Raw genomic sequence first — 267,041 nt, 5'->3', positions numbered from 1 at the left:
GTGAATGAATGTTAATATTAAAAGTGTCTTGTAACGTTGAGGAATCGGCATCCAACAGACAACTGAACTTCAGGCGTCTCCCTACCCCCCCCCCCCGCCTCAAAAAAAAAAAAAAAGAAGTCTCATCAAACTAAGCTCTGTGATTTTGAAATCTGTTCAATTCTTGAAAAATATTCTGGACGATGATCTTTAATAAAGGGCAAATCAGGAATGTATGGCCAGTAATAGCTTAGATCTTTCTGGTATTTTTGCGTCTTATAGAAACGGAGGTGTTCGAGCATCCAAAAGAATCTCAGTTATTTCAGGTGTCATGAAACTGCCTGATCAGCTATTCTTAACTTGCCTTGTAAGGCAGAACCTCGTGATCCTCCCTAATAAGAAGCAGGGGAATGGTCCTTTGCAGCAGAACATTTTTGTCCACATCTGTTTCCATGGTGTGTTGACGTTGAACTTGCAACCGAAAGGTATCGTGCCCTCCTTGAAAGGGTGGCTGCCACTGCAAAAGAGGCAGCGCTGAGAACATTCAAGGTGTATTCCTAGTTGTTAACTGGCTTTACTGATAACTTGGGGTTTTATAAAATGTGAACCTGTTAACTGATAAACCATGCATTGGAAGCACTAAAACTCCAGAGTTCACATCTCCATCGGTCCCAAACCGAGTGATTGTATTTCATAAGAACATGGCAGTGAGCAGGGCGTTTCTTAAACAGCTATGTTGTGTGTTTGGTTTCACCAATTGGCAGGCAAGTTCACAGGACGGCACCTTCACCATGGGCAGATGCCAAGGAAAGGTGTGAGTGACACAGACTTCTGGACTATATTAATTGATCATCAGACATTACCTGACCTGAAGTTCTGTTGTTTTGTATGCTAGATTCCCATGGGAAAATAAATAAATGGGCACAAACCAGCCTACTGTGGGCACCTCTGTGCAGAAGTTTGCACAGGCTCAGTGGATCCCTGCTCCCCCCCCCCCCACCACCACCACCTTTACATGTGTATGCATGCAACATGATGGGCTGTTGGGGAACTGAGAAGTCTGTACGTGTTTCCCCACTTCCTATCCAACCCTACTCCTGATCCAATGCCAGTTTCTTGTGCTCCCAATCACAAGTAAATTGTATCAGGCAGAGGGGAATGAATAGATGTGGCTATGGAAGGTAACACAGGGCTCCTGTCTCCCCCTAGAGTCTTGTACTACCTATCTGCACATATGGGGTGGGGAGCTGAGACTGTTCCAGTGAGCTTCTGGGAATCTGCACATTAGGCCCTGTGCCCACTCTTGATCAGATTGTGCCCAACGTAATACACCTGATTAGGTATTTAGTTTTTAAATCAAGCTGTGAGACAGAACGCTTTCGGATACATGAAAAATCCCATAACGGTAATCAAGATTTAAACTGGTGAACTAGGGCTGTGCCTGGAATATTTTTGTCAAAACAAAATGTGCAGGGATTTCAATGGAAGGCTTTGACAAATGTGTATTTGCTATGGCTATTTTAGATAACTTGGAAGATTATTTCCTCTGTTTAGCCTTTTCAACATGTTTTTTTTAATGAAAGAATATTTTTACATTGTCAAAGTTCACCACGTCAAATAATTTAATTTCTAGTGTGTGTAAACCCTGTCACCACGTTATTTATGATTTGGGAACAATAAGATCTCAAAGACTCTGATTTGTTTGGGGGAGCCGCAGATTGAAAATGTTGGTGTAAAATTCTGTAGTCAATATGTTAATTTTCCAACACGTAAAATGCTCTATAGACTTTAAAAAAAAAACCAATAAAACATAGAACTGCACAGCCCTATTGTAAAACAAATGTTTTTGTCTCTGATTTCTAATCTCTGTTTCTTTGAGTTGCTGGAAGTTTGAGAGTTTGGTTGAAGCCTTTTTGACTGTTCCCTATCTATGCCAAAAAAGCTTTTTTTAAATTTTTTTTTACTTTATGTAAAAACAAATGAATTGAATCACTGGGAAACAGGCGAAAGTAAGCAATGACTGAATTACCAGTTTATGTGAAAAAGGAATTGTTTAATTTTTCCTTCATTCATCAGTTGAACAAAAATGTGATACACCAGTCATGTGACTTGGGGAAGGAGCTGAGTGCGAGGAACGGATACTGTCACAAATAAAAGGCTGCATGTTTAACAGTTTGGACTCTTGTGCAGGTACTTGAGAGTTGGAAGGGAATATTATGTATTTATTTATTTAATTCGATTTATACCCCACTCCCCCCACAAATGGGATTTCAATTTCCTTCAGTTTCCTATCAGTATCATTCCTGTAGACTTTGATAGACTTCTTTGAGCATGTTGTGTCCTGCTTATTGCACACTTGAATACATACAACGAAGTAAACACGCATCCTTGGTCTGTTTCTGTGCTTCTTCTGTTGTGTGTATCACCTCAGATTGTGGATTATAAGATTTCAATGCAGGGATCCGTTGCACTGTGCAACATGCCATGTGGGTTGATGGCGTGATGGCAAAGTTCTGCTTAAATAAAGCAAGCTCCAACACTCTTTAAATTGCCATATTGTTGTTCAGTGGCAAACAAAAAAAATGGCTTGCAAAGGGAAACTGAAAGTCTAGTGAAGGGGATGGAACTGATACTGTGATCTGTGTTTCTGTTAGGTCTGCATACAGCATGTTAAGATGAACTTGGCCAAAGGCGGTAAGTTTTATTTTTTCAAAGTTGCAGTGCATGATCAGAAACATCAGTTTCTTGTGTTAACGAAAGAAACATTGGTTGTTGTGGGTTTTCCGGGCTGTATTGCCGTGGTCTTGGCATTGTAGTTCCTGACGTTTCGCCAGCAGCTGTGGCTGGCATCTTCAGAGGTGTAGCACCAAAAGACAGAGATCTCTCAGTGTCACAGTGAAACATTTCATTTCAAACAATACTGTTGCCATACTTCCAGGCAGTTATTGTCATGGCCTTTTTTGGTTCCTTTTTAACGGCAGATGATTAAGATTCTTCTTTAAACATAGTAAAGAGTCCAGTAGCACTTTTAAGACTAACCGACTTTATAGTAGCATAAGCTTTTGAGAACCACAGCTCTCTTCATCAGATGCATTGGACAAAGAGAGCATCTGACAAAGAGAGCTGTGGTTCTCGAAAGCTTATGCTACAATAAAGTTGGTTAGTCTTAAAGGTGCTACTGGACTCTTTACTATTTTGCGACTACAGACTAACACGGCTAACTCCTGTGGATCTTTAAACATAGTGGCTTGTTATTCTACTCTTCTGCTCTGCAACGTTTGCAGTCTTCCTCCAGCTTAAAGCCAAAGGCTTCAGACTTCACTGGACAGAGTAGTAGGATACAAGCCGGTCTTTCCTCCTTGGAAAGAACCTTCCCAATGTGTAAGACCAATGGAAAGTTGTACTAGAATGGAAATGGATTTTGAATTTTCAGTACGATCAAGCTGTCACTGCCATTCTCATATCATAACATTCAGGAAAATCTCTGCTGCAGAGAATGGCCAACTTTATTTGCTGATGCTGTGGAGCAGCAAAGCAACATCCTTTTGTGAAGATGCTGAGAAACAAAAAGGGTGAGAGAGAGAAGAGTGTACTTGGCCAAATGGCAAGCCCAAGCCCCAGTGGTGTGTACTGCCAGGTGCCTTTGGCTTGCTTTGGACTTTGCTGGTCTGGATGAGCATAAGTATAAACGAGGCTTTTTTTTCAGTGGGAACACAGTGGAACGGAGTTCCGGAATGGTCACATGGCTGGTGGCCCCGCCCCCTGATCTCCAGACAGGGGGGAGTGTAGATTGCCCTCTGCGGCACTCAGTGGCGTGGAGGGCAATCTCAACTCCCCTCCGTCTGGAGATCAGGGGGCGGGGCCACCAGCCATGTGACCATTTCCTCTAAGGGCAACCCACGGAGTTCCACCACCTCTTTTCCCAGAAAAAAAGCCCTGAGTATAAATAATAAGTATAATAAGTAAAACGATTGTATATATACTTTATTTTAAATGTTGCATTAATGTTGTAATGTTTTAATGCTTTCCACCTCGGTGGACCATATTTGGGTGGAAAGGTAGCAGTTCAGTTTATTGTATATAGCCTTTGACGGTTACAAATTTACATTTACCCTCAACAGGGAGGGATACAAATTGTGTACAAACTATAAATCGGCGAATATGCAAAGAATAGGATGTAGAGCCAAGGAACCAGCTTTAAAATATAGCTACAAACTCAGTACAATATAAATAATTTTTTAAAAATGTCTAGGTAACCTCCCTTCACTTTGCCACCTTGGAGCGTGTGATCTTTGCATAGAAGAACATAGGTAGCATAGAAATGTTGTAAAATAAAATAAATCTAAAAGAAATAAATGTACTCCCTATGGCTGCCAGCAGCTCAAGGGCCTGTCTTGGTTGTTCAGACAGGGAGTTGGCCATGTATGCGGAACAAAATTGTTTGACACACGTACTGGGCTTGCTTATTGCTTCTGTACTGTATCAGGGATGGAGGGATCAGTGGCTGTATCCTTATTCTCTCCTCGGCCTCTGCAGCAGTGCCTCCCCCTGGTACTTAAAGGCTCTTCACGCTTAGAGGCAGTGCTGTTACCTAAGACGGACCCTACTCAGCCAGCAGGTGACTAGTGTGCAAGGTTTATTTAATCCACTAGGTGGAGATGCTGAACTAGCCTCCGCGTCTGACCACTTCCTTTAGAAAAGGGCTGGTTTAACAGAACGCTATTTTGACTGGCCTGTGGTGGAATATGCTGCAGAGCCTTTGCTTATAAACATGGAAAGGGTATTCATTGTAAGCGAGTCGAGATTTTTTTAAAAAAAATAAATGATTGAAAGTATTCCTGTTGGAATCCTCCCCAAATTTAGAAGAACAAGGCCTCAAAAACGCCATTTTAAAGTGTTTCTGACGGTTTTGTTAAACTTTAACAGATGTGGCTGAGTTTCAACAAAATCCAAATGTTGCTTTGGCAACACACATGTGGCATTAGTGGAGTTTGGTGACCGTGGTCAAGGGTGATGGGAGAGGGAGGACCCTCCACTCCTTTCGAGCACCAATTCATACAGTCAGCAGAATTAAGCAGCAAAGCCTTCCTTCTGTTGAATACTTCACTTTTTTCATGGTTGCAGGAACGTTCTTTTTCTGTGCTTGCATACCATAGGAAAAAAATGTAGCACCTCAGCCAGGAAGAAGAATGTCATGTGCGAGCATTGCTCTGCAGGCCACGGTGGTCCATTCCAGGAAAAGTTTTCTCACGTTTGATTCTGTTGTTAGAATAAACCTGCCCTCATTCCTTTCCCACAGCTTGGTATGGGTAGAAATCTCCTATTTCTGTTAGCATTATTATGTCCTGCCTTGGCAGAGTTCAAGATACTTCTAGTGATTTTTTTTTAACAGAAGGATTCACAGTTGTGGCAAGTGTTTGCTTCTGTACATGTTGCAGTGAATCTGGAAAAAAGCAAGCAGAATTTTCCATGATGCCAACAAAAAAAAAAGGTGTAACCTAATTTCCACGTGCTATGAAATGTGGACTCCCAGGCTGAGATTGTGTTGATGTGTGTGCCTTTTATTTAAATGCCTCAAGATGGGGAAAATGAGAGCCTACGTAAGGTTACCACTTGCTGCTTCTGCCTCTTTGTGTCTCTGAAATACTATAACTGTATTAGCAGCAGCCATCAGTATATTCAAAGAAAACCGTCAGGCGCATGGGAAGTGCCTTCACTAGCCTGCTCCATGCTGGAAAAATCCATTTCCCTGGTAACCTATTGGAGCCCATAGATACTTTTTAGAGACTGTGGCTTTTACTTTCCAATTTGGTGTAGTGGTTAAGAGCGGCAGGACTCTAATCTGGAGAACCAGGTTTTATTCCCCACTTTTCTGCTTGAAGCCAGCTGGGTGGCCTTGGGTCAGTCACAGCTCTCTCAGAGCTCTCTCAGCCCCACCTACCTCACAGTAGCTCGTTCTATATATGCACATGAGAGCCAGTGTGATTAGAAAGCCAACTTGGCTCGAGTGTGAGGCTAAGGTCTGGAAGGACCCGGGTTTGAATCCTCGCTTTGCCATGCCAGCTTGCTGGGTGACCTCGGACCAGTCACACACACACAACCTAATCTATCTCACAAGGTTGTTGTGAAAATAAAATGGAGAAGAGGAGAATTATGTATGCTGCTTTAGGTCCCCATGGGAGAAAGAGGTGGGGTATAATGAAGTAAAATTAAAAATAAGAACTCTTATTTCATCAGACTACCTATCTAGTCCTGCATTCAGATGTTTAGATGCTCAGTATATAAATGTCTACGAAGCCTGGAAGGAAAGCCCAGAAGCCGAAGCCACCCCCAGTTGCGCCAGGCGCCTTTGAAGATGGAGATTCCATTTCGGTCTAATTCCCTTCTCTTGATCTGACTGGAGCGGATTGAAACACCATTCATCGGCACTTTCCAAAGTAGACATTGGATAGCACCTGTCTTTATTGTCACAGTGACTTTTGGTGGGTGCTTTGCTTCCAGTATTTGAGAACGCCCAGTTCAGAAATAGCTGGAAAACTTGACATTGCCTGTCAGACTGGTTGAATGACTGAGGCTGCAGAGTTAATGTTTACCTTCATGACGAACAAAGAAAAGTGGAAAGAGCAAAAGCAAGAAGGGGGGTTTGCAGCACCATATAATACACTGTATTAAAAAAAAAAACACACCATAGTTAAAAAAAAAGCCCATCATAGAAAAGAATATTGGAAACTAAGTTGGGTTTTTTTAACCTGGGAGTGCAAAAACAGGCAGTTGCTTAAGGCCCTGGTGGCCTGGCGTGGTTTCGCGGCCGTGGCTGCCAATGCAGCACAGCAGCAGTGGAATGTCCACATCGCAGGTTCCCCTGCTTTCGTCCCTCGGCAGCAGCCGTCCCCTTTTCCCGGGGCCACCGGGGCTTTTCCATTTTTAAAAAAAAAACCTGGCAATTTCATATTCTATCAATATGCCATTAGAAGCAATATTTGTAACAGGTTCTCAAAATTCCCAGGTTTCATTTAAAAAAAAAAACCCTCATCTGTTCGGAAGACGCACCTTCCTCTGCAAAGGCAAGGACAAGGGACTATTTAAAAAAAAACACTGGGAAGTCAGAATATGTTACACTTACAGTTTTAATGGTGTATTGGCATGAAATTGTCAATGTAAAAAAGGGGGAGCTGGGGGTGGGAAATGGCCCCCATGGAGTACGGGCAGGGAAAATAGCTGGCATGTGGGTGGGAAAACCCGAACTTTCCAACCCACGTGACAGCCCTCTTGGCTTTACAGTGATTTTCCACAAAACTTTGAAGCAGAGCAGATTTAAGAAGGATCGGAAAATAGCCAGGGAAACCCCTGGAGGGGGAAGCAGGAGATAAACCCCACTTCCCAACAGCATTAAAATCAGGGCTGATAAACCATGTGGCAGTGGGCTTGAGGACCACAAATTCGTCTAGTCTTTTGAATTAGAAGGAGGTACAAGAGCATATTTTGCCAAGAAGGCAACATTTTTCTTGCCAACCCCTCTCTGATTTTCCCTGTGGGAGAAGCAGTGGACCAGAGTCCGTGCCACCTTTTTGCCCTTCGTGCTTTGGCTAAAAGATAACCAAACTTTAAAGAAGCCTGACCATGCATGAAGGTTCTTGGGGAAATGAATAGCTTTGACCTGTGCCCATTTTTTAAAAAGTGAAATACATAAGCCATTATAGGATTCTTCTACTGCTGTTTCTATTTGTTCAGCAGTCTTGTTGATCGTTACTACCTTATTTTCATATTCTTCCATATTCTTCTATTTATAGTTGGGAATATGCTGCGTTTTGATTTATCCCTGTTCTTTAGGTACTGCCCCCAGCTGAAGGTTTTATGATCCATGCTTCTGTAATCTGAGTCTTTGTGTGATCAATGCTGTTTGGAAGACAAGGAAGACATTTGGCTCCTGCTGGATCAACAGTAGAACGCAACAGGGGCTGAAGGGTATTTTTAAATTTTATTTATTGTCTGCCCTTCTCACTAAGATTCAAGGCCGATTACACAGTGCAAGTGAAATACAATACAATCAACAGGTAGGACATTCATCAAGCAAGTACAATAATGAACACGGTTAGGACATTCAGTGAACCATAACAACAACAACAACAACAACAACATTTGATTTATATACCGCCCTTCAGGACAACTTAATGCTCACTCAGAGCGGTTTACAAAGTATGTTATTATTATCCCCACAACAAAACACCCTGTGAGGTGGGTGGAGAAGGATCGGAAACAGACAAGAGAGAGAAAGAGAGTGTGTTATGTGCCATCAAGTCACCTCTGACCCAATGTGACCCCATGAACGAAAGACCTCCAAAACGTACTATCATTAACAGACTTGGCAAACTGGAGTACGTGACTTCTTTTATTGAGTCCAGCCATCTCCATTTGAATCTTCCTCTTTTCCTGCTGCCTTCCACTTTTCTTAGCATTATTGACTTTTCCAGAGAATTTTGTCTTCTCATGATATGACCAAAGTATGATAGCCTCAGTTTTGTCATTTTAGCTTCTAGGGAGAATTCAGGCTTGATTTGATCTAGTGCCCACTTATTTGTCTTTTTGATTATCCATGGTATCCACAAAACTCTCCTCCAGCACCACATTTCAAATGAATGAATTTTCTTCCTGTCAGCTTTCTTCACCATCCAAATTTCACATCCATACATAGTTTGTATTATCTTGATCTTGGTTCCCAGAGGGACTTCTTTATCTTTAAGGATCTTCTCTAGCTCCCTCACAGCTGCTCTTCCAAGTCTCAATCTTCTTCTGATTTCTTCATTGCAGTCTCCCTTTTGGTTGATGATTGAGCCAAGGAATAGAAAATCATGAACAATTTCCATTTCCTCACTGTCAACTTTTAAAAATACAATAGAGCAGAAAATTTGAAAATAAGCATCAAGTCAAGCATAGAGATGTCATCTTTCTTAAACAACTCGTAACTAATTTACGTGGAACGTTAAGCATTAAGCAATGCGTTATCAGCATACAGTATCCAATAGCATAGCATATAGAGATTGTCCTTACCAAAGCATCCCTCTGAGATAATTCTTATAACACAGTCCTATAATCTGGGTAGAAAGCCCTCCTGAATGATTCAGTTTTGCATAGCTTGAGGGAAGCCAGCTAGAGTGGGAGCTTTCCTGACCTCTGGCAGGCCATTCCACAAGGTGGGAACTACCACAGAGAAAGTACATGTGCGGGCAGCTGTTGATTTCATCCAACTGCAGGGTGGTACCTGCAGAAGGCCCTGCTCAGATGAGTGAAGCTGCCATGATCGTAGTCATGACCTTGGATTGAGTTCAGTAACTGATGGGAAGCCAATGGAGTGACTGCAAAATAGGAGCGATATGCATGCTCCGTCTCGTTCCTGACAGTAAACAAGCTGTAGAGTTCTGCACCAGCTGGAGTCTCCAAGTCAACTCTGAGGGGAGACCTACGCAGAGTGAATTACAGTAGATCACTCCGTGATCAAGTGGAGCGCAAGTGAACAGGGAGGAATACACGTGAGTCTGTTCACTTGCCGTTCATCACTTGTAGCTTAGCTCTCAGGGTTACTGTGGCATGAATCCAAGTGGCCAAATCAGCTGTGTCAAGGTAGGAGGCCATCTTCCAGGCTAGTCTGAGCGCCAAGCTACAAGTGACGCGTGGACACTTGTCAGCTTCCCTCAAGTTTTGATGGGAAATGTAGGCATCCTGGTCTTGCAGCTTGGCTCTCCGACTGCTGTCCAATGGACTTTTCAACTGTCACTTGTCCAACATTCCGCCAAGCTGCCTACATTTCCCATCAAAACTTGAGGGAAGCTGGCCAGTGTCCAACCTGTGTCAGGCATCACTTGTAGTTTGGCTCTGAGTTGAGAGAAGGCCTTTTTTTATTTGCTTCTCTAGCAGCTGTAATTCTTGTTGGCTTCTTTCTTTTTTCCCATTTCTGTGTTGCTAGACTGTAAACTGCTGTTAGTTTATATATTGAAATTGCTGGAATATGTTTTTCCCAGGCACTGTATCGCTCAGATTCTCGCTTCCGTAGACTGCCCCGGGGTAGGTCTTGCATTCCAGCAAGGGCGGAGTAGGAATCTGAATGCAACCACAATTCTTTGAAACAAAAAAAATAGAGGCACCAGAGAGACATGGGCTGTGAGCCATAAAATCTCACACTGAAATAAACGACGTTAGTCACTAAGATGCCCCTAAATTGTTTCTTTTTGCTTCAACAGACTAATGGCTCAGGAGTTTCTCCCTGCCCCCCTGCTCTTATCTTGCAATTTTAAATTTTATTTCCTCCAAGCTCCCACCCATCCCTTTCAGCATCTGTTGCAGCTACACTCATGTGATCTATAATTCTCTCCATTGAAGTTTTGCCTGTTTCCCACCCCTGAATGCAAACACAGTAGCTAGGAAACTGTTCTGCAACCGGATCTCTAGCAAGAAACCCTGCGAAGTTACCTGGGAACAAGCTTGTGTAAAGTGCCTCCCTCCCTGCTTGAGGGAAACATGGTTCTCTTTTTCTTTTTTACCCTCCAACTGACCCCTTAAGTAATCTATATAGAATAGCAGTTTACAGGAAGAGTAACCCACAGGAACAGCTGAGCAGATTTGCCCGTCCTTTCGCACTGCCTCCTGGAGAACGTGTGAAGCACAATGTTCAGCCATCGTGTCAATAGGCACTAGTTTTGTTTATCAGTTGCAATTCCCTTCTCGTGTGTATTGCAGGATGGAAGGAGGGTGAGAGCCTCTTTTACCTGGTCCGATAGATTATTCCACCAGGTGGGACCATAAGAGGTTGCACTCAGGTAGGGGGAGCCACTGATCTCACCCATTTGCAAGGCAGCGTCTTCAGAAGGCTTTGCTGCGAAGCTCCTGCCACCGAACATAGCGGAAGAGAGCAGCCTTGTAGATAAGTGGACCCCAGGCCATGGAGGGCTTCATCGGTAGAAGCCAGCACTTTGAATTCAACCTGGAAATTAATTGGTAGCTAATAGAGTGGGTGAAGAATAGGTTCATATGCTCTTCAGACATAAGCTAGTAATTATGTACAAAAAGAGAACCACGGGGAAAAGCCATGTAAATAGTACAATCGTGAAATCTCACTACATATATAATGTAGTTAGATTTGACAGTTGTACTGTTACTTTTACAGAGGCTAGGAATTAAGCTGTGGGATATGGTAGCAGTTGAAGTTTGAGTTGGCATCTAGGGCAGTCCCACGTAGAGCACATGGCAGTAGTCTAGCCTCAAGTTTATGTGCCCAGCTATATAAGGACAAGGTAAGGAGCCATCTTCTGTACTAAACAGAGGAAGCATTTTTCACAGCTGCATTCGGTATGATGCCTAGGCTCATAACTGAGTCAGACATGGGGTATGCAATTCCCTTCAAAACTTCTGCCTTTCTGGCCAGCATCACTTCTGTGTTGTCAGGATTCATTCTCCTTCAGCCACTTGATCACAGAGGCCAGGCACCGGTTCAGGACAGCTGCAGTAGCATCAGGTGGTCTAGACAAAAGAAATACCAAGCTCGGTGTCATCAGCATAGGAACAGCCTTGAAATCCAAAGCCATAGATGATTTCTCCCAAGGGCTTTACATAAAGATTAAACAACATGGGAGATAGACTGAACCCTGGGGAACCCCTCAGGACAAGTCCCACATTGATAACATCTGTTCCAGCCACAAAAACTTGGCATGCTACCCTGAGTTCATGGAGTGCTCTGTGTTCGGCAGGGAACTTTGTTTTCTGCTTCCCTTCTGTGAAAAAGAAACCAAGCCCCACCATTTCTACGTGATTGCTTACCCCAGGCTAACGCCTCGGCCGTCTGATTCACCCCTGGGAAGTATAAATGTATCAGGAGTAGAATAAATTAATGTCATCTCGAAAGTAAGTTCACCAAGGTTACTAGCCAGCCTGCCTCTGCTTGTTTAGGGGAGTCATTTCTGGCCTAAGAGGACAGAGGAAGTCCACTTCTTACAAAAGTGTCCTTCCCTAGACTATCATATTTTTGTCTCACCCTTCTTCCAAACTTTCGTTTTGAGCGAAACAGAGAAGGGGAGCAGGAAGGGAGTTTCTGCCAATTTTCAGGATTTCATTCTGCAGATGCTCAGAGGCAGCGATGTCTCTTTCCAAACCTTCCTATCTTCCTGTTAAGAGTGCCACCCTGTGGTGAGTTACATTTTTAAAAAATGCTGGTTACAAAAAGACTCTAGCAATGTAACAACCTACAAAGAAATGAAAGAGAAATTCCTCTTTTGAAAGACTAAAAGAGGAACCCATGTCTCCATCTGTGCAAGTGAATTTTAGAAAAAGAAATCCCACTCCTCGTAACAACACAGTTGTGAGGCTTTTCTTTTGATTGACTTGCTTGGAAGAAGGTCAAAATGTACATGTGTGTAGGTTGTAAGATTGCCAACTCCGTGTAGGGAAATTCCTGGTGGTTTGGGGGTGAAGCCTAAGGAGGAAAAGTATTCCGAAGCACCCACAAAAGCAGCCCATTTTCTCCAGAGAAACTGATCTTTGCAATCGTGAGATTAATTGTAATTTTGGCAGATCCCTAGTTCCCACCTGGAAGCTGGCAACCCTAATAGGTTGCATGTGGCTAAAGAAAATAGAAGGCGAAGAGCGGAGGAAGGTGGAGGGGGGTGCAGGAAGACAGATGTCCACATACTTGCAGAAGCACAAAACCACCCTAACCCTTAAATTACAGCCTCAAAATCCTTCTGAAAAGAAAATTGCAGTCTGTTGCGGAGAGCGAGAGCGCTCTCAAATAGCGTGGATTTACTTTGGTGCCAAAGCAGGGGAGAGACTAGGCGCAGAGTAACTGGAGCATAGGAGCCACACCCTGGCAGGTAGGCATAAACCAGAAACAGCATAGCCTCGTCCCCCCGCCACTCGAATGACAAGGGCAAGTGGGGGAGGGGGGTATTTCCTGATAGTTGGAGGGCATTTGCTACAGCTTTGATGCCGCAGTAGAAAATTTCCTTGTGCTGGCTGCCAAGCTCAAAACTGGGTGGGTAGTTGGGGCTGGAATGCTGCCTGTTTTCAAAAGGCGATCGTTGCATGTAGGTGTAAAGAAAGAGATTGCAGTGTGGTGAGGTAACAAGCACCCTTGCGTCATCCGTGTTGTGAGGTGCTGAGGGAGGTGGGAGCGTCTGTGGCCGTGAGGGAGTGCCTACTGTAGTGTCCAGTTTCTTTATTTACTTTCTATCCCACCTTTCCCAAAGCAGATTACATCATTCTCCTCCTCTGTTTTATTCTCACAAGATCCCTATGTGGAGGTTAGGCTGTGTGTGTGACTGGCCCAGGGTTACCCAGCAATCTTCCATGGCAGACTGAGGATTAGGACCTTCTCCCAGATCCAACACCCTGACCACTACACCACATTGGCTGTCAGATGAGCATGTGAAGATCCCTGGCTATTGTTGGCTGCTGTGATGGACTGCACTTGAAAGCAGGCTTCCCAAGTGCAGCAATCAGCGAGCTGGGAGGGAAGGAGTTAACTCTTGCTTAGAATGGAGACTTGAGTGACAGGCTGCTCCCTCCTGTCTGATTGGTCATTAGAACTCAGCTGAAGGGATGACAGTTGGGTTTGGACAGATTGTTCAGAGAGTTTTGTGAGTGAGTCTTGACAAGGAAGGTCAGACAGGTCCCTCTCTGGAGTGAGGAAAGAGAAATCTTTTGCCTTAACTGTAACATCACTGCCCTGAAGAAGAATTCTATTTAAGAAGTCTTAATATAAGTATCAGCATAAGCTGAAGACTGCTTAACACAGACAAGAGTGGTAAGAGTGATTGAGTAGTAGGTTAGACTCCCTTTCAAGCCAAAAGAAGAAGAGTTATATCTTCTTAGGAGGAGATTAATTCCTGCCCAGTTTCTAAAGGGGGTTTGGCTCTGAGGAGGACCCCAGGTCTGTTGTGAAGATAAAACAGTTTTTAAACTAACTCCAGGAAACTTGAGCTGTCACAGGAAACTCTGTGAAGTAACATTGTTGCTGTAACTAAAGTATTAAATAAAACACCTCTCATTGTTAAGAACCAAGAGTATAAGAAACTAAGCTTCAAGGATACTATTGAGCCTGTTACACAAAGTGTGTTCTGTAATACCAACAAAATTTTACCTTAGCACTTCCATCCCCTGACTACACTTACTCAATCCCTGCCTGTTAAATGAAGTTTCTTCTTTTTGAATGATATACAGTCTCTAGTGCCATTTCCGACAAAAAGGAAGAGGTTTTCCCCTTCAGGTTCCTGGGCTGGACTAAAAAACCAAAATTATATCTGACTGTAAGAATGGAACAAATGGACTTTCAAACCACAAAGATTAATACTCTATTTGGGGGCTGCTCTGAATTTTGGTGGGAAAATCTGCCTCACAGTGGGAGATTGAAGAAGAGTCCATCATAGCTGCATATCTCAGGTACCATACTGCGGGAGGGGGACGTGAATGTTGTAAGGTGGGGATTGGAAAAGGAAGTGCTTTAGAATATTGAGGGAAAGAGATTAACTGGAGAGAGAGGGAGGTGCCCGAACTTACAGTGACAGGCTAAGAAAGCCAGGCCTTTTACATTTCCTATTACTGCTGCCGGCAGTGGCTTTATCCGACCAGTGTGCTCCACTGAGTTAGGAACCTTCTTCCAATGGAACTTGGAGAGGCAGACCAGTAAGTAGGGCAGAAGCTATTGAAATTGAAAGTAGTCCAGTTAAACAGGAGCCTAGCAGCACCACAACTCAAAGTATCATAACATAAGCTAGAACACACTTCATTAGATGCACCAAGTCATCACAAGACAGACATTTTAGGGTTGCCAGAGATCTGTTCCTCCAGATAAAATAGATGCTATGTCATTATTCCGTGCTGAGGTTCCTCTTCTCACCAAGCCCTGCTCTTCCCAGACTCCATCCCCAAATCTCCAGGAATTTCTCAACCTGGAGTTGGCAAGCCTATTTATGTATGATGTTTCAATGAGAGAGATTTTAAACAAGATCAAACGGCCATGAAACGCGGGAAGTTCAGGGTTAGATTTTGCCCCCGGTTAGATTAGCCAAGGATCCTGGAGGTGTTTTGCCTTCCTCTGGGCATACAGCACTAGGCACTTGGGGGCGGGGGAAGATAGCTGTGAATTTCCTGCATTATGCAGGGGGCTGGACTTGATGACCTTCTGGCATACCAGCTCTATATGTCTATGTAATTAGGTAAATGTTAGTGATCAAGAAACAGGCTACTATAACAACAGTCATAGAGTACCTGGATATTTGTGGGCAGAGGTGGGGCAGAACAGGGTTTTTGGAAAGAAGGGATCTCAAGCTGAGAGCCAGTTTGGTGTAGTGGTTATGAGCGCAGGATGCTAACCCGAAGAGCTAGGTTTGATTCCCCACTCCTCCACTTGAAGCCAGCTGGGTGACCTTGGGTCAGTCACAGCTCTCTCGGAGCTCTCTCAGCCCAGGGGTGTTTGTCGTGGGGATAATAATAACATACTTTGTAAACTGCTCTGAGTGGGCATTAAGTTGTCCTGAAGGACGGTATATAAATTGAATGTTGTTACATTTTCTTCAGGGGAACGGATCTCTGTAGTCCTAAAATCGCTTGTAATTCTGGGAAATCGCCAGTCCCCCACCTGGAGGTTGGCAACCCTAAGCAATCAAGATGGCAGAAGAAGGGAAGGACTCCACAAACATATTGGTTTTAGCTGCTTGGAGTCTCCATTGGATAGAAAAATGGTGTATGCACAGTGATGGCGATATTTATTGTGTTTAGCTGTATCGTATTTTGTGACAGTCTGTAAACTGCTTCAAACAGCCTTTTTTCTTTCCAGGAGAATGGCACAGATGTTTGTCAAATGAATACAGATGTGAAAGGTTGAGGGCCATCGTATTCTATGTGATGGAAACCGCCCAGTATTTTCATAGAATCATAGGGTTGGAAGGTACCTCCAGGGTCAGGGTCCTGCACAATGCAGGAAATTCACAACTACCTCCCCCCCACACCCCCAGTGACCCCTGCTCCATGCCCAGAAGATGGCTGCCTCTAGTCCTTTATGTTTCATTGGGGAATGTGTTCTCCCCACGGTCGCAAATTGCAAGACGTTGATTACATGACTGATTTCCATGCAAAGCAGACGACCGAGGTTGCTACGGACAGAACCGGGCCTGGTTTACTTTGGCAAGAGGCCAGACCTAGAGGTGGTAGGTGCGTTCATAGGAACATTGCCTGTGGCAGGTGGGGGGGTGCCATTTTGGAACTCGCTCTACAGAGATATTTTCTGTCAGTAAGAATCTAACATGTCAGGAAGATGCATTCTAGCCCAACTGTCTCACTGCAAACAGAAAACTAGCACAGCAAGGAATTTATCCTAAGCAGGGGACTGTTCAAAAATGTGACAACCCCACCCCCACCCCCAGCACCTTTCAGGGGTGCTGGGAAAGCAATCCAGCTAGCTTGTCTTGTTCCTCTTTACTCTTTTGGAAATCTGGCTTACCATCCAGGTGTGTAAACAGAACACGGCGCAGCTCCCTGCCTCCACACTTCTAGAGCACGTGGCATTTCTAGCCTCTTGGGGGCAAAAAGCTGTTGAAGATGAGACTTGTACAAACAAGCGCCCTGGGTTGTCGCAGGCGGTTCCTGACGTTCCCATGCCTTTTTAAATTTTATATTTATAAATAACATTAATTAGGTGGTTTTCCTAAATTAGCTGCTGGGTACTATAAAACATTTCTTTAAAGATCCTGATGATCGTGTTAAGCGGGGAATATAAAACACAACTCTTCCTGCAATAAAACCCTGCTTGGAGAACAAAAGGACGCGAGCAAATGAGGCAGGGTGAAGATCCCAGTGGAGTCCATTGTAAAGATTACAAAATAATTTCTGTGCTGTGCCGTCTGCTAATTGCTAAGGTTTACAATTAAGCATACTTACACAACTGTAAAGCACAGGGAGTGGCTGTGGGTTTCTGTTGAAGCACTGCACACACACAGAATTTGGTTTGGCTGCAGAATTCAGCATCCTTTCTGCTTTTGTTTTAAATTAAACAAATAAGTTTCTAGTCCCCAATGAGCCTGAAGATGAGTAAGCAATACCTCATGAACTCTCAAAAGACTAGGTGAGGGTTGTGAAATCAGAAGGAAGCGCATCTGGATGGATACATGAGAGAAGGTACATTGCACGAGAGAAGGTATAATAAACCTGCTGCCTGTCCTGTCGCCGGATTGGCAAGGTTAAAGTTTCTTCATCTCCTCACCAGCAGAAGAATTTTACGCCTGGGGGTGAAAGTGACTACATACCACAGAAGCCAGGGCCCTTTTCCATAATGGCAGCTTACATTTCACTTACACCCACATTTAACAGAAAGTTGGCTACAGATTTTAATAACTTGTTCATAGAGCTGGGTGGAAATGCTGTTTGGAATGCAGCCAAGTTGCCTTAATCACAATGCCTGGTAGCTGCTCTTTATCAAGCTACAGCACTGCAGATTGAAAAAAGAAGGTGGCAGCAGTGGGATACAATGGGAGAGAGGAAGGGGCATGGCTAAGGGGGGGATGTAATACTCCACCTGCAAAAGTGGTACCTTCAAAAGACATATCTGGGCCACCTATTGCCTCTTGTCTCGCCTAATATTCCCTTCCTCTGCAGTTTTGTTACCCCTGTTTCCCTCATTCACACACTGTTTAAAGTCTGGGGGTGGGCAGGAGCTTGTATTTTGCATGTCTCGCTTTGTAAAATATATTCTACAGTAATGGTGCTGCAAAAGTCCATAAAATAAATGTTTAACAATGCTAGTGTGTTTGCTCTCTGACCTGACTGTAAAAGCCCAATGAGCCAGCAATGGTATATACAAAAGCTAAAGTGGAATTCAACACAAATTCAGAATTTGAATGACAAATAGACATGGCAGTCTCGTCTTGTGAAATTTAGAACTGGCTTTTTAAATTTGATGTTGAGGGAGAGACACTTGAAAAGTCTCACTGATTAAATTGTAATTAGTTAATTTGCTATGTTTATGCCCTACATTTCTCCCCAAGGGGGGGGGGGGGACTCAGTGCAGCTTACATCATTCTCCTGTCCTCCATTTTTATCCTCACAGCAGCTCTGTATGGTAGGTTAGGTTGAGATAGTGTGATGGGTACAAGGTCAGTCAGTAAGCTTCAATGGTAGAGCAGGGGTTCGAATTAAGTGTGTATTTGGAACCGTGGGAAAGAGCAAGAGTCCAGTAGCACCTATAAGACTAACAAAATTAGTCGTAGGGTACGAGCTTTCATGAGCCACAGCGTACTTCAGATGCTTCTTCATTTTGATCTGTGTTTGGACCTGTTGTTCAAGAACCTGAATTGGCAGAAAAGAAGTTTAGAATAATGAATGCAAATCAAAGAGCAAAGCCATTGCTTGAGAATTACTCATCTTCTGTCGGATCTCAGGATGGTGAACGTCAGGGCTTTTTTTCAGCTGGAATGCGGTGGAATGGAGTTCCAGCACCTCTTGAAAATGGTCACATGATGGGTGGCGCCGCCCCCTGATCTCCAGACAGAGGGGAGTTTGGATTGCCCTCCGCGCTGCTGGAGCAGCGCAGAGAGCAATCCAAACTCCCCTCTGTCTGGAGATCAGGGAGCAGGGCCACCGGCCATGTGATCATTTTCACCGAGGGCGATTTAAACTTTAAAAAGCTCCCCCCTTGTTCCAGCTGACCCACAGTGACGTCATTGTGTGGTCCTGAGTTCCACCACCTCTTTTCCCAGAAAAAAAGCCCTGAACGTGGTTCTCTTTCCCCGCCACTCTTTTGCATGCTCAACACTCCTGAAATAGGCTAGCCTGATAGGCCAAAGGTCCTCCTCAGAGCTTCATGGTTAAGGATTTGAACCTGCTCCTTTTCTGTCCTAGACCAACACTCTGACCACTCCAAGAGTCTCTCTACACGAGACATCTGACATGTGAAGAACTCATATTGGGAAATGAAAGGGTAGCCGGGAAGGGTAGTTTAAAAAGACAGAGCTGGCTGCAGGACAAAGGCTTTGCTATACACCGGAGCTGTGTGAAGGGGCTGTGAAATGCCAGAAGGGAAACTTCAGCCCATTAGAACCTCTCCAGGTCCAAGCCAAGCTCTGGAAGGCAGCTCCAGCCCATTTCCATTCCTTGCTGCCCTCTGGTTGCCATCCCACACAGTTTTAGACAGGAGAGGTGAAATCGACAGAGCCTTCAGGAGGCAAAGATGAAATTGACAAACCTTCTGAAAAGCAGTTTCTGCCGGCTCTGTCTTTTTAAACTATGCTTCCCTGCTAACATTGTGTCTCCGTATACTTGACGAACACACTCCGAGGCATCCCGTGTAGAGAGAGACTGAGGTTCTTGCATAAGACAAACCTATGTTATAAACACACACACCTCTCCATACACTCAGCAGGGAACCTGTTACATGTAGTTTTATGGGATGTACTTTATTGCTCTTCTTTTTTTAGGTGCATGCTTGAAACCTCTTAGGTTAAAAAGCGCTGTGCGTGGAAAGAGCTCACACCTGTTTCTCCAGCAGAAAAAAATGATAGACGTCTCCTTGGTATCTTTTCTGCCTCAGCAAGTTCCGAAGCACACGGCCTGGCTGAGGAAATCTGTAAGCCCTTCAGGGATTCTGACTGAGAAGGGAAAGGGAGTGGCCATAGGGCGGGAGGTTTCCTGCTGGCAAGTTCCACTATTAAATTACCTTCCTTTTGGACATGCCCCCTTCTGCCGGAGGTAGCAGGGCAGGAGACAGCTGGGTTGGAAAGAGCTCTGCAAAGTTACATCAGGGCTGAAGAAGGAAAGGGACCCGTGATTATTATTTCTGGATTTTACAACCAGGTAAGTGGAACTTTGAGAATCTTCCCGGCTTCCTTGGCAAAGAACAAAAACTTCTTCAGTTGTGAATAATTTCGTAGGGCCTGGATTCTGGGCAGGGTGTTGGGTAACTGTATAATCTTTGACAGAAAATGCATCTAATTGAAGGAATCGGATGGAGGGTGAAGCAGCCAAAGCACTGCTTTCCTTCGAAATGGATTGTCTAGTTTAGCATGAGATTTTCTAGGCAACTAGTTTTTTCATCCTGCTGGGAACTGCACCCATTTAAATGTAAAAGTATGCTGTGTGTTTATTTTCCCCTGCTGAATGAAGCTTCATTTGTTCCTTGTTCCTGTTGGGCTTTTAAACACGACATCTGGCTAAAATTTCAGGGGTGGTGCACTGCAAAGTATGCCACAGTGCTTTGCCCAGACATGGAGGGCTGGACTTCTTCCACCCAGGTAGCTGATAAAGATGCCCAGCACCTATGCCAAGGGGGGAAAAACAGGCAGGTGAATTATCTTCATAAATATTGGTGGAAGTGTGGTTCCCCTACCCCTGCCAGCACCGAGAGTCTTGTTTTACAGACATTCTAAAGAATATCTTTGCCAAACCTACGTTATATATGGACACTGCTCCAAGACAATAGCTCGGTTTTATCTTCCAACCGGCTAACACAGCATAATTGCTTTGACTTTCATACACCAAGTAATTATCTTTGTTTTGTTCAACGTCAGTGACTCATTTGACTAGCGGCGGAGGCTGGTTTTCATTTAAAGTTAGATGTTCTACGCGATAGCTTATCGCAGAGGGGAGGGGAAGCAAGATACCTGGCTGTTGATCAATAGCAACTCAGTGAAATATCCCAGTTTATCTTCCTTGTCTCTAGGGTTACCAGCCTCCAGGTGGTGGCTGGAGATCTCCCAGAATTACAGCTGATCTCCAGACCACGGAGATCAGTTCTCATGGAGAAAATGGCTGCTGTGGAGGATAAACTGTCTGGAATTATACGCAGCTGAGGTCCGTCCCCTCCCTAAACCCTGCTCTCCCTGGGTTCTATCCCCCAAATTGCCAGGAATTTCCCAGCCCAAAGCTGACAACTAGGGTTGCCAGCCTCCAGGTAATGGCTGGAGATCTCCCAGAATTACAACTGTTCTCCAGGCCACAGAGATCAGTTCACCTGGAGGAAATGGCTACTTTGGGAGGTGGACGCTATGGAGTTATGTTATACCAAGGTCCTTTCCCTCCCCAAATCCCACTTTCTCCAGGTTTCTCCAGGTTTTGCCCCTCAGATCTCCAGGAATTTCCCAACTTGGAGCTGGCAACCCTACTGACAACCTTGCTTGTCTCCTCAAAATATATGAAGCACCTTGGCTTCAGTAAAATAACATGAGCTCTGTAGCCTGCTTTTGTGATCCAGTTGGCTTTACAAAACGCTTGGTACCCGTGGAATGCAAAGCAGGCTTGTGAGGAAATGCATTCTTTAATATGATTTCGCATCAGGGTTACTGAAGAATACTTTTTAAAATCATAAATTATTGAATACATGGACATCAGTGTGTTTTATTGCATCCTATAGAAAATTCTCCTTTGTTGAAGATAATATTGACAAAAGGCGCGTTTCCCTGCTTATTTTTCCCACAGAAGTTGGCAGGATATTGAATTGTGATTTACCAATTGGAAATGCCTTGTGGGTTATTGTTAGCCATACTGGCAAGTTCCTTAACAAAATGCTGGAGACACATCAATAGCCTCAGTCCCAACTCCAGGTAGAAAAGCTCTCCTCTTAAATTTCAAAAATATAACAACAATTTTACTAAAATGTTAATGGGCAAAGGTGCAGTCAATCATATATATACAAAATATTATTCCAATTACATATATCACAGTCAATCCTTTCTAGAGATAACACACAGATATTGTTACTAGTACCAATTTGTCAAAAATACAAGGCAACCAGAATCCACATTCTTCAATAAACAGTGACATAACCAGTAAATCTGGAAACGAATACAAGACCAAATGTCCCAGTACACCAGTCTATACGACAGTATAGTCGTTACCAAAAGTGCCAATGAGTTTCTTACAGCAGTTCAGAAAAGGGGCTTCCTCTTATTCAAAGAAGTATATTTCAAAGCAATAACTTGAAACGGAGTAGTAATAAGTAAATATTTATTTATTCCAGATAAATAAATATTTATTATTTATTTATTATGTATATATATGATTGATCGCACCTTTGCACATTCACATTTCAGTAAATTGTTGTTATATTTTTGAAATTTAAGAGGAGAGCTTTTTTGTCTGGGACCTTACGTTTTCTCCTTTGAGTGCCTCTATTTGCTTACCCCAACTCCAGGGAGGCCCGCTGTGCCTGAAATTCTAGCACCATATTTGTACTGGCATGACCCATGCCCCTACAAAGATGGTGCCAAATGAACTGCAGCCATCTTGGCTGAAGGAATTTCTGGCAGTGGCAGAGCCAGGCCACCTCTCCTGACCTGAAGGCCAAAGTACACTTGACGGCAAACCTGTGGAGTTGCTTCAGCTGATATCACTAAACCATCACTGCCTGTTTGGGACTAATTTTAGTTATTTGCACTCATCAGAAAAGATCCCCTTGTGAACACAAGGACACCTAAAGATGTCGGAAAATGTTATGCCCTGTTCGTTTCAGAAACCTTGTTGAGGAGCCCGTGGGTTGGGCCCATGGCTGCTCAGTGAGAAATGAGCTACACATTACATGGGACAAAATCCTTTTTAGGGAAAAGAGCTTTGGGAAAAAGTGATTTGGAACTAAGAGAATTGGGAGGGGAGACGGGCAGGGCTTTTTTTGAGCCGGAACACCCCGGAATGGCATTCTGGCACCTCTTTAAAATACTTAGGTGACGGGTGCCATGTGGGTATTTTAAAATGGCTTGTTTGGGCTCTTTGGGGCCTGGATCAGACCCGAAACGGCCTGGATTGGGCTGCTGAGGGTTCCCCCACCCATCAGCAGCCCCTTCCAGGCCGATTCAGGCCCGATCTCGGCCGAATTTAGCCTTATACAGACCGAATTGGGCCTCCCATGGAGAACAGGACCCTGAGGCGGCCATGGCCTGCGTGATGATGTCACTTTCTGGAAGTGATGTCATCGCGCAGTCCCAGGAGAGTGTGCACACACACATGTAGTGAGAGGCACGCCACCTCCTCCTGGGAGTTGCTCCGGGTGAGAGTTCCCTCACCTCTTTCCCCAGAAAAAAGGCCTTGGCAAATGTGCATTTAGAGTCTTGCTGTTGGGCCAAGAGTGGAATAGCAATGGGAAAGCAATGGGATGACAGAAGAATTGCAGCCCCTTCCTCATTCCAAGTCACCCCCTCCCAAAAATGCTTTTCCTTTTCTTTAAGAAAAAAGAATCTAGGAGTGTATTTCACAGCAAACAAACCTTTGCACTGGGTCTCCCCAGGCTAACATCATAGTGGGCCACAATCCCCCCAGGGGTAGCCTTAGATATGCCTTTATATCTTACCCATCCATTTGTATTACAACAGTGTGTGTTATGTGCTCTCAAGTTGACGCCGATCTATGGCGACTCTATGGCCGTTTCCACACTACTCACCCTCTTCCAGAACGCTGTGGAACGTTGTGAAAAAACCGCAGAAGATAGCGTCTTCTCATGCGAGTTTTGTGTGACAGCACACAAAACACACACGAGAAGTCGCTATCTTCCGCGTTTTTTTCGCAACGGTCCGCAGTGTTCCGGAAGCGGTTGAGTAGTGTGGAAATGGCCTATATGAAAGCCCTCCAAAGTGTCCTGTTAATAGACTTGCTAAGATCCTGCAAACTGGAGGACGTGGCTTCTTTGATTGAGTCCAGCCATCTCGTTTTAGGTCTTCCTCTTTTCCTCCTGCCTTCCACTTTTCCCGGTATTATTGACTTTTCCAGAGAGTTTTGTCTTCTCAGGATGTGACCAAAGAACAATAGCCTCAGTTTTTGTCATTTTTAGGGAGAATTCAGGCTCGATTTGATCTAGAACCCACTTATTTGTCTTTTTGGCTGTCCGTGGCAGCCTCACCCCTGGTTCACCCACAAAGCCATAACCGGGCATTACTGCCAGGTGGATGGGAGGGTTGAAAGTGGCCTGGTGTGCAAACCCTTTCCGCTTAATTTCAACTGCAGAACGAGGCTGATTTCTTTGCTCTGATCAAACCGCCGAGGGCAGGAATTTGCTGGGCCTGTTCCTACAGATACCAAGCAGCAATGCTGGTAAAAAATTTCCCTGCTCCAGCAGGCTGGCTGCCTTTCGCTTCTGCTTCTGCCTCTCTCTTGACCAGCGCTCGGTGATGTCAGGTCCCGTGATATTATCGCCAAAGCAGAGAGGCTGGAAGGCAATTTTGTGCTACAGCTTCCCCGTTGGGATTAACGCCTGCGGCTTCTGAAGCAGAAGCTGCTCCCCTTGATTGCAGCCCAGTTCCCTGGAGGGCTGGCAGGAGGAGGCAGGGCTGTTGCTCACAGCTCACAGCTGAAGATGGGGAACCAACAACAGCTGCCAGCCACCAAAGATGAGAAAAGGAACCTTGTGCATCGAAGGCCTGTAGAAATCTAATAAACAGAAGCCTGTGTTGCGGGGAAATTGCTTGCTCCTCTAGCAATGCTCCCATTAAGGTGTGGAAGAAACCAGGTTTCCAGCCACAAATGTAAGATCCAGGTCCAAGAGCACTTTAAAGACCAACTAGATTTCCATGGTATGAGCTTTCAAGAGCTGACTCTCGAAAGCTCATACCTTGGAAATCTAGTTGGTCTTTAAGGTGTTACTGGTCTTCGACTGCAGGCCAACATGGCTACCCACCTGAAACGGTCATGAAGGTGTTTTGCCCGTGGGGTTGCGAGTTCAGATCCTGTTACAGGGTTGACAGCTTCCAGGTGAGGCCTGGAGATGTGCCAGAATTGCAATTGACCTTCAGGTGACGGAGATCAGCCCCCCTGGAGAAAATGGCTGTTTTGGAGGGTGGACTCTCTGGCATTATACCCTGCTAAGGCCCCTCCTCCTCACCAAACCCCACCCCCAAATCTCCAAGAATTTCTCAATCTGAAATTGGCAATCCCTGGGGAACATCAGCTGGCGGAAGAAACCAGGCTTTCAGTCACAAAGGAGTTTTGCTTGCGGTGTGCCCACTGGGTAGCGAGTTCAAATCCTGTTCTACATGCCGCTGATGGAAGAGTTTTCAAGGAGCTTGTACCTTTAAACTAAATTAAGAGCATCTTGCAGGGGCTCATGCGAATTTCTTACAGAAAGCTTTTCAGAGAGCAAAGCTCGAAAAAAAAACTTGACCCTGAGGCCCACATTCCACATAAAGGGTAACCCAGGTCTCATCCCCTCAGCCATGGGGAGCTGAAGATGTGATGCCAACATGTTTGAGGTCACCTGCCCTCCAGAAGAGACTTCCAGTGAATAAGTGTGTGTGTGTGTGTGTGTGTGTGTGTGTGTGTGTGTGTGTGTGTGTGTGTGTGTGTGGGCACACATGGTGTGGCGTAGGGTTGCCAGTCTCCAGGTGGTGGCTGGAGATCTCCCAGAATTACAACTGGACTTCAAGTGATAGAGATCAGTTCTCCTGGAGAAAATGGCTGACTTGGAAGGTGGAATATGGAACTTTACCCAGCTGAGGACCCTCCCTTTCCCAAATCCCACCCTCCCCAAACTCCACCCCCCCCAAATCTCCAGGAATTTCCCAACATGGACCTGGCAATGGTGGAGAGGTAGGAAGAGTACACTAACTTTCCAGTATATCACAATTATTTCACTATTATTTCAATTTTACCAGGAAAATGGAAAATACAGTCAGTTTGGCTCCTGTTTTTGGTATAATGTGTGTTTGGGGTCTAACGCCTCAGAAAGGTACTGCCTATTGCATACTAAATGGATCCATCAGCCTGTTGGAAGAGGAGGATCCAGCACTGTCTCTCTCCTCAGGTTTCAGAGGGGGACAAACCAAAGAGTTGGAAAGACAGAGAGGTCAGGGCACTCTGTTGACTGTTTACTCTAAGGATGGCCTTGCCCTGCCATCCATGTCCATCCTTAGACTAGATAGGTAGTTAGGATCTATCTGTCCTCCTTTCCTATCAGAGTATGGAGTTTCTGCAATAAAGAACTCATTTCTTTTCTAAATATAGAGCAAGTGTATGATTTGTTATTTTCTCTCCTGCACACACACCAGCCCGCAGAATGAGCTCACAACCACCTTTAATCATGCTTCCTATGCCATACGATAGACTCTGCTAATGCCCAAACATGGAATCATTTAATTAGGTTTTTGGGGCCTACATAACGATTTATTTATCAGCCTGCTTGAGTATAAGGCAGCTTTGTATATTCGAGAGACAGGCGGTCTGGGTTATGCACAGTGCCGGTTACTTATTAAGGTAGATGCTTTCTGTCAGTTGATTAATGTAATACATTAGCGATTATGCTTGAGGCAACTGACTGTGTTAATGATTCTGTGCTGAAATAAAGGCCCTGGAAGATCTCTATGCAATCTGTGCTATTTCCCCCCCCCACCCATGCTAAATAGCAAGGATACCATTATTATTTTTTTTAGGTGTTGTATGATTACTTCAAAGATGCGCAGCTTTCAGGTTTGGGGAAGGGGAGACAGAATAAGAAAAGCAAGTTCCTGATTAGGTTTTTGCGTGGCTTCTTGTGGGGCACAGCTATGCTTTTCAAAGTTCAACAGATCTGAAACCAGTTCAAAACCAGTTTCATTGTCCTGATTGCACACATGCACACACATACCCCAAACAGCCTTGGAAGTTCACTTGTCGCTTTATGAGAGAGCTAAGAATTCTTTGCTAACGACCTCAAGGCTAGTTTCTGTCTGTCTGCCTATAACATTTCTGTGTAGCTTTTCCACCCAAATAGGGCCTCCAAATCTTTACACAGCTACAATAAACAAGGTTGCCAACCTCCAGGTGGGGCCTGGAGATTTCCAAGAGTAATAGTTTGTCTCTGGACTACAGAGATCAGTTCCCTATTAAAAAGTGGCTCCTTTGGAGGGCGATGTATATAGAATGTATATAGAATTCTCACCAAACTCTGCCCCCCACAGGATCGACTCCCAAATATCCAGGAATTTACATCCTGGAGTTGGCAACCCTAACAATACAGAGTCTCTCTACACGAGACATTTGACATGTGCAGAACCCGTGTCGAGACATGCAGTGCTAGCTGGGAAGGGTAGTTTAAAAACACAGAGCTGGCGGCAGGGCAAAGGCTTTGTTATATACTGGAGCTGTGTGAAGGGGCTGTGAAATGCCAGAAGGGGAACTTCAGCCCATTAGAACCTCTCCAGGTCCAAGCCCAGCTCTGGAAGGCAGCTCCAGTCCATTTCCATTCCTCACAGCCCTCTGGTTGCCATCCCACACAGTTTTAGACTGGAGGCATGTAATTGACAGAGGCAAAGATGAAATTAACAAAACCTCTGAGGAGCGATCTCTGCCGGATCTGACTTTTTAAACTACACTTCTTGGCTAACATTGCCTCTCCCCACACTTGACCAACATGCGCCTCGGCGTCTCGTGTAGAGAGAGTCACAGTTGCAAGCATTTTTCTGGCAGGGCTCTTGTGTCTTTACTACAAGCTCAAGAAAAAGAAATGTACATGAGACAGTTTTTCCTGTACATGTATAGAGGTTAGCAGTTGAGGATACATGTCATATATGAGATTTCAGGTTCAGTTCTGAGCATCTCTAGTTAAAAAGGCATTTGGGATAACAGGGTTGGGATAGACCAGGGCTTTTTTTCTGCTGGAACGCGGTGGAATGGAGTTCTAGAACCTCTTGAAAATGGCCACATGGCCGGTGGCCCCGCCCCCTGATCTCCAGACAGAGGGGAGTTTAGATTGCCCTCCACGCCACTGAGTGGCGCAGAGGGCAATCTAAACTCCCCTCTGTCTGGAGATCAGGGGGCGGGGCCACCGGCCATGTGACCATTTTCTCTGAGGGCAACCCACTGAGTTCCACCACCTCTTTTCCCAGAAAAAAAGCCCTGGGAGAGACCATTGTACAGACTTGGAGGGAGAAGGGTTACAAACATCTTCTCATCCCCAGTCGGAACATAAATAGTTTGCACTTCCCTCTAGCTGAAAGTCTCTCTGTTGATCCCTGTTGGGTGTGTGGGTTTCCGTTAAACCCAATCTTCAAGTGTCTTGCAAGAGCAACTGCTTTGGATTTTAACAATACCCGGCTTGTGTGTGGCTTTGGGCAGGGTTGGGGAAGTCCAGTTCGATTCCTCTTCTAACCCACAAACCTTTGCATGTGGCAGCAGGAACTGAGGAGGCCGGCTTGCTTGCTTTGACATGGGATGGGGGCTGGGTTGGAGGGACGAGGCAAGAAGTAAGGGAAGTTGAAGGGGGGTTGCCTGACCTCCATCGTTTTGGGAACACTGGAAGAGGCAACGTTACGCTAGATGGACCAGGAGTCTGGCCAGTTTTATATGTGCTTCCCCGATGCCTTTCTTCACTTGCATTTTTTTAGGGTTGCTAGCTCTAGGTTGGGAAGTATGTGGAGATTCTGGGGGGTGGAGCCTGAGGAGGGTGGGGTTTGGGGAGGGGGATGGAGTTCAGCAGGTTATAATGCCCACCCTCGAATCTCGAAATCTCGAATCTCGGACCACTTTATAATGCAAAAAATCACAGATCAACTAGCGCAGAGGGAAAACCCTAACTACAAGTCCTACTTTCTAGAACAATGGCTCCCAATCTTAGATTATTTAACTAAAGAAGAAAAATGGTCCTCAAACAAAATAAAACAAGACCTCTACTACTCTATGGCATACCTCTAACCATTGTATGTATCAATCCACTGTTGGTATTGTTAATTTATGCATGGGTAGGGTACCGTGATTAAGAGATGTGATGTCAACTCTCATCGCCCCTTACACTTTTACTATTGTGTGTGTATTTTATTTATGTTAGTTAAATACTTGTTGATGTTAATTGCTGTTGTAGTTACTGCTGTTAATCGAATTCAAAAATCCAAATAAAATACTATTTGGAAAAAAAAATGCCCACCCTCCAAAGCCACCATTTTCTCCAGGACAACTGATCTCTGTCATCTGGAGATCAGTTGTAATTCCAGGAGGTCTCCAGGCATTGCCTGGAGGCTGGCAACCCTAATAACAGTATCCCATTCTGTACTTCCTGAATTTCAATTGCTCTTCTTCAAAAACTCCTGTCTGCATGTCTACCAAATATCTTCCTCCATGCATTTGATGAAGTCGGCCCCAGCCCTTGAAAGCTTATTTATCCTTCCTCCAGACAGCTCAGGGCAGTATATCTGATTCTTTCTACCTCTCATTTTATCCTCACAACAACCCTGTAAGGTAGAGTAGGCTGTCTGAGTGAGTAAATAGACCAAGATCTCCCATTGAGCTTCGTGGTTCAGTGGGGATTTCAATCCAGGTCTCCCAGGTCCTAGATCGAACTCTTTAAACTGCCATAAAGCTAGGTTAGTGCCAGACTAGGATCTGGGAGACACAGGTTCAAATCCTGCTCTGCCATGGCAGCTTGCTGGGTGACCTTGGGCCAGTCACACACTCTCGGTCTAACCTACTTCACAGGGATCTTAATGAAGATTTTATTTATTTATGTCATTTATAGTCCGCCTTTCTCACTGAGACTCAAGGCGGATTACACTGTGAGATTAGTACAGTCCATTTCAAGGGCATTTCCATAAACAATGTCATAGGGTAAATGAACAGAAGTTTACAAAGACATGGCATTAGCAAGAATCCAATACAGAGTTGAAGAAATGCTGGAACCGAACATGAGCAATTCTAGGGCTGACATTAGACCCCATGAAGCACAGGTAGCTCATAGGAGCACATATTTAAGACAACGTAAGGCAACATAGTGGTGAAGTCTATGGTCCTTAATTCATTAGCGAAGCATCTGAGAGCCCCTCCCTACAATACAGAAGCCATTTTGAATAATTGGGTTTTGCATCATTTGCAGAAAGCCAGGAGAGGGGGGGGGCTCTCCTGACCTCCTCAGGCAGGCCGTTCCACAGGGTAGGGGCCACCACAGAGAAAGCCCGTGTACGGGCTGCTGTTGATTTTGCCCATGTGCAGCCTGGCACCTGCAGGAAACCCTGTTCAGGTGAACGAAGGTAAAATGGAGGATAGAAGAACGATGCTGTAAGGCTACTTTGGTTCTCCGTTGGGGAGAAAAGTGGGGTATAAATGAAGTAAAAAAATGAATAAGAATCATAGAATTACAGGATTGGAAGGGACCTCTGGGTCATCTAGTCCAACCCCCTGCACAATGCAGGAAATTCACAATGACACCCCCCCCCCCGACTGCCCTAGTGATCCCCGCTCCATGTCCAGAAGATGACAAAACACCTCCAGGATCCCTAGCCGAGCTGGGATCTGGGGATCCACCCATTTGTTTTTCCCATGAAGCAGATTAGGCTGAGAGAGAATGCTTGCTTGCCCAGTGAGGGTCAAGCCTGAGCAAAAATATAAGTCCAGGTCTTCCTAGTTCTAATCCCACACTAACCATTATCTTTTTCGGTTTCTGAAGAAGTGAGCTGTGGCTCACGAAAGCTCATACCCTACCACCAACTTTGTGAGGCATGAAAAGTCCAGTGCTACTGGACTCTTGCTTTTTTTTCTACTGCTACAGACAAACACAGCTACCCATCTCGACCATGATCTAATACAGTCTCTCCATTAATTTCTGCTTCTCCCCTGGCTATTAAAATGCACACAGTTCCTCAACTGGGATTAAATTGCATTTTTCCATCCCGTCTCTCTTCTGTTGTGGACTTAAGACAACCACTTCACTAGAATTTCTAAAAAGACCTCCCATACAACCGCTGGCCAGATCTGGCCTCCCTGAAGAGCGAGGAAGTGGTATCGGGTGCCTTCCAAGTATGTCCCGTGTTTCCATCCTCTCATGTGGCTGAGACCAATATTTTATGCCAAGGGAGGGCGAGAGGCGAGGGCGTATCTGCCGGATAGGGCTGGCCGGCCCTTGCTTTCCTGTGCCTGAGGCTACCTTTTGTTTACATACACAGCCACCACCCACCAGGTCACTGTTGGCAGGATAATAAAGGGTGGGCCAGAAGTCACCCGTGGCTAGTCTTTTGGCTGGCACAGAACTTTCTACTGACTGCAGACCCATCCCCTGTAATCCATCAGAAAAATCAATGGCAAAACTTACTTCCCTGATTAGGGAAAAGATATGAGTTACATTTTTGACCGAATGGAAACCGTTTATAGACTTTTTACATGAAATGGATAATAAGGACCTGATGACATCTGGATTTATGGATTAAGAATCAGGAACAATAGAAAAAAGAGGGCTCTTACGTTTAACTTAGAATAAGTGAGACGCTGAAAAAGATCCATATTTGTGGCAGAGAAAATCGGAACTCAATCTGTTGTTAAGTTTAAGGGTTTTTTCTTTTTTTTCTTTTTTCACTTGTTTATGTATTGTTCGTGTGTCTTCTTTTTAGAAGGTTTTTTAAAAATCTTCTGTGTGTTGTCTGTAGCTTTTATGTTATTGTTTATAGTTTAAATACAGGAAAAATTCCACACACAAGAAAAGTCAGTCCTGTTGGACTAAGCGTTTCGATGGACTTCCAGTTTGGCATATTTATGATCAGGATGAAAAATGCGTTTCATGTTAAGGGAGACTGTTTCTGGTCGAGAGGCATGAACAAGCTTTTCTATGGGGGGGGGGGTCAATTAGTGGCATGCCTGGTTAAAAGAAAGGATGGAAAGCTGAGTGGGTGAAGTGGTGGGTGTGTCTGACTAGGAACTAGGAGATCTAAGTTGAAAACCACAGGGTTGCAGCCAGGGCTCATTTCGAGGGGGAACGTGCAGGAACGCAGTTCCGGTAGTTCTCCAAAAAGGCCACGTGTCAGGTGGCCCCGCCCACCTGATTTTTGGCCATTTGGGGCCCATTTTGGCCTGGATCAGGGCCAAAATGGCCCAATTTGGGCCAAAAATGGCCAGGATCAGACCCAAAACAGCCAGGATTGGTCCTGAAACAGCCAGGATCAGGCCTCTGACGGGTGGTGGATCACTCTCCTGCTCAGCAGCGGCCCGATCCTGACCATTTTGGGCCCCTTTTCAGCCATTTTCAGCTTCTTTTTGCCATTTTGGGCCCAATTTCGGCCCTGAATGGCCAGGATTAGGTCCAAAACAGCCAGGATAGGTGATGTCAGGGAGGGGGCATATGCAAATCAGTTATGCTAATGACACACTTCTGGTGATGTCAAAGGGTGTGTCATATGCAAATGAGTTGTGCTAATGAGTTATGCTAATGAGTTCCTGCAGCTCTTTTTCTATGAAATGACCCCTGGTTGCAGCCCTCTGCCTTGAAGCTCGCCAGGTGATTGTGGACCAGTCACGCTCTCTCTCAGCCTAACCTACCTTACAAGGTTGTTGTTGTGATAAAATGGAAAGGGGGCATGAATGCTGCCCTTTGGGGTAAGGGCAAGGTAAGAATGCGATGCATTTTAGTGGAAGGGCTGCAGCTCTACGAAAGAGCACGTGGTTTGCACGAAAAATTCAGTTAAAAACCGATCTAAAAAGAAGGGTCTCGTACCTCTCCACCTTTCCCCCTCATTAAGAGGCAACCCTATGAAGGTCTACTCAGAATCCTACTCAGGTCTATTCAATGGACCTTACTCCCAGGAAAGTGTTCTTAGGATTGCACTGTAACTGATAATAAGTACTCTCTGTAGTCCACGCTCCTGAATCAGACGGGGTTGATTTTTTTCTCTGTGGTTGATTACTCTGTGTGTGTGTCTGTGTGTGTGTGTGAGAGAGAAACATCTTGGAAGTTTCCTGAGTAAGCCGAAACCGCTGTCTTGTCTCTGGGTAGCCCTGATGGGGGATTTTCATCAACCACACACAGGGACCAGCCACGTCATGATTAGGTATGAAGGTGAAGTTTCTTTGTACCAAGTCAGACCATTGGTCCGTCTGACTGAGAGCTGTCTACTCTGATTGGCAGCGGCTGTCCGGGGTCTCCAGCAAAGATCGACCTGTTCCTGCAGTCCTTGAAATGGAAGTGCTATGGATTGATCCTGGGACCTTCTGCATACAAAGCAGGCCCTCTATCCCTGAGCCACAAAATAGATATGCACCTTCTATTTCATGCAAGTTGGCTCAAGGTGTTCTGGTTCCCTAGGTGACCTATGTCTTTGATGATTTAAATACAAAGAGAAGTGAGTTGTCTAGAAGGAATGTTTTACTTACCGGGCCTTCAGAATGAATAATTAAAAACAAAAATAGTAAAGTTCTTCAAAAGCCGTTAATTAGGGTTGCCAGGCAGTGCCTGACAACTGGCAGAAGGACAATGGGTAGGGACATGGGGGAGGAAGCATGATACCGGTTGCAGCATCACAACACTTCCATTTTTTTAAAAAAAGGAAGTGACATAGGTAGCTCTAGGAATTGCTGGAAACTCTATGGCTTTACTATAGAGTTACCTCTGATCCCTAGAACTAACCCTACGTTACCTTCAATTTTTTTTTAGTGGAAGTGATGTGAAGTTGCATAGGTGCTGCCCCTCAAAATTTGGCACTCTAGATAATAGCCAAGGTTTGCTTACTGGTCAGACAGCCCTGATTTCCTGTTTAAGTCTTTCTCTAGAAAGATACATTTGTAATGGCCAAGCAACAGCTACCGACTCAGATGTGCACTAGATCAGAAGTAGCTGAGCTTGTGCTGATAATTGTGGGCCACTTTGATCAATGGCAGTGATGACAAATGTGTCTTAACGGGGTATTAAAAATAGGCTCCTTTTTCTATAAAACTTAATTAGAAGCCAGTGTATGTCATTTTAACCTTAATGACTGCCTGCAAAACCTGGAAGTGCGAGTTCAAAGGGAGATCTCTGTTGCTTTTGTTGTGCAGTAATGGCCCAGCTTCTTTTTTCCTTTGTAATTGCCCGTCTTTAATGTTGCTCTCCCTTCAGATCCCAAATCGAGGAATTAAATCCTGCATCTTTCTAGTGTTAGAGCAGAAATGAAGCTTGCCTGGGAAAGGATTTTCCCTTACACACTCACAGTTTCATTTATTCCCTCTCTTTGTCTTGTCTTGGGAATAGTCAGAAGTCCCCCCCCCCCTCGTGCATTTTTCTTTAAACAAAATCCTCATCTGGGTGGGACTCAAATTCTCATTACATGCTATTTCTTTTTATATTTTATTTTATTAGATTTATACCCCACCCTCCCCACGAACAGACTCAGAGCAGCTAATAACACGAAAATACATCATATGTTAAAACCATGTACAAATATCTAAAAACAGCACAAAAAAATTAAAAACTGAATGCATCTGATGAAGAGAGCTGTGGTTCTCGAAAGCTTATGCTACAGCAAAGTTGGTTAGTCTAAAGATTCTACTGGACTCTTTTCTATTTTGCTACTACAGACTAACACGGCTAACTCCTCTGGATCTTAGCATGTCTGTCTCACTAAGACATTTTTATCCCACCTCCCTACTCTAAGGGTCTTGGGCTAAAAAAATCTTTCCCAGCACCTGAAATCTTTTAACTAGAGATTTTAGGGTTGAACTGCTGCATACGACACACATGTTCTACCTCTGTGCCACAGCCCCTCCTGAAAGTCGACCTGGTGATGCAACTGGAGGGATAGACCTCTTTCTCCGTCTCTCTGACGAGGGGTTAGATATGATCAGCAATTTTTGAAAACGAGTTCCTGGGAAACCCCGAGGCTCCTTGCAGAAATCTTACCAGACATTCCTCAGCAACAAGATTGATAATTGAAAGGGGATTTAATTTAGAGTGCTCTGTGTTTTAATTTAAAACCTCCCCTTTCAGCCAATGACTTCACACATAATCAAGACACCAAAGGCAGTGATCTTCAAAAAAATATGGGTTTATTTATTTAATAAGCCCATGACACATACTTCATTTAAGGAAGACATGTGTTAAAAGACCAGTAGCACTGGAAGGCTCTTTATACCCTTCAGCGCCAATTGTATATAGAATAATTGTTATTTGTTTACAGAATAGAAGATCAACGGTTAATACAAATAATTCTTCAGAAGTATATTCCTCAGGACACATGGCACCCAGCAAGCCTGATTGACAGGACAATCAGATCGTACTGTAATATAAACATGTCAATTGTCTGGAACCACACTTTTGTTATGGGTATAGAACCTTCCCCAGAGACTGCTCTTCCAAGGAGAATTCTTAATTGCAAAGCGGGGGGAAAAAAAGAAATTTTGACGCTCTCTCCTCATTGTAGGGCCAACCTGACCTGCAGTTTAATCTGAGGGAAGGAATTTGTCCATCGAGGCAGACTTTGCTGCCTGTGTAAGAGTTCGAGTTCATTAGGGTTGCCAGCCTCCAGGTAGCGGCTGGAGAGCTCCCAGAATTACAACTGGTCTCCAAGCCACAGAGAACAGTTCACCTGGAGAAAATGCCTACTTTGGGGGGTGGACTCTATGGAATTACACCATGCTAAGGTCCTTCCCTCCCCCAAACCCACTTTCTCCAGGTTTCTCCAGGTTTCACCCCCCAGATGGGGATTTCCCAACTTGGAGCTGGGAAACCTAGAGTTCTTACATAGGTCTTTAAATTCTTTTTACAATAATAGCAGACAAGTGTTTGGAAAGGACATTAGTTCTCTGTGAAGACACCGTAAACAGGCAAAGGGAGCAGGGCTGGGTATGCTTGCCCTGTTCAAAGCTACATGTGTTCACCACAGTTATGGGCACATGCTGGCCCCATCCTTGCAGTCGGCATTTCCTAGTATGCACTGATGTTTGATAAATAGAACTCACTCCCCTTCCACCACTGAATTCTCCATGCAAAGCACAGCTGTCAGTGAAATGTTGGGCTGTTCCAGGCAGCTCTTTCGGCTCCCGCAAGGCAACAATCAGGCCTAGCCAGCCTGGCAGGTACATCTCATCTTTGTAAATGATGTGTGACTTACCCGTGACGGCCCTGGGGCAGACATAATCCAAGCAAGCTGGCACACCGGGAGTCTATGCCAGCCACCAGGCTGACTGCCATCACTGCACAAGCACAAAACTGCTCAAAATGGTGTTGCTTTTGAATTGTGCTTGTCTCGCCAACTTTTATTTACTTCATTTATACCTTCCCTTTCTCCCCAGTGGGAACTAGGGTTGCCAGGACCCCTCAACCTCCCGGCGGGGGATTGGGGCCTGGCACTAACCTGTGAGGAGGGGGGGTGAGTGCACGCGAAGCGCACGCGCACTCCTGCAAGCGCGATGACGACACTTGACATCACCACACAGCCGTTCTGCTCCACAGCGGCTCAAAATGGGCCCACTCCGTGCCCAAACGGGCCCATTTTGGGTGCTGTGGAGCACAGGGGTGCTCCTGCACTCCGCAGCGGCTCAAAACAGGCCCAATGCACACCCAAACAGGACCGTTTCGGGCGCTGTGGAGTGCAGGAGCACTCCTGCACTCCACAGCACCCAAAATGGGCCCGTTTGGGCACGGATTGGGCCCATTTTGAGCCGCTGTGGAGCAGAACGGCTGTGTGGTGATGTCAAGTGTCATCATCGCGCTTGCAGGAGTGCGCGTGCGCTTCGCGTGCACTCACCCCCCCCCTCCTCACAGGTTAGTGCCAGGCCCCAATCCCCCGCCGGGAGGTTGAGGGGTCCTGGCAACCCTAGTTCCCACTGGGGAGAAAGGGAAGGTATAAATGAAGTAAATAAAAGTTGGCGACTCAACCACAATTCAAAAGCAACACCATTTTGAGCAGTTTTATGCTTGTGCAGTGATGGCAGTCAGCCTGGTGGCTGGCATAGACTCCCGGTGTGCCAGCTTGCTTGGATTATGTCTGCCCCAGGGCCATCACGGGTAAGTCACACATCATTTACAAAGATGAGATGTACCTGCCAGGCTGGCTAGGCCTGATGGTTTGGGCGTGGATCAGGCCCGTTTTGAGGTGCTGCGGCGCACAGGAGCGCTCCTGTGCTCCACGGCTGCCCAAAACAGGCCCGATACGCAGTGGCAGTTGCTGCGCAGGGGAGCGCGCAGTGCCGCAGGGGAGTGCGCACAGAAGGTGCAACCCCCCCACTGGCCAGGTAAGTGGGGGTGAGGTGTGAGAGGTGGGGTGGGAGATCCCGCCCCCACCGGGGGTCTGGCATCCCTAGTGAGAACCCAAAGTGGTTTATGTCCTTCTGCTGTCCTCTATTTTATTCTCACAACAACCTTGTTAGGTAGGTTAGGCTGAGTGTGTGCAAGTTTCCTTTTTTTTTTTTTTTTTTGAAAAATTTTTTATTGGGTTAGGATCAAATGTTTACACATTACAGTCAATGTGTGCAAGTTTCCCATGGTCTCCCAGCAGGCTTCCATGTGATCATATGACTTGACAGAAACGGGCATTGCCAAAAAAAGGACTATTTTTCAAACACCTACTCTTGAATTGTCTTCCCTGTGACTTTCAAACATGTCCCGGGATCTGCTACAACACAGAGGGTTTCTATGGCAGACAAATCCGTGTAGGAACGGCTCTTTGAATGGAACTTTTGAAAACCGCAGGGTCATAGCTCTCTGACCTCTTTCCACACCTACGGCACTCTAACTCAGGGGTCCCCAACCTTTTTGAGCCTGAAGGCACCTTTGGAATTCTGCGACAGGGTGGTGGCTGCAATCACAAAACAAGAGGCAGAGCCAACTACACAGAGAAAGCCCCAATGCAGAGAAGGGAGTAATTTAAAAAATACACTGGAAAAGAGGAATGAGAGAATAAAGCCAACATTGTGGTGGCAGCTGCTACTGAAACAAGATTGTTTTAATCTGCCCAGCCAGTCAGATCTCCAATGGCCAATCAGAAGCTATGCTGGGCAACGGCCACACCTGGCCACACCTACTTTCTAAAAACACTTGGTGGACACCAGGAAAGGTATTGGTGGGCACCATGGTGCCCATGGGCACCACGTTGGAGACCCCTGCTCTCAATGCATCTTCCTTTTAAATAGTTTCATGGTGGTGGTGGAGAGTGCCATTAAGTCATAGCTGACTTATGGCGACCCCTTGTGAGGTTTTCATGGCAAGAGACTATCAGAGGTGGTTTGCCATTGCCTGCCTCTACAACTTTGGTCTTTGTTGGAGGTCTCCCATCCAATTACTAACCAAGGCCGACCCTGCTTAGCTTCCAAAATCTGACAAGATCGAGCTTGCCTGGGCTATCCAGATCAAGACATAATTGGTTTCCTACTTCTTTATTAAAATATCTCCCATTCACCTTCTCCCCAGTCAAATGGTAGCTCAAAGTTTCTGCTGTGGTCCACACCAACCAACGCTTGACCTTCTAAACAGCAGTAACGAAAAACCTGGTTTTTCGTTTCAGGTTTCTGAATGACAAAAGACCAGGAAACCGTGTCGGGGCGGGTCTCCCTCCTGTCAATGCAGACTTTTCATGTGCTAGGAATGCCGCTGGCAAATATATGAAGGTCAACAGAGGGTTTTGTTTGTTTGTTGGGTGCAGAGCATAATAGCACACTTGATCATAGGCAAATAGAGAACAGGTGAAAAAGGATGGAAGAGTCATAGTACTTAGTTGTGTTAATAGAAGGGGGAAGGCCATGAAGTCCTTGCATTAATCTGAAGCCTGTCTGGGCTATTCCATGAAACTTTTACCCGGAACAGGTCATAGGCAAATATAGGTGTGCTTCGGTGGGGAGATTACCTCTGGTTTAACTGCTGGAGCCCTGTAGGTTCAAGGCAAACAATAATTTATCGGGCTATGCATAATTAATTTATGGCATCCAGGATGTCATATTGGTCTCTAGAGTGTGTGCATTATGTGCTGTCAAGTCACCTCCAACCTACAGCGACCCAATGAACGAAAGACCTCCAAAATGCGCTATCATTAACAGACTTGCTCAGATCCTGCAAACTGGAGGACGTGGCTTCTTTTATTGAGTCCAGCCATCTCGTTTTAGGTCTTCCTCTTTTCCTAGCATTATTGACTTTTCCAGAGAATCTTGTCTTCTCATGATGTGACCAAAGTACAATAGCCTCAGTTTTGTCATTTTAGTGTCTAGGGAGAATTCAGGCTTGATTTGATCTAGTACCCGCTTATTTGTCTTTTCGGCTGTCCATGGTATCTGCAAAACTCCTGCATTTTACTCTAGAGGAAGGACCCCTCCCCTGATGCTGTCATGGACGTAGATAGGGCTGCAATAGCGGGAGATCTCTTGCAGGCAGCCCCCGACCCCTACTGCCTCTCAGAAGGGTGTGTGTGTGTTATGAGCCATCAAGTCGCCTCTGAATTATGGTAATCCAATGAATGAAAGATCTCCAAAACATCCCATCGTTAACAGCAGGGCCGGCTCCAGCGTCGCCGGCACCTGAGGCAGCTTAATGGTTGCCACTGTGCACGCACATGCGCGTGTGCACACTGGACTGTGTGATGCCGTCACTGCATGTGACATCATCACGCAGGGCTGGTGCGTGCGTGGGGGGGCTTCCAGCCCTCCCGTTTAGTTGCTGTGCGGGCCAAGCGCAGCCGGCCGCCCTGGTCGCTGGCTGCGCCTGGCCCACAGAGCAACTGAACAGGAGGCTGCCCGCTCAGCTGCCCCATGCTGCCGCCGCCAGCACATGCTCCTGGCTGGCGGCAGCGGCAGCTCCATGGTGCACGCCCCTGCCCCCGGGCTGGTGCTCCTCTGGCGCCTTAGTGCCCTGAGGTGGCTGCCAGGCCGGCCTCAGTGGGCGGGATGGCCCTGGTTAACAGACTTGCTGAGATCTTGCAAACTGGAGGACATTGCTTCTTTTATTGAGTCCAGCCATCTTGTTTTAGGTCTACCTCTTTTAGAATAATGACTTTTAAAAAAGAGAGAGAGTAATGGTGGTCAGCCATGACAGTTAAGAATAGAGCCTCCCTATTCATTGGCAGTATACCTCTCAGACAGGGTTGCCAGGTCCCCTTACCCTCCCAGCAGGAGGGGGGGGACCTGTCACTTGCTGGTGGTGTCTTTGTCACAAGTGCACAAAGCTTGTATGCAACTGACAAAGAGAGCTGTAGTTCTCGAAAGCTTATGCTGTGATAAAGTTGGTTAGTCTTAAAGGTGCTACTGGACTCTTTACTATTTTGCAACTACAGACCAAAATGGCTAACTCCTCTGGATCTTTTCAAATTTGGGGTTCTTCATATTCCTCAAGATAATGAAGCATAAATAGGCACCATTTTCCTTTCCACCATGGGTGCAAAACAGAGTTTAATCCACTCTGCTTGCAGCATAAACAGTGTGAGAGAGAAATCCTCTGAGAGGAAGTTGAAGGGAAATATGATGCCTCTTTTGACAAGATAGGTGTGACCTTAAGACCTAAACTTCGTTGTGAAATGAATTGTTTGTTTGTGATCTGTTGCTACCAAAAACTGGATCAACCAGTTTATCTGGGCAGCTTCCCATCTGCCCCCATCCCCTCCTCCCATTTTAGAGGTCACCATCTAGAAATAAAGATACGTTTCAAGCAAAAAATTGAGAAACAGAATCAGAGGAGCAGAGTTTGCGGTTCTCCGAATCTCTGGCCACTTTCCTGACTAATTCACTAATCAGAATAGAGGGGAGAAGTTGAAACTGTGTGCCTGGTCACAAGATAGTCTGAAGTTAGGGTTGCCAACTCTGCCTTAGGGAATTCCTGGAGATTTGGGGACAATGTCTTGAGACGAAAGAATATGAGATGGGGAGATAGCTCGACGGGGATGTGATGCCATCCTAGCTGAAGTCCCTGATTTGGGTAAAGAATTAGGAATTCAACTTGTCAGGTCTGTTGCCCACAGTCCCTCCATATTGTTACCCAGCTTAGATATATGTTGCAATAGCCTCGTCCACCTGTTCCAGTACGGAGGAGCCCTTATCTCAGATGGCTCACCGCAGCGGCCTTGGGACAGCTCCTCCGTCCCGCTACTGATTAGGTTCTGCTGGACTATGAGGGTGGGGGGAACATGTAAAGGGATAGATATAATGTATCATGTACTCAATGCATCATTCCTAAGAAGGAGCCTGTATACAGCCAGATGCCTTTAATTGCTTCTGTGTATCCTATGGACATATGTATGGCGAAGCCTGAATATCTAAATAAAACCCATTTACTCAAGAGCCTGGATTTCTTGCTGCAAGGGTTAGAGTCAGCCTCAACATATCCTGTCTTCCATAGACTGACACAACTGAGGGTATCAAAATATGTGACGTTATGCCTGTAGCAGAGGTGGTCAGGAAGGAGATAGAGAAATACCAAGTGCTGTGGGGATGGTGCCCGGAAATTATATTGCATTCAAGCTTTTTAGAGAGTGGCTCCACCTTGTTCAGAAGTGAAACTCCGGTTCTGCGATCCTCTTCAGTGACTCCGTTCGGACATCATGCAGAATCAAGATTTATTCAAAGTATGGTTAATTTGTGAAACTAGGATTTGGCTCAAACATGATCAAGCAGATCCCAGCTACCTGGTTTTCCTGCCTTCACTTTGTCACTGGGGACGGGCGGTGGTACAGTTTTGGGGAGTAAAACAGGATTATGTCAGGACATCTGTGTTCACACAGGACGTGAAACCACAGTTAAGCTGAACTGTGGTCAATTAACCAATCTCAGGTCCTGGCTTGACAAAATCTGACGGTACTTTAAGCAAATAAACCACCATTTTGTGCGATGTCTGAACTGAAGGGGGTGTTACCAGAACTGGTCTCCTTGCAGTAAAATGATTTGTGGGGGAATTAGCTAGCAAGGAGAATGGCTATGCAAGAGGCCGGTAACCGTAGGGATCTGTCACCAGTTTCTACCAGGTCCCTTCCCAAAGTAGCAAACGAGGCTGTTTCTTAAGGTCCAACAATAACTTTTATTAGGACAAAATGACATGCACATACATGCAGTATTACGGGGTAAAAATAATTACACGTGCACACAGAGTCCTAGGAAGCTTAGTCAGAAATTGGGAATAGAGAAAGAGGGAGCAAATATATCTACCTATCCTGAAGAGGGGGTCCAGTCCACAAGAGAAGAGAGTATCTTCGAATGGCCAGCGTCCTCAGCCAAGAGAGCAAGAAGCGTGGGCAAACCTCAAGAAACAGTGCTTATGGATCTGGAAGTGTGCACAATTTGAATGAGGCCAGGGCCCTACCTTTATAGGTAATGTGTGCCCTGAGGTGGGAGAGCCCACCTAGCCATTAGAACAAAGGCTCCAATGGTCGGTTCCTGGGTTTGACAAGAGGTTTGATTACCTTGATGGTAGCTGCTGGGGTATGTGAAAGCAAATGCAAAACATGTTCTAGCGCTGTACAACAGGGGTAGTTTGTTAGTGAATTCCACCGGAGCTGAGTTGATGGATTTTAGGTAGGGACTGTACTTTCCCAGGAACAACTGTATATACTTATGAATGTCATTTGATTAGCTCCTCAATCAAGAACAGGAGATCTCATCACGGAAGGAGGGAAAGGAATGTGTTAAGTGGGGATGACTCTGCGAGACCTTTGTTGCACTGGGCACCTTTGGGGCTGGAGGGACTACAAATCCAATCACCTCTTAATCACTTCGCATTCCTATGCAGCATTCCATGCATGCCAGGTTCTCCCGGGCGGGACTCAGCAACTGTTAGAGGCTCTCTAGTGGCAATGCAGCAGCCACTTTAACTCCAGAGGCCTGAACATTTTTAATATCACAAGCAGCCATATCCAGAACTGTTTATTAAAATGGCGGAGGCCAGGCCGACCGCTTACAGGGGGTATCTTCTGTCTTCCTGTCCAGTTATCCCTTTAAATAATCAGATTCAAAGGGTATGACTGGCTACAGATTAACACTAGGCTCCTGTTTTCGTTTTATTTGTTTAGGAAATATACAGACCATTTCTCAATGTAACAATTCTCAGGGCCAAGAACAAAAATTTCCATTGCATCTGAGGAAGTGAGCTCTGACTCACAAAAACGCACGTTGGGATAAATGTTATTAGTCTTTAAGGTGCCACTGGACTTTGGTTTTGTTTGACAGAAATAAAGCCAAGCTAGGACGGAAAATGTCGGTAAAATGAGCCGATGGAGAACATGGGTAGAAAAACCAGTACGGCGAGCAATAAACCCAAACAGGGAGATGAGCTATAAAAGGCTGGTCTGTGCGAGCCAGTTTTTAAAAGGATGAAGGAACTTTATGCTTGGTGGCCGTTCTTTGCCTAAAGATCGGGTTTGCCAACTTTTCGTCTGGGGCTGCTTGGCAGCCTGGTCTATGAGTAACCCTTGTTATTTTCCATATTCCTACCAGGATTTAAGTGCATAAAATGCAGCAAAATATTATGAGATTTTAAAAAATAAATCAGAGTGTTCCTATCCATAGATTTATTGGTATCCTTAACTTTTGTTTTGTTTTCCCCCCTCTAGTTTAACCTGTAAGAATGACAGACGCTGAAGCGGAGGTGGGCCTTCCGGCCATTGAAAGGAAGCCGGGCCTGCAGATATGGACCATAGAGGTATAGCCCACCTGGTATCCTCCACAAATTGATTGTTCCTTTTTGTTTAACCCGATTTTTTATTATAAACATTGCTTCATGTGCATGTAGAATATTAAATAATGCAGTAACTGACATCACCGGTGAAGGAATCAATGATCAATAAATAACAAACAATCAATAAATCAAGTATCTGAAGAAGTAAGCTCTGACTCACAAAAGCTTATACCCTACTACAAATTGTGTTAGTCTTATAGGTGCTACTGGACTTTTGCTCTTTTCTACCACAAAATACATGGGAGAGAAGTTATCAGTCCCCAAACCCACCAACATTTAGAATACAGCATTATAAATAATACATTTGGACATTATATATAACTTTTTAAATATAATCCTTCCTCCCCCACCCCCAACTCTGTATTACTAACGTAAGACCAAAGTATTAAGCACATTATCCACAATAATGGAGTAGTGGTGAAGAGCGGCAGGACTCTAATCTGGAGAGCCAGGTTTGATTCCCCACTCCTCCGCTTGAAGCCAGCTGGGTGACCTTGGGCTAGTCACAGCTCTCTCAGAGCTCTCTCAGCCTCACCCACCTCACAGGGTGATTGTTGTAGGGATAAGAATAACACACTTTGTATATCGCTCTGAGTGGGCATTAAGTTGTCCTGAAGGGCGGTATATAAATCGAATGTTGTTGTTGCTGTTATTTTATATAGACATAACTTACATATAACAATGGCCAAGAAAAGTTATCAATTACTAATAAATAGTCATCAACAGAAGGTGTGTAGAACACCCCCTGATTGCTCTCCCAGTAACTAATAAAGAATAAACAGGCTTGTGGAAAAAATGAGTTTTTATTATATTGTCATGCCGCTTTTTTGCCCACAATTGGGCGTCCAAAGCAGCCCAATAAAAATTACTTCAGATATCAAGTTATGATGCAGAAAAAATAGTATTACACATGGTTCAGTTCAGGCGTCACAAAAAAACATTGCTTAAATTTAACTGTGGTTAGTGTTACTGTCTGAATGCAGCCCACACTGCTAACTATGGTTAGCTATACTGTCTTCCCCAACACTGCCTTTGCATTCTCCCTGGCAGGTAGGGTTGCCAGCTCCAAGTTGGGAAATTCCTGGAGATCTCGAAGGTGAAACCAGGAGAAAGTGGGGTTTGGGGAGGGAAAGGACCTCGGCATGGCATAACTCCATAGAGTCCACCCCCCCCCCCAAAGTAGCCATTTTCTCCAGGTGAATTGATCTCTGTGGCCTGGAGACCAGTTGTAATTCCGGGAGGTCTCCAGCCACTACCTGGAGGCTGGCAACCCTATTGTCAGGTGGCTTCAAAGATGCCCACCCACAGCGAAGGCAATGAAACCAGCATTAGTCAAGGTTAGAGGTGCCAACTCTGGGGTTGGGACATTCCTGGATATTTGGGGATGGAGCCTGAGGCAGGAAGAAGAGGGGTGCCAGGTCCCCGTACCCTCTTGATAGGAAGGTGGACCTAGCACTTGCCTTTTCTTTCTTCTCGCCTGTGCAAGCTCCCAGCACAGCACGATGACTTCACATCTAGGGTTGATGACATTGCGCAGGCACTGGAAGTACTCTTGGGCTTCGTGCCAGGCTGATTTGGGCTTCCAAACAGGCCAAATTGGCCTGGCATAAAGCCCAGGAACACTCCCAAGGCCTGCACAACACTGACATTGCACCACGCTCAGAGTTAGGGTTGCCAGGCCCCTTCAACCTCCTGGCGGGGGGACAGGGGCCTGGCAATTACCTTGGGGGAGAGGGGGTGCGCCACAGGGGCTCAAAATGGACCCAATCTGTGCCAAAATGGGTCCGTTTTGAGGCATTGTGGAGCGCAGGAGTGCTCCTGCGCTCCGCAGCACCCGAAAATTGGTCCATTTTGCCACAGATCGGGGCTGTTATGAGGCGCTGCGGAGTGCAGGAGCGCTCCTGTGCTCCACTGCACCTCAAAATGGGCTCAATCTGCGGCAAAATGGGCCCAAAACGAGCCTGATTTCACCCCAAATGGGTCCGTTTTGAAGTGATGCAGAGCGCAGGAGCACTCCCATGCTCCATAGCAGCCCTGATCCGGGCCAAAACGGGCCCAATCCCAGCAGCTGCTGTGCACGGAAGCACGCAGCGCTGCGAGGGAGCGTGCACGGACGGTGCACGCCCCTGCTGGTTAGGTAAGTGGGGGCAGGGTGTGGGGAGCAGGGGTGGGGGATCCCCCACCCCCACTGGGGGTCTGGCATCCCTACTCAGAGTGCACCCAGGAGGCCCGTTCCCACAACATTTCCCCCCTGCTGTCCAGGTGAGTGGTGGCGGGGGGAGGAATCTGGGAGTGGGAGATCCCCCGCCCCCACCGGGGGATCCGCAACCCTAGGGCAAGGTTTGCAGAGGAGAGAGACCCCAGTGGAGTGTAATGCCATAGAGACTATGATAATAATAACATTTGATTTATATACGGCCCTTCAGGACGACATAACACCCAGTCAGAGCGGTTTACAAATTATTATTTTCATAACAAGCACCCTGTGAGGTGGGTGGGGCTGAGAGAGCTCCGAGAGAGCTGTGACTTGCCCAAGGCCGCCCAGCTGTCTTCAAGCGGAGGAGTGAGGAATCAAACCCGGCTCTCCAGATTATAGTCCTGCCGCACTTAACCACTACACCAAACTGACTGTAGAGAATTCATCTCTGTAGTCTGGTGGTCAGTTGTAATTCTGGGAGATGTCCAGGCCTCACCTGGAGGTTGGCAACCCTAATTGAGGCAAACTAGAATTGGGGTGATTGTCTGCAGGTTGAATCTTGGTGTCACAGGCTCAACCGAGGTTCAAACAGGCTCTGTGGTTTTTCAGCGATGTGCAGGCCTCAGCATACGGCTTGTTTCTTTGGAAACTTGGCCGCCTCTTGACTTGCAGAGTGAAAGCCGCCTTATCTAGGCTTTTGAAGTATGTGCACCTTCTGGTCTGTCTGCCTGTAGCTCCACCCAGGTGTACATTCAGTTTTCTGGGTTGGGCATTTTATACCATGCATGGATGGCTAAGCAGAAATCAGCCGTGTCCACAAAACCGTGTTCCAGTCCCTTCTGCCCCTTGGCTATTTATTTATTTATTGCATTGCTATACCGCCCTCCCCGTCAGGCGGGCTCAGGGCGGTGTAACAACATACAATTTGTAACGTACAGTTTAAAAACAATAAAAGCATTATAAATAAACATTAAAACACTATTCCATATACAATAAAATTTTCTCATTTTTTATTTGAGAATACTCTGTATCTATCAGAGAACTGATTCACAAAGTTTTAGGACGCACGCTTGAAAATCCTGCGCTTTTCTTCTCATCATCCTGGTGGCGCAGAGCCAGAATTAGGCTGTTTGCTGTGAGCTGGCAAATGTTTTTTGAACGCTTGCCATTGTGAGAGAACAACATGATCCTGCACAGCGCAGTGATCTTTGTGAGGAGGATCTATAAACGGGTTTGCTGAGTACATGGCCCCTGTTGAGGCTAACATCAAAAGGGAAGGCACTTCTGACAATGTTTGCGGCGATGGTGAAAAGCACCCATCTTTCGGAGGACTTTCTTTGACGTTGTAGCAAAGGAGGGTTGCCAGTCCCCCACTGGGGGTGGGGGATCCCCCAGTCTCACCCCTGCTTACCAAGCCAGCAGGGGAAAAGGCAAGGAACCTTACCCCCTACACCTCCCAGGGCATACTCCCAGGTGGCACAGCGCACTCCCACGCTCCGCAGTGGGCTGATTTGGGCCCCAAATGGGAGCACTTCAGGGCTCATTGTGCCACCCCAGCAGCACTCCTGCATTCCACTGCAGGCCAATTTCAGCCCTAAATGGGTGCGGGAGTACTCCCAGGGGCGGCACAAGGCCCTGCTCGATGACGTCACTTCCTGGAAGTGATGCCATCACATAGCCTGGGAGCGAGTGGGCGCAAAGAAGAAAAAGGCAACAGAGGGGCCTGGCAACCCTCTGCCATTGAGAATGTGGGCAATGCTGCTTCATTTGCCCTCAGTGACATCTTGACAAGTGGTCCTCCTGTACGTCATATGATCTGTAATTGCTTGGAAGAAACCGTCAGTATGCTTGTTCTTCTAGGAAGAAGGTAGCTCAGGTTTTTTTTTAAAAAAGGTACCAAATGGACAGCAGGTCAAATGGGAGCAAAATGGGAGCATTTGCCACACTGGAGGATGTTGAGGGGAAATGTTTTAGTATTTTGGCCTGGAAAAACCTAAATGTGCAACATTCAGAGCAGCTCTGGACTCAGGTTCGTTCTCTGGCATCTGTGTTTACAATGATCTCATACTGCAGAAGTGGGAGACAAGCCCGTTTGCCCAAGACCTTGGAGGTCTCTGCAGCCAGTCCTGTGCTGGCTGACAATTCCTGGGCTAGCTCGTCTAATGGGCTGACCCAGTAGAAGGCAGTAGGGTTGCCAGCTCCAGACTGGGAAATTCCTGGAGATTTGGGGGGTGGGACCTGGAAAGGGCAATGTTTGGGGAGGGGAGGTTGCTCAGCCGGGTATAATGCCATAGAGTCCACCTGCCAAGGAAGCATTTTTCCAGGGGAACCGGAGATAAGTAATTCCAGGATACCTCCTGGAGATTGGCAGCCCTAGAAGGCAGCTATCAACTGGACATGTTTAGCTGGCCACAGGCTGGGTGCCCTCATATGCTGACTTTTCAAGGATCTGTCATGGGTGCCAAAGGTGGATGGATTGACTCTAGGTTCCCAACCTGAGGGATTTTCCTCTGGTCTTGATGCCACTCTTGAGTGAGTTTAGGTGGGTAGCGGTGTTGGTCTGCAGAAGAACAGCAGGGCCGTTCTCACATTGCACAAAACTCTCGCGAGAAGACGCTATCTTCTGCGTTTTTTGCGCAATGTTTCGCAACGTTATGGAAGCAGGTTAGTAGTGTGAAAACGGCCCAGGAGTCCAGGGGCACCTTAGGGACCAACAAGGTTTTCAGGGTAGGAGATTTTGAGAGTCAGAGCTCCCTTCTTCACTGTGTGAGTTTATCAGTCTCCGGTCATTTGCTTGCTCTTGGTGCAAAGGGTAACTTAGCTTTGCCAACTCCAGGTTGGGAAATTCCTGGATATTTGGGGGGGTGGAGCATAGGAGGGTGGGGTTTGGAAAGGGGAGGGACCTGAGCAGGGTATAATGCCATAGAGTCCACCCTCCATAGCAGCCATTTTCTTCAGGGGAGCTGATCTCCATTATTGGAGCTCAGTTTTAAATCTGGGACATCTTCAGCTCCGCCGGGATGGTTGCAACCCTCCTCAAACCTTGCCAATGAATTCCATACATATAGGGCGAAAGGAGGAGGATACTTTATTTTAATTATATGAACATGTCTAACTTGCCTTTCACCTCTACCGGAGTAGGGGGAGGGGAGGCAGTTTGCAAAAATAACCATAATAGTTTACAATACACACTAGTATTGTCACTAGTAAACAGAATCATTGCAAAAGAGACCCTGGCGCTGTCTGCGGTTAACCAAAAGCTCTCTTTAAAAAAAAAAAAACACCCAACCAAGCAGCCTTTCTTAGAAGCAGAAAGGGAAGACTTTTTCCCGAAGGAAATCCGTTCCACAAAATTAGGGCTACTGCAGAAAAAGTCCAGCAATGGCTGGTAGCATTTCTCACTGCACTCTGAGAGTCTTTCTACATGAGACACCTCGGCACATGTTTGTCAAGTGTAGAGAGATGCAATGCTAGCCGGGAAGCGTAGTTGAAAAAGACAGAGCAGGTGGAGATCGCTCCTCAGAGGGTTTGTTAATTTCATCTTCGCCACCCTGAAGGTTCTGTCAATTTCACCTCTCCAGTCTAAAACTCTGTGGGATTTCAACCAGAGGGCAGCAAGGAATGGAAATGGGCTGGAGCTGCCTTCCAGAGCTGGGCTCGGACCTGAGAGGTTATAATGGGCTGAAGATTCCCTCCTGGCATTTCACAGCCCCTTCGCACAGCTCCAGTGTCTAGCAAAGCCTTTGCCCTGCTGATAGCTCTGTCTTTTTAAACTACCCTTCCCGGCTACCATTTCATCTCCCCACACTTGTTCTTCAGGTGTCACGTCTCATGTAGAGAGACTCTGAGAGTCTCTTGTGGGAGACTCAACAAGTTAATGTTGAAAATTGGGACACAGCTAATGCCTGAGTTAATGCAGGCAGAGACTCTCCCAAATATACATGGGTTTTACAGGTAAAAACCATTATACTGCACTCAGAAAAGGTCAGGCAACCCATGTAGTTGTGTCCGAATGCGTGGGATATGATCCAATCAGAACAGACTGTTGTATGGACCTTTGTTCTCTGTCCCCATAGGTTACTAATAAACCCGCATAAGTTACTAGCCCACAAAAACATCCCTCGATGAACTGCTTGCAAAACTGTTGTATTCTTTCAGGATATCCCAGTTTGCAAAACCTTATCTAAAAGATTGATTGTTGGCCTGCCTAGTCCCCATGCTGTGTGTGACAGGAGAATGGATATTCAACATATTTGCTTTGGTCACAGTAGGGATAAACTAGTCCAGCACATTAAAACCATTTGGTCACTGGAATCGGTGTGCCAGGCCTGGTTGGGTGCCTCCGCTCCAAGTGGCAATGGGAGGAAAAAAGTCAGTCTTGTGCGCCGTGAGTCACTTCCATGGAAAAACTGGAACTGAGGCTGGGTAGCTCTAGGAATTGCTAGAAATTCTATGGTTTTCCCATAGAGTTTCTGGTGATTCCTAGAGCTACCCGACCTCACTTCCAGATTTTCCCCAGAACTGACATCATGGTGCACCTGACACCATGTACCCCTTGCCCCCACAAGTTCCCACCAATTGTCAAGCATGGCTGGGCAATTCTATCACTGGAATCACAAACTTGGGCGGGGGGGGGAGTTTCACTAACTGAGTTTCTGTCTGTCTCATAGCTGTTAAAAAGCCTTGAGCCAGTTCCTGTTTCACAATGCTGTTGTGTGGAAAAATGGGAAGGGAAAAAGTCTGTGTCCCCCTTCCCCAACTTCCTCATAGGAACAGCAGGATAAAAATGTGAAGAGAATGAGTGGTATTAAATGGAGCCATAGACATTAGAGATGGAAAGCCCTTTCCGAAAGAAGAATGGTGCTTTTTAAAAAGGAAGTTGCGCATAAGTTTCAAAGTAATTCAGTTTTCCATGGTGGTTCGGAATCGTTACCTTCCTGGAAAAGTGTTGGCACCTCCTCTGAATGGGATTCCAGGGTACAAAGTGGTTAACCTGGGCCGATTCCAGACGGCCCTCTGCAATCCAAAACGTTGCGCGTTGTCGCGCGTCATTGCGCGGAAAACGCAAAATATCGCGTTTTCTCGCGCAAGTTTTGTGTGGCCGCGCGCAAAACTCGCGCGAGAAAACGCGATATTTCGCGTTTTCCGCGCGATGACGCGCAACAACGCGCAACGTTTTGGATTGCAGAGGGCCGTCTGGAATCGGCCCTGTTCTTATTTGTGTGTGTGTGAGAGAGAGAGAGAGAGAGAGAGAGAGAGAGAAGGGGGTGGGGCTCCAGAACTGGCTCTGTGGATGAGGTTGTTTTCAAATTGCAAAGAAAAAGAAAAAAATGTTGAGGCTGGTGCCAGTTTTTTGTGGGCAAAATGCAATTAGGAAAATGGAAGCAAAAGCGGGGGGTGGGTGGGTGTCTGATCTGTTTCTCCTGTTCCCTTCCCCATCACCAGACAGAAACACATGCTCTACGTTAAGTTTTCAAATGTTGAATACAGGGCTTTTTTTCAGCTGGAACGCAGTGGAACGGCATTCCCGCACCTCTTGAAAATGGTCACATGGCTTGTGGCTCCGCTCGGAGGGCGATCTAAACTCCCCTCTGTCTGGAGGTGAGGGGGTGGGGCCACCAGACATGTGACCGTTTTCACTGAGTGCAATTTAAACGTTAAAAAACTCCCCATTTGTTCCAGCTGACCCAAAGTGATGTCATTGTGCAGTCCCGGGAACATGCGCGCAGTTTGCGTATGCAGTACCAGGGGCACCACCTCCCTCCAGGAGTTATCCCCTGTGCTGGCAACCCACTGAGTTCCACCACCTCTTTTCCCAGAAAAAACGCCCTGGTTGTATACATTTGTGGTATTGCAACAGCAGCCAATGCCTGTGAAAATGGACTTTCTCAGTAGCCTGGCATGGATAGGTGTCTCATGACAACATCATGAAATTGATAGTTATGAAACTGCACCGCACTAAAAACAGTATTATGCATACGATGAAACAGAGGTGGATTTCAAAATGGCAGAATATTGTAATAAAACTTTGTAATATATACAAGGAACAAAAGAATGAAAACTGGCTAAAACCTTTTTTCCTGTTATAAAAATATAATATAATAGTATAAAATTATAAAGTAGGAATTACAATTCTGGAGTTGTTTTCAACTTGCTATACTCTGGATTGTAGTGAATGTTTAACCTTGCTTTCTGTGGCCAGTACCGGTCTACAAGGCTCGTTCCTTTCCGGATTGATCTTAATCTGACAGCCCTATGCAAGGAGAGTATGCCTGGCCCTATGGCAGCCCAGGGCGACAGTCTATGAAAATCAATGTGTCGTTAAATTCCTGCCTTCGCCCAACACGTTTTTCTAGTATTTTGTAAGTCTTGCTAGAGGTGAAGTGGAAAACCTCATTTCATTTCTGAGCAGAGCCAAGAAAAGCATGCAAAGACTTCTGGATTTGTGTTCGCACCATGATGCATGAAACATCATGGGGGGGGGCATTTCAGGTTGCTCTGTGTGTATGTGTGTGTGTGTGAGAGAGAGAGAGAGAGAGAGAGACGGAGAGGGAGAGAGAGAGAGCAGGGCTGAATCCACACGTCCCAGCATAGCGTTAAACTGTCAGAATGATAGCGTCTTCCTGGCGCGATTTCTGACATCATCACGTCACAAGAGCAGAAAAAACATGACTTACAGAATCTCTCTACACAAGATGCCTCGGTGCGTATCCATCAAGTGCAGTGAGACGTGATGTTAGCTGGGAAACGTAGTTTTAAAAGACAGAGCTGGCGGAGATCGCTCCCCAGAGAGTTTTTTAAGTCAATTTCACCTCTCTACACCAGGGTAGTTTTAAAAGACAGAACCAGCGGAGATCGCTCCTCAGAGAGTTTGTTAAGTCAATTTCACCTCTCTACACCAGGGTAGTTTTAAAAGACAGAGCTGGCGGAGATCCCTCCTCTGAGGGTTTGTTAATTTCATCTTCGCCTTCATCAATTTCACCTCTCCAGTCTAAAACTGTTGGATGGCAACCAGAAGGCAGTGAGGAATGGAAATGGGCTGGAGCTGCCTTCCAGAGCTTGGCTTGGACCTGGAGAGGTTCTAACGGGCTGAAGTTTCCCTTCTGGCATTTTACAGCCCCTTTAAACAGCTCCAGTGTATAGCAAAGCCTTTGCCCTGCTGCCAGCTCAGTCTTTTAAAACTACCCTTCCTGGCTAACATTGCATCTCCCTACATGTGTTCTTCACATGTCGGATGTCACATGTAGAGAGACTGTCAGTGCAATCCTAAACAGAGTTACTCCAGCCTAAGCCCATGGATTTCATTTAGTAACTCTGTTTAGGATTGCACTGTTAGTAAATTAACTGAAAGAAAGAATGGGTGACGGTTGCTAAACTGGCATGAGAAGGAGCAATAATGCTAAATGTTGAGAGCATTCAGTTAAAGGGGAAGGGGGGAGTAAATTGGCCTCCTGAAGCCCGAAAGTGGCTTGAATCTTGGAAGGTGCAATGCTGAGGGATCAGCTGGGATTTCCAAATTGCTCCTTCTGAGATTCTTTATGGATACTCGGCTTGTACATCCTTAAAGCCATTTATAACAGTAGTTATTCAGCATTTAGAATCAGGGAACTGGCCAAAAATGCAGGTGCCTCTGAGAAACGGTTGCATGTAGTTTGGAAAGGAGGAGGAAAGTGAACCTGTATTCCTCCCACGGTGCATCTGAAAAGCTTCCGGACATAAAGAGCAATTATATAATAATTATTGCTTCAATTTAAACAGTCTCTTTTTTCCTGTCTTTCATTGACTTACTCCTAGTTCTTCTATTCTCGCTGTGCAATTTCTGTCTAGTTGCTCCTATCTATTTACCAGGGAGAGTTCTTTCTTCTGGTGCTAACTCTGATAGATCACTGGCCTTGGTTTGGCCTTTTGGAGATGCTTTGTGAAGATGGTTAGTGTGATCTACTAGCCCTTTCATTTTTCAGGATTTAGCGCCTTTCCCAGCAAATCTAGATTTTAAATCTCTGAGTAGAGAATAGAGATGGGCACGAACCGAAATACAAACCAAAATTAAGCACAAACCAGGCCGGTTCATGGTTCGTGAACCAGTGGTTCGTCAGATCCCATTTCTGACAAACCGCCACGAACTTTAGGCTGGTTCGTTTGGTTCGTTTTTTGGTTTGTCACTGCAGACAGCCTGGTGCCAATCAATCAGTTTCCTAGGCAACAGAGGATGGACTTCCTGCAGACCTTGTGCTGGCCCAGAAGTGACAATTTTCTGACCTGGATGTGACATTTTCATGAACCAAACAAATCGGTTCGTGAACCAGGGGCAGGTTCGTGAAATTTCATGGTTTGTGGTTCATGAAATTTTACGAACCACGAACCACATGGTTCGGGTTTTTTCCCGGTTCATGCCCATCTCTAGTAGGTAATGGATCCATCTTGTTATATACCGGTAAATACACCTATGTGAACTCTGATGCACAACGCTGTGCACAGCTTGTCATCACAGCTGCTGACTTGAATGGTTGACATGAAGACTAGCTGTAGCCTAGGACCTGACAGGCTGATACTCCTAATGGTTAAGCATCCCAAGGACTGGCTAAAAAGCTCTTGCAGGAATCGTAGACCTCGGTCCATGATTTACACACCTGTACATTATATATCTTTGAAATGTGGGGGTAGTGTGGCATCTCCTACCTTGGGCCTGCACAATGAAACATATGCTAGGGTTGCCAACCTCCTGGAAATCTCCTAGAATTACAACTGATTTCCAGACAATAGAGATCAGTTCTCCTGGAGAAAATGGCTGCTTTGGAAGGTGGTCTTCGTTATACCCTGCCCTCCCCTTCTCAAACTCTACCTTCCCTTCTTTGGAGGTTTTTAAGCAGAGGCTAGATGGCCATCTGACTGCAATGCTGATTCTGTGAACCTGGGCAGATCGTGAGAGGGAGGGCAGGAAGGGTTACATCAGTGCTTAGTTCTTGTGGCCCCTTCTTACATGCCCAGAGTAAGGCCAATCGCCACTTTGGGTCAGGAAGCAATTTTCCCTAGGCCAGTTTGGCTAGGGATCCTGACAGTGTTTTGCCATCTTCTGGGCATGAAGCAGGGGTCACTGGGGGGGGGTGAGGGAAGGAGAGGTAGTTGTGAATTTCTTGCATTGTGCAGGGGGTTGGACTAGATGACACTGGAGGTACCTTCCAACCCTGTGATTTTATGATTCCCCTTTCAAAACTCCACCATCCCCAGTCTCCACCCACCAAATCTCCAGGAATTTTCCATCCCAGAGTTGGCAACCCTGCCTGTCTTGTCTGGTGTTTAAAAACCACCCATCCCTTCTTTTCCAATTGCAGGCACAGAGTTTTTAACAGGAGCCTTACAAAGTCCCGAGGGGCTGCCAATGAACTGCGTTTGACTTGAGGAGCCACATGTCGTGCAGTTTTATATGGAAGGTTGCAGTCTTGCTTTTGCATGCTGTGAACCAGATCTTTTGTGCTTTTGCCTTTTTAGAAAATGAAGATGGTACCCGTTCCTGAAAAGGCCTATGGGAGTTTTTTTGAAGGGGACTGTTACATCATCTTACATGTAAGTAGCTCTGGTAACCACAAACCCTGCACGGTGGTGGGATTGGATAGTCGCCAGTTCTGCGCGGAGCTATACAGAGAGACTGGTTTGTCTTCTGAATGGGTTTTGTTTCAATTCAGCATTGGTTTTGACATTCCAGAGGGAATAATAATACACGTTATGGAACAAATTATACAGACTAGGGCTGCTGGGTCCACTTATCCTCCGAGGGGGCAGGCAGCACTCATCTTTATGGACAACTTCAGACATCTTCGATCGGCCCATTTGGGGCCCAAATCGGCTCGCTCTGAAATGGGAGTGGTGTCATCATGCCGTCCCGGGAGTCCTCCTGAGAGGCCTATTCCCCGACCTTTTCTCCCCAGCAGCTAGGTGAGTGGTGGCATTGAACTCTATGGAATTATACCCCACTGAGGTCCCTCCCTCCTCAAACATCTCCCTCTCTAGGCGCCAGCTCCAAAATCTCCAGGAATTTCCTAACCTGCAGCTGGCAACCCTAGGTGGTAGGAGGCAGAGGGTGGGAGTGGGGGATTCCCCACCCCCACCAGGGGCCAAGACCCCTCATACAGATTCTTCTATTGTGAATGTATTTATAGCTGAGGCCTAAATAGAGTTTCCTATATTTATTTAAAGGTAAAGGTAGTCCCCTGTGCAAGCACCGAGTCATTACTGACCCATGGGGGATGTCGCATCAGGACATTTTCTTGGCAGACTTTTTACAGGGTGGTTTGCCATTGCCTTCCCCAATCGTCTACACTTTACTCCCAGGAAACTGGGTACTCATTTTACTGACATCAGAAGGATGGAAGGCTAAGTCAACCTTGAGTTGGCTATTTGAACCCGGCTTCCGCCAGGATCGAACTTAGGTCGTGAGCAGAGCTTGGGCTGCAGTACTGCAGCTTACCACTCTGTGCCACGGGGCTCTTCTCCTATATTTATTTATTTGAAACATTTTTATCCTGCTTTCTTCATTTGAAAATGGATGAAGCAGAGGGTTGCCAAGACCCCTTACCTTCCCAGCAGGGAGAGGCGGGACTTACATGTATTTTCTTGCTCATACAAAAACCTCACTTCCAGGAGTGGCATCATCACACATGTCTTGGAAGTGCTTCTGTGGGCTTCATGCCAGGCTGATTTGGGCCCCTCTACCCCTTCCTAAGGATGCTAGGCAGTACCAAGCTACACCTGCCAACCAGTGGGAGGTTTGGGAACAGGGACATGGGAGACTGTGATGTTGCATGTGCTGTTCCATCCTCTCCGGTGAAAACCTGGAAATGACATAGGGTAGTTCTAGGAAAGGCCAGAAACTCTATGATAAAACCATTGGTTTTCTGCCGATTCCTAGAGCTACCGTCTATCACTTCCAGGTAGTGACCAGAAGTGGCATAACAGTGCACATGATACTGTCATTTAAAAAAAAATTCTCCTGTCACATCTTGGGGTGAGAGTGGGCAACAGAAGCTGGGGATGAGGTCCTCCACCCTGACCAGGGAACTGACAAGCCTACCCCTGTGAATACAGGTGGAGTCTAAATGGATGCTGCAGCCACACCCGTCTCGCAGTTCTCCCTTTCATCCGATGAAAAACAGGTTTTGTTTTTCTTGGGATCAAAGTGGAAAGTCCGAGGGATGCCCGTCAAAATGAGAATGACATTGTGCAGATGTTCCCTTTTTATTTGGGGGCTTCCTGCTTTCCACGTGGGCAAAAATCCTGAGGAAGAAGCACCCTAGGGGGCCTTTTGGCCTAATCCAGTAGGATGGGTCTTTATTATTAAAATAGGACATTAAAATTACTCCATATTTGATGTAAAACACATGCTCCCTCATATGCTCAGAAGAGCTTGGTTTAGATTATTTATTTATTTACTTCTTTTAGACCCTATTATTCTCCAAAGTGGTTTACAACATGCAGAGAGGCCAGTTTGCAGGACTTGGGTATCTGTGGCAGGCAGGGCTTTTTTTCAGCCAGAATGCAGTGGAACGGAGTTCTGGCACCGCTTGAAAATGGTCACATGGCTGGTGGCCCCGCCCCCTGATCTCCAGACAGAGGGGAGTTTAGATGGCCCTCTGCACCGCTGCAGCAGTGCAGAGGGCCATCTAAACTCCCCTCTGTCTGGAGATCAGGGGGCGGGGCCACCAGCCATGTGACCGTTTTTGCCGAGGGCAATTTAAACTTTTAAAAACTCCCCCCTTGCTCCAGCTGACCCAAAGTGACATCATTGGCCTTGGGACTCATGCGTGCACTTTATGCGCACACATATGGTACCAGGGGCACCACCTCCCGCCAAGAGTTGCCCCTTGTGCTGGCAACTCACTGAGTTCCACCACCTCTTTTCCCAGAAAAAAAGCCCTGGTGGCAGGTGTGTGAGAGCAGAAATTAGAGAAGGGCAACTGTTAAAGACGTATCAGCCCTGCCAGGAGGGAAAAAAGGTATCCCTCCCTGTTGCTGCTACTCTGCTGGCACCAGGCTTTATTAAGCCCCCTCTGGAACACTGGCTGCAATTATCTAGTTCCGCAGACTTTGTGGTGACAGGGACCCGGGACTTCGGTCCTTCGGTTTCCTTTTCCTCAGAGCTGAGGTGTATTCAGCCCTCCCTTCTCGCCCTCAGGGCCTGAAATTGCTCTTTTCTTATACTAATTGCTATGGCAACCTAGCTGCAGCGGAACCGTTTCCCGAATGTTTACTTTGCAGCGTTGCTAGAAGGTGCTAGAAAAATAAGTTCTGTGCAGGTTGGAGCACGTATTGTTTTTCCGGTGGCTTGTTCTCTCCAGCGGCCTTCTGCACATTCAGGTGGCTCCCTGAGGGATCCTCGAAACAAGGACAAAATGGGGGATTCTTGTCATAAATCATAGACCTCTAATTGAGGGATGTGGCCTCTGGGTTTCCTGTCTCTCAGACATAGCAGTGCGTGTTAGATGCTTCAGAACATAATCTAGAGAGCTGACCAAATATCAATCTGCGGGAGGCATCTAGTTCCCAGAGCGATTTTGATTTCCCTGCCACGTTTCAATTAAGTTGTAGTAAAAAAAACTTGACTCCTGTACAAAAAAGGGGTATTTATTTCCAGCTTGTACATTATCTCTCTTTCTGTCAAAATTTTATAACAACAACAACAACAATAACAATAACAATAACAACATTCAATTTATATACCGCCCTTCAGGATGACTTAACACCCACTCAGAGCGGTTTTACAAAGTATGTTATTATTATCCCCACAACAAAACACCCTGTGAGGTGGGTGGGGCTGAGAGAGCTAGAAGCTGTGACTTCTATTCCACTCTCCTTAGGGTTGCCAACTCTGGGTCAGAAAATTCCTGATTTGGGGAGCAGAGCCTGAGAAGGGCCAGGTATAGGGAGAGGAGGGATCTCAATGGGGTATAATTCCAGAGTCCACCCTCCAAAGGTGCCATTTTCTCCAGGGGAACTGATCTCTTTCGACTGGAGATCAATTGTAATTCCAGGAGATCTCCAGCCACCACCTGGAGGATGGCAACGCTTTACTTAGTGCAACATTCTGGCCGTTTCCACACACGTTAAATAATCCACTTTCAATACGCTTTAGTGCACATTTGTAACGGATTTTCCATGTGTGGAACAAAAAATCCACTTCTAAAGGATAACTAAAGTGCATTGAAAGAGCATTATTCAATGTGTGTGGAAACGGCCTCTGATAATTTCTCAGCAACTGGCTCTTTCTTAAATCTTCCATTTGGATTTTCTATGCAAATCCTTGGCTATCTGCTCATAGGCACTACTGTAAAGCTCTTATAATGAATGGAGCCTCCTCCACACAAAAGGAGGGGATCAGTTTGCATAACAAAAGTTTAATTCTAAGCTCTAAAGAATAGATTGGCTCCCCAGAATACAAATTTGTTGATAACTAAGCCCATCTGAAGCTACATTTTTATCCCACCATCATCCAAGGAGTTTGTGGCAGCATGCCTAGGGTAGCCAACTCCAGGTTGGGAAATCCCTGGCGATTCGGGGGAGGAGCCTGGGGGGAATGGGATTTGGGGCAGGGAGGGACCTCAGCAGTGTATGATGCCATAGAGTCCAAAGCAGCCATTTTCTCCAGCAGAGGGTCGAGCTACACGTGACGAATGACACTTGCCTGGCAAGTGAACAGACTCACGTGTATTCCTTCTTGTTCCCTATGTGATCAAGTGGAGCGCAAGTGAATGGCAAATGAACAGGGAGGAATACACGTGAGTCTGTTCACTTGCCAGGCAAGTGTCATTCGTCACTTGTAGCTCGACCCAGAGTAAGTAGTTAGCAGTTTTGTGTGTTCCATAACTGATGAGCAGGGAAATGGGATGTCCATAGCAGACATCTGAGTGTCATCAAATAAGGTCTAGTTTGCCTTGAGATCAGTGGAGATCTTTATTGCCCTGTGGCACAGAGTGGTAAGCTGCAGTACTGCAGCCCAAGCTCTGCTCGCGACCTGAGTTCGATCCTGGCGGAAGCCGGGTTCAGGTAGCCGGCTCAAGGTTGACTCAGCCTTCCATCCTTCTGAGGTCAGTAAAATGACTACCCAGTTTCCCGGGGGTAAAGTGTAGATGACTGGGGAAGGCAATGGCAAACCGCCCCATAACAAAAAGTCTGCCAAGAAAACATCGTGATGCGATGTCCTCCCATCGGTCAGTAATGACTCGGTGTTTGCACAGGGGACTGCCTTTACCTTACCTTTTACCTTTATTGCCCCAACAGTTCTAAGAGGGGATTGTCTTCCTTTTTGGTTATTTACATATTTTTAAAAATTTCACACATCCCAAAGGCTCGGGAATGGCTGCCAATCTCCCAGTGGGCTTGGAGATCTCCCCAAATTACAACCAATCTCTAGACTACAGAAATCAGTTCTTTTGGAGAAAATGGCTGCTTTGGATGGTGGAGTCTATGGCATTATACCCTGCTGAGGTCCCTCACTTCCTCAAACTCTGCCCTTCCCCAAGCTCCACTCCCCAAATCTCCAAGAATTTCCCAAGCCAGACTGGCAACCCGGGGCTCCCGTTAGCCACATTTCCAACATAGTAACTGGAGGAATATATTTGCCTGGTGCCCTTTTTCATTCCCTCTGTCCCTTTTGTCTCAGAACACAAAGACGCAGTCAGGATTTGCCACTGACCTGCACTTCTGGATCGGCCGCGAGTCTTCTCAAGACGAGCAAGGGGCAGCCGCTTTCTACGTGACTCAGCTGGACGACATGCTGGGAGGGAACCCCGTGCAACATCGAGAGGTGCAAGGATACGAATCGGCAGCCTTTAAAAGCTATTTCAAGAAAGGCATCATGTGAGTGATGAGGAAATGAAGGGTAGCTAGAGAGAAAGCGTGTCAAATCTATTGCCGCCAAGCCTGATATAAGTGAATAGTGAACAATGAACAGTGAATAATGTCCAATGCCTTTGATCTCATTCTTGCCTGTTTCCCTGGTTTTGGTCCAGTTGCACTTTTTGTAGTAGTAGTAGTAACAACAACAACAACAATTGTGCTTATATACCACACTTCTGGACAGCTTAGTGCCCCACTCAGAGCTGTGAACAAAGTGTATTATTATCCCCACAATACAGATGGGGAGTTGGGCTGAAAGGAGTGGCTGACCCAAGGCCGCCTGCTGAGCTCATGGCAGTGGTGGGAGTCGAACCAGCAGAGCGCTGACTCACAGCCCAACCAATTAGCCACTATGCGACAGCAGCTTTTACAATAGCTATGCTTATATACTGCTCTTTTAGACAGATTAGTGCCCCACTTGGAGTGGTGAATAAAGTCAATGTTATCATTATCCCCACAATACAGCTAGGGAGTTGGGGCTGAGAGGAGCGGCTCACCCAAGGCCTCCTGCTGAGTTCAAGGCAGAAGGTGAAGTCGAACCAGCAGAGTGCTGATTCGCAATCCAACCACTATAGCACTATGCTATAGCAACACATATAACAGTGCACTTATATGCTGCTCTCCCGACAGACTAGTGCCTCACTCAAGGCAGTGAACAAAGTCAGTGTTATTATTTATTTATTTACATCATTTATAGTCCGCCTTTTTCATTGAGACTCAAGGCGGATTACACAGTATGAAGTTAATACCATCAGTATCAAGTACATTTCAATACAATACCATAAGGAAAACAGATACAAGTTTAAAAGACATAGCATTAGCCAGGATCCAAGAAAGGCAGAGTAGAAAAATACTGGAGCAAAGCAATCAGTTCTAGGACTAACATTAGACAACATGGAGCGCTGGTTGTACATATTTAAAGCAGCAGATAATATATAAGGCAAAAATGGTGATGAAGTCTGTGATCCCCAACTCGTTAGTGAAGCACCTGAGACCCCATCCCTACAATGCAGCCCCCCCCCCATTTGAGTAAAAAGCCTTTTTGAACAGTTCGGTTTTGCATCGTTTATGGAAAGCCAGGAGAGTGGGGGCTCTTCTGACTTCCTCAGGCAGGTCATTCCACAGGATAGGGGCCACCACAGAGAAAGCCCATGTACGAGCTGCTGCTGACTTCACCTGTGTGTAGCACCAAAGAAAAAAGGAAGTGAGCCCAGGCACAACCAAGAATCTAAATCTAATTTATAATTGTGTATATCCACTACAAAATAATCAAACATGAAATAAATGAATATTAATGGTGAAAAGTCCACAATCAATATAAGAGTAATTTTCAAAGTCCAGCCATATTATAGTATTTCTCCGGCGTTGTTGAGTGGTAGTAGGCTTCGCAGCTGTTGAGAATTAAGCCGTGAAGACATCCATTGCAAATTAGTAGCGTTGTTAAGGAAGACAGCGCTGGAGAAGATAGGTGGCAACGAGTACGAGCTGGCAAATTTCCTCTTTGCTCATTTCAGACCAAAGTATCTTTCCGCAGGCCACAATATATTTTGAAGTCAAGCAATTCAATTCTATCATACATCAAAGTTTCCATCAGATGGACTTTGAAAATTACTCTTATATTGATTGTGGACTTTCACCATTAATATTCATTTATTTCACGTTTGATTATTTGTAGTGGATATACACAATTATAAATTAGATTTAGATTCTTGGTTGTGCCTGGGCTCACTTCCTTTTTTCTTTGGTGCTAGTCTAGTGAGGAAGTGTAAACCCTCCCCCCCCCCCCTTTCACATGTGTGGTTCACCTGTGTGTAGCCTGGCACCTGCAGGAGACCATGTTCAGATGAGCGAAGCTGCCGTGGAGGAACATAGGGAGGGAGGCGGTCCCGTAGGTATGCCGGACCAAAGCCGTAAACAACTTTGTATGTAATAACCAATACCTTGAACTGAGCACGGTAACTGATGGGTAGCCAGTGGAGCGACTGTAGGATTGGAGTGACGTTCATGCTCCTACTCACTCCTGATAACAATCGAGCTGCAGCATTTTGCACTAATTGGAGCCTCCTTGTTAACTTAGATGGGAGGTCAATGTATAGAGCATTACAATAGTCAAGCCTTGATGTTACCACAGCATGGATCCAAGTGGCCAGGTCAGCCGTGTCAAGATAAGAAGCCATCTTCCAGGCTAGAGTGAGGTTGTAGAAAGCATTTTTTTCCACTGCCTTAACTTGTTTTTCTAGTAATAACGCTGGATAACCCCTAGGCTCTTAACTGAATCTGCAAGGGTGAGATGAACTCCATAGGAATTGGGGAGTACAATGTCCTTCAAGATCTCTGCCTTCCCAACAAGCATCACTTCAGTCTTGTCTGGGTTCAGTTTCAATATTATCCCCATTATACAGCTGGGGAACCGGGGCTGAGAGGCCACCTGCTGAGCTCATGGCAGTGATGGGAGTCGAACCAGCAGAGTGCTGACTCACAGCCCAACCGCTTAACCACTGTGCTGCAACAGCTCACTTTGCTGTCATGTTTTTTTAAGAGTACACAAACAATAATGAGGACGGGAAATCGGTTTTGGTTTTTTGGTCCATTGAAACCAAGAGCCTTAATGAGGCACACTTTTGTAGAACCGGAACCCTTTCTCTACAGCTGCAATCTGTGTTAGGAATCTGGCTGCCTTTAAAAAGTTTCTCTTGTTGGCCCTCCTTATTTCCAATAGCTACAAGAAAGGAGGAATCAGTTCCGGATTCAGGCATGTGGAAACCAACATGTATAACATCAAGCGTCTCCTTCATGTCAAGGGGAAGAAGCACGTGTCAGCCACAGAAGTAAGAATGGGAAAACCGAATCCTGCTGTTTTCGTTGAGGATTAAATTTCGCATTGTTCGGTGGGGTTCATTGATGCATGAACAGGCTAGGATGTGCTCTCAAATGCCACTGGAGCATTGAAAATGCTCAGATTGACAGACCTCTTTCAGCAACCGAAGAGGACTCTTTCTGTTCCGAGCAGCAAGAGGTGCCTTTTCTTCTCTTTGGCCTCTCCTGTGCTATAGAGGCAAGGTTTGCTCACCCTGCTGGGAAGGTGTTGAAGAGCAAGGTGTGCCCCCCAACAGCTGGCAAAAGTCTGGAACAAGGGACTTGCAACTTCCTACCCTCCGGAAACCTTTTCTGCATTACTTTTGGCGATGATCAGGAAGGATTCATAGGGTTGCCAACCCCTAGGTGGTGGCTGGAGATCTCCCTGAATTGCAACTGATCTCCAGGCGTGACATGTTGGATAATGCACTTTCAATCCTCTTTGGAGATCATTTGGAACTGAATTTTTCAAGTGTGAAACAAAAAATCCACTTCCAAACGATTGCTAAAGTGCATTGAAAGTGCATTATCCAACGTGTGTGGAATCAGCTAAAGATCAACTCCCCTGGAGAAAATGGCTGCATTGGGATTATAACCAGTGAGTGCCAGCCCCTCCCCAAACCCCACCCTCTCCAAGCACCACCCCCAAAATCTCCAGATATTTCCCCTATCTGGAGCTGGCGACCCCACACTGCCACAGAATCTGGGTTACCAGGCCCACTCTAAAATTCACCCAACTCTCCATACAGGGGAGTGCATGGGATCATATGTAAACAGGAAAGTTACATATGGCGAATCTAAGCCTAGTTCTCACTTGAGAGGTAAATCAGATTCTTGGCTGTGCTGTGTCAGACTGCAGAGGCGTGATTGTATAACTGATTTTTTAAAAAATGAAAAATAAATCTTTGTGTATGGAAAACTAACATATGAGGCTAATCTAGCATGCAAAGGTGCTAATTTTCTACTTGCAAGGAATTATTTATAGAGAGCAGCATACACTTGGAAGCCACAGATGGACTCTCATTGACGCATGGATGAGGTTTTCCTGAGCAATAAACTTCCCCCTCTGTTCGCCTACTTCACCTTGGTTGAGCCCAGGAGCACTGAGCACATAGCACAAATGCCATGGCTTCTAAGGACAGCCTCTCTATGTCTGTCTGCAAAAGTGATGAGAGGCAAGCGGAAGCCTTAGACTTTGTTTGTTTGTTTGTTTGTTTGTTTGTTTGTTTGTTTGTTTGTTTGTTTGTTTGTTTGTAGTCTGCCTTTCTCACTGAGACTCAAGGCGGATTACACAGTACAAACGTAGTATAATCAGTATCAAGGACATTTCCATTACAGTGTCAAAGACATTTCCATAAACAATGCTAGCGTTAGCAAGAATCCAGTACAAAATAGAAGAAAATACTGGAACAGAACACAATCACTTCTAGGATTAACATTAGACAACATAAAGCACAGGTAGTACATTGCAGTACATATTTAAAGCAACAGATAATATGTAAGGCAACATAGTGGTGAGGTCTATGGTCCCTAACTCGTTAGCGAAGCATCTGAGACCCTCCTCTCTACAATACAGCCCTCCCATTTGAGTCAAAAGCCTTTTTGGAAAATTCAGTTTTGCATCATTTGCGGAAATCCAGGAGAGCATACCCCTCCCAGCAGGGCTTTTTTCTGGGAAAAGAGGTGGTGGAACTCAGTGATGGAACTCAGGACCACACAATGATGTCACTTTAGGTCAACTGGAACAAGGGGGGAGTTTTTTAAAGTTTAAATCACCCTCTGCAAAAATGGTCACATGGCCGGTGGCCCCGCCCCCTGATCTTCAGACAGAGGGGAGTTTAGATTGCCGATCTAAACTCCCCTCTGTCTGGAGATCAGGGGGCGGGGCCACCGGCCATGTGACCATTTTCAAGAGGTGCCGGAACTCCATTCCACTGCGTTCCTGCTGAAAAAAAGCCCTGCCTCCCAGTGTCTAGAAGCGTTAGCATGAATGGGGCCAATGCATTTTAATGCCTACTAAATAGATAGGTTGGCTGTGGCTCATACCATTCACCTGCCCCTTGTACTATTCTTGTGCTTCCTATTAACCTTTGCCTCCCCCCCCCCCCAACAGGTAGATCTCTCCTGGGATGAGTTCAATAAAGGGGATGTTTTCCTGTTGGACCTTGGCAAAGTGCTGATCCAGTGGAATGGGCCTTCGTGCAACATCGCTGAGAAATCCAGGGTCAGTTTTGAAAAATCCAGATGGTATTTTTAATGTGTCCTTTGTGCATGAAAATGCCAACCTGTGGCTGCAGGGTAAAGTCAAACCTGCAATCCATGTGCCTAAATTGGCAAATCTAATTGCTGTGGAACATAAGGGGTGGCTCTGAAGGACAACCTCGCTCATTTGTCCAAATATGTGAGTCTTTGAACTGATGGGACTGGATCTATGGCAGGGGTGGCTGAACTTGCTTAATGTAAGAGCCACATAGAATAAACGTCAGATGTTTGAGAGCCACAAGACATGATGCATTGAAGTGACTTCAGATGAGGAGGTGGGTTTGGGGGAGTGTCCTGAAAGTGACATCACATGAAGGGGTGGGGTTTTGGTACAGTATGCTGGAGTGACATCATCAGAAGGGGTGGAGCTTGGGAAGAGCCATCACCTGACCTTTGACTTGGAAGTGACATCACAAAAGTGATGTCACATCCTTGCTAGGCTTCACCCCCAAAGTCCCCAGATATTTTCTGAGTCAGACTTGGCAACCCTGACATTTTATTGAAAATATGAAAGACATGGAAAGAAAGAAAGAAAGAAGGAAGGAAGGAAGGAAGGAAGGAAGGAAGGAAGGAAGGAGAAAAGGAAAAGGGAGGGAAAGACATGGAAAGAAAGGAGGAAAGGGAGAAAAGGGAGGGTGGGAAATAAACTAGTCTAAAATAAAATATATGGTCACGGTGATACTCAGAGACCTTCGGGAGCCACACAATATGTCTAGAAGAGCCACAGATTCTATGGCTTACCACCATATGACTTTTCTCTCGTCCCTTTGTCCTCCAGGGAATGGGCTTGGCACGGAGCATCCGGGATGGCGAGAGGGGAGGGCGAGCTCAGATTGGCATCATCGACAACGAGAAGGACTGCCCTGACCTCATGCAGATCATGAAAGCAGCACTGGGGGAGAGACGGGGAGAACTCAAGAATCCCACGCCAGATGAAAAAGCCGATGAACTTCAGAAAGCCAATGTCCGTCTCTACCAGTGAGTCACCTGCCCGATTTGAGAGTTTGTTGTTTTTTTCTCTTACTGCCTGAAAATTTCACCGTCTTTTGGCTTAGAGGCCCAAATCAAACAGTTTCGCATATTGGCCAAGGCAACTCTCTTCTTATTTTAAATTACAATTCTAGATTCATGTTTCAACAGCAATATCTAATTCAATATACCTTTAACATTATATAATTTAAATTGCCGATACATATAATGTATGGCCCTTTTAAACGCCCTACAATCAGCATCAAACCAATTCCCCTGTCTAGCCTGGCCACAGCAGTTCTTATCCTGCTGGTAAGATGTATGTAGTAGCTGAAACAATTGTCACCCAATACGCAAAGATTCCTCTCAGAAGTAGAATGAGAGGAGATTAGAGCCTTAAGATAACTTAACTTTGGGGCAAAACATTAGCCTTTCCACTTCTTCACAATATCATTATTCCTTATATATGGGAGGTTATATCTTATCTTATCTTATCTTATCTTATCTTATCTTATCTTATCTTATCTTATCTTATCTTATCTTATCTTATCTTATCTTATCTTTAATTGAATTTTTATACCGCCCATCTCCCGAAGGACTCAGGGCTCTTATCTTATCTTAGGTAAAGGTAGTCCCTTGTGCAAGCACCAAGTCATTACTGACCCATGAGGGGACGTCACATCACAACATTTTCTTGGCAGACTTTTTACAGGGTGGGTTGCCATTGCTGTCCCCAGTCATCTACACTTTACCCCCAGGAAACTGGGTACTCATTTTACCAACCTCGGAAAGATAAAAGGCTGAGTTAACGTTGAGCCGGCTACTTGAATCCGGCTTCTGCCAGGATCGAACTGAGGTCGTGAGCAGAGCTTGGGCTGCAGTACTGCAGCTCACCACTCTGCGCCACAGGGCTTGTTTATACAACATGACACGACACAACACGACACGATACGACACAATATTTAGAACTAACTGGAGAAGAAAATGATCTATCTATCTTAGGGTGGAGAGTGATTGTGGTGAGCCCCTCTTGCCCTCATAGCAGTTAGAGAAGCAGGAAAAGTAGTTAGCCAGAAGGAAGGAACCCCTAAGAGTAGCATTCTGGGAAAACCAAGGGACAGCGCATACAGTAATGACTATCTAGCCTTGCTAACTGCACTTCCCCCTCCGAAGTCCCTGTGTGCTCTATACAAAGGAACATTTCATGGTCCTTCACTTCCAATGTGTGGAACACCTGTCCACCATGCAGGAAGCTTGAGTCTCAGAACTGCAACCTTTGCCCTTTGACTTGCAAAATGCCTTTGGTTTTCACTATGCCCTTTTGTCTCTCTGCAGCGTTTACGAAAATGGCAAGGATTTGGTGGTTCAAGAAATTGCTACGCGGCCCCTTACACAAGACCTCCTTCGCCATGAGGTGAGCTATAACACCTGTAGCCTGTGGAAGATACATAGTGGTACCTATCCAAGGGGGCACATCGGTTTAGCTCCAGGCAGCTACGTGCCCTGACATGCCTATGGCATGCTCAAAGTGACAGGCTGAACTGTTGTGAAGCTTGTGTCTTGTTTTCTTTGTGACAGGATTGCCACATTCTAGACCAGGGGGGCTTTAAAATTTATGTCTGGCGAGGAAACGACTCCAGCAAAGAGGAGAAAAAAGCTGCGTTTAGCCGAGCAGTGGTGAGTTTGCTTGAGGATGCTTCTGTATATTCGTTTCAGGTTCAAATGCCTGAACCTGAACCAGTGTCTCCTAGGCTGCAAAAACGTGACTTTATGCTCTTCTAATGAGACTTATTCTCAGGGCCTTTTTTTTCAGCTGGAACGTGGGGGAACGGAGTTCCGGAACCTCTTGAACATGGTCACATGGCTGGTGGCCCCGCGCCCTGATCTCCAGACAGAGAGGAGTTTAGATTGCCCTCCATGCTGCTGAGCGGTGTGGAGGGCGATCTAAACTCCCCTCTGTCTGGAGATCAGGGGGCGGGGCCACCAGCCATGTGACCATTTTCTCCCAAAGGCAACCTGCTGAGTTCCACCACCTCTTTTCCCAGAAAAAAACCCCTGCTTATTCTACACAAACACACAGAAATACATTTTATTGATGCTATTGGATTGATTGTGTGAGCAGATACCTGCATATGCTTAATGATGAGGGAGGGGGGGAATTAATTGGGACATGGGATGGAATATAGACTGCCAACTCTATTTGCAGGTCACTTGATGCAAATTGTGCAAAAACAGTGGGAACTTAATGGTGGTGTAGTGGATAGAATGCCCCAGCTCTGCAGTAGAGATGGGCACAAACCAAAATAAGAATCAAAATTCATGACGAACCAGGCTGGTTCATGATTCGTGAACCAGCGTTTCGTCAGGTCTCATTTTTGACAAACCACCACAAACTTTAGGCTGGTTCGTTTGGTTCATTTTTTCATTCGTCACTGCAGACAGCCTGGTGCTGATCAATCAGTTTCCTAGGCAACAGGTGATGGACTTCCTGTAGACCTTCTGCTGACTCGGAAGTGACCTTCTGCTGGTCTGGAAGTGACGATTTTCTGATCTGGATGTGACATTTTCACAAACCAAATGAACCAGTTTGTGAACCGGGAGCAGGTTCGTGAAAGTTCATGAAAATTCGTGGTTCGTGAAATTTGACAAACCACGAACCACATGGTTTGTTTTTTTTCGGTTCGTGCCCATTTACTCTGGAGCTATGAAACTTCTTTGCCTGAGTTGCTTATGTATCTTTGGAATTTTTCTAGGGTTTCATCCAAGCCAAAGGGTATCCTCCTACGACAAATGTTGAAGTTGTAAACGACGGTGCAGAATCAGCAATGTTTAAACAGCTCTTTAAGAAGTGGACAGAAAAGGAGGAGACTCAGGGACTAGGCAAGACGCACACCATTGGCAAGATCGGTGAGGCAGAAACACCCAGATTTGTTTCCTCAATTTAGCTGTGGCTTAGGGCCAATGCATACTTTACAGTACCTTCTTCCTGCTGCTTTGGTAATGTCTGTGTGACGAAGCCGTACGGACTGGGCCAACAGACTGGATCTTTCCTATTTGAATAATGTCCTCAAAGCCTTGTGACATCCATATGAGAAGGAATGATGTAATTGGCCTGGGTTACAAATCTTAGCAAAGGGAAGAATACTGCTGGTTCTCAGAGACTTAACTTTGGTCTAAATAGGGGGTGAGGAGGTATTGGTGTTACCTCTCCAGCCCATTAGAAACTCTCTCCATGTGTTCCAAATTGCATCTGATTTCTTCAGGCGATGTCCATTTCTCTGGGTCTCTCTACACAAGACATCTTACCTCGGGACACTCAAGTGAACCTCATTTCTCGTGTCCCTTCTCCAACTTTTCATGCACTCTTGCACAGTCACACTTCAATTTGCTCCACATGAATATATTCACGTGTTCAATATCAGTTCCTCCTCAACTGCTAAAAGTATCCCAGTTTCCCCCACATCCATTGACTGAAATCTAGATCTTGACACTTTCTCAAATGCAAACTGGCAAATCAAAGGAGCCTGAAGTACTTGTTCTTGTAGCAAAAACAGAGCTAAATTGGTGTTCTGCTCTCTGGAATCACTTGCAGATGCAATCACACAAAGGGAGCTCCCATGAAAGTGGCATTCATGTTGCAGAGCGAGAACAGCCTGCATGTGAACTGAGTTCTGTGCATACAATCCTGCACTTGAACATCTTTAAGTACTAATACTAAGTGTATTTCCATCCTCTGGCCATCTCACTCATTCTAAACATGCAATGCCTATGTTCAATAATGTTCAACAATGAACTAATCCATGGTACTTGGTATATATATCAAAGATACAATTCCTTTTTTTTTTTTGCATCTTAATGTAGAATATATATGTAGAATATATTAAAAAATCACTTTTTTTGGAAACTAGGTGTGATGGCACCCATGCTGCGTTTCTTTTATTTTAGAGTATATATATATGCCACCTTTCTATAAGATTGTGCCTAAGGCAGCTCACAGCAATAACAAAAGTACTGATGTAATTATAAATGTTTGCAATATATACTTAAATATTTAAGAGCACAATTAATAAACCAAGCTTACAGTTCTAATTTAAAAGGCATTCAGACCCTGATCTTTGTACCAGTTCCTCCATAAAAGTCCCGCAACACTAGGAATGGTCTTTCTAGGAATAAGAAGGGGCTATGGGGACAGAAATGAACACCAAAAAACTTTGCATGCTTTCTCTGCGTAGATGGTCACATACAGGCTTCTCATCATGGTACCATGTGGTTTCCACCTGCTGCATTCTGAGCAAGCTGAACCTTTCCAAAGGCAGAACTCGTTACAGTAGTCCAATCTGAATGTACTGCAGTCCAAACTGAATTGAAAGCCAGTTTGGTGTAGTGGTTCAGAGCGGCAGGACTCTAATCTGGAGAACCAGGTTTGATGCCTCATTCCTTCACTTGAAACCAGCTGGGTGACTTCGTGTCAGTCACAGTTCTTCTACAGCTCTCTCAGCCCCACTCACCTCACAGGGTGATTGTTGTGAGGATAATAATAACACACTTTGTAAACTGCTCTGAGTGAGCATTAAGTTGTCCCAAATAATAATTAACAACAACAACATTCAATTTATATACCACCGTTCAGGACAACTTAATGCCCACTCAGAGCGGTTTACAAAGTATGTTATTATTATCCTTACAACAATCACCCTGTGAGGTGGGTGGGGCTGAGAGAGCTGTGAATGACCCAAGGTCACCCAGCTGGCTTCAAGCAGAGGAGAGGGGAATCAAACCCCGTTCTCCAGATTAGAGTCCTGCCGCTCTTAACCACCACACCAAACTGGCTCTCAAAGTGTGTTATTATTATCCCCACAACAATCACCCAGTGAGGTGGGTGGGGATGAGAGAGCTCTGAGAAAGCTGTGACTAACCCAAGGTCACCCAGCTGGCTTCAAGTGGAGGAGTGGGGAATCAAACCTGGCTCTCCAGATTAGAGTCCCGCACTCTGAACCACTACACCAAATTGGCTGTCATGAATGATGGAATATAAATCAAATGTTATTTATGATGATGATGATGATACCAGGGCTTTTTTTCTGGGAAAAGAGGTGATGGAACTCAGTGGGTTGCCCTTGGAGAAAATGATCACATGGCTGGTGGCCCCGTTCCCTGATCTCCAGACAGAGGGGAGTTGAGATTGCCCTCTGCGCCGCTCAGCAGCACAGAGGGCAATCTCAACTCCCCTCTGTCTGGAGATCAGGGGGCAGGGCCACCAGCCATGTGACCATTTTCAAGACGTTCCGGAACTCTGTTCCACCACGTTCCAGCTGAAAAAAAGCCCTGTATGTTACCAAGGTGTTTGTCACTGAGAGCTTCACCTTTTCAAATTACTTCTGAGATTCTGCCAGGAACTGTCCATGTAGCTTCAGTCTGAATTTGGCTTTTATTAGGACTAGAAACGTGTTCTTTTCAAAAAATGGAGAACCCTGATATCTTACTCCAATGCAACCGTGAGTGCAACAGAGCCCCTGTCTGTATGTGCCTTGCAGGATATGTTTACATGGTTGAAATCTATGTTTTGGTTCTATTCACAGCCAAAGTGGATCAAGTAAAATTTGACTTTGCCCAGTTGCACGCCAGACCAGAGTTAGCTGCTGAGCAGCGGATGGCAGATGACGCCTCTGGAAAGGTGGAGGTGAGTGAGTGCTTTTTAGAAAAACAGAAGAGTCCAGTAGCACCTTTAAGCCTAGCCAGCTTTACTGTAGCATAAGCTTTTGAGAACCACAGCTCTCTTCGTCAGATGCATCATCAGCTTTTGAGAACCACAGCTCTCTTCGTCAGATGCTTTTTAGAAGGCTCTTCTGTAGCATCAGCCGTGCTTCTTTCCTATTTGACATTTTGGCAGCAACAGCTAAGCAGCTTAAGAACTGGCAATCGCAGGCTTGTCTGGACTGGCGTTGCTGCAAACCCCTTCTGGAGCAGATTTCCGTTACTCGTCTTATACAGATGGACACTGGGGTTTTCCCATTGAGCGATACCAACTGTTCTGGATAAGACAGGGGGAAGGGGCGGGGAGCATAGAAGGAATCTGGCAGTCCACAGGCAGAACCAGAACAGAACCAGAAGGGTTTTTGGTGGGATGGAGCAGTGGACCAACTCTGAGAGTGGTTACTCACTGGAACTTTTCTGTCCTAATTGGACCAGTGAAATTATGGATGGCTAGCTGAGGCTTGAGTGGCTTAGCATTTGTTCAAGGCAGCCCAAGTACCTAGCTTGCACTGCAAGAAATTAGCCTAAGCATGCCGCAGCACATCCAAATATAGAGTTGATGGAGCAATACATATGAAGCTCCCTTATACGGAATCAGATGGATTGGTCTATCAAGGTCAGTCTTGTCTCCTTAGACTGGCAGCATCTCTTCAGGGTATCAGGCCAAGGTCTTCCAACCATCCATGGCCTTGGTGGAGTGGGATTTTTCTGCTTCCCCCTCCTGTTGTAGCCTGCTGAGCCCTCTAAAATTTTCTTCTTGGGGGGCACTGATACCCACAAGAGCGTTTTGGAAGCCATGTGGGTGTTTGCAATGAGGGGAGAAATCAATAGAAATGACATTGTGTTGGAGGAACTGCCTGGTTGGATGCTCCCCAATGGAGGGGCCAATCCTATTCTAGAAGCTCAAGGATCTTACATCCAGTTCTGCAATGATTTCGATTTATATTACTATGGTAAATGCATTCTTCTGCACATGTATTTGTGGTGGGGTCTTGTGAGTTCTGCCCTGCCCTGGATAGCCCAGGTGAGCCTGATCTCGTCAGATCTCAGAAGCTCAGCAAAGTCCACCTGTGTTAGAAATTGGACGGAAGACTTCCAACAAAGACCAGATTTGCAGAGGCAGGCAATAGCAAACCACTTCTGTTAGTCCCTTGCCATGAAAACCCCAGCAGGGGTCACCTTAAATCAGCCATGACTTGAGGGAACTCTCCACCACTTGAGAGTACCACCATTTTGTGGGGTCATGTTTGCATAGCAGAAGACAAGACAGTGGCACAAAACGGGATTTCCTACATCAGTTGAATCAGAATAAAAGCAGATGAAATGTTCAAGTGGGGAAGCAAGGAAAGGGGCTCCCAAGATCCATTTCATAAAATGAACATCCAACATTTGACATCCGTTGGACTCATGTACACATATATATATACACACAACTGTTGTACTTGTGCATACACACACACATGCACATATATACACACACTTATATATATATATATACACATATGCACAACTTTTTTTCCACAGGTATGGCGAATTGAGGATCTTGAGATGGTCCCTGTGGAACCCAGAACCTACGGGCAGTTCTATGGCGGAGATTGTTATCTTGTCCTGTATACCTACATGAAATCCAACAGACCCCATTACATTATCTATATGTGGCTTGTAAGTAAAAGCTGGAAATCAACGGATGCGGTTTCAGTATTTTCAGTGGTGCTACCTGATGAATAGTTAAAGACCCAAAAGGAACCTTGTGTTTTTCAGAAATTCTATTTCCTTAATTTTTAAAAAGCACTTTTGGCTTCAACCCAGGGGTTCCTAAACTCTAGAAAGTGGATGATTATGCCAAAATGCCGGCCACTTAATGGAGGAACTGCTCATTTTTGTGTTTTGTTTAAATAGTCCTAATTTTCTGCCATAATTTGGCACTTAATGGGATCTTTTTTTTAAAAAAATGAGCCTGTAATTGTTGCGATAAAGTCTCATTGAAGTCCATGGGATTTACATCTGAATAAATAGAGATAGAATTAGGGTATCACTTGTACATTAGCATCTTTATTAATCCTCCCTCCCCCAAATCTTATTCCCCCTCATCCCCAGTGATGAATATCTATGGATATAGAGCTGACAGATACCTCCCACTTTAATAAGTCTACCCAAACAAATCCAATGCAGAGCTTCTCCAATCTTATCTTAAATACATCCAGGGCTCATTTTGAGGGGGAACGAGCAGGAACGCAGTTCTGGAAGTTCCCCAAAGAGGTCACATGACAGGTGGCCCTGCCCACCTGACTCTCAGCCATTTTGGGCCCGTTTCAGCCTGGATTGGGGCCAAAATGGCCTGGATCCGGCCTCTGACGGGTGGTGGATCACTCTCCCCACTCAGCAGTGGCCTGATCCTGACCATTTTGGCCCCTTTTCGGCCATTTTCAGCCCCCTTTTGCCATTTTGAACCCAATTTCGGCCCTGAATGGCCAGGATTGGTTCCAAAACAGCCAGGATAGGTGATGTCAGGGGGTGTGGCATATGCAAATCAGTTATCCTAATGACACACTTCCAGTGATGGCAAGAGGCGTGGCATATGCTAATGAGTTATGCTAATGAGTTCCTCCAGCTCTTTTTCTACGAAATGACCCCTGAATACATCTAATGATAAACATATGCTGATATAATACCTCAAGGTTCTATTTGATACCTTTAATCACGAGAAAATTCTCTGTGATATCCCAAATGGCTCTGTGTGGATGAAGTTTGCCATTTTCCCTCTCTCCATGGTCTAGTCCACATTAGATATAAAGGACAATAACTCTGCACCCAGTTGAAGGCAACTTCTACCATAGTTGATCATCAGCGTGGCCTCCCGCAAAGTTAACCTCTTCCTCGCACCTTTCTGTGGGCCGTCCTCTCTGAACCTCTGCCATTTTCTCTTCGTGGTTGCTTGTCTGTTGGAAAGCAGAGTGGTGAGGCCTTGTGTCTTTCCCTCTAGGGCCGCCATGCCTCTGTAGATGAAATAACCGCTTGTGCTTTCAATGCTGTGGAGCTGGACAAGAAATACGGGGATGAGCCGGTGCAAGTTCGTGTGACGATGGGGAAGGAACCCCGGCATTTCCTCGCCATCTTCAAGGGAAATCTGATCATTTATGAGGTAAATCCATAGAAATCAATGCCATGAATGAAGACTTTCTCTTCAAATATTCTGCCTTTCTCTCCTTTTTGCTCCCTCCCTGTTTCATTTCCTCACCATCTTCAAGGGAAATCTGATCATTTATGAGGTAAATCCATAGAAATCAATGCCATGAATGAAGACTTTCTCTTCAAATATTCTGCCTTTCTCTCCTTTTTGCTCCCTCCCTGTTTCATATGTTGCTTCTCAACAAGAGAGTTAGCTGCTTTCTGTATGTTCAGTCCTCATGGATATGTTGTGTGAAAAAGCCAGGAGAAAAGAGAACTGGAGTCCACACAAGGACACATTTCCCAGTTGGATTAAAATGCTCAGTTGGATTAAACATGCACTTGGCATGTTTCTACAGGTGGGGAGGCCGGGTTGTATTAACCCATGGCCGGGCCCCTAGGCTTTCAGGTATTTTGGGCCCCCTCCAGCACTTCAATTTTTCACCCCACTACAGCTGATAGCCTTACCCTAGTATGGTAGGTACTAGACTACAGTGCATAGCCCTATATCCATTTTGAGGGTCTCCTGAAAAATTCTATTCACAATTTTCAAATATTTTTATTGCATGAGCACTCTTCAGGAAAGCGCATTTTGCGGGTATAATTATTCAAGACTGTAATATTTTGAAGTGAATAAAATTTTTATTATTTATTTTAAAAATATAAAATTTATGGATAATTGTTTTAATATGAGAGACAATTTGTTTCACTTCAATAAGGAAGCAGTTAATTATCTGAATAAATAGAGATACACAGATAATTATCTTATTAATAGAGGTTATATAAGAGAATCAATTGGTTGTAATTTATGTGGGAATGTGCATCAGCAAAATAATTGGCGGGCCCTTAGTCCCTGCAGGGCCCCTAGGCTTCGGCCTAGTTAGTCTTATGAATAATATGGCCCTGTAGGGAGGACTTGAGGAGGGGCATTTTTTGTTCAGAATCCTCCACACCTCTTTATTTATATTTTATTTTATTAAGTTTATACCCTGCCCTTCCCGGATATGGGCTGAGGACAGCTTACAACATGAAATACAGATTTGAAACATCATAAAAGTGTAAGAATCAATCCAACAATCCCAGAACCAGGCACTGAAGTGGAAACCCATGTTCGGACAGTCACACTAATCAGGGCTTTTTTTCTGGGGAAAGAGGTGAGGGAACTCACATGGAGCAACTCCTGGGAAGTGACGCCATCACACAGGTCGTGGCCGCCCCAGGAGCAATCCCATGCTCCATGGGGGGGCCGATTCAGCCCGGAGAAGGCTAAATTCAGCCTGGATTGTGCCTGAATCAGCCCAAAATGGGACACTCCACCATGGGAGAGCACTCACCCCATCTGGCAGTGGCCGGATCCAGGTGATTTCGGGCCCAAATTGAACCAGAACAGGCCCAAATTGGCCCGGATCAGCCTGGAACAGGCTGCTGCTGCACGAGAGCTGAACCTGGCAGTTGAGGGCCCAATCCTGGCCATTTTGGGGCTGAAATGGGCCCAAAATGGCCTGGAATGGGCTGCTGCTACAGCAGAGCACTCCGCCATCAGGCAGCAATCCAATCCTGGTCATTTCAGGCTTGCTCCTGGGCCCCAAATGGCCGAATTGGATCCAAAATGGCCAAAAGGGACCTAAAATGGCCAGGATCAGGCTGTTGCCAAGTGGAAGAGTGTTCCCCCGCCTGGCCATTTTGGGCCCAATCCTGGCCATTTGGGACCCAAATTGGGCTGAAATGGGCCTGGAATGGGCTGCTGCTGCCACAGAACAGCACTCTGCCATTGGGCAGCAATCCAATCCCGGTCATTTCAGGCCTGATCCTGGGCCCCAAATGGCCGAGTTGGGTCCAAAATGGCCCAAAGGGGCCCAAAATGGCCAGGATCAGGCCGCTGCCAGGCGGAAGAGTGTTTTGCCGCCCAGCAGAAGCTTGATGTTGGCTGTTACGAGCCGGATCCTGGCTGTTTTGGGCCTGAAATGGGCTCAAAACAACCTGGATCGGGCCCAAGTCAGCCTGGAATACGCCTCTGTTGGGCAACAAAACACTCTTCCGCCTGGCAGTGGCCCGATCCTGGGCCAACTGATCCATTTTAATCCAATGGCCTGATCCTGGCCATTTCGGCCCTGATCAGGACCATTTTGGGCTCTAAATGGGCCCAAAACAGCCAAAACAGGCCCAAAAGGGCCTGGATCAGACCCGAATCAGCCTGGAAGAGGCCTCTGCTGCGTGGGGGAACCCTCCCACGCCCAGCAGCAGCCCAATCTAGTCTGTTTCAGGGCTGATCCGGGCCCAAACAGGCCATTTTAAAAATACCCACATTACACCAGTCACGTGTGTATTTTAAAGAGGTGGCAGAATGCCATTCTGGGCGTTGCAGCTCAAAAAAAAAGCCCTGGTTAATTTATTTAAACCATGGTTTCATGTGAGGTCTGAATCGAGATTGTTACTATGATTTGGAGATGTTCAGTGTGAATACATCTTTACATTCGGCTTAAAATCGATGCTGATTTGCCATTAATCTGCTTCATGAATCCTTTTTTTTCCCCCAGGGAGGCACAAGCCGAGCCCAGAAGAGTGAATCTGAGCCTGCGGTCCGTCTCTTCCAAGTCAGAGGCACGGGGGAATTCAACACCAAAACCATCGAGGTTCCAGCCCGGGCCTCCTCACTCAACTCCAACGATGTCTTCCTTCTCAAAACCAACCAAGTCTGCTATCTGTGGTGTGGAAAGGTAAAAAAAAAAAAATCACACACATTCTAAATATCCTTCCTCTCATTAGACATGCCAAACAGGAATGTGTTGATACTAGGTACATCAGAAGTATAAAAACCAGTCCAGGATTATGCAGTTAATTCAGTTTAAAATAAACAAACCTAGGTTTCCTACAGAGGTTTGACTGACTCAAATATCAGGGTCCTGTGCAGAGACAAGAATGACTTCCATTCAGCATTGCTGTTCATGTGAGCAGTGGCACACATTTCAGGACATACAATCCCAGTTGGCAGAAAGTCTGTGTGCCAGCTTTAGTGGCTGCTAAGAACGCTGAGCAGTGATCACAATGTTCCAGAAAAGGATGTGAGCCAGTCTCTATAGATTATAGAAGTTAGCCGTGTTAGTCTGTAGTTGCAAAATAGTAAAGAGTCCAGTTGTACCTTTAAGACTAACAAACTTTATTGTCACATAAGCTTTCGAGAACTACAGCTCTTGAAATGCATCTGATGAAGAGAGCTGTAGTTCTCTAAAGCTTACACTACAATAACATTCGTTAGTCTTAAAGGTGTTACTGGACTCCATAGATTGTTCCACTTCACAACACAAATATCAGAATGCTTCCCCCCACACCTACCATCAAAAGCTACCTTTCTCTGGAAACCTAGCATGTCAAAGCCAAGGGTTTCACTCCTAACACTCTCCCTGATATGTTAGCTTTTCATATTAGAGGAATTACTGAACTGCAGGCAGGGGTCATTTCATAGAAAAAGAGCTGGAGGAACTCATTAGCATAACTCATTAGCATATGCCACGCCCTTTGCCATCACCAGAAGTGTGTCATTAGCATAACTGATTTGCATATGCCACACCCCCTGACATCACCTATCCTGGCTGTTTTGGACACAATCCTGGCCATTCAGGGCTGAAATTGGGCCCAAAATGGCAAAAAGGGGCTGAAAATGGCTGAAAAGGGGCCCAAAATAGTCAGGATTGGGCCGCTGCCGAGTGGGAGAGTGATCCACCACCCGTCAGAGGCCCGATCCGGGCCGTTTCAGAGTCAGGTGGGCGGGGCCACCTGACATGTGACCTCTTTGGGGAACTGCCGGAACTGTGTTCCTGTGCGTTCCCTCTCGAAATGAACCCTAACTACAGGTATGTTCAAATAAGTGAAGTCTCTCCTGTATTCTGACATGGCATTGTCCCAGTAGGGCGGTGTCATGATTTTGGTGGCCAGCTCTAGAGAAGCGGAATATACTGAGACTTGCTGATATACATCATCACGGTGGTGGTGGATAGTGCTGTCAAGTCATAGATGAGTTACGACGATCGCTGCTCAAGTTTTCAAGGCAAGACATTAACAGAGGGTGTTTGCCATTGCCTGCCTCTGCGATCCAGGGCCGTTTCCACACTACTCACCTTCAATCGGAACACCACGGAACGTTGCGAACAAAACCCAGAAGATAGCTTTTTCTTGTGCGAGTTTTGCGCGATGTCGCGCAAAACTCGCACGAGAAAATGCTATCTTCTGGGTTTTGTTCGCAACATTCCGTGGCGTTCCGATTGAAGGTGAGTGGTGTGGAAACAGCCCTGGTCTTATTTGGAGGTCTCCCATCCAGTTACTAACCAAGGCCAACCCTGCTTAGCTTCTGAGATGTGATGAGGGAAGGCTTGCCTGGGCCACCCAGGTCAGGGCATATACACCATCATTACCAAAATGGAAATAGTTTATCTTCTCCCCAGAGTGCCTCAGTCCATCTTGACAACTTCCTATCTAGAAAGAATAGAATTCTGGCATATCTTCCTGTGCCTTCAGTTATCACTTGATAGCTAAATGGGACTTCTAAAAATAAGAGGAACCTGGGAAGAGATGTGAAACCACAGGAAGGGAAATAAAACCCTGCACCCTCAACAACGAAAATAGCGTGAAAAATCTAACGGTAGTTAATATATAATAATGGGACCTCTAAACGTGGAGGTATGAATACCAGTCGCTGGGAGAGAACACCAGGAGGAAGCTTTGACCTTCCTTTGCTTGAAAGCCCTCTTGGAGCAACTGGTTGGCCACGGTGGGAAACAAGATATTGGGCTAGCAAGGCTGAAAGGCAGACTATAAGTAATGCAAATAAATCTTCTGTTCTTCTGGGTCTGGGTTCCTGATGCCTAGGTCCACAAGTCTCCTCTTTTTTGCATTGACTTGTTGCCGGTTTCATGTTGCACACCAAGGGATGCAGCGGGGACGAACGAGAGATGGCTAAGACCGTAGCTGACATCATCTCCAAACGGGACAAGCAGACCGTCCTGGAGGGTCAGGAGCCGGCAGAGTTTTGGGTGGCTCTCGGAGGCAAAGCCCCATACGCCAGTGACAAAAGGTGAGATTGGGGGACAGTAGAAAGGTTCGCATTGTTGAGGCATATGGGAAAAAAGGCAGAGTATTCTTTGTTACAATGTGAAGATCCCCTACAAGTGTCTTTTCCTGCCTTTTCCCTGCCTCTGCTCATGCCTGTTAGGCACACCTAGGTGATCTCCTAGGCACCAGAGGTAAAGGGCAGGGCCGTATTAAGGGGCTCGGGGGGGGGTGTCACTTGCCCCAGATGCCACCAAATAGAGGGCGCTGGGCTTGGCTGCTGGGCAGGAGTGTGCAGAGCTGGCAGCGGCAGCATGGGCAGCTGTGTGGGAGGGCTGCCGTGCCGACGGGGGAGCCACAGCCCGAATTGTGGGAGCACTCCTGGGGGGTGGCTGCACACTGCACAATGATGTCACTTCCCAGAAGCGACATCATCGCACAGTCCTGGGAGCGTGTGCACGCGCTTTGCATGTGTGCACATGTGGTAGCAGGGGTACCACCTGACAGGAGTTTCCCCAGGTGCTGGCAACCCATGGTACAGCGCTGGATGAGGGGCTCTAACCAGCTTTGTCATGACCCACCTTGCCCACAACATTAGGGTTTGCCATGGCAAACAGCAGCCCTGGGAGGTGCCGCCAGCCCTAGTGGATAAATGGCTTCCTCCATCAGGACTCTGTCCAGGGACATTACTGTGCGTGGTGGCTTCCCTCCCCCCCATAATGCAGGGTGACGCAGAGGTCAAGGGGGCAGCTTTCTTGCCCTAACCTAGGGCACCAAAAATCCTTGGGCTGGCACTGCCCCTCCTACCACTCTACCGTTCTCAGGCTCCAAATCCATAAATACGGTCGAAGAGTGCCAAAATCCCATTGTAGCTGACTGATTATTATTTAATATTTATTTATTATTTATGTCATTTCTATTCCGCCTTTCTCACTGAGACTCAAGGCGGATTACATAGTGTGAGATTAGTACAATCCGTGGCAAGGACTAGGGCAGCATTAAAATCATTCTTAATTATTTTAAATTTCACATATACTTTTTCACTGCAAGATTTTCTCCTTTCTATGGCCCGTTTGTTGAAGCCTGATATAAAACAAATCTGCCTGAGTCATTCAAATAAGAAACCAACCACTGGGAATATGTTTCTTTGTTGTTTGGCACGTTCCCGAGAAAGAACAGTCGAAACAAGTGGAAATGCCAGGTTTCTCTTGGAACGGAGCCGTTTAACATCCTTTTACCTTCTTTTATCTGGAAGGAATATACCAGGAAATTATCAATTTTGGTCACTGATGAATTTTGGTCATTGATGAATTTGGTCATTGATGAATTTGGTCATTGATAAATTTGGTCATTGATGAAAAGGCCAATTCAATCCTGGGTTGTATCAAAGGGGCCATAGCGTTGAAATCGCAGGAGGTCATAGCCCCTCTCTATACTGCCTTGGTCAGGCCGCACCTGGAGTATTGTGTGCAGTTCTGGAGGCCTCACTTCAAAAAGGACGTGGACAAAATCGAGAGGGGGCAGAGGAGAGTGACAAGAATGATCAGGGATCTGGAGACTGAGCCCTACGAGGAAAGGCTGAGGGCCTTGGGAATGTTTAGTTTGGAGAAGAGGAGATTGAGGGGGGGACATGATTGCTCTCTTTAAATATTTGAAAGGCTGTCATTTGGAGGAGGGCAGGGAGCTGTTCCAGTTGGCAGCAGAGGATAGGACCCGAAGCAACGGGCTTAAATTACATGCACAAAGGTACCGGCTGGATATTAGGAAGAACTTTTTCACGGTCAGAGCAGTTCAAAAGTGGAATCAGCTGCCTAGGGAGGAGATGAGCTCCCCTTCACTGGCACTCTTCAAGAAGAGGCTGGATGAATACTTGTCAAAGATGCTTTAGGCTGATCCTGCATTGGGCAGGGGGTTGGACTAGATGGTCTGTATGGCCCCTTCCAACTCTATGATTCTATGATATTTAAGGCACTGCAGCACTTTCTGGACCTACAGAATATTACTTTGGGACTCTTTGTGGTTTATACTAACCTCCATTTGTATAACGACTTGCCAATTTGCACTTTATACTTGTTTTACACTTTTTCACTTTATGGAGGTTGAAATTGGAATTGCTAATTATAATACTGCTTTTGAAAATCTGTCTTTGAAGAATTGTTAAATTTGGATAGTAAGTTGGCTTGAGGTGGGTTTTTTTCCCCTGTATAATTGCTGTCTGCTACTGCAGTTCTCTGTTTTTCGTTCGGATTCCATAGGGGCAGACAGACATCAATCATGAGCGTTGCTCTCATTTCCAACATTTGGATCCAGGCTTTCTGGGGAATATATTTCCCTTGCATTTCCCCAACAGTTCAGTCTGTTTTCTACAGGAGATGTTCCAAAGCTCTGGAGTTATAAAACCTGGATTTGGAAATACTTGGAATATTCCAAATAGGTCATGATTTGATAAATTCTGAATATTTCTAAATCACATGTCCCTAAAAATTAGATGAGAGACTGGAAATTCTGAGCAAATTTAATAACAACAACAGTAGCATTTGATTTATATACCGCCCTTCGGGACAACTTAATGCCCACTCAAAGTGTGTTATTATTATCCTCACGACAATCACACTGTGAGGTGGGTGAGGCTGAGAGAGCTCTGAGAGAGCTGTGACTGACGCACGATCAACCAGCTGGCTTCAAGCGGAGGAGGGGGGAATCAAACCCGGCTCTCCAGATTAGAGTCCTGGCGCTCTTAACCACTACACCAAACCGTTTTTGGTTAATAAATCAAAACTGCTCAACTGAGATCAGAGCACTGGCAATGGCGGGGGGCAGGATTATCTTTTTCCCGACCTCACATGGCCGCTCGGAGCTGCAACTTGCCTCATTAGGAAGCAAGTTATACATGCAAGCTGTATATCTCCCAGTGGGGCAAACAGCACTTGTGCAAGGCCATTTGAGGTCAAGAACATGGTGTGGGAAAATGGCCTCCTTGTAGAAATGCCAAACTCCAGGTGGGGCCTGAATTTATCCCAGAATTACAGCTGATCTCCAGACTACAGAGATCAGTTTTCCCAGAGAAAATGGCAGCTTTGGAAGGTGGACTCTATGGGATTACGACCCTGCTGAGATCTCTCTCCAGGCTTCACTCCCATATCTCCAGGAAATTCCCAACCCAGAGTTGGCAACCCTACCATCTACACTATGACCCAAATCCATACCTTCCTATTTTGCATTAAAAAAATGCTTTGGAAATCTTTGAACATCTTATCTAATTGGGTCCGTAAAACACAAAAATCCATCTCATTTTTAAGAAAATAACTTCTGTATCTATAACTGTAGACCATCATGAAGTCCTTTGTTGTTCTCTGCGGGATGTTACCAAATTTTGCAATAATGGAAAGTTCAATTTTATTTTATGAGTTCAATTTTATTTTTGACGATCTCTCTATACCTGTTTTCCCCAAGGGTAATGACATTCGATAGAAATATTGCTGTTAAAATAGACACCTTTTTTTTTTGCATCAGCTGTATATAATTGTGAGAAAGAAAGAAAGAAAGAAAGAAAGAAAGAAAGAAAGAAAGAAAGAAAGAAAGAAAGAAAGAAAGAAAGAAAGAAAGAAAGAAAGAAAGAAAGAAAGAAAAGGGGGAACTTTTCCGGAAAAAATAATAGATGGAGCAGAGAATGGGCTTTCCAGCCATGCATGAAAATTAAGAGATGAAAAAGACGCTCTTGTAGATCTCTGATTTTCCTGGTGCCATTTGGAATACTGACCTCTAGTGGCTAGATTCTGTATAGGCTGCGGGGAAAAAAATATAATTCTCTCGTCTTTCTTCCCATCCAGGTTCCAAGAACAAGCCCCCCATCACCAACCCCGCTTGTTCGAGTGCTCCAATCAGACGGGGCGGTTCATTATGACGGAGATTGTGGATTTCTGCCAAGATGACTTGGATGAAGATGACGTCATGCTGCTGGACACTTGGGAAGAGGTGATTGGTCACTTTGCCAAGGAGTTCCCGATGCACATACGTTTATTAGGCGCAGATCTGTTTTTGTGAATGCGAGACACAAACCCTGATTTAACAGGACAGCTAAGGAGAATCCAGGGGCCCTACAACAGCAGCTTTCCCCAGTCCCTAAGCTGCAGGCAATATCCCTGCATCCACACAATAGTCCTTGTGTCCAAAGCAGAGCAGCCATCTTTTGGAGACAGATCGAGATGGGTAGCTGTGTTAGTCTGTCTGTAGCAGTAGAAAAGAGCAAGAGTCCAGTAGCACCTATAAGACTAACAAAGTTTGTGGAAGGGTATGAGCTTTTGTGAGTCACAGCACGTTTCTGCTGACTCACTTTTGTGATTCACAAAAGCTCATACCCTATACAAATCTTGTTAGCCTTATAGGTGCTACTCGACTCTTGCTCTTTTCATCTTTCAGAGGATCTCCACAACATTGTCCACTAGTCGTCCACTTTCTAGGGGTTCCCCTGCTTTATTCTGATCTCTACAAAACCCATTTTGCCATGATTGTTCCTGAAAGATTGCTGTCCAAATGGTTTCAGGTAGGTAGCTGCGGTGGTGTGCAGTAGAACAGCACGATTTTTGTCCAATGTGGCACCTTAGAGACCAACAAGATTTTCAGTGAATAAGCTATCAAGAATCAAAGCTCCCTTCTTCAGATACAGGGAGTGGAGATCCCTGAGCCTTTATATCCCATTCAGGAGGTGGGTCAGGTGGATCAAAGAAAGGAGTCAGGATGTAAATATACAATGCTGTCAAAGTGGGTTATCATGCTGCCTGGATAAGGTGGTGTGCATTTTCAAACTTCCCACCCACATCTTTGCCAATTTACTGCTGGAATCCCCTTGCTCCTGCCTTCCCCTGTACCACCAGAGCCTTTAAATAAATAAATAATTTCTATACCACTACAATGTAATAATGCTATAGCAATATTGCATGTGCCAATTTAACGATCTCTCTGGTGAGCAGGAACATTGGGTGCAAGCGGATGATCAAAGAAAGTACATAGAATCAGGGCTCATTTTGAGGGGGAATGCGATGGAACGCAGTTCCGGCAGTTCCCCAAAGAGGTCACATGTCATGTGGCCCCACCCACCTGACTCTTGGCCATTTTGGGCCCGTTTCGGCCTGGATTGGGGCCAAAATGGCCCGGATCAGGCCTCTGACGGGTGGTGGATCACTCTCTTGCTCAGCAGTGGCCCAATCCTGAACATTTTGGACCTACTTTTGGCCATTTTCAGCCCCTATTTGCCATTTCGGACTCAATTTTGACCCTGAATGGCCAGGATTGGGTCCAAAACAGCCCAGATAGGTGATGTCAGGAGGTGTGGCATATGCAAAACAGTTATGCTAATGACACACTTCTGGTGATTTCAAGGGGCGTGACATATGCTAATGAGCTATGCTAATGAGTTATGCTGATGAGTTCCTCCAGCTCTTTTTCTACAAAATGACCCCTGCGTCAAATACTCCAGCATGGATGCTTCGTGCCATTGCAAACGTCTCTGCCATTTGCAATGTCAACAATTGCCCAACAGGGTTTTGTCGCCATGCGGATGCGTCCTTAGATTCCATCAACAAATGGTTATACAAAGGCACTGGGGTCTTCCTATACCCCAGTACTTTTCATACAAGATTTTGTGGAACACCCACAAACACCTGTCATATGAATGTATAGAACCCCACACTACCGGAGACTTTTCTATAAAAGGGGAAAGCAATTTGGGAGAGCGGTGATGTGTATCGGGCATGCTGCATACAGGGAAAGGGTTAAGGCACCGCTCCTCTTCCCGCTCCTCACGTGCTGCTGCTTTGGGAACTCACCCTAAAGTTCTGTAGATAGTTTCCCTGCTGGTGATGGGTCCACCTAGTGGCTATAACTGTACATTGCATGTATCATTTTCCCCTACTCGGTAAATCAATAAGGAACCTTTTTTCTCTCTCTTCCCCATCTCCTATTTCCTTTTAGATTTTCCTTTGGATTGGCAAGGCTGCCAACAACTACGAAAAGAATGAATCCATTTCCTCGGCCAAGGAGTACCTGAAGACCCATCCGGCGGGAAGAGATATAGCAACTCCCATCATCATGGTGAAACAAGGTCATGAACCACTGAACTTCACAGGATGGTTTGCCGCTTGGGATCCGTACAAGTGGAGTGTGAGTAGCTGCAACATGTATGTCCTCTTGGAGAGCAGCCCTAGTTCAGTGGGAGAGTGCCTGCTTTGTATGTAGAAGATCCCTCGCATATCTGGTCAAAAGGATTTCTTCAGTAGGGCTTGCGAAGGCATTTTTCCACCAACATCCTACACCGTAAGCAGCAAAATTCACCTGTTTCTGTCACGTGCTAGAACTGCTTAGTGATTCCGGTCTCTGAATGACAACAAGCTGTCATTACAATGCCCCACGGACTACACTTTTGTTGTTTTATTTAGCCAAATTGGCTCATTCTGAGATCATGCTAGATCCACTTAGCACCTATCCCATTAGCCCTGGGCTCTCTGTGACATCAGAGCAGTTAAGCCAATGAGAATCAGTAGAGCTCTAGCCTCCTCCCTTTCCATCACAGTCTTGTCCTCTCTTTCCTTCAAGGAGCTAAGGTAGCATATACCACTTCCCTCTCTTCTAGCTGATCCTCACAACAGGCAGGTAGGCTGAAAGAGGGTGGCAGGCCCAAACTTACCCACTGAGCTTCATGGCTGATTTGACAGTCTCCCGAACCCTAGTTGAACCTTTAGATTTTGCTTCTTCCTGTCAATGCAAGTCCACGTCTGCCCTGTGTTGGCAGGTACAGCCCCCAGCCCAATGGGCTTCATCTTACATATATGCTGTGAATAATAATAGTCCTGTTGGAAGTGATACAAAAGATATCAGTTTAGCAATTATCATTGCTTGAGAGAGAGAGAGAGTGAAGCTAGGGAACTGGGGTGGGAAGCATCCTTAATCTTTCAAGATTTTCTGTTCGGTCCCCTCTATGGTGGTCAGAATGAGGATGCTGGGGAGGGAAGGAGTTTCTGTACGATATTTACTGGCTTGGGGAGTGCTGAAGATCTTTCTCATGGATTTGATTGTGGCTCCCCCCCCCCCTCAGGATGGCAAGTCCTATGAGGAGATGAAGAGCAGCTTAGGAGACGTGTCTGCTATTTCAGAGATCACTGTGGTGAGTGGGCCTCGGTGTGTGGAAATCATAATTTCTGTTGTGCGTAAAGAGCGTTTCATATATTTTATGTATTTTAAGTAGAGATGGGCACGAACCAAAATTCATGACGAACCAGGTCGGTTCGTGGTTCGTGAACCAGCAGTTTGTCGGATCCCATTTCTGATGAACCGCCACAAACTTTAGGCTGGTTCGTTTGGTTTGTTTTTGGGTTTGTCACTGCAGACAGCCTGGTGCCGATCAATCAGTTTCCTAGGCAACAGAGGATGGACTTCCTGCAGACCTTCTGCTGGCCCGCAAGTGACCTTCTGCTGGCCCGCAAGTGACCTTCTGCTGGCCCGCAAGTGACAATTTTCTGACCTGGATGTGACATTTTCACGAACCAAACGAACTGGTTTGCAAACCGGGGGGCAGGTTCGTGAAAGTTTGTGATTCGTGGTTCATGAAATTTGACCTTGCATTACCTTTTCTACGTACACACTTGCCTTATCCTCTGGGTTTGATACAGGTATGTGTTGCTAGGGGGTGCATAAAAATAGTTGTTAAAATTTAATTGTAGCAGCAAGCAGGGAATGCCTCCATCATCTGCTACCAGATTAAGCATTTTTTATAAAGCTACCAGAAACACAAGAATTCATTTACTTCATTTGTCCCCCAACCGCTTTTATCCCCAATGGGGACTTAAAGTGGCTTACAACGTTCTCCCTTTCGCCATTTTATCCTCACAACAACCCTGTGAGGTAGGTTTTGCTGAAAATGTGAGACTGGCACCAGGCTGGGTCTTTGTGACATGAGCATTATGAGGGGTATTATGGATTGGTGAGGGTTTGTTTGCTATGCAGCAGCCCTGAATAGCCCAGATTAGCCTAAATTTATCAGATCTGGGAAGCTAAGCAGGGCTGGCCATAATTTGTACTTTGATGGGAGACCTAGGATGTCCAGGGTCACTATGCAGAGGAAGGCAATGGAAAACCACCTCTCTTCCACTCTCTCTACATGAGACATCTAACACAGGGATGCTCAAGTGTAGGGAGAGGCAATGTTAGCCGGGAAGTGTAGTTTAAAAAGACAGCTAGCGGAGATCGCTCCTCAGAGGGTTTGTTAATTTCATCTTTGCCTCCTGGAAGGGGAGGTGAAACTGACAGAGCCATGAGTCAATTGCAACTCAATGGCACATTATTATTATTTATGCTTGCTATGTGCCCCCCTCTCACCCTTCCTCCCCCCTTCTGAAACCTCCATGCCAGGCAGCTTTGCTCTGTGGAGGAGGAAGTGAGAGAGGCTAGCCTTGCGGGCTGCTAGAAATAGCCAGCCAAAATTTGTGGAGCCCTGAACATGACCACGAACGCCCGTATGGAAATGTGTGATTTCCTCGTGTCTGAAATGTCTCTGGGTTCAAAAGGCTTCCCTGTATTTTGGCAGGACCTTAAAAATGCCAACTTGAATAATAATAAAAAAGCCAGCAACAAGCCAACGCCCAAGCAGACTTCCGATCCAGCCGGTTCAGGGTCCGGACAGAGTCCGCAAGTGCCCCAGCCAGTCTCCAACAGCAACAGTGACAGCAGCGTCAACTGCAATAACAACAACACCCCTTCGCTAGAAACTCTTGGGAATGGTGCCTATCCTAGAGAACTGCTGATCAACAAGACAGTGGAAGACCTGCCGGAAGGCGTGGACCCCACCAGGAAAGAGGTGAAGGGGGTTCCTCTCCAGTCTTGCTTGTGGTGATGTTTGCAAAGAAGCTGAGTTCTTGGGAGCTCTTCGGTCACTCTTCCAACCCAGCTCTGAAACTTTTAGGCAGTCGTTGAGTGGATAACTGTGAAATAAGAGCTTGGGTGCTTATTTTGGGAGTGGGGGCTGTTTTGGTAATGAAAGGGGGAAATAACCGTGACAAGTCGATTGTGCTTCCGTTTTGAAATAGGCAACAAGCAAAGAAAGGATTGCGTAAATGTGCAAGCAGCACAGTTAAATTTTTTAGTGGTGGAAGTATGAGGCTGAGGCAGCTTTGATTCAGTGGTATGCCGCCATGTGGAGGGTTGCCACGCTGAGTCTGGCTACTGGTGGGCAGAAATTGCTGGAAACTCTACATTAAACTCTATGGTTTTGCCATCAAGTTTTCAGCAATTCCTAGAGCTACCATGGTCACTTCTGGGTTGTACCCGGAAGTGATGTACAACCCGAGAGGCTGCTGACTTTTTTTCTTTATTTTTCTCCTGCCACCACTCGGAGCAGTGGAGGGCAACAGAAATGACTGGCAAGAGATTGTCTGCCATAAGCAGGCACATGGTGCACCAGCCATGTATGTCCTTTTAATTGTGAAGCTCAGAGAAAACTGGGCTCACCCCTTGGCTGAGGAGACATCTAGAGAGAGCTGTCTTTTTATATTGCATCTATCTACATCCATGGAACGTACAGGCATCTTTATTCTTGTTTTCTATTTATTTTCTGAGTCATGGAACTCAAGTTAGTGTTCTTGCATGTTCTCTCTGTGAGGAAAGTAAAACAGTATTACATACACACATCAACTTACCTGAGAGCATTGAGAATTTCCAAGGACAGCATTGCAGAATTGGATGTCCTTTGGATAAGAGAGCCCTGGAAAAGGTGGGCATTTCCGTAACATTTGCTTGACTTATGTACAAACTAAGCACTGGGTGAGGTCAATGCAGCCTCCTCCTGACCATCAGCTCTTCCTCAGAAAATACGTACAGCCACTAATGGAAATTAAGATTCTTTTTTTCATAGGCCTGGACTACCACAAGGCAAGGCCTTAGAGCTAACCATATAAATAAACTAAAGGTCCTCATACTTTCAGAGCATGAGGGCACTTTTGGAATTCTGACATAGGGGTGCAACAAGATGGCAGCCGCAGGAGGTGGAGCCAACAAAAATGGCTGCCACAAGAGGTGGAGTCACACACACAGAGGAAGCACAAAGGCAGGGGAGAAGAGGGGTAATTTTAAAAACACACTAAGAAAGAGGAGTGAGAGAATAAAAGGAGGGGTCGTTTTGTAGAAAAAGAGCCGGAGGAACTTATTAGCACAACTCATTAGCATAACTCATTAGCATATGCCATACCCCTTGACATCACCAGAAGTGTGTTATTAGCATAACTGATTTGCGTAGGCCACACCCCCTGACATCACCTATCCTGGCTGTTTTGGACCCAATCTTGGCCATTCAGGGCCAAAATTGGGCCCAAAATGGCAAAAAGGGGCTGAAAATGGCCCAAAAGGGGCTCAAAATGGTCAGGATTGGGCCGCTGCTGAGCGACAGAGTAATTTACCACTCGTCAGAGGCCCAATCTGGGCTGTTTTGGCCCCAATCCAGGCCGAAATGGGCCACCTGACATGTGACCTCTTTGGGGAACTGCTGGAAATGCGTTCCAGCATGTTCCCCCTCAAAATGAGCCCTGAATAAAAGTAACACTGTGGTGGCAGCTGCTGCTAAAACATTGTTTTAATCTGCACAGTGAATCAGATCTCCAGTGGCCAGTCAGAAGCCTTGATTGTCAAGAGCCCCACATGGCCCCACCCACTTTCAAAAAACATTTTTTGGCCTCAGGAAAGGAGTTAGCAGATGCCATGGGGCCCCCAAACACCATGCTGAGGAACCCTGAAACAAATCATATAAATGTACCCATTCATAATAATTGGGACTGCATATTTGCAAAGATAACTAACTCCACAAAGGTCCAGTGTAAATATATATGTGCAGATTCTGGAACATTTTTCCTGAAATTACAACTTTGAGGTTAGCTGAAGCATATGAACTTCCATGATGGTGCCCGTCCTCATCTCCCCTTCCCCTTTCTCCCCCACCCCGCCTCTCTCCGCAGTACTACCTGTCGGATGCAGATTTCTGCGACATCTTTGGGAAAAGCAAGGAGGAGTTCTACCAGATGCCCAAGTGGAAGCAACAAAACGAAAAGAAGCAGTTTGGATTCTTTTGAGTCAAGAAAGCACCCCAACCAGCTTGGAACTAGTTTCAGGGGAACACAACAGGGGTGGAAGGAAGAGCTGCTGGTTTTAAAGACACCCGTGTGCCCCTGAACGAGGAAATGACTTTGAGAATAATACTCCTGGAATCAGTGTGGTTAAAAAGAAGCTTGGCAAACTCCATTCCTTTTCCCCACCCCGTTGGAAATGGCAACTTGTTTTCTTCCCGGTTTCATATTCTTGACATCTGTGCCAGCAAATAGAGGGAGATTTTTTTTTACATTTGGGGTCTTGGGAATTCAGCACGAGGATTCAGAGGTTGGTTGTGTTGAAGGGGAGTGAAAAGGTCCTGGATTTGGGTCCCAGGGCTAACTCTGGCCTCTCCAGCAGTTTGGGAAGGGCCCAGCAGCCCCTGTTTCGGTCCTTCAAAAAGGAAAAGCGCAGTGCCTTTTCCTCCAGCTGCCTAGACGGGAATGCCCAAGTCCTTCCTCGCCTGCTCCTTCTAGAATGTCGAGATACCAAATTCAACAAATGGATGTTTCCATTTTGCCGCCCCCCTCCCGCCCCGTAAGCACCGAGAATCTTCTGCCCAGCCACAGTTTCTAATGAAACGGGGGGCTAGATGGACCTGACTTTGACCCAACAAAGCACTTTTTTTCTTATGATGGGATGCCAAGATTTAGAAAAGGGGAGGGCGCCGGTAGCCAAGGAATTAATTGCACTTAATTTTAAGTTAAGGGGTGATATGGCCCAGCCACTTTTTCAAGCTCATGTTTGCCAATAATAAGTAAAAAGAGAGTTTCCGGTAGGTAGTCATGTTGGTCTGCAGCAGGGATTTTTTTCAGCTGGAACATGGTGGAACGGAGTTCCGGCACCTCTTGAAAATGGTCACATGGCCAGTGGCCCCACCCCCTGCGCCGTGGCGCAGAGGGCAATCTAAACTCCCCTCTGTCTGGAGATCAGGGGGTGGGGCCACCAGCCATGTGACCATTTTCGCCAAGGGCAATTTAAACTTTAAAAAACTCCCTTCCTTGTTCCAGCTGACCCAAAGTGACGTCATTGTGCGGTCCTGAGTTCCACCACTGAGTTCCACCACCTCTTTTCCCAGAAAAAAAGCCCTGATCTGCAGTAAGATTGCAGGATTTGACTCCTGCGCCACTTTAGAGACCAACAAGGTTTTCCTTATTAGAAGCTTTTCAGAATCAATGGACCAAGCTACAAATGACGAATGACACTTGAACAGCAAGTGAACAAACTCACGTCTATCCCTCCCTAGTCAGAGTCAATTGACTGTCCGAGTCAATGACTCAAGAATCGATGACTCTCAAAAGCTTATACCTTAGAATCTTGTTGGTCTCTAAGGTGCCCCTGGACTCAAATCCTGCTAAAAAGAGTTAGATAATGCTTGGTGGGGTTGGTCGCCCTTTATTGTAATGCCTGAAGAAGAGACAGAGCCTCACTTGGCATTTCTGGGTGAAAAGACTCAGAGTCTCACAGAACGGAAAGATCTTGCAGAAACTCAAGAGTTGCAGCCGTCTACCAAGTCGCTTACCATTGGCAGCCTTGAATTGCAAGCGCCGAGTCTTGAACTAGGGGCTATCTGCGTGCAAAGCCTCAGCTTAGCTCCTACCCTGAGCTTTAGCTCCTGCCCATCCCTGTTTATTGCCAAAAATATACGTTGGGGAGACTCTTGCAAGACAGGTATTGGTAGGTATTTATCTTCCAATAGGTGTTCTGTGTACTTCTCCGTCTCTCTCTCTCTCTCTCTCTCTCTCTCTCGTCCTCCCCCCACCCACCCTCAGCATTTTGTATGGTCAAAGTAAACATAAAGACTTCCCTCTGTTTTGCAAGGTTGCTGGTAGAGTTGCTAACCTTCACGTGACTTGGAGATCTCACCACATTGTAACTGATCTCAAGACTAAAGAGGATAGTTCCCCTGGAGAAAATGGCAGCTTTGGAGAGAGAAACCCCATGGCATTCGTGCTATAGCATTATGCTGACATCCCTCCCCTTTCCAAGCCCTGCCTTCCCCAAGCTCCACCCCTAAATCTCCAGGAATTCCCCAACCTGGAGCTGGCAACCCTAGGAGCTGCACAAATCACACTCAAGAAGGGATAAGAGCATTTTGTAACTTCTCTGCGGGGTCTTTCTATCTCCTCTTGCACATCTTGAGGCATGTTCTCCCCCTCCCCTCCATATTTCTGTCTAGCCCTTCACTGGGGCAAGAGTACAAATCCCCCCTAATTCAAAGTTGTTTGGAAAATGTTGATATTTCCTTATCTGACCTGAAGCCTTTTCCTGTAACATTCCGAGTTATCAGTACTATTAGGCTGAGAGCCAAGCTAAAAGTGATGCCTGACACAGGTTGGACACTTGTCAGCTTCCCTCAAGTTTTGGTGGGAAATGTAGGCGTCCTGGTCTTGCAGTATGGCTCTTCGTTACAGCTGCAAGACCAGGATGCCGACATTTCCCATCAAAACTTGAGGGAAGCTGACAAATGTCCAACCTGTGTCAGGCGTCACTTGTAGCTTGGCTCTGAGACAGCGGGTTCATTTTTGTATTGAATGCCACCAGTTGGAGCCACAGTTTACAAGAGGCGGCACCTGGTTCCCCTTCAGAAGGGGTCCGATCCTTTACTTGCCTTATCCTGGATCATGTGACTTGGAAAGGTAGCCAGCTGACCAAGCAAATCATCACATGACCTGTCTATCTGACTTTAAAAGCACCAGGAGAATAGATTGGTTAGCAAAGATGGGAATGGATGAGAGATACTAAGAAGTCATTATCTTGGAGGAATTCCATCTCTGGGTGGTGATGGGTCATTTCCCATTTTAGGGAAGGAGAGGAGGCTTCTAGACAGGGAGATCTCCTCCATGAACTTTCCAACATGAAGGTCTGATGTAGCGGCTCAAGAAACAATTTGTTCTGCAGCTTAATTAAGTTTGTGGTATCCCAGGTTTAGGTGCTCCTTTATGCAGCAAAAGCTAGGAGGTGGCCCAGAATTGGTCTTGCTCTTCATGTTTTGCTCTTCAATGGACCCTGGCTTTGTGTACCGTTCCAAAGTTGGAAGTGCCACAAAAGCTTTCCTGAATGTAGATTCCGACATAACTTTCGAAGGCCAGAGAGGGAGACCACAACACTTTTGCGCTCATTTCACGGTGACCAGTGGCCGTTTCGCTCTGTTCATTTCATGTCCATGCCATGATTTCAAAATAAACAAATCCCAATGAATCACAGCCTCTGTTCTTCATTCAAAAATGAGCCAGTGGAACCGCGCTATGCCTGTGACCTTCCTCTGCCTCCAAGAGGAAGCTTCTTCACCGACTGCCTTCTATCTCATTTCACTTTTGGGCCTCACCTGCAACTCCTCCCTGCAGAGTTCTTTTAATATTTACCCCCTTTATTATGTATAATATTAGGCTATGTATGTAGAATCTGTATAATATCATAAGAGCTCCATGGCGCACAGTGGTAAACTGCAGTACTGCAGCCCAAGCTCTGCTCACAACCTGAGTTCAATCCTGGTGGAAGCCGGGTTCAAGTAGCCGGCTCAAGGTTGACTCAGCCTTCCGTCCTTCTGAGGTCGGTAAAATGAGTACTCAGTTTCCTGGGGATAAAGTGTAGATGACTGGGGAAGGCAATGGCAAACCACCCCTTAAAAAGTCTGCCAAAAAAACGTTGTGATGCAATGTCCCCCCATGGGTCAGTAATGACTCGGCCCATATTAACCCATGGCTGGGGCCCTAGGCTTTCAGGGCCGTTTCCAGACAGCTTACCGGCCCCCGGAACGTCGCACCATGTTGCGGGGAAAATGCGAAATTTCGCGTTTTCCCCGCAACGTGGCGCGACATTCCGGGGGCTGGTAAGCCGTCTGGAAACGGCCCAGCAGGTCTTTCAGGCCCCCTCTGGCACTTTAATCTTTCATCCCACTACAGCTGACAGCCTGACCCTGGTACGGTAGGTACTAGACTGCAGTACACAGCCCTACATCCATTTTGAGGGTCTCTTGAAGAATTCTATTCACAATTCAAAAAATATTTTTATTGCATGAGTAGAACTCTTCAGGAAAGCACATTTTGGGAGTAAAATCAAAAAGAGTCCAGTAGCACCTTTAAGACTAACCAATTTTATTGTAGCATAAGCTTTCGAGAATCAAGTTCTCTTCGTCAGATGCCTGATATCAGTAGTTAGTCTGCTACCACAGACTAACATGGCTAACTCCTCTGAATTTTGGGAGTATAATTGTTCACTACTATAATATTTTGAAGCGAATAAATTATATATATTTTTAACAATTTATGGATAATTGTTTTAATATAAGACAATTTGTTTCACTTCAATAAGGAAGCAGTTAATTGTCTTACTAATAGAGGTTATATGAGAGAATCAATTAATTGTAATTTAGGGTGTGTGGGGGGGGTACCTCAGCAAAAAAAAGTGACGGGCCCCTAGTCCCTGTGGGGCCCCTAGGCTTGGGCCTAGTCAGCCTTATGAATAATACGGCCCTGGGTAGGATATGGACCAGCAAATGTATGCAGGAAGGAGGAAAGTGACTGAATGAAGGCGGCTGAGAGAGGAATGCTCAAGGTACGATTTTTGAACTGGCAAAGTAGCCACTGTCCAATTAGGGGAAGACAGACAGGGCCACGCAAAGCCTATGTGGTGTTGTGGTTAAAGTGTCAGACTAGGTTCAAATCCTCCCTCTTAGGGTTCCCAGGTACCTGCCGGTGTAGGGTTGCCAGCCTCCAGGTAGTGGCTGGAGATCTCCCGGAATCACAACTGGTCTCCAGGCCACAGAGATCAGTTCACCTGGAGGAAATGGCTACTTTGAGGGGTGGACTCTATGGAATTATGCCATGCCGAGGTCTTTTCCCTCCCCAAACCCCACTTTCTCCAGGTTTCTCCAGGTTTCACTCTTCAGATCTCCAGGAATTTCCCAACTTGGAGCTGGCAACCCAATGCCAGTGGCGAGCAAAATCCCAGAGCTTGCCCACTACCGGCAAGCTCCTCAGGAGCATGCGCCATGCGTGTGTTCCCACCCATCGTGCCAGCTGCAGGAGTGTCCCCGTGCTCCGTTTGGAGCCAATTTAGGCCTCAAACCAGCCAAATCTGAGCAATGTGGAGCACCAGAGCGCTCCCATAGCCAGCATGAAAACATCACGGAAGTGACGTCGCTGCGCACTCAGCATGGTGACGCCACTTCTGGAAGTGACATCATCACACCGTGGCTGGAGCATGCGCACGAGGATTCAAAGCTGGGCAGCAAGTCACTCGTGCTCAGTTTAACTTACCTCGCACGATTGATGTGAGGATAAAATGCAGGAGGAGATCACCACGTATGCTCCTTGGAAGAAGGTGAGTATACAGTGCAGTAGTGTATTGCTACACCTGGCCCCACCCAAGCGATTCCTTTTTCTCCCCACTGCCCGCCGGGCTGCTCAGGCCTACGTGGCCCATCCTCTCAGCCTGCAAGTTGGTTGAGGTGGCCCGCAGCCCGCGGCGGCCTCCGGAACCAGCCCTGCAGCAAACCGGCGCCACTGTGGCCTGCGCGACCCATCCTCCCGGCCTACAAGCTATGGTGCTGAGTGTTGAGTGTTGGTGAGTGTTGCTATTATCTCCCCCCCATTAGTATGTCATATTTTAGGAGCCTTTGGGGGGTGGTATTATGTTCTAGTCTAATTATAGTCCTATTGTATTGAAATCTGCAGAAACTTTTGGCAGCTGTTGTTAAGTTACACGATAACTAATTTTTTTGGTTCTCCTCCTGTGGGATGAGAGTTGCTGTTTATGACAGGCTGTAAAAACAGTAAGAAGTAAAGTCCTATTTTTGGGGTGGAGCCTGAGTGGTGGGTGTTGCCTTCTGACACACTTCCAATGATGGCAGGGGGTGTGGCATATGCAAATCAGTTATGTGAACGACACACTTCCGGTGATGTCAAGGGGCGTAGCATATGCTAATGAGTTATGCTAATGAGTTCCTGCAGCTCTTTTTCTAAGAAATGACCCCTGTGGCAATCCATCACTCCTTTGCTAACCCTGTTCCAGCGCCCTTTCAGGAATTTTGTAGGCATATGGCGTATATGTTTGGCACTGAAACTTCTGCACCTAACCAAACCATCTCAAACCTGATTCTTAATCCACCACAAACCCACTCAGTCCACATATTGAACCTGCTCATTTGCTTGTATGAACTGGTTATAAGGTAAGCATATTATGAAAGAAGAAAAAATGACACACCAAATCGATTTTTTTGGTCTTTTTATTCTAACCATGACAAAAATATATTATTCCTATAGTACTAGCATTTTTCTACCTCTATGGCTTTGTTTGGCAATTTTTTAAAAAAGCACAGTATAAATATAAATTTTTCAGAAACCTATTGCATTTTTAGTTTTTAACCACACTAAGATTGTCATCGACATAAACAGAATAAGGCTATAACAATTAGGAACGCTTCATCCCAAGTTGTGCTACGGTGGGATAGAATAACTGCCCCCATGTGACATCACTGAGAAAAAGCCATTATATTAACTCTTGACAAGTTCACAGCTGAAGATGATGAAGAGAAAGGAAGGAAGGTTTTGAAAGAGGGGTGGGCAAATATTTCACTCTGAGTGTCACCGCTGGGTCTCTGCATGCTTTTTTGCGAACTCTGATTCGGATGCTGGATTTTCCCGTTTCCAGCTCCTCCTGGTGCTAGAAATGGGAAGCGACAGCCTCTAATTCGGAGCCTCCCAAATTGGGCAGCAACTCTGCTCTGGCCTTCTCTCTCATTCTACTATTCTTAACAGCCCTTAAGCAGTTCAGCAATCTTTCGAGAGCATCAACCAACTAGCCAACGCGCCTGTCAAGTTACTTAAGCAGCTTGACTGCCGGGAGAAAAGACAAGTTTTCATTTTTTTTTAAAGCTGAGAAAGTACATCATGAATTTTAGAAAGCACTTCTCATTCAATACATCAACATTTTCTTTTAGGAGCAGTTTTCAGGTAGGTAGCAAGGTTAGAATGAAGACTGACAAAGAGAGCTTTGTTTGTATTGTCGAAGGCTTTCACGGCCGGAGAACGATGGTTGTTGGGGGTTTTCCGGGCTGTATTGCCGTGGTCTTGGCATTGTAGTTCCTGACGTTTCGCCAGCAGCTGTGGCTGGCATCTTCAGAGGTGTAGCACCAAAAGACAGAGATCTCTCAGTGTCACAGTGTGGAAAAGATGTAGGTCATTTGTATCTACTCAGGAGGGGTGGGGTTGAGCTGAGTCATTCTGTAAGAGTTTCCCAGGGTGTGGAATGCTAATGGCGGGAGGCTTCATTGTATCCTGAGGAGGTTCTTTTGCATATGGATTGGTGCTTGATGTGCTAATCTTCTCTGCAGGGCTATTGTCGGGTGTGGAGTGTTTTGTTGGCCTGGTGTTTTTCAGAACTGGAGCCCATGCTCTGTTCATTCTTAAGGTTTCTTCTTTCCTGTTGAAGTTTTGCTTATGCTTGTGAATTTCAATGGCTTCCCTGTGCAGTCTGACAAAGTAGTTGGAAGTGTTGTCCAGTATTTTGGTGTCCTGGAATAAGATACTGTGCCCTGTTTGAGTTAGGCTATGTTCAGCCACTGCTGATTTTTCAGGCTGTCCAAGTCTGCAGTGTCTTTCATGTTCTTTTATTCTTGTCTGGATGCTACGCTTTGTGGTCCCGATGTAAACTTGTCCACAGCTGCAGGGTATACGGTATACTCCTGCATCTTTTCCACACTGTGACACTGAGAGATCTCTGTCTTTTGGTGCTACACCTCTGAAGATGCCAGCCACAGCTGCTGGCGAAACGTCAGGAACTACAATGCCAAGACCACGGCAATACAGCCCGGAAAACCCCCAACAACCAGAGCTTTGTTTCTTGAAAGCTTACACCCTGGGAATCTTAGTCTTATAAGTGGACTTGAATCTTGTGTGTGTGTGTTTTGGAAAGTTACCCACAGGATATTTTACAAATAGTTTTCAAGGTACAAGCTAACACCAGGTACGATGGTTTGTATAGCCCTTGGGCACACACTGCTAACCTGGTTCTTCCGCAGAGCTGCAGCTGGTTGGCTGTCGGGTTGGAACAGTGAGCAGGATGCCATTTGCACACACAAGTACTGTAAATAGCCCTCGTGCGAGAAAACAAGCTGAGTTGCCGGTCTGTAATCGGAGGTAGCTATAGGGAGGCGGTAGGACTTAGAAAGGAAGTCAATGCCACCTGGCTTCAAAACTGGGCAACTTGATTATGGCCTATTTACCTGATCAGGAGGTTCTCCTCTATCACCTTGTTTGACTCTCTTAGCTCAGTGTTGAGTTGGCTCTTATCAGCTTTTCTGCTAAAAAAAGACGTCTCTTTTTAGCACCAAAAAAGCCTATGCCGGAAATCACAGGACTCAAATAAAATCCATGTAGGATGAGGATTCTGCAGTGAGGAGTGAGGCCGCATACCACAGAAAGCTGGTATGAGTCGAATCACTGAGCCCACCCCCTTCAACAGGAAGTGACATCTCTTACCGTTTTTATGAAGTCGAGCAGTGAGTGCTCTTGAATCTGGCCAAATCAATCTTCCTACTTTGAGCCAGGTATGATCTTAGAATTGGCCAGGAAAACCAGTTGAGACTGAAGCCAGTTTGGTATAGTGGTTAAGAGCGTGGGACTCTAATCTGAAGAACCGGGTTTGATTCCCCACTCCTCCACTTGAAGCCAGCTTGGGTGACCTTGGCTCAGTCACAGCTCCTTCAGAGCTCTCTCAGCCTCACCCACCTCACAGGGCATTTTGTTGTGGAGATAACATACTTTGTGAACTGCTCTGAGTGGGCAGTAAGTTGTCCTGAAGGGTGATATATAAATCGAATGTTGTTGTTGTTATAAGCACATTTTGGAGCCATTGAGGGTGTGACCAGATTAAGTGAGCTCCATTCAGCAGAAAATAAAATGTAACTATCCTTGTAGTTTAAAATCGCCTTCTGTTGCTGATCATGTATCAAAAAGTTAATTTGGTGCAAAATGGTCAACTCAGTAGCATTTCCTGATCTGTAGACAACACAAAGTGGGCTAGATCCAACCAAACTGAATTTTTTTAAAAAAAATTTAAATTTTTAAATTAATTTTTAAATTTTAAATTAAAATTTTTTAAAAAAATTCAGGGGAGGGGGTGGAAATTCAACATTTTAAGGTGCCTGTATGTAATGGGCCAGACCCACCCACATGGATTTTGTAGAGCGGATCATGTGTAGAAAGAGCAAGTGGTGTGTGTCCTTCATGTGAAATTCTATTACAATGTAATAGCAGTCATCCTGTTTTCTCCCACAATGGTACAAAGCCTCTAGTTGTAAACTTTTCCCCTGAAAGTTTCTAGTCTTCATTATTTCACAGAAAATCTTAAATGCAATTGCAAACACTTCAAATTTGTGGTAATTAGGAAGTAATAGAGAAGAACCTAGAATTGTATTGTTTCAAAAATTGGAATTTTGCAGCAATCTTACAAGTTGGGGATTTTTATGTTTAAAAAATCATTCTCAAAATTAGGATAAATCCCCACAGATAGCAATTGGATAAATAGGTCAAGGCCACTAAGCAAATAGGGGTTTGACTAGGTGACTACTCTGCCCATTCTTTTCTTCCATCTACAAATAATGTTAGAATTGATAATAAACGATCGAACAAAATTACAGTTCATTAAAAACATATTAAAAATTTCACAAGGTAGTTGACCCCGACATCCCGTCTTCATGAAATGCACACCGATTCTGACACTGTTTTGAGAAACTGTGAGCACAAAGCTTTAAAAAAAATTAAAACCTACATTTTAGCTGCAGTAAAACCAAGGCTATACAGCTGCTCTGTTTCATACCGGTGATGTAAAAACACCGGGATGGAGCCACTACATATGGATCCCTGATTTTCCTGGCTTTTCCTCACCAAAGCTGCCATTGCCAAGCCCAGGGAATTTTATCCCCGGGGGCATGGGCCCCTAATGGTGTGATAGCCACCTGGCACAGGAACCTGCAATGGACAAGGGGAAACAGGTGAAATTGCTACCTCCTTCCTTCTTAGTCAGAAGAACTGCTCACCCCAAAGGCAAGAGGGAGAAATTTTGCTCTTGTCCCTTCCCCACAGCATGGTTATTACGATACAAGGGTCCCATGACACCTGTGGTCAGGAATGGTTGCTGGGAGAGTGGAAGCCAGCGAGGTCAATGACTGTCAGTTCTTTCTAATGATGGCATGCAGGAACCAATTCACAAGCTACTTTGGCCTCAGAAACCAGCTTCTTGAATCAGAGGAGTTAGCCGTGTTAGGCATCTGACGAAGAGAGCTGTGGTTCTCAAAAGCTTATGTTACAGTAAAGTTGGTTAGTCTTAAAGGTGCTACTGGACTCTTTTCGATTCAGCTTCTTGAAGAATCTCAACTTTCCATTTTTTTAAAAAAAGCAAGCTTCTAGACCTTAAGGGTCTGTAGTGGGGGGCTCCAGATTTGCTTTTTGGCCCTTCCCATGTCTAGGAGAAACCGAAGAAATCTGCAAAGTAAGATTAACGCAGCTCACACACACACCACCTTTTCTTGGCATAGAATTACTATTTGGGGTTGGTGTGACATAACCACAGTCAGGCTTAGTGAAAATAACGGATTGCATTACTCGGCAACACACTGGCACCTGAGACTTCACAAGTCATTATGCACATACTTCCAAGTTACAAAATAGTAAAGAGTCCAGTAGCACCTTTAAGGCTAATCAACTTTATTGAAGCATAAGCTTTCGAGAACCGCAGCTTTCTTCGACAGATGCATCTGATGAAGAGAGCTGTAGTTCTCAAAAGCTTATGCTACAATAAAGTTGGTTAGTCTTAAAGGTGCTACTGGACTCTTTACTATTTTGCAATTACAGACTAACACGGCTAACTCCTCTGGATCTATACATCCAAGTGCCTCTTACCCATCATAAGAGCCAGAAACCTGGCTTTTAAAAATACCCCTGAAAACTAAGATGAGAAAGGACTATTGCCTTGATTCACAGCCCAAAGCAGGCAGACATCATCAGCCAAACAAAGGAGAAGACAGAGACAGAAACCTGCAAATGAGGCCCCAGAGCAGATGGCTCAAATGTAAATCTGGGGTTGCTTGGCCCCATGCTGCAGTTTAGATAAAGGCTTGGACAACAAGCCAGAAAATGTACTTTTTAGCCTTGCAGGGCTAAAGTAACAGCCACCGAAGTGAATTTATTGCTAAGTTAACTTGAATGCGGGGCCCCTCTTTTCTCTTCCCCCGGAAACAGCAGCTTCGATTGGGGGGCAGGCGTGTTTTCAAACTGTGCCTCCCATGTAAGGAATTTGCTACATAAAGAAGTTTGTGCAGCATTTGTCAGACCTAAATGCAGAAAAGTCCCCTTCGCGCATTTAAGAGGGTGGGTGGGGCTGCTGAGGTCTCTACAAATCCTGCAGGAGCTGAAAAGCAGGGGAGAGTTCAGAGTTTTTCTTCCAGCCTGGGAATCCAAGTTCATTAGGAACATGAAGACAGACCCCCCCCCCGAGTGGTCAGAGAAGATGGCTGCATCCCTGCTAAGCATCCAGAATATTGATGTGCACAAAGAGGGTGGCGGATGGGTACGAGTCTCCGTTCTTTGTCAAGAGGTGAATGTGCCGGTAACCTTGAGAAAGAGAGAAAGCATGAAATTCCGAGTTGTGGCATGCTGTTTCTGTAACTGCAACAAGGGAGTGGACATGAACCCAAATTATGGCCTGATGCCCTGGGGTGGCTGGCACAGGGTCCATTGGACCATCCTTACACAGAGAGAAGGCTGGGCCAGCACATTTGATACATTTGGCAGGGGGCAGTTTATAGGCGAGGGGTCAGGTCAGTGTTTAGATTAGTTTACAATCCAAATATCCTAAATCACTAAAATGCATGCTATAAAGTACCTAGGGATGCTCAAGTGAACCTCATTTCATGTGTCCCCCCTCCAACTTCCTTGCAGATGCAGTCACACAAAGGGAGCTCCCGTGAAAGCGGCATACACATGCACCGAGCAAAAATAGCCTGCACATGAATTGAGGACTACACATAAAATCCTGCACCTGAGCATCCACAGGTAATTTGCAACATGTATTTGCACTCACATACACACCACAAATTCCTTTGTAGAATGGTCTTGTGTGTTCTTGCTGATCGGGACAGGGAATAGAGCGTCTGCTAAACTTGAGTAGTAAAAGGTGGTTAGCTGCAGGAGTTGTTTCTCAAATTTGCATCCTTCCGATCGGCCTGTGCTCGGGACAGGTAATTCTACTCTGTCACTATGTCAGATATGATCAGAACATTCCATGCGCACACGCAAGCGATCGGGGCCAACCCTGGTTGATACTGCATAAATCTTTGGGCTTTATTCCTACCAAAACCATGACTCATACCAGAGTGGGATATCTTACAGTGGGGGGGGCATGGGAGGCAATTCTTTCATTTCACAATTGAAAAGTGAGCTTTGCTGAGGAAATTTAATTCAGAAAATAGTTTGTCACGTCTATTAGAAACTGGGGTATTAGATGTTACCGCATGGGACACTTTGAAGAGACACCTGCTTACAGGCTTTCCTGATTGGAACAGTTATGGAAACTGACCCCAGCAACCCCCTGTTACTTTCTAGATGGGACTGCTTTCTGGAAATGGGGGCAAGACTTACCTTGCTTTAGGCTCGTGAAAGGGGTGGTGAACTGCCCAATAAAGTCATTTTTTGTCGACGCGTCGAAATCTTCCACCATGAAACGAACCAGAGCAAGCTTGGGAACGTCAATCTCAAATTCAAATGTTTCTTTCCAGTTTGGGTTAAAACCTAGACAAGGATGGAAACAAAGGTACGGAAGGTGAAAAAATTAACAAGCCTGCTCAGAGGTACACAAACTAACCCCAAGTAGAATGAACGTATTTTCCCCATAAGCTAGGTTTGCTGTTTCATCATATGAACATAAAATGAGGAGCTCCCCCCGCCTTTTTTTTTTTAACCAAACCAATGATTTCTTCCCCTCCCCAATGTTTTGAGGTGGTACAGTCTTATGAGAGGACTGTACCATGTGCATGGCTGCATGGTCTTAAACTAAAATCCAAGGACCAGTTTCTTATGTTGAAGCAGCTCAGGAATTTCACCAGCAGGTGGCAATTTTAAAAGCAGAACGTCCTTCTCTCTGCCAGGCAATGAAAGGCCTTTTGTGGGATGCCAGTCTGGAGGGGAATGTTTCATCTTTATTTGTCAAAAAAATGAGAAAAATAGTAAAGAGCCCAGTAGCACCTTTAAAACTAACCAATTTTATTGTAGCATAAGCTTTCAAGAGCCACAGCTCTCTTCATCAGATACATCGTCAGATGCATCTGACAAAGAGAGCTGTGTTTCTTGAAAGCTTATGCTACAATAAAGTTGCATCTGACAGAGAGCTGTGTTTCTTGAAAGCTTATGCTACAATAAAGTTGCATCTGACAAAGAGAGCTGTGTTTCTCCAAAGCTGATGATGCATCTGACAAAGAGAGCTGTGGCTCTCAAAAGCTTATGCTACAATAAAGTTGGTTAGTCTTAAAGGTGCTTCTGGACTCTTTACTATTTTGCTACTACAGACTAACACGGCTAACTTCTCTGGATCTAGGGAAATGAGAGCGACCGTGCTTATGGTGTGCAAAACGAACTCTCCTTTGCCCCAATATTGAACACACACACAAACCTCCAAAAGACAGGTTTGTGCATGAAAGTCTTAAAGCTGCGATTCCCAAATACCCACCCCATAAGTTCTGGGAACCAGAAGAATGGTGCATGATAGCTGGCTATACTGAAGTAAGTCCCACAGGGTCCACTGGTATTTACTTCCACATAACCACGCATAGGAATGTACTCTAAGCTACTGCACTACCTCACACTCATAGCTGTGCACTAAGAATTTGAGCTTAAATTAGCCTCAGTTTTCTAAACATCACTCCAACATCTGTCACAGGGCTGGATCTAGGGTTGCTGGCGCCCAGGGCAACCCAAGCCTGGTGTTCCCTCCATGTGCGCATAGCGCGTGCATACGCGCGTGCTCTCGGCACTGCGTGATGACGTCACTTCCGTGACATCATCATGCAGGGCCTGGAGGTGTGCCGCCTGCGCAGCAAGCTGGCCGCCCCAACGTATGGTGCACTGCGGAGCTGGCGGTGGCTGAGCGGGCAGCTGAGCGGAGGGCTGGGAGGTCGCCCATGCGATTTGCCTGCCACGTCGATGGGGTGGCCGGCTTGCCACACACTCCCTGTCCTGCATGCATGGCAAGCCGGCTGCCCCATCGGCGGGGCAGGCGAACGATGCGGGCGACCTCTCAGCCCTCCGCTCAGCCACCCGTGCTGCCGCTGCCGGCTCCAGCGTGCTCCTGTCATCTGGCAGCTGTGCCCGGTGCCCCGTCTTTGGTGGTGCCAGGGGCAGACTACCCCCCGTGCCCCCCCCCCGTTGATCCAGCCCTGATCTGTTATTTGGGCATTAAGCCGTTGACCTGACTTTTGAAAAGCTGGCAGAATGTGCTGGGACTGCTTTAAATAGTGAACCGGCCCTACAGAAATGCTGAGCGTCCTCGTTATTGTAATGTTATATGGGTACAGAGCAGCAGTCACGGGGGTAGCGAGGGGGAGGAGAGAGTTGTGAATATTCGTGCATTGTGCAGGGGGCTGGACTAGATGACCCTGGGGTCCCTTCCAGGTCTATGTTTTATGTTACCCTCCAAGAGCAAGGTCTCACACTGCCATCAGCGCTGGAAACTAGCCTTTCCAATGCTGAACAAAGAGGTCTAATGTGAATACACATCTCGAAATATGAACTGGTGGGGGGTGGGGGGGCAGAACGTTTCACAGAGAGCAGGAATGGAGCAGGAGAGAAGGCCAGCTTTGTACAATTTTGGTAAGGGAGCCACCACTTTGCCCTAGGGTTCCCAGTTTTCCGCTAGTGGTGGACAATCTCCCGGAGGTTTGCCCAGTTGCTCGCCAATCGCTGGCGAGAAGATGTGTGGTGTGCATGCTCCCAGCAGATGCGACAATGTCTCTTCTGGAAGTGGCGATGTTGTGCCAGCTGCAGTGGTGCTCCTACACTTCCTTTGGGGCTGATTCTCAAACACAGGAGCACTCCCGCAGCTGGCAAGATGATGTCACATCCGGAAGCGACGTCATCACATGAGGTTCGGGAGTGTGCGCCGCGTGCGAAGGCACACATGCAGAAGGCACAAGATCCAGAGGAGTTAGCCGTGTTAGTCTGTAGTAGCAAAATCGAAAAGTGTCCAGTAGCACCTTCAAGACTAACCAACTTTACTGTAGCATAAGCTTTCGAGAATCACAGTTCTCTTCGTCAGATGCATGGTCCATGCATCTGATGAAGAGAATTGTGTTTCTCGAAAGCTTATGCTACAGTAAAGTTGGTTAGTCTTAAAGGTGCTACTGGACTCTTTTCAAGACGGCACAAGGTAAATGCCAGCTTCCCCCTCCCACCAGTAGGGTATAGGGATCAGACAACCCTACTATGCCTCCATCTATCACTGTGACTATTGCTACCCATTGCCTACTGCTCCCTTCTTCTCTACACTTGAGCTTTCTGTGTGTGGCTGGCTCTGCCTCCTGTGGCAGCTATTTTGTGGCTGCCCCCTCCATGCTGTGTCAGAATTCCAAAGTTGCTCACAGGCTCAGAAAGCTTGGGAACCCCTGGTGTAGTGGTTAGAATGTGGGACTAGGATCTGAGAGACCCAGGTTCGAATTCTCACTCTGACACAGAAACTCACTGGATGACCTTGGGCCGATCTGTCTCTCTTTCATTCAAACATACCTTGTAGTGTTGATGCAAGGATAAATGGAGAAGAACAATCTAAGCTGCTTTGGGTCCCCTTCGTGGGGAAAGGCAGCGTATAAATGAAATAAATAAATAAAAGACATTGTGGCAAATCCTGCATATCCAAGGGGGCTGCTCAAAGTCTCGCAACTTGTGAGAGTTCGGAAAGCCCTATTAGGCATGCAACAGCATACTTTTCTGTCTTTAAAGACTCATAAGGAAACACAAACAGAAGATATGTTAATTTTTTCCCCCAGGCAGAAGAAGGGTCCACAAGAGAGAGAGAGGGTGAAGCTGGGTGGATGAGAGCCCCAGATGACACCCCTCGTTAAGATGTCACTGGGCATCCCCTCTTACCGTTGTTGTCGATAACTCTCGTCTGTTTCTTGTCATTGTCCCGCTGGACGCCGTGGATTTCGACAATCACCCTCGGGTCAACAATGGAGTTTTGGCTTTTGTTCACCTTGGGCAGCTGCTGGCCGGAGATGACCTGTAGAAAGCACACCAAAAAAGGGGAATCGGTTACTGGATTACCAGCATGACGTGAACATCTCTAGGAGGGCCATTAAAGGGTTCTGACTTCAGTGGCACTAAGCCATGACTTGTGGTGTGTTGAGTAGAATGGGCACGAACAGAAAAAAAACCCCGAACACCCTGTTCGTTGCCATCCACAAACAATGAACAACGAACATGGACGAACATGACCTGTTCCCGAACATGTTGTTCATTGTTTGTGGGGGCCAGAACCCCCCCACCCCAAACCCCCACACTTTGCCCCCCTCCCCTCAAACCCACTTACTTGGCCCTTTAAAGATCCCTTTAAACTATCAGCTGGCAGGTGGCAGGGGGGAATTGCAATGACCATCTGTTCGTTGGGAATGGGGCCTTATGAACAGCTTGTTCGCGAACAGCTGATTGGGTTGTTCGTGGCGTTTTTTTAGTTCACATTGCTGTTCGTGCCCATGTCTAGTGTTGAGCTTTGACAAAGGGCACATGCTGAATATTCCTTATCCAGGCAGATTCTTAGATTGGAATAAGACTGTGGCTCTTTTATCTCCACAGTAATGATCAACCAGACAACTTACAATGAAAATATCATGCTGACTATTAACACACCTTCTGCCTTCTTCTCACTAAAGCAGAACAATAGCAACAAATTCCCAGGAACCACGTAACAATGACCGGATGCTACATGGTTGTATGTACACATGCCAAATGTGAAGGCAAGGCTATGAAACGAGAGCATTTTCTATCCCACAATCCTCTGTGAACCAGGCCTTCCTCCTGATTGACTGCTTTTCACTTCTACTCCTACCTTAACTTGCAATTTCTTCCGCGTCCGCCATGGCCCTTCCGTGATGTGTTTGGGATTGAATTTAGAGTTCTGGTCTTGAAGAAAGTCTGGTTTTAGGACATAACCACAAAAGCCGTTTTCTTGAAATAGGCCTTGGTACATGTCCATTTCTGTACCCTTGGTCTGAAAATTCAGAGCAACTAGGAGGAGAAAAAGAAACATGTTTTGTTTCTAAATACTTTAATAACTTGATAGTCATTTTAATTTGTAAAAGCAGCTAGTGTATCAATCATTATCTCTACATAAGCAGCTTTTAACCTTAGGCTTGGGCCATGGTACAATTTCCTGCTAAAGAAAACAAAAATATTTTTGTCTAGATGCAGTATGGTGTAGTAGTTACTGCATTAAACTAGAACTGGAGACACCTAGGTTTAAATTCCCATTCTGCTTCTTTCGGCTGCTGGGGAGGGGTGGTCACATGATGGAACGTGAGACAGAGTGAGGGGAAGAGTTTTGGGTGCTGGACTACAAGCAGGATCTAACCCAGGCTCAAATCCCCATATGGGCCAAAATACACATTACATTCGATGTGTCACAGGTTCACAGGTGCCCAACTTATACTCAAATATTAGAATGAGGACTAAGCTATCAAAAACGTCTTGTTAACCTGTGGAACTCCAAATGCTAGGGAGCCAGAGAAAGGGGCAAAGAGCCCCTTCTCCCGCACTGCCATTTCCACTGGCAAAAACAGCTGGGGAGGAAAGCCCGAAGTCCCTCCTTCCTCTTCACAGCATTTGGAGTCACACAGAGTGATGACTTTTTATGGTTAGTTCCAGGGCTTTCTTTCTGGGAAAAGAGGTGGTGGAACTCAGGATCGCACAATGACGTCACTTTGGGTCAGCTGGAACAAGGAGGAAATTTTTAAAAGTTTAAATCACCCTTGGCAAAAATGGTCACATGGCCAGTGGCCCCGCCCCCTGATCTCCAGACAGAGGGGAGTTGAGATTGCCCTCCGTGCTGCTCCAGAGGCGCGGAGGACAATCTAAACTCCCCTCTGTCTGGAGATCAGGGGGCGGGGCCACCGGCCATGTGACCATTTTCAAGCGGTGCCGGAACGTCGTTCCACCGCGTTCCAGCTGAAAAAAAGCCCACTCTAGCGTTTGAATACGAGTTGGGTCTGGCAGCCATGTTCTGAACACATGTCAAACATAATGTATATTTTGGCCCACAGTCACATTGCAGATCGGCTGACTTTAGGCCAGTCACTATCCCATAGTTTAACGTCACAGGGTTCTTGCAAAGATAAAATGGAAGAAAAAAGAATTGTGTTTTGCCCCTGTGTTCCTTGGAAGAAAGGCAAAATGAAAATATAAGAAATTCAAATCTTCCAGGGCCTCTATGGAATATGTACATTAGATTATTCTCCTAACCACTCCCTATAACATGGTCAATTTCACAATCAGAGCATCAACAAAACATATTGGGCCACATCCAGCTAAGAGTTATGCATTTTAAATCCCATAGATTCCAACAGGAGAGTTTTCAACGTGCACAGAGCTCTCTTATTGACCTCCATGGACCTTAAAAGTGTTGAGCTTGGACTGGATCATATCCTTTGCTTTTAACAAGGAGCTTCTCCATTTACCTATCTGGCAACCCACATTCCACATGTCAATGGGATTATAGTTAGAGGAATCCGTCCTCCATCCTGCTGGGTAGATCCTGCTTAGTTGCTTGAGGTTGTGATGGATGAAGCTGGTTCCTAGGATAAAAACAGAGGAACAGAAGGACACACAATTCTCATAGAATCATAGAGTTGGAAGATACACCCAAGGGTCATCTAGTCCAACCCCCTGCACACCGCAGGAAATTCAGAGCTGTCCCCCCTACTACCCACAGTGAACCCTGCTCTATGCTCAGAGGAAGGCAAAAAAACTCCAGGATCCCTGGCCAATCTGGCATGAACGAAAATTCCTTCCTGACCCCAAAGTGCTGATCAGCATCACCCTGGGCAGATAAGAAAGGGCCACAAGGATCGAACACTAAGCAATGGCTCATCCCTTCCTGCCCTCCTTCTCATGATCTCCCTAACTTCATAATGAGTCATAAAATCAGCATTGCTGACAGATGGACATCTAGCCTCGTTTTAAAAACTCCAGAGAAGGAGAACCCACCAACTACTGAGGAAGCCTGTTCCACTGAGGGACCACTTTTACCATCAGGAAGTTCTTCCTAACATTCAGCCAAAAATTCTTTTGGTTTAATTTTAACCCATTGGTTATGGTCTGGCCCTCTCCATCCTCTATGTGACAGTCCTTAAATATTTGAAGTTGGTTATCATACCACCTTTTCAGTTGTTTCCTCTTCAAGCTCCTTCAACCTTTCCTCATAGGAGTTGGTCTCCAGACCCCTCACCATCTTTGTAGTCCTTCTTTGGACATATTCCAGCTTGTTCACATCCTTCTTAAACTGTAGTGCCCAAAACTGAGCACAGTACTCCAGATGAAGTCTAACTGGAGCAAAGTGTATTCGGAATCGTTCTTCTTTTGATGCAGTACAAAATCGCTTTTGCCTTTTTAGCTGCGCATCACACTGCTGACTGATGTTCAGTGTATGGTTTACTAGGACCTCTAGGTCCTTTTCACATGTACTTTTGCCAAGACAAGTCTCGCCCATCTTATAATTATGAATTTGATTTTATTCCTACCTAAAAGCAGAACTTTACATTTATCTCAGTTGAAATTCATTTTGTTAGTTTTAGCCCAGTTTTCCAACTTGTCAAGATCATCCCAAATTTTGATTCTATCTTCTACTGTGTTAGCTACCTCTCCCAATTTAATATTGTATGCACATTTAATGAGTATCCTATCTATTCCTTTATCAACGTCATTTATAAAGATGTTGAACAATACAAGGCCCAGGACAGGTTCCGGAGGCACTCCACTTGCCACTCTTCTCCAAGAGGATGAGGAACCATTTACAAACCATCTTTGGGTACCATCTGCCAAACAATTACAAATCTACCTAACAGTAGCAGCATCCAAGCCACATTTTATCAACTTGTCAACAAGGGGCCAAGCTACAAGTGAGGAATGACACTTGAACGGCAAGTGAACAGACTCACATGCATTCCTCCCTGTTCACTTGTGCTCCACTTGCGCTCCACTCGATCACTACGTCATTTGTCACTGGTAGATTGGCCCATAGATATGGAACCTTATCAAAAGCCTTACTGAAATCAGGATAAACTATGTCTACAGCTTTCCCCTGATCCACCAAAGAAATATCTCAACGGAAAAAGGAGGTAAGGCTAGTCTGGTGTGACTTGTTCTTAAGGAACCCGTACTGGCTCTTAGTTATTACAGCCTTCTTTTCTAAATGCTCAAGGGCTGACTGCTTAATGATTTGCTCTAGAAGCTTTCCAGGTATGGGTGTCAAACTGACAGGTCAGTAGTTAGCTGGATCCTTTTTTGAAGATGGGGACAACATTTGCCCGCCTCCAACCTTCTGGCACCTCACCTGTCCTCCAAGAATTCTCAAAGATTATAGACAAAGGCTCCAAAACTACATCAGCAGGCTCCTTTAATAACCTAGGATGCAATACGTCTGACCCAGAAGACTTGATTTCATTTAAAGAAGCTAGGTGTTTATATACCACCCTGTGCTTGTTCTATTCTCTTGTCAATTTTGTGCATGTGTGAAAGAGAGAGAGAAAGAAAAACATTTTTCCTCCCACTTTTCTAATACTAGAATCAACAAAATTGATCAGGCTCAGAACAAACAAAAAGTACATCTTCACAACAAACTTAGCTTATGGAATTCATTGCCACAAGAGGCAGTAACAACCACCAGATAGTTGGTTGTTGTGGGTTTTCCGGGCTGTATGGCCGTGGTCTTGGCATTGTAGTTCCTGACGTTTCGCCAGCAGCTGTGGCTGGCATCTTCAGAGGTGTAGCACCAAAAGACAGAGATCTCTCAGTGTCACAGTGTGGAGAAGATGTTGGCAGGTCATTTATATCTACTCAGGAAGGTGGGTTTGGGCTGAGTCATCCTGTAAGAGTTTCCCAGGGTGTGGAATGCTAATGGGGGGAAGCTTCACTGTATTTTGGCGCTACACCTCTGAAGATGCCAGCCACAGCTCCTGGCGAAACGTCAGGAACTACAATGCCAAGACCACGGCAATACAGCCCGGAAAACCCACAACAACCATCGTTCTCCAGCCGTGAAAGCCTTCGACAATACAACCACCAGATACTTAAAAAAAAAAAACGAATTAGAGAAATTACTCTAGCCACCACTATTAGCCATGACAGTTAAATAGAACCTCCATGTACAGCAGCAGTATACCTCTGAAAGTCAGTTGCAGGACCTCACTTTCATGTCCTAATTATAAGCTGATGTTTCTTTAGTGTCCAAAGGTGACCTAAAGACAAATTCTTGTCCAAGGACTCCTCAGAACTTAGAGGTGACAAATACTCAGTCATCTCAGGAAGGGGGAGGGGGCGTGTAGACAAAGGACAGAAGGTAGTTTGAGTTTAGAAATGATGGGGAGAAAAGGGTGTTATTTGGCTGAAGGTAAAGCACGTTGAAATTGTCCAGAATTCAGAAGAAAATCCAAAGAGGTAGGGGAACAAAACCAGCGAAAAATCACCCATACAAAACTCTCTCTCTCTCTCTCTCTCTCTCTCTCTCATTGCAGGTCTGATGTAGGTTAGCAGATTTTCTGCCATGTAGGCACTCTCTTCTGCCTGCTCTCTATTGCTACATTAGTAAACAAAGCAAAGACTGGATCTTGCCCACTGCCCTGGGCCTACAAAACTGGCAAGTGCTGTCCCTGGAATATCTCACTACTTGGAGAATTGGGGAGCATGTCACGATACCTACCAGACTCCTGGGCTAACTTTAGAGCTTTGCTTTCACTGAAGGATGCCATCTCATTGAAGGGCCGGGGACTGGAGTCATCAAAACCTTCAAAGTGGACACTTTTGCAATAGACGATGGTGTCCGACAGCTGTTTGGCAAGCTTGAGTTTGTCCGTCTAAACAAGGAATGAGACAGACCCACATTTTTCAAGTTATCTATCAAGTTGATCATCTTTCAAGGACACAAACAGTTTCCCCCCCAAATGTTTTTGGAGCATCTCCCTCCATGCTTCTCAGTAACAAGCTCGGCCACAGTAGAAGAGTGGGTCGTTCAAGATGCTTGACTAAGGTAACTGTTTTCAAAGTCTGTTTCGGGGATCCCTGGAAAGGATCCTCAATGGAAAGAACAGTCATGGAGCAGCCCAATTGAACTATCCCAGATAAATATTATGAAATGGCATGGAATCTGGTTAGTCCATGCTAGTCTGATCCCATTAGATCAGAGAACTTAAGCAGGGTTAGTATTTGGATGGGAGACCACAAAGGAGGTCCAGGGTTGGTATACAGAGGCAACTAGAGATGGGCACGAACCAGGAAAAAAATGAACCATGCGGTTCATGGTTCGTCACGTTTCACGAACCATGAACTTTCACAAACCTGCCCCAGTTTGCGAACCGGATAGTTTGGTTCATGAAACATCATTTCCAGGCCAGCAAATCACCACTTCCGGGTCAGCAGAAGGTCTGCAGAAACCCCAACCCCCGTTGCCTAGGAAACTGATTGATTGACACCAGGCTGTCTGCAGTGACGAACCAAAAAACGAACCAAACAAACTGCCCTAAAGTTTGTGGCAGTTCGTCAGAAATGGGCTCTGACGAACCACTGGTTCGCGAACCATGAACTGGCCTGGTTCGTGATGAACTTTGGTTCGTATTTCGGTTCGTGCCCATCTCTGGAGGCAACTAGGCAAAACCACCATCGTTTATCTCTTGCCTTGAAAACACTCACAGGGTTGCCAGAAGTTGGTGTGGGTTGTGACTTGACAGCACTTTATACACATGGAAACTTTGGACTACTGCAAAAATCTTTAACTTCAAAATCTGGCATAAAACCTTCCAACAGTGAAGGAATGGCTGGTTAATGGACAACATTGCCTGCGATGTTGAACTTCTGTGACCAGAACTCGAGTTATATTAAATGACCATAAAAAGAATAAGGATTGGGCAGATGCTTTGTTGAAGGAGAGATTTAACTCCACCTTTCCCACATGGTCTTCCTTATTTAACATGCCCCACCTCGGCCGCTTCAAGCCCCGGGGAGCAAGGCCAGGACAAAGCAGGTATTCCAGCCTTCTTTTTCCTTTGGGTTTAAAAACAGTGGAGGGCATTTTTGTTCACAGAAAAGGTGGAGAAGGGAAAAGAGTGTTGAAAAACCTTGCCCAGTACCAAGGTTTGCCTGAACATATCAGCTCTTCCTGGTTATTATTATTATTAATTACAATGCTAAACAATGCTGTTTTGCATTGCAATTAACAATAATAGTAGTAGTAGTAGTAACTGCGCTTATATACCACTGATTAGTGCCACACTCAGTGTGGTGAACAAAGTCAGTGTTACCATTATCCCCACAATACAGCTGGGGAGCTGGGGCTGAGAGGAGTGCCTTACCCAAGGCTGCCTTCTGAGCTTACGGCAGGAGTGGGATTCGAACCAGCAGAATGCTGATTTGCAACCCAACCACTTCACCACTGTGCTACAGCAGCAAGATCAGTCATAGAATCATAGGGTTAGGAGGGGCCTCTAGGGTCATCTAGTCCAACTAATCTCAAGCTTGACAAAGTCCTCAGAAAAGATCCTGCCCCTCAGACACCACTCAGAGCCAAGCTACAAGTGACTTTTTTCACGTGAAGAACACTTGATCGTTTTCGCAAGTTTTCCTGGGAACTGAAGTCCGAGTGTCCTTCCCCTCTCTGTTAGAATCACTGCCTGAAGAGCCAGAGAAAGCCAGCGGCGGCAGCAGCTTTTGCTAATCGTTCCTCCAGTCACAAGCCTGCTCTCAACGATCTTTGGGGGCGGGCAGCTGCAACTTTCTCCCTGGGTGTCTTGCTCCTGGGGAGCTGCTCTGGAGAAAGCCGACATGCCAGTGAAGCAGAGCAGGACGCCCAGAGAGAAAGTTGCAGCTGCCCGCCCCCAAAGATCGTTGAGAGCAGGCTTGTGACTGGAGGAACGATTTGCAAAAGCTGCTGCCGCCGCTGGCTTTCTCTGGCTCTTCAGGCAGCGATTCTAACAGAGAGGGGAAGGACACTCGGACTTCAGTTCCCAGGAAAACTTGCGAAAACCATCAAGTGTTCTTCACGTGACTTTTTTCACGTGAAGAACACTTGATCGTTTTCGCAAGTTTTCCTGTAGCTTGGCTCTCAATAGCTCTGTACACATGTTACCGTGAACATGTGTACATCCTGTGAAAACACGTGTAAAACGCATACATTTTATTTGTAAAACAGAGGTGGAAAAGTGCATTCACTTTACAAATGAAACTAGGGACCAGTATTAGAGTATTGGAGTATTGGAATGTAAGCCCCACTGGATTCAATAGGACTAACTCCTTAGGATGTTTGGTTAGGATTGCAGCTTTCACCACCAAGGGTATAGATCAAAGGACTAGTTAAAATGCAGAAGATGGAACTAATTCATCTTGAGAAATCTTGGTAATGCGACCCAGTGCATCCGGAATGGAATTTCAAAGTCACATTAGCAGTTCAGAGAACTCCCGGAACCAAAGCATGGGATTCATTTGGAATTTTAAAGAACACGATTCGGGAAACAGCTCATAGGGCTCACCGTCTTTTTGCTTTCGACTTCAATCTTCACAGATTCATCTTCCATTTCAGCCGCTTCATCCTCATCGGAGACCTCTTCAGCCTCTGCACTCAGCTTTTTCCCTTTAATGAGAATCTTCCCCTTCAGTTGCTAGAAGAGATAGAAAGGATATCAGATTCTGTGGTGCAAGAGAGAGAAAAGGAGGGATCGAATTAGGTGCAGCCAGGGCTTTTTTTCTGGGGGAAAAGGTGGTGGAACTCAGTGGGTTGCCCTTGGAGAAAGTGGTCACATGGCCGGTGGCCCCACCACCGATCTACAGACAGAGAGGAGTTTAGATTGCCCTTCGTGCCGCTGCGCGGAGGGCAATCTAAACTCCTCTCTGTCTGGAGATCACGGGGCGGGGCCACCGGCCATGTGAGCATTTTCAAGAGGTGCCGGAACTCCGTTCCACCATGTTCCAGCTGAAAAAAAGCCCTGGATGCCGCATACACATACATAGAACGTGAATGACCTTTACTAAGCTTGAAAGTCAAGTAGTCTAGATATGTATGTATGAGTGTGCTATCGAGTCACAACTGACTTACGGTGACCCCATCAAGGGGTTTTCAAGGCAGGTGGGGAGCAGAGGTGGTTTGCCATTATTTATTTATTTATTTGGGTTTTTTTTATATTCTGCCCTCCCTGCACAGGCAGGCTCAGGGCGGATTACACTCAAATAAAACATTACAATATAATTTACACTTTAAAATAATTTAAAACGACAATAACAAACAGTCCAATATAAACATTTAAAAGAATATAAATTAGCAGCACTCAAGCAATAAGAGGTAGTAGTTCTATTGACGACTATCACTTTAAAAAGGCTAGATGTTGGAAGGCTCCAATTTCCTCTGTTCTATTCTGTTCGGCCGGTGGAGGCCTAGCCCAGCCTCAACCATATGCTTGGCGGAACATCTCCGTCTTACAGGCCCGGCAGAAGGATATTAAGTTCTGCCGGGCCCCCTGGTCTCATCAGACAGAGAGTTCCACCAGGTTGGAGCCAGGACCGAAAAGGCCCTGGCTCTGGTAGAGGCTAGACGGGCCTCCCTGCCTGCCTCTGCAGAGCAACCTATCTCTCCTTGGTGGTCTCTCAATGGTCTGGATAGATTTATATTATTTGGCATTTATTATTTTTTGCTGCATCTTTTTTTGGGGAGGTGGCAAGCTGCTGCCCCCAAGATGGCAACCATTGCACATAAGCATCGCAAATCCATGGCTTGTGCTAAACTCACCTCCGGTGAAGGTAAGTACTTGTTGGAATCAAGAGGGGCCAACAGCAGCGCGTCTTGCAAGATGGTCTGAAGATGGTGGGCCATCGTCTTCTGCTGCTCTATGCTGCAATGGTTCTCCAGGGACAGGATGACGGGATAAGGAGAGGTCTGCGGAGAATGTAACAACAAAACACATGATGCCATCAGAACTATGAAATGGTACACCAGCAAAAGCTGTAGTCGTGTGATTAGTCTGACCATGTATTTTAATATTAATAATAACTGAATTTATATACTGCTCTTCTAAACAGACGAGTGCCCCAGACAGAGTGGTGAATAAGGTCAATGTTATTATTATCCCCACTATGCAGCAGGGTAGCAGAGGCTGAAAGAGGAGGGGCTTACCCAAGGCCACCTGCAGAACTCAAGGTAGTAGTGGAATTCGAAGCAGCAGGGTGCTGATTCACAGCCCAACCATTTAACCGCTATGTTATAGTAGCTCTCAAATAATAATAGCTGCACTTATATACTACTCTTCTTGACAGATTTGCACTCCGCTCAAACTGGTTATTATCCTCACAATACAGCTGGGGAGCTGAGCTGAGAGGAATGGCTTAGCCAAGGCCACCTGCAGAGCTCATGGCGGTAGTGGGAGTCAAACCAGCGGGGTGCTGATTCACATCCCAATCACTTAACCACTATCCTACAGCAGCTCTCAAATAATGATAACTGCTGTATTGTCAAAGGCTTTCATGGCTGGAGAACGCTGGTTGTTGTGGGTTTTCCGGGCTGTATTGCCGTGGTCTTGGCATTGTAGTTCCTGATGTTTCGCCAGCAGCTGTGGCTGGCATCTTCAGAGGTGTAGGGAACACTGTGACACTAAGAGATCTCTGTCTTTGGTGCTACACCTCTGAAGATGCCAGCCACAGCTGCTGGTGAAACGTCAGGAACTACAATGCCAAGACCACGGCAATACAGCCCGGAAAACCCACAACAACCAATGATAACTGAGTTTATATACCTCTCTTCTAGACATATTACTGCCCCACTCGGAGAGGTGAACAAAGTCAGCGTTATTAATATCCCCACAAAGCAGCTGGGGAGCTGGGGCTGAGAGGTACCTTACCCAAGGCCGCCTGCTGAGCTAATGGCAGGAGTGGGATTTGAACAAGCAGAGTGCCCATTCGCAGCCAATCATTTAACCACTACGCTACAGCAGGAGTTTCCCTCTAAGAATATCATTTTTTAAAAATTAAAGTTTCTGGTCCATATGGATGCAAAATTCCCAGCAGACAATGTATGGGGTACTCTCAGCATCCAAGGAGCTTGGAAGTTAAAGAGCTCAAAGTATATTAGGGGCAAAAAAACCCTCCTTGGCTGTTCTCCTTTTAAAAATATTCAAGGAGAAAAAGGCAGGCAGGGGAGAAGATGGTAGGAGGGTCCTTACCTTGAAAGCATAGTTCTTAATGGCTTTTATGACGTCACAGAAGAGGATCTTGGAGGTGAGGGTATAGCCATGGTAAATCACTGGCTCCGAATTAGGGCCGTCCCAGCAATCCAGTTCAACACAGCGGCAGCCTTTAGTCAGAGCTCTGAAAAGGAGGGGAGCAAAGGATTCTCAAATCAAGAATTCCATAGATGCTTAGGAAAGGGAAGTCCTTGGAAAGATGCAGAGCATCCTAGGGTTTTTTCCCATTTTTGGCAGGCCTCTTGTGCCATTAACACAAACGCAACCTGCCAAGCTAAACGCCAGCCCTTGACCAAGTGCTTAACAAATCATCTTGATTTTCCCGTACTACTTCAGGAGCCAATCCAGGAGCCAACAGTAGTATTCCAAAAGTCCACCTTGGCTATCTACCTGTCATTACTAAGGGCAGAATGGCCCTTTCATTTACTAGGAAAGTTCTTGGAGGGCCATTGGCAGTCAGAAACCAGCTGTGGTGTTCCTGTTGTGGTGACAGTGTATCTCCATTGTCACCATTCCCACAGCACAGGTCTAAGCCAATCAGACCCTGCAGGGGCACCAACCCCACATGAGGGCATTCAGCTCCATTTGCAATTCTTTTAAGGAAGGTTGTTAAAAACTGACCTTTCTTCACGTTTTTCTGGCATTGGCACAAGAAAAGGGAGGGGGACAGTTATTTTTGCCCTTCTGCCGAACCAAGGTGCCACTTCATACTAGGGTTTCCAGTTCCAGGTTGGGAAATCCCTGGAAATTTGGGAGGGGGAGCCCAGAGAGGGGAGAGTTTGGGGAGGGAGGGACCTTAGCAGGGTATAGTGCCATAGAATCCGCCCTCTAAAGCAGCCATTTTCTCCAGAGAAACTGATCTCTGTCACCTGGAGATCAGTTGAAATTCTGGGAGTTCTCCAGCCCCCACCTGGAGGCTGGCAACTCTACTGGTACCTGATGTAGGCCTCTGTACTGCTGGGCCCTGTCAGCTGATCTTCCATGAGGTAGGTGTTGTGTGAAGAGGACACAAAATAGTGACTGAGGGGTTTTGTCATGTCCTGGTACACTTGGCGGTGTGCCTTATCGAAGACATTTCCATCATCTGACAGCAAATACATCAGGAAGCCATCTTTCGTCATGGCCAGCTCCTTTTTGACTGTACACACACAAAAACAGTGAGGAAACAGTATAGCGGTTATGTACTGAAACAGTGAGCTTGGGGGCACAAGCAAAGAACATAGTCTAGTCCCTTCCATGGTGGAGAAAACAATACCGTGGGGAAGCAGGAAAATACCATGGGGAATCCTGGGCACGTAACCCATGTGGGAGTCTCCTATTTCTATTATTTTAAATATTTTGTATCCTGCCCTGAATAATTATCCTTAGAATACAATCTAAGAATAGAATACAGTCCTTAGAATATAATCTAGATTCCCGATAATATCCATTCACCCTACAGTTTAAGGGCCACACACTTCCCAATCTTGCTCTGACTTCAGCAATCAACGATTTTCAGATGCTACATTGTCGCCAGTTGTGAGCAGCGTCTTTGCTGTTGTGGCCCCAATCTATAACATTTCTTCCCTGGCGAGGCCACAATGGCAATTTTTCTTGCCTTTTTCTGAAGGCCCATGGAAGTCTGACTGTTCTGCAAAGGTATGTTCAATCCAACACAATATATTTTACTGCTGGGAACCCCTAGGAGAATTTTCTGCTAGAAGGCAGTGTGTCAATATTGCAAATATGGAAATCACTCAGTTCCACGGTTAAGAGCCTACTGGTTTCGTTGGGTTCATATCTCTCGATCAGAGAGCGTGCCAGCTCAGGTCCTGCATCTTCCTCACGCTGTTCTTCTTGGAGGAATCTCACCAGGTTGTCTAGAGACATGATCTGTTCAGCATCAGAATATTGCGAGAAGATCTGGTCAATCTCTTCCCGCTCGGTCAGTAACTTATAGAAGACTTCTATTTCATCATCTTCCAAGGTGTCTGTTTGAGATGTGTCACATTGCTGTGAACACAGAGAGCAGAGGTGAAACTTCTTTATAAGTTGTAACCTGAGCCAGGGCTAGACAATGCAAAACATAAGAATCACCGGATACAGTCAATATTGGTTTCCAACGGTGAATAATCTGCAGCATCATTTTTTCCAGTCTTTACTACTGAATTTTCTTAGATATTTAATGGGCCCATTGTGTCCATTAATATTTAATTAAATGTTTTCCCTCTGGATTTGAGTCCAGTAGCACCTTCGAGACCAACAAGATTTTCAGGGTGTAAGCTTCTGAGAGTCAGAGCTCCCTTCCTTTGATACACTTATCCCATCTAATCCATCTCATTGTTCCTTCACATCCTGATGCCCTGTCTTGTAATACCCTACTCACCTTTGGCTGAGATACAAAGGCTCAGGGATCTCCATTCCTACGCATGTTTGAAGAAGGGAGCTCTGCCTCTTGAAAGCTTATGCTCTGAAAATCTTGTTGGTCTTTAAGGTCCCAACAGTCAGACCTGTTGTCATTTTGCTGGGCTTGTAAGACAGAGATATTACACCAGGCTTATGGGGGTTGAGGTGGGCGGTTTCTCCAACCAGCCTCCTGCCAGTGGGGGGGACATGCACCCTCCCAATTTAGGTTGTCATCTGATGGATGACCACTAGAGGCGGGCATGAACTGGGAAAATGGAGGTTCATTGCAGTTCGTGGTTCGTCGCATTTCACGAACCATGAACCACCATGAACTTGCCCGTTTCGTGAACCAGTTCGTTTGGTTCGTCGGTTCGTCACTCTTGGGGCTGCAGGTCTGCAGAAAGCCCCCCCCCATTGCCTAGGTAACAGATTGATCGTCACCAGGCTGTCTTCAGTGACGAACTGAAAAACAAACCATACGAACTGCTCTAAAAATCATAGCGGTTCATCAGAAATGAACTCCAATGAACTGCTGGTTCGCGAACCAAAACCAGCCTGGTTCGTGATGAATTTTGGTTCGTATTTTGGTTTGTGCCCACCTAATGGCCACCCTGCCCTTGATATTTAGAGAATGGGGGTGCACTGTGTGTGCTGTATTAAGGGAAAATAGTTATTCCCCAGGAGAAAATGACTGCTTTGGGAGGGCGTACTCTGCAGCATATCCCACTGAGATTCCTCCCCTCTCTAAACCCCACTGTGCCCAGGCTCCGCCCCCAAATTTCCAGGAATTTCCCAATCACAGTTGGCAACTCTAGCTAGAAGGTAAGCCTTTGCAACTTTCAAATAAGCAAGCATGGAAGGAAAATTGGGAGACATCAAAGAACACTCGTAAACATAGGGTCTGTCCTCTTGTGGGTGATCTCAGACCTCTGTCTCTCTCTCCTTCCCAGCTGATTCTTAGAAAATTTGGCGGGCTCCTGTTTTGCAAAACGGTATGAATCCGTGTTTATAAAGAAAATTCTGTAAGCATCATATATGTTGATCATACAATAATACATTATAGATTTATAATAATAATGTTTTTAATTGTTTTTAACTGTTTCTTGTATGTATGTATTTATGATGTAAATCCACTCTTGAGTCCACTCACGGGGAGAGCGGCCTATAAATTAAATAAATAAATAATAGTAAAGAAAGAGGACTTAATAGTAATAGTTATAATACTACTCATATATTATCATTTCATAACATTGTTTCTGGTGGGTAGCTGTGTTGGTCTGTAGTAGAAGAGGAAGATTTAAGTCCAGTAGCACCTTAAAGACCAACCAGATTTCCAGGGTATGAGTTTTCAAAAGCTCTCATAATCGTCAAAATATTGACTTTCGAAAGCTCATACTCAGGAAATCTAGTTGGTCTTTAAGGTGCTACAGGACCTGAATCTTGCTCACACAATAACATGGTAATACATAATATAATTATATATTATAATATAACCTTATTCAATTCCTTTATATTTCATAATTTGGACTGAGTTTTCAGTTTGCCCAATAAATCTATCTGCAGTGTATAGCTTCAGCCATTCCAAAGCATTATTTAATTTTCCTCTGTAGTGCAGGAAAGTATAAGGCAGGTAAATAAAATTCTCCTTACCTCAAAGATTTGCCGGGCATAGTTGTCATCTACTTGGATGTTGACTTCTTTCAGGAAGTTCTTGAGCTCTTTAAAGCTCATCTTGTTATCTTTGTTCTTGTCCGCCTTCCGCAAACAGGCATGAATCCAGCTGTTGAATCGATTATAAGGAATATACACCACAACATGCTTGCCCGTTTCATTCTAATCTTCTAGAAGTTTCTTGGAGATGAGCGTGTGTATGTGAAACTGTCGCCTAATTTCAGAATAGGTGCGCAAGAAGACCCAGGGTTTGTTCGCCTCGGTCTCCACCTCAGCGAGATCAAGGCTGCATCTCTGCTCCAAGTTTTTCACTGAAATCCTAAGCAGAGTTACTCCAATTGATTTCAATGGGCTAAGACTGGAGTAAGTTTGCTTAGGATTTCACTCTGTGTGTGTGTGTGTGTAACAAAATCAATACAACCTGACATTCCATGAATTGAGCATATTGAATCACCCCTGTGAATGCTCTAACATGTGTTGTGATCAAAGCACTTGCCATAACCTGCTTCAACCCATATTGTACTTACAGCTTCGCACTTTAGCAAGTTCAACATGATTTCATAGGAAAAAAATCAAGTCCTATGGTGATTACACCATTAACAGTTGCCTAAATCCGCCTTTATGCCACATTTCATATGGTTTCATGGCTTCCCCCGGGCAGAGCAAACTATTAACGTACCAAGATCACTACGATATAGGCCATTATAGCCTCAGAGAAAGTCTTTTGTCTTAAGCCGAATAGAGTCGGAATGAATGAGCAATCTCCGGTCATGGTCGAGCTTAAAAACTGATGACCTTCTGAATGTGGGAGCAGGATTTATACCCAAAGCCATGAACCTGGCCCAAGAAAAATTAAGTTTAAAAGGCCACATTTTAATGGAAACAACAGCAAACCTCATGTTGGCATTTAAGCTCCAAGAAAGTGGCCCAGTTCTCCATTTAACCTTCCGCGAGCACAGCGTTCTTTCATTCTGGAGTCTGGGATACTAATTTACATGTAAATGGCACCAAGGTATTTAAAAGTTAGAGAGAGTCTGTAGCTGCTGTACCTGCCCTAAGCAGGGTTGCCCCCCTGACACACATACCCTGAAGCAGTGGCAGGAGGAATAAAATTAAATGGTCACAGGGCTGATGTGTGTGACATCCAGGAAAACCCGGAAGTGATGTCACATCTCTCTAGGAAGCATCAGAAATGCTATGGTTTCACCATGGAGTTTCCAGTGATTCCTGCAGAGAAGTTAGCCGTGTTAGTCTGTGGTAGCAAAATCAAAAAGAGTCCAGTAGCACCTTTAAGACTAACCAATTTTATTTTAGCATAAGCTTTCGAGAATCAAGTTCTCTTCTTCAGATGCCTGATACAGAGACTGGTCAAACACAGAAGAGCAGAGGGAAGAGGCAATTAGGGGGGGAGGGGGAGGGAGCAATCAAAACATCCCTTTGCTAGTATATGTAAACATCTCCTTTTGGTGTGTGGATCAGTTGGCTTCAAAGGAGTTTGCCCTGTTAGTTTGTAGAAGCCAAACAGCTAGACCATCAATGCAGTATGATTCCTAGAGAGGCTTGGCACCATTTCCAAGTTTTCTCCAGAAGTGATATCATGTGGTTGCCAACAGTCACCTCCTGTCCTTGGTCCCAGGTCTTACACTGATAGTCCTCAGGTTGCCAACCAACTGGAGGGGAAAAAAATGCCATTTCCCTTTAACAGAGGCTTAAAGTATGGGAATGGGCTGGGGAAGATTTTCATTCCCTGAAGGTAAACAGGGCTTTTTTTTCAGCTGGAATGTGGTAGAATGGAGTTCTGGCACCTCTTGAAAATGGTCACATGGCCGGTGGCCCCACCCCCTGATCTCCAGACAGAGGGGAGTTTAGATTGCCCTCTGCGCCTGGCGCGAAGGGCAATCTAAATTCCCTTCTGTCTGGAGATCAGGGGGTGGGGCCACTGGCGATGTGAGCATTTTTGCCAAGGGCGATTTAAACGTTTAAAAACTCCCCCCTTGTTCCAGCGGACCCAAAGTGACGTCATTGTGTGGTCCTGAGTTCCACCACTGAGTTCTACCACCTCTTTTCCCAGAAAAAAAGCCCTGAAGGTAAATAACATCACATGATAAACAACAGTCCATTAAACCTCTATTGAAGTAATAAGACATTGTCTTCTCCAAGCTGTTGCCAAATCTAAGGCAATGCTCATGGAACCTTTTGGAAGCAGTATATGACACCGGTATTCTAATTTGCTTGGGACAGGAAAGTCTATTAAGCAGGGCTTTTTTTCTGGGAAAAGAGGGACAGAAAATTTTGATGTGGCTTCCACACATTAATAAAACTTGACTTAAAGATCTTTCCCATACAGGTCTATTTAGAATCCTACTTGGGTCTATTCGATGAGGTTTACTCTCAGGAAAGTATTCTCAGGATTGCACCGTTAGATACTCTTTTGGAATGAAACAAAAGGATACTGCTGTAGTTTCTGCCTCTGACTCATGGAGTTGGTCTTCGCAATGATCTTTCCCAGGCCGGCCACCCAGTGGTTCGCATCCACCTCAGAGCTGGCTATGAGGTCCAGGTTTTTCCTCTGGTCTTTGAAGATGATAGAAAAGCAGCGATATTCAGGGACATCCTTGGCATATTTTTCCATCCCTTCTGTCTTATGGCCTGCCCTCACATCCTGGATATCCTCTATGGAGACTGTGAAAACAAGACAACGTGCTATCAGGAGTCCATTAGGCACCATCCTTATCTCCGCTTCGCAGGAGATATTGCAAAAATAACATTTCCCTCACCACTTTCGTCTTTTCAAGAGTCTGGCAAATGTGCGCTAAAACTCTTGCAGCGTTCTTCGGTCATCCACTGCCTCTAAGCCAGATTTAGAGGAGTTAGCCGTGTTAGTCTGCAGAAGCAAAATAGCAAAGAGTCCAGTAGCACCTTTAAGACGAAACAACTTTATTGTAGCATAAGCTTTCAAGAGCCACAGCTGTGGCATCTGACAAAGAGAGCTGTGGCTCTTGAAAGCTTATGCTACAATAAAGTTGTTTAGTCTTAAAGGTGCTACTGGACTCTTTGCTATTTAAGCCAGATTTGTATCTCTGGACTTTCGTGAGGAGAAATTGAGATGATTCCCCATTAACTCCACAGAAAGAGGGTGGAACTGGAAAATCGTGGTCAGAATTTGGTTTGATATTTGTCTATAAACATGCATCTCCTCTCCAGATTTCCTAAAAAAGATGAGTAGGACATGCCAAGGAAATTCGCTAAATCAATACTAAATAAATGAAATGGATGTTTTTGTGTTCTTGTGACGTAAGAGGGGCTAGAAAAAATATGGAGGATAGGGCTATCTGTGGCTTGGCCATGGTCCCGTTGGCAGGGAGACAGGATCCTAAATAAATAAATAAATAAATGGTTACTCAGGGTCTCACCACACGAGACGGGTAATTCGAGTATATTTTGTAATTCGAGTGTATTTGAGTGTAATTCGCGTGTATTTTGTCTTGTGTGGACTGACCTTGCATGAGACCTCCAGCTAGAATGCCTCTGGTGGTCAAATGTTTGGAAGCATTCAGTAGGAGAGGAAAGGTGCCATCAGGCCCCTGCTTCTGGGCTTCTCTATGGCACCTGACCGGCCTTTGTAAGAAACTGGATTCTGCAGTAAATGGACTACTGATCTGATCCACTTGGTTGGCACACAAAATTGTTTTTATGGACAGCATTTTCAGTGTGCAACAGAGCAAAGAAGTCTGCCTGGTGGATTAGGCGTGCAGCTCACGGCTCGCTCTGCATTCATCCATACAAATCAGAGCCACAGCAAAAGGGTGGCTGGGCTGATCCGTTTCCAAAACGTCTATGGGAAAAATCTGAGATTTGCCTCGGTGCAAAAACTTTAGCGCTTTCCACAACAGCAGAAACAGCCTGTTGTAAATGCAATGCAAAAAAAAATGTGATCTATTTCCACCCCCAAAAAGCAGCAGAGAGTGGCTCCCAGATTTGTAAGGCTCTGCAAGAGGGTTGCGGGTTGGCTTACCAGCTAATTTGGACCTATTTTCCTGTGACTGCTTTTCATATGAAGCAAGAATGAGAGACATTCCAATGGACTTGCTAGAGTTGCCAACTTTGGGCTGGGAAATTCCTGGAAATTTGGGGGTGGAGCCTGGGCAGGGAGGTTATAAGGCCATAGGGTCCACTCTCCAAAGCAAACGGTTCCTTCAGGTGAAGTGATCTCTCTAGTCTGGAGATCAGTTGCAATTCTGGCAACCTTCCTGCCTCCCAGAGAAATATCGACTGTGAGAAATTATACAAGAGTAAGCAGATTGACTGAACAGCAGAGACAGTGTTGTGCGAAGAGGCCAGCCTGTCCCGAGAGCAACACCCTTGGTTGCAGAGCAAAAGCTCTAGAAGTGTAAACACATCCATTCTAGCAGATTTCCAACAACCTGCAGAAATGCAAACAAGACTTTTAGCCTGCTAAGCATATACAGCCTGCCATGCCACTAGAATACAATTATGTTCCCCAAGGCTGAGTTCTATCTAGCACCACCAAATCACAGCACAATTGGCCCAGCATGCTGTGGAGAACCGATAAGAATACAAGAGCGCTATCTAAACCGCAAGCCCACAATGGCTCCGAGGAGACCAGACGTGCAGGGAGATGCAACAACAAACCACAAAGGTTTGACTTCTCTCCTGGCCGCCACAGCCGATATCACAACGCTTCCAGTCAGTGTGTTTGTTCAAGGATTTACGAGCCACTCCGGAGGCTATCTCAAACAAAGGCCGAAAGCTGTCGATGAGGTAAACATGGATTCTAGACCTCCCTTAGGCTCAATCTATGTTGTGTTGTTGGGATACTGTGCTATTGTAATCATTTGGCTCCTGGATCTCCCTTCTGAGACAAGGAAACTGAACGTTTGTGTGTGGAAAGTGCCATCAAGTCCCAACCCATTGGCCTATATGTGAGTGCTTGACTTTTACTCCGACCTCTGTTAACACAGTCCTTTGGATGGCATCCAGAGAGTTAAATCTTGTTATCAAGTGCCCGTATTAATCTTTTTTTATGGAAGGAGGTGAATCACGAAGCACACTAGATAAGAGCTTTTTCAAAGGTTCCCACGGAGAAAAACAATCTGTCAGAGGAGATAAGCAGTATCTCCACAGGAGGTAGCCTTGAGGAATAACAATTTAGAGTCTCTCTACCCGAGATGCCTCGTGTGTTCGTCAAGTGTAGGGAGACACAATGTTAGCCGGGAAGCGTAGTTTAAAAAGTCAGGGCTGGTGGAGATTGCTCCACAGAGGTTTGTTAATTTCGTCTTCACCTCCAGGAAGACTCTCTCAATTTCTCCTCTCCAGTCAAAAACTTTGTGGAATTGCAACCAGAGGGCAGCTAGGAATGGAAATGGACTGGAGCTGCCTTCCAGACCCAGGCTTGGACCTGGAGAGGCTATAATGGGCTGAAGTTTCCCTTCTGGCATTTCACAGTGCCTTCACATAGCTCCACTGTATAGCCTCTGCCCTGCCGCCAGCTCTGTCTTTTTAAACTACCCTTCCCAGTTAAAACAGGGTTAACATACCTGTAACTTATGTTCATCGAGTTCTTCTGTGCTGACACACATGGGGACTGCGCAGGCGCAGGCCAGCCGCCGGAGAATTTTCTAGAGCTTCCATGGCTCCGAAGGGGCCGTTTGTCGCGCGCCTCAGCGACCGTTTTCCCGCCCAAACGGTCACGTGATCCTCCAGCGACCAACGGCCCCTTCCCTCAGTTCTCCCTTGCCGCCGCTTGGAGAGAACGTGAGCTTCGTTGCTCTGTGCTTTTGTGCTTCGTGCTTTATTCTGACTGATTGCTTGGCTTTTGACTTCGGACTTCGTGACCTCGACTATTCTTCGGATCTCGTTTTGGACTTTGTTGTGGACTCGGTAATTTGACTCGGACTGTTTTGACCTTCCTTTCGCGTGCCCCTGAAGATGGCCTCTAAGGCTCTCTTCAAGCATTGCCTGCAATGCCACACAAAAATGGCCAAGACCGATGGCCATGAACTGTGCCTGTTCTGTTTGGGGGAGACCCATAATGTGACGGCCTGTAAGATTTGCCAGGGCTTCACCAGCAAGGCCCGGCAGGAGCGCAAGGCCCGACTAAACTCCTCCCTGTGGCAGAAGGTCATGTCCGGAGGTGCTCCATTGCCCTCCTCCAAGGCCGGCCCAAGCCCCTCTTCTGGCATTTCACAGTGCCTTCACATAGCTCCACTGTATAGCCTCTGCCCTGCCGCCAGCTCTGTCTTTTTAAACTACCCTTCCCAGTTAACATTGCATTTCCCGACACGTGTTCTTCACGTGTCAGATGTCTCCTGTAGAAAGACTCTCAGAGCCAAGCTACAAGTGACGCCTGACAATAGTTGGACACTCGTCAACTTCCCTCAAGTTTTGATGGGAAATGTAGGCAGCTTGGCAGAATGTTGGACAAGTGACAGTTGAAAAGTCCATTGGACAGCAGTCGGAGAGCCAAACTTCAAGACCAGGATGCCTACATTTCCCAACAAAACTTGAGGGAAACTGACAAGTGTCCAACCTGTGTCAGGAGTCACTTGTAGCTTGGCTCTCAGTCTCATTATGGCAGTGAATTCCTTGAGTGTGCAGAGGGTCTTGTTTAGTGGCGGAGCCACATTCGGAAGTTCTCAGTTCAGAAGGCTTTGAGTATCCATGACCTCTGTCACATCTGTTTGAGCCCTAAGTTTATTTATGGTGGGAAGTTACCATTGCTTTAAACATGTGCGGTAAATCATGGTAGTGCCTTGAAAAAGATTAAAGGCAAGAATATCTTTACTACCCTGGAGTTAAAGGGATTGTTCTGGTGAAAGGGATTGTGTACTGCACTTCCTCATCCAACAAAATCAAAAAGAGTCCAGTAGCACCTTTAAGACTAACCAATTTTATTATAGCATAAGCTTTCGAGAATCAAGTTCTCTTCATCAGATGCCTGATCTGATCTGATGAAGAGAACTTGATTCTCGAAAGCTTATGCTATAATAAAATTGGTTAGTCTTAAAGGTGCTACTGGACTCTTTTTGATTTTGCTACTACAGACTAACACGGCTAACTCCTCTTCATCCAACACTTTCCTAATCTTTTCTCTAGAACCATGAAGACTAGAAACTTACTGTAAAGGCTTTTTATTTAAAAGCCTAAAGAGAAAGCAAGATGAAATTCTTACTCATTTACCATTAATTGTAAGTTTAAAAAAAAAAAGACTTTAAGAAATGTACTTTTGCACTGGAGCACTGAATAAAATTGTGTGAGAAAAATACCTGTTGGAAAATCTCTGCCATTGCCAATTCACTTACCTTTGGCTCTGTGTTGAAAGGAAACTAAATAGAAACAATTGTACTCACATAGTTCCACAAAATACTTGAAATTCCAGTTTAGCAGGGCTGGAAGTAACTTTTTAATTTACCTGCCAGGCTTTCTGCATTCAATAATTCAGGCTTTTAAGTCACACCCTTATTTGCTTTGCTTTCTAAGAGGATGTTATCTGGTCAAAGACTTCACTTTTCATTCAGTGCTGAACACTAAATGGTGAGAGTGCTGGGAGTTACATTGAATGCAACAAAGAAGACACAACCTCAAGACTCAGACCAAAATCTATCATTTGTATTCTGCTCTTCCTCTTGGGAGTTCTGAGCAGCATTCATAGGTTTCCTTCCTCCACATTTGAGGCAAATTAGGCCCAACACCATCCAGTAAGATTCCAGCCTCTAGAACCTTTCCAAGGCTCCACCCCCATATTGCAAGGAATTTCCCAACCTGGAGTTGGCACCTAGTAGTAGTCCTTCCATAATAAGTTCCCAGCAGGAAGTTTCAGGTTTAATCTTTGGCATCTGTTGTAGCATAGTGGTTAAGTGGTTGGGTTGCAAATCAGCACTCTGCTGGTTCGAATCCCATGACTGCCATGAGCTCAGCAGGTGGCTTTGGGTAAGCCACTCCTCTTAGCCTCAGCTCTCCAGGAGTATATTGTGGGGATAATGATAAAACTGACTTTGTTCACCATTCTGAGTGGGGCACTAATCTGTCTAGAAGAACCGCTGTAGCATAGTGGTTAAGAAGTTGGGCTGTGAATCAGCACTCTGCTGGTTCGACTCCCACTACTGCAATGAGCTCAGCAGGTGGCCTTGGGTAAGCCACTCCTCTCAGCCCCAGCTGTATTGTGGCGAGAATAAAAATACTGACTCTGTTCACCAGTCTGAGTGAGCACTAATCTGTCTAGAAGAGCGGTATATAAGCGCAGTTGTTATTATTATCTCTTGCTAAAAGAATCAGGTTGTAGCCAGAGAGGACAATGACACATCAAAGGCCTAACTTTAGTCTGAAGAAGCTCTGTGTGCTTTTGAAAAAAGAGAAGCTCTCCATTCCCTAGCACAGGAGCACCACAAGACTGCTCTTAAGGGCCAAACTAAACGTCTGAAGTAAACTCCAACAAGGAGAAAGAGAAAGAACGAGAGGCAAAGGTAGGAGGAAACTGATTTTGGTGGACGGGAGAACAGCAGCGGATGCGAAAAGAAGCTGGAAAGGGCAGTGAAGGCAGAAGGAAAGGGAGGCATATTGGCCCCTCAGTCTTTTGATATGAGGTTTTAGCAACTCTGAAAGTGCGTTACAGGGTTTTTCCAGGTCCTCCCATTTTCTAACCAGAATTCCAAGCTCCTGGATTAATGAGGAGGGAATGCTTTCTTCCTGGGACTCTGTTGCCTTTTCCTGGGAGTCTCTCTACATGAGACATCTTACATAAGGACGTTCAGGTGTAGAGAGATGCAATGTTAGGCGGGAAGCGTAGTTTAAAAAGAGCCAAAGGCTCTGTCAATTTCACCTCTCCTCACAGAGGGGGAAGAGATCACTCCTCAGAGGGTTTGTTAATTTCATCTTTGCCTCCCTGAAGGGGGGGGGTGAAATTGACCCAGCCTTGGAAAAGGTGAAGATGAACTTAACAAACCCTCTGAGGAACACTTTCTGCAGGCTCTGTCTTTTTAAACTACGATTTCCAGCTAACATTGTGTCTCCCTACACTTGAGCATCTTTGTGTAAGATACCTCACGTAGAAGCTGAACCTGCCAGCTTCCAGCCAGTGCACCGAAGATCTTTCACCAGCCTTGTTATAAACTGCACGAGGGATAGACGGACACTTACAGAGCTGCGACTCGGGTGATCTCAGCATCTTCTTGGACTCCTGCCATATGGTCTTGCAGTCCTCCTGGAGCTTGTAGAAACGCTCTCGCCTCCACGAGTTGGACTTGACCTTCAGGAGGTGGCTCCCCCTCAGGAGGAACTTGAGGTCGTTGTCATCCTGTAAACCTAAGCAAACAACAACACGACAAATCAGGGGGTGCCATCTCATGAATTCTGCTAATTCTGTTCATGTCACCCGTGAATCCAGTGACATTTAGCTGGAGTATGCAATTGTGAGCAGCTAGCCGAGGGTTAAAAAAAATGAAAAACAGTGTTGTTGATCAAAAGAAGAGGGGTTTATCTAACTTTGCCGGAACCAAGGCCATTTCCACACATCTTACCTGCCTGCGGAACATCGCACAAAAGACCCGGAAGACAGTATCTTCTGGGTCTTTCGTGCGGTGTTCCGCAGGCAGGTAAGACATGTGGAAACAACCCAACTTTTGAAATGGATTTGGAGTTTCCTAACGGGAAGGAGCAACATGAGATCAGATCCTCAGATGTGTACTTAAGCTGCAAATATTTATTTATTGATTGAAAAAATTTCTATGCCACCTTTCCACCCAAATAGGGTCCCCAAGGCATCTCCCGATAGTACAGTACGGGTTGGGTTCTTGACACCGTGGTAAAGTTACACCATTTCTCTGATCAGAAATCCCACCTGCAGTTGCCTTAAGCGCCAGGAAAAAATAACAACAACAACAACAACATTCGACTTACATACCACTCTTCAGGACAACTTAACACCCACTCAGAGCAGTTTACAAAGTTTGTTCTTATTATCCCCATAACAATCACCCTGAGGTGGGTGGGCTGAGAGAGCCCTGAGAGAGCTGTGACTGACTCAAGGTCACCCAGCTGGCTTCAAGCGGAGGAGTTGGGGAATCAAACCCTGCTCTCCAAATTAGAGTCCTGCCACTCTTAACTACTACACCAAACTGACTCTCAAAGAACGGTTCCTCTGTATACTCTTATAATCAGGTTTTCAGCAAAAGCAACTTTTCAGGTCAGATTTGTAGATTCTTGCTTAGGAGAACATGTCTAGGGTGAGGAGGGCGTCCACATAAGACTATTTAAAAGTCCTGGAACAAAGTCCTTTTGTGAGCTATCTTAGTACAAATATCTAGTACTAACTTGGATAGCCCAGGCAAGCCTGATCTGGTTAGCTCCCAAAAGCTAAGCAGGACTGGCCTTGGTTACTAATTGGATGGGAGACCTCCAAAGAAGACCAAAGCCAGGTAATGGCACCAAAGCCAGGTAATGGCACCAAAGCCAGGTAAAACCACCTCTATTAGTCTCTTGTTTTGAAAGTCCTATTGGAGATGCCATAAAATGCATATGATTTGATAGCATTTTCTTCCACCACCACAAAAATCTGACCTTGTCTCAACACAAAAGTGTCATTTTCAAGCCTTGGGAAGTGAGAAACAGTACAGAGGCACATTATTTTAGCATTCTCTTTCCAGTCCTGAGCACCAATGCTCTCAAAAGGGATTTCTGGCATTTTCCAACTTTGCACAACCCTGCCTTTGTCACAACGGTCTCTCTTACAGCCAAGTTCTTTCGCACTTCTTTTTCTCACATTGTGTACTCCAGTAAATTTAGCAGTGTGTAAAAAGAGACAGACATCCAATTGAACAGAAATGTGGCAAGGTTTAAGAAAGGGGGGGCAGTATTAAGGCCAATCCCCAGGGCTTTTTTTCTGGGAAAAGAGGTGGTGGAACTCAGTGGGTTGCCCTCAGAGAAAATGGTCACGTGGCTGGTGGCCCCGCCCCCTGATCTCCAGACAGAGGGGAGTTGAGATTGCCCTCCGCACTGCGGAGGGCAATCTCAACTCCCCTCTGTCTGGAGATCAGGGGGCGGGGCCACCAGCCATGTGATCATTTTCAAGAGGTTCCGGTACTCCGTTCCCCCACGTTCCCACTGAAAAAAAGCCCTGCCAATCCCCAAATGCAAACAGCACCTCTGTTGCTGAAAGCAGGAAGCAAAAAGACCAGAATGCATTACAAGGCTAGTAGAGCGTATGAATCTAGTGCAACCAGAAATTAAGCAATAATATAACAACACAGAAGAAAGCTGACAGGAAGAAAATGGATTCATTTGAAATGTGGTGCTGGAGGAGAGTTTTGTGGATACCACGGACAGCCAAAAAAGACAAATAAGCGGGTACTAGATCAAATCAAGCCTGGATTCTTCCTAGAAGCTAAAATGACAAAACTGAGGCTATTGTACTTTGGTCACATCATGAGAAGACAAGATTCTCTAGGAAAGTCAATAATGCTCGGGGAAGTGGAAGGCGGCAGGAAAAGAGGAAGACCTAAAACGAGATGGCTGGACTCAATCAAAGAAGCCACGTCCTCCAGTTTGCAGGATCTGAGCAAGTCTGTTAATGATAGGATGTGTTGGAGGTCTTTCATTCATAGGGTCACCATAGGTCAGGGGCGACTTGACAGCACATAACACACACATAACAACGCAGCATTAAAGAATTTGGGGGGGTGGGGTGGAAGATCAGCCTTAACTGTGCATTTCTAGGCAGCATTGCACCTCTCTGTTGGAGTCAAGAATGTAACATGGCTCAGTATGGCACTGTATGGCACCAGGATGCCTCTGGCAGAAAAGTTGTTCAAGCCCACATGGGCATTCTCCTGGCTGGTTGTGGGAAAGCAAGCTCCTCATAAAATTTATTTATTTAAATATTTATACTGTTCCCCAACGAAGACCCAAAGTGGCTTACATCATCATTTCCCCCTCCTCTGGTTTATCCTCACAACAACCCTGTGAGGTAGGGTAGGATGAAGGAGTAACTGGCCTGAGTCACCCAATGAGCTTCCATGGAAGAATGGGGATTTGAACCTGGCCCCCCCAGATCCTAGTCCAACACTCTAACCACTGCACCCTGCAATATTCTGCACAATGTCTAAGCATGCTGGGCTCAGGATTTTGGGGGCCCTCAATGCAAGGCATTCTGGGTAGCGCAGGAAAACCTGATGTCGTCAGATCTTGGAAGCTAAGCAGGGTCGGCATTGGTTAGTAGTTGGATGGGAGACCTCCAAGGAAGACCAGGGTTGCAGGGGCAGGCAATGGCAAACCTCCTCTGTTAATCTCTTGCCATGAAAATCCCACTAGGGGTCTCCATAAATCAGCTAAAACTTGACAGCACTTTTCACCACCACCAATGTAAGATGCCATCGTGTTCAGCCATTGCTCGAAGACCACCAGCAAGGAAGATTCCCCTCCCCTCCCACGTAGTAAGTCCCATTGTGTACTCCTGGTTGGAAACTTGGCTTAGCCCAACTGATTCAAAGCTTGCCATATTAAACCTAAGCTTAAATCCTACAGAGTCACAGAAGAAGAAGAAAACTGTTAACTGAACAAAAACGATTATTTTAAAAAGATTGGGCTATGCTAAAATTCAAAGCTGATCAGAAATGCTCCCCAATTTACTTTCATCTATCTTATCAGAAAATGTTCAAACTGGCTAAATATCTCTTTTATTTAACAGTTCCAAAGTATCGACACTCTTTCACGTTACTTAAAGGCCATGCGTTACCTTCCGCTGAAATGAGGGGCGGTTTTAGTAGAATTCCGACTGATAAACGTTATTGTACTTATTGTAATGCTCAAATTGACTCAATTGCCCATATCCCTTTTAGCTGCCCCCATTATAATTTAGTTCGCAACCAATATACTACTTCCTGGACTGACCGTCTACAGAACGTTTCTGCCCAACAGAAACAAAAGATTTTACTATCCAGCAAGATAAAAAAATGCACGTGATCTAGCCATATTTATCTACGCAGTTTCAAATTACTTATAAAATACTCTTTGACATGTAGTTTGTAGGCTCTTAAGTTACAGGGAAAGAAAAGTTCCATTGTATCTCACCGCAAGGAAGTTTCTCCTAATACTCATTTGAAATCTCCCCTCTTGTCGCTTAAGTTTATGAGATCTAGGCTTGAACAGGTCTTGGTCTTATTCCATAGGACAACTTTCCAGGTATATGAATAACGCTCAGTCCTGTCCACTCAGTTTCTTCATCTCCAGGCTAAACCTACTCAGTTCCTTCAAGTTCTCCTCATAGGACTTGATTTCCGGACTTGGAACTCTCTTCACCTAAACCCCATCTGTTTTGTCTGCATCAGGAACGCTTTTCTTTGTTCTAAAGAACAATCGGCTTTACTTAGTCGAGATGTATCTGAGGATCTTTTTAAAGAAATGTTCTGAACAGCTAACACTTGAGGAAGAATTCTGTGTATCTCAGAAGCTTTCTTCTATCCTTTTAATATTATTTGGCCCCAAAAAAGACCCTATCATTTGCTCACACTGCATACACGGTACCATTTAGAGAAAGTGTGTGAGGGAAGGACTGCCATCTCTCACCGCCTCCAGGCTATAGACCACATGTGATGATTTCTCAGAGACAGCTCCACTGCTGACAAATTCTCTGGTGCGACATGAGGAATGAATCTCATTATAGGCAATTAAACGGGACTATGTCCTAAGTATACATGCCAAAGGCACAAAGTCCATCCCCATTTTGTACAACTGACTCTTTGATGGAGGAAGACAATTTTCTAACAGGACTTTTCTTATGGTCACCATTCATTGCACTAGATTCAGAGGAGTTAGCCGTGTTAGTCTGTAGTTGCAAAATAGTAAGGAGTCCAGTAGCACCTTTAAGACTAACCAACTTCACTGTAGCACAAGCTTTCAAGAACCACAGCTCTCTTCGTCAGATGCATGGAGCCATGTATCTGACAAAGAGACCTGTGGTTCTCAAAAGCTTATGCTACAATAAAGTTGGTTAGTCTTTAAGGTGCTACTGGACTCTATCTTTACTATTCACGGCACTGTTTCAAGTGGGTAGCCATGCAGTCTTTACCCATCTCTTTTTCCAGGCACAATTCAAAGTGCTGGTCTATAATGCCCTCTCCCTTGTGGCTTGTCTGGTACCTACTTTAGGCACCAGGCCAAAATCGATCTTTTTTATCCAGGCTTTTAAGGAGAGGGGTTTATCTTATCAGCTTTCTAATGGTCTGTTTCTGTTTTAGGGATACGTTGCAAGCGGCTTATGTCTAATTGTTTTTTTAATGGCTTTATACACACACAAACACACGCATATACTGTGGTTTTTCTATCTATACTGTGGTTTTTAATCGCAAGCCATCTCGAGCCATCTTTTGCTGATATCCCGTTGAACAGAGAATGCAGCCCCCTCCTCTGGGATGTCTGCAGACTCACCCAGTGAGCATGCCGTCACCCATCCCGTGGAAGGTATTAGGTTGGATTTGGCACAGGGGCCGCTGTGAACAGCTGCTGCCTTCTTGCGCTGATTCACACGTTTTAATGTATTTTAATGCGTTTTAATACGTTTTAATGTATTTTAATGTGATTTTTATTGATGGATGTTACCCACTCTGAGCCCGCTTGCGGGGAGAGCAGGTTATAAATTTAATCAAATAAATAAATAATAAATATGCAGGACTCTAAAAGACAGCATTGAAATCTTCTGAATAAATAAACAAACATGAATTGAACACGGCCCGTTTTAGCCCTGGATAGCAAATCATTTAAATTAACCTCTTGCTTTCTTACTAGAAGGGCGGCCGTATTTCCTGGCTGCTCTCTGCCTTGTAAGAACCCGCGTGGTCCAATTAGTGCTGAGATCAGATTTGTTCGTATTCTCAGGGGGTATTTCATGGTTCTCTACTCCAGTAGTCTATGGAGCATTGCAATATGTTTTTCACCCAGTGTCTTCTAATCGAATTAAGAAAGGCACACCTCCACATCAAGCAGTTTACAATCTGCAGAATTTCAGCTTTTTTTGTGCCCTGAAATATCTTGTTTCTCTTTCCCCCATTTTTTTGTACTGAACGCCAACACAATGATGAACTCTGGCCGTTGGGAAAGTTTGCTCACTACCTAGTGATATTAGTGATCTTTTGGCTAGTCCTAATCAATTACAAAGGTATTATTTTGCTGTTATTTTTAGTGTGTTTTGATGACATTGTCACAGTTCTGGGCAAAAGGACACATATAGAACAAATGCCCTGAAATCACTCGGGTTTATTAAATACATTTAATAATGTGCTCCCTCACCGCTAGAAAATTTTCTGTCCCTCTCAAAAATCTGATTGATTAAATATCAGTTCAAGCTGGCCAGCTCTGGCTTATCTATTTTCACATTCCTGTAATTACATTCCAACAGAAATCGCATGCATATTCAGAAATCAGTTTCGGAAAATGAATGCAAGAAACCAGCTAGCTCACTCTCGCAGGGTGGAGTGGAATCACGGTCACACCTGTTACTCAGCTTTTCATGATCCACAGCAATGACGTGATTTTTTCAGGCGCTTGCACCCAGCATCTTCATCACCGTGACTCACAAAGGCATAATCCCCAAAGAGGTATTCGAAAGGAATCCAGATCGGCTGCCATACGCAAGAGTAATTTTTCCTGGTGTTCAGGTTCCCCTTGGGTAACTTAATTTCTCAAAATAGCACACGGCTCTTGCTAGCAATACAGGGATGCCCGAATCTCACCTGGAGCATGTGAAGGGCTGTAATATCCGGGATGAAGTCATGAGGACTAGAATTACGTCCGATGATGTAATACAGACAGCAGAGTCATGCTGAAAGCCAGCAGAACTACTGAAAGCATTGCTTTTAGAATATAAACTGAATGGAGACAGGGAATCTCAAACCAATTCAATCGGCGCACATTTGCTTGCAAAAAATAATCACGTTTTCATTGTTTCAATGTGAATTCCCCTTCCTCCAACACTACGTAATTTGATAAGCGTATTGAAAGATTTCAAGAGAACAAGATATAAAAAAATTGGCTAGGAATAAGAATAGCAGAGGGCAACCGAAACAATGAAGGGGTTGGAGTGCCTTTCCTAGGAGGAAAGGCTGAAGAGTCGGGGACTTTTCAGTTTAGAAAAAAGACAATGGGTTTGAGGCCCAAATTGGCCTGATGCAAAGTGTGGGAGCGCTCTCGGGGCAGCGCAACAACATCACTCCCCGTTGTAATGTCGTTGCGCCACCCTGGGAGCGTGCCTAGGGTTGCCAGCCTCCAGGTAGTGGCTGGAGATCTCCCGGAATTACAACTGGTCTGCAGGCCGCAGAGATCAGTTCACCTGGAGAAAATGGCTACTTTGGGGGGTGGATTCTATGGAATTATGCCATGCCAACTTCTTTTCCCTCTCCAAACCCCACCTTCTCCAGGTTTCTCCAGGTTTCACCCCCCAGAAATTCTCCAGGAATTTCCCAACTTGGGAGCTGGCAACCCTAAGCGTGCCTGAGAGTCCTGTTCCCCCACCTTTCCCCCTGCCGGCCAGGTGAGTGGTGATGGGGGGCAGAGAGTGGGAGTGGGTGATCCCCTGCCCCCACCAGGGGATCTGGGATCCCTAGTGCCACCCTGGGAGCACACATGTGTGACTATGTCCAAAAAGGTGAGTGCTGGGTCGTCCCTCCTACCAGGTGGATAAGAAGACCTGGCAACCCTAGGGCAGCAACTTCCTTTTTCGTGATTGCATCAATGACACAACGTCACTTCCAGCATGATCTGGAAGTGATGTCATGGCATCGGTGTGACGTCAATCGCCTTCCCCATTTCCCCCGGCACTTCCCCCTGCTGCCTAACTTAATGGTGACAGTCAGAGCGGGTGGAGGTTGAGCAGGGCTTTTCTTCAGGGGGAACGCAGTGGAACGGAGTTCCGGAACCTCTTGAAAATGGTCACATGGCTGGTGGCCCCGCCCCCTGATCTCCAGACAGAGGGGAGTTGAGATTGACCTCCGCGCCAGCAATCTAAACTCCCCTCTGTCTGGAGATCAGGGGGCGGGGCCACCAGCCATGTGACCATTTTCTCTGAGGGCAACCCGAGTTCCACCACCTCTTTTCCCAGAAAAAAAGCCCTGAGGTTGAGAGATCTCCCACTGAAGCAGGAGGCCTGGTCTCCCTAACTGCAACATAGGAGTATCTTGCCAAGCACAGATGAAAACATGCTCCTGTCAAAACCATAAACAATCCAGTTGAAGGGGGCATGGACCTCATCTCTTCCAGCTAGTGCTTAACTAGGAAAAGAAGCTCAAGAGTGTGGGTAGAGCAGGGTACCCAATTCTGTTGATCCTGTGGGCGCTATTAAAATTTTGAATACAGTTAGTGAGTGCCACTGCAAACGGTAGTTGGAAGGTGTATCAAACTTCAAAATGGCTGACGGGGGGGGGTCTAGAAAGGAGCAGGGGTTGCCAGTCTCCAGGTGGTGGCTGGAGATCTCCTGGAATTCCAACTAATCTCCATGCCATAGAAATCAGCCCCTATAGAGCACATGGCTGGGTTAGAGGGTGGGGTATATGGCATTATACCCTGCTGAAGTCCCTTCCATCCTCAAACCCCACCCTTGTCAGGCTCCACCATCAAAATCTCCAGGAATCTCCCAACCTGGGCCGTTTCCAGACGGCCCCCCGCCTCGCGAAACATCGCGCGTCGTCGCGCGTCGTTGCGCAGAAAACGCGAAATATCGCGTTTTCTGCGCAACGACGCGCGACGACGCGCGACGTTTCGCGAGGCGGGGGGCCGTCTGGAAACGGCCCTGGAGCTGGAAACCCTAGTAAGGTAAACACCCGGATTTCATTCCCAGAGCATCCGGTCAATCCCCCTCTGGCTACTGAAATTTCATGATGAATTTCCTCTGCACATCCTGCCTTAAGGACTAGAAGCTTACATCCTTAAATACAAGAGCAGAGAGAGTTCAGGGTGCTAAAATGTATGTCCAGGGCCAGTTGCTGAGCTGCGTTTGTGTTTGCAGAATGACAGCATGCACAACCAGCCCCAATACTCATTATGCCTGCAGGTTGCTCGTATATAACCCCTTTATATACCTGCTGGCCCATGCCAGTGGCTGAGTCTTTGGGCTTCTGTGAGACTTTCCCTTCTCATGACGTGTGCTATATTTTTTTTAATTAGTCTTTTAAACAGTCTTTCTCTGTTGTAACATTTCAGATTTGCATCTAGGAACACAAAAACGGCTCGCCACATAAGGTGATGCAAAAATTGAGTGCTGACTTGGCTGGGTCATAGAGGAAGAGTGAACTGGGCCTTCAGTTTCTATCCACATTTGCTGACTCCGAGTTCCACTTCTCTTAATAATCCCACACCATCCACATCCTTCCTTCACTGACTCCAAACGGTGGTACTCCTCCTAGTCAATCTGAGACAGGGTCATCATTCATGAAGTGTGCTGCTTAAATCAGCTTTTCTGTTTCCTGCATCTGATCTACAGAGCCAGTTTGGTGTAGTGGTTAAGAGTGGCAGGACTCTAATCTGGAGAGCCAGGTTTGATACCCCGCTCCTCCACTTGAAGCCAGCCGGGTGACCTTGGGTCAGTCACAGCTCTCTCAGAGCTCTCTCAACCCCACCCACCTCACAGGGAGATTGTTGTTGTGGAGATAATAATGGCATACTTTGTAAACCACTCTGAGTAGATGTTAAGTTATCCTGAAGGGTGGTATATAAATCTTCTTCTTCTTCTTCTTCTTCTTCCTACTACTACTACTACTACTACTACTACTACTACTACTACTACTACTACTACTACTACTACTGACTATAGAGATCAATTCCCCTGGAGAAAATAGCAGCTTTGGAGGCTGGACTCTATGGAATCTGAGGGCCAAGCTACAAGTGACGAATGACACTTGAACGACAAGTGTATTTCTCCCTGTTCACTTGCCCTCAACTTGGGCCGTTTCCACACAGCTTACCTTATTCTGCAAAATAGCTAAATCTCGCGAGAAGATGCTGTTATCGCGTCTTCTCGCGCGATAACAGCATCTTCTCACGTGATTTCGCGCGAGATTTCACTATTTTGCAGAATAAGGTAAGCCGTGTGGAAACAGCCATGCGCTCCACTCGATCCACTTGCCGTTCAAGTGTCATTCGTCACTTGTAGCTTGGCCCTCTGTCCTGCTGTGCTGAGTGCTGTCCCCAGGTTCTGCCCTCAAATCTCCAGGCAGATCCCTACCTGGGCTTCATCTAGGGTTGCCTACCTCCAGGTAGTACAAAAAAAAAAACCCAACAAAATATACAGCTCACGAAATCTCACTAAGCGTAAGTTTCAGACAAGCAAATAGGAATAATTTACAAGATCGTTTACTTTGAGATTTACCTCTTTTGACAGATCAGGAATTGGCTTAGCACTATTATTATCAGCGCAATACTAACTTTTCCAAATTTACTTATGGAATTGTGCAATATTCTATTCTTGTCTTATGATTATCACGTCAATTGAGGACTAAAGCACCAGCACTTTATTATCATTAGCAATTGTATTTCTAAGACTTGAAAAGTATCTGTTTATGTGTACATGCCGCTTTAAGAGAGTATATCCTTGTTGATACTGCGTTAGAGTACTCCTCTTGTTCAGGTAGAAAACGTTGTAAAGATATATGAATAATTTACCCTTTGATTCTAGAGTAAATGATCTTGTAAATGATTCCTGATTGTCTGTCTGTAACTTACACTTAGTAAGATTTCACGAGTTGTTTGTTTTGTTATACCTTCTGATATCGCGATACTCTCTTGCTTGTTTGAAACTCCAGGTAGTGGCTGGAGATCTCCCAGAATTACAACTGATCTCCAGCCAACAGAGATCAATTCCCATGGAGAATATGGCTGCCTTGGAAGGTGGATTCTATCTCATTATACCCAGCTGAGGTCCCTTCCCTCCCCAAACCCCTCCGTCCCCAAGCTCCAGCCCCCCAATTTCCAGGAATTTCCCAACCTGGCACCCTAAAAAGAACAGAAAGGCAGTAATACTTTTTCTGCAGATTGGCTGCCTATCTGCTAGGGTTGCCAAGCTCCCGATGGTGACTTGAGATCTCTCGGAATTACAACCGATCTCTAGGCCATAGAAATCACTTTCCCCTGAGGAAAATGGCTGCTTTGGAGGGTGGACTCTCCCCAAATCCCACCATCTCCAGGCTCCTCCCACAACATCTCCAGGAACTTCCCAACCTGGAGTTGGCAACCCTGCTATCTGTTGATCTTATCTTCCCTTTCACGTTTGTTATCCCTGAGATCCTTCTATTCCATTTTTGTCCCCGTTATTCCCTGAACAGACTTTCTACACCTCTTAAGGAAACTGTTGCCTTCCTGAACTCCACACCTCCCAGAGCCATAAAATCTGGGAGATTGAGAAAAGCCTCATCTTAAATCCCAATAAACAATGTGGTTTAATAACTTAGGAGGCGGTGCGTCCTCTCTGACTCAAGAATTCTTTAGAAACTCCAGGACAACATCCCAAGAAAGTAAAATAAAGAACGGGTCAATGTTTGTAAAGTAAATCCTTCATTTTAACAGAGCACAAGAAATCGGCTGGGAAAGTTCTCACGAAGTAGAATAAAACAGAATTGTTTTTTGCCAAGGATCTCTGGGGATAAATTCTTGGCAGGGCTCATTCCCATACACTTGTATCTTTGGAAAGTACACCGAAAGAATGTGAAAAGTAACACTGTCGAACAGGGAAGAAAGCATTTCCTATAGAGGAGAGAAGGTCATTCAGTCTTACCTAAGATTGCAACCCCCAGATAGGGTCTGGAGTTCTCCTAGAATTACAACTGATCTCCAGATTACAGGCATAATTTCTCCTGGAAGAAATGGTAGCTTTCGAGGGTGGTCTGTCTCTACGGCTGGGATCCCTTCCCTCCCCAAACTGCACTCTCCTCTGATACCACCCCCCAAATCTCCAGGAATTTCTCAAGAGAATTGGAAAATATGGTTGCCAGCCCAGTGGGACACAGGGGGAGGAGTCAGGATGAATTCAGCATGCTAACACTGGCCGTTTCCAGACAGCTTACCTGCCTCCGGAACATCGCGCCATGTTGTGGGGAAAACGCAAAATATCACGTTTTTTCGCGCGAGTTTTGTGCGACGTCAAGCAACGTCACACAAAACTCACGCGAGAAAACATGATATATCGCGTTTTCCCCGCAACATGGCTCGACGTTCTGGAGGCAGGTAAGCCATCTGGAAACGGCCACTGTGATGTCACTTCCAGCACAGACTCGGAAGTGATGCCACAGCATCAGAGCAAAGTTCTAGGATTCAAGAGTATCCATAGAGTTTTGAGTGAAGCCTAGATCATTACACCAACCCAGCGACATCACTTCTGGGTTTGCACTGGAAGTGATGTTGTGGTATTAGCATGACACTGCCTCCTCCCATTTTGCTCCCACTTCGCCATCTGGCACCAGTTAAGTGGTGGAGCCTAGAGTAGGAGGATTCCCCACCAAAGCAGGAAATTTGGCAAATCTGCTGGCAACCCTAATCTCATCCCACAATCACAAATCCAGAAAAAATACAGAAAAGACTAGTTCCAGACGGGTATAGTCTTAGTTCTCCTCTTCTTCTATCCACTTTAGTTTGTCCCCATCCATTACCTCCCTGGCTGGGTGAATTAGGTGCTGATCATCTGCTCTTGTTACCTCTCTTCCCTAACATCTCCTTTCCTTACTCTTTCTCCTGTTTTCTGCCCTTGTGGCACAGTTTTCCTTTGCCAGGAATGCTTCCTCCTCGTGCCACAATTAGGGTTTGTCTACACAAAACGGCACACCATGCAGTAAAACTCTTCCTGGCCTGGACCATTTCTGGTTGCAGTAGAAGAGGAGGACAGTGTTTCAAGGTTCACCTGCAATAAAGCTCCTTGCTTACAGAATGCTAGCATTTCAGGCCAGGCTAGAATCCTTCTTTCCAACATCCATCTTTCTACATGCAGAGAACAGTTTTTATTTTCTAGTAAGAGAGAGATCCCACCATCATGTTGAAAGGACAGTCAGTGAAGAGGAAAATACACTGTATGAACTTTGGGGAAATTGCATAAATTCTTACTTCCTAAATTCCAGGGTTATGAACTCAGATTGCTAAAAGATGCTGGCGGGGGGGGGGGGCAGCAACAAGAGATGGGATTCCCCACTTGAAGTCTGAAGTCATAGAGCCCAGGAACAGTTTCATTGTGTTTTATTTATGTATTTGTCCAGACTTATTTGCTACTAATATCCTAGTTCTCATAGCAGTTCACAGCAAATACTGAAAACAATGAAAATGCAGTGGAAAATGAGCATCAAAAATTGCCACAGTCAAAGAATCAAGAGCTGTAAATTGCGCGCTTTTGTTTATGCTGGATGACTGCGAGCCCCGGCTGGCATCCTATATGACCTGATCATGTGTGCTAAATAAACCATTCCCAGAATTTTCTGTGGGGGTCCTGTGGCATGTGCTGAAGGAGGAGCAGCACGCAACTCTTCTGTTCCTTAGCTTTGCCAGCATCAATAGAGTTTAAAGGATTAGGCAAGTTACATTCAGGGCTTTTTTCAGGGGTGGTGGAACTCAGTGGTGGGAATCAGGACCGCACAATGACGTCACTTTGCATCAGCTGGAACAAGGGGGGAGTTTTTAAAAGTTTAAATCGCCCTCAGCAAAAATGGTCACATGGCCGGTGGCCCCGCCCCCTGATCTCCAGACAGAGGGGAGTTTAGATTGCCCTCCGCGCCGCGATCTAAACTCCCCTCTGTCTGAAGATCAGGGGGTGGGGCCACCGGCCACGTGACCATTTTCAAGAGGTGCCGGAACTCCATTCCACTGTGTTCCAGCTGAAAAAAAGCCCTGGTTATATTCTGCTCCTTAGTCCAAGAGGGAGCATGCATGGCTGCATATGCAATGGGACATCTTACTTAATGGGTGACTCCAGAGGACTTCTTAGCCAGCCCCCCCCCCCAAATTTAGAGCCAGCCAAATGCCCCTGCCCCAAGACAAATCATAACAGTCTAACCAGGTATGGATGATAAAATGTATTCCTGCATGTAGTCGTCAATGAAGAATATGCTCTGGTTAGACCTCACCTAGAGTATTGTGTTCAGTTTTGGGCACCACAATTTCAGAAGGACAAGCTGGAATGTGTCCAGAGGAGGGCAACGAAGATGGCGAGGGGTCTGGAGACCAAGTCCTACGAGGAAAGGTTGAAGGAGCTCAGTGTGTTTAGCCTGGAGACGGGACAACTGAGAGGTGATACGATAACCATCTTCAAGTACTTGAAGGGTGGCCATATAGAAGATGGCACGGAGTTGTTTCCTGCTGCCCCAGATTGGACCAGAACCAATGGGTTGAAATTAAATCAAAAGAGTTTTTGGCTAAATATTAGGAAGAACTTCCTGACTGTTAGAGCAGTCCCTCAGTGAAACAGGCTTCCTTGGGAGGTGGTGGGCTCTCCTTCTTCAGAGGTCTTTAAGCAGAGGCTCGATGGCCATCTGACAGCAGTGTTAATTCTGTGAACCGAGGCAGATCATGAGAGGGAGGGCAGGAAGGGTTACATCAGTGCTTTTGTGGCCCTTTCTTACACGCCCAGAGTGCCGGGAAATCGTGCAATTTCCTGGCACGATCCTGATTAACGGCATGATTTCTGACGTCATTGCGCCATTAAAGGGGATCATGCCAGGAAATCGCGCTAGGAAGACACTTCGTTCTGTGAGTTTTGCGCAATCTTACGGGTGCATGTGAAAACGGCCCATGCTTTAGTGTGATGTCCAGATTGACAAACTAGAACTTGGGCAGTAAGTGCATTCCCAGAGAAAGATACAGCGTGAATTTATGAAGCTAAGAGGAACAGAAAAGGAAAGCAGACATGCAAGTCAAAAATATGCTTGCTCGGGGGGGGGGGGGGGTTCTTGGAAAAGAGGTGGCGGAACTCTCAAGAGGGAAAAGAGGAGGAAACACACAGATTTCTTTGAAATAATATTATTTTCAAGCACTATTACCGAGTATTTTCAAGAGGTGCCGGAACTCCGTTCCACCGCATTCCCCCTGAAAAAAAGCCCTGTGCTTGCTCTTTGTCTGTTGAAAAGCTCAACCATGACTTGGACTGGCCCCATGCAGTCTCCTTCTCTAAAAAGGAAAGGGGAGAGAAAGAGAAACTAGCCAGGAACTGAGGCGGATGGCTGGCGCCAAGCAGCCTTGCGAACTTGCCCTGCAATCCACATCACTAAGAGCTGCTGTAAGGTTATGAAATCATTCCAGAGCCCCACAAATGTCTTAAGCTCTCAAGGATGCAAGGTAGACACCTCCCCTGCGGCATCTTCTGGAACCACATCTCGTCTTCCCCATCTTCTTCCTCTCATGTCAAAGCTGCCACTTTTCTCAGTAATTTATCCATCTCACCTCATACCACAAGTGTATCAGCTTGCTTTTCACACCTAACCTCATTTAAACAGATGTAGGGTTCCCCCCACCCCAGCCCCCCCCGTATCGTCTCTCTTCTTCTCTCCCCAGCCGATTTGCTTGCAACCAAACCAGCCTGAGGCTATTCCACTTCCCCAGCAGTCATCCCAGAGGAAGGAAACAACAGCCTGCAATTTTGGAGGAGACAGGGAGAACCCCCCAAATCCACCGCTGTGGTCCAGAAAGGAGATGCAACCGGAAGCACTCCTGGATGGAGCGGCAACAACAGCGAAACAGGGAACATTTGCTCTCTCTCTAGCCAGTGAGCACTTTCTCTCCATCGTGTTCCTTGATAGTCACAAGGTGCCATCATCATGGTTAAGTGGTTGGGTTGTGAATCAGAACTCTGCTGATTCGACTCCCACTCCTGCCATGAGCTCTGCAGATGGCCTTGGGTAAGCCGCTCCTCTCGGCCCAAGATCCCCAACTGTATTGTGGGGATAAAAATAACAGTGACTTTGTTCACCTCTCTCAGTTGGGCACTAATCTGTCTAGATGAGCTGCTGTAGCGCAGTGGTTAAGTGGTTGGGCTGCAAAGCAGCACTCTTGTCGGTTCGACTGCCACTACCGCCATGAGATCAGCAGGTGGCCTTGTGTGAGCCGCTCCTCTCAGCCCAGCTCCCTAGCTGTATTGTGGGGATACTAACAACACTAACTTTGTTAGTGGGGCACTAATCTGTCTAGAAAAATGGTATATAAACAGATGTTGTTATGGCTCACACAATAAATGTGCATATATTTGCGTACAAGAGGGCAATAGTCCTCATACCTTGTACTAGGAGTTTTGACTCTCATACTTGCGTGAGAATTCTCACCAAAGAATTCTCACAGTCAGAAGGATATGTTCACTGCTGGTTCATACATTTTCAGAGAACAAGCGATGAAATCAGAAATTTGCAATTTTCGTCACATAAAACAGCCCCCTCCTCCTGTCCTTTCCTGCCAAAGCTGTGACATCCCTCAGCAATGTCCCCATCTCACCTCACGCCACAATTATATCAGCTGCCCTTCACACCTAATCTTATTTAAGCAGACGCACGGTTTCTCCCTGCCCACAGCGGCTCTGAACTTCTCTTCCCCTCTCCTCTCTTGCCAAACCAAGGAATTACAACCTGACCCACTTCCTCAGAAACAAAACCAACTGCATAAAACGAGCAATGAAGGCTCACGCAGAGTCTGAGAGAAAGGCAGGGTAGAACCGAAGTAGATAAATAAATTCTTCGTTCTAATTCTGTGAAAGGAATATTTTACCCAAGGGTGCATCGAAATGTTTGATCCTGCTTTTGCACACCCGAGTGGTACAGTCCGGCAATGGATGAAACCATGCTGTGCGCATCTGAACTGCATTGTTTAAATATTTGGGAATATGGCTCTTAGCTCGACCTCTTCTCCATGTCATTAAGATTTCTGCATAGAGAGATTTGGGGGAGTTTGATGCACATATTCCGTAAGTCTGAAGTGGTATGCACCTGACACCGGCTTAATATCCCAGCGAGAAATAGACCTACATTTACCATGGTTGCAGTCATTTCCTAAAAGACATTTTATTCACCTGGTTGGCTTTCTTTCACCACATCATTTGAAAACCACAGACGCATGTATTGATCCAAGTGGATGTGGTTTAAAAAAAGTTTTGTAAACCATCAGTTGTTTCAATAGCACATTTTAGTATACAAAATGTTTAGCCATTTTTATTGTCTTTCCTATTCTCCACCATTCTGAGCCAATGACTCTTTGGGACTAGGAGTGCCAACCTCCAGGTTGGACCTGAAAATTTCCTGGAATTACAACTGATCTCCAGACAACAGATTTCAATTCTGCCAGGGGGGGAATGGCTGCTTTGGAGGGTGGCCTGTATGACATTATACCCCTTTGAAGTCCTCCCCCTCCTTTAGCCTCGCCTTCCTTCAGTTCCATCCCCAAACCTCCAGGAATTTCCCAACCTGGAGTTGGCAACCCCGTTTGGGGCTGCAGCCCATCACGAAAAATCCTAGTAAGTTGGAATCAGTCTGCCCCTGGCAGAACCTATCCCTGTCTTTTCTTCTCCACCGTCAACATTTAAGCTGTATCTTCCTTGACATCTCAACATGTATCTTTCACATCCTTATCTAACTTTTCTTCAAAGAGCTTAGGATGGTTTACAAGTTTCTCCACTCCCCATTCTATCATTACAACAACCCTGTGAGGGAGGTTAAGCTAAGAAAGTGTAACTTGGCCAAGGTCATCCAGTGAGCTTGCATCAAGAGTCATAATTTTTTACCTATAAAACTCTGTAAAGTACCAATCTTTTAATGTTTATTGAGTAAAGGATTCGTATTCCCCCTTTCTTATACCCAAGACAAATAATGAATAGAAAACATTGTAAAGAGACGGCACTGTAATTATCATTATTATTTTCATTTCATGGGGGAAATCCAACATTCAAAACAGCCCCTCGCAGCAGATTAAAAATAACAGTTCCACAAGTGAACCCTAAGTCTATCTGTATTTACTCAGAAGTAACCCCACTGGCTTCAACAGGTCTTATTTCACGCTGCAGTCTCGGTGCAATAATAACCTCTCGAAAAAACAAGAGCTCAGTAAGTAAACAGAGCCAAAAGAAATCAGGAAATGAAAAATTTCCTGGTGTTTTTTTCCCCCCATGCCATATCTCAGATCACGAAAACTTTCTTTTTGACTTCCTGGCCTCCCAATAAATAGCACAAACAGATTTAGGGAAATAAACCACAGCATTTCCTTTTTCAATTGCCTCCCAGCCTTCAAAACAAAAGCAAAACGCGATCTCTAAATAGATTCAGTTACCAAAAAAGAAAACGAGTGCCCTTCAGTTACATCAGTCCAAGTAGGTTGCTAAGTACGTCTGGCAGGTGCTTAGGAGGGGAGGGGGGAGAACCTAGAAGACTCACTCGACTTAAAAATAACTTTTGGGTTTGCTTTAAGGTGAGGCGGAGATTAGAATATCCGCCACTGCCCAGGGACGGTTGCCAGGAATAAACCCAAACAGGGCACTGCCCTGGCATCAGCCTCTTCTTACCCAGTCGTTTCCCATTCAAAGCTGCTACTTTCTGGCTCTCCTCCAGTAAGACGTTCTCCTGGGATTTGTTGAGCTTGGGGGCTCTCAAAAAACACTGCATGGCCCTCCAAGAGAGGCGCTCCAATTTGGATGGGCATCAGGGAGAATCACCCGGTTTCTTGATCACTCCAGGATCCCACAACGTCCTCGTTGTTCAGCTGGGAGAAAAAGAGTTCCAGAGGCTGAAGAGGGAGGAGGGAGAGCAGACAGCTGGCTTCCAAGGTACAGCGGTGTGATGTTTGGTAACCCCTTGCTCTCTCGTACTGGCAGGCAGGTGGATACGCTAAAGACTGGCAGAGAGACGATCCTGCGCTTGCATTAGGCCAATCTGTAAGCCAGGGAGGGACAAAGTTCCCAGCAATTAAAATGTAATTGCCTTGCGTGTCACACAGCACCGGAAGGGAATAGATGAGATTGTTGTAATGCCTTTCTCTGCAGTCCCCTCTCTTTTGACTCCTGGTGATTAATTGCTGTCTAATTTAGAATGGGAAAGTGAATGCATGTGACACCCCCCCCCCGGGCGTAGAGTACCCCCCCCCCACTCCCAGTCATGGGATAAGGGAAAGGGAAGAAGTAAATGCTGGTCACTTCCTGTGTTGAGCTTTCAGACATACAAGGTGAACACCAAAACAAAGAGAGCTTGGACTGTTGAAGTGAGAACTATAACTCTTTCTGACAGATCAAGATGGGTAGCCGTGTTAGTCTGTCTGGAGCAGAAGAAAAGAGCAAGAGTCCAGTAGCACCTACAAGACTAACAGAATTTATGGTAGGGTACAAGCTTCTTGAGTCACAGCTCACTTCTTCAGATACAGCTAGAATGTGAGTCCATCTGTCCTTATATCTTGGAGACTGATTACAGAAGCCGAATGACAATAGCCGGTAAATGACAATAGCAGGTGTGGTTAGATAGGGTGGGGTATGCAGAGGGGTAGTGGGTGTGGAGAAATCAGCATTGGTAATGAGACAGGAAGCCTTTGTCTCGATTCAGTCTGGGTGGAGGCATTGTCTTGAGCTTGTTATCAGTTGCAGTTCAGCGCCTCTCTTTCTACACTCACTTTGAAATTCCTCTGCAAGATAACTTCTCCTTTTAGGTCAGCAACTGAATGTCCTGTTATGGCCTATGTCTAATAGAAAGATCATATCCTGGACATCTAGTTGGTCTTTAAGATGCTACTGGACCCGAACCTTGCTCCACCGAAACAACCTCTTTCACCTGTATTGTGGCTAGCGCAGCAGCATAAACTAGCAACAGAGGGTTGCCAGGTCGATGTTGGGAAATTCCGGGAGGTTTGGGGGGTGGAGCCTGGAGAAGGCGGGGTTGAGGGAGAGAAGGGACCTCATCTGGGTATAATGCCATATAATCCACCTTCCAAGTCAGCCATTTTCTCCAGGAGAACTGATTTTTGCCGCCTGGAGACAAGATGTAATTACAGGAGATTTCCAGCCACCACCTGGAAACTGGCAACGGTACGCTGAGCTCTCTCTCCACTCCAGACCCTTCAGGCTCCACCCTTACCATCTCCTGGAATTTCCCAGCCTGGAGTTTGCAAACCTAACTCCACCTCTTCCTGCTCATGAACAGAACTGATCCTGGCATTACTTACGGACAGTGTCCTTCCTAGGCAGAACTGGCCGGCCTCGGGATGTCAAGCAAGCATTTGGCCTTCTGCTCAGGACTAGCTTTAATAGCCATTCATGGACTTTCCCTCCACAAATGGGCCTAGCTTCTTTTTAAAGCCGCTGATGTTAGCGGTAGGGTTGCCTGGTCCCCGTACCCTCCCGGCAGGAGAGGAGGGACCCAGTGCTTACCTTCCCAGTGCTCAGGGACTCTCCTCACTTGAGCACTTTGTGCCCGCACATCATTGCACAAGGCTGGGGAACGCACGCATGCTTAGCTGCGGGCCGATTTGGGCCCCAAACGGGTTCGATTGGGCCCATTCGGGGCCCAAATCACCCCGCTGCAAGGCGCGGAAGTGCTCTCAGGGCGGCACGATAAAGCCAGTGAAGTTGTTGCGCTAGAGCGCGCCCAGGAGGCCCTTTCACCATATTTCCTCTCACTGTCCAGGTAAGTGGTGACAGGGGGGAGGGGGAGGGGGGAGCAGGGGATCCCCCGCCCCCACCAGGGGAATGGGATCCCTATGTAGTGGCCATCTTTATATCCAGTGGCCATGAATTCCACAAGTGAATCTTGTATGGTGTGGCGGTGTCCACACTTATGGCCTTCTGGAAATCTCTGTATACTCTCCAGTTCCATTTGGGACTACCTTCCCCTGACTTGGTTGGTTTAATCGGCATGACTGGTTTTACCTGCTACTTGCGGATACATCTCGCCATATGAGACGTGCAAGTCCCCACTCTGAGCTTGAAAGAGACGCGCAAGTAGAGGAAGTGTGAATCACTCGCACCTCCTGCAGAGCATCAAGATCCAAAACTGCTCTTAGTCTGTTCTGTCAACTAAGCAATGTCGTGATTCTGGAGGAAACTCAGAAACTATGAGTTTCTGGCAATTCCTATACCTAATACCATAGCTTCTGGGTTTTCCCTGGAAGTGACATCATCATGTTTGTGACATCATCCCCCCCATCATGTCCCTGCCCCCAACTATCCTGCTGGTTGCCACAGAAAGTTGGCATGGAGTTGCCAATTCTGGACTGGGAAATCCTTGGAGATTTGGGAGGTGAAGGTAGGGTGGGGTTTGGAGAGGGGATGGAGCTCAATGCGGTATAATGCCTGAAGTCCACCCTCCAAAGAGCCTTTTCTCCAGGGGAACTGATCTGTCATCTGGAGATCAGTTGCATTTCTGTGAGAGCTCCAGCCACCACCTTGAGGTTGGCACTGGCAGCCCGAGAGGAGAAACCACAGGCCAAAGTTGATCCTTGCTTGGCTGAGGGATCCCTGAGCTGCACAAAAAGCAACAAAATCTTGCATGCAGAATGCAGTATGCTGCCCCCCCCGCCCCCACCTCGCTGCCTCTTGGTCCAGATAAAAGAGAAGAGTTGGAAAGAAGATAAAGGGATGGAGATTTGAATGAGATTTAAGAGATTAGGTAATGTATATGCAAATCCTACTCTATGGCAAACATGCCAAAATAAGATAAAAAGATGGCTCGCTTGCCCTGATGGATGGCCCAGGTTAGCCAGGTCCCATCAGATCTTGGAGCATCACCCCCAGTTTGTACATGGATGGGAATCCGCCAAAGACGTCCAGGGCTGCTGCGCAGAGGCAGGCAACGGCAAACCACCTGTTTGTCTCTTGCCTTGAAAACCCTACGGGGTTGCCATATGTCAGCTGCGACTTACTTCCCTAAGTTTCCTATAATGCCCGCTTTCACCAGGGTTCCTCTGTCTCCTTGGGGACATTTCCTTAGGCCATGACAGCCAGCTCCAAGTTGGGAAATTCCTGGAGATTTGGGGGGTGAAACCTGGAGAAACCTGGAGAAAGTGGGGTTTGAGGAGGGAAAGGACCGCCGCATGGCATAATTCCATGGAGTCCACCCCCCAAAGTAGCCATTTTCTCCAGGTGAACTGGGCCGATTCCACATGGCTTACCTGAAGCCGGGATGTTGCGCAACATTGTGGATCATGCCGGAAAAAACGCGGAAGATGGTGTTTTCTCGCACGAGTTTTGCGCAACGTCGCAAACTCTATTTTCTCAGCAAGAGCTCTCAGGGATGGACACTGTAGAGCAAGTACTGTAGGCTCCTCTGACTTGCCAATTTGCATTTCTTTAAGGTGTAAGAAAGTGTCAAGATCTGCATTTCAATGAATGGAAGTGGAGGCGGGGAAAACTTTTAGCAGTTGAGAAGGAACTGATATCAAACACGTGAATGAATTCACACGGAGCAAACTGAAGTGTGAAGTGCGAGCAAGAGCATGGGAAGTCGGAGGGGCACACGTGAAATGAGGTTCACTTGAGCGTCCCTAGGAACTTCGTAATGTGTATTTCCACCCTAAGAAGTGCATAACGGAGGATTCTGGGAAGTATTCTTGGGTCCTCAAGGTTCTGACTGGGTACTTCCCACATTTACTGGGCATTAGTGAAACTCCATCCCTCCACCAAATACTCTCCAGTTACTGCACAGTTTGGTGAGCAAGCTGCCTTTCAAGAATGCCTGCCTCCATTACCAATCTCTCCACTGATAAGTTTCCAACAAAGCCAAGAATTCCTTAGAACACAGTTTGAAAACCAACAACAACAACTTTTGATTTATATACTGCCCTTCAGGACAACATAATGCCCACTCAGAGCAGTTTACAAAGTATATTATTATTATCTTCACAACAATCACCCTGTGCGGTGGGTGGGGCTGAGAGAGCTCTGAGAGAGCTGTGACTGACCCAAGGTCACCCAGCTGGCTTCAAGCAGAGGAGTGAGGAATCAAACCCAGTTCTCCAGATTAGAGTCCTGCCACTCTTATCCACTACACCAAACTGGCTCTCAAAGTGTGTTGTTATTATCCCCACAACAATCACCCTGTGCGGTGGGTGGGGCTGAGAGAGCTCTGAGAGAGCTGTGACTGACCCAAGGTCACCCAGCTAGCTTCAAGCAGAGGAGTGAGGAATCAAACCCGGCTCTCCAGATTAGAATCCTGCCGCTCTTAACCACCATCTTATAGTCTGACAATGAATTCCAAACCAGAGAGAAGACTCTGTCATCGCAGAAAAAATCAGGCTGCTGAACCAAAGTTTGTGGGATGGCTTTTTGAGCAGCCAGGGGATGACGAGTCCTGCCAGTGGCATGGTTAGAGAGTGGTTATGTCACTTTAGGTCACTTGTTTAGGTCACTGCTAACTGTGACTCACTATTCACTGGGAATGCATGGCATTATGCACCCTGATGTCTCAGTGCTTTGGGGTGACACTCCATGTCACATCATGATCACATGTCGCACCTGTGTGCATCGGTGATGCATGAAACGTTGTGGGGCACACTTATCTCCTTACTCATTGCTAAATCACGCCAGGAGCCTGATTCAGGTGAATAAACTGTTATAAATCAGGGGATCCGCACTGTCGGTGACAGCGGGGTCATTAGTCAAGAAAAGGACTTGATTCTGACGCAGCCCTGACCTTCCTTTGTTTTAAATAGAATAATTTGTACATTTGGTTGTAGATCTCCAGTTCTTTGTTTATGAGTTGGAACGGCTCCATGAGGAGGTATAAAATTTACCAGCCAGCCACGTATTCTAAGAACTACTTTGGAAAGAGTCATTTCTAACATTTACTACATGCTCAATAAAACTCTTGGTTTTTTGGCCTGTGGCTAAGGCTGCTTGAACACTCGCCAGTTCACTACATCTCTCGTTCACCAGGGGTGGACAGGGGGCAGATTTTTCAACTGTTCATCTGTTTGTTGACTTGTTCACATCGCTCAGCAAGTTTCTTCCATGTCTTCCTTCCTAACACTACAGAGCAACTGACTTTGCATGCATGCCCATTCTCACACAGCCCAGTTATTGTTACTATTCAAATTATCTGAAACACAATCAACAATAAGCAGAGGTCACATGTTATTACTGATTGGCCTTGCTAAGCTGATACAAGTATCCACCGGAGACCTAAGTATCAACCATATCAGCGTAATATGTGCGCTGTTCCAAGTAGCGCCGTCTTTTGCAGTTCTGTAGGTGTTATGTCAGAAAGCAGCAGTTTTTATATATGAATTGCAAAGTTTATCGAGATGGTTCCAAGTGCCCCGGTGACAACGGGCACTACTGTTGCATTCTTCTTCCATAGGCAGGTGGTATCTGTTGCCAGATCTCTATATTTAATCATTTCTTTCTTGTTCTTTTTCTTCAACTCTGGCATCCCCAGGGATGTCAATGTCGATTATCCAGACTTTTTGATTTTCCACGACTGTTATGTCTGGTGTATTATGTTCAAGGTGCCGATCAGTTTGAATTCTGAAATCCCACAAGATCTTGACTTGTTCATTTTCTAGCACATCAAGATGATGATGATGATGATGATGATGATGATGATGATGTATTTATAAAATGTATACTTGCCTTTCTGCCCTCATCAAGACCACCAAGATGGCTAACATTAAAAACATAATAAAAACACCTCTTAAAAACCATGAAAGCTAAACAAACACACATCATTCCAGCAAAGCAGTCCTCCACAGCATTAATGGCTGCCAATCTGTATGGGTCAGCAACATCACTGCACATGCACAGTTTTGGGGGGAAAAAGGATGTGAGCCTGTTCGGCAGGTATTTGAGTTGTTCAATGTGAAAGCAAATGGACCTAGTGATTGGCTCACATCTGATCATCTCACTCAAACAAGGTATGTTAAACTGTCGAATGCATTTAATGCAAAATTTACTTTAATTATGTCATCAAAAGCCACATAGACTACAACAGAACAAAAACAGGGCTGCAAAAAAATTTGCCATACAGAAGGTAAACTTACAATCAAAATCTGAAAGAAGCCAACTAATCTTAGGTTCGGTTGTCGTACTAGACTCCAGAATTAGAGAAAATAAAGGCAAAAGAAATTTCTTCTCAGCTTCCACTCTCAGCGGGCGAATACAATATGTGCTATAGCCTCAATTCTTCCTGAAGGGTATGAACAAATTCTTTCAGAACAGGGAATCCTTGAATAACGTCCAATTAACACCGCTGACCATAACGTGTCCATTCGGGCCATCATAAAGGCTCATCGTAACTTAGGAATCGTCAGTATGTATAAATATTTTGGTATTTTATGTTGAAACGGTAGTCATAATGCCATAGGAGGACAAATTCGTTGGGCATGAAAGCATGTACTATTATAGTCCAGTTTTAAAATAAGGCAGGGCCAGATTGAGGGGGGCAAGAGGTAGTCTACCCCCAGCGCTGCCAAAGAGGGGGTGCCGGGCGCAGCTGCCAGCTGCCGGGAGCGTGCCAGGGGCAGCGTGGGCAGCTGAGCAGCCACCCGCACCATTCACTTGCCCAGCAGGACAGGGAGCGCGTGGCAAGCTGGCCACCCTCTCAGCCGGGCAGGCGAATGGAACGGAGGGCTGGGAGGCTGCCCGCACCACTCGCCTGCCCCACTGAGGGGGCAGCCAGCTTGCCACGTGCTCCCTGTCCTGTTGGGCAGGCAAATTGCACAGGCAGCCTCCCAGCCCTCTGTGCCATTCGCCTGCCCAGCTGAGAGGGCAGCCAGCTTGCCACACGCTCCCTGTCCTGCTGGGCAAGTGAGTGGCATGGATGGCTTGGAGGCCACCTACGCTATTCACCTGCCCCGCAGGACAGGGAGTGACATCATCATGCAGTGCTGGGAGCGCGCATGCGCAAGGGTGGCCAGACTTGCGTTGTCCCGGGCACCGGCAACCCTAGATTCAGCCCTGAAATAAGGTCCTTGATTATTTTATAAAGCTCATTGGTAGATCCAATTTAGAATCCATAAGATTTTCCCATGATGATGTAAATGGATCTTTATGAATAAGTGGCATCTATCCATAACCCATTTCAGATTTAAGTGTCCTGATACGATACTTCAAGGCACTAATCCATGCCCTTGCTTCAAAAGAGCTTTGGCCCAGCTCTTCTCAGGACAGTTTCCGCATCACAAGATCTGAGCAAGTCAGTTCATGAGAGGACGTTTTGGAGGTCTTTCATTCATAGGGTCGCCATAGGTCAGAGCTGACTTGACAGCACATAACACACACTTGGGAGCTTCAGCAATTGTACGCAGAAAAGGTAACAACGGCCGATCAAATTTATCGGTTATCCCCACAATTTGCAACATCCGTAGCTGGAATTTCAGCCTCTTAGGGATGGAGCGGGCTACAATCAAAGTTATTTATGTATTTATTTACAAAAGTATACCCCACCTTTCTACCCTTACCAGGGCCATCAAAGTGCCTAACCAATTAAATACACACATAATAAAAACCAAAGAAAAACTCATCATAAAAACAAATAAAACTGCAGCTAAAATACACAGACAAAAATGTAAAGATGACGATTAAAACACAGGGCAGGAAGGATCACTGAGAGCATGCCAGACAATACAGAAAAGTTTTCACCCACTGGCAGAAGATGGCAACAGAAAGAGACAGCTGAATCTCTCTGGCACATTACTAGACTGAAGAAGAAGGGAGGGCTGCACCAAGGCAAAAAGAAGAAAAGAAGGCAATTGCTGCAAAGGGAAGAATCGCAAAGGGGTTGTATTATTATTAAAGATTCTTCCCTTTGCACCAATTGCCTTCTTTTCTTCGACATTACAAGATTGCCAAAATCCCACTAGAGTCAATGCAGTTTAAGTGCCCTTAATGGCTCTGGAGGGAGGGAAGACATCCAATCTCATCAGATCTCGGTAGTCCAATCTCATCAGATCTCGGAAGCTAAGCAGGGTCCGTACCCAGATAAGCGACCACCAAGGAAGACTCTGCAGAGGACGGCAATGGCAAACCACCTCTGCTTCTTGCTAGCCTTGAAAACCCCTTGCTGGGGGCGCCATAAGTCAATTGTGACTTGAGGGCACTTTACACACACACACAAAGGCTATGGCACTAGAAAACAGATTTGCTTAATAAAACCACCTAGATCGGTCATGAGCTTGCTGCAGTTGATCATCTTTTAGTCCCATGGAGTCAGCGACAAAAACATGTGCAGACGCAGAGTATATTTATTAATTGTCAATATATTTATGATGCCTCTGCGGGGTATAAATTCCATGCTGGGAAAACTCCGGATTAAATCTCATCTCAGCCCCCTCTCCCAATCATCTACAATCTAGGATAAGGATGCTAGCCTACCTTAAAAGGGCATTGCAAAGATTACTGAGATAATGTATCCACTCAAGTACGCTAACGTGCTGTCTAGATACAAGGGTCCCTCTTGGATGAACTGTACTGATGTTCATTCATTGAAAAGTGCTGGAAGAGAGCTGTTAGTAAAATAAAATTTTAAAACAATGGGAAGGTTCCCATAGAGTTCAACAGAACACCAACTGGCCCTTGCTTAGCTGTGTTACAGAAATTTTAGGTGTTTATCCGTTTTTACATGCAATGCAAAACATGCAAATGATATTAAATGTGCAGAACGGTTGTGGCTACTCCATGAAAATATTTTGTCTCCTCCAGCGAGACCATGAGAAATAAGAGGAAATTGTTTATTTTCAGCACTCTCCACTCATTGCACTAAAGCTCCCAAGATGGGCGGTGGGGGAGGGGGGAGGGTAACCCAAGATGACTACCAGTTGACTGATATAACGTAAGAATACCCTAAGAAAATTGTACTCAAACAGTGAAATCCTAAGCAAAGTTACTCTGCTTAGGATTTCACTGTAAGAGTGATTTTTTAAAAAATATTTATTAGATTTTTAATTTCCTCCAAACTCATGGCAGCAAACATTTTCTTCTCCCATTTTGATCTCACAACGACCCTGTAAGGTAGGCCAGGCTGAGACATTACAGACTAGCATAACGTCATACATTGTCCCTCATGGCAGAGCGCTAGGTAGAGTTACTAGCCTTCAGGTGGACTCTGAAGTTCTCCCAGAATTACAACTGATCTCCAGACAACACTGAGTGTCGGGGTGGGGGGAGGTATTTGGGAATTTCCTGCATTTTGCAGTGGGTTGGACTAGAGGACCCTAGAGGACCCTTCCAACCCTGTGATTCTATGATAACTGAGATCAGTTCCCCTGGAGGAAATCTCAGCATCAGAGGGCAGACTCTGTGGCATCACAGGTCTGCTTGTTCTCTCTCCCCTACCCAACTCTGCCTTCTCCAGGCACCCCCCACCGACCCAAATCTCCAGGAATTTCCCAGGCTGGAGTTGGCAAATCTAGCGCTAGGAATTAGATCAACTTGTAGCTCTGTTCCAGCAATGACATTGCATTTATGATGTTTTTATTTCATCCTGTCTCCCAGGAGCTTGGGGGGAAGGGGCATGTATGGTTCCCACCTATTTCATGCACTGAAATTCCTGGAGATTTGAGGGGTGGAGCCTGGGGAGGACGTGGTTTGGGGACAGGAGGGTTGTCAGCAGGTTATGGTCCTTTAGAGTCCACTGTCCAGAACAGCCATTTTTTCCCCAGGCAAACTGGTTTTTATGCCCTGGAGACCAGCTATAATTCTAGGAGATCTCCAGCCGCCACCTGGAGGCTGGCAACCCTACCTGTGAGGTAGGCTCGGCTGATAAAGGATGATTGGCTCAGCGTCAAACTCAGGTCCCCCCAAAATCCTAATACAACACTACTCTGGGTCTCCACCATCTCTTGTTGCCAGGTCCAGGTTGGGAAATTTCTGGAGATTTTGGGGGGTACAGCCTGGAAAAGGTGGAGTTTGGGGAGATAAGGGACTTCAGAGGGCCATAATGCTGTAGAGTCCATCTTCCAAAGCAGCTATTTTCTCTAGAGGATCTGATCTCTATGGCCTGGAGGTCAGTTGTAATTCCAGGAGATCTCCAGCCACCACCTGGAGGCTGGCAACCCTATGTCCTGTGTGATAATTTCTAGAGAAATTCTAGAATTTAAATAATTTCTAGGGAAAACCCACGTTCTCGAGAAAAGCAAATGTCCAAATCAGCATTATGTTCCTTGTGCAATGCAATTGGCGTGCTGTGGTCTTGGGTCATAAACAAGTTCCACCTTGCGGCAGCGTTTAGTGTCAGCAAGAGGAACTCACACCACTTCTGCATTAGCAAACACACATGCACACAGTCTTAGGAGTTTTCTATTTTTCATGCATTTTCACACACCCCTCCCAAACAGGACCTTTCTGAGAGGGGAATAGGGTACATACGTGCTAATTTTTGAAAATCATACTGCTATTTTAACAGCAGAATTTGAATCTAGTGGCACCTTAGAGACCCACAAGATTTTCAAAGTGTAAGCTTTTAGTCTCAGAGCTCCCTTCTTCAGACAGTAAAGAGTCCAGTCGCACCTTTAAGACTAACCAACTTTATTGTAGCATAAGCTTTCGAGAACCACAGCTCTCTTCGTCAGATGCATCGTCAGACAAAGAGAGCTGTGGTTCTCGAAAGCTTATGCTACAATAAAGTTGCATCTGACAAAGAGAGCTGTGGTTCTCGAAAGCTTATGCTACAATAAAGTTGCATCTGACGAAGAGAGCTGTGGTTCTCAAAAGCTTATGCTACAATCAAGTTGCATCTGACAGAGAGAGCTGTGGTTCTCAAAAGCTTATGCTACAGTAAAGTTGCATCTGACAAAGCGAGCTGTGGTTCTCGAAAGCTTATGCTACAATCAAGTTGCATCTGACAAAGAGAGCTGTGGTTCTCGAAAGCTTATGCTACAATCAAGTTGGTTAGTCTTAAAGGTGCTACTGGACTCTTTACTATTTTGCTACTATAGACTGACACAGTTAACTCCTCTTCTTCAGACAGGTATTTCAAGTGTTTCTTCTGCCTTGTAATCATGTTCTTCCCTTTTATATCTATTGCCTTAGTCAATTCACTTTCCTGAAAGCCAGACACAGTTCTTTCAAATAAATACAGTTCCCTCTCCTTAGTTTTGTATGCCTTGGTGATGGAGAGTGCCCTCAAGTCATAGCCAACTTATGGCGACCCCTGGTGGGGTTTTCATGGCAAGAGACTAACAGAGGTGGTTTGCCATTGCCTGCCTTTGCAACCCTGGTCTTCGTTGGAGGTTCCCCCATCCAATTACTAACCAAAACCATCCTTGCTTAGCTTCTGAGATCTGACAAGATCAGGCTCATCTGGGCTATTCAGGTCAGGGCTTATGTATACGCATGCATAAATCACACACACACACATACACATTTCTCCCTGCCACAGACTTTTAACGCTATGTCTAAAAGAACATGTTGTTTAAGAATAATTTGACAATTCAGCTTTTAAAATGAGGACAAGCGGAGGCCCTACAAGGACTTGCAGATGTCAATTCATTTCCCCCTGTATCCCCTTCTCCAAACTATTTCCATTCTTTTCTTCTGGCAGCCCCCATATCCTCTCCCCTCTCCCTGCTTCCTTCTCTCCTTCTCACCCCCTATGTTTAACTGCCCTTCCTCTCCAACTATATTTAGTTATTCACTTCATGTGCCTGCCTGCTCATGGGCAAAATCAACAGCAGCCCGTACACGGGCTTTCTCTGTGGTGGCCCCTACCCTGTGGAACGGTCTGCCTGAGGAGGTCAAGAGAGCCCCCACTCGCCTGGCTTTCCACAAATGATGCAAAACCGAATTATTCAAGGGGGCTTTTTACTCAGCTAGGAGGCCACTGTGAAGCACCTGCTTGCTGCCAGGGGGAAGGATGCTGAATCAATGGCCTAAGCACTCCTTCCCACACCTTCCCTCAGCGCCCTCCCGCTCTGGCCTCCAGGCCACTGCAAAGCACCCTCTTGCCACTGCGAGGGGGCCCACTGAATTGATGGACTAAGCACGCCTCCTTGCACCTCACGATTCAGCTGCCCCCTCCCAGCGGCAATCGGGCACTTCACAGCAGCCTCGAGGCCAGAGTATGTCTGTGCGAGGATAAAAAGTGAGTTGACACCAATACAGCTTGCCTTTCGTATATATCACAGATTAGATATTTAGCTAGATATTTAGCCAGCTCCAAGTTGGGAAATTCCTGGGGATCTGGCGGGTGAAAAATCTGGAGAAAGTGGGGTTTGGGGAGGGAAAGGACCTTGGCATGGCATAATTCCATAGAGTCCACCCCCCAAAGTAGCCATTTTCTCCAGGTGAACTGATCTCGGTGGCCTGGAGACCAGTTGTAATTCCAGGAGATCTCCAGCCGCTACCTGGAGTCTGGCAACCCTGTGTTTAGCCAATCCAAGCAGCCTCAGGGCCGGTTACAACCAAAACAAACAATACATAATATAATAAAATACCATATGAGCACACAATTAAAATCTCAACATGGCGTCTAATTTGCATAAAGTGCAGCAACTTATGTTTTTAATGATTTCTTAGAATGCTGACTTTGTTAGAATGCCTCTTCTCGCTCTGAATTTCCAAGAATCTAGTTTCCCCTTCTTCCCTCTCAATATCAGATTTATTTATTTATTTTACAACCCACATTCAGTCACGGGTGGTGGAATGACATTGTATCACTCAAGTTTGTCAGATCTCGGAAGCTAAACTGGGATGGAGCTTGAATGGGAGACCACCAAGGAAACCTGGGGTAGCTTTGTAGAGGAAAGTAATGGCAAACCACCTCTGGTCATCGCTGCCTTGAAAGCCCCACACTGGTGTCACCATAAGTTGGTTGCGACTGGATGGCATACACACACACGTACAGGATCATGCGCCTAGGTTTTTTTTTTTTTTAGGTTCATCATTATTTTTACTAAACAAAGGCTTGTTTGCACAACACTACCTAAGCGAGACGCCCTGGAATCCATCTACCACTTTTGGGTCATAATGGGAAGTGAAATAAAGGGCCGTTTTTCATTATGCTATCACAAAGGAGGGCAAGATCACTTCTGAAGGAAACCAAGACAGAAAGAACAATTCAGCTTTCTTCAGCCTTTCTTCCGCTCAAATAACTGGGGGCACTGCCAAAGAAGAAGTGTAACTAGATGATAAGAAGAAAAGTATACACGCTCTTCTATTTTCTCTTCCCTGCTCATTGAAAAGATGAGATCAGAATGTTTATCACATTTCCTGGATTATTCCAGAAATCAAACGCTCGCTTTTGCCCCCATTGTTTTCTTTTTTAATGCTTGCTTTTTCAGTTTTATTCATTGACTCACAATAAGAATTAAGCATTATAGAGTGCAGCTGTTTCCACATGTCTTCTCCCCCTCCCGAAAAATGGCGCAAAACTTACGGAACGATGCGCCTTCATGGCACGATATTCTTAAACGATGACTTTGCTTCGTGGCGCGATGATGTCAGAAAACACGCCATGAAGCGAAGTCATTATGGAAAATCGCGTTATGAAGGCGCGCCGTTCTGTAAGTTTTGCGCCATTTTTCAGGAGGGGTGGACACGTGTGGAAACGGCCAGTGTTTAGAGTGGGCAGAGCACTTCACAAACATTATCTTGTTAACCCTCACAACAGTCCTGTCAGGTAGGCTGGGATTGTTATCTCCTTATTTGCCGATGAGGGGGCAAATAGAATACCGACACGACCAAATCCACCTATTATGAAACTGAAGGTAGTACAACAGAGATCCTTCCCCTTTTTAAAATCCTGCCAAACCTCTTTGACCTGTAATAACAGAGACAGAAAATGTATTTGAAAATTTGTATCTCCTAGGCAGACATGTTTCCAAGGCAGAATTGAGTGTGTGGGCCAGATGGGTAGCCACGTTTGTCTGTCACTGAGTGAAGAACTGATCTGTGACTCATGAAAACTCACACCCTACCACAAATGTTGTTAGTCTTATAGGTGCTACTGGACTCTTGCTCTTTTCTACTGGACTATCAGAAAATAGAGTTTATATCATATTATATCAACCTATATAGTGCATTTCTATCTTACCCTTCCTAGAAGGAATGCTGACCACAGTGCTTGATTCTCTTTTCCCCATTTTATCCTAAAAACACCCCATGAGGTAGGCTAGGCTGAGAGAAGACGACCATACCATAAGGTGCAGTTTTGCCCTAAGCCACTGCAGAGATACAGTGGTCAAAACCAGCTTTGGTTTTCTCACATGGCAGCAGGGCTTTTTTTTCAGCTGGAACGCGGTGGAACAAGAGTCCCGGCACCTCTTGAAAATGGTCACATGGCTGGTGGCCCCGCCCCCTGATCTCCAGACAGAGGGGAGTTGAGATTGCCCTCCTGTGGGGCAATCTCAACTCCCCTCTGTCTGGAGATCAGGGGGCAGGGCCACCAGCCATGTGACCATTTTCTCCAAGGGCAATCTACTGAGTTCCGCCACCTCTTTTCCCAGAAAAAAAGCCCTGTATGGCAGGATCTATGGCCAGGCTGGCTGCTCCCTCATGCTATGGGCAGTGACTACCCGGTGGAGGTCGGACCAGAACCAACAGGTTGAAATTAAATCAAAAGAGTTTTCAGCTAAATGTTAGGAAGAACTTCCTGACAGTTAGAGCGGTCGCTCAGTGGAACAGGCTTCCTCAGGAGGTGGTGGGCTCTCCTTCTTTGGAGGTTTTTAAGCAGAGGTTAGATGGCCCCTCTGACAGCAATTCTGATTCTGTGAACCTGGGCAGATCACGAGAGGGAGGGCAGGAAGGGTTACATCAGTGCTTAGTTCTTACATGCCCAGGGTAATGCCGATCGTCACTTTGGGGTCAGGAAGCAATTTTCTCTAGGCCAGTTTGGCCATGGATCCTGGAGGGGTTTTTTTTGCAGGGGTCACTGGGAGTGTGGGGGGCAATAGTGGTGAATTTCCTGCATTGTGCCGGAGGGTGGACTAGATGACCCCGGGGATCCTTCCCACTCTGATTCTATTTGTAAAAATTATTTTTTATTTGTATTGTGGAAAAGTTAAAAGATAGAGCAAAAGAAAGACAGTAAAACATAACAAAAATACAACTACAAAGAACCAACAATGGCCTACATATCAATCTACAATTAAAAAAGCAGTAAAAAGAATAAGCATATTCAATAAGCGCCTACAACATTTCCCACTTTATTATCAATCAACTTGTGGTCTCATTAATATATTTTTTGTGACTCTTCTTCTTGATATCCCAGACCCTTATTCTTAAAAATCAAACCCAGAAATCATTAATTCATTTTTCTTCATCTTTCGCAGATAGTCCATAAAGGGTTTCCAGTTTGCCATGAATATAGAGAGTGTTTTGTCTCTGATTAACTCTGTAAGTTTGGCCATCCCAGCTAAGTCCATCATCTTTCCAGTCCAATCTTCCAATGAAGGTAGATCCTTGCACTTCCATTTTTGAGCATATAAGAGCCATGCTGCTGTTACCATATATAAAATTAAAATACTATCCTCTTTTTCCAATTTGTCATCTATGATTCTATGACCCTCCTTGCTCCTGTGCCACGGCAAAGATGTCAGGGTTCAAATCCCCATTTGACCATGAAGTGGCTTTCTCTCACTGTAACCTACCTCACAGTGTTGTTGTGAGAACAAAACAGGGGCGGGAAGAGCCATGTCCTGACCTCTTTGGAGGAAGGGTTGGACAAAAATATGCTCAGAAGGCTGAAGTGCAATTTGCCAGCATAACAAACAGTTTGTTTAATAGGCTAATAATTAGCAATCATGAGATTTGGAGATGAATTGCACATGCCAGGGCAAGCAGCGAGGAGGGCGGGTGACTCATCACATGTATTTGAAAAATTATTCACAGTGGAAAATTATTCACAGAGGAAACAAACTGTGTAGTCCTAGGCAGAGTTACTTCAGTCTTACCTGTTCGATTTCAGTGGGCTTAGCCTGGAGTAACTCAGCATAGGATCACATAGGATTGCCCTGTGAATTGCTGGTGTTGCTGCAGTGTGAGATTGGAAACAAAACCAATCTTCTCGAAATGATGGAACACAGTCGCTGTTTTGCGCTAGGCGCTCTTCAAAAGGGCTCCTGAATGACTTTTTGAGTTGGAAAATTATTTCCGATTCTGGCTGCACAATCGTTTTGGCATGTAAGAACAACTCACTTTAAAAAAAACAAACACTTTTCCCCTGACAAAGAGTCCTGTGGAACTTGGAAGCTTGCTTAATTTATCCCAGAGTCCCTTGCAATGGATTGTCTCCAATGTAATAAATATGAACGTGGTGAGGATGGAAAGATAGCTTTATGAAATTACTGGTCGAAAAGGGAGATAAATATTCTAGATTAAAGAGAGAGATTTTTCAAGGCAGCCCGATACCGATTCCAGTTTGTTTTGGTTTAGGGTAGGAGAGAAAATGCCAAGCGGATGTTCCAGTCTCAACTGACAATTAACCAACTACTGTCCCCATAGAGTGTTCACTGGAAAATAGCAAAATTGGAGCCACCCAGGGAATAATTTCAAACCTCTCTGTGCTTGGTTTTTTCCCCAAAGTGTTGGATAACAAACAGCTTACTCATATGCAAAAGGTCACTTGAAATCTCTCAGGGCAAGGGTATAATGCCACAGAGTCCACCCTCCAAAGCAGCCATTTTCTCCTGGGGAACTGATCTCTAGCCGTGAGATCAGTTGTAATTCTGATCGCCACTTTGTGTCATACACGCCATCCTGCATTACTGCCATATATGTATTCTGTGTTATGTGCTGATCCTCTGAGGGCACGGGAAGTTTCTTACTGATGCTAAACCAGTGGGTTATCTTGTGAGTATTTACTTTCTCTGTCCCTGCCGCTTCAAGCAAGTGTCCTTGAAGGCGCTTGAGATGTATCCTTCTTGGGAACTGAGATGATTTCATTCTTTGCTCTGTGTCTAGCCTAAACCTATTTTCTCCCCTTCGACCCCCCTGGCTCCTTCACGCCAGAACTTAACAGTCACTATCCTGAAGACGGGAATCTTCCCTATAACTAACACTACCAACCCCATTTACGTCACTTCTGCCAATCCCATTGTCTGAGTGCCTTGAACTTGATGGATCTCTAATAAAGATACTTCAACCGATACACCTGTGTGGTTGCTGTGGAGAACTTGGGGGATCTACCTGCCAGGGACTGACACTTTGGGGTCAGGAAGGAATTTTCCTCCAAGCCAGATTGGCCAGGGATCCTGGAGATTTTTTGCCTTCTTCAAGGCATAGAGCAGCAGTCACTGGGGGTGTGAGGGGGGGGTAGCTGTGATTTCCTGTTTTGTACAGATTACTGTAACTCACTCTACACGGGGCTGCCCTTGAGCCTGACCCAGAGATTACAGCTGGTACAAAGTGCAGCGGTGCATGTTATTACGAGAGTGCCAAATAAGGTGCATATAACACCGTTCTTACGTGAGCTGCATTTGTTGCCAGTGGAGTACCGGATCAAATTCAAGGTTCTGGTATTGACCTATAAGGCCCTGTGTGGACTGGGACCAGCATATCTACCGGATCGTCTCTCCCCATATATTCCCCCAGAGGACGCTCCGATCAGGGGACAAACAGCTGTTGGTGGTCCCTGGCCCCAAGGAGGCCTGCCTAGCCTCGACTAGAGCCAGGGCCTTTTCGGTCCTGGCTCCCACCTGGTGGAACGCTCTGTCTGCTGAAATCAGGGCCCGGCAGGACCTACTATCTTTTCGCCAGGCCTGCAAGCCAGAGTTGTTCCACCAGGCATATGGTTGAGGCTGGGCCTCCGCCGGTCTGGAAAAAGGGGTGTATAAATCTTAACCCTCCCTGTGAAGGCTGTCCACCATTCTGTTTTAAATGTGTTGTTTTTAACATACATGAACATTTTAATTGTATTTTTAGTATGTTGTTATCCGCCCTGAGCCCAGTCGCAGGGAGGGCGGAATAAAAATCTGAAATAAATAAAATAAATACAGGGATGTGGGGTCTCGTCCAGCTCTATGTTTCTATGAGATCTCCAGCCTCCACCTGGTTGACAACCCTAGCCTTGCATTCTTAACCAGGTTTCTCCTTCCATTGCTTTGGCGTTTACATGGTGCAAGTCATAAGGGCCACTATAACAGGTAGAGGCATAATGCAAACCATGTTTTAATTAAACTAACCACGGATAGCATGATTGCCTGAATGTAGGGCACACCCCTATATTGTTGCCATTTGCCTGGAGAAAAAAAAATGTCGTATTCCTTTAATGGAGGCTTAATGGGATGTTATTTACTAGGCGATGTTATTGATCTTCATCTGTCCATTTCCACATAGTAAGCCTCTATTAAAAGATCAAGGCATTTTCTTCAGACAGTCATGGATAGCAAGGCTGTATCTAAACAGGAGCAAAACAAGGTTTGAGGCTGGTTTGCTAACCATAGTTAGTCTTTCCTATGATTTCCCATGAAGTATGAACACGGCTGGACATTCTATCTTAATCCTAGTTTTCCATCCCAGTTAACGAACGGGAAAAGGAGGGTCTGGGATTTCTGAGTCTTTTCAGCACTCTCAACAAACAACAATTCCAAGCATCCTTTGACAATAATTAAATGGCTATTACATTGATATAGCCAAAGTGATATAAGGGTGAAGGTGTTGGACGAGGATTTGGGAGAACGAGGTTTGAATCCCCACTCTACTTTGGAAGCTGCTGGGTGATCTTGGACCAGTCACACATTCTCAGCCTGAACTACGAGTCTCTCTACACGGGACATCTCGGCATGTGTTGGTCAAGTGTAAGGAGACGCAATGTTCGCTGGGAAGCATAGTTTAAAAAGACAGAGCCTGCTGAGATTAAGTCTCAGAGGTTTTGTTAATTTCATATTTGCCTTCATCAATTTCAGCTTTCCAGTCTAAAACTGTATAAGATCGCAGCCAGAGGGCAGCGAGGAATGGAAATGGGCAGGAGCTGCCTTCCAGAGCTGGGCTTGGACCTGGAGAGGTTATAATGGGCTGAAGTTTCCCTTCTGGCATTTCACAGCCTCTTCACACAGCTCCAGTGTCTAGCAAAGCCTTTGCCCTGCCTCTGGCTCTGTCTTTTTAAACTACTCTTCCCGGCTAACATTGCATCTCCCGACACGTGTTCTTCACGTGTCAGATGTCTCATGTAGAAAGACTCACCTTACAGGGCTGTTGTGAGAAGAGAATGGAGCAGAATCTTGTAAGCCAGTTAGGGTGCCCCCGTTGAGGAGAAAAGCGGAGTATAAATGAAATAAATACATTCCTGGCAAGTTGAGGGTGTCTAAAAGCCCCTTCTTTTTGCCTGAGACCCTGGAGGGCAGCTGATGGTCAAAGTAAGACAATACTAAGCCAGAAGGTCTGACTCTGCGCTTCTTAACATTGGTCTCACTGACCTTTAGCCCACTTGCTTAATCAAGTCTTTCCACAGCATTCTCCACGTAAATAAGCACTGTGGTTTATGTGAGCGAAAGCTGCGTCACTGGATCTCCAGTGGCTAAAGGCTTCATCCGACGTTTCCCAGCCTGGGTCCTGGTGTAACTGAACAGGTCCTTTTTCTACCCCTTTGCCAAGTTTCTAGCTCGAGCTTGTAAAAATTGTCCCTCCTGCTGAATCAGTATTTCCAGTTAAGCCTGCTCTGGCAGCGTGGTTTCCTGCTTGTACCTAAGAGGGGAAATGAGATGTATTCTGGATAATGTGTTTGAAAACAAATAAGCTAACTTGGGGAGACTTCTTGAAGAAAGCTAGGCCAGGAGAATTAATTGAATCACATTAGTGTACAAGGACCTTATCTATTTCAGGTCATAAAAGAAGATAAATGCAAGTCATATATCAGGGGAAAGATAAATGCACCCAGATCCAATAGATGCTAGCCCCAGTGTGGTAGTGCAGTAGTTTGAGTAGGATCTGAAAGACAACTATTCTATTAAGCTGCAATATAGAAAAAAAACATATTGGCCTACCTAACAAGGATGTCATAAGGATTGGGCGGTAGAAAGTGCCTTCAAGTCATAGCTGACTTACAGCAACCCCTGCTGGGGTTTTCAAGGCAAGAGACTCACAGATGGTTTGCGGAGAGCCAGTTTGGTGTAGTGGTTAAGAGCGCGGGACTCTAATCTGGAGAGCCAGGTTTGATTCCCCACTCCTCCACTTGAAGCCAGCTGGGTGACCGTGGGTCAGTCACAGCTCTCTCGGAGCTCTCTCAGCCCCACCCACCTCACAGGGTGTTTTGTTGTGGGGATAATAATGACATACTTTATAAACCGCTCTGAGTGGGCATTAAGTTGTCCTGAAGGGCGGTATATAAATCGAATGTTGTTGTTGTTATTATTATTGCCTGCCTCTGCATAACAACCCTGGTCTTCCTCAAAAGTCTCCTATCCAATTACTAACCAAGGCGAACCATGCTTAGCTTCTAAGATTTGGTGAGATCGGACTTGCCTGGGCATTGCAAGGATTATAAAATGACATATGTGGAATATTTTGAACACTGAAAGCACTATGCCAATGCTAAATATTATTATTATTAGTTATTAAGCCAAACAAGTGAATTCCTTGCGGGGAGTATCATGCCATCTCAAATATTTTTAAAAACCTGAGCTTCAACAAGCAAACATTTTCCCGACAGCCTATAAAGTACATTTTTTTCACATTTTGGTTTCCTAAATGTGCGTAATTTTGTTGTCGCTGAAGTTAGCAAAAGTTACAAAATTCAATACATTGCTGCAAAATTACTGTGGTTGAAATCTCAAATAAGACAAGTTCTCTGGTACTCCCAAAATAGATAAAGCAGTCACTCTTTGTGTTGATATCAAAAACCAATTCATTCGGCACCAACAGCTAATATACTCAGTAAGAAAATACTGTCCCTAGACTCAGTTTGAGAGTGTTCTAATATCCATGAGAGACTTTTCCAAAACAAACCCCCAAAACTACTCAGTAGAAAAGAAAATGTTTCTTTGTTTTTGCCATTCCCTTCCTAAAAGATGACTAAAATGATTGTCATCTAATTCTTTCTGGGTGACACATCACTTAAAACATCTGTGGCTCTGCAAAATTCAGTCCTGTTTTGCATAAAAACATGCAGATGCAAGGATCTGTGGAGGAGTTTTAGGCGCATTAAACGGCACAGGTATTAAAAAATCATTGCTCTTAAACTTACCATTGCAGGCTAAAGAACTCCCATTGAATTCCATTGTGGAGAGGTGCCCGAGGAAAGAAACCGGAAGGCACTTTGGTGCTGGGACAGATGTGTGCCCAGATGTTTAGGAGATCTGACAGAATCTGTTTCTTTGCAGTTCTGCACTCCCAGGGATAAATCCGTTCCTTGTCTGCCTCTTATAGATACTGGGAAAGTGCTTACGCCGCCAGTTTGCTTTGTTTCTCTTTCTTTGCAGCATGGATCCGCAAGCACTGATGGATTTTGAAAAACTGCCAGAGCCGAAGAGTCTGTCTCTGCTTTGCTGAAAAGAAGAGAAGAAGGCCCTCCTCTTTTCTGACGTCCCTGCTGGCAGCTGCAAAACCGAGGCCTCCGCCCAGCAGATCCTTACAACAACCCTGTCATTTTGTTGCTGAACTGAAACTCAGAGATATTTAAAGATCACAGAGTGTGGGAAACACTGACTAACGCAACTGTATTGGAGTAACAGGGACCCTCCCTGATTTCTATACCACAGAAGGCCTCCTTTCCTGGGACTTTAGAGATTCTCTCTACTGAACTTATTTCACTGTTAAGAGTAATCCTCTTTCTATCTTGCCAGGAGATTCCCCTCCTCCCCGCCCCTCTCTAAACATTCTTGTCTTCCTTCGTAAGGATGTTTGGTTATTCAGTGTTTTTTGGAAAACAGGTAAATCCTCTTGCAGATTTGTATCCAGAGATAACCAAAGACTCCTGGTAGGTGAAAGTATGTGAAATGGCGGTAATAGCTACATGTACATGCCAAAATGAAAGACTTGCCATTTTAAAGGCTATAACTAGGGCAACAAAAAGACTCGCGGTTTTGAACCTCGTAATTTAGAGATTGGAAGTGAAAGGGAAAGAGGATTTGAAGAGGCAGCTAACCTTCCAAGGCTGGCAAGAGAGGAGATAGTAGGTCTCCAATGCCCTTCACCCTGTAATGACGCAGATAAAGTGGTAGACGTACAGTGAAATCCTAAACAGAGTTACTCCAGCCTAAGCCTGTTGAAATCAATGGGCTTAGACTGGGTTAACTCTGTTTAGGATTTCACTGTTAGACTGGGTAGGACTAAGCCAGTGTGGTGTATTGGTTAGAAAGCTGGACTAGGATCTAAGACACGCACGCTTAAATCCTCACTCTATAACGGAAGCTTGCTGGGTAGGGCAACCTCCTGATATGGTGGCAGGAGAAAAACAGTTGTTATTTGTGCCTCTGAATCACTTCTAGAGAAAACCCAGAAGTGACACAGAGTAGCTCTAGCAACTGCCGGAAACTCTATGGTTACACCCAACAAGCCACCACCCTATATTGTTTCTCGTTTTTCCCTGGAAGTGATGTAGAGGCAGAGTGTGGGAAATACTTCTCAGAGTAGATGGAGAATTTTTTTAAGTCATTGTCCTCTGTGCTACCACATTATTTCCAGGGAAACCTGGAAATGACATAAGGTAGCTCTAAGATTAATCGGAAACTTTACAGTTTTTACCCTACGGGCAACCCTCTGTCTCTTCTGGGTTTTCCCTGGAAGTGATGTAGTAATGCAGAGAATCTCACTCCTAGGGATCCAATTCTCTCGTTGGGGGTGGGGATCCCCCATTCCCAGCCTCCGCTCCTGCCACCTCTTACCTAGCCAGTGGAGGTGAAAGGTATGGGAATGGCCCTGGGAGCCCTGCAGTGCACTCCCACGTGCGCCGGAGCACTTTCTCGTCGCTCCGGGAACGATGTCATTCCCAGCATGAATCGGAAGCAACAGGTCCCTGAGCAGGGCTGATGTGATTAAAAACGGCCCCAAGGACTAAATTGGGAGCTGATTTTTATCAAATTGACCCTATGCAGGACCCATTGCTTCTGCATCGTGTCAGGAATTATGTCATTCCCGGTGCAACGAGGAAATGCTCCGGAGTGCACATGCGCAAGATGACTTCTCCTGGTGTGCACCCCCCAATCCCAGTTGGGTCCCCAGTTTCAAACCCAGGGGAACTGACATCCCTAGTCACGTCCCGCCATTCCCACTAGAGGGAAAGGACCTCAGCAGAGTATAATGCTGAAGAGCTCACCCTCCAAAGCTGCCAGTTTCCACCTAACACAGACAGTTGATCTCCATCATCAAGACCAGTTGTAATTTCAGGAGAGCTTCAAGTCACACCTGGAGGTTGGCAACCCTAAACCTAGGCTCACTGTCGTTTTGTTGGCTGGATCCAGCAGCTGCCTGCCCTGCTGGGGTTCAACTCGACTCGGTTGGGGCTGCCAGCGGCCCTCCAAGACAGCAGCCTACCAGGACGTTTCCCAGTAAACTAAATGGCTGATCCTTTCTTTTTGCCATACGCCAATCAGGCAGCAATCTAATTTGGCAAGCCCTTTGGAATCTCTGATTCTTGGGCTGACAGTAAAGTAGCAGTTATCTAGGGAGCTTAGCCAAAAGCTGATGAGCTAGATGCTATTTACGGCACAATAATACATAATTCAGAAAGAATCAGCGATTGCACCAACGGATGGGAAACAAGTGGCACGAGAAAGCAAGTACACTTCCATTTTGGTTTCTGCATTGCAGCCTGCCCAGTTCATCCTAGCTACAGATGCTGGTCCACCAGGGCCTGGTTTTGCTGCTCGCCAAAACTGTAAAAACAACCGCACGTGTTAAGCAAAGTGTGAGATAGATTCCAATGTACGACTAGCTACTCACTTCTAGCCTAACCGTCTTCCAAGGACCTCAAGGCAGTCTACATAATTTTCTTCCTCCACTGTATCCTTAAAACAACCTGTAAGGTAGGCTAAGATTCAGAGGGTGTGACAGATCCAGGGTCACCCAGTGAACTTCACGGAACAGTAGGGATTTGAACTTGTGTCTCCCGGCTCTTAGCCTGGCGCATTAACTACTACACCACACGAGCAGGCTGCATTCAATTTGGCAGATCACATTTTATGAAGACCTGCTCTATTATTTCCTCCCAAACTGGCACTCAAACACCATTAGATTATGAGTCTTGTTGGGTACTTTAAAGACCGACACATTTCTTACAGCGTGAGCTCTCATAATCCAGAACCCACAACCTCAGAAAGATGAAGCAAAACTCCTGGTGGTTCCATGGAGTAACACAACAACTTCTCTGCATTTTCATAAGCTAAATTTTGGGCCTTCTGCCCAATAACCAGTGTGGTGTAGTAGTTAGAGTGTTGGACTAGCGGTCAAACTACAAGTGACGAATGACACTTGAACAGCAAGTGTATTCCTCCCTGTTCACTTGCTCTCCACTCGATCCACTTGCTGCTCAAGTGTCATTCGTCACTTGTAGATTGGTCCTCAGACCTGCCATAGAAGCTCGCTGGATGACCTTAGGCCAGGGCCGGATTGACGGGGGGGTAGGGAGGGTAGTCTGCCTCCAGCGCCACCAGGGAGGGGGCGCCGGGAGCATGGGCCAGCTGCCAGAGGGCGCAGGCAGCAACACGGGCAGCCTTGCAGCCCCCCGCGCTGCCTTTCGCCTGCCCCACAGGGCAGGGGGTGCGTGGCAAGCTGGCCGTCCCGTCCTGCAGGGCAGGCAAATGGCGCGGGCGGCCTCGCAACCCACCCGCGCTGCTTTTGCCTGCCCTGTAGGGCAGGGGGTGCGTGGCAAGCCGGCTGTCCCGTCCTGCAGGGCTGGCAAATGGCGCGGGCAGGCTCGCAGCCCCCTGCGTTGCTTTTGCCTGCCCGGTACGGCAGGGGGTGCGCGGCAAGCCGGTCGCCCCCTGCCCTGCGCGGCAGGCAAAAGCAGCATGGAGAGCTGCAAGGCCGCCCGTGCCATTCGCCTGCAGGGAGGCGAATGGTGCAGCGGCTTCCCAGCCCGCACGCTGCCTCTGCTCCGCCCTGCGTGATGACATCACCGAAGTGATGTCATCACGCAGCATGGGAGCACGCGCGCGCACGCACTGTGCACACACACAAAGCAGCCCGGCAAAGGTTGCCCCGGGCGTGGGCAACCCTAGATCCGGCGCTGCCTTAGGCCAGTCACACCCTGGCCATTTTCACACTGCTTACTGGCCACGGAACATCGCGCCAAGCTCCTGGAACGACAGCGTCTTTCTGGTGCGATTTCACACAAGAACGACAGCGTCTTTCTGGTGAGATTTCACGCGAGAACAACAGCGTCTTTCTGCCGCGATTTCACTCGAGAACAGTAGTTCTCGCGCGAAATCGCGCCAGGAAGACACTGTCGTTCCAGGAGCTTGGTGCAATGTTCCATGGCTGGTAAGCAGTGTGAAAACAGCCTCTCTCGGCTAACCTACCTCATAGGGTTGTCGCAGGGATTAAAATGGAGAAATGAAGAATAATGTAAGCCATCTTGGGTTCCCATTGGGGATAAAGTGAGATATAAATTAAGTAAAATAAAAATAAATAAATAAATAAAAATTGACCCCAATCCTTCCTTTGTTCTTTGCCCCTCTCTTCATGCGTGAAGGCTGTGGTAATGGCAACAGTGACTAGTTTCTTTGGAGAATGTTGCCTTTGAGGGGTGCGTGTTCAATTCAGCCACCCCTGGAACAGGTTTGGAAATACCCAGGGCGTCCTGAAAGGTTACATTCCTTTGAGATGACAAAGAGGAGCCTTCCTTGGGTGACATTGAGTCAACCTATTTATAGCTAAGGCCTCCGGAGTTACAATGAAGGACCCATTCTATGCATTAAAGACTAAGATTTTTTTTTCAGCGTTAGCTTTTGTGGATTATAGCCCACTTTTTTCTTCTTTTTTCAGAACAAAGAGGGGTACAGAAAAAGAAGGGGGGATAATAGGGTCAAAGGAGCAATAAGATTTTGCACTACAAGAGTTGTTATAATAAAATACAGGGTGCACAAAGCATACCTTAATCAGAGTTCATCAATATTACATTTCCTATTCCAACTCCCGTGTATCTTCACAAATTAAATACGATTTTCTTCCTACACAGTATTCAATTTTAGATCGACTAAAGGTCAAAACAAGCGGTCTCCACGTGCATTCTTGCTGCTATATCTTAATATAGTCTAATGCTTCTATACAGATCATTTCTATTTAACTTAACTATTATGCCAAAGTTTCCATATCACGCATGCTACCTCATCACTAATATTTAACCATTCTCATCTTATCAGATCCTAACTTTATATTCAATCTATTACATCAGTATACCATCCTATTCAGGTTTCTAAAACTAAGACATTTTATGCATTTTATCCTTTGTAAGTAAAATAATCCTCCCATTTCTCTTTGAATTCTCACACTGGTCTTCTGTTTAAATATTTTTTATTAATTTTATTTATTTCAAATTTGTATTCCGCCCTCCCCGCGAGCGGGCTCAGAGTGGATAACAACATATTAAAAATACAATTAAAAATTCATATACATTAAAAACAACACATTTAAAACAGGATGGTGGACAGCCTTCACAGGGAGGGTTAAGATTTATACACCCCTTTTTTCCAGGCCGGCGGAGGTCCAGCCTCAGCCATATACCTGGCGGAACAACTCTGTCTTGCAGGCCCGGCGGAAGGATAGTAGGTCCTGCCGGGCCCTGATTTCAGCAGACAGAGCGTTCCACCAGGTGGAAGCCAGGACCGAAAAGGCCCTGGCTCTAGTCGAGGCTAGGCAGGCCTCCTTGGGGCCAGGGACCACCAACAGCTGTTTGTCCCCTGATCGGAGTGTCCTCTGGGGGATATATGGGGAGAGACAGTCCCGTAGATAGCTTGTTAGTTGATTATAGCCCAGTTTGTGAGATGCAATGGGTAAATTCTCACTGTGCAGTACGGGGAGGGGAAATCTGTGTAGGCTGGAATAAAATCATGTTAGTCTTCAGGGTGCCACAGGACTCCTGTTTATTTTTTGCTGTGACAGCTTGCTCTCTGGAATTACAATCCGCAACCACCAGCGTAATTATTATTAGTTATTTACTTAGGAAAATGTATAAGCCCTCTCTACAATTGGCTTAGCCCGTCACCTTTGTACCGCACGCTTCTGCTGAGGAGTTCCGAGCAGGGTATTATTGTCGTGACTACAACCCTACAAAGTAGGCTAGCCGAAGAACGAGTGACAAGCCCAAGATCATGAATGAGGGAGAATTTGTACTCGGATATCTCTGGTCTCCAAGTTGAACGTGGATCACACGTACAGGAGAATGAGCCGGTTGGTTTCAAAGGTAGTAGAATGTACTGCACCGTTTTGGCGGGTCACATTTTGAAATGCTACCTTTTGTTAACAATACCCTGCAAATAGAAAGCTAGCCCAGTAAGCAAAGTTAAGAGTGGGCAGAAGCCTTCTCCTTACGCACTAATATTCTATTTGAAGGGAGGGGTATTTTTTGTATATGTAACTGAATCCACCACTAGCAGTCATTCTTTCGCATATGTAACATGAGCCACAGTTATCCACCTATCTTTTGCATGCGTGAACCACACAGATAGACAATGGCACCATCAATGTGCATGGGGCTGTACAGAGTAACATAAACAAACAAGGAACATATGGTTTAAATCAGGGGTTTCCAACCTTTTTGAGCCTGTGGGCATCTTTGGCATTCCAATGAAAGGTGCTGGGTGCAACCACAAAATGGCCACCATGGGAGGTGGGGCCAGCTACAAAATGGCCACCACGAGAGGCGGAGTCACACACAAACACACACACACAGAAAGCCCAAGTGCAGAGAACATGAGGAGTAATTTTCAAAACACACTGGGAAAGAAGAGTGTGAGAGAGAATAAAACCAACATTGTGATGGCAGCTTCCACTGAAACCATGTTATTTTAATTTGCACTGCCAATCAGATTGCCAATCGCCAATCAGAAGCCCTGCTGCACAAGAAACTCACTTGGTCCCATCTGGTTTCGAGAAACACTTGGACAGGTATCGATGCCGTTGTACCCCTGGGCACCGCTTTGGGGACCCCTGAGCTAAATTTGGATGGTGAGGAAAGTAAAAGGAAGGGAAAGAATCAACGGGAGAATGTGACAAAATGTTGAGAACTAGATGTATATAATACTTGTAGCCTGACCTGGATAGCCCACAAGAGCCCAATTTCATCAGATCTCAGAAGCTAAGCAAGGTCAGCCTTATATTGTTGAAGGCTTTCACGGCCAGAGAACGATGGTTGTTGTGGATTTTCTGGGCTATATCACCGTGGTCTTGGCATTGTAGTTCCTGACATTTCGCCAGCAGCTGTGACTGGCACCTTCAGAGGTGTAGCACTAAAAGACAGAGATCTCTGTGTCAAACTGTTTGACACAACAACCAAGGTCAGCCTTGGTTAGTAATTGGATGGGAGATCTCCAACAAAGACCAGGGTTGCAGAGGCAGGCAATGGCAAACCACCTCTGTTAGTCTCTTGCCATGAAAACCCTTCCAGGGGCTGCCATAAGTCATTTATGGCTCGAGAGCACTCTCCACCTCCACCACACAGTCACAGGTAGCTGCCTTATACTCAGACCACTGGTCTAGCAAGGTCAGTATTGTCTACTCTGACTGGCAGATGCTTTCCAAAGTCTCAACAGGAGGTTTTTCATTTCTCCTGTTATCTCTTCCTTTTAATAGGAGGTGCCAAGGATTGAGCTTTGGACCTTCTGCAGTCAATTCTCTTCTGCAGATGTGACCGTTGATTCCTGAAGGAAGTGGATGCATCTAAGTCTGGTGTCTCAGCTTTGGCAATTCTGTCTTGAGCGACTCTTCCAGGAGTTTAGACACTTGACCAAGCCTGACCTCCTGATGGCGCTGCTCTCAGCTTCACTGACACACTCAAACCCCCTCGCCACGTTAAGGTGTGTATCCAAGAGGGGAAAAGTGGAAGGCAGTAGGAAAAGAGGAAGACCTCAAACAAGATGACTTGACTCAATAAAGGAAGCCACATCCTCCAGTTTGCAAGATCTGAGTAAGTCTGTTGTCAATAGGGCATTTTGGAGGTCTTTCATTCATAGGGTCGCCATAGATCAGAGGGGACTTGACGGCACATAACACACACACACACAACTTTGCTGAGGATTGTATCGTCAAGGCACCTACTATGAAATTACAGTAAAACATGATATGGTATGAGAAATCATTTAAAAGGCAAAACACTAAAACCAGCATAACAATCATATCAGAAACAACATACAGCTGTTGCTACAATAGTTTTCAGTTACCTTATTGTGAACAGGACACTGGTCAGGAAAAGGAACAACACAGGGTTGCCAACCTCTAGATGGAGCCTGGAGATCTCCCAGAATGACAGCTGGTCTCCAGACTACAAGGATCAGTTCCCTTCGAGAAAGTGGCAGCTTAGGGTGGACTTTATCCCTGCTGAGTTCCATTCTCCAAAGTTCACCGTTCCCAGGCACTGCCTTCAAATCTTCAGGAATTTCCCAATCCAGAGTTGGCAACCCTAGAACAACGAGCCATTCACCATTCATCAACTATTCAAAATGTCTATACCCCTAACGAGGTACATGATTTTGCACAAGAAAGCTGTTTAAGAGAGCCAGTTTGGTGGAGTGGTTAAGAGCGCGGGACTCTAATCTGGAGAGCCGGGTTTGATTCCCCGCTCCTCCACTTGAAGCCAGCTGGGTGACCTTGGGTCAGTCACAGCTCTCTCAGAGCTCTCACAGCCCTACCCACCTCACAGGGTGTTTTGTTGTGGGGATAATAATGACATACATTGTAAACCACTCTGAGTGGACATTAAGTTGTCCTGAAGGGCGGTATATAAATTGGTTGTTGTTGTTGTTGTTATTATTAATATTAATAATAATAACAACAATAAAAATGATGATGATGATGGGAGGTGATCAGTGAGAGATGCAAGGCGACTGTAGACTTTGCTCTCTCCTGCCCCAACAGGTTGCAGTTCCACGAAATCCTGCTTGAGAAAGACTGCGACCCTTTTAAGAACTTCAGTCGTAGGTAGAATGAAAATTCAGTTTGTCACTAGAGAGCAGCAGAGTCATAAAAGATAAGCTACAATGGAAAAAAGAGGGATAACTGTAGAAATCACAGACATTCTGAAGAATTAAAAAACATGCCATTTCTGCATATTTTATTCCTGCCAAAGTAGTACAGTGCCCAAAGGTACAGATATTTAAAGAGCCAGAGCATGCTTTGTAATTCATCAGTGCTGTTTTGGATGAATTAACACGGAAATAATCTGTACCCTAACCAAGTTTAGATTCTCCGATCTATTTTTAACTCTTAGCGTAACACTCCTGAGGATAATGTCCAGAATTTGAAACGCGGCTCCCACATCTCCGCACACAATCCCCATAGTGTATATTATGTAATCTCATGGATCACGATAGAAAAAATATCTTTGAAATGTATAAACAGACTATATCATGTCAATGTGCTTGCAGTCTGGAGTGGACTGCCTGGAGCCATGGTAAAATTTACCTGTTTTTCTCCCCATGGCTTACCTGAAGGGAATTTGGTGTACCTCACTGAATTACGATGTACAACTGTTCTAATCAAAGGAGGTCTCCTCTGATACCCGTGTGTGGGAGGCATTTCTGAAACTGTCACAATTTGTAGGCTTCAGTTTAGCCCCACCACAAGATGGCTGGTGGAGGGGAGGCTTTGAGCCACCTGGGACAGCAGATAACTTTAACCCTCCCGAGAGAAGATCTTCATCTAGCCCTTGCAAACGATGAATGAAGTTTATTTATTGATGGTCACTATTTATTTTAAATATTTATATCACAGGAGGGTGGCTCAAGTGGGTTGAATTACAAGCAATTCTGGAAAACTGCAGTAAGAAAACAAATCAGGTACAAACAAATGGATAAAATTATCAAAACAGGTTATCCAAAGAACAAGAATGAAGCTAACTTAAGCTCTCTGGGGTTAGGAGGGCACAAATGTTTAAAAATAAATCTATATATATTCACCCAGAGAATTCTATCTATCTATCTATCTATCTATCTATCTATCTATCTATCTATCTATCTATCTATCTATCTATCTATCTATCTATCTATCTATCTATCTATCTATCTATCTATCTATCTATCTGAGAATTCATATATATATATATACACATGAGAATTCACTCTCATATACATACACACACACACATATATACATATACACATATATATGAGGTGGGTGAGCTTGGGCCAGTGACTGCCTCTGAACCGACTTCACCTGCCTCACAGGGGTGTTGTGAAAACAGAATGGGGAAGGGAGAAACATGTGCCTCAGTTTTCTTGGAGGAAATTTTAAAAAGTGTGTGAAAGAGAAGCAGAGAGAGGTTGGACCCAGCCCTTGTATCTGGGAAGCCTCCAGGCACCCCCTTCCACACACACGCCCCAATCTCAGCAGGTCTTCCTCCCTTCATGTTGCTATTGAAGGGTCTACTATGTCTGAGTTAGGGTTGCCAACCTCCAGGTGATTGCCGTGTTAGTCAACCTGAAAACAGCAGGATTTGGGCCCAGGAAGGGGCACCTTAGAAATAAACCAGATTTTCAGGGTATAAACTTTTGAGAGTCAAAGTTCCTTTCTTACCTGAAGAGGAGAGCTGATTCGAAAGTTTATACCCTGAAAATCTCGTTGCTCTCGAAGGTGCCAGGGGACCCAAAACCTGCTGCTGCTGGGGGGCTGGGGGGGGGATCTCCTGGAATTACAACTGATCTCAGGCCACCGAGATCAGTTCCCCTGGAGAAAATGGCTGCTTTGGAAGGTGGGTTCTATAGCATTATACTGTATTGAGATCTCACCCCTCCCAGAATCTCACCTTCTCCAGGCTTCCCCCACCCCCCCACACACCCAAATCTCCAGGAATTTCCCAACCTGGAGTTGGCAACCTTGTTTTTCTCTCCTTATTCACCCAGAAAGGCATCTCTGAGCTACCCTCCCTGCCCAGCTCCATCCCTTTAGCAGGACAACTAAACCAACCTCTCCCTCCTGTTTAAGAGTTTATTCCTTCCCAAACTCAGCTAGAAAAGCCGCTCGCGCATGCCCAGAAGCAGCCTTTCACTTTTTAAGCGGCTATTCCAGCGCCTAGGCTCTTTAGTCCCGCCCCCAGCCTGAGTGAGCCAATAGTGAAGCTCCGCCTCTTCTCACCCCCTCCCTCCCGGTGCGAGCAGACCGGAAGTCGCTGTTGCTAAGGGCCCTGGCGCCGGCAAGCTACCGCGGCCCTTAGCAACGGGGGCCTTTCTCGCTGGGAAGATGCTGCCCAGCAGGGACAGAGCCGTGAGCATGGTGGCCCGACAGAGTCCCGAGCCGCCTATGGGCAGGCACAGGCCTGCTTCAGAGCTAACCCAGGTAAAGAAGGACACGCGTGTAAAATGGTACACGTGTACAGCTCTTCCCCATCTGGAGCTTTGGCTTTGGTAACTGGCTTGGGGGCAAGAGGAAATTAAGTAGAAGAAAGCTGCCAATCTTCTTTCCTTTAATGCTTCCCTGTACTTAGTACATGAATGAGTGAATTCTTCTGTCATTCCTAGGGTTGCCAAGTCCAGGTTGGGAAATTCCTGGATATTTGGGGGTGGAGCCTGGGCAGGGACCTGAGCAGGATATAATACCACAGAGTCCACCCTTCAAACTCCAAAGGAACTTATATCTGTAATCTAGAGATCAGCTGCAATTCTATGAGATCTCCAGGCCCCACCTGGAAGTTGGCAACCATAGTCATTCCTTTACTTCCACATAAAATGCACCATCGCAGAGATCTCTTACACGGTAAAGATGTGGGAAAGATGTTCCCTTGCCCTCCTACAATTAGATGTCCTGTGGGAAAAGAGGAAAACGCTCTGCACATGTTCAGAAACTCTGAAGCTCTTCGGTTAAATGTATTGTCGAAGGCTTTCACGGCCGGAGAACGATGGTTGTTGTGGGTTTTCCGTGCTGTATTGCCGTGGTCTTGGCATTGTAGTTCCTGACGTTTCACCAGCAGTGAGAGAGATCTCTATCTTTTGGTGCTACACCTCTGAAGATGCCAGCCACAGATCTCTCTCAGTGAGAGAGGTCTCTATCTTTTGGCGCTACACCTCTGAAGATGCCAGCCACAGCTGCTGGCGAAACGTCAGGAACTACAATGCCAAGACCACGGCAATACAGCCCGGAAAACCCACAACAACCATCTTCGGTTAAAGTTGGAGCGAAATCTCAGGAGCAGAGAAGAAACAGTCTGCACTGTGCTTCCCCTTCTCACATTTTTAAACCATTTTTTCCCAGTGTATGTGATTTGGGGGGGGGGGATTCCAATCTAGGTACTTGGAAATAGTGTTTAAGTCTTAGAAGTGATCCAGGAACTTGCAGAAGCATATAAGAGACGTCTCAAGGAGCACTCCTAGAGGGGATCTTGTTTCAATTATAAAACCTGATTTCACAGTCACCGCTGCTATCACCTATTTACTGCAGATAATGGGTCATTACTCGGTGTGGAATTATTTCTACTTGAATGCTTCTTCTGCCTCAGAAATGATTTGGTTAATGCTTTGATGAGCTGAAGTCTTTAGCAGCTTTTCCAACTGACTTTAAAATAAAGATTCATAAAAATCCATTTCTTATCCTCCTCTTGAAATTTTTCTCATACCTTCCTCTATGATTAAAAGTTTCCTTTCCTTTTTCCGTAGGATATTTCCCATTTGTTGGCCAGCATGTTTAAGAACATGTATACTTCAGAGGTTATAGGAAAGGACACGGTAGAAAACATGATAAAGTCCCGTGGAGGAGACAATGCCAGTCACGAGAAGTTTGTGGAAGAACTGCAAAAGGTAAAGTGAGCATTCAGCACTGTGGAAAAGAACACACGAGTTGATTCAGTGCTGAAGTTTGACCCAGCAAAATGGATCAAAATCTGTTCCAAATCTAGGAAAACGTAAGAATCCAGTAGCACCTATATAACAAACTAAATTTGTGGTAGAGTCACGAAAGCTCACCCTACCACAAATTTTGTTAGTCTTATAGGTGCTGCTGGACTCTTGCTGTTTTCTACTGCTGCAGACAGATTAACGTGGCTACCCATCTTGATCTGTTCCTAATCTAAGTATCTTGAGTAAAGTATGAGACAAGGATTTACATGAAAAGCAGTAATATTATCCAGGATTGCAATTGTAGAAAATGGATCTGATATAACTGGGGCAACCAACCTCCAGGTGGAACCTGGAGATCCCCCAGAATTACAGTTTATCTCCACAGGGATCAGTTTCCCTGGATAAAATGGCTGCTTTGGAGGGGGGACCCTATGGCATTATACCCTTCTGAGATCCCTCCCCTGACCAAATTCAGCCTTCCCTAGGCTCCACCTCCAAATCTCCAGGAATTTCCCAACCCAGAGTTAGCAACCCTAGATGTAACATCTTAAAGAGATAAATAATCAGAATTGCTTAGTGGAATCAGACCAGACATTTTCTGTATTTGCTGTTTCCAACCTGATCTGAACTGGGCCTCCAAGTGATTGGGAATTGAGTTCCTAGTTTATGTTTTATAGGTTTTTTTTTTTTGTGCGTTTGTGTATGACAAAATAAAATATATATTTTTTTAAAAAGAATTGAGTTTTCGGTAGGGAATTGGCATCGCATATCTGTCTTTGTGGCAGCCCTGAACATGACTCGAAGACTGTAGCATGTAGTTAGGCCCAATATTTACTTGTCACTCTTTCCCCACAGCTTGTAATGTAATAAGACTTTTATGTCCCTTACCTCCCCCCTCTTAAAGTCCCATCAATAGCTGTTTTTTTTCCTCCTGCAGGGCAAATCTTACTCTGACTTCTTTATACTAGTGCTGACATTTTAAAACTCTACAAAAATAAGCATGAAACAGGTTTTGTTTCGGTTGCCACTATCAGGTTAGGTTATTTAAAAATGTATCGATCGATTGGCACTTTAGGTCCATACGGAATATAAGGACCGCATGATGGAAGCAGAAATGTTAGAAAGGCACATCATTCAGGCAAGAGCTCGAGCAACTGCAGAAGAGGAGCGGGTTCTGGCCCTGAACAAGATGAGTGTTCCAGAGGCGTACCAGAACATTGGATTGCCACCAGGTGAGGGGAGAGAAACCTACAGTTTTCCACTAATGAATGCCAGGCAAAGGGGGAAATCTTCTTTCAGTTTCACAGGGGAAATACCAGTTGAATTCACTGAGGTTTGAATTCGATACTCTTGAGTACTGATAACATTTCTAGAAGACAAGGAGAAAACCAGTTGCATAACCAGGCATGTTCTTTGCACGTGTAAGATCTGGAATTGGTGGCCGTGTAGTGCTGTGCTGTGATTGCTGAGTGCAAGAAAGCAGCCCGAGATGGTATTTGCACAAGGTCTGGAACTCCACTCACACCATTTTCACTGCTGTGGTGTATCATGCTCTGACAGAGGCCTAACACCATGCTGTTCTCTGACCGATACCAGTTTTATGACATGCATGAAGTTTTTTTTATGGCTGGGGTTTTTAATAATTTGTTAATTTTTAAAGATTTCTCTGCTGTCTTATTATTTTATTATGTTTTAACTTTGTGAGCTCCCTTGAGCAGGTTCTCTAGAGCAGCAGCAGATAACATTGTCAAAATATGTAATAAATGAAATATTTTTAAAATAAAAAATTTAAAAAAAATATGTAATAAATAATTAAGCTTGCTAACTGCAGCCATGGTTCTCACTTTATCCCCTCCTGCCTCTGTGAGCCTTCAAAAATATTACTAGTCCCCACTCAGCCTGTTGGATGTCTTTGCCTCCTGCCCACTTTATAAAACCATTTTCCTATCAGTAGGGCAGTATCAGCTGCATTTCCACCTGCATGCACTTAAATCCAATGCTGGATGTCAAATGGAGCATCCTGAGAATTGCAGCTTTCAGCTTCTTGTTTCTAAGGCTTATAGCCACCAAATTTAAAACCTCCTGTTTAAAACTGCATCTGGTTTGCAGAACCGTTGGTATTCTAGGCTAGAAGAATTAAAATTCTGCACTCGGGCAGTCCGAATTCTGCACTGAGAAAAGTTGAGATTCACAACTGATTCTTGTTGTTCTTGTTGGTATAAATTATGTAAAAAGGGAAAGTTTGCATAAGTGCACAGTCACAGTCATTTGTACCCTACCTCCATGACTTAGATAGCCCAGGTGAGCCTGATCTCATCAGATCTCAGAAGCTAAGCAGGGTCGGCCTTGGTTAGTAATTGGATGGGAGACCTCCAGCAAAGACCAGGGTTGCAGAGGCAGGCAATGGCAAACCACCTCTGATAGTATTTTGCCATGAAAACCCCACCAGGGGTCGCCATAAGTCAGCTATGACTTGAGGGCACTCTCCACCACCACCACCGTCACAGGAAGCCATCTTATACTCAGACCCTTGATCTATTAAGGTCAGTATTGTCTGCTCTGACTGGCAGCAGCTTTCCAAGGTCTCAACAGGAGGTTTTTCGTGTCTCTTGTTATCTTTTCCTTTTAATAGGAGAAGGCGGGGATTGAGCTTTGCAATGCAGATGCTCTAACATCAAGCCATACCCCCCTTCCCACTGTCTCTTATTCTTCCTAATTTATTCTGTTTTGATTATTATATTGGAGAAGGAGGAAGGCAAGGAACTGTATAGGATGCCGAATGTTTTCTTTGCTACTATATGTAGAAAATGCCAGAAATACACTGTCACCTTTGGTATCTGAAGAAGTGAGCTGTGACACATGAAAGCTCATACCCTACTACAAATTTTGTTCATTTTAATAGGCGCTTCTGGACTCTTGCTCTTTTCCACCTTTAAACACTATTATTCTTTAAATTTGAATTTGTAGTGCAGTCTTCCTTCGAGAGGTGTGTGGATGATGAACTTCTTAAGAAGCACAATTTAATTGGCCCTGGAGATTACATCACCGACCCGATACCCATTACACAAGCACCGAAAGGTAACATTTAAGAAGACAAATACGGCCTTTCAAAAATATCATTTAGGAATCCTTTATTAAGATGGGAAAGGACTCTGTGAAATTATTATCATTAACCACATTTGTGTCCCATTTTTCTTTCTAGGAGTTGAGTGCTGCGTGTATGAGATAGAGGGATATAGGGATCGTATCAGCTCATTGTTGGAGGATTTGCATTGGTTGCCCACTAGGCACAATTCAGAGTGCTGGTTCTTACTTCTAAAACCTTAAATGGCTTAGTTAAGGGTGCTTAAAGGACTGGCTTCTCCCATATTTTCCAACCCACCAGTTAAGATCTGTCTGACTAGACCCACTTTCTGTGACCCCACCTCCAGAGATGAGGCAGGTGGCAACCAGAGACAGGACTTTTCGGTAGTATCACCTCACTTAAGAAATGCTCTCCCCTTTGGGACTCACCTAATTCACGTATGGCATGTTTTACCTCTACTTTTATATTTGTATATCCAGGGCTTTTTTTCTAGGAAAAGTGGTGATGGAACTCAGTGGGTTGCCCTCAGAGAAAATGGTCACATGGCTGGTGGCCCCGCCCCCTGATCTCCAGACAGAGGGGAATTTAGATTGCCCTCTGTCTGGAGATCAGGGGGCAGGGCCACCAGCCATGTGACCATTTTCAAGAGGTTCCGGAACTCCGTTCCCCCGCATTCCCCCTGAAAAAAAGCCCTGTGTATATCTATTTATTGCCTTCTCTTATATTTAATTCCATTTGAACTTTTAAACTGTTTTAATGTCCTGCTTATGCTGGTCACAGATCAATAAACTTGGCACTCACCTGGCACCTGTGTTACTCTCTTTTAGCCACCAGGTGAAAAGGATTCTGCTCACCCAAGCTTTTAATTAAGGGGTTCATCTTTTAATACCATTTTAGTCTGGAGGCTATTATAATAAGCTGTCAGTTGTCTGTTTTTATGGTCTGTGTTTTTATGCTGGGCTGAGTTTTTAATGCTAGATTTCAATTAATAACTTTTAATGTCTTGTTTCTTTTTTAATTTTAATTTTGAAGGTGCCTCAGGCAGGTTCCCGGAGAGGGGGTATAAACATTTTCTAAATATATACATAAAATAAATCCTAATTTTGTTTGCATCGTAACTTGCTGAAACAGATTAGAAAGATTCATCATAGAGCATTTTTACCGCAAAACCTAATTCATTTATTTATTTACTTCATTTATACTCCACCTTTCTCTTCAGTGAGGACCAAAAGCAGCTTTCAATGCTTTCACCCGCCTTAATTTTATCCTTATAAAAACCCCTGTGAGGTCAGTTGGGTTGAGAACATGTGACTGGCCTCAGGTCACCCAACAAGCTTCCATGGCAGAGCTGGGATTTGAACTGGCGTCTCCAAAATCCTAGTCCAGCACCCTAACCATTATACCACACTGGCTATATCAATGTAATAGCAATTTACTTATTATCCAAAAAATCCTAAGAATTGTAGTGTCCCGATGCAGACTCACACTGGCAGCAGGCAAGGGAAAACTCCCAAGTTGTCCAAGCAGGGCCGCACCCAGTTCCAAGGTTCAGGCACCAATTCGGCACACTCACAGCTTCAAGTCCAAAGGGGAATTCCAAAAACACATCCACAGGAACAGGCCAAGGTCAGGAACAAGAGACTCAGTTCCAAACACAGCAGCAAGGTCAGTAGTGAGCAGACTCCTTACTTCCACGCAGCTACTCCCTCTTTGGCTAATTTTAAGCCTCACAGTGCTCAGCTGCCTGTGCTGCAGCAAGCACCTGCAGCTGTCTCAGTCCTGCTCCTGTGAGCACTCATCATCACTAATGATGCTGGGCCGGTGCTGTGCTGCTAGCCTGGCACTGCGCCTTCTGGCTTGGAGGGCTCTTCTAGCCCTCCTCTGGCAGCACTCCCGAGGCTCTGGTGAGGAAGGGGGAGAGCTGGCCTGCCCCTGGCTTTCTGTTGCCAGCCCAGGGCTGGGAAGCTGAGGAACCGATGTGCTGGGACCTGGCTGTGGATCAGTATCTGAGCCTTCAGGGCCTGCCTCCTCCTGCAGTGCTTCTGCCACTGGCTGTGGATCTGGGTCAGGTTTACCAGCTGCCTCTTCCTCAGAAGAGTTCTCTGAGTCTCTCTGCTCCCCTGGGCCAGGTTGGTCCATGACATGTAGTTCGTTGAGGGTGCTAAGAATACTCAGAAGTCCCAAACTCCCTTTTCTTCCATTAACTGGGATAGTAAACAAGGATCAGGCCCTGGTTCGGAATTCCAGCAACGGGAGTAAGACTAATTCTCATTTACCCACATGCCTACATTCGTGTGTCGGTCTTAAATCAGCATTTCCTCCCAAGGGTATGCACAAGCCTGGTACAAGCTAGGTCTGTGCACATTTTTATTCAGCCATAGTTAAATTGGATGTTTGAATGCAGCCAGTGTGTGACTCAGGCTATTCATGTGTAAAGCTCTAGACAACTGGACGGTTTTCCCATGAGCGCAGTGGCTGAGGGCCAGACTACGCATTCAGGTTTTTAAAGGAGTTGGGTCCGGGTTTTCTGGACCCAACCTGGTTCCCTGCAGCCGTGCAGCAGCTATGGGGAATGGCTTCTGGGGGTGGGGGGGAAAGCAGAGAGCCCCAAATGTCTCAGAATGCCACTGCCAAGGGGGGAAGCACTTCTGCCTCCCCCCCCAGCAGTTTTCCCTGTGCAGAATCTGTGTGTGTGTGTGGGGGGGAGCTTTCCCCCATTTTTGCTGCTTCACGTGAACTATTCTGTGCATATGGAGCAGCAATAACAAGGAAATAACTCCCTGTGTTGTTTCAAGTGCCAGAAAATGGCTTAGAGAGGAGGCAGGAACCCTTCCACCCCTGTGATGGCATTCCGAGTCTGTTTGGCCGCTCCTTTATTTTTTAAAAGCCATTCCTCGCAGATACTCTGTGGCTACCGGGAACCCAGATCTAACTCTTTTAAAAACCTGAACATGTAGTTTGGCCCTTAAGAGCTGCTGGGATAATGGAAATTGACACTGGTAAGCTGCAATCAGCCTTGGTTGTACATCTTGTTCCTAGGGACGACTGGGGCCTGTTGTATGGAGAAGACTTGGTGTGTGAAAATAAAAATATCCTCTGGGAAGGTCCCATGGCTGTGTCTCTATACAATTTCTGAATCGTTTTGCCAAATCCAAGATTGTTGACTGCAAGTTTCCAGTGCCACTGAAGCATTTATTTGAATTGCAGATAAATCTGAGCCTGGCTACTTGGGAGAAAACCTTAGTTTTAAACAACGTATTTCTGAACATGCAATATTTAAAGAAAGCAAACACGTAAAGAAAATACTAGATGCTCTGCCCGAAGTTTCTTTATCATCTGTCACGCTGGAGTCTTCAACTAGTGAGATTCCAGATCAAGTTCGGAGACCATCCTGTAAGGTACTTTTCTGTTCCATTGTCTCACTGCCCTTAAATTCTCTTGAGGCCCATCCATGGGGACTGTCTGTCAGTTCCACATCACTGCTGTCTTTATAGCCAGATTCTCTCCTGCTTTCTTTTGGTTTTCGTATGTTGCTTTCCCCCTTTCTCCTGATAATAACATCTAGATTTTGCATCAACCCCGTATCTCGTTTATAGATTGACAACTAGGAAACTATAGATGATGAAGAGGGGTGGCTGTTAGGGGAGAGTCCATGGCTTAGTGGTAGAACACGTACTTAGCATGCAGATAGTCCTAGGTTTAATCCCTGGAACCTCCAGTAAATAGGGTCAGGTAGTTGTAAGCAGGGGGGGGGGGTTCTGGGAAAAGAGGTGGCGGAACTCTCAAAAGGGAAATGAGGGAGAAACACAGGTTTCTTTGAAATAATATTATTTCACATGCTATTGTCGAGTATTTTCAAGAGGTGCCGGAACTCCACTCCACCGCGTTCCCGCTGAAAAAAAGCCCTGGTTGTGATGTGAAAAATATATGCCTGAACCATCAGGAGAGATGCTGCCAGCCTGAGCAGACAATGCTGACTTTGACGGGCCAGCGATCTGATTCAGCATGAGGCAGTTTCATGCGTTCAAAAAGATTGTAGATAGCCATGTTGATACACAGGAATGGGGAAAGCTCAGAAGATGTATCGCAAAATGATGTGGAGGCTTTCATATTCTGTAGAGCTCTTTATCAGGCTGATTGTTCAGCATGCACACAAAAGGTGAGCAAGGGGGAGACATTTTTTTTACAGGCTATAGTGGAGAGGCCCCAAATCTGTAGCTTGTGGGATTGGAATCATAGAGTCATAGAGCTGGAAGGTACCTCCAGGGTCATCTTGTCCAACCCTCTGTACAATGCAGGAAATTCACAACTACCTCCCCTTCTCCCCCACACCCCCAGTGCCCCCTGCTCCATGCCCAGAAGATGGCAAAACACTGTCAGGATCCTTAGCCAAACTGGCCTAGGGAAAAATGCTACCTGACTCCAGAGTGGCGATCGGCATTACCTTGGGCATGTATGAAGGGGCCACGAGAACTAAGCACTGATGCAACCCTTCCTGCCCTCCCTCTCCTGGGCCATGAATGCACATGGACACACACAACTGCCATTACTGAATCAGACCCTTGGTCCACCAAATTCAGTACTGTCTACTCGGACTGGCAGTGGCTGTCCAGGGCCTCAGGTCTTTCCCATCACCTATTGTCTAGTCTTTTTAACTGGATATGCTGAGGATTGAACCTGGAACCTTCTACATACCAAGCACGTGCTCTTCCACAGAGCCACAGCCCCTCCCTTTCCAATGCTACAAGATGTGTTCCAGACTTCATTTGCTTAGGTGGTGCTGGGTGCGAAACAGGTTTCAGCTGCACCCAAGGCTACTGGGACAAAAACAGGCAAAGAATGACGTTCTTCCTTTGAGAATATAAAAACCAATGGCCAATCAAATGTCGAGCATTAAACAAAACTCACAGGTCAACAAGAGCTGAACAGAAGCTGTGAGTAAAGAAGAGGAGTCTAGGAAATGAACTGTCCAGACGTTAATGTTGTTAGCGGAGTGCAAACAGAGCAGAGAAGTTACGCTGTGCTGATTAAAGAGGCTAAAAAGTTTATTTAAGAAATACGTACTTGAGAGTGAAGTGGAGAGAGAGAGATCGGGTCCTTGCTATCTGACTACATCTTGTAGAAGAGTGAATAAGGCAGGAGAGAGAAGAAGCAGGATATTGCCCTGTTCAGCCCAATAGGAGACAAGACAAGGAAATGACCCCCAGGAAACGAGAGAGATGCTGCTCTCACTATCTTAACAAAGTGATCCTTGCTGCCCCCTGCATAGAAGGCTCTTCTTCCCTTCTTGCTGCTGCAGTACACCAGACACTGCAATTTCCAACAAAAATCCCGCCCAGTTCCTGTCAGCTTGAGAGAGGGTGCCATTTGGGATTGTGAGGTAGGGTTCTGGTGATGTCACACACAGCACGACTTCTGACCACCGTTAGGAATCAGGGCATATGGTATCGGTCAGAGTCACAAACACATGGCTTTGGTGCTTGGATGAGATGGACTGTTAGTCATTGCACAAGCAAATAAATAGCAATATGTTCGATGCAACATGTCATGGATTGGAAGATGCAGATTATTGCCCCTGTCTCCAATTTTTATGTACAACAGTTACCCTACACAGACATGCATTGAAGTCTTAGAGAAGCCATCTTCTTAGAAGAAGTTTGGAGCTTTCAACCTATGTTGCAAATGAGAGCCAAGCTACAAGTGACGAATTACACTTGCTTGGCAAGTGAACAGACTGACGTGTATTCCTCCCTGTTCACTTGCCATTCACTTGCTCTCTACTCGATCAAGTGGAGATCAAGTGTATTCCTCCCTGTTCACTTGCCATTCACTTGCTCTCCACTTGATCAAGTAGAGAGCAAGTGAATGGCAAGTGAACAGGGAGGAATACACGTGAGAGCCAAGCTACAAGTGGCGAATTACACTTGCCTGGCAAGTGAACAGACTCACATGTATTCCTCCCTGTTCACTTGCCATTCACTTGCTCTCCACTTGATCAAGTAGAGAGCAAGTGAATGGCAAGTGAACAGGGAGGAATACACGTGAGAGCCAAGCTACAAGTGGCGAATTACACTTGCTTGGCAAGTGAACAGACTGACATGTATTCCTCCCTGTTCACTTGCCATTCACTTGCTCTCTACTCGATCAAGTGGAGATCAAGTGTATTCCTCCCTGTTCACTTGCCATTCACTTGCTCTCCACTTGATCAAGTGGAGCACAAGTGGAGGGCAAGTGAACAGGGAGGAATACACGTTGGTTAGTCTTAAAGCTGCTACTGGACTCTTTTTGATTTTGCTACCACAGACTAACACGGCTAACTCCTCTGCACGTGAGTCTGTTCACTTGCCAGGCAAGTGTCATTCATCACTTGTAGCTTGGCTCTGAGATTCCAACTGTATTGGGGAGGAGGGGGGGAAACTTGAGATGTGGCCATCGTGCCTGCTTAGAAATAAGCCCCAGCATGTTTAGTGGGGCATGTGAGGTTGGAGCTTTTATCTTACTGCCCGCATTTTTAAAAATTCAATTAGGTTTTCATTGATGGTTTATGAATAATAATACCATTGAATCGCAGAAAGTGAAACAGTAAAATTTTAATGGAAAAGAGAAGCCAAAAATGTCTAAAAGGAGAGAAATATTTAGAAGATTTTGAGTAGTGTGAATTGTGTTCTGTAGATTGTCTGTCTAAATACATTCAGGTATTTAGTGTTGGTCTGCAGGAGAAGAGCAAGATTAGAGTCTAATAGCACCTTAAAGACCAACGAGGTTTTCCAGGGTATAAACTTTTGAGAGTCAATCTCCATTCGTCACGGAATAGAGATTCCCTGTTTTGTTCAAGCTGATTGCATTTTGCTTCGTACCTTTACATCCCGACTCCCTTCTTTGCAACATCCCTCCCACTTTCTCACCGGGATTATTACGGCTGAGCGAATCCCTATTCCTGCTTGAATCTGATGAACGGAGTTTGACTCTAGAAAGTTTATACTCTGGAATATCTCTTTAAGGTGCTACTGGACTGAAATCTTGTTCTGTCTAAATAGCAGGGCTTTTTCTCAGCTGGAATGCGGTGGAACGGAGTTCCGGAACCTCTTGAAAATGGTCACATGACTGGTGGCCCCGCCCCCTGGAGTTTAGATTGATCTCTGTGCCACTGGAGCAGCATGGAGGGCAATCTCAACTCCCCTTTGTCTGGAGATCAGGGGGCGGGGCCACCAGCCATGTGACCATTTTCTCCGAGGGCAACCCACTGAGTTCCACCACCTCTTCCCCCCCCCCCAAAAGCCCTGCTAAATAGTAATCTAGTCAAGCCAGAAAGATTTGCTTGGAAGGAGAAGGTCTAAAGACAGATATTTTCATTTAAACAAATAGTGAATGACTACCATTTGGTCAGAAAAGTATCTGGGCCGTTTCCAGACAACTTACCTGCCTCCAGAACGTCGCGCCATCTTGCGGGGGAAACGCGAAATATTGCGTTTTCTTGCGCGAGTTTTGCGCGACGTCATGCAAAACTCACACGAGAAAACACGATATTTCGCGTTTTCCCCGCAAGATGGCGCAACGTTCCAGAGGCAGGTAAGCCGTCTGGAAACGACCCAGGGCTGATAAAGATTGCTCCCTTGTTTTATTTGGAAAGTTAATTTTCCCGGGGCTGTTTCCCTAATTTGCTCATTCTGCCGTCTGCCTTACAACCACCACCCTGTGGTGTAGGCTGAGGGAGGGTAACTGGCCCAAGCTTACCAGCTTCATAGTGAGGGGGGATTTGAAGCTGGGTCTCCAGATCGTTGTCCGACATCCTAACTACGGTGGCATGCTGACGTAGGATTGGAGATGCTCAGATTTCTAGATCACCTGAGAATGGAAAAGCCAGCCTGGTCACTCCTATTGAATGTGAACGAGTCCCTCATGAAATTGTACCTGAAAGCATTTTTCTCTCCGTTTTATTTGCTGCTAGAAATCTAGCCCCTCCCGAAAATTAGCCTGGAAGAACGATATGCCCAAAACTGAAAGAGATGAAGCCCGTGCTTATCTGAAGAAACTTGACGAGCGCCATAACTTCCTGAGAAACCCTCGTTTTTTCCCGCCTAACTCACTTCATGGAGGCAAGTCCCTGATTTGGCCACAAAAGAAGGTACAGCGAACGGTAGCGGGAAAACAAAGGACCGTGGTGGAAAGGTAGCTGTGCAATAAATCCAGACCTTAACAGTGACATTTATATAGCTCTTTTGAACAGTCATTATCTCGACATTTCTTACAGCACCCCTGCAGAGTAGGCCAGTATTATTATATTGCGGAGGGGAGATGGGAATTGGGGCTTGTCTAAGAGGATAAATGTATGTGCCAAAGATCATGGACCTCTGTCAGTCTGTAAAATATACATTTTATTCACAGATTGAGGTTGCCTGGGAAGGGGAGAGGGGATTTAACTCTTCACCCCCCCCCCCCAGTCAGTTACTCGAATGTAGGTTTTCACTAATATGGATAATAGACTGGTTCCTACCTCCACCCTTCTTTAAGGTGCTCAAAACACGGCAAGGAGCTGCTTAGCAAAACTAATCAGGTTAATCCTTTCTGCATTTCCCACTAAGTCCCAATTTGAATCTTGCCGTCACAGATTGATAGAGATCTGTTTTCTTCATCTGTGTCGGCCTTAAGGTCACCAAGGGAATTATGTCTGAGGTCCAAAGAACTGGATCTTTCAGATCTGCTTCAGCAGCAGAGGCGCCTTTTTTCTGGTGATAGAGCCTAGCTTTGTCCTGAGGCACCCTTCTGTCTGACTCAAATTTAAGGTAAAATATGTGGCTGCTCCCCGAAATGGCAGCTGTCAATAGTTCCCCCCACCTCCATCTTGTAGTAGAAATTACCTGCATCCAGACTGGGTGGTGGTGGTGGTGTTTGCGCTGTAAGCCATGTCTGAACTTCCTCTGTTCAGAGGTAGCTTATCCAGTGGAGCACGAAGTTGTTTCTGGAATGGAAGGGCTCCAAGATTCAGCTGCTCGTATGAAACTTACGATTTTCCTCTTCGGACTAGAACCACACATGATGCAGTATTGTACTGTTTGGGGATAGCTGAGCTAACACTTTGTGTACAAAAAACAATCAGCCTTGTATAGTGTGTCATACAACAGCAGTACAAGCAGGGCCTTCCCGCACCCATCTACTATTTGGCTTGTGAGGGGAAGGCAGGAACTCTTCCTCCTCCCACGGTGCCATTCTGAGCCAATTTGGGCTCTCCTTTATTTTTTAACAGCCATTCCCTGGAGCTGCTGTGTGGGGAACCTGAGCTGGGTCTGGGGAACACAAACCCAACTCTTTCAAAACCTGCTCATCTAGAGTCTCTCTACACGAGGCTCCCTGGTGCGTGTTTGTCAAGTGTAGGGAGATGCAATGTAAGCCGGCAAGCGTTGTGGAGATCGCTCCTCAGAGCGTTTGTTATTTCATCTTCGCCTCCTGAAGGCTCTGTCAATTTCACCTCTCCAGTCTAAGACTGTGTGGGATGGCAACCAGAGGGCTGTGAGGAATGAAAATGGGCTGGAGCTGCCTTCCAGAGCTGGGCTTGGACTTGGAGAGGTTCTGATGGGCTGAAGTTTCCCTTCTGGCATTTCACAGCTCCTTCACACAGCTCCAGTGTATAGCGAAGCCTTTGCCCTGCCGCTGGCTCTGTCTTTTTAAACTACCCATCCCAGCTAACATTGCATCTCCCGACACGTGTTCTTCACGTGTCAGATGTCTCGTGTAGAGAGACTCTTTATTGGGCACTTTGAAAGCTGCTTTCTCAAGTCGAGTTTCTTGAAAGCGTTCCTGGCCAACAAGAAGTATCTTGGCGCCTTAGAAGAGTTCAGCATATTCCTTCCAAGCTTGGTGTGCTTTACATTAACACAATACTTTTAGGCAGAGGTGAGCAAATTATGGACTGGGGCCCACATCTCACTGACAGGATCTGTTCTTCTGCCCCCGGACTGCTTAATAATAAGCTGAGAGCATCAGCCTGCAGGACTGCCCCGTTGGCTGGTAGAATGATGACCTCCCCTTCCCACATTGTTATACAACCTGAAATGCATTAAGATAAGCAGAATGGCAGAGAGGCCAAATCTGGGTCTTGGTTAATTTTTGCAGGGACTGAGGTTGCCACAGGAAGAGACAGTGTCAAGCCCAGAGCCCTCAGAAGTGGAGGGGATACCCAGATGTGGCCTTCAGGCTAGACATTTTGCCCTCCTCTGCTTTGAGAGGCAGCCAGAGATAGATCATCTGAAGGTGCCATGAGGATAAATGTCATTGAAAGGGGACGGGATAGGGATGGAGGGAGGAAATCCAAACAGAAGGGCCTGTGACAGTCATAGGGGTGGGTGTTAGGATCTCCAAGCAGAAGAAGGTATTATCTGAGCATGTAAAGCAGGGGCTGAACATAGCCAAACTCTAAAGGAGACCCCCCACACACACTTGCATTCGTCTATGGATTTAAGCATTTTGTAATGACTGGCGGAAGGAAATAGCAGTGTGGCTGCATTTGTGACCAACAGCTACTGGTGATCCCTGGCCCCAAGGAGGTTTGCTTTGCCTCAACCAGGGCCAGGGATTTTTCAGTCCTGGCACCTACCTGGTGGAACTCTCTGTTTGTGGAGGCCCGGTCTCAACAAGATCTGTTATCATTTCGCCGGGCCTGCCAGATGGAGATGTTCCACCAGGTAGAAGGCTTATGGGGGTTGAGGCAGATGAACCATCCAACCGGCCCCTCCCCGTGGCGGGGGCAGGGGAATATGTGCCCAACCCTACACTGATTGCATTTTAACCTCCCTGCCCTGTAGGCTCGAAGTGCTGGAATGTAGGGTGCAATATGAGCCGCCTTTTATGTTTAATGCTGTGCCGTATGATGGCTACCGATGTTTTTAATTGTTCTGAATTGTTTTATGTATTTATGATGTAAATCTGCTCTGAGCCCGCTTGCGGGGTGAGTGGACTATAATAAATGAAAATAAATAAATATCATTGCAGTTCTGGAAGCCAGATATCCAAGGCCAAGAAGTAACAGAAACAAACTCTATGAACCCTTACAATGATCTTTTTGTTTTGTTCCAGCAATATTGACCCTGTTCCGATCTTTCTATCAAATCCTCCAGCTGTTTTGTTTTCTTATTATGAAGTCGGCCAAGTTTATGAGGTGAGACCTTGCTGGGCAGCGAAAAGCCTTCGCTTCTAAAGGAACATTAATCTCTCCTTGACTTTTCAAATTTCCCATGTTTCTTCATGACCTTCCTTTGCCTCAGTAGTTTCCCCAAGTCCCTCTTTGCGCTCTTGTGTATTTCAGATTCATCAATAGCTTCAGTTCAAGTAGATTGCTGAAATACTCTGTTATAGTTGTGTTGTTTGTTTTACTGACAGAAGCACAGTTCTCTTTCTTTAAAAGCACCCTTAGGGCTAGAGTAGACGTTCAGGTTTTTAAGGAACTGGGTTCAGGTTTATGAGGACCTCAGAGCAGCTGTGGGGCACAGCTTTTACAAAATAAAAGGAGAGCCCAAATGGGCCATGAATGACCCTGCAGGGGAAGACAGGGCTCCTGCCTTCTCCCACAGCCATTTTCTCATGCGGAAACGCACGTGGGAGAGTCATTTCTCCATTTTGTTGCTCCATGTAGAGTATTCTTGCAAGTGGAATAACAAAAATGAGGAAATAACTGCCCCCCACCCCAGTGCAGGAAAATGGCTTGGGGGGGGAGGTCTCCTACAGCTGCTGTGTGACTGTGTGGGACCTGAGTTCTCCAGATCCAGAGCCAAGCTACAAGTGACGCCTGACACAGGTTGGACACTTGTCAGCTTCCCTCAAGTTTTGATGGGAAATGTAGGCGTCCTGGTCTTGCAGCTTGGCTCTCCATTTAATTGAAGTTTACAGAACCCCCCCCACACACACACACACAGATGGGAGGGGAAGGGGGGGCGCCTGGTGAGAGCCCGATGCCTGAACTCCCCTCCCGACCGCATGTTCTCCCTCCCATAAACTGCCACTCTGTAAACTTCAATTAAACGGAGAGCCAAGCTGCAAGACCAGGAGGCCTACATTTCCCATCAAAACTTGAGGGAAGCTGACAAGTGTCCAACCTGTGTCAGGCATCACTTGTAGCTTGGCTCCCGGTTCTTTAAAAAACCGAACGTGTCGTTTGGCCCTTAAGAGTCAGATTGCATGGAGAGGGATGTTGTTTTTCAGCTGGCTCACAGATGTGATTTGCTGCCACATTTTTTTTTTGTAGATGACCATTGAGTTGCAGAACATGACCTCAACATCTCAGACTTTTAGAATAATCCCTCCAGCTACATCCGCCTTTGCGATTGGGTTGGGTGAGTCCCTTCTTGGTTCTAGGAAGACCAATTACTTGTGTGTTGATTCGCCACAGGGAATGGATTAAACGTTTCTCTCCAGGAGGGAGGTTCTTGCTCTGGGAGGGCTCTATAATCGCCAGAGAACAAGAGCAAGCTGCCTCTTCTCAGTCAAGAACCCCACTGCAAACTTAACGTGAGCTGATTCTGGAGGGGTGCTATTGATGGATAGATTGATTACTGATTTATTTTCATGGCATAGCTTAATCTCATCAACACCATTAGGCTGGCATTTAGACCTGGTGGGCATTAAGCCAGCACTGTCTGAAATGTGGCCATGTTCCTGTAATGTTCTTATGATGGATTAAGTGGTCTTACTTAATGAACCTATTTTCCAGTAAATATGCGGAAGATCAAGTAGCACATGTGATAAGTCTCCCTGCAGCATTTATGGGGACAAAGTTCGTTTTTGGTGGGTAGCCGTGTTGGTCTGTAATACAAGAGCAAGATTTGGGTCCAGTAGCACCTTAAAGACCAACTAGATTTCCGTGGCATGAGCTTTTGAGAGCTTAATTGAAAGCGATGTGAAAGCCATTAAAGAAGCAGCAGGGGGGGCAGAGAAGTCTGCCCGGGAAAGTGCGTCACGCCAGGAAGACATCCTTGTTGCATGAGTTTCACGCTATGCCAGGACGTGTGGAAAGGACCAGTTATGAAGGACAACTTGGGATTTCCTGTTCCAGCACTATAGTTTGCAGGCCATTGGAATCAAGAAAGATTGCTTTTTTCACTCCCTTATACAGTTCTCTGCTTTCTCTGGGACATCAGGGACTGACAGTGTGAAGAGTGGCAGGTAGAGAATCATAGGGTTGGAAGGGACCTCCAGGGTCATCTAGTCCAGCCCCCTGCGCAATGCAGGAAATTCACAACTACCCCCCCCCCCCCACACACACCCAGTGACACCCTTGCTCCATGCCCAGAAGATGGCAAAGCACATCCAGGATCCCTAGTCAAACTGGCCTGGAGAAAATTGCTTCCTGTCCCCAAAGTGGTGATTGACATTACCCTGGGTGTGAAAGAAGGGGCCATGAGAACTGAGCACTGATGTAACCCTTCCTGCCCTCTCTCCCATGATCTGCCCACGTTCACAGAATCAGCATTGCTGTCAGATGGCCATCTGGCCTCTGATTAGAAACCTCCAAAGGAGGAGAGCCCACCACCTCCCAAGGAAGCCTGTTCCACTGAGGGACTGCTATAACTGTCAGGACGTTCTTCCTAATGTTTAGCCGAAACTTTTGATTTAATTTCCGTTCACCCTCTTCTGTTCTCCCTGATTTTCTTCTGAAATATGTAGATGTAATGCTTGGAGATGTTCAGGTGGATTTCCTGCTAATTTTAAAACTGTAAACGGCAGCTTCAGGGACCAGGGAGGTGGGGATGGAGGAACGCATCAGGAAGGAGGATTAGGGCATCATGAAGAGAAGGAGAAGGGGATGGACATCTCATTGCGGCTTTTTTTTGCAGTCTCATTCTCCATCCCATGCTGAGCTACAGTTTGTCCATTTGAACAACATTTGTAGACACCCACTTGGTAGCTATATGTGTTTCCTGTGAGATATATGGGAGCAGGGGAGGCAAGTGTTGGTGGCAAAAACAGCATGTGGAGCTTCCTGATACGAACCATCCCCAGCTGTTTTCAAAGCGGTGGGAGATCAAATTTGTCTTCACACCTCATTAAAGTTTGAGGTTGTAAGTTTATGGCAGAGTAGTTCATTATCAGACTGCAGATGGAGCCCCACTTGCCTGAATGTCCTTTCTCTTAAATTCCCTGCATGCTGAAAACCGGCATGTCAGTGGTAAGGCTAGTCTGAGAGCCAAGCTACAAGTGACGCCTGACACAGGCTGGACACTTGTCAGCTTCCCTCAAGTTTTGATGGGAAATGTAGGCATCCTGGTCTTGCAGCTGTAATGGAGAGCCAAGCGGTAAAACCAGGACGCCTACATTTCCCATCAGAACGTGAGGGAAGCTGACAAGTGTCCAACCTGTGTCAAGCGTCACTTGTAGCTTGGCTCTAAAACTCTTCTTCCTACAAGGCGCGTGTGTGTGTGCGTGTGTGTTTGCAGTGGCAACTAGACACCAGCTCGTCCTGTTTCTTGGGCCAGTGTGGAGGTACATACTGTATGCGCCCTGTGCTTGTAGTTGATTATCTAGGGCAGTACAGCCAGCAGGCAGTATCTTGCGATATTCATATCAGTGTTTCTTTCCTAGGGAAATTTCCAGGGGAAGGGGGAATCGTTGCGCCTGGGATGAGCTGTCACTACACGATCCAGTTTATGCCTGAACATCTAGCAGGTTATGAAGATTACATACTGGTAGAGACACAATCGCCTTACCCACTCCTGATCCCCTTGGAGGGCAGGAGACCACCTCCGATCTTAACGTGTAAGTAGAATGCTGTTGATCTACGTCACTGTTTTCTCCATGTTTTTCTATCCATTTTGAAAATGAGGATCAGGCAAAATCATGGGTCTAAAAAATAGCAGTGGGGCGATCTTCTGAGTGAATTTTTCAGGAAGTCTTTCCAGTGTCATTGTTTTCGAAACCCAGAATCATAGATCCAGAGGAGTTAGCCATGTTAGTCGGTAGTTGCAAAACAGTCAAGAAAATAGTTGGTTAGTCTTAAAGGTGCTACTGGACTCTTGACAATTTTGCAAACCCAGAATGGTTCTTATATCAGTCCTTGCAAGAAAAAAAACCCCTCCATATACACTAGTGTCTGACAGGTTCATACGTCCTCTGGTTCATGGATGACTTTCGAGCTAAAGGCAGGCAAAGAGACAAAGACACGCTGGTAGGGCAGGCAGGTAGGCAGACTGACTGAGAAACGAACAATGCCTGTTCCACATCCAAATAGGCTCTTTGTTCATAATAAGTCTACAGAGAACTGGAGAAGCACAGAAGGATATACGGAAAGTGTGTCCACTCTGGCCAGATTCTACGTGATTTGTTCTTGCAAGCACCTTGGGCAGCCCTAATCCTGCTTCCTATCCATCATACTTAAAATAACATAATAATAATATTTGATTTATGTACCGCCCTTCAGGATGACTTAACGCCCACTCAGAGCGGTTTACAAAGTATGTCATTATTATCCCCACAACAAAACACCCTGTGAGGTGGGTGGAGCTGAGAGAGAGCTCTGAGAGAGCTGTGACTAGCCCAAGGGCACCCAGCTGGCTTCAAGTGGAGGAGTGAGGAATCAAACCTGGCTCTCCAGATTAGAGTCCTGCACTCTTAACCACCACACCAAACTGGCTCTCTACACCCACTTTGAGTGCTGTGCTTAGCATCTTGCCAAATGAACAACACTGGCTAGCTATATTTATTTATTTACTTCATTTATACTCTGCTTTTCTCCCCATTGGCAGCTTTATAACATCATTCTCCCCTCCTCTGTATTCCACACAGCAATCCTATGAGGTAGGTGAGGGTGAACGTGCGTACTGGCATAAGGGCACCCAGCAAGCTTCCAAGGCTGAATGGGGATTAGAACCTGGGTCCCCCAGATCTTCGTCCAACACTCTAACCACTATACAACACTGCCTGTCTTATAGCAATATGCTTAACCACATCACATTTTGGCTCCTGGGGGAGATACCATTTTACAGAAGCCCAGTGGGGTAAGGCTGAGGCCAAGTGGGCCTCTGAGCTACAGAACCTTTTGAGGCCAAATTAGACCCGATCTGTAATTAGGGTCTGCCATGAGGAGGGGTTAATATTGTGATTCTAGGCAAAGTTACTGTAGTTGAAGCCTGTTCATTTCAGTGGGCTTATACAGGAGTAACTCTGCCTAGGATTACATTGGTACCCTTCTCCCTGTCCCCTCCGCCATCATTTTCTCCGTCCATCCCTTCCCTACAGCTGCAGTTTACTCCAGAGGGAATAAAGTGGCAGGAGAATATAGATACTATAAAAAAATTCCAGGGAGTTTTTTTTTAATGGTGGGCAGTACTTAAAAATGTGATCCTGCTAGAAGCAGCTGTGTTTCATCTCATTTAACCATTCATAGGCTCAACTTTCTCCTTTTCACCTGTGACAGTGTGTAGTAGTGGTTAGAGTGTTGGCCTAGGACTGGGGAGACGTAGGTTCAACTCTTCCCTCTGCCATAAAGTTCACTGGACATCTAGGGCCAGCATAACCTACCTCACAGGAAAGGTGTACTCAGTCTTTTTTGTGTGTGTCTGCTACTTTCTGTCGTATCCTAGTGGATAGGACCTTATGCTTCAGTCTTGGCATTTGATTTTAAAAACAGCCATCATTTCCCTGCTGTTGGCCTTTGTTGCCTTTAGATTTTGCTTCTTGTTGCAGTGCCTCAGGTCTTAGATTGCGGAGCCTGTCTTGTTGGTGGATTAAAATTTTCAGAGTTTCTGTGCAAAAATGAAGGGGTTAGCAGCGGGAAGTTTTGCATCATGCCCAAGGCAATGTGGCCACCTCCTCAGTTCCGGGTAAGTAAGCAAATATTGTAGAACTGTTTCAGATGGGTGGCCATGTGGATCCCTAGAAGAAGAGCAAGAAAATGATGGAGTTAGTGGAGATGGTTAAGCTCTGATCAGAGATAAAATATTGTCTATTTTTATAGAAAATTGGGAACCCTTTATTGACTTTCTGTGTAAGACCGGAAAAACGAAGTGATGATTTGTAGATTTAATTTCTAAGAATATAAATTTGGGAAAAATAAATATAAGAGGGGCAGTATTGAAAAGATAACTTTTGGAGGTGTCAAAACTACAAGTATAATGTTTATAAAGATATGATAGATTTTGTAGAGGAAAATGGAAATATGTATTATTTTTCTTTGTTCTTTTTCTTTAATTTCTGTTCTGTTCTTTTTTTTATTTCATTTTCTTGTCTTTCTCTTTCCCCTTTTTGGGAATATTAAACTTATCAATAACGTACAATGTTTTTTTTTTAAGTAGAAGAGCAAGATCTGGGTCCATTAGCTCTTTAAAGACCAGGGCTCATTTTGAGGGGGAACGCACAGGAACGCAGTTCCGGCAGTTCCTCAAAGAGGTCACATGTCAGGTGGCCCCACCCACCTGACTCTCGGCCATTTTGGGCCTGTTTCGGCCTGGATTGGGGCTGAAACAGCCCAGATCGGGCCTCTAACGGGTGGTGGATCACTCTCCTGCTCAGCAGTGGCCCGATCCTGAACCTTTTGGGCCCCTTTTTGGCCATTTTCAGCCCCTTTTTGCCATTTTGGACTCAATTATGGCCTTGAATGGCCAGGATTGGGTCCAACACAGCCCGGATAGGTGATGTCAGGGGGTGGGGCATATGCAAATCAGTTATGCTAATGACACACTTCTGGTGATTTCAAGGGACATGACATATGCTAATGAGTTATGCTGATGAGTTTTGCTAATGATTTCCTCCAGCTCTTTTTCAACGAAATGACCCCTGTTAAAGACCAACTAGATTTCTAGCGTATGAGCTTTTGAGAGTCAAAGCTCTCTTTGTCAGGGCAAAGTTTTTGGCCTACAGTGGAATCTCAGCCAGTTTTGGAGGGCTGTAAGTGCTAGAAACAGGAAGTGGTGGCATTCCAGTTCCATGCCCTTTCCTACCCTGCTGCACGCTGCTGCACTTAATGGGTTTTAACGGCACTGCATCATAGATTTTAAGAATCAGACTCTCATTGCATGATGATTTCTCCCCCCGCCCCTTCTGTTGTGAAGGCTGTTGCCATGTTTGGTTTTGTGGAGCAAGAACCATTTGGCATCCAACCTGCTGTTTTTGAGCTGTTTCCGGGCCAGTCTGTCGTAATGGAGGTCAGTCGTTTGTGTTCTAGCTTTTGCTTCAAGCATGTGTACAAAATAAATATATTGGCTTATATAATTAGAGTCTGACCTTTCTGCCTCCATCCTCTGCCCCCTGAGCCCCCCCTGAAACTGTGTTCTTGGGGGATCAGGAACCACACATGAACTGCACAGGGGGGAAGTGGGAGGTTTCAGTAGGAGGAATCTGCAGAAATTACACCCCCATTTCTGCCAGATAGTAAAGAGTCCAGTAGCACTTTAAAGACTAACCAACTTTATTGTAGTGTAAGCTTTTGAGAACCACAGCTGTCTTCATCAGAGGTGACTTTATTGTAGCAAAAACTTTTTGAGCTCTCTTCATTAGATGCAACTTTATTGTAGCATAAGCTTTTGAGAACCACAGCTCTCTTCGTCAGATTCATGACAAAGAGATACAACTTTATTGTAGCATAAGCTTTTGAGAACCACAGCTCTCTTCGTCAGATGCATGACAAAGAGAACTGTGGTTCTCGAAAGCTTATGCTACAGTAAAGTTGATTAGTCTTAAAAGTGCTACTGGACTCTTTACTATTTTGCAACTAGAGACTAACACGGCTAACTCCTCTGGATTTCTGCCAGAGGAAGTGATCTTCCATTGTCTGAAACAGATTATAGGATACAAGCCCTTATCTGATTTTATTTAGCATTCACGCGTGTTGCTTTTCAATAAATATAAAAGCAATGTACTGACTTTAAAAAGCATCCACCAATTTTTAAAACCAGCAATTAAAACAAAAACAAACACACACAACAGAAAATGATTCAGTCATTATTGGCTTGTTTATGGCATTTTTATCTCCTCGCCCTTTCTTGAGGGAGCTTAAAGTGGCACACATGGTTCTCACATCTTCCTATTTATCCTCCCAGCCTGTGAGGTGATTTGGCTGAGGGCCAAGCTAGAAGTGATGAATCACTTGAACGGCAAGTGAACAGACTCACATGTATTCCTCCCTGTTCACTTGCACTCCACTTGCACTCCACTCGATCACATAGTGATCATCTGCATGTCAGGGCCAAGCTAGAAGTGACGAATGACACTTGAACGGCAAGTGAACAGACTCACATGTATTCCTCCCTGTTCACTTGCACTCCACTTGCACTCCACTCGATCACATAGTGATCATCTGCATGTCAGGGCCAAGCTAGAAGTGACGAATGACACTTGAACGGCAAGTGAACAGACTCACATGTATTCCTCCCTGTTCACTTGCACTCCACTTGCACTCCACTCGATCACATAGTGATCATCTGCATGTCAGGGCCAAGCTAGAAGTGACGAATGACACTTGAACGGCAAGTGAACAGACTCACATGTATTCCTCCCTGTTCACTTGCACTCCACTTGCACTCCACTCGGTCACATAGTGATCATCTGCATGTCAGGGCCAAGCTAGAAGTGACGAATGACACTTGAACGGCAAGTGAACAGATTCGCATGTATTCCTCCCTGTTCACTTGCACTCCACTTGCACTCCACTCGGTCACATAGTGATCATCTGCATGTCAGGGCCAAGCTAGAAGTGACGAATGACACTTGAATGGCAAGTGAACAGACTCTCATGTATTCCTCCCTGTTCACTTGCACTCCACTTGCACTCCACTTGATCACATAGTGATCATCTGCATGTCAGGGCCAAGCTAGAAGTGACGAATGACACTTGAACGGCAAGTGAACAGACTCACATGTATTCCTCCCTGTTCACTTGCACTCCACTTGCACTCCATTCGATCATGTAGTGATTGAGTGGAGTGCAAGTGAACAGGGAGGAACAGAGTGAACAGGGAGGAATACAAGTGAGTCTGTTCACTTGCCATTCAAGTGTCATTCGTCACTTCTAGCTTGGCCCTGAGAAGTGACTGACCCAAAGCCGCGCAGGTTGCTTCACTGCTGAGCACAGATTTGAACTTGGATTTCCGGCCTTTTCTGCCATTTTAACCTTGTACACCGCACTGCTCCACGTGGCTCTGCGCTAGCTGTCTTCACTACTTTATCAAAAAAAAAATAAGGTCTTAACCATCATCCAGAATTTCAGCAGGGAGGGAGCTATCTATTTCCTATGGGAGGCTATTCCAAAGTTTTGGGGGCTGCAACAGAAAAGGTCCTGCTTCTGATGGAGGTTAATCTCCAAGTAAGGAGGACTCCCGTCAGGCATCTTTAATATATTCTGAGGGCAGGATACAGGGTTAGACAGGAGCAGACTTTCCATGAGATAATTGAGGAATAAGAAAAGTGTGTCCCCTTGTGAAGGTGCAAATCCATGAGTTCACAAACAGTGGATTCTCAGCGCCCCAACAAACCACAAATCCCAGGATTCCTTGGAGAAAGTTGTGATATTTTAAACAAGTAGAAAAAAATAACAATCTTGTAGTCTAGGTAGACTCCGTGAGTACTTCTGTTTTCATGCTGCAGAAACTTTTCTTTCAGACGGCGTTCTTCCCCAGTTTTCCCGGAGCGGCATCAGTGACATACATCATTGCTTGTGACAATTGCCAGATCAATGAAATTACTGTGACAGGTTTGCTGCTAACATCTTGGCGGATTTAAATTTCAAAACGGGAAGGATTTTGTAGGGCTGCCTTTTCCACTGCAGGGATGAGAACAGTTGTATATTGTGTGCAAGTGAACAGGGAGGTTGTGTGTTGTATTCAATTCGATTCAATTTTTCACCTTAATTGGGGGTAAAACAAGATGGTTAATAGCAAGCCTAGTGAATTCTGAAGGGAAAGCAAAAACCACACAGTGTCCATACATGGCTTGGCTCAGCTTCATCGGACCTCTTCTGTGGCATCCCTTAGTCTCATGTTCCCCCACCCTGTGTCAAATAGTCTTAGATGTGCACTTGGAGTTCCATACCTGAGTGTGTGGGATAGAGAGCCTAAGCCCCTGCCCCCATTTTCCTGACATGAGAGACTACAGATCCATTGGGGAAACTTAAAGGTTGCCGTCAGTACAGGGCTGGGAACGATCTTTGCCTGAGAAAAGCCACTGCCAGTCAGAGTAGACAGTACCAAGAGTCTGACTCAGTATAAAGCCATTCCCCGTGTTCACCCCAAACTCACTGACATCAATCGGCTTTCATTGCTTTTAGGGCTCAGGCTGTTGATAAATCTCTAAAGATAAATATCTAAAACATGCAATTCCCCTCTTTGGTGAAGTGAAAAACCCCAAAGAAATGATAGGGGTGGCTTCGTACGCCTCTGCTGGTAGCTTTATTTTTTTAATTTTTTAATCAACTTTGTATTCCGCTCTCCCTGCAAGCAGGCTCACTTTTATCAAGTGACAGGGAGATCTGCAGCTGTAGGAGGGAAGGAGTGTATGACTGGTCTGGAAGCCCCGCTTTTCATTGTTTCTAGGGATTGGGCAGCTGATAAGCCTGCAGCTTTTATCTGTCACTGGTGGAGAAGGCAGTGTTACCCCGGGAGAGCTCGTGGACATTACTTCGCAGCACTTCGTGCGCTTCGATTCCCTGAACCCCTATTCCACATCAGAGAAAACGCTGGTCATAAGAAACGTGACGTATGTGGGTTTCCAATCCTTTGTACCTGTAGTGGGGAACTTTTGAATTAGGCATCCGGTGGGCTATGCCACAAGCAGTTCTTTCTTCTCCTTGGTTCAAAGAGGCATCCATAGGAGGGCGGAGTGACCCAACTACTGTTTATAAAGGGATATTCTGTCAGTGCTGTGGAACAGAACAAGTGCTGACAAGACAGAACAGTGTTTTGGAGAGGGAGAAAAGTTCTCTTTTTCCAGACCATGCATAATTTTATGAGCTTAAAAGCTCTTGTCAGTTCCTTTTTTCCTCTTTCTTCTCCAGCCACGTGGATCTTCCTTTTTACTGGCAAATAATGAAACCTAACTTGCAGCCGGTGGTGTTGGAAGGAGACAAGGACCTCACCAAAATCAAGTACAACTTAGAGACCGACTCGGCGTTCTCCATAACTCCTGCCACAGGAGTTTTGCAACCTCACGCTGATCACCCATTTACACTCCGCTACTTTCCCCAAAAGGTGTTTGTCTTTGATCAACTCCTAACAGCTCCCAGCATTTTATAATTATTACTTTGAATATGTAACATCCATACTGTGTAGCTTTAGGATTAACTTTAATTGTCCGGGACTCAAAAGCAAACAAAAGTATTTGAACTATTTAAAATTATTTGACTTATTTCCACATTGTACTCAAGGTGATGTTTAGTAAAACTTCACATCACAGTAGGCATTGTTGTTGGTTGGTATAATCAGCATGTCCTGTGACCTGCCAAGCAAAATACATGTATTATGGCTTGCCAGCATCCTGGCAGTTGTGGTTTGCTGATCAGCGGCAAAAAACAGGGGAAGTGTATCTTACAGATCAGGTGCCAAGCCACGTTCTGGCTGAAGGAGCCGTCTTTGAGCATAAGTTCCAGGAAGGTGGCTATGTTGGTCTGTAGGAGAAGAGCAAGTTTTGGGTAGAGAAGTATCTTAAGGACCAGCTAGATTTCCAGGGTATGAGCTTTCTAATAATAAAAATAAATAATAACATTCGATTTATATACCGCCCTTCAGGACAACTTAATGCCCACTCAGAGTGGTTTACAAAGTATGTCATTATTATCCCCACAACAAAACACCCTGTGAGGTGGGAGGGCTGAGAGAGCGCTGAGAGCGCTTCAAGCAGAGGGTTTGGGAATCAAACCCGGCTCTCCAGATTAGGGTCCCACGCTCTTAACCACTACACCAAACTGGCTCTCACACCAGACTGGCTCTCTAGAGTCAGCGCTCTCTTCGTCAGATACCAGGTATCTGATGAAGGGAGCTTTGACACTCAAAAACTCATACCCTGGAAATCTAGTTGGTCTTTAAGGTACTACTCAGCCCAATCTTGGTTTTCTAGCAGAAGAGGCTCTTCCTCTGTAGCAGGAGTCCCTAATCTTTTCAAGCCTGCAGACATCTTTGGAATTCTAACACAGGGTGGTAAGTGCCAACCACAAAATGGCTGCTGCAGGAGGCGGAGCCAACTACAAAATGTCAGGGCATGAGATTATGCATAACTCCCATAGTAACTCTTCAAATTATACAGCAAAGCTCTCTTACCATATATAGAACGAGAAATGCCAGATGTTCAAGCTGGATTCAGAAAAGGAAGAGGCACTAGAGATCCCACTGCAAGTTTACGATGGCTAATAGAACATACCAGGGAATTTCAGAAGAAAATCAGCCTGTGTTTTATAGATTATAGCAAAGCTTTTGGCTGTGTAGATCATGAAAAACTATGGAGAGTCTTAAAAGAAATGGGGATGCCGCAACATCTGGTTGTTTTGGTGTGCAACCTGTACTCTGGACAAGAGGCTACTGTCAGGACAGAATATGGGGAAACAGAATTTTAAAACTGACAATGAGGAAATGGAAATTGTTCAAGATTTTCTATCCCTTGGCTCAATCATCAACCAACAGGGAGACTGCAATGAAGAAATCAGAAGAAGATTGAGACTTGGAAGAGCAGCTGTAAGGGAGCTAGATAAGATCAAAGATGAAGATGTCTCTCTGGGAACCAAGATCAAGATAATCCAAACTATGGTATTCCCCATTGCCATGTATGGATGTGAAAGTTGGACAGTGAAGAAAGCTGACAGGAAGAAAATTGATTCATTTGAAATGTGGTGCTGGAGGAGAGTTTTGCGGATACCACGGACAGCCAAAAAGACAGATCAGTGGGCACTAGATCAAATCAAGCCTGAATTTTCCTTAGAAGCTAAAATGACAAAACTGAGGCTATCGTACTTTGGTCACATCATGAGAAGACAAGATTCTCTGGAAAAGTCAATAATGCTATGAAAAGTGGAAGGCCTAAAACGAGATGGCTGGACTCAATAAAAGAAACCACGTCCTCCAGTTTGCAGGATCTGAGCAAGTCTATTAAAGATAGGCCATTTTGGAGGTCTTTCATTTATAGGGTCGCCATAGGTTGGAAGCAACTTGACAGCACATAACACACACACACAACTCTTCAAAATTTCAGGCGGAAGCTCTGTTTTACAGGAAGCCTTTTAAAATGAACCCATTGGTTTAAAATATATTCTTGCATTTGTATACAACCAGCTTACCTTCAGCCACACCCTGAAGATCCTTCTTCTGTGGGGTGGAGGGGATGTTGTTGCTGAAACAACTTTTTAAAAACCTGTGCATCATATCAGATATCTAATCAGAAGCTGTGGCGGGCAAAACCCTTGCCTGCCCTCACCCACTTTCTAAAGACACTTGATGAGTGCCGGGAAAGGAATCGATAGGTTCCATGGCTGGAGGAAGGTTCCACACTTATTTACAGTATTTATAGTCTGCGTTTAGGATGCAACCCAAGTTTAAAACATAAGGCCTGAATGGCAGGCTACATATAACTTGCTAAAACATCTCAAAATACAGATGATGGTACAGTGCAATGACCAACACAAGTAGACCAAGGTACAGTAAAAGCCAACCAGACGCGTTTCGGCCCTCAGGCCTTCCTCAGTGGTCAGTTGTAAACAATTTATGATCAAACACACCCACAGATATAGAAACCAATCATGAAATGCTCCCGGTGTTTTATCTAGAGCTGTAACAAAAGGGGGGAGGAAAATTTTTTAATATAATATAGTCTATTATTAAGTGCTAGAATTATTCTAGGTCTTATTCAGGCCTTATGTTTTAAACTTGTTTTTAATCTATATTGGTGCACATCTGTAATAAATATAAATATATATATATAGGTTGTTACTTGACCCCTCTTTTGTGTTCCCCTGCTTGTTTGGGTTGAGTTTGTGGGGATTCCCCACCCCCCTTTTTTCCATCCTTGCTGTTTTTGTATGTGCCGCGTTTTTATCCCACCCTTTTCCCAGGGTGCTCCAGGCAGCACAAATGGGTCTCCTGCTTTACTCTTGCAACAATCCTGTGAGGGAGTTTAGGCTGAAAAAGAGGGCAGCTGGCCCACAAAGCGCCCCAGTGAACTTCATGACTGAGGGTCTCTCTACCCGAGATGCCTCAGTGCATGTTCGTCAGATATAGGGAGACGGAACGTTAGCCCGGAAGGGAAGTTTAAAAAGACAAGGCCGCCTGCCTGCTTCAGAGTATAATCAGAGAGCAGGTGGAGATCGCTCCTCAGAGGGTTTGTTAGTTTCATCTTTGCCTCGCTGAAGGCTCTGTCGATTTCACCTCTCCAGTCTGAAACTGTGTGGGATGGCAACCAGAGGGCAGCCAGGAATGGAAATGGGCCAGAGCTGCCTTCCAGAGCCGGGTTTGGACCTGGAGAGGTTCTAATGGGCTGAAGTTTCCCTTCTGGCATTTCACAGCCCCTTCACACAGCTCCAGTGTACAGCAAAGCCTTTGCCCTGCCACCAGCTCTGTCTTTTTAAACTACGTGTTCTTCACGTGTCAAATGTCTTGTGCAGAGAGGCTCTGAGTGGAGATTTGAACCCAAGTTTCATCAAGCTCCTGGTTTTCCACTGCAGCCACTGCACCTTCCTTTCCTTAGGAGAGATTCAATATCAGGAAGGACATCAAGAAGCTGGAACTGCTACTTGCTGGGGTTGATAGCGTGGAGAATTCCCAGGTGTCAGCCCTCCACTCTCATCTCCCGCCTTAGAGTACTAGATAAGTGAGCCCTTTATGTTAATTTCAGCAAGAAACTAACTAGAAAGAGTTAATTTTTCTCATCTAAGGCTGAAAAATTAATTTTTAGCTTTCTGCATTTTTAACAGCTAAAGGAATATCATAGTGTGCTACAGATTGTGCTGAAGAACATCCCAGAACCACCTAGGTAAGCAGAAAAGCACAAATGGCCTACAGTCAGCTCCTAAATATGCCCTTCTTGCATGGGCATCATAATCGTTGTGTTGGTCCGGGAGAATATGTCTGTGTCCAGATGGTGGCCTCCCTCATATGATATCTGCAAGTTTCACCCCCCTGCCTGAACAAATAACAACTCCAGGGAATGAGTGGAGTTGGGAAAATAGGACACTAGGATGAGTGAGGGGGAGGAGAGATTTTAAAAAAAATATACCCCACCATGCCATGGTCCTAACATGAATGGGAGGGAGGTTTCCACAGCTGCTTGGGAAAGCTCCATGGGAGATCTCTTCCTTCATTCATGAGAGCCAGTGTAGTGCTTAAGAGCGGCAGGACTCTAATCTGGAGAGCCAGGTTTAATTTCCCACTCCTGCACTTGAAGCCACCTGGGTGACCTTGGGTCAGTCACAGCTCTCTCAGAGCTCTCTCAGCCCCACCCACCTCACAGGGTGATTATCATGACGATAATTATAACACACTTTGTAAACCACTCTTAGCAAGCATTAAATAGTCGGTCTATAAATCAAATGTTATTTCGTTATTATTTTTATTCCTTCCTTCCTTTGCAAATGAGCAGAAGAGAAAAGAAGGGCCTTGCTTCTGCACCCGTGCCTATCACAGGAGGCTAGCACATTTTGCGGGGAGGCTTTGAGACTTGTATGACAATGAATATCCCGGGGACAGGCCTCAGTCTGTTGGCAAGGAGGTCCATTCCTGACCTCACGTTATGATGTGTGCAAATTAGTGCATGAGCTCCGTTATACGCTTCTAATCTCCTCCTTCATCCAGTCTGCAAAAACAGAAGGAATGTGAATATGGAGAAATCCATGAAGAGGATGTGATTGCCCTGGAAATAGACGTTAAAGGGCAGACGGAACCATTTCAGCTCCTCTTAGCCCCGTACTCCATTGTCATCCCAGGAGAACACTACATTGGTGTAAATATCCGGAGAAGCTTTAGGGTACGTATACTTCTGCCATTGCAGTAGATGCTGCTGGGAGCTGGGAGCGTTATGCGCCTTGGTGGCTTTCGCATACAAGTATGATATTTGTTTGTTGTGCCTTCCTAGAAAACAAGTTTCTAGCCCTCATGCTCATTGTCTCAGAATAGTCTAAATAACGATATACTTGGAACAATTGAAGCAGAATAACAGTGCAATCCTAAACAGAGTTACTCCGGTCTAAGCCCATTGAAACTCAGGATTGCAGTGTAAATCCTATAGTACTAAGGTATGGATCCAACTATCTTTTCCACTGGTGAAGAAAGGAGGAGGCTACACTGGGGTTTATGAGACCTGCATGGACAAAAAGCCACCTGGGATGGGGGCTGTTATACAGAAGGGAATTGAGCAAGATTGAGAGTCTCTCTACATGAGACATCTTACATGGGGATGCTCAAGTGTAGGAAGATGCAATGTTAGCTGGGAGGCATAGTTTAAAAAGACAGAGCCAGCAGAGATCGCTCTTCAGAGGGTTTCTTAATTTAATCTTGGCCTCCCCAAAGGGGAGTTGAAATTGACAGGGCCTTTGGGGAGGTGAAGATGAAATTAACAAACCCTCTGAGACGCGATCTCCTCCTGCTCTGTCTTTTTAAACTATGCTTTCCAGCTAACATTGCGTCTCCCTACACTTGAGCATCTTCCGTGTAAGATGTCTCGTGTAGAGAGACTCCGAGTGGAAAAGCTGGCTGGATCCAACCTTAACTGAACACATTCATGTTTTGTGAAGTTGTATGATTTCTCCTGAGTCCTTGACTTGGGTTTCAAACCTCATTGCAAAATATGCTTTAAAAAAATAATAATGTGTTCGCTAGAGAATGCCGTTTATAACACACGCAGCAATGTTTATTTGTGTGCAGTGTATAGCTAGTGTCAGGCCTGTAAGCGAGGGCTGCACTTGTCTGCTTTTGCTTCCTGAAATGCTTCGTTGGCCGAGGCCGGAAAGATCTCCTTGGAAATCTCCCACCTGGGGGGCCCTGAGCTGCATTTAGCCATTTCAGATTAAGGAGGGGAGGGTCAAAATAATGGGAAAGCATAAACTGAAAGAAAAATAAATCATAACAGTTCTGTTTAAAGTTCCTGCTCAAGCTTTGATTCTTCTACGCAGAGTTACTGCAGTCTAAGCTTATTGATTTTAGTGGGCTTAGAATGGAGTAGCTCAGCGTAGGATTTTGCTTTCCTCTGGGCGTACAGCAGGGGGGTCACTGGGGTTGGTGAGGGGGGGCGGAGATAGCGCTAAATTACCTGCATTGTGCGGGGGGTGGACTAGATGACCCTTGGGATCCCTTCCCGCTCTCTGTTTCTATGATTGCAGCTGTCACGTTTGAATTTTCAGATGCGTAACAACAGCAAATCATCAGTCAAGTTTACTTGGGGAAAAATTATCGAGTGCGACATACTTCAAGTTGAACCTTATACAGGAAAGCTAGGTGAGATTTTCCTCTCTCTTGAATCTGAAACATACTCTGTTAAACATCACTGGCTACTGTGATTTAAAAAAAAATTATGCTAGCTTGTGTTCTGGTTGATGTCATTGGACTTGAGAAAGTCTATCTCTATTCTTTTTTTTTTCCCCAAAGAGGTGTAACAGGTGTTTTTCCCCCCTAGGGCCATATGCATTCCAGGACTTTGAGTTTGTTATTACTGGAGGAAAACCTGGACATTCCATTCATGACCTGCCCTGTAAAATCAGACACTGTGCGGAGCCCGTTATCTTACACGTGGAAGCTGATTTTAAGGTGCAAAGCCACTTTGTATCCCTTGCGTCATTCGATTCCGCTGTAAAAAGTTTTGGCTGGCTGGGGATGGAATCCTTTCACCATGCCGAAGCACCAGAATGAATTGCAGCATCCAGAAAAGACTCCGCAGTCTGCTGTGGAACTCAGGGAGGGGCCGTGGCTCGGTGACAGAGCCTCTGCTTGGCGTGCGGAAGGTCCCCGGTTCAGTCCTCAGCATCTCCAATTAAAAGGACCAGGATTCAAGTGATACTAAAGACTTCTGTCCAAGACCCTGGAGAGCCACTGCCAATACTGGCCTTGATGGCCCAGTAGGCTGATTCAGTATAGGGCAGATTCATATGCATGTTCATTAAGAGGTATCTTTTCTCCTTTGGGCGCAGGAGATGAGAGCACCTGTCCTTTGGGCATCCAAAACCTTGTGCAATTACACAGTGGGCTAGAACAGATCCCAGGCTTCCAGGTGGAGGTTTTTCTGGAGCGGACCCAGACTCCCTCCTTATCGATCCACAGCCTGTTCCCTGCCCTCACCCTTGGGATTTGAAAGCCTTTTAACGGGGGATTGGACCTGGGACAGAGATGAGAGCAGCCCTGCCTGATCTTACCAGTGCCCCATCTCGACCAGCATCCCGTTTCATACAGAGGCCAACCACAGGTAGTCTATAGGCTGGGCATGGAGAGCAAGACCCACCCTCTCATTGCCCCATTTCATCATCATGGCTAGCAACCACTGATTGACCCTGCTCCCCATGAATTGGCCTCACCTTTGGCTTCATCATTGGCCGATAAAGAGCCCCCGTGGCACAGAGTGGTAAGCTGCAGTGCTGCAGCCCAAGCTCTGCTCATTACCTGAGTTCGATCCCAGCGGAAGCTGGATTCAGATAGCCGGCTCGCGGTTAACTCAGCCTTTCATCCTTCCGATGTTGGTAAAATGAGTACTCAGTTTCCTGGGGGTAAAGTGTAGATGACTGGGGAAGGCAATGGCAAACCACCCCGTAAAAAGTCTGCCAAGGAAACATCGTAATGCGACGTTCCCCCATGGGTCAGTAATGACTCGGTGCTTGCACCTTTACCCACCTTTTTTCCCTTTAAGCTGGCTTTAGCAAACGCTACTGTGTTCTGTGGCAGTGAACCCTCAAGCTTTTCTGCATGCAAAGTGTGCCCTCTGCCACTTAGTACCGTCCTGATGCTTGTTGCTTTTCATCTGGCTTGGCTGTCTACTAGAAGAGAGTCCTGGGGCCGAGCCTCCATCCCAGACTCTGACATGTGGGGTTTTATGTAAAAGTGAACATGCAAAATATTATCCATTGGGCATCTCCCGTTGCGCACTCTGGGGCGATTATCAGCCTGCTTATTTTATTCACCAATCCCAGGGGCCTGTTCTTTCCATCAATGTTCCGTCACTCAATTTGGGCCTGATTAAACTAGGAGAAGTTGTCATGTGCAAGTTTGAGATAACAAACCTCAGCCAGCTGCCAGGAAGGTGGAAACTTCAGGAAAGTCCTGCTTGCCTCGCCGAAAGGAATGAAGAGGTACGTTGGTCGAAGAGCTTCTCAGACTTGATCATCTGTTGGACTAGCTATTAGGGTCACTGGGTCTGAACCCAGAGATTCCTCCACAGCCTCACCCAGATCATGCCTGGCTGAGCGGAGGGTTGTATGTTGGACTGTCGCAGCCAAACATCTGTTTGTTCGGTTGTGTCGGTTCTCATTTTTATCTCTGCAGGTCTCTCCATTCACAGCTAATCCATCTAGCGGAGAATTGTCCCCTCTTGGCAATTGCAGCGTGTCAGTTTTGTTTAGATCCTACATCTGTCAAAGTCTTCAGACTGTGTTAGAGTTGGAAGTAGAAAATGGGAAGGCAAGGTGAGGAAACGAAATGGAGCGAATCAGTTACATTCTACTGATTGTTCATTGGCTATCTGGATTTTTTTTTTGAATGAAGAGACTGGAATGCAGGAGAAGTTCTAGTCCCTTTGGTTGTTCTTTGGATAGAGAATGGAAGTGCTATTGGATATGAAACAGCATGATAACTGCAGTTGATTTTGTTACATATTACTGGGGCATTTGGTGAAGGTGACACTTCTGCCATTGATTGGCTAAGCAAAACTGACAGGGGCAACCCTAGTACAAATTGGCAAGAACAACAAACCAGGGCTTCAAAAATCAACTCTTGAGTATAATCCAGTTTCTCATAATACAAAGTGCAAAAGTGCTATAAATACATGCATTATACAAACATGAGTTTGTATAATCTGTCTTGTATTTATGCATGTATTTATAGCACTTTTGCACTTTGTATTATGAGAAACTGGATTATACTCAAGAGTTGATTTTTGAAGCCTTGGTTTGTTGCTATTGATTGGCTAAGCTGCTGTGATGTCATGGAATATTTCTGAACATTCTAACTGCTGAGGGGATGAAACTGCGAACAGCAGCAAGATGAACAAAGTTGTTGCGGCATATATAGAATTAGAAGGCCGTGAAATCAAGAACTGCTAGATGTAATGTTTTTATATAAAACTCAGTCACATGCAAGAGAACCACAACAATAATTCACGACAATAGTTGCTGGCATTGGCACGGGTGACAGCGTCTATATGTCTGCCAACAGGATAAAACTACATGTATCTGATTAAATGAGCTGTGGCTCAAGAAAGCTTTTGCCACACAATAGCCCCCCTCTCCCAATGCAGCCTGCTGTGTCCCCCTCCCAATTTTGCCTTTAGGGGTATGTGTCAGTGGACCCTCCAGTAAGAAGGTAAAGGGTAACGCGGCTGCAATGGGAGGGGCATATTGGCAAAAATCACACGCACATTTTCTGCTCGTGGAAAACCTGGGCCGTTACCTGCCTCCGGAACGTCGCGCCATGTTGTGGGGAAAACGCGAAATATCGCGTTTTCTTGCACGAGTTTTACGCAACGTTGGATGATGTCGCGTGAGAAAACACGATATTTCACGTTTTCCCCACAACATGGCGCGACGTTCCGGAAGCAGGTAAGCCGTCTGGAAACGGCCCTGATTCGTATTAGATGCATGCATCTGATGAAGAGAGCTGTGGTTCTCGAAAGCTTATGCTGCAATAAAGTTGGTTAGTCTTAAAGGTGCTACTGGACTCTTTGCTAAGGTGCAAAAAGACTGCTTATTGGTTTTAGTGCAGTAGACTAGTGCAGCTCCTCTCTGGACTTGATCAACAGCAACTTGCCTTTCTGTTTCCAGCCACATTCCTGTTTTTGTGGAAGTTCAAACTCCCCGTGTGTGCCTGCTGTCAAGTAGCTTACACTTTGACGAGCTCTTCCTTGGAACTCCAGCAAGAGCAACAGTCGTGCTTTTTAACCAGAGGCTGCTGCCAGCACACTACGAATGGGGGGAGGTAAGTAATGGGACATGGGCTTTAAATTGTCTCCCTGCCTGCCCATTTCAGTGTCTAATCGGAGGACTCTATCCCCGCCCCCCCCAACCCTGTATGCTGCATAGTTAGCTACTCACTCGCCATTGCTGGATAATCCCCTACTGGAATTTGGAAGACCCTCTTGGGCCACTGTAATTTATGATAAGAAATCTCCTTTCCTCAGTTTTGCATATAGAGAGCTAATGTGGTGTAGCGGGTAGAGTGTTGGATTAGGATAACAACAACATTTGATTTATATACTGCTCTTCAGGACAACTTAATGCCCACTCAGATCTGTTTACAAAGTATATCATTATTATCCCCACAACAAAACACCCTGTGAGGTGGGTGGGGCTGAGAGAGCTCTGAGAGAGCTGTGACTGGCCCAAGGTCACCCAGCTGGCTTCAAGTGGAGGAGTGGGGAATCAAGACCGGCTCTCCAGATTAGAGTCCTGCCGCTCTTAATTGACTGACCCAAGGTCACCCAGCTGGCTTCAAGTGGAGGAGTGGGGAATCAAACCCGGCTCTCCAGATTAGAGTCCTGCCGCTCTTAAGTGACTGACCCAAGGTCACCCAGCTGGCTTCAAGTGGAGGAGTTGGGAATCAAGCCCGGCTCTCCAGATTAGAGTCCTGCCGCTCTTAAGTGACTGACCCAAGGTCACCCAGCTGGCTTCAAGTGGAGGAGTGGGGAATCAAACCCGGCTCTCCAGATTAGAGTCCTGCTGCTCTTAAGTGACTGACCCAAGGTCACCCAGCTGGCTTCAAGTGGAGGAGTGGGGAATCAAGCCCGGCTCTCCAGATTAGAGTCCTGCTGCTCTTAAGTGACTGACCCAAGGTCACCAAGCTGGCTTCAAGTGGAGGAGTGGGGAATCAAACCCGGCTCTCCAGATTAGAGTCCTGCTGCTCTTAAGTGACTGACTCAAGGTCACCCAGCTGGCTTCAAGTGGAGGAGTTGGGAATCAAGCCCGGCTCTCCAGATTAGAGTCCTGCCGCTCTTAAGTGACTGACCCAAGGTCACCCAGCTGGCTTCAAGTGGAGGAGTGGGGAATCAAGCCCGGCTCTCCAGATTAGAGTCCTGCCGCTCTTATCCGCTACACCAAACTGGGAGATTCAGGTTTGAATCCTGACTCTGCCATTTCCTGGGTGACCTTGGGCCAGTCACACTCAGCCTAATCTACCTCACAGGGTCGGTTTGAGGATAAAATGGAGGAGAATGATTTAAGCTGCTTTGAGTCTCCATTGAGGAGAAAGGCGAGGTATAAATGAAGTAAAGAATGAATAAATGAATAAAGAAATAAAAATATACCCCATTCATTAACTCTCGTTGTGTATCCACTTCCTTGGATAAATGGTAAGGAAGTCCCAAAAACTCTGATGCTGGGTCTCTGTTTCATGCCTAAACTTTGCAACCAGTGCCAGATGGAGAACAAGCGTACATAATTTTGACACAGTAAGAAAAAAAATAGATGAGCTGGTGAAAGGAAGCTTGTGATGTTATCCTATTCAGACTTAACTGTGTAAGTCTCTTTGAATTCATTAGCAGTGGCTTCTAAGGAAGCATGGATGGGAGGAGGCTGTCGGTAAAGTAGAGAAGTGGATAATGTACACGAGGACAAGAGTGCCCACTGGTTTCTACCAACAGATTTTTTTCATGCAGAGAGGCTCAGAGCCGAAACAGACGTGAGGAATTTCACGTGTTCTCCACGCGATTGCTCTAACAGGTGTCTCAGACGTCTATTGACTGGCAATTCTTGTTTACCTGACAGCTCCTTGGAAGTCAGTCCTCTTCCTGCATCGTCAGTATCTCTCCAGAAAGTGGCCTTTTGGCTCCAAATGAAGAGAAGGAATTTTGTGTGGAACTAATTGCTAACAGTAAGGTTAGTTAAAACAAAACTACAACACAACTTTCTCTGTTTCGGGTGGGTAACCCTGTAGGTCTTTCCCTTTCATTTGCAGTAGAAGAGCAAGATTCGAGTCCAGCTGCACCTTAAAGACCAACAAGATTTCCAGAGTATAAACTTTTGAGAGCCAAAGCTCCCGTTCTGCTATCTTACAAAGGGAGCTTTGATTCTCAAAAGCTTATACCCTGGAAATTTTGTTGTTTTTTTAAGGTGCTGCTGGACTCGAATTTTGACTTTCTCTGTGGTTTCTTTTGCAGTTGTTTAGTGACGAAATTACCTCCAAAAGTTCGGATTTTTGTATGGAGTCAGTTCTCCATTTCTTGTGATGCTTCTGTGGACCATGTCCTATTCCAATTTTTCTTTTTTTTTCTTTTTTTTTTGCTTTTTGTTTCAGGCCATGACCCAGTAGATTCGCATCAAGACTTGCTCCTTGTGAATTAACACACTTCCTAATGATGATATTTATCCTCTCCATTTACAGTTCTTTTCCTTTACATTCTTACAGGAGGAGTTGACTGACCTTACCGTCAGCTGCTGCATTGAAGATATGCTGGAGCCGCTCTTCCTGTCTATTTCCGGTCAAGTAAAGGGACTGCATATCACATATGCCATACCTTTTGAAAGAAAACAAAGGTAATAGACAATCCCAGGGGTCGTTTCGTAGAAAGAGCTGGAGGAACTCATTAGCATAACTCATTAGCATATGCCACGCCTCTTGCCATCACCGGAAGTGTGTCATTAGTGTAACTGGTTTGCATATGCCACACCCCCTGACATCACCTATTCTGGCTGTTTTGGACCCAATCCTGGCCATTCAGGGCTGAAATTGGGCCCAAAATGGCAAAAAGGGTCTGAAAATGGCTTAAAAGGGGCCCAAAATGGTCAGGATTGGGCCGCTGCTGAGAGGGAGATTGATCCACCACCCATCAGAGGCCCGATCCAGGCCGTTTCGGCCCCAATCCAGGCTGAAACGGGCCCAAAATGGTCGAGAGTCAGGTGGGCGGTGCCACCTGCCATGTGACCTCTTTGGAGAACTGCCGGAACAGCGTTCCTGTGCGTTGGGCTCAGCTAAAACAAATTGCCTTGGTTTGTGTGCATTCTCCTGTAAAGATTTTTTAAACATTCCTCCTTGACAGTTTTGGGCAAGTGCTGTTCTTTTTAGAGTTGTTTTCTCTTTTCTTTACCCTCACTGTCCTTGGCCTCATTTGCCCTTACTGCCCATTAATTCTGTTGGCTCTAGCAATCCATGTGATTTTGTGTACAAGCTTCTGTGACCTTATCACATCAGACACAAGTGTCTTCCACATGGATTATCTGCCTCCAGTTCAGTGCTTTTTGGAAGTGGGTTTTTTTCCTGTTCTCCCACAACATTGTAGAGCATTTGTGCACTCCAGGGATTTCCCCGCCTTTTCTCCGATCTATCTCAAACCTGCTTTGCTCTGAAGTTTTAGGGGAAATTGCGGTAAAACCTGGATGACTGCTACATGGGTGGAAAATGCAGATTTTCTGGCACGCACGGCAAACATTTTCCCTGACTGTGTTCCTGCAGCAGCCATTTCTTCCTTCCCGTCCCCTGGGGGCTTTTTATTTTTTAAAAAAATCAGCACTAGAATATTGTTGTACTGATAGATGTAGCAGTTTCTTTGAGTTCCCAGCTTTCTTTTTTTTTTTTAAAGTAAATCTTTAGCCCCTTCCCTTGTGGAGACAGAAGGGAAAAGGCATATCTCCTCAAAGAAAGGGGCTAGAGAATTATGTTTTTTAAAAAATGAAAGCTGAAAATGCAAAGTGGAAAAGAGCAAGAGTCCAGTAGCACCTATAAGACTAACAAAATTGGTGGTAGGGTACGAGCTGTCATGAGCCACAGCTCACTTCTTGAGATGTAGCTGGAATGTGAGTCCATCTGTCCTTATATCTGGGAGAGTGGAGTGATTGCAGAAACTGAATGATTATAGCCTTCGAATGACAAAGGCAGGCATGATTGGATAGGGTGGGGTATGCAGAGGAGTAGTGGGTGTGGAGAAATCAGCATCGGTAATGAGACAGGAAGCCTAGGTCTCGATTCAGTCCAAGTGGATGCATTGACTTAATCTTCATTATCAGTTGCAATACAGCAGTCCCTCTTTCTAATCTTCCTTTGAAATTCCTCTGCAGGATAACTGCAACTTTTAGGCCAGCGACTGAATGTCCTGGAAGGTTCAGATGTTCCCCCACTGCTTTTTGAAAGTAGTGGTTTCTGAAGTCAGACTTATGTCGATTAATTCTTGTTGAAGGGACTGGCCAGTTTGTAGAGAGTGTAGGAGCACTGTTGACACGCGATGGTGTAAATCACGTTGGAGGATGAGCAGGAATATGAACCCGGGGTGGTACGGCTGATGTTGTTGGGCCCACTGGTGACGTTGCTCAGATTGACGTGAGAGAAAAGTTGGCATCAAGGTTTGCTGCAGGCCTTGGTACCAGAGTCCATGTTAGTGTCAAGTCGTCTATCATTGTGAGTGAGTAGTTGTTTCAGGTTAGCAGGCTGTAAGCAAGAAAAGGTCCAGGAGATACTGCAGTTGCAGTATCCTCCTGACGCAGTGAGAAAGATGATTGGGGAAGGCCAGAATGACACCCAGGGGCAGCTTGCTACAAGACCAGCCCAAAGAAAAGACCAACAGAACACTGTCGGTGGTCACCTACAGCCCACAACTCCAGCCAGTCCAACGCATTATTAAGGACCTACAACTTATGCTGGATTATGACACTCTCCTCACATAGGCACTGGGGGGCTGGCCTTTTCTTGCTTACAGGCAGCCTGCCTTATTTGCAGCTTAACCAGCAACAGGGAAACCCCAAGTTCCTGTCCCTGTGTGGAAGACACCACAGAGTCTTGACAACATCCTGCAAACCAGATTGTTGTGATCATGTGTTCAACTCCTCCAAGGGGCCAATTCACACAAGACAAAGTCTGCCGCAAGGACCATGTGTGATGGGAAGTTCTGTGCTTCCCATGCTTATGCGGGGGTGGGGGTGGGTGGGGGCTGTTTTGGATCGGGACAACAGTCCACATCGAGAAGGGGCTTCAGCCTCCCCCCACCACACACTCCGTTTTCCTAACCTGAGATGGCCGCATGGGGGCACTCTTTCCTCCATTGAGAAACTTAAGCGTAACCATTAGTACAACATAATTTTCCCAGTGGAACAAATAGTGGCTCCCTTAGGCTGCTGGAAGTTAAGTTGTAGGAGGAATGCTTATGTGCTTCTCCATGTGTGCCATGGTCTAAATTTGGCTCCCATATTCCTGGGAGCTTCCAGCCCACACGTGATTCAGCATCCTTGCGGTGACCCTGAGAACTTCTGTATCATGTGAACTGGCCCCTAGAAGACTTGTCTGTGTTTAGGCTGATATTATATTGGGTAGAATATAATAAAGCACCATATTTACTTTTTCTCCGTGCACGTTAGGGAAAACCATCCTCTCCCTAGCTGGGAGGCCATTCAGCTTCTGCTGTTTTTTGCCTGCAGTGTTTGGGAGCAACCGTCAGAGCCTCCTCTAGAACTCATGCTAGACTTTGGGTCAGAAGTGCCCCTGAAGAGCGTGGTAAAACGGCAGCTGATAATCACCAATCACACTGCGATAGACGCTCCGTTCACAATCGAGGCTGACTATTTCAGCAGCTGTCCGCCTCCTTCAGAGGAACCTGGGTCAAATGTGTAAGTGCAGGGCTGGATCCCACAGAAAAGTTCTGCTGACAGAAAGGGGGATGGTTTTTGCCAGTTCCCACAACAAATCTCCAACACACACACACCCCGTACTGTTGCTGGAGATGGGGCTGTACTAACCCATGGCCGGGCCCCTAGGCTTGCAGGTATTTCGGGCCCCCTCTGTCATGTCAATCTTTCACCCTACAGCTGACAGCCTGAGCTGTCAGGTAGGTACATGGTAGGTACTAGGACTGCCGTACACAGCCCTATATCCATTTTGAGGGTCTCCTGAAGAATTCCATTCACAATTTTTAAAATATCTTTATTGTGTGTGTAGAACTCTTCAGGAAAGCACATTTTGGGGATTTAATTGTTCAATACTGTAATATTTTGGAGTGAATAATTTTTTTATTATTTATTAAAATTATATAATTTATGGATAATTGTTTTAATAGAAGAGACAATTTGTTTCATGTCAATAAGGAAGCAGTTAATGATCTTATTAATAGAGGTTATATAAGAGAATCAAATAATTGTAATTTATGTGGGGGTGTAAAAATTAATGGGCCCTGCGGAGCCCCTGGGCTTCAGTCTATCTATTTATTTATTTATGTCATTTATAGTCCGCCTTTCTCACTGAGACTCAAGGCGGATTACACAGTATGAGGCTAATACAATCAGTATCGAGTACATTTCAATGCGATATCATAAGGTAAACAGATACAAGTTTAAAGACATAGCATTAGCAAGGATCCAAGACAGAGTAGAAAAAATACTGGAGCAAAACATAATCAATTCTAGGACTAACATTAGACAGCATGGAGCGATGGTTGTACATAGGAGTACATATTTAAAGCAGCAGATAATACAGAAGGCAAAAATGGTGATGAAGTCTATGACCCCCAACTCGTTGGTGAAGCATCTGAGACCCCCTCCCCACAATGCAGCCCTCCCATTTGAGTCAAAGGCCTTTTTGAATAGTTCGGTTTTGCATCGTTTATGGAAAGCCAGGAGAGTGGGGGCTCTTCTGACTTCCTCAGGCAGGTCATTCCACAGGATAGGGGCCACCACAGAGAAAGCAGCAGCCCATACATGGGCTGACTTCACCCGTGTGCAGCTTGGCACCTGCAGGAGAACCTGTTCAGATGAGCGAAGCTGCCGTGGAGGAACATAGGGAGGGAGGCGGTCCCATAGGTATGCCGGACCAAAGCTGCGAAGAACTTTTTATGTAATAACCCAATACCTTGAACTGAGCACGGTAACTGATGGGTAGCCAGTGGAGCGACTGTAGGTTGGGAGTGACATTCATGCTCCTGCTTGCTCCTGCTAACAATCGAGCTGCAGCACTTTGCACTAATTGGAGCCTCCTAGTTAACTTAGATGGGAGGGCAATGTATAGAGCCTAGTCAGCCTTATGAATAATACGGCCCTGGCTGGAGGTCCCCTGCATTCTTTAGACCATTTTTGTGTTGTGGTGGAAACGGCAAAACAAGGAAGTCCCGTTCCACTGATGGAAATCCCGTCAGTCAGCAGGCTGCAGCCGGTGGCACCAATGAAGCCCTGGACAGGGCTGGAATGGACCTTAAGAGCCAGCTATCCTCTCCCCCCGCCCCCCCCCCCACATTCCTCGGGTGTTTCATTGGGGTGTTTCCTTTTCGCCATGCAGCGTGGACATGATCATGGAAAAGACAAAACGAGTAACAAGACAGATTGCAAAGAGAAAACAATCTGGTAGGCAGCTTCTGGAACGTTTATATTTGGGGTGTGGGGTGGGGGACGGATGGAAATGAAAAATTCATCCAGGCAGGGTCCAGCAAGAAGCTGTCCTGCGGAAGAGTCCTGTTGATACAAATAGAGGGCTGTATTCAGAGCACTGCTGCCCTGTCCTCTCTCTGCTGTGATCTTTCAGCCTTCAGAGCTGCCTTGCTGTCTCACGGGAAGGGGTTGGCGTTCCACGTGCATCCCTCTGAAGGAACCATGAAGGCCTTCCAGGAACTCACTGTAGAAATCACAGCCTATAACAACATGTGGGGAGAATACCAGGACAACCTCGTCTGTAAGGTAGGTTGGCATGGGACGTTCCTTTCCAGCCAATGTAGTCCAGCCCGTGTATTCCAGACGTCGGAGCCTTGACTAGGAAGCAGAGAGAACTTGAATCTGCCAAGGGTTGTAGATACGATACCTGGGTTATTCACCGACCGGATAAGGGATCTCATGATTTATTTGCTTGAATACGGGAGGAGAAACTGAAAGGCATTTTATCATCACAGCCACCTCTGAGGGTAGCTTGGGCTGAAGGAGAGACGGGTGGATCCTACAGAGCATTTCTGCAGACAGAAGGATCCCCACCCACGAAGCATGACTTCCTTGCTTTCTCCCTCTTACCGCAGCCTAAAACGACACCCTGCTGCTGTTCTTGGGGAGGGGAGCAACATTTGGGAGACATTCTAGGCAGCTGCAACAGTGAGAGGAAATAGTCACACAACATCTGCTTTCCATCTGCAAAGATGCTCAGTGGGATCTGCCCCAAAGATCACTCTGGCTGTTTCATAGATGAGTGGAGAGTTGAACTCAGGTCTCCCCAGTCTCCTAGTTTGAAACTCTAACCACTATGCAACATTGCTGCTTCTGAAGGTACGCAAAATTCTGCAGTGCAGGCAGAGTGGTAGTTGTACCCCTGGACTAGAGGCAAAGGTGGCCACCTTTAATTTTACTGTGTGGACGAGGGAACTTTGTCAGCTTGCCCCGTCCTGCAGTGTTGGTCACAATTACTGACCGCCATACTTGGGAGGCTCAGCACCTGGTTCACATTTTATGGGTCAGTTGTGCAAAGCTGACCCAGCTACTCCCAAGAACCAATTTCTAGTTTGCAAAAGAGAATCGTACTTGCACACCCATTTGGCCATGAGGCCACTTCATGATTTAGCAGCTAGAGTGTTTATAAAAATGGTTTTCTTTGCACAGGTTGGAGATTTAGAGCCCAAGTTGATCCCCGTGCAGATAGCAGTGAAGGGCTGCCCGATCTTCTTGCAGGTGACTGGACCGAACCATTTTCTGCAAACACCTGTGGTCAGGTACAGCCCAGATGTTCTTGGAGATTTTACGTGTAGTGAAGTTTTTTTTTCAAATGCAAGTGATTAGCGAGTGAATCAAACGTGATTAAAATGTGGTCTCTGTAGCCCGAGGATATGGTGATGGCCACAGGCACAGACAGCTTCAGAGGGTATTAGACAGATTCATGAAGGATAAGTCTATTAGTGGCTGTTAGCTATGGTGACCAAAAAGAGCCTCCATGTTCAGAGGCAGTAAACCTCTGAATACCAGTGCCAGGAGGCAACAGGGAAACGCCTCGGCTTCTGTGCCCTGTTGTTGTCTTTCCTTACTAACCAGTTGGCCACGGTATGAGACAGAATACTGGACTAGATGGACCTCAGCATCTCATCTCAGGCCCTGGGGAAATTGCCTGCCACACACATACACACACTCATGAAGACGTGCAAACAGGGCGTGCATGACCTTCTCAGGAAAATGTCACTCACTGCTGAATGTATGAGCCAGAGGAGAGCAAACCTTCTGCCAGTGTGAAGCCCGAGGGCTGCAAGGCTATATTTGTTTTACACCAGTTTTAACTTCCATGCCTTCTCCCAAGGAACCCTGGGAACTGTAGTTTCCCAGTGCAGGGTACAGAGAGGTCTCTGTTGGAGATTCCTTCCCCACTCCTCCCAGAACTGGTTCTCTTAGAGCAGGAATTTCTGTAATACTTGGTCTGCAGCACTGATATGATTAGATTTATAATCCTCAAACGGGCTCAAAGCTGGTAACGTCAATGAATAAAAATCACATTAAAATACATTAAAACATACGAATCAATGACAGCAGCTCTAAACAGCAGCCCATATGCCAACCCCATATGCCCTCAGGGCTGCCTCTTCAGCTCCTTTCTGCTGATCAGCCCACTTGTCTTTTCTTCCTACTTGTAAAACCTTAAAAAATACAGATTTGTATGCAGCCACGTGATGGGTTTTTCCTCCTCAGGTTTGGAGCTCACATCTCTGGAGGGGACACGGTCTCACGCTACATCCGCCTCAACAACCCAACGCCTTTTGGTAAGCGAGGATGAGTTTTGTGTTTCTCTGTTACTGAGGGCAAACAGTTTCAGGAAGAGCAAGATCCAGGTCCAATAACACCAGTCTTTCAGGATCCGGATGATGCTCTTTGACTGCAGACCAACTCGACTACCCGCTTAGAACTAGTTTCAGGAAAAAGCTTTTGGGTTTTTTTCTCAATTGAGCCATTTGTCTGGAGGGCAATCACTGACTTGTGCAAGAAGGAAGGATCCTGGGACTTTTAAAAATAGCTAAGCACTTGAAAGCTGCATGCAGCCCTGTTTCCAGACATTTTGTTTATTCATTCATTCATGTTTCTCCTGCACTTTTTCCAGGCACCTCAGAATGGCACACATGGTTCATCCCTCCTTTTGAAAATCATAACAAACCTGTTCAGCAGGTCTAAACGAGAAGGTTCAAGGTTATTCAGTGAACAGCAATGTTAACTCTGGTTACCCTGGTCTGAGCTTAGAGTTGCCAGGCAGTGCCTTGCAGACGGTGGGAGGACTGTGGGCGGGATATGGGGAAGCTGTGACACTGGCTGCAACATCATGTCACTTAGAGAAAAAAAATGAAACAATATAGGGTAGCTCTAGGAATTGCCAGAAACTCAAAAACCATAGAGTTCCTGGTGATTCCTAGAGGTACCCTGTGTCGCTTCCATTTTTTTTTACCAGAAGTGATATGATGCTGCACATGATGCTGTGGGATCTCTGCCACTACCGGCAAATGGAACCCCTATACAAGCCCACCACACTAACCACTACACCATGTGCTTGAAGGCTGTCATGCTAGTACAGGGCCTTAGGATGTACAGTGGGGAGAAGAGGGATTCAAGATACCCTGAGGGCATATATTAATTCCCTCTGACCCACTCCTCCAGTTTCTAATGTTTTCTCACATTTTGCCCACACGCTTCTCACCCTTATTTTTATATCCTTAAGGACTAGCAACCTGTTTTCTAAATAAAACAAATGGCTGAATTCTGTATCTAGAATTAATTCCTGTGCAGTGAGCAGTGGTCTTGTGACAGACGGAACATGCACAGCTTTAGATGAAGTGCGTGGAATCTGAGGTGATGCGAGGCGACATGAGAGCTTTTTATCTGTGACGTGATGAGCCCGTGTGTGTGTGTGCGTGTGCGCTTCTCATTGTCAGGCCATTGAAGTCACTGGCGCACGAGTATCCATGATGACAAACTGCTATAATCGCTGGGAACCCTGAGGGTGTTTCTCCCCCCACCCCCTTTTTAAAATGCAGACATCCGCATGGACTGGGAAAGTTATAATCAGGATAAAGATGATGACAAACTGGTGGACCTCTTGGTGTTCTACGGAGCTCCTTTCCCAATTAAAGACATGGACGGCAATGAGATCGAATCCCTCCGTGAGGAAAAAACGCCTACAGACCAGACGCCTTACGCCTCCAGCTGTACCACACCGACGTCATACAGGGGAGGATCAGTAAGGAAACCGCAGTGTTGCTTGGAAGGTTTACCTATCTGTCACGGGGCTAAAACACAGGGTATTTTGTTTACTGATTGTTCCCAGGTTCACCATTTGAATCAGGGCTGCACATGTCAGCTGCAAGAATGTCATTTAAAAATGGACTCCTGAAAGCTCATCCCTTGGAAAGGTAGTTGGTCTTTAAGGTGCCACTGGACCTGAATGTTGCTTTTCTACTGCAGACCAGCATGGCTACCCACCTGAAACTAAAGCTGATTCTGCTGGCACAGTGGGTGGCTGCTGCTCCCCCTGCACCCAGCCTTTTTCCTGAGCCTAAAAATCCCGTAGTGGGAAGTTGTGCACATACCTTCGGAGCTGCAACCCACAACAAATCCATAACTTCCCACCAGGGGGGGGGGTTAGGCTCAGGAAAAAAGCTGGGGGGGGGAGCAGGAGGCTCCTCCCCCTCATGCCACCTCTTGTCAGCCACATCAGATTCTGAAGACTATAAAGCAACGTTCTGGAAGCGGATGTGTAACTTTGATCAAAGCAGCGAGCCCAAAGACAACTTGTAAACCTCTTGTGTAGTTTAGTCCACAGTTTACTCCCAGAAGTTCAGGGCAGGGTACGTGGGTTATCTCCCCAATAACCCTGTGAGGTAGGTTAATCTGCGTAAGAGTGACTTGCTTGTGGTCATCCAGCAAGGTTTATGCTGGCTGGGCGAAGTGAATCGTGTCTTCTCCCCTGTAATACAACCCTGCGGCACTCGGCGGTTCTCATACTGCGAGTCCGGGCCCAAAAGCGATCGCAGTGTTCTTTCCAAACTGCTTATGAACAGGTTGAGCTGAAAGAAGGGGGCTCTGGTAGACTGTGGCAGCTTTGAGTTTGCCTCTACATAATACTGGGCAGAATAGCCATGGAGCACAACCTGTGGCTCAGTACTGCTGTATAAAAATGAAAAATCGAATGTCAACTTGTTCAGCGTGAACAGGTTTGAGATTCCTGCATTGCATGTTAGGGAGCGAGAAAGCAGCATGTTGTTACTTTGCATGCGGCTCTCGAAGAGTGCAGCAAAAGAAGGTCTTTAGAATTATGGTATGTTTAGACGTGGGGCCTGGTTCAAAACGTTTTAGAGCCACTGCTCTAACCACTATACACACAACACTAGCTTCCGCCTGCTTTCTTCTTAGAGATGGTCCTTTGGGTGGAGATTGAAAAAGAGACTAATCGTCATGGTCCATTTCTTCTAGTCTCCAAATTCCCTAGGCAGAAAACAGGCGGGTCTCCTGCACAAGCCCCACTGAAGCTGTCAGGGATAACAAAAAAACGAGGCCGCCCCTTTCCTTGTCATCAAGAGCCAAAAGTCGCCCCCCAGAATTCCCGCTCTCTGGATCCCTAAACTCTTTGTGCATTTTGCTGCTGTAGAATCTGAACCCAATTGCAGAGGTTGATGAAGACGGAAGTAGCAGCGACGAGAGCGAAGAACTGCTGATCTCTCAGAAAATCATTTCAGTGGTACTCCGGCCACACGAGGGAGTACCCTCGGACTACCCTTTCTGCATAACTCCCAAGCAAATTGTGAGTTCTCTTTCCTCTGCTGGGGACTAGTAGTTTTTTTCAGCTGGAACATGGTGGAACGGAGTTCCGGAACCTCTTGAAAATGGTCACATGGCTGGTGGCTCCGCCCCCTGATCTCCAGACAGAGGGGAGTTGAGATTGCCCTCCGCGCCGCTGGAGATCAGGGGGCGGGGCCACCAGCCATGTGACCATTTCCTCCGAGGGCAACCCACTGAGTTCCACCACCTCTTTTCCCAGAAAAAAAGCCCTGGATAGAAAGTAACAAAGAAGAAAGAAAAGAGAGTAAAAGAGAAAAGCAAGAAAAAAGAATACAAAAATATCATTAGGCTTGCTTATATCAGCATTCTAGTTCTCCAGATCTCATATTTTATCTTAACACAAAATTGCCTGTGATTTCTGATATTTCATGCAGTATTGCCTTACTACGTTTTAGTCTCTATATTTATCTTTAATCCATTTGTAGAAGGGAGTCCATGGAACAAAAAAGTCTTCCATTTGTCCTTTCGTTAATGAAGTTAACTTGTCCATTTCCGCAGTTTCCATTATCTTCACTATTAATTCCTCTTGCGGAGGTATTATTTGACGTTTCCAGTAAGACGCTAATAAAATTCTGGCTGGGGACTAGTAATTTATGAGTAGAGAGAAACCTTCAATGGGGAAGTTGTAGGAGGAATACTTATGTTGCATTTCCCATTGTTTGCCTCTTTTGTGATAAAGTATTTGGCCTGCACATCAGCCATCAGAAGTATACGCTACCAATGAAGTTTGCTTTATTACAAATGGACCGACCAATTATGAATATGAAATGCCTTCCTTCTTTGAAAAACAAATGAATACTAGCTTCTTTGTTTTGTCACTTATAAGAGGTAAATGCACGGTAGCTATATGTCTCCATTTTGATAGAACAGAGACTGTTTAAATAAGGTGTTGTAGCTTCTTTTAACTTGGATTGTGGTTATTTTATTTTCCTCAACATCCTCAAGAATTGTAGGTTGCCCCCATCCATTTAGAATTACTTACGTAGAGAAACACCCACACCTGGATATCCCAGGCAAGCCGGATCTCGCCAGATCTCAGAAGCTAAGCAGGGTCGGCCTCGGTTAGTAATTGGATGGGAGACCTCCAGCAAAGACCAGGGTTGCAGAGGCAGGCAACGGCAAACCATCTCTTGCCTTGAAAACCCCAAGTGAGGTTGCCATAAGTCAGCTATGACTCAACGGCATTTTTCACCACCGCCAAATTGCAGACCCTTCCCTGCAGACTGAATTCTGCCAACACACTCCAAAGAGCCAGCAAACGGGCTGTCAGTTGGAACAGTACATAAAGTTGTCTCAAGAGAAGTGCATCTTTGTTCGGACTGGAGGACTCTTTCTGTGAGTTCAAAGCAGCAGCAGCAGCAGCAGCAGCCGTGCCAACAAAACCATCGTTTAATTCCAGGTCATCCCTGCAGGTGGCGCCGCATCCATCCGCATTACCTTCACCCCGCTGATGTTGCCGGAGATCATTAACAAGTTTGAATGTGAAGGTTTCGCCCTTGGCTTCATGAGTCTGGATAGCGAGGTAGAGACTGGATCACAAAAGGCCTCACCCTCCTCATTCATATTATTTTAATTGAGGTTTCCAATCCTCATAAGGGCTTTTCGCTCACATTGAGTCCCTCGAAGTCCACGCTTAGAATCATAGAATCAGAGGGTTGGAAGGGACCTCCAGGGTCATCTAGTCCAACCCCCTGCCCAATGCAGGAAATTCACAACTACCTCCCCTTCTCCCACACACACACGCACACGCACACACGTGACCCCTGCTCCATGCCCAAAAGATGACAAAACACTGTCAGGATCCCTAGACAAACTGGCCTGGGGGAAATTGCTGTCTGACCCCAAGATGACTTGTGGCTGGGGCCCCTGCAACTCTAGGCATAGTCTATATGCCACAACCATTCAGTAGCATGAGTCCCGTTTATTGCCCAGCTTTTGCCATGACCAGTTTCTTGCACAGGCCGAGCGGGGTCCCTGGAGCCCTCTGTAGCACTGCAGGCAGTCATTGATTTGATTTGATTTGCTTCACTTATATCCCGCCTTTCTCGCCAATAGGGACCCAAAGAGGCTTACATATCTCCTCCATTTAATCCTTACATTAACCCTGCAGGGTAGGGTAGGCTGAGTGGGCATGGCTGGCCCTAGGACTCCTTGTGAATTTTCATGGCACACTAAGGATTCAAATCTGGCTCTCCCAGATCCTAGGCTGACGCTCTAACCCAAGAGTCCCCAACATGGTGCCTGTGGGCACAATCGTGCCCGCTGACATTTAACATTTTTTTTAACATTCGATTTATATACAGCCCTTCAGGACAACTTAGCGCCCTCAGAGCGGTTTACAAAGTCCGTCACTATTATCCTCACAACAAAACACCCTGTGAGGTGGGTGTCTGACAGAGCTGTGACTAGTCCAAGGTCACCCAGCTGGCTTCAAGCGGAGGAGTGGGGAATCAAACCCGGCTCTCTAGATTAGAGTCCCACCGCTCTTAACCGCTACACCAAACTGGCTCTCTTTCCTGGTGCCGACCAATTGTTTTTAGAAAGTGGGTGGGGCCATGTGGGGCTTTTGCCCAGCAGGGCTTCTGATTAGCCATTGGAGATTTGATTGGCGGTGCAGATTTTTAAAAATATTACTTTGGCAAAAGCTGCTTCCACAGCATACGGGATCTTCAGCATGTGACTGAAGGTAAAGTGTAGCTGCCATTTTTTGGCTGACTCCATCTCCTGCAGCAGCCATTTTCTTGTTGCTCCCACTACACTGTGTCAGAATTTCAAATGTATCCGCAGGTTCAAAAAGGTTGGGGACTCCTGCTCCAACCTCTACAAACACACCATTGCTGGTTGAGCAGGTTCTTGCCTTGCCTGGGGCAGCAAAAATCTTGAATCAGCCCCGCCCTTCCCAATGGAGACTGCATTGGGCAGCGTTTCCTTACCATTCCATTTGTGGCAAGTCCTGTCACCCCAAACCACAGCATAGAGAGAGCCAAGCCCCAAAGGAGCAATAACAATCTACACTTGGATCACCGTTGATTTTCCCTCCACCAGGATGTTCAGGAAATCCCCGGGAAAGTGACCCGTGCCGACGGCCATGGCGTTCCCCCTTTGAGGATAGACCTGCAAGCGTTTGTGAAGCCTGCGTTGTAAGTCCATTCTGTTCATCAGCTTGAGGGCTTCCGTTGCACAGGGAAGACGGGCCAAGGAACTGATTCAGTCTGGAAACAGGAGCGCAACACCGTGAATGGAGACAGGGTGGAAAAAGGGCATCTCCTGGAAATACAGACATGCCTGGGGCAGCGAGGATAGCCTGGTCACCCTGGAAAAGATGAGAATCCCCTTTGTGGCCACATCAGGATGGTTGTGCCCCCAACACCCCTCTGAAACTAGTTTGAACTTTGTAGAGCTGCTCACCCCTTCATTTTCAGAGGACTCTTGCCTGGGGCACCAAAAGACCCTAGGAGGGCTGCCGGTCCCCCCAAAGGGGGTTTCACTCACACTGAGTCCCTAGAAGTCTATGACAGGAGACGGCGAGCGGCATGGGGCAAAGAGAACCCAAAACGAGCATCAAGGCAGCCCCCCAAAAGGCAATCTGTGGGTTTCCCAGGAATGATTTACGGACATTTGATTGTGGATTAAGACCTCCAGACTGAGTTGAGTCCGGCGGCACCTTAGAACCCAACAAAATTTTCAGGGTGTAAGCTTTCAAGACTCAAGAGCTCCCTTCATCAGACACGAGTTAAGAAGGGAGCTCTGACTCTCGAAAGCTTCCACTCTGAAAATCTTGTTGGGCTCTAAGGTGCCACGACACTCAAATCCTGCTGTTCTACTGCAGACCAGCACGGCCTCCCACCTAAAATGGACTTAAAGACAACCGTCTGGTTCAGTACATATTGCAGTGCGTGGGGAAAAGCCTCAAGTGTTCAAATAGAGACCTGGTGCCGCTGGCGTGTGGCCAGCTGGGGCCTCTGCAGCTATAGGCCCATCTTGATTCTACAGGTCCTCAGGCTCCTCTGAGCCCTCTGAGTCACTGGGCTGGTCAGAGGGGGTCACGACCAGGGCTTTTTTTCAGCTGGAACGCGGTGGAACGGAGTTCCGGAACTTCTTGAAAATGGTCACATGGCCGGTGGCCCCGCCCCCTGATCTCCAGACAGAGGGGAGTTTAGATTGCCCTCCGTGCCGCTGGAGTGGTGCAGAAGGCACTCTAAATTCCCCTCTGTCTGGAGATCAGGGGGCGGGGCCACCAGCCATGTGACCATTTTCGCCGAGGGCGATTTAAACTTTTAAAAACTCCCCCCTTGTTCCAGCTGACCCAAAGTGACATCATTGGCCCTGGGAGCATGTGTGCACTTTGTGCGCGCACATGTGGTACCAGGGGCACCACCTCCTGCCAAGAGTTGCCCCCTGTGCTGGCAACCCACTGAGTTCCATCACCTCTTTTCCCAGAATAAAAGCCCTGGTCACGACACTGTGGTCTGTGCACAATCGTTATTCGGTAGTACTTCTGCCTGGTGCCTCCACCTCCTGAGGGCCTCTGGCAAGGGCACTGGACACCCCCACACACACCCACACCCACTCAGGAGCATTCAGCAGCTGGTGGTCCTCCAGCAAACTGTCCCACAATCCACTGCTTTCTGCAAGGTTGCTCCGAGGACTGGTTCCCTGGGAGCTGACAACAGAGCGGGAACCTACCTGCTGTCCCACGGTTGGTCTTCTTCTCACCTTCTGGGCTTTGGCACTGTTTGGTGTTTTGTTTTTCCCCCCACTGCAGGTTAACTGTGGAAACAGATCACGAGCACGGGCTGGAGTTTCATGCGCTAGCAAGTAGTCTCATCCCAGACGAGCCTTGCAAAGGCGTAAGTGCGTTTGGGATTCTCAGCTTTTAAGCAAGCAGGAGAGGACGCTTGGAGGGGGGACACACGGGGCCTTTCCACGCATGCGTGTCAGACTGTGGCTTGCTAAAAGTTGCAATCCAGACTACCTCTTGCAATGAGACATGAGTCCATTGGTTTCAAAAGATTTACTGAATATAAACAACCATTATAGTCCACAATCCAAGATACTAGGATCTTGACTGATACAGAAGTATTGTTACGAATGACAGGCAAAAGCAAAGGTACAGAATAGCAATCCCCTGTAGGCCCCGTCCTCCCCCACAGTTCTCAAAACAAACGGCCCGAGGGTGAGAAAGTGAAAGCTTCCCAAGGCTGGAAAAGTTGTAGACAAAACATTCTTCTTCTCTCAGTGATGTTCCAGTGCACTGCTTGCCACCTGCAACAGAAGCACTTAAAACACTGACAAGATGAAAATGGAGTCTCTTTGGTTTGAAGATACATAAAACATAGTCAGAACCTGACATTTCCCTGCAAATTTGGTAGAGTTTGCTTAAAAATGTTTTCCCTCCCCCCCCCCCCCCCCGAGGGAATAATGGCCAGGTAAATCTGGGGTTTTCTAGCCCGGATGTGACCCAGATTTCAGGAACACCAGATTTTTTTGCTGTCCCTGAAACCTGGACCTAGAATACCTGGATTTTTGGGGTTTTGATGCACACCTCTAATCTGCTGTGAAGAGATCTATGGTACACCTCCAGGCACTTGTCTTATCTTTCTTGCCCTCCACAATTTTGGTCTGCAGCTGCTGCAGCACAGTGGTTAAGTGGTTCAGCTGCAAATCGGCACTCTGCTGGTTCGACTCCCACTCCTGCCATGAGCTCAGCAGGTGGCCTTGGGTCAGCCACTCCCCTCAGCCCCAGAGCCCCAGCTGTATTGTGGGGATAATAATAACACTAACTTGTTCACTGCTCTGGGTGAGGCACTAATCTGTCTAGAAGAGCGGTATATACGCCCAGTTATTATTCTTTCTTGGATTTCTACCCCCATGGCCTTCCTCCCAAGGATCTTTTTGCCATCCAAACTTAGCCTTTTTTTTTTAAATATCCCAATTATGAATGATTCCCAAATTTGTAATACAGGTATTAGGTGAATTGTCAATTTCTGCGAATATTGTTTATTCTGCTTGCAGAATGTAAGTTCTCTTGTTGTAGCATTTGGCACTTGTTAAATGCTAAAATCTGGCTTGATCAGCTGAAACACAATACTAGGCAAAATTCTCTGGTGCCCTTCCTAGTAACTCACTCCGGTGCAGGACTGCAGTCAGGTTATTTAGAACTGCTGGAGCCCAAAACTCTATCAGGGATCACTTTATTAGGCAACTAATAACTCACATCTCCGTTTTTCAATTCCCTGCAGAGCCCCGCTGGATCTGCGCAACTCTCCAGTAGGCACAGCCAGTGGCTGTGCCTATAAATCCAGGACAGGTTTGGCAGTGCTCATTTTGGGAGCCTGAAACAGCTGTTGATGCCTGCCCCCAGCGACATAAATTCAATCCTACACATTCCAGTAACACAGCATAGACTCATTGGATTTGGTGCTTAGTCCTACTTAAGTCAGATTCACAAAGGTTCTGTCCATCCAAAACATGTTTGTCTGAGGGACACGCAGAGAGCCAAACAATCAGCAAGTGCCAAAGGAATTGAGACTAACGGGTTGACGCTTTTCTCCCTTAGGTTTTAACAGATGCAGCTACTACCATCAACCTAAAACTCACCAACAATACGGAAACTCCTCTGCATTTTAAACTCATTCTAACACCACCCTTCTCCATATCTGGAGTGGATCCCAAAAAGAGCCTGGTGACACCTCACAGGGACAGTGGAGAAAACCAGATTATACTCTGTGCGTTACAAAATATGCTGGTAGGTCACGTTTCAGGTCAGAACTGGCTGTTTAGAGATACCAGAAGTTGTATTGGGAACCAGACAAGTTAGCTGTGTTAGTCTGTAGTTGTAAAATAGTAAAGAGTCCAGTTGCACCTTCAAGACTAACCAACTTTATTGTAGCATAAGCTTTCGAGAACCACAGCTCTCTTTGTCAGATGCATTGTCAGGTTTCGAGAACCATAGCTCTCTTCATCAGATGCATTGGCAACTTTTGGGAACCACAGCTCTCGTCGGCTTTTCGGAACCACAGCTCTCTCTGTCAGATGCATTGTCAGCTTTCAAGAACCACAGCTCTCTTCGTCAGATGCATCGTCAGCTTTCAAGAACCACAGCTCTCTTTGTCAGATGCATCAACTTTTGGGAACCACAGCTCTCATCAGTTTTGGGGAACCATAGCTGTCTTCATCAGATGCATTGTCAGCTTTTGAGAACCACAGCTCTCTTTGTCAGATGCATTGTCAGCTTTTGAGAACCACAGCTGTCTTCATCAGACGATGCATTTGACGAAGAGAGCTGTGGTTCTCAAAAGCTTATGCTACAATCAAGTTGGTTAGTCTTAAAGGTGCTACTGAACTCTTTACTACTGGGAACCAGAGGACCTGTCACACTTAGAACAGGGAGTACAGTTTTCTCATGGCAAATCCAAAGCGTGCTAACCAGTCATGCAGCCAAAATTCTGATGCTCTGCATCCGACTTTAGATTCAGTGCTGTTTGACTTCTACTACATTTGTACCCCCAAATATGTTGTCCTAATAAATGAAAGCACATTGCCTGATTTGATGTAGGTCATCCTTCCTATAAACACAGCTCTGCTGTTTTAACACTTTTTTGTATGCCTCCCCCACAGGTGAAGGTATCATTCCACACAACCTTGGAGTTACTGACCTACCAGCATCTTCCGGATGACCAGATGTTTTCTGGGCTTCAAGTGCTCCAGGGTGAAAAGGGAGACAAAATCCTGGAGTTTAAGAAAGATCTGCTCATTGAATACGGCAACAAAGCAACACAGGTATTGTGGCTAACTGGTAGGACTCCCAGAACCATCAAACCGTGTTTGGTTTTGTAGTGTTAAAATCCATCTCTCAGAAGGGGTTGCTAGGATCTTGTGGTGGACCACAAAAAACTGCTTTTTAGATTTCTTGCATATTTCCTTTTTAAGAAGGGGAGGCTTTGAACGCTGGTGCGTCTCAGCGTAACTGTTAAGCCACTGAATCACAAATTCCTCTCTTGCTTCCTTTTAGCACAAAACTGTCCCCGCTCTCCTTAACCACAGTGAAGCATCAGTAATGCGAGCCACAGATAAGTCTACCCAGGTAGCTTGTCTGACCTGGATTCTTGTCCAGGAAACAGTAAATTCTGCTTAAGTAGTGTCCAGCTATTCTTCAGCCATGCTTAACATTGGCACTATGTACTTAACATGGAGAAGAGAGAAACAGTGAAGGGGCAGGTGACCCAAAGCCCAGTCTGAATATCTGGGCTACGATTTGAGGTCATGCACTGTCCCTAAAAGGAGTCATATATCACCTCTGCGCTAGACATGCAGTGGGCATCGTTGCATTGGGCCGCCGCCACCCCTCAGCCATTCCTGACGGTCCTATTGTGCACAGAGTCTGCTTTGTTTATCATGCCACATCAAAATGGCACCTTCCTTATCCAGGCCTGGCCCCAGAACGTAAGAGGTGGTGTTTGAAATTGCTGCCGCTCTCATGGCTTCGTTTCCTGGCAGGTCCTGCCCATGACCGCCTACCTGACCGTTCCTGTCCTAGAGCTCTCTCGTGAATCAATTGACTTTGGAACCTGCTTGGTTAACCAAACGAGGTGTGAAGCCGTCCTTCTGATGAACAAGGGCGGATGCAGGAGCTACTGGGCAGCTTTGCTGGGTAAGAGAAATCGGGCAGTCCAATTCTTGCTGCTGTGTTGAGAGTCCTTCAGTTTGGTATTCTCTATTAGAGTTGCATGATTTAGTCTTACAAACCAGGTGGGCTTCCACAATCCATGACTGTGAGAATTGAGAATATTTTCCACTTTTCTACCCACCCCAGCAGTTCATTCCCTAGATCCACATGGACTGAAGCGGGGACAAAATAGCCCCCTTCCTTGAAGAGGCAAGCGACAGCTTCAGTCCGTCCTCTTCAATGCAACCCCCTAAATTCTTCAGCCCTGGGAATGAACTTTCCCAGGTACTGCAGGGGGTAGAGAAATGTGAGAAGGACCTGCAGGTGGATCACTGAATCCAACCCGCCATCTTTCTGCAAAGAACATTAGAACTGCAGGAGTGCATTCACCAATTGTGGAAACCTGTGGAAAGCAAACTGTGTTTTTAAAAGTTCAAATGATACCCTTTTCAGACATGTATATTATGGGTGGTGGGTGGAATTTTTTCAAAAGAAATAAATGAGCAAATCAGCGAAAAAAACACTGCAGGTTTCTGTAAAGGGGAGTCAGCATGATATAATAGTGGTTAGAGTGACAGGCTAGGACCAGGCAGACTCAAGTTTGAATCCCCCACTCTGCCTTGGAAGCTTGCGGGGTAACCTTGGGCCAGCCCCACATACTCAGGGTTGTTGTAAGGATAAAATGGAGAAGGGGAAAATTGAGTAAGCCACATTGAGTCCTCGGGGGAAAAGTGGAGTATAAGTGGTTAATAATAACAGTGTGCTTATATATAGCCCTCCTGGAAAGATTAGTGCCACACTCAGAGCAGTGAATAAAGTCAGTGCTACTGTTATCACAATACAGCTGGGGAACTGGGCTGAGAAGAGCTGCTTGCCCAAGGCCACCTACAGAGTTCATGGCAGTGGTGGGAGTCGAACCACCAGAGTGCAGATTCACAACCCAACCACTATGCTACAGCAGCTCTCAAATAATAGTAACTCTGCTTATGTACCGCTCTTCTAGATGATAACAACATTCAATTTATATACCGCCCTTCAGGACAACTTGTTGCCCACTCAGAGCGGTTTACAAAGTATGTCATTATCCCCACCCCTGCGAGGTGGGTGGGGCTGAGAGAGCTCCAGAGAACTGTGACTAGCCCAAGGTCACCCAGCTGGCTTCAAGTGGAGGAGCAGGGAATCGAACCCGGCTCTCTAGATTAGAGTCCCGCACTCTTAACCACTACACAAACTGGCTCTGTACCAAACTGGATCAGTGCCCCACTCAGAGCAGCGAACAAGGTCAGTTCTATCGGAAACGGTGTTTTTTTTCCACTCTGACCACCCGTTTGTAATTTCCGATTACAGAAGAAGCCGGACGACACAGCGAGCCAGAGGTGTTTTCCATCTCCCCGAGTAACGGCATTCTGGAAGCGCACTGTGGTGGCTTTGCGACCAAAACACACCTGGTGGTCCATTTCACAGCAAGGTAGGGTGAGAAGAGTTGTGCTCGGCTTGTTTTCGCTAGGTTGGGTCCTTTTCAGCCCTAAGCTGCTGGCACAAAGGTGGACCCTCCCCAGATGCTTTGGTCATGCAGTGATTGCAGTGGCCACGTCAACTGAAGCAGCCTGCACCTGCTAGCCTCTCCTCCAACCTCAGCAAAAGCCTGGGTGCGAGCACCGTCTGCAGTCATTTACTCAGAGCATGTCTAACACAGCAAGACAAATGAGTCATCAGAATACAAACCAAGCAAGGATTTTGTGTGTTAATTACTTTGTGTGTTAATCAGGAAGCAGAACAGCACAACGTCAGATTAACAGACTTGTTTGTTCTGCGTTTCACCTCCCAAAAATCACTTAAACTGAGTGGGAAGAGGAAGAAGGGAAGCACAATGAAAACAAGTATCCATGTTTTCTTCTTCTCACTTTCATGGGGAAGGATAGCTATAGATGTTTGGAATTGCCCACTGTAATAAACAGTCCCTCATTGGTCCAGGTGGCTTTCCTACCTTGCATGTAGCCAAGCAGAGGAATACGTCCTCTGTATCATGAGCAGGATGGTGGTGTTCTGCCTTTCCAGTTCAAAACAGTGACATTCACTCAGTTGCTCGAGAACCACTTGTGGCTCTTCTGAGCCCCGTACCCTGGTGTGGCACCTGCCCCATGTTTTAAGAAAAGCAGGCGTGTGGTTCCCACCTTAAAAAGAGCTGCTGCTAGAGAAATGGAGCCAGGTGTGAGCCTCCCTGAGGTGCAGGCTTCATGTCAGGGAGGGAAGTATATGTAGTTGTCTGGGTTGATCGCAGTTGTGAAGCTGCAAAGGTGAGCATCTGAATAAAAAACACACACACACACACCCCTTATCCTCTTGGCTAACCAGAATGTTGCTTCCTCGACTAGAGATGATGTAGACTACGAAACGACGGTGATGGTGGTGGGGATGCTGGGGGAGAAGCCCTGCAATCTGCACGTCCGAGGCAAAGGCTCTCACGATGAGAAGTATGAAGCAAGGCGCCAGTCGTAACAGCCCAACTGCTCTCAGGCAGCCAGCAGAAAGCTGCTAGCGCCAGTTTAAAACCCTATTCCATGTAGCCTTGACTGCTGGAAGAATGGCTTCCAAAAAACTCAACGGTCAAATGATGGACCAGGTTTTATAACAAAGACCAGCTTTCCCTACAAAATGGCTGGCTCCTTCTAACGTCCTGTGCAATCCCAAAGGGCTGCTTCGGCACGTCTGCTCAGATCTTCTCAGCAGGCCAAGGCAAGGAGCCGCAGCTTATTCCTCCGTATTTGGGAATTTGCACACGGGCTGAAGCTCTTCTCCCCTAACTATATGGGCACAGGGAAAGCCCAAACTTTAATCTGTTCAAAATTTTTATTCAAAGTGAAATACTGACAGAGCTGTGCTGAGGGAACACCCACTGGGATTTCTGAGGCTTCTCTGATTCTGGCATATTCTTGTAAGAGGAAATAAAAAGTTTCTAAAAATGGTATAACACAGAGTGATAATTTTTCCTTATAAATGTCCAGTTCTGTAAATCTCAGCAAGAAAAAAGGCAAACAGACTGAAGTTGCACTAATTTAAATTTAATCAATTAGTCCAACGATACAAAGTTAGCTGACAAGTCTTCAAATCAGTTCAGAGCTAGCGGGAGCTGCGTTTGGACCCTCATCTTGTCCGGGACGCTTTAAATGTAGCAAACTCTGACTTAATCTACAATAGGATCTCCTTTCCAACTCTGATTTGTTGACCTGCTCCCCACATTGGATGGTGCTTCCCTAAGCAAAGCAAACCCTCCACCCGCCTCCTCGGTAGTTCTGCAGCTATCTGTACCTGTTATTCAACAAGCTGCTCGGAGAGGGATTTCCCTACGAGTTAATGTATCTTATTGTTATTACTATTATTAGCTTCCTGCACGGATCTACCTGTGCAAACCGGAACAGCCCTCCGGACCACTACATTCCTTATTCAGAAATCAGGCACTGGTGCCAAAGATCAGTTCCTCTTAAGATAAGGGAGGCCCAAGAGATTATGGACCACAGGGTAAGATTCTTCAAGGAAACAAAGTAGAAACTGGGATATCACCACCTTGGGCGGAGGCAGGGACCCTGATAGGCAGGGCTGTGAATCACCAATAGTGAGCGAAAGAAGGGTGCTGTGGGATACGCTCCACCTGCAGGCTGTAACTTGGAGCATCTTTTCATTGGACGGATTCATGAAGCCAGTGTGCTGAGACCATTCATAGCTGCTGGACGATTCCAGGAGTTAGGACCCCGGGAGGTCAGTTGCCTGGGTACTCAAACACCGCTGCTGCTCCCATGCCTGTCCCAATACACATGGAGACCACACCATACCCTCTGCAAAAAGAGAGAGAGATTACATAAAATTCCATTCTTGAACTGCTTCCTTTAAACTAACGCTTAGATTTCACGTTCACTCAAACCAGAAGAACGAGAAACCGAGAGCGAGCTCTAAGATACAGATCATGTTCTCCCTTAAAGGCACTGCAGAGAAACTACCAAAGATGATTCTTTGCCATCTCCACAGCTCCCGTCTGCCGTTCAGAACCTGTAGAAAATCAAGTTTTGCAGAACTCAACCATCCAGAACAAGTTTCTGCAGCAGAGAAGCCACAAGGTGACTTCTTAACCTCTAGAGCTCTCTACAAAAGTGCAAAGGATCAAGATTTTGCTAGCCTCTCACATACTCATGCACTCTCTCTTAATCAGGGCTTCTTTTCTGGGAAAAGAGGTGGTGGAACTCAGTGGGTTGCCCTCAGAGAAAATGGTGACATGGCTGCTGGCAATGCTCCCCTTAGGGCAATCTAAACTCCCCTCTGTCTGGAGATCAGGGGGCGGGGCCAGCAGCCATGTCACCATTTTCAAGAGGTTCCGGAACTCCGTTCCCCTGCGTTCCCCCTGAAAAAAAGCCCTGCTTAGTGGTGTGCACCAACCACAGACCTCCCAACACTCACCTCTTCCCTCTCCGCTTCAGCTCGTTGAGGAGAGTGACCACCTGCCGAGCTCCCGTGCAACCCAGAGGGTGCCCCAGGGCAATGGCGCCACCTAGGGGATTGACCTTCTCCAGGGGGATGCCCAGCTTCTCCACGCAATACAAGGCCTGCAAAGACAGCACAACCGAGAGCATCATCAGGAACCTTCCTTGGCCAGCGCCAAAAGCGGGGCCCGGGCCTCTGGATCATACATGGGCCTCACTCCTAGCAAGGAAGCATTCTTACGCCTTACGCAAACCAGGCCTATCCAGTTACAAGGTGAACAATGGAGACTGCAGGAAGAAATGGGATGGAGCAAGGAGGATTCGGGAGGGAAAATGGGGCAGGCTGTGATAAACTAGGCCACAAGAGAGTGCGCGCACTTAGACGCGTTTATATATGCACAAGCAAGCACTATCAGGCATAGTGGTCAAGTGACTGGGCTGCAAATCTGCACTCTGCTGGCTTGAATCCCATCTCTGCCAGGTCAGCAGGTGGCCTTGGGCAAGCCGCTCCTCTCAGCCCCAGCTCCCCAGCTGTATTGTGGGAATAACACTGACCTTGGTCACTGCTCAGTGGGGCACTAATCTGTCTAGAAGAGTGGTATATAAGTGCAGTTATTATTATTATTAGCCTGCACAACGGGAAAAAAATAAGGGACCAGAAGCTTGTTCTCCAGCGGCCACCAAACTTGAGATCTGGACTAGCCCTTCTGCTTTATTATTGCAATTAGAATGGTTTTGTGTTTTAATCCCTCCGCTGGCAACACTTCAAAAGGAAGTGATGGGCGACAGATCCTTGGCTTTTAACATGCCTGTCTCAACCCAATTCCCAATTCGGCACAATTCAGAAGGGAAAACCGCACACCCTTTGCAGGGAACAACTGCCAAGAGAGGCACCTCTTACCTGACTAGCAAAGGCTTCATTGATTTCAAAGATATCAATATCCTTCACAGTCAAACCTGCGCATGAGGGGGAGATGCTAAAATGAGCTCTTCCAGTAGCATACAATATAAATCCTGAATATATTCAACATCTGGACATTCATTTCGTGCTACAGTTTACAGTAAATCTTGATTATAATTTTCCTGTTACTGATGCATACAAATCTCTCACACAGTCTCTCTCTCTAAAATACAAAAGTCATCAAGCTCATAAATTGCAGTTCATCAACCTGAACTGGATAGACAGCTAACTGCTGACATAAATCATTAGCAGAGCAGAAACTGCTAAAGCCCATCTGTAAGCAGAAGACCTTTTCCAGCTTGAGCGCCAGGCTCCTTCTGTCACACAACTAGTTGCAGGAACTGTAAATCATTTGCCCATGGCTGAACAAGCCTGCAGCGAACCAACTAACAAATCCATTCACGCAACACACCTTTTAATTGACAGAGTGCCAGCTGTGGCATGTGGGCTCGTGCCAAACTGCTCACAGCTAATCAACGCACACACGTCTATACGACCGAGGAATACAACAAAGCTTGCACGGGCTGAGAAACGAGACCCAATTATTGCTTGTGTTAATCTGCCCTCGGGTGAATCAACGCAGCTCCAAGACCGTGCTGTTAGCGTAGGTGCTTACGAAGGGGCAGCGGGGAGAGGGAGAAACTTGGAGGAGGTCTGAGTTCCGTCTAGTGGAAGACGTGGCACCCGTTTAAGCGGCAGGAATGACTCTAGATGAGAGCAATAGCGGCTCCATGACAGAACAGCCTAGTGATTTCCCAGATGAAAAGCTGTGCACCTTCGGAAGTGCCATGAGAACTACTTGACAGTCAAACTTCCCCAAGCTTAATTCTGACTAGAGCCTGCAGCTGTAAGTAAAAGAGAAAATTCAGGCGTGTGTGTTCCTTTCTGACAGCTCAGTCTGCTTCCCAATCGCTAGCCCCATCCCAGCCATTCAGCCCCCTTACCTAGCAGTTCCTCCTGTAGCTCTCCTTTCCCCCTTTACTGTGGCAGTGGCTGCTCTGGAGGCTGACTTTGGCATCTCCTCCCGCCCCCCATACCATAGCCGGGGCTATTGCAATGCAATGGTTGGGGGGGGATCATTTTTTTTGTCCCTTCTCCTTCCTGGAAAGCTGTAATACTTTAGGTCAAAGTGGTAGGATTGCTAGGACGTACAGCAAGTGCCCAGGAAAGTGACACATGTCCTAGTGACACAAATACAGGTACCACGGAGAAAGTGAGGAGACAAGGACAGCGCCGGATCTAGGCGCCTGGGTGCCCGGGGCAAACCTTGCCTGGGTGCTCCCCGCGCGCGCAGAGCGCTCCCAGTGCTGCACGATGATGTCACTTTTGTGACATCACGCAGGGCGGGAGCCATGCCCGCCCGCGCAGCAAGCCGGCCGCCCCAGCGCATGGTGAGCCGTGGAGCTGGCAGCGGCGAAGGCGTGCGCTGGGGCAGCTGGTTTGCCACGCTGGTGGCTGAGTGCAGGGCTGGGAGGTCCTGCACGCGCGGCAAGCCAGCCGGCCGCCCCATCGGCGGGGCTGGCGAGGGTCTCCCAACCCTGCGCTCAGCCTCCTGGGCGGCTGGCAGTCGCGCCTGGCGGTGCTGGGGGCAGGCTACCCCCCCTGCCCCCCCTCGATCCGGCCCTGGACAAGGAGAGAGCCATTCCTTCCCTGCTGTCAGACCAGCTGCAAGGGAGAGGATGCCATCACAGAAGCCAAATAAACATATGGAAGAAAAGCAGAGCGGTAGAGCTTCCAGATGTGAGCCAGGAAGAACTCAAAGGCACAATGCTCACCCTTGTACCGAAGACAGGTATTCCCATGCCTTAAGCAAGCCGGCACTTACCAGCCTTTTCCAGTGCTGCTGGAATGGCATAGGCTGGCCCTATGCCCATGACATCCGGTGGGACTCCAACCACGGCATAGGACCGCAACACCCCCAGGACAGGGAGGCCCAGCTGGGAGGCTCTGGAGCGTCTGGCCAGGAGAACAGCGGCAGCGCCGTCACTCACCTGGCTGGAATTACCTGTAGGAAAAGGTTTCGCACAACAAGTCTAACTGGGTTTGTCAACCGAAGGACAAAGGTAAGCTGGCAGCACAGAGAAAATGGCTTAGTCATGCCCTGGCCCAGCAGAACAGAGACGCGCTAAGGGTGGAATCCATTCACAGCCCTTAGAAGGCACCGCGGGCAAGATCAACATGGCTGGTTGCGCATTCAGTTATCTTTGGCTTAAGATGCCTCCAGAATCAGGAACCACTCGCAGCCGGCAAGAGCGGGGTTGCCTGCAGCCATGATGATACCACTTGCATCCAATCAGTACTTACAGGTAACTGAGCATGACAACAGCCGCAAAGGTCTCCAGGAGTTGCCTGGCAACCACTTCAGTCAAGTTCCCTGAGAACATACTGCGCCCCCCCACCCCAAACTGGCATCCGTTTCACTGGCTTGCAGAACTTGAGAAACAAAACAGTGACAGAGAGCTCAAACAGCCCCTTATTTAGCCAAACGCTCTCACGGTTTCACCTCCTGCCCTACGGGATCTCACAGGGCTTACCAGCTGTGGTGGTTCCGTTCTCCTTGAAGGCGGGCTTCAGCTTGGCCAGCCCTTCCAGCGTGGTGCCTGGTCGGATCCCTTCGTCCTGAAGCACAGAGATCGTTTCCTCCTTGCCCTGGTCGTTAGTGATGGTCGTCGTTACGGGAACAATCTCGTTTTTAAACCACCCCATGTGCTGGGCTCGGGCTGCCCTGGAATAATAATAACGATAACATTCAATTTATACACCGCTGTTCAGGACAACTTAATGCCCACTCAGAGCATTACTCTGAGTATGTTATTACTATCCCTACAACAATCACCCTGTGAGGTGGGTGAGGCTGAGAGAGCTCTGGAAGAGCCATGACTGACCCAAGATCACCCAGCTGGCTTCAAGTGGAGGAGTGGGGAATCAAACCCGGCTCTCCAGATTAGAGTCCTGCCGCTCTTAACCACTACACCAAACTGGCTCTCAACATTTGGAAGCACAACATTTTTTAAAAATCCTCTGAGTGTGCCTCTACTAAGCATAAGGTGAAGCCACTAAAATGGCAGACTTGGCAGAAGCTCCCACCCCTCCTGCCATGTATGTTGCATCATCTAGGAAAAAGATCTTCAGGGATATCCTTGACCTTGCACCGAAATATGGCAGGAAAAAACCGTGTGCAGATGTACATACTCTTTACTTTGGAAAAAAACTCCCAAGAAACCTCTGCTGCTGCCACCCCCCCCCTTTAAAAGGAATGTAGAATCTCCCGTGACAGTACTGTGGCTGCAAGACTGGTGAAATCATGTCCTGAAATGAATGCTAACTTTTGCCTCCATATTCCCAAAAGTGTCATTCTACTCTCACACAGAAGGGACTCAAAGCAGCTTATGAAGTAAAACACAACACATCCGTACACATTTAAATAAAAAGAGATAACCCAGCAGGTTCCCAGTCAGACGTAAAACAAGCTCTCAGTCACACCGACATCCCTGCACTGGAGCAGACAGATTACAGGAACAACCTGGCCCTTGGGCCCAAACATGCGACGGCGGCAGATTCATTAATTGAAACCACGGGCTTAGGGGTAGGTTGTTTTAAGAGCAAAAGTGAAACATGAGTAAACCGGGGGGGGGGGGGCGCGCCTCGGCTCCAAATGGGTGCTAGTTTTCCTCCCTTTGTGCACACATCTAATATTGGACCCAACATCTCACCCGCTTTATATCCAGATTTAAAGAAATGGGTCTGCTTCTCTCCTGCGCGATCTGAGCAGCAGTGGACAAGAGCTCTGACGCTTCTGAAGAGCCAGCCCACCAGCTGTACTCCTCGTCTGGGAGGAGTACATAATTGAAAAGTCTTATCTCTTTACTGATGCATCTCCTTCTAGATCACTACTTTACAGTACAGCCCTCCTATCTGAGTAAGAAGCCCTCTTGAATAATTCTGCATTCCCTGGGAAGGTGGCCAAGTTTTTATGGCTAACTAGTCGGTCAGCAGTTTCTCCAGTGGCATAATAGGCATATTCTCAAGAAGTGGAAGAGTCCTGGCCGTAAGCCGCTAGGCTGGAACAACCACTTGGACAAATACACACACACACCCAAACCTAAACAGGTGCCCTCAGCTGGATAGCCCAGGCAAGCCCAATCTTGTCAGGTCTTAGAAGCTAGCAAGGTCGGCCCTGGTTAGTAATTGGATGGGAGACCTCCAACAAAGACCAGGGTTGCAGAGGAAGGCAACGGCCAGCCACCTAAACCTAAAGAGGTAATGTCATGGGAGCATCTCATGGTGATCTACCCCAGTCAGCTGAACCACACCACGGCAAAATACTACTAAGAAATCCTGGCATTCAAACTGAGCCGTCTGGCCTTTGGGATATACACAGAAACCTGAGTACCACAACCAGTGTGAGAACACAACAGGAAAAGCAGGAAAACGGCAAGCTCAACTGGTAGAGCACTAATGCTTTACTTTTTTGGACAGGGGGGGTGGGGGAAAGGAGTAAAATACCGATCACTTACTTTTGCTGGGAAGCCAAAGCAAAAGCGTCTTGCTTTTCCCTGGAGACCCCAAATCTTTCTGCCACGTTCTCTGAAGTTATTCTGAAAAATAAGACCCCCACCACAGAGATTATCCAATGGAACAGCAGCAGCTCTTCACCACCCTCCAAAAGGACTAAAAGAGTGGGAGCCAAGCGCATCCCCCAGCCACATTTGCCCAAGAGCAGAATGGGCCATCCCGGGACCCACAACTTTCATTGTTGTGTAATAAAAAAGCAACCTGCTAGCCAAAGGTCTGGCACACTTAATATGGTTTCTAACCTTCGAAATTATGCATAACTCCTTCCTCCAATTAATCTATTCAAAGGAAACAAACAATCTCATGCAAATTCGCTGACTTTCTTTCACTTAGCTAAAAAAATCGACATTACTTGCAAAGCACAAAGCCAGTGCAGCTGCTTCGTTATTCCGCCCTTCCACTCATTAATTTTTACCAGGATCTTATCAGGGAGCAATTACTCACAGGCATTTAATTGGATGAGAAGTTGTGTCAAATGCTGTAAGAACCCGCGGTCAAGCACACTCACCCCATTGGGATCAGGCAATCTCGGGCATTGCTGTTCTCCATCATACGGGAGCTGACGTCCCCGGGATTACCGACGCTGCGCAGAGACATGCTTTCTACTCTGGATGAAGAAGAAGAAGAAAGCAGACACGTTTAAGAGCTTCAACGTTCGATTTCTATACCGCCCTTCACGACAACTTAATGCCCACTCAGAGCAGTTTACAAAGTATGTCATTATTGTCCTCACAACAATCCCCCTGTGAGGTGGGTGGGGCTGAGGGAGCCCTGAGAGAGCTGTGACTGACCCAAGGTCACCCAGCTGGCTGCAAGCGAAGGAGTGAGGAATCAAACCTGGCTCTCCAGATTAGAGTCCTGCTGCTCTTAACCACTGCACCAAACTGGCTCTTCATGGAGGAGCCTACATTTGCATTGTTGAAAGTTTCAAACAGCAGCTCGCAATGAAACGCATCAATGATGATCATTTTTAATACAGCTATAAGAAATCAAGACCTCGTATGACAGAAATAGGAATATGCTGCCTGAATGCTCACTACTATGCCCAATGGGTCATGAAGCAAAATCAAAGCTGTTTTTCTCAGCCAAACCTTATCTGAAGTTCTCAAATGGATTCCGCCACCTTCTCAGATCTAGTTAACTTTCTAGCTGGAACTAATGAAAGTGATCATGAGACTTACAACTCAGTCCTCCCCGCGTTCACCTGGAATCAATGCTGTGTAGCATCACACTGTTTGAAAGCAAGTGTGCAAAGGAAACGGAAGTTTTCTTCTCCCCTGCCAAAACCTTCAGCCAATCCTCTACAACCGCTAAAATAAATAGTTTTAGGTGAGCAGCCGTGTTGGTTTGGAGTAGAACAGCAGGATTCAAGTCCAGTGGCACATTAGAGACAAGATTTTCAGAGTGTAAGCTTTTGAGAGTCAGAGTTCCCTTCTTCAGACACAGATGTAGCTCTTTTGAGTTCAGTTCCAATTCATACTCTTTTATCTATCTAATATAGATATATAAAGACAAGTGTCCTGATTGACTCATCAATGCCTAATCCAAACCCCTGGACCTAGAAATATGAAATTTGGGGAGAACATTGCTTTTATGATGTAAACATCCACTAAGAAGGGATTTTAAGAAATTCCCCCCCTAATGGGATAAAAAGAGGTCAAATGCGTTTCCCAAAGGGATACAGCTTCCATGTGTGGCTGGCAGGCTGCTGCCTGCTTGCGCCCTCGCCCACTGCCAGCTCAGCCACTCTTCCCTGATTGGGCCAGCCTTTCAAGGTCATTTGCATATGCGAACTGATTGGGACTCACAACATTCCACACCTCATTCTCCCCACCCCAAGACAGCTGGAACACAAGGTCACTCGCATATGTGACCTGATTGGTCCTCACCCCCCACATTCTCAACAGTATGCAGTTGCTGTTGGGAGTCATTGAATGTGTCCTGAGGTAAAATGCACCCCCCAGTCTTCCCCTGAAAGTTCACTAGGGTGGCCAACTAAAAAAAAAAAGTTACATAAGCATAAGTATTATAACTCGTTTTAAAGTAATTAAATACTGTAGCGAAGCATGGGTATCAAGCTAGTCTCATATACCAATAAGCTCCAGAGTCTTGTGTCTGATAAAGGAAGTTCTGACTCTCAAAAGTGTACACTCTGAAAATCTTGTTGGTCTCTTAAGGAGCCACTGGACTCAAATCTTGCTGTTTTACTGTTTATGAGATTCCATCTTGAGTGCACGGCTCAGTACACCGCCTTCAAGATTCCTAGCATTCACATAATGGGACAGAAATCCAGAAGGCTCATGGCTGCTTGCCAAAGTCATGGATGCAATAAGCCACGGGCCATTTTCACACTGCTTACCAGCCACGAAACATCGCACCAAGCTCCCGGAATGACAGTGTCTTCCTGGCGCGATTTCGCGTGAGAACAGTTCTCGTGCGAAATCGCACCAGGAAGACGCTGTCATTCCGGGAGCTTGGCGCGATGTTCCGTGGCCGGTAAGCAGCGTGAAAATGGCCATGGTTTTCAAAAACCCTAGTTAGGAAGAGCAGATTCTGACAACTGCAGAGAAAGCCCGTCCCAGACCTGATCAAAAGGCTTGTGGCGTTCAGCAATCAGCCTTCTGATACTGCCAAGAGCGGCGCTGCTGCAAAATCAGCAGTTCTGAATTCTGCAAATCTGCGCAGAAAGGGAGCCGTTACTGCCTGTACAGGAAACCCCTGCCAGCAGTACGCTTAAAGCACAGACCATAGTTTTCAGGCAGGTGGCTTGGAAGGTTAATAATGCCACATATCTGTAAAAAACGAACTCAAGTCTTTCCTAGGGCAAGAGCTACACAAGTTGCCTCATGTGATTTTGGCAACACTTTCCTTTTGTTACAAAACAGAAACTCGGAGCACACAGTTCAGGCCTGCCGCTTTCAACCGTCGCCCCACGTATTTGCGTGGGAGACTTGCAAGCTGTGTTTCATAGCAAGTGCAGATTCCTCTAAATTAAACCAAGTCATTAAATGTCTGTGTGCCACAGAGGTCAGATCGGAGGAGCTGGGTAGAAAAGCACACGTTTAGAGTAACCTGGCTGTTTCGTAGTCACAGCATTGCTTTGGCAGCAAAATGTTACACAATTATAACAACAACAACATTTGATTTATATACTGCCCTTCAGGACAACTTAACGCCCACTCAGAGCGGTTTACAAAGTATGTCATTATTATCCTCACAACAACAATCACCCTGTGAGGTGGGTGGGACTGAGAGAGCTCTGAGAGAGCTGTGACTGATCCAAGGTAACCGAGCTGGCTTCAAGTGGGGAATCAAACCCGGCTCTCCAGATTTAGAGTCCCGCACTCTTAACCACTACACCAAACTGGCTCTCTGAAAAGCAAAGACAGATACAACTGCTGGTAGTCACAAAGCCATGTCCCCAAAAATACCTGGTATAGACAACAAGGGGAGAAAAAACATCAACCCTGCAAAACAAGGGTAACCAAGGGGGCTGGACAATCTCCTTGGTTCCCCCAGGCCATGTCCCAAATGCATAGTCTCTAGCCTGCTTGAAAAGTTTTCTCCGAGGGTTACTAACAGGATGTTTTTTGAAAGAGCGTGGCTATACGAATTACAGAGGAAGAAGTACTGTGAGCTGACAGTCACACAGATTACTGCTGCTTAATTTCTGGCAAGTTACACCAGTCCAAGATACTATTGACTCCTGTGAACAATCAAGATGTTATAGTGGGTGATCTCTTCTCTTTTGCATGCTAAAGGGTCCCAAAGACTAATTCTAAGAACAATCATCATTAGCAGTTAAAACGTTTATTTTACTTCATTTATACCCCACTGATTTCTCCAATGGGGACACAAAGCAGCTTACATCAATCTCTTATCCTCACAACAACCTTGCGAGGTAGGTTAGGCTGAGAGTTTGTGCCTGGCCCAGGGTCACTCAGCAGTTTCCATGGCAGATTAGAGGACTGAACCTGAGTTGCCCAGATCGTACTCCATCCCTCTAGCAACTGCACCACACTGGCAAACATGTTTGCATTGCTGACTCTCGTATTTATTTTCATTCGGCACGGAGTGCAAAACTTGCCTGTTCGAAAACAGCTGTCAAATCTCAGCTAAGCCCGTCTCTCTCGTCTGTCTCTGCTCCCATTTTACAGACAGCATGTGTATGCATGAGCAATTAAGGCTGTGGTTACAGTAAATAAGGCTGCGTGTTCAGTCCCAAAGCAAACTAAGCATAATTGTACAAAAGCCAGGCTAGCTTATTTTATTTTAGTTATTTTATTTGCTTCACTTATATCCCGCCTTGCATCATTCTCCCCTCCTCCAAGCAATATCGTTTTTTTCATTGTTTAACTAAAAGGCTTTTTAAACACCATCAGCAACACTAGCTTGTCAGCAGTCTTAAAAAACTAGTACGTTTTATACCAGTTTATAAAATGCCAGCAACGAAGCCCCCTGCAGAATTTAGTTGCTGGATCTAACTGCAGATACTAGTATCAATGAGACAGAAAGACAAAAGGTTTGCCAGAAATGGCACAAAATGGGAGCACACCAAAATAAGTAAATAAATAAAGCTCACCCACAAGCCAAGCCAATGTCGTAAGACCCGTTTCTGATGCCTCCTGCAAAGGAAAGAACAAACTGAGTGTTTTCAGTCTACTTCAGTGTATTCCCCCACCCCACCACCACTTATTTGTGAGGAGTCAGTTTCATGGGAAGTAAAGCCGCTTGTTCCTTTTCTAAGACTTTTCTAAGAATGACTATATCTCAGCTCCTTTGGCTCCTTCTCTTAAAAAAGTATTCCTGGAGGTATACCACAGGCAGGAAGGCAACTGGTCTAAGTCCTTCCAGCTCCATCCTTCAATGGACATAAATAAATCATTGGCCAGAACTGGACTTCTAGAGAAATTCTTGTCTCTGTTCTACAAGTAAAATTATCACCAGTTTGCATCGACTTTCAAAATACCTTTTATCTACCAGTATCCCCCAAACACTGGATTTTATTATTATCTGGACGGCCCAGGTGAGCCTGATCTTGTTAGAACTCAGAAGGAAAGCAGGGTCAGCCGTGGTTAGTGATGGGATGGGAGACCTCCAACCAAGACCAGGGTCGCAGAGGCAGGCAATGGCCAACCACGTCTTGTTATTCCCCTGCCTTGAAAATCGCAGCTGGGAGTCCCAGCATGGCCTTTTGGTTGGCCAAAGGGAACTTCTATGTACCTGGATCCAAAAGCTGGTTGGACCCAACCTGCTACTTTAACATTCAAGCGACTAATTCATTTTGGACACAGAAATGGACTGGATACAGACACTGGTCTCGTACTTACCAGCTATATTGATCACAGCTTGCAATCCAGATGAACACTGCCTATTGACACAAGATAATGGAACAGTCTCTGGAATACCACTGAAAAAAGGAACAGATGACTCGTTAGCAAGGAAATAGAGGTGGAAAGTTACTTCAGAGTTGCCTGTTCAAGATCTAATTGGGAAGTTTTAGGAATTTATTGTGATGAGGGTCTACTGATAAGGCCACTTGATAAATGTGTTCGTACTTACGTTAGCTTGGTTATGCTAAAGTCGATATGACTGCACACTGCTTGCTACAGCTAGAAAGATAACTCTTTAAGGCAGCCATTGCTACAACCCGAGGGTTTAAAACTTAGGACACTCCTTCCATCTATTTTTCACACATCAGTGTTGACTTACTGTTAGGAAAGGGGATTGATTTCAGTACAGTGAACTAGGCTTTCAGAATGCTACTGTGATTCTTTGGTCAAATCCTGGCTCAATACATTTTTGAAACTTTTTCAAGTTCACAACAAGTTAAACATCTGTTAATGGTCCCTGGCCCCAGGGAGGCCAGGGACCAGAGCCAGGGCCTTTTTGGTCCTGGCCCCAGCCTGGTGGAACGCTCTGTCTGACAAGACTAAGGCCTGGCAAGATTTGTTATCCTTTCACCGGGCCTGCAAGACGGAGCTGTTCCATCAGGCATATGGGCGGTGCTAGGTGGAGCCCCGCTGGCCGGCTGATGAGGGATTGGGCCCACCCCACCACCAATACCCCCGTTTTTAAAAACACTTTAATGCAGAGGTGCTCTGAAGTTGTTTTAAATTTGATCAGTGGAATTCTGTGCCGCTATGTTGATATTTATAATTGTATTTTAACTGTGTAAACTGGATGTTTTTAGAATTGGTAACTATAATAACTGTTTTATATATTTTAACCTTTATGTATTTTGTAATCCACTCTGAGCCTGCTGGAAAGGTGGGGAGGGCGGAATAAAAATCAAAAATAAATAAATAAAAATAAATGTAAGAGCTTTCTTCAAACATGCAGTTCACCAGCCATATTACCAATCTCTTAGATCCCCAGCAGGCATCATTCCACTTAATTTGCGGACACAGCCCGTCTCTTACAGACGAACATTTGTGTGTCAAGCCCTATTGCCTCTTCCTTTCCACAAAGTGCAGTCCCAGTTCACTGCTGCAGACCATTAGAAAGGATGCAAACAGCCCCTACCACAGAGAAGTAGTTTGCAAGCTACTGAGTAGCTTGCACGTCTCCAAGACCAGGAAAAGACTGGAAAAAAGTTGTGCTTTTGCGATGTTGTTGTTTTAAAATGTCAAAGGATTGTGCTGTTTAGCTGCTAAGAGCGCTACAACTGAAGTTCATAGTCCGCATTCTGTTTCTGAGACAAAACTTGGTACCGTGCCTGATAGAGGGAAGGGGAAGCAGCTCAGGATATTTTTCATTATTTGGAAGTAGCTTTCATTACACAAAGCATTTGTCCTACACCAGCCTCTCAAGTGGGGAAAATACAAGTGCAGCGCTAAATGATCACATATACGGCACATCCTTATCTTCAACCGCCCCAGCTTGCAATTATTAGTTACCTAACAAGTTCCTTGCGCAAGACCCAAGCTCCATCTCCTCCTCCGCCTGTTTCATATTCTCTTGCCATCTATAATCGCCACCACTCCACCTTCTCAACCTTGACCCCGAAAACTCGTGACAACGTTCAAAGGGAGCAGGGCCAACAGACAGTGCTCCGACTTTTAAACTGAACGCCTGGCGCAACACAAACCCGGGACCGGGGAACGTGGTGCCAAGTATCTCAAGTCTAGTATGTCAAAGAGCAAAGTTCACCTTAGAAACTGTCCAATTCTTGCTGTTAATGCGCCAGCACCAGGTTGAAGGACATTTCCTAAGTGCAAAGAGATTAATCCGCTTTGGTTAAAGATGAACCTCCAGATACTTCTAAGAGGGGGAAAACATTCGTAGCAGACGGCATTTAGAAAAGAGAAATCAGATCACAGCCCGTTCCCCTGCCTGCAAGAAAGGCCAAACTCAAAAACGACATTTAGAGTGAAGGGGATGGGAGAAGAAGAGATGAATTCATTCTGGCATTTCAAGGGTGGGGGCTACTCACCTACACAGATATCCCCCAGCTCCTCAGGCTTCAGTTGGAGATCTTTCAGGACAGCTGTCATGACTGTAGCCAGAAGTTCATCAGGTGTAGTATCCTAGAAGGGGGAAGCATTTGGCCCACATTATTCCTCTCTCCCTTCCCCCTCCACTTCTGTCAACCTGCAACTCTCCAGGAAGCCCTTTGCCCCGCTGTCTTTTTCCCAGGCAAGGCGGACTGGAAAATGCTACTGGCCATCTTCACTAAAAGAAACCTGTTGAGAGCATTTTCTTAGGAGAGGGAGTAAAACAAGTCCAGGTTCAGCCCCACAATACATTAGGGAGCTTTCCAGTATAGAGGGGATGGTGGTGAATGTGCCTTTCCTCCTCGTAACAACCGACCCCACCCCTCATACTGCTATCATTCATATCCCCATTCCCCCATTGCCCCTTGGTTCTTTATTCCTCTTGGGAAGCAGGCAAAAATAAGTGAAGTCTAAAATGCACTGGGAATGAGCCCCTTTCTTGACACCTCCTCACAACCAGAGTTGCCAGCTCTGGGGTGGGACGTTCCTGGAGCTTTTGGGGTGGATCCTAGGAATAGAGAAGTTTGGGGAGGGACCTCAGTAGGGTGTGATGTCATTGAGTCCCCTCTCCAAAGCAGCTGTTTTCTCCGGGGGAACTGAGCTCTGTAGCCTGGATATTGTTATGTATTTTTATGGTCCACTTTTCTCACTGAGAGGGAAGGCGGATTACACAGGGCTAGCGAAATACAAGACCATCAACAGGACATTCATCAAGTGAGTACAACAATAAACACAGTCAGGATGTTCAGTGAAAAAAGACACAATCAGGTATGGTAGAAGAAATGTGAAAAACGAGCATAAAGCCAAGCAGAGATGAAACAAAGCACAACTAACTAATTTGCACAGCATGTTTAGCAATGTAGGTGCATGTCTACATCAACAGTACCCAACTGACTAGCGTACAGTCCCTATTCCTACCAAGGCTTTTCTCCGAGCTATTTCTTATGACACATCCCTGTAATCTGGGTAGAAAGCCCTCCTGAATAATTCAGACATCAATTGTAATTCCAGGGGACCTCCAGCCACTACCAGGAGGTTGGCAACTCTATAAGCCAACCCCAATCACTATTCTACTTTTTTTGCCTCCGATTATTTTCTAAGTTTTGACCCCTCTTTTTCTTGTGAGGGGAGTGAATAAGGGAAGCCCAATCTCACCCCACCAGACCAAGGTGCTGTTCCATTTTGAGGGAGGGGGAGAAGGTGGTCTCTTCCCTTCTTATGGTTACCAATCTCCAGGCGAGGCCTGGCGATCTGGAATGGTGACTGATCTTTGGTCTACAGTGAGCAGGTCCCTCGAAGGAAATGGCAGCTCTGGAGTGTAGATTTTACTTATTTATTAGATTTCTATCCCGCCCTCCACGCAAGCAGGCTCAGGGCTGTCATATGATCATATATAACAATATATATTATATAAAAAACAATAAAATGCAATAAAATACAATAATAAAAAGTATAAACGCAATCAAGTCCACAAGGATTTTATGGGAACATACTCCATTGATGTTCTGCCCCCTCTCCACACTCCACCCCCCACCCCCAAACCTCCAGGAATCCCCCCGCCAGGAGCTGGCAACCACCCCTCTCCCCCACCACAGCCTCCTCACCTTGAGGCCCCCCCGCTTGCTCTTCCCGATGGGGGTCCTCCGCCCATGGACCACCACCACGTCCTCCGGGTGGGCCCGGCCGGAGAGGGCCAGGCAGGGGGCGGCCAGGAGCCGGGGCGGCCCCCCGCCCTGCAAGTGCCCCAGAACCACCTTCATGCGCCGCATCCTCGCCTCAGACTGGCCCGGGGCCGCCGCGCGTAGCACGCCGGGAAGCGCCCCGCCCCCTCCGCAGGCCCCTCCCCCTCCCCGCCATCTTAGGCGAGGGTGAGGCGGTCCGAGGGCACCGCCGAACCATAGAGATGCGAGCGGCTAGAGCGGCAGCCGGAAGTGCGGCGTCGCTCTGTACCAAGAGGAGGGGAAACTCTGTAGACTTCTCGAAAGGGAAGCCGCTTGGCACCGGAAATGCCGCTGTGGGTGACTGTAGCCTTTCCCAATCTCTATGCCCCGCATAAAATGGCTGCAGGAAGATAGTGACGAGGAGTTCCAGCGGCTCCCATTCCATATCCCCCGTCCCCCCTCCCAGGCTTGAGGATGGGAACTTCATGGGGGTTCAGGATTTCTTTTCCAGTACCTATATGTTTTAAAGCATGTAAAACCCTTTCAAAGCTTCTTTACAAAGAAACACAACGATAAATTAAGGTTGGCAACCTCCAGGTGAAGGCTGGAGATCTGCAGGAATTACAAGAGGGGATTGGATAAACATATGGAGCAGAGGCCCATCAGTGGCTATTAGCCACAAGCTGGTATAGCTGGAACTCTCTGTCTAGGGCAGTGATGCTCTGTATGCTTGGTGTTTGGGGGGGGGCAATCAGTGGGAGGGCTTCTAGTGTCCCTTCCCCACTGGCAGACCTCCTGAGGACACCTGGGTATTTGGCCACTGTGTGACACAGAGTGTTGGACTGGATGGGCCATTGGCTTGATCCAGCGTGGCTTTGCTTATGTTCTTAAGTTAACTCTTCCAGGTGACAGATCAGTTCCTCTGGAGGAAATCGCTGCCTTGAATTGTGGACTCTTATGGCATTATGACCTGCTGAGCTCCAGCCTAGAGTTACCAGCTCCAGGTTGAGAAATTCCTGGAGGTTTGGGAGGTGGAGCCTGGGGTGGGCAGGGTTTAGGGAGGGGATGGGCCTCAGGGGGTTATGAGGCCATAGATTCCACCATCCAAAGCAGTCACGTTCTTCAGGGGTTCTGATCTCTCTGGCCTGGAGATCTGTTAAAACTCCAGGAGATCTCCAGCCACCACCTGAAGGCTGGCAAGCCTACTCCAGCCCCCGCCCCAAACCCTGCCTTTTCCAGGCTCCAGCTCCCAATCTTCGAGTATTCTCCAAACTGGAGATGGTCAACCTAAATATAATATAAATAAGCAGCAACAAAGCCTGTCTCTTGCACTTGCTGGTTCATTCACGGGCATTGGTTTTGAGCAGTTGTCGTACACCGTCTAAAATACCAACAAGAACAGAAATACCAGGTAAGGTAGGGTGGGGAAATTATAATAACAACAATAGTGTGCTTATATACTGCTCTTTTAGACAGATTAGTGCTCTATTCAGAGTGGTGGAGCTAGCCAATGTCATTATTATTCCCACAATACAGCTGAGGAACTGGGGCTGAGAGAAGTCACCAAGGCCACCTGTAGTGGAAGTCAAACTAGCAGAATGCTGATTTGCAGCCAAACCACTTAGTGGAGCCCTGAGAGGCAAGAGTTTGGGAAGTGACCTCAGTGGGGCATAATATCGTAACATCTACGCTCCCAGGCTTCCATTTCCTCCAAAGTAACTGATCTCTTGCATGTGAAGAATTTTGGGAAATCTCCAGAGTCAGCCTGGAGGTTGGAAAAACTGTCTTGGGTTGCCCGCTCTGAGCTGGGAAATGCCTCAAGATTTGGGGCAGTGCCTGGGGAGACTGGACTTTGGGGAGGGAACTCAGCAGGAATGTGTTATCATAAAGCACACCCTCCAAAACTGCCATTTCTCCAGGGGAACTGAGCTCCGGAGATTAGTTCTAACCCCAAAAGCTCAGACCCCCACCTGGAGGTTGGCAAGCCTAAATGTAACTTCACTTCGTTTAGGATCATACAGTTGTATACCAGCACTTGGGGCTTCTTTTCTGGGAAAAGAGGTGGTGGAACTCAGTGGGTTGCCCTTGGAGAAAATGGTTACATGGCTGGTGGCCCCGCCCCCTAATCTCCAGACAGAGGGGAGTTTAGATTGCCCTCCGTGCCACTCAGCGGCACAGAGGGCAATCTAAGCTCCCCTCTGTCTGGAGATCAGAGGGCGGGGCCACCAGCCATGTGACCATTTTCAAGAGGTTCCAGAACTCTTGTTCCACCGTGTTCCTGCTGAAAAAAAGCCCTGCCAGCACTCATCCTAAGGAGCTACACTCTAGGGTTCTTTTGAGCCTCAGTGCAACCAGAAAGCTTTCTCAGTCACCCAATACTTAAAAGAATCTGGCTATGTCTGGCTTCCCAAAATGTGCCACTGGTGTATGCCTTGCAGTATAAATATGGGATGCTGCAAGGCACTCCATGTATGGAGCACTCAGCATATTTTAAAAGCCAAAAAGGCATATGGAGGAAGCCTGATTCTGACCAGAACCACGATCAAGGGGAGAGGGGTTTTGAGCATGTGCGCTCACACCTGCACAGTTTTCCTGATCAGATGCATCTCTAGGGAGCTACTTTTCCTATGTGCAAAAGGTACCTATTCCTGTACCTGTACGTTTCCCCTATGGGACAAATATCACCCTATAGGGCTGATGCCAATAGCAAAAATAGTAAAGAGTTCAGTAGCACCTTTAAAATTAACCAACTATTGCAGCATAAGCTTTTGAGAACCACAGCTCTCTTCGTCAGATGCATCTGAAGAAGAGAGCTGTGGTTCTCGAAAGCTTATGCTACAATAAAGTTGCTTGCTCTTAAAGGTGCTACTGGACACTTCACTATCTTGCTACTACAGGCTAGCACGGCTAACTCCTCTGGATCTAATAGCAAAACTGGTGCAGAGGGAGTCCCAGCCAGAATTGAGTTCCCCCAGTACTGTATTTTTGTTGTTAAAATGTCGGGAGCTCTCTCGTGGAACTTTCTCTGTTCTCGATCAGAGAAGGTGCAATTACCCCTTTTTCCCTGGACCCACATTCTTTCCAGGCAAACAGAGGCCACGTTTTTCTGGTAATCTCTTCTGGCCCTCAAGGCAATGCAGTTGGGCACATTTCCAAGAGCTGAACTGTTACAGAAAGTGGCTTGCAGCTTAATCCTACAGTGATTCCATCCCAGCAATGGCTGCTACTGCCTAGGTGGCTGCCTGCACCGTGCCCTAGCCCTTTGGAGGCACAAGGTCAGAAGAAAGAAACACTCATCATGCTCTGATTGACATTATACGCTTGTCAGGTATAAGATATGTGAACAGCAATCTCCTAGGCATGTGCAGAGTTTTTCTAGTCTGAACTCCTGCCTTGCACACCTGGTGCAGTCGAGGGTTGTCAAAATTATTTTTAAAATTAGAAGCTTTTAATGGTGGGCTCTTATTCCGCAAACCCTTATGACACAATATGTTGCTTTATCTTTTCACTGCCCTTTAAGAGTTTTGCAGAGTTCTTGTCATTCCAGGTCCAAAAGAAAGATGGCTTTAATGCCTTAAAATCTTACTTCTATCAGCATGACCAAGGAAGACCGGGGCAAGGGAAAGGAGATCATAAGTAAGATTGGGATGGGGGGGGGAGGTGAGGAAAGCGGCAGGTAGGGGTTAACCAGGTTTGGTGTCTGAAGAAGAGAATTTTGAATCTTGAAAGCTTACACTCTGAAGATGCCACTGGACTCAAATCCAGGCTTGGAGGAAGTAACCATTTTTGAGCTGATGTTTCCTGGCTGTGTGTGGAAAGGTGCATATACATGTCTGTCTCTGTTTTTACACAGATGAGTAGCACAGAGGAGAAATGAGACCCGTTCTCCGGGGCTACCAGCACCTGAAGTACACATGTGTTCTTCCTCTCAATTACTGAAATTGGAAAATCGAAAAGAGTCCAGTAGCACCTTTACGACTAACCAACTTTACTGTAGCATAAGCTTTCGAGAATCACAGCTCTTTCTTCAGATGCATGGAGGGTAATCTATCAGGACATTCCATCAAGGACTTGACGGTCACTGTAGATCAACAGAAACCTTTCAAAAACAGAATCCAACGGGGAAACTGCTGAATTGGAATTCATATGTAAATTTGACTCAGGCTTGGCTTGAATAGAGACTATGAATGGTTATCTCATTATCAGAAGTAACTGATTTCATTATCAGAAGCCAGCTGATCCCATTATCAGAAGCTACTGATTGCATCTCCCCCCCCCCCGCTCACCACCTATATATCTGACCAGTTTCTTCTTACCCTCCATGCATCTGATGAAGGGAACTGTGGTTCTCGAAAGCTTATGCTACAGTAAAGTTGGTTAGTCTTAAAGGTGCTACTGGACTCTTTTCAATTTTGCTACTACAGACTAACACGGCTAACTCCTCTGGATCTATGAAACTGGAAAGGTTTCTTGTTTTTAAATGGCATCTTAAATTATCTCTTGCCCCTATTTGTAAGGAGCTGATGGGCAACTAGTCCTTTCTTTTAATACACTTCTTGTCTCTGGAAGATACTCATATCCATTCTGTGCTTCTGTTGTTACAGTAGAGAGAAAAGACGATTGCTCACACTCGGCAGGGAACACAGAAAGATAAAAGTTAGTCATGACAGGCACATCTTGCGCATCTAGCAAAGGCATAATTGATTTCAAATACATCGATATCCTTCCCAGTCAAACCTGCATGTTAGAGATGAGCAAAATGCAAAGGTGAAGTATTCTTATTAGTGAATAACAATATAAGTTCTGACACCTTTAAATGAGATTTTCACAAGTACTTCTGAACATAAACAAGCTATGTTCTACTGAGTCTATGTTCTACTGAGTCACACTATCTGACTCAGGTCAGATAGTCTACGGTTAGAATTGTCTATCGGGATTAGCAAGCAGTTCTCCAGGATCTCGGGTAGAAAAGGTCGTAACCCATTAACTCGAACCTGGTCCTTTAACTGGTAATGTTGGGGATTGAACCTGGAACCCTTTGCATGCAAAGCAGAGACTCTTCCACTGAGCCACAGCCATATCCTGGTTAGCCACAATGACATTGTTGCCATGTGAGAATCTGAATGCACCCACTGTGCCTGCCCTTCAAAGTATAACTATCTAAAAACTCGTTCACATTTCTTCTTACTTCCAGTCCTGGAAATCCAGTCAATCTGATAAATTCTTCCGAGCCTGTATAGCACCAAAGCAGAGAGAGGTCAGACACAAAGTTCATCATAGCATTCTACTTAGCTGAAATTGTACCAAGATTTTCTATTCCTTGGCTCAATCATCAACCAACAGGGAGACTGCAACGAGGAAATCAGAAGGAGATTGAGACTTGGAAGAGCAGCTGTGAGGGAGCTAGAGAAGATCCTTAAAGATACAGATGTCTCTCTGGGTACCAAGATCAAGACAATCCAAACAATGGTATTCCCCATTGCCATGTATGGATGTGAAAGTTGAACAGTGAAGAAAGTTGACAGAAAGAAAACTGATTCATTTGAAATGCAGTGCTGGAGGAGAGTTTTGCAGATACTCATGGACAGCCAAAAAGACAAATCAGTGGGTCCTAGATCAAATCAAGCCTGAATCCTGCCTCGAAACTAAAATGACAATTGTGACTAAAGTTATCGTACTTTGGTCACATCATGAGAAGACAAGATTCTCTGGAAAAGTCAATAAGGCTAGGAAAAGAGGAAGAGGAAAACGAGATGGCTGGACTCGATCAAAGAAGCCACGTCCTCCAGTTTGCAGGATCTGAGCAAGTCTGTTAATGATAGGACGTTTTGGAGGTCTTTCATTCATAGGGTCGCCATAGGTCGGAGGCAACTTGACGGCACATAAAACAGGGTTAACATACCTGTAACTTATGTTCATCGAGTTCTTCTGTGCTGACACACATGGGACTGCGCAGGCGCAGGCCAGCCGCCGGAGAATTTTCTAGAGCTTCCATGGCTCCGAAGGGGCCGTTCGTCGCGCGCCTCAGCGACCGTTTTCCCGCCCAAACGGTCACGTGATCCTCCAGCGACCAACGGCCCCTTCCCTCAGTTCTCCCTTGCCGCCGCTTGACCAACACACCTCAGCCGTAACACCTTAAAAACACCAATATCCGTTACAGCCATCACAGTATTGTGCATTGGAGTTCACAGCGGGGTAGGAGGGAGGGTTGTGTGTCAGCACAGAAGAACTCGATGAACATAAGTTACAGGTATGTTAACCCTGTTTACATACTCCCTGTGCCTCCACACATGGGAGTGTACCAAGCTTCACACAATAAGGAAGGCGGGGGTGAAGTCCAACACAATTTTATTAAGCAAACAAGATCAACAATAAATAGATATGCATATATACATCTATGTAAAAATACTGTGTAAGGACACATAAATACTCAATATTTACATATATACACACCCCCAGGTACATATATACACACTTT

The 267,041-nt window shown here is 46.0% G+C and overlaps 4 protein-coding genes across 6 annotated transcripts; 2 read left to right on the top strand and 2 right to left on the bottom strand.

Annotated features, from left to right (window-relative positions):
• The first annotated feature begins 19,695 nt into the window (after window positions 1-19,695).
• On the top strand, window positions 19,696-92,391 carry VILL (villin like). Its single transcript, XM_054990873.1, has 20 exons — window positions 19,696-19,806; window positions 43,146-43,234; window positions 54,957-55,031; window positions 60,121-60,317; window positions 63,076-63,184; window positions 65,326-65,436; window positions 66,253-66,452; window positions 67,779-67,857; window positions 68,022-68,120; window positions 69,197-69,350; window positions 72,023-72,123; window positions 73,722-73,859; window positions 75,181-75,339; window positions 77,903-78,082; window positions 80,288-80,433; window positions 84,239-84,383; window positions 86,379-86,567; window positions 87,499-87,567; window positions 88,987-89,256; window positions 91,403-92,391. The coding sequence occupies exons 2-20, from the start codon at window positions 43,160-43,162 to the stop codon at window positions 91,514-91,516; spliced, it is 2,610 nt and encodes an 869-aa protein (XP_054846848.1). The 5' UTR covers window positions 19,696-19,806; window positions 43,146-43,159; the 3' UTR covers window positions 91,517-92,391.
• A 9,963-nt stretch (window positions 92,392-102,354) lies between these two features.
• On the bottom strand, window positions 102,355-172,328 carry PLCD1 (phospholipase C delta 1). Of its 3 annotated transcripts, none has more exons than XM_054990876.1 (15): window positions 172,089-172,328; window positions 132,217-132,381; window positions 125,514-125,742; window positions 123,040-123,169; window positions 120,765-121,053; window positions 119,941-120,142; window positions 118,984-119,128; window positions 117,558-117,704; window positions 116,308-116,436; window positions 113,490-113,643; window positions 110,251-110,367; window positions 108,627-108,805; window positions 107,669-107,801; window positions 104,174-104,323; window positions 102,355-103,147 (listed from the first exon to the last, which is right to left on the bottom strand). In XM_054990876.1, exons 1-15 carry the CDS (start codon window positions 172,120-172,122, stop codon window positions 103,059-103,061), a joined length of 2,292 nt encoding a protein of 763 aa, XP_054846851.1. In that variant the 5' UTR covers window positions 172,123-172,328; the 3' UTR covers window positions 102,355-103,058. The 3 variants fall into 3 exon arrangements, with proteins under 3 accessions (XP_054846851.1, XP_054846849.1, XP_054846850.1); XM_054990874.1 differs by lacking the exon at window positions 172,089-172,328 and adding an exon at window positions 150,563-150,925; XM_054990875.1 differs by lacking the exon at window positions 172,089-172,328 and adding an exon at window positions 150,563-150,923 and having other exon boundaries at window positions 120,765-120,996.
• Window positions 172,329-183,232: 10,904 nt separating this feature from the next.
• DLEC1 (DLEC1 cilia and flagella associated protein) lies at window positions 183,233-244,318 on the top strand. Its single transcript, XM_054991494.1, has 38 exons — window positions 183,233-183,328; window positions 184,642-184,782; window positions 185,897-186,053; window positions 187,789-187,899; window positions 191,114-191,304; window positions 195,855-196,075; window positions 198,977-199,058; window positions 200,142-200,229; window positions 202,475-202,648; window positions 204,575-204,711; window positions 205,939-206,031; window positions 208,484-208,574; window positions 209,413-209,575; window positions 209,874-210,066; window positions 213,771-213,829; window positions 214,648-214,819; window positions 216,192-216,285; window positions 216,464-216,594; window positions 217,965-218,123; window positions 218,317-218,456; window positions 219,810-219,963; window positions 221,748-221,858; window positions 222,388-222,515; window positions 225,384-225,572; window positions 227,230-227,294; window positions 227,473-227,624; window positions 228,528-228,637; window positions 229,599-229,669; window positions 230,930-231,132; window positions 232,540-232,692; window positions 234,130-234,252; window positions 235,776-235,870; window positions 237,496-237,580; window positions 239,290-239,478; window positions 240,351-240,512; window positions 241,230-241,383; window positions 242,746-242,866; window positions 243,774-244,318. The coding sequence occupies exons 1-38, from the start codon at window positions 183,233-183,235 to the stop codon at window positions 243,895-243,897; spliced, it is 5,082 nt and encodes a 1,693-aa protein (XP_054847469.1). The 3' UTR covers window positions 243,898-244,318.
• A 126-nt stretch (window positions 244,319-244,444) lies between these two features.
• Window positions 244,445-260,708, bottom strand: ACAA1 (acetyl-CoA acyltransferase 1). Its single transcript, XM_054991417.1, has 12 exons — window positions 260,507-260,708; window positions 258,842-258,935; window positions 258,559-258,616; window positions 256,737-256,816; window positions 255,989-256,031; window positions 251,915-252,013; window positions 251,349-251,429; window positions 249,366-249,556; window positions 248,657-248,836; window positions 246,772-246,827; window positions 245,848-245,993; window positions 244,445-245,231 (listed from the first exon to the last, which is right to left on the bottom strand). Exons 1-12 carry the CDS (start codon window positions 260,669-260,671, stop codon window positions 245,156-245,158), a joined length of 1,269 nt encoding a protein of 422 aa, XP_054847392.1. The 5' UTR covers window positions 260,672-260,708; the 3' UTR covers window positions 244,445-245,155.
• Window positions 260,709-267,041: the final 6,333 nt, after the last annotated feature.

The sequence above is a fragment of the Eublepharis macularius genome, chromosome 11 (assembly GCF_028583425.1).
Source record: "Eublepharis macularius isolate TG4126 chromosome 11, MPM_Emac_v1.0, whole genome shotgun sequence".
In the NCBI taxonomy this organism is placed as follows: domain Eukaryota; kingdom Metazoa; phylum Chordata; class Lepidosauria; order Squamata; family Eublepharidae; genus Eublepharis; species Eublepharis macularius.
This window is presented reverse-complemented; position numbering and strand designations above follow the sequence as displayed.

Excerpts from the sequence above, each read along its gene's own strand:
- PLCD1 (XM_054990874.1), bottom strand. The coding sequence starts at position 150,662 with ATGCAGTGTTTTTTGAGAGCCCCCAAGCTCAACAAATCCCAGGAGAAC. Across the intron at positions 120,143-120,764 it reads ATATGAACCCAACGAAACCA|TCAAAAAGGAGCTGGCCATG; the intron begins GTAGGCTCTTAA and ends GTGTGTGTACAG. Across the intron at positions 110,368-113,489 it reads AAAGTTAGCCCAGGAGTCTG|GAACCAGCTTCATCCATCAC; the intron begins GTAGGTATCGTG and ends TTTTTATCCTAG.
- ACAA1 (XM_054991417.1), bottom strand. The coding sequence starts at position 260,671 with ATGCGGCGCATGAAGGTGGTTCTGGGGCACTTGCAGGGCGGGGGGCCG. Across the intron at positions 258,936-260,506 it reads GCAAGCGGGGGGGCCTCAAG|GATACTACACCTGATGAACT; the intron begins GTGAGGAGGCTG and ends TCCCCCTTCTAG. Across the intron at positions 245,232-245,847 it reads CTGAAGCGGAGAGGGAAGAG|AGGGTATGGTGTGGTCTCCA; the intron begins GTGAGTGTTGGG and ends CTCTTTTTGCAG.
- VILL (XM_054990873.1), top strand. The coding sequence starts at position 43,160 with ATGACAGACGCTGAAGCGGAGGTGGGCCTTCCGGCCATTGAAAGGAAG. Across the intron at positions 66,453-67,778 it reads GCCAATGTCCGTCTCTACCA|CGTTTACGAAAATGGCAAGG; the intron begins GTGAGTCACCTG and ends GTCTCTCTGCAG. Across the intron at positions 72,124-73,721 it reads ACGCCTCTGGAAAGGTGGAG|GTATGGCGAATTGAGGATCT; the intron begins GTGAGTGAGTGC and ends TTTTTTCCACAG.
- DLEC1 (XM_054991494.1), top strand. The coding sequence starts at position 183,233 with ATGCTGCCCAGCAGGGACAGAGCCGTGAGCATGGTGGCCCGACAGAGT. Across the intron at positions 186,054-187,788 it reads GAACATTGGATTGCCACCAG|TGCAGTCTTCCTTCGAGAGG; the intron begins GTGAGGGGAGAG and ends TTGAATTTGTAG. Across the intron at positions 218,457-219,809 it reads GTAGAAAATGGGAAGGCAAG|CCACATTCCTGTTTTTGTGG; the intron begins GTGAGGAAACGA and ends TTCTGTTTCCAG.